This window comes from Rhinolophus sinicus, chromosome 2, assembly GCF_057876585.1.
Source record: "Rhinolophus sinicus isolate RSI-liver-muscle chromosome 2, RSI-T2T, whole genome shotgun sequence".
Classification (NCBI taxonomy): Eukaryota; Metazoa; Chordata; class Mammalia; order Chiroptera; family Rhinolophidae; genus Rhinolophus; species Rhinolophus sinicus.
The window spans coordinates 151,797,178-152,085,535 of record NC_142502.1 but is presented as its reverse complement, the minus strand read 5'-3'; the positions used below and the strand labels follow the sequence as shown (position 1 = coordinate 152,085,535).

The following is a 288,358-nucleotide window of genomic DNA, read 5'->3' as shown; positions in this document are numbered from 1 at the left end:
CAGTAGTTCCATTTTCATTGTTGTCTACAGATATAAGAGTAGACAGAGAAAAAGGAACTTTGGCAGCAAATTGGTATACTTCAGGGACTAGCTAATGACTGCCCCAGTATCTTCTGGGGAGAATTCTGGTAATTACAACAGAATGCTGATATGTGACATCTGCATGAATGTGCAAAAGTTTCAGGGATCCATTCGGTGCCTACTTTAAGATACAATCTTTAGAACTCTCATTTTTCTTCAGACTGCTCACATCAATGGCTTTCTGGGAATATTTGCGGATGCTATGTATTGAAAATTATCATCTCACTGCCTGATTCACAGGTATTGAGACCTGAAAAGAACTTCAGAGATAAAGCACAATTTTCTTCACTTAAAGGCAAAAAAACTGATGAACTTGCCCAGACCACTTTCTGGGAAGTAGCAGTGCCAGGACCCGAGCCTCTTCCTCTGATAGGAGATCTGATACACCACCCCATTGCCACATTCCTTTAGGGCTGCCTGTCCCAGTCACATCACAGGGTTACCTTAATTGTAAGGCTAAGCCAAGTACAGCATGTCCCAAAAGCAACTCATATGCCTAACCCAATCAGTGAAGTTAGGGGGCAACTAGTAAGCACAACCCACCATTGCTATAAATTTCAAAGTCTTCTTTCTTACACACTCACGTTCTTGAAGGTAATGTGCTTCAGTAATTCACCTGCTTTGCAGGATGTTGTGGAAGCTGGTAGTAACTCTAAAGCTAGCTCATAGGTGAATATCACAAAATAAAGAAACATCTCGGTAGAAATAAGGTTTTACCATATTATTTTAAAGCTGAACAGTATAGATTTAGAAATATTTTAGTTATTCTATGTCATAGAGGTGAGGAAATAGTAATAAAAAATGAACAATTTCCTATTGCTAAATACTTTTTCGCTTTGTAGGAAACTTGAGCTTCTCTCCCTATCTTCCTTTTTTCAACAAAAATTGAAAACCTACTAAAAATATTTATAAGATACCATTCTGGGAGTTGTGGGAATACAAAACAGGCATACAAAATAATTAAAAATTAACTCTACTTTTAAAAGATCTACTGTCAAGTAGGGATAATATTTATAAACACAGATTGAAAGTGGTAAGTTCTTTAAAAGAGTACACGTAAAGTGCTGTGGAAATTTAAAGGAGGGAGTAATTATAATATTTCCTGTTGGGATCATGGAAATATTCAGGGAGAAAGTGAAATTTAAGGTGACTGAAAGAGAGGTAAAATCTGAATAAGTGGAAGGAGAGAAAGGAAGAGAATTTTAGATGGAAAGAATGGAATGATCATAGAAGTAGAAAAACTCAGGGCAGGTACTAGAAAAAAGAGAGGTTGAGGTTACCTGAGCACTGGGGATAAGGATGATAGATGGAAAAATGGAAAATAAAGTAAAAAAGATAAACTAGAGCCAGTAGACCTGGTAAGAGGTCACAAATTAGGATGGTCCAGGCAAGCAGAGAGGAGAGCCTGTGTTAAGGTGGTATCTTAGAGGTGGGTGTGGGGAATATAGAAGAGATTGTGAGCTCAAGAGTTTTGGCAGTGAATCTAAGATTTGGCAGTTGACTGATCTATTGGACAAAGACAAGGGAATAGCCAAAAATGTTGCCAACGCTTCAAATCTCAGTGCTGGGGGAGATGACGGGGAAACCCAAATCAATCTCTGTCTTTATAGAAGCAAAAAGTTATACCAGTGCTACTTACTGAAAAATTGTGTCTGGGTGGTGGACTCATCATGAAGGAACAAATAGTACTTTTTTTCTACCTCTTGAGAGAGCAGACAGGACTTTGTGTCCTGCAGGGCTAGGCTTTCTTGCCCCAGAGGAGAGGAAAGGGACCTTTGTTTTTTTCAAGTCTGACCTACTGAGTCTGTCAGGTAACCTAGATAAGAAAAGCATCCAGGGATGAAAACAGGGAGAGCAACTGGAGCACAACTGCCTGAGTAAAGAGAGGAAGACAATGAGCTCCGGCTTATGGCGGTGTGGCCAGATCTTGTAATTTTTCAATAAAAGCTAGCACTCTTGACTTTTTAATGAAATCTCTATATTTTAAATATCAATTAATTCAGAGTGTTGAAAGATACTACACTCGTTGAACAAAATATGTCTGCTGTCAGATCTGACCACAGGCCACCAGTTTTCTGACTTTGGGTGTCAAACCATGGAGCAAGAGATCTAGACTCTCCTGCAGAGAGATGGTACCTAGGATTTAAGGGACCAGGAGTCCTGTCCTTATGTGCGTAAACTCTGGAATTAGTATAGTGGTTAAAGAACAGTCTCAAACTGGACTGCCTGAGTCCAAATCCAGACCCCTTACTAGCCAGGTGATCAAGTGCATGCTACTCTCTGTACCGCAGTTTCTTCAATTTAAAAATGAATATAATAATACTATGACCTAACTCAGAGAGTTATTGTGATAAGACATACAGTAGCAGGCACAGAGTGAGTTCTATGGAAACCTTTGTTAGCACTATTTTTGTTTAATCACAAGGGAAAAGGAATTGGCCTTACAAAATGACTGAGTGAATTTCCAATCATCTTAGTTAGGTGAAGGTGTTGAGTTGATTTTAATTTGACATAAAAAAATTTAAAAATAAAGAAATGTGACATTCCTTGTATCTAAGAGTCAAAGAACAAATTCCTACCAGTTACCATGATTCTATGATCATAGTTCATCTCCATAATATTTCTCTCCACATCCTGTGTCAGACTTATAATTTTCATACGCTTTTTAAATGCCTTTGTACCAACTTCCTCAATGTTACTCATATCATGAGTAGAACTTGTCTCATCTCAAACATGTTTATGCTTCAAACTCCTCTTTGAGAAATTTTCTATGACAAGTCTCTATTGAAAGCAAAAGGAACTGAGGAAAGCACAGGAAAAATTGAGTAGACTGAAACCACCTTTCTACCCAAAAAAAAGTTTTTTTTATCTCCTTTTTAAATATTCTATCTTTCCTAATGTACTGGGCATATGATCCTTCCTCTGTCTTTTATATGTATACAATAAATTGCAGGGTTTTTGCACATTTATACACATAATGTGTATCACATATTGTGATATTGATGGTATCTCTTTGGTTAGGCTTAATTGAACTGATTTTAAGAACTTTACACTATGTGGAGAATATGCAACCTTTATCTTTCAAAAATATTTTGGTCCTAAAAAGGAAAAATTTTCATTTGGAAGGAAGTAACATAATACCTTTTTTTCCTAAATTCAGATCTCTCAAAAGGGTACACTGTCTTCACCCTTTTTTAAACTACTACCCAGGAGAAAATGAACCAAAAACTCACTCTTTGTCTAATTTAAATGGCATATTTGCAGCACAGTATTATATATGTATAAATGTACAGATAAATAACATTTTGAATATTAAACATTCCTGATTATTACACTAATTGCAAACCCAGAGAGTTTATTTCATCCAGTTGATAGAAAAAGAAAATGGAATGCCCTCTGCTTTTCTGCTAATTAAGATTGCTAATTCATTTTTATCAAATATGGGGAAAAGGGGGCCTTAACACATTTAAATTCTATTTTTTTCCTCATGCTGCCTTTAAATACTACAGCCACTTTATTCTTCCCAGTAGATGGGTGCTTTACTTGGTAGAAAGCCTAAACTGAATTTTACTCTTGATGTAATCAGTAAACATAACTGTGCAAAACTTTGTATCTCTTGAGATTGCACCTATAATCTCTGAAACTATGGAGATTGTTTCTCACTGGCTGTACCATTTCCTGTTTTGGAGCACAGGATCTGGCTGATAGAGCTGTATTCAGGGTTCTAGTGAATATAGGAACCTAGATACATTCACCTGATGCTTTGGTCTCCCTTGGCTTTTCATACAAACATAGTAAATCATCACTTCTGTAATTGTTTTGTATACACTCAGGAGTTATGCCACACCTAATATTTTATTGGAGCTACATTTAACCCCCAAAAGTCAAGGATTCAAGGACTGCCATATCAGGAGCAGCTACCAAAAACCACCTCACTCCTAAATAAGCTTCAACAACAGGCCACTCCCTGGTGGGCTACTCTAGCAAGGCGATCTTGATGACTAGCTCAATTTCACACACCCCTGGCCACGTGTTTCCCTTTCCTACAGGTCAGGGCAGCTTTGGTGCTAACAGGACACGAGAGGTTATGCTGGCAATTAGGCTATGTCAAAGAGAAGCCATAAAGTGTATGTATGTCTAGGAAAAAACATAGTATCTACAGGGTTTGGTACTACCTGAGGTTTCAGGCATCCACTGGGGGTCCTGAAACATATCCCATGCAGATAAAGGGGGACTGCTGTACTGTATTATGCATTTAACATGTGTTTTCTAATTCAATCATTACAACCTATAAAGTTAAATAGTATCACCCACATCTCACACTAACATAGTTGAGTAACTTGCCCTAAGTCATACAGTTAAGTACATTTCTGAAATTCAAACCTAGGTATAAAAGTCCCCAAATTTTGTACTTTATACCCTAAACCCTGCTGCAATATGATTTAAAACAACTGTAACAACAATCAACATATCAACATCCATCAAAGGTAAACAATAGAAGGATTAATAAATAGATTAATATCAGTAGGTTGGATATACAGTCATTAAAATTGATGTCTGTGACAGCTTGCCACAACACAGAAAAATGCTTGTAAATGAATATAATAAGAACAGGATGTGGCTTTGTTTATGCAGAATAATCTAAACTATGTTTAAAACACACACACACACACACACACACACACACACACAAAGGAAAAATACTAGTATTTTTCTTAATAGGCAAATGTATCCTTTTACTTAAAAAATACAAAATTAAGGGAAATTGTAAGAGGAAATGTTGAATATTCATATGTCATCCAGAGAAAACCGTTCACCAGCGCCTACATAATTCAGTTTTTAAAAAGGGCACTAGATCCTTTTTTTCCTAACAGCTGTAAAAAATGTCTTTTCACTCTCCTGTCCTCTTTCCCTCACCTAACTTTTATCAGTCAGGGTTCTCTAGAGAAAGAGAATCAGTGGGATGTATATATTGACATATATAGATTTATTAAAGGAAATGGCTCATTCAATTGTGGGGGCTAGCAAGTCTGAAATCTGCAGGACTGGCCAGCAGCCTGGAGACCCAGGGAAGAGTTGATACTGCAATTTTGAGTCCGAAAGCAGTCTAGAGGCAAAATGTCTTCCTCCTGAGAGGATCCCAGTCTTTTCTCTGAAGGTCTTCAACTATAGGATAACGTCCACTCATGTAATGAAGGTCAATCTACTTTAGTCAAAGCCTACTGATTTAAATATTAATCATATCTACACAATACCTCACAACAACATCTAGAGGTCTTTGTCTAATCAACTAGGTACCACAGCCAACCAAGATGACACACAAAATTAACCATCACATAATCCTTCCCCAATCTACACAGAAAAAAAAGGAATTCGTATTTCAGATCCTGTCCAGGTTCATTCCATCCTTTGACACACATTATCAAAGGCCTCAGCCCCCTTCTAACATTAGACATTATGAGCCATGAATTTCATCTCACTGTACATTTGTTGTGTCATAACAAACTAAACTTGTAGCTCCTTAAGGTTTACAAAATACATTCATGGATACATCTTGTGCAATCTTCACAGTAAGACATCACTGTAGTCCCCATTTGACCGAAGTAAGACCAGAGAGAATAACAGCACATGTCCAAGACTGTAGAACTAATGGATGAGAGAGCCAAGAAGAGTCAGGTCTTCTGACTTCAAGCTCCTTGCTATCAAATATGTACCATGGGCAGACACGTCACAGGTCCTCAAGGATAGCAGCTATTTTATTATTTCTCAATTCCTCCATAATGAAAACACACAAAGTCAAGGTGCCTGACTTACTCCCCAGGACAGGAATATAAAGCTGTATATCAAACTCAGGAACTGATCACTGTCCACAAATAGAGGTGTTTTTTTTTATCTTTTAAACTTCGATTAAAGTACAGCATGCTATTCAGATTATAAATTTACAGTTCAACAAAATTTTCACAAAGTGACTATCCCTATATAATTGCTACTGAGATCAAGAAATGGAACATGACCAGTCTCTCAGGCGCCCCTTAGGAACCCCCTCCCAGCCACCACTTTTCCCAGAAAGGTTACCACCAGATGGTTATCACCATCTATCAATTTTGCCTGGTTTTCAACTTTATATAAATGGAATCCTACTGCACGTCCTTTTTTGTGTCTGGCCTCCTTTGTTCTATATTATGTCTGTGAGATTCATCCACTACTCTGTTCAGTTGTTTTGCTGTTGTATAGTAGCATCCTATAGCAGAAATGTAACATAATTTGTTCATCCAGTTATCCAGGCAACAATTTGGTTGTTTCCAGCCTGGGGATACAGTGAATAGTGCTGCTATGAACATTTTTTACCTAAGTCGTGCTTCATCTATGTATATATTTCTGTTCAATGTATATCTAGAAGTAGAATTTCTGGGTCACGCATCTGCATACATGCAAAGTGCCAAACAGTTTCCAAAGTGGCTATACTCATTTACACACCACTAGCAGTCTGTTTAATGAAAGTCGTGTGTGTGTGTGTGTGTGTGTGTGTGTGAGACAGAGAGAGAGAGAGAGAGTTCTTGGTAAATGTGAATATTTAAGAACGGGTTGGAGCTGTCTTGGGGGGAAGAGTGGGGCAGGGGTGGAGACGCCTTAGTTCCTCTGCCTGGTGTAGTCCAGTAGCTGGGAATGTGAGCTGCAATGAGGCCACAGAAATATTCCTAAATGTCCCTCAGGTAGAGTGATCCAAAATATTTTAAAAACAGGGAGGACTAATATTCCATTTAACATTATTTGTATTATTGTTGCATTTATCCTACACTTTTCCCAAATGTGCACACTTACCTCTGTGTCCAGCAAATCTTTAATGTAGTTTCCTGCACACTCAACAACTATGGAAATTATGGAAGTGGCTGAATTCCTTCTCAGGGAAAAGGGTGCTGCAGAGGAAGAAGAGAGTTCATAAACTGCACTGATTCAAAAGCAGCAGAAGCTGGAACTAGAGGGAACAACAACAAACGCAACCACTTCCTCCATTCTGTGTACCTGGAAAGTCCCCCAAACCATCTTGAGGGAGTTCGTGGGAGTTCATGAAATGTGGAATAGGACTTTGAGCCTTTTCTAAGGGGGTAAGGAGACTGCATCTAACGATTCCCAAAGTCCCTTCTCCAGCCCTGACCTTGGATCCAATTGCCTACTTCATTTCTACTCTTAAATGTCTAATAGATAACTCCAATTTAAAATAACCAAAACCTAACTTGACTCCACTGCCTACACATTCTCCTTTCCTAATCTTCCTCATCTCAGATAACAGCCCTAGCTATCCATTTGCTCGAGCCCCAACTGCATGTCATCCTTGATTCTTCTTTTTCTCATCTTCCATCACCAAGCCATCAGCAGCCCCTATCAGCCCCACCTCCAAGACATAAACCAAGTCTGGACATTTCGCACCTTCTCTATACATCTCACACTGATCCCAACCAAATACCAGCTACCAGTCCTCAAATGAACTACCAGTACAAGAACCTCCTCACTAGTCAACCTGCCTCTACTCTGGTCCCCAGTAGCCTTTTCTCTACATAGCAGTTGCAGCCGTGTGTGTGTGTGTGTGTGTGTGTGTGTGTGTGTGTGTGTGTGTGTGTCCAAATCAGAGCATATCACTCCACCCTTTAAAATCACCATGACTTCCCACTACAGTTCAAACTCATCCCCATGGCGTATAGGGCCCCACATGGCCTGGCCCTGCTTACCGCGCTCACCTCATTTCCTTCCATTCTTTCTCTATTCATGGGGTGTCATGCACGCTGGCCTCTTTCTACACACACATGATGATCCTTCAGAGCATCAGAGTTTTTGTACTTGCTATTTTTCTGCCTCGAATGTTTTTCCCCTAAATATGTGCATAGGAGCTACAATCTCCAAACTTCTGGCCCCTACTCACTCTCTACCCTTTACTTTGTTTTATTTCCTAATAGCACTCCTGTGTTGTTTGATTACATATTTTTCATCTTTCTCTTCCCTTTAGAATGTAAGTTCATAAAGGGGGAGATTTTTATCTCCAGCTCCTAGTACAGTAGCTGGCACAGAATAACGCTCAGCAAGAATTTGTGGAATGAATGCATCTGCGTTTCACTTGCCCCCTGCTTTCTCCCCTCACCAAAGGCCACCCCAAACTGCAGCATCTGGGAAAAACCTCACTCATTAGAGTTTTGTCATTTAACTGTTTCCCCTAAGTCAGGCACAATGGACCACATGTATATGTCGGTGCCCTGGGGCTCCCCAGGGAAAAGCAGAGGCCTCCCTAGAGCTGGCAGAGAATCTTGGAAAATTCACACAAGACAAAAGTATCACTCTTTCCAAGTATCCAGTTTTGTCCCTTTTCATAACCTTATGGACATTTTCTGCTCTTGCCATTTTCTTTTCTCTTCAGACCTTTTCCCAAAGGATGAAACGTTTTTGTTTGACTTTTAGTCACTAGTGACTAAAAAATTCACTTTTTCAGTTATGAATTCAATGTTGCTTACTGAGTACAGATAATTGACATAAGTAATTGTATGTGTGTGTGGTGTGTGTGTGGTGCGTGTGTGGTGTGTGTGTGTGGTGTGTGTGGTGTGTGTGTGTGGTGTGTGTATGTGGCGTGTGTGTGGTCTGTGTGTGTGTGTGGTGTGTGTGTGTGGTATGTGTGGTGTGTGTGTGTGTGGCGTGTATGTGTGGTGTGTGTGTGTGGTGTGGTGTGTGTGTGGTGTGTGTGGGTGTGGCGTGTGTGTGTGTGGTGTGTGTGTGTGGTGTATGTGTGTGGTGTGTGTGTGTGTGGTGTGGTGTGTGTGTGGTGTGTGTGTGTGGTGTGTGTGTGGTGTGTGTGTGTGGTGTGTGTGTGTGTGGTGTGTGTGTGTGGTGTGGTGTGTGTGGTGTGTGTGTGTGGTGTGGTGTGTGTGGTGTGTGTGGTGTGTGTGTGTGTGTGGTGTGTGTGTGTGCGTGTGTGTGTACAGATGGTGAGGGCCTTGCCTCCTTCTAGATGGTTGAAAATGCTAGTGCTCCATCGCCTGTGATGCACATTCATGAGCCTGCAAATTGCAGTGACAGCTCTTGCAGTGAAGGAATGTTGTACATGTTTTTCTTTATATAACACAGAATTTGTATTTGTTCTTAGTAAATACCTACTTCAACATATTCTGTGGTTGAGTATTCAGAATACAATTAAAATACCATTGAACTCTAAATGGCTGAAAGCATGTGTATGTGTGTGCGTGTGTCCATATATATACATACACATATCTTGATTATATATATTGAATATATATACATATATACGTGTGAGAGTGTGTGTGTGTGTGTGTGTATGTAATAAATTAAGCAATAACCTCCTTGGACTCCAAGAGAGTGTTCTTCATTCCCATGGTATGCCAGAAAGATGTTTATTGTGGTTGAGGGAGGTCTTGGCTCCCATAACTCCCAAGTGATCCCCAGCTCAGCTTAGAAGTGATGTTTCTCCCAGAGCGAGCCCCAAGTCATTTCCTGCATTACCCCTGAGATCTGGAGTGTGCAAACATACCACAGCTCTTCCCCCACTAACCAAGGGGAATTAGAAGAGGGTCAAATACAAAGGATGGAAACAGGGAAAGAAAAATTGATAAGAGAAAAGGATAAAAGGATAAATGTAGCCAATTCTTCCCTGATTCCAGCCAAATGAAGTCAGTCTGATGGCCTGTCAATCAACTCCCCTTTAAGATCCGCCAAGGAACAAATGTATTTCATTTAGATATCTTCATGGTTTGTTTTGTCTCTGTTATCTTCATGATTTGTTTTGTCTCAGGAGAAAAAGAACTGTAGATGGAATTATAAAAAATGTTTGTGTTTATTCTTTTAAAAAATGGAATATGAGAAGGACATGGAAATACCACAAACGAGTCCATTTTCCTGCAATCGCTAATATTCCTCACTAGCATGTCGGGATGGCAGAGGAGGTGGAGCCATGATAGATGGAGCTATAATCTTTCTATCTCTCTGCCATGAGAAGACACTGCAAGAAGAAAGTTGTTTGCAAGTCAGGAAGAGAGCTCTCACCAGGAACCAAATCAGCCGGCACCTTGATCTTAGGCCTCCCAGCCTTCAGAACTGTGAAAAATAACTGTGTTGTTTAAGCCACTCAGCTGATGGTATTTTGTTATGGCAACCTGAGATGACTAAGAGAGTATTTTATATGAATTCATGCAGCAAATATTTCCTGAGCGTCTCCAGGTACTGTTCCAAGGCCACGGAGAGAAGAGTGATAAAGCAGATGAGGTTCTGCCGTCAAGATAGGATTTTGATTCCAGTGTGGATCTGACACAGACAATAAACAAGTAAACAAACAAGTAAATTTTGATAGTGATCAGAGCTGTGAAGAAAAAACAATAGGGCAATGCAATGCAGAGCGACTGGGGAGGGGCTACTTTAGATAGTAGCCAAAGGAGGCTTTCTGGGGAGGGAACATTTGAGCTGAATGATAAGGAAGAGCCAACTAGGAGATAAACTGGTGGGATAATTTTCCAGGCAAAGGGAACCAAGGTGTTAGCCAAGGTGCCTGTAAGACCTGACAGTAGTTACCTCTGAGTTACAGCAGGCAAAGAATGAAGCAGACTTGAGTATTAATGAAGTTGATGTAAGAGATACATAGCAAAAAAACTCATATAAGAACTTCAGATTTTGAATACCAATGGAGTAACAATGGTCTCAGAATGGCCTCCTACTCCACACCAGTCCTCCCCTGTATTTTCTACATCATCATCACCTGTGATCATATAGCATGTAACATCCATACAACATCATGACGTTAATCATAGCATCACCCATCGCCACGTTGGTTTTATTACATCAGTGGGATACATTTATTACAACTAACAAACCAATGTTGGCATGTTATATGAACTAAAGTCAATACTTTATTCAGAGTTCTAATGTCTTTTCTCTGTTCTAGAATTCCATCCAGGGTACCGCATTACATCTAGTCATGTCTCAGTCTTCTCTTGGCTACACCAGTTCCTTAGATGTTCCTTGTTTTTGATGACCTAGACAGTTTTGAGGAGTACTGGCCAAGTATTTTACAGAAATGTCTCTGAATTAGGATTTGTTTGATGTTTTTCTCATGATTAGAACGAAGTTATGGGTTATTAGAAGAAAGACCACAGAGATACAGTGCCATATTTACCACACCATTCAAGGGTCCACATTATCCACAAGGGTACGTCACTATTGATGGTGACCTTGATCCCTTGGCTGAGGTTCCAAGTAATTTTTGATTCCCCTCTCTCTCTCATCCCTGCCATCCTACCAGTTACCAAGTCTCATCTACTATAGGTTCCAGGGGTCTCTCCCAGACCCCACTCCTCATTATCGCTATTCCTACATCCTCAAGGATAAGCTTTCAGTCCCTTCTCCTACACCACGCTATCAAAGCTGTCTTTCTTGGGGTGGCTGAATGGCTCAGTTGGTTAGAGCACGAGCTCTTAATAACAGGTTTGCTGGTTCGATTCCCACATGGGATGGTGGACTGCATCCCTTGAAACTAAAGATTGAAAACGGCGACTGGACTTGGAGCTGAGCTGCACCCCCCACAACTAGATTGAAGGACAATGACTTGGAGCTGACAGGTCCTGGAGAATATTGGGACAGGTCCTGTTCCCCAATATTCCCCAATAAAAATTTATTTAAAAAAAAACAAAAGCTGTCTTTCTTTGACAAAGCTCTGGTCATATCATTTCTCTCTAGTCAAATAATCTCACTTAGGAACAAACCTTTGTTTCAGTTGGAAGATAAAGTCCAAGTTTTCCAACACTACATTTAGGCCTTTTTCTCAACCTGATCACAAGCTACCTGACCCATTTCATCTCCTTCCCTGAGCTCTAGGCACTGTATTAGCTCCTCTTCAATCACACCCCCGCTCCTTCCTTCACACATTTCTATTCTGTGACAGTCATCTTTCTAGGCCCTGGAATACAAAAACTGCTGAGAAAGGGTTGCCTATACTCAAGAAGTGTGGTTTAGTTAGAGTGACAAGCACTATAAAAAGATCACTGCAGGGTTGTGAGGCAAGTGCTAGGTGTTAATTTGGGCGTGTACAAATCGCAAAGGGAATATCTAGGCCAAATCCCTACGTGGTGGCTCCAGTACTTAGGGGAGATTACACAAGGGAAGTGGTATCTGAACAAAGACTTGAAGAAAAAGGAATTCACCAGGAGGTCAAGAGAAGATAGAGGCACAAGGCATATCATGCACTGAGTAAGCCACGGTCATGAAGCATTTTAATATGGAAGTGTATTCATGTTTGCAAAACATGAATAAGATCTAGATTATGGTAAAACAAGCTAAGAAACTTCCATTTTAACCCATAGGACAGTGTTTTCAAGCTGTGGATCTTGAAATCAATTTAGTGAGTCCCTATCATTATTTTATAGAAATACAATAGAGGAGAAAATAGTTTTGTGAACATTTTGTTTCTGTTACTGCACACATAAATGTTCGCATGTCCTGGTTTGCAATGTAAAGTGTATTTCTTACTGAAAAGCACCTTTAAATAAAGTTTTGAAAACACTGCTACATGGAAGTTTTGCAAGGATGTGTAGCAGGGATGTGTGTTCAGACAGTATTTCTCAACCTTCCCTGATAAAACTAATTCAGGGCCATTGTTAAAAACACAGATTTCCATGCTGGGCAATGGTACAAAAAATAATAATAAATCTGAGTAGCTATTGTTAAATGAAATGTGACAGAATCTTGAGCTAGAAAGAGGAAGACAAAAAACTAGATAGTACTGTGTCAAGGAATATCATCAGCAACAATTTAGAATAGTTTGGTAGCTATTGTTTGAGTAGATTCACATATAATTTAAAAACAAGAATTTTAAGTACAAATTAAAATCAGGGAGAGTGTGGGCCTTGCCAACCTTCCCAACAACCTCACCACACCGGGAGGATGGAGAATTTGGCCTGGATGATGGTTCCAAGGATGACAGTGACTACCTCCTTGGTGCAGGTAACACCCAGACAAACATGTCCATTGTAATCCCCTATGGTGACAAATGCCTTGATCTGGCCCACTGGCCAGCAAGCGTTCTGCTTTTGCACAGGCATAATCTTCAAAACCTCGTTATTGAGGGAGGACCCCAGGGGGAAAAAATCGATGATCTCAGATTCCTTGATGGGCAGGGAGAAGAGATAGATCTCCTCCAGGTACTTTATCTTCACATCTCTGACCAGGCAGCCCTGCGTGGTGACGGGATCCACTCCTTACCCTCAGCTTTGCCTCCCAGAGCTCAACCACCTGGCCCCCACCTGGCCGGGATCCCTCCCCTGACAACCACTGCACTGTGGCCTCCAACACCCCCTTTTCCCCCTATCTCCAGACCCTGTTGTAGCTCCAGCATCATCCGCCATTTGGTGTTTTCTCCACAAAAAAGGCCACATTGATTTATTTTTAAAAACGATTGTAAAGTTCCATTTGCAACATTTGTCCCACTAATGTGCAGCTCTAAATGATGTAACACTCACACATATTAGAACATTTCCTATAAAGGAATCCAAATTCAACAAAGCTACTGGCATTCATAACGTCCCCAAGCACCAAGCATACTTCCTGCTTTTTATACTTGTCTGGAAAGGGGTAAATTGGCAGGAGCCTGGCTGGGAGTGGCCCAACTAGGGAGTTAAGTAAGACCTCACTGTGCACTGGGGTCATTGCCAAGCTACATTTGTCTGGTATCCTAGTTAAGCACGCGGACCTATTAGGGGTGGCATTCCCAAAGGGACCCTCCAGCTCCCTTTCTAATCAGACTGGTAGAGCTGCAAGACATGTCCCAGATCCCGTAAATGCTAACACTGGTTCTGTCTGGAGGCCTGTCCAAATGATCAAATCTTGATCCATTCAGCCATTTGCAATACAACTCTTTCTATAGGTTTGAGGCATTAAAGGACTTCGGGGCTGCCACCACTGAATGGTTCATAATAAAGACACTAAACAGGAAGCAGCAGCCTACGGGGCTGTTTCCTTGGTAGTAAATTAGGTCCTCCAGGTCCCTCTCTAAACCTGAAAAATCCTACAGAGCCTTAACATGAACAGTCTCTAAACCGGTTATGTCACGGGTTCTTTAAAACAAAGCCTTTTGTTTGCAATTTTACATACTTGCATCACTGACATATAATTACACTGTCATTGCATCAGCTATGCCAAGTTATCCACAGGGCTCTGACCAAAAATTCCCAGGATGCACCAAGGTCTAGCACTACTTAAACAAAAATTTACTCACTTGTTTTACTCTGTTCTCTGTATCTGTCTGTCTCTCTCTCTCTCTGTCTCTCTCTCTCTGTCTGTGTGTTTTGATAGTACTCTTCGGATTTTATTTATTTTTTGAAGCAGCTGTTTATCATTAAGATGACGTGGCATTTAAATAAATTTAAAAATAATAATTATAATCCAAATGCTTGCCAACAGGGAAGTGGCTGTGGATAAATGATGGTCAATTCATAAAATGGAAAGTATTCAGTCACTAAAAATAATAAAGTAGATTGTTAGGTATCGACAAGGAAACATGTTTTTGAGAGTACAAAAACAAATTTCAAAACAGTTTGTATAGTACAATCACATTTTAGTAAAACAATTATTATACATATTGACATGCATAGAAAAATAAAATCTGAAGAAAGATAGCCAAAACTGCTAATAGGGGTTATCTCCAGAGGTGAAATTATAATTGACTTTATTGTATATTTTTATAGTCCTTAAACTTCTTATGAATAAATATTACTTTTTCAATCAGAAAAACATATAAATTGTTGAAAGTCAATGTTGTTATAACTTGTTCTGAACAGTGACAGAATATATTATCAATTGTAATAATAGAGAGATTTCTCATGGTAGCTTCTCAGCTGAGTAGGATAACATTAGTAAGCTTCTGTGAAAATGGAAGTTATTATTAATATAATACTGAATATTGAAAAACAATATACCTAGCCTTCATTGAATCAAAATTAATCACATATATATATGTGTGTGTGTGTGTGTGTATATATATATATACATATATATGGTGCAAAAAATGTATACACGTGACTTTTATTCATCTTCTGTTATTGGTATATATTGAGTATTACAATTTTAATAGTTTTTCCTTTCTTAAAATGTGTATGCATTTTTTTGGCACTATGTATATATACAGAGGGTGCCAAAACAATGTATACACATTTTAATAAAGAAAAAAACCTGTATTAAAATTGTAATACTCAATATATACCAATAACGAAAGATGAATACAAGTCACCAGTATACATTATTTTGGCACCCCTGGTGTGTGTGTGTGTGTGTGTGTGTGTGTGTGTGTGTGTGTGTGTATCCAAATGGAATGTAAACTTTTGATGTCTTTAGAACAATAAACAAACCACATTCATTTATTAAACATATATTTCCATTAATTGTATGTGCTAGGCAATGTGCTAGGTGTGTAAGTACTAACTATACAGTGGCGAAAAGATAAATCCAGTTCCTTTCATCATTTTATGGTATGACCCAACCCTATGTATACCCTGGAATACTTCAACGATTCACTAGAAGAATTACTGTAAATGAATAAGAATAAACAAATTAATTGTACTTCTTCTCAAATTTATATTGCTGCAGTGAATTATTTTCCTTTGATAAAGGCTAAGGGACTAAAAATATATATTTCATAAGCATAATCAAATTTCATAAAACTATCACTCACTGTAGGATATGTTGTCATATATTTTGACACTTCTATATCAAAGATAAAATAAAAAGAACATAAATAAATGAGAAAACTTTCTTTCCTACTACTATTTCGGTTTTAGATGTGACATCTGACTTCTAAAGACATAAAAAAACAATCTCTTGTTTTATTTTGAATTATAAAATTAACAAGTCATTTTTTAAAAATCATTAACACCAACGTCCTTAAAGATGAGATGTTCTTATTTCAAAACCTCTAATCCAAATCATGCCACATATTTTAGTGCTTTCTTTAGAACAGATGATGATTTAGGAGGAAAGGGAAGAGGGGATCAAAATGTCACATGAAAAAGAATTGAATTTGTGTTTATAGAATTGAAATTCCTTGAAGACATCATATCTAATATTACTCTAGACTAGAGTCAGCAAACTATAAACAGCCAGACAGTAAATGTTTTGGGCTTAGTGGGCCATGCAGTCTCTGCTGTGAGGGGTTTGGGACATGCTACCCCGAAATATGGCACCTTGGTATATTAAATATATTAAGCTGAAGGAATTTTTAAAAACAACAAAAGTAGGAAGGTCACTTGAACTCCCTCCACTTGTACCCCTTCCCTGAAACAGATCATAAAACTCCCACGTGAAAGGTGCCCTCCCTGTATTACAAGGAAAGAAGACATTTTTATCTTATGGCAGGGAATTTAGGGCAGAGAAGGCTGTATAAAACAAACCTTGCTAAACTATCTTCCTTACCATGTACTACCCTTAGCCCAATCCTCTTTGTCTTGACAATTCTTCACAAATGTGCTGTTTTTCTGTCTAAAGCTTTTTGCTCTGATCATTTTGAGTCTTAATTCCCTTGTGAAGGGTCCAATGTACATGTAAAAATTGAATAAAATGTGTACGCTTTTCTCCTGTTAGTCTGTCTTTGTCAGTCTAATTTTCAGACCCAGCCAGGGACATTCAGAGGGTTAAGGAAAATGTTTTCCTCCCCTACTACTGAAATGACTCCACTCTGCTGTGCTTGTAGCACAGAAGCAGCCGTAGTCCATACACAACAAATGAGCATGACTACAACTTAAACGCTATATAATTTTCACATATTATAAAATTTAATTAATCTTTTGATTTTATTTAAAAATGTAAAATTCGCTCTTAGCTGGCAGGCCTTACCAAAATTAGGTGGTAGGCAGACTTGACCCATGGTTATCGGTGGCCTGTGTTTTAGGCCAGAGTCTAATGGTGAGAATCTGCTGCTTCTCTTTAGTCCTGGAATTGAGGGGTGGGGAGTAGGGGAAGGAATCCAAGAGATTTGTGAGACAAACTTCACAGTGTTACTTTTCTAAAAAGAAATTGAAGCCTCTGTATTAATCTAAGAAGTTACTCTCATAAAGTATATTTCTAAATCAAATTTATAAAAACATTTAAAGAAACATTGAGTTTTAAAAGGCAGCTCTGAATGAAAGAGCTGTCTATTCCTTCCTATTTTTCTTGCTGGATATTAGGGGATAAACATCAAAAAATAAAAACAAAAATCATACTTTGTTTTGAGGTGAGAAATTGCATCTCCTTGTTTTCATTTACATTTCTTTGATTACTACACATGTAGAATTTTTTCATCTTCATAAGCCATTTATATTTTTTATGTGAATTGTTCATTTCTTTTAGCCCATTTTTCTATTAGGACATTTATTTTTCTAATTTATTTTACGCACGCTCTTTATGTTGATGTTAACCCTTTATCTGCTATTGTAAATAACCAATATTTATCCATTCTCCCTTGCTCTTGCATTTTATGTAGGATGTTTATGATAGTTTATCTTATTACAGTCAAAAGCAGTCTTTTATATTTTATTTTTTCTCTTACGTTTAAAAGGAACTTCCCCATTTTAAGATCACATAAACATCCAATTATATTTTCTACTATTTGGGAGTTGTATTTTTTTTTTTTTTTTTTTTTTATTAAACTGTTGGGACTTGGGATTTAGTTTGGTGTATAAGCTAGGGATCCAAAGTAATATTTTTCTAAATAGCTCACCGATTTCCCTGTGTTCATATCCTGCCTAATCTTCAACCTCAACTCAAATGCACATGCTCCACGAAGCCTTTCAGGATCCCCCAATTGTGAGAGAGCTCTCTCCTCCTCTCCCTCCTCCCCGTGATTTTTCTTTCTTTCTTGTGTTATAACTATGTGTGCATAGCTCATCTATTGTACCACACTGAAAGCTCCTTGAGATCTGGAACTGAGTTTTATTCATCTTTGTATTTACCCAAAGCCTCATCCAGGGCCTCACACACTTGTGGAAAGAAAGGGTGAGTGATGGCAGCTCTGGGCCCCACCCCCACATCTCTGTTCCTTCACAGAGAGGGGGCAAATCAAACCCCACAGCCAGGATGGGACGGCCTGCCTTGAGCATCTGGGGGATTTGTGGTGGCCACCAGTGCAAGGCAGCTTGTATTTAAACAAGGTTGGTATTTATAGAACAAGGTCATGTACTCCAGGCTGAGCAGATACAAAAGTGAGCAGAGATGTCAGTCAGGCTCTGAGTATGAAGATAAAGGACACTCTGGGCATCCAGAGCCCTCATGTACATGAGCTTCAGGAATGTCCATGCCACTCCCTGGACAAACATAGGTCCCAAGACAGGATTTTTCACCCTTGACCAACTATAATTACCAAAACAGAGGCTGTGAGATACTTCTGAGTGACTCGGGAAAGGCTACATGTGGTGCATGTAAATAGATACATTATGGCCTCCCCTACCTTATCGACTGGGCTTTAACTATGAATCCCACTTTTCCTACCATGTTAAATTTAGTTAAATTTAGTCTTATTATGTTAAATTTAGTTATATATATATATATAGGGAAGTGTGATTAACATTTTTAAAATATTGAGTTATTTCAATTGTATTTTCCAAATTCTAAGCTATAAAGCATTTAGTAACTTGAGTGCATATTTCCTGCCCGGGTGGAAGGGGCCAGGAATTCCGTGTGTGAGTGTGTGTGTGTGTGTGTGTGTGTGTGTGTGAGAGAGAGAGAGAGAGAGAGAGAGAGAGAGAGAGAGAGAGAGAGAGGAGAGCTTTTGAGAACGAGGGATTTATTAGGGGGCGGGAGTTCCTTGACAGCCATGGGTGAGTGGGTGGTGCACTGTTGTTGCTTTTGCTTGTTTTTACCATATTTGGAGGGCAAGAGTCAACAAGAGTGGCTCCAATAAAGGAATTGGGGAAGGGGTGCTAGTAAAAGTTGACCATGCTGGATTTGGAAATTAAAAAAACTGCTAGGCCTGTCTCTATCTTTATCAACCTCTCCTCTCTTATTACTCTGACACCCAAAAGAAATAAGTAATGGACCAACTTCTAAGACTAAAATCCCAGATAATAGTAAGAATAGAGGATCCACAGGAACTTTCAACAGTTATATTCCTCAGAGAATAGTTTCAGGAGCTCTGTGCTAAACGCATTCCTAAGAAAATGGCAAGGAGAAGGTCAAGGCCGGAAACTTGTTTCAAGTCCATAGAATTTTCTAGTGATAGCAGGCTCAGCTGGCTACTGCTCCAGGTATCATTTCTGAATTAGGAGAAGTATTGTTCTAAATCTACAGACTGAACTATTGTTTTTAATTACACCCACTTCTGGAATGTTTCTGCCACAATTCTTAAAATATTGATAAATGATAAACTTCTGAAAGCTTGAACTTAAAAACGAAACCTGTTATATAAAAAACAGTACTAAGTTCCTTTTATAAATGCAGTAAACATCCAATATCATAAGCCATAATGCAAAGTCCAAGAGGTTGATGGATGCCTGCATGGAAGAAAGGCCCTGAACAGCTTGAGCCCTTCAATCATAGATGCAAAGTTAGGGAAATGTCAACACTGATAATAAAGTGCTCAAGGTGACTCAAAGACAACTTCTATTCCACTGAGCATTTCTGTATTAACTGTGCTTACCAAAGCACATTTCTCACATTTCTTCCGTGCTATAGAAGGACCAACAGATGCAGTGTCATGTAGCTAGGTGGGCCTCACATGAAAAAGGGATAAATCAGCTTTGATAAGAATGTTGCTCCTGGAATTTCTGCCCTCTGAAATGATTTATTACGAACACACACTTGCTGTTTACCAACCTTTCTGCTGAAATACCTTCTAGACAAGGAAAAACTCGAGCAGGATGGATATTTTTCTGGTATGCTCTGGAGCAAGAGGGTGTCACTGTGTAGGCACCATGTTAGGGGTTTGCCAAGAAAAAAGCAGCGACAGCTAGTGACTCAGAGCATGTGATGGCCTCTCTGCAGCACACAGGTTCTCCAGGCAGACTCAATACCCCTAAATACTTGAAAATGAGAATCACTCAGTCAAGGAAAGAGGAAACTATAGGAGGACCCAAATAAAATCTTAGCCCTGTGGAGGGATATTATTTATGCCCTGGGGGAACAACTGCTTGTCTTTTCATTGAAGCAGTGAGTCATTCTGCTTACACTAATAAGCAGTAAGGGAAAACTTTGGGTAAAGAAGAAACAAACTATCAAAGAAAAATTCTGGAATCTCAATTTCAGAGAGTCTCTTTCATCAATGGAAAGTACAATCGCGGCTATAAATGAAGTAGTTGGATAGTCTAGATGACCCCTCAGAATCTCTTCTCACCTTCCATTTTCTTATGACAAATATTTACCCAAAGTTACAATAATAGGGAAAAAAGCAGAACAATCAGGAATACCTTGTGACATATCAGTGCCAGTAAAAGGCTCGAAAAATTCTTGCTAGTAAAGAAAACTAATGTTCCCAAACAGTATGTCTTATTAGTTACCAATAATACAGACCAATGTCAATCTATCTTAAGAGCTATATATGTCCATCTGGATCCTTTTTATTATTTGTGTCATCCTTTAAGTAAATCTTAAATGTGTTCACTCCAGAAATAAAAATCAAAAGCCAACTTCAAATCAGGAAAAATGTAGATTATAAAAAAATTAACCATCTTTCTTTTTATTTGCTTGCCTGCTAACCTTGGGAAATATATTAGTTGCAAAGTTGCTTTTTATTTTCCAATAATTTCTGAGGGAACATTGGAATATCTATATGAAAAAAACCACTTCACTTTAACCTCACTCTTCCAAGATTTTACAACAGGGAGTAAGTACAGGGGCAATGATAAAGCATTTTTAAAGAAGTATTCTCATATCCTGGGCCCAAATAGAAAGTGGTATTAACAGAAACAACTAGATATTCATAGCAACTGTGGAAACCAGATCTCATGGCATAGTCCTTATTGCAAGTCATTTCCTTTTATGAAGCCTCACTCAACCTCAGGCAGAAATAAATGCTTTCCATTCCTGGTTCCATAAGCCCACCTTGAATGTGTGTGCCGGGTTGGGGCAGGGGAGTGGAGGATTGTTCCCCCATCCAAGACCACGCTAGTTCCTTTCCTCCCACCGTCTACTGGGTGTCAGAGACTCTCCCTAAGGATCCATTCAGGAGGGAGTCCCCACTGGGTGGTTTGGGTGGGGCCCAACAAAATCAAAGCCCCATTGTAGAGGTCAAGGGGGTGATAAATGTCTAATAAATGTTAACACCCAGCTACCCTTCCTTCATCCAGATACATTAAACAGAGACATTCACTAAAATCCCCTTGAGAAATATTCAGTACACTGCGGCCATTCGTCTTCCTTCCTGCTGCCCGCCTTTTTTGTCTTGGTGACTGGCTGGGCAGGCTTGCAGCATGACTCAGCGTGCTGGAGTCTGGTTTTGTAGGCACACAGAGCTCTCACAACTGCTTTAACTACCAGAAGCAGCTGATTGCAGTGGGCCTCTGGGGATCCTGCGCCAATGATGACAATCAAAAGGAAGTGATCGCTCTGGCTGTACCTTCCAATTTAGTGTCACTGAAAACAAGGAAGAGTGTGCCTCAGCCTTGGAAAGAGAGTGGAGGCCAGCTCCGAGAGACTCCCCTCGGGGTGAACTTGCTGAGGACTATATCAGACCCACCTTCCCAGCTGACAATATTGGGCTGTGATGATGATGATGACAATGACGGCGATGACGACCAATAATATTATACTACAATAAAGGCACTGCTGACTGAACGCATATTATTTGCTAAACACTTGGCATAGGTTGCCTCCTTTGCACTCCTCCCCGCCCCCCCCCCCGCCCCCAACAATCCTGGAAGGTAGACAGAAAAATCCTCATTTCACAGATGAGAAAAAACAGGGGTCAGAGAAGCCAAAGTCAAGTGATGATTAAGCAGGATTTGAGCCCAGACTGGGGGTTAGGACCCCAGGCCCCAACCACTTCAGCACTACTGGCTTTAGAAAAGCTGCACTGTCCACACCAGTATGTGTCTAAAATCTCAGCATGGCCAGGGGAAGGAAGAGGAAGCCCTAACTTGACCTCTGAGCTTTTTATAGGGCAGCATCTCCCCAGGCACTGCCCCTCCAGCTAACTTGGAGCCAGGCTGCCTCGGCTGTGTCTGCAGCAGCACTCAGACGCTTTTCCGGAACCTGACCCTGCAGCTCCCTTCATCCACGCTGCCACTGGCTCTGGGCCCAGCTTTGCTGTCTTATGAAAACAGACATTCCAATGGATAAACCATGGAGGTTCAGGGGTAGGCCTGCACTTCTATAACTGAGTAAAGAGGGGTCGAAGTGGCAAGGAGAGTTATGACAGGTGATCCCCAACTCTCACCTAATGGTAGAATCAAAGTTCTCCTCTACTAGAGAATACATCAGAGCTGCTCATGACTCTGGCTTCCTTGTTTGATTTCTATGCCAACCCTCAACTAGAGTTTATGGAGCAATAAAATACGTAAAAGCCAAAAAGGGGAAGTGGCAAGAGTCTGCTACTTACAAAGACGGGGAAATAGGTTTCTGGAGAACAAACTGTATGATTCCGGGGCCCACCTAAAAGCCCAGGGCTGGCATAAGAGGAAGAGGAGGAAGATGGTGTCATGATAGGGAAAGAAAGGCTCTGTCCTATGCTGTCCCTAGATAAATACAAAGGCTCACCACCAAAACAGCCCCCTCCTTTCTTCTGGGAGGAGGGGAAGTGGCTTGGGCCAAGGTTCCCTGCAATGGGGGGAGGTGGGAGCCTTGCTCAGCTGTAGACAGGGATCCCTCAGGGTCCCAGCACTGCGGTGCCTATAGTGTGGGATATAATCAGGCCAGTGTGGAATTAAACTCAAGCCTCGTCAATACTCACTGACAACAGACTAGGATCTCAGGCGAGGCTACTATGGCTACCTTCCTGCTCATTAGCATCTCTGCCTGCTCAGCAATCCCTGGGAAGCATCTGTCAGTCTGTCTATAGCAAGAAGAGGAGACTGGGTGGGGGTGGCAGCTGCTTTGAGGGGAGACGTCACTGCAGTCAGTGGCCTTTGTTGCAGTTGGACAAAATAATGGATCTCCCTTCAGCAGGTGACCTCTCACCCCAACCTGTAGGACCCATGGGCCCCAACATAAGAAAACTGGCTCATCAACCTGTTTTCATCACTCATACTGCCCTATACCCTACCTGAGAGCTGCAGGAGCAGTTACCACACTTGTAGGAAGGTAAAGGAAAGGTAACCTCCAGTCCAAAGTGATTGGGAACCACGGCTGAAGAGTCTAGGATCAGAAGGCCAATAAGCCTCTGGCCTTACAGTCTGGTGTCAAATGTAGGATCCTCTTGGTCCCTGGGAATGTTCTTCGTCACCCCTTCCCGGCCTAAAACAGAAACTCCACTCCTTCTGACCCTGAGTCCTGAGCACACTAAGCTAGGTTGTGAAAGAAACTCTTCTGGGCTTGGCCTATTGACCCCTGAAATGACTTCACAAACTTGCTTTGGGAAACCATCTTTTATTTAAAATTTGATTTCCTTTGTACGTACTGAAGTTTTGTTTGCCTTTTAAAATGCTAAGTATACAATTTATAAAAATATATAGCTATGTCTCTTGTTTCCAGTCAGCAATTTGGAATTATTTGCCTTTACATTAATCTATATTAAGACTGGAATACTTGGAACATTTTATGATGTCACTTCTTTGTTCTAGGACTTGGTGCATCTTTTGCATATGATGATACTGGTTTGTTCTGCCTCCCACTTCTGCAGCTGCACTTTGCAGTCTGAGAAGTGACTCAGCACAGGGAGAAAACTCACATCTGTAAGAAGGGGCTGGAAGGAGACAAGGAGGTTCCAAAGTCCAGGTCGTGAGCGATGGCATGATTGATTAAGATAACTGCAGAGAACCACAGAAAGTTAGACTCCCCACTCAAGCTGCCCTGGAAAAGCCGTCCTACTACGTTTTCCTCTGAAGTGGCTCAGCTGTGGTGATAGCATGAAGAGTAGCAGTCCCCATTCACCTGCCCCCGTCCACCAGGCAACACCAGAGGGCACATCAGCTGACAAGTAGCATTAAAGATGGCTTAAGAAATAGAGGGACTTCGCTGTTACCACTGTTTGTGCCACACTAATACATACATCTGGGCTTACAAGTTTCATGAACTCAGGATATAGAAACCAGGGCAGGAAGAGAAAATAAAAAATTCCTCCCTCAAACTATTTGATTTACCAAATAATATTCTTGCCATATGGGTTAAGCTATGTGTGATTAGTTTCCTATGGCTTCTATAACAAATTATCATAAACTTGAGTGACTTTAACAAATTTATTATCTTACAGCTCTGTAGGTCAGAAGTCTGACATGGATCTCACTGGGCTAAAATCAAGGTGTTGGCAGGCCTGCATTCTTTTCTGGAAGCTCTAGAGGACAATCCGTTTCCTTGTCTTTTCCAGCTTCTAAAGCTGCCCACATTCCCTAACTCATGGCCCTATCCCTTCATCTTCAAAGCCGGGATGGCTGACTGAGTCTTCCATGCATTGCATCGCTCTGAAACTGACTCTCCTGCCTTCCTCTTCTCTTAGAGGAAGAGAAGAGGAACCCGTGTGGGTTCTGCCTATATAAAAAGGTTCCAGGGGTTGGGATGTGGACATCTTTGGGGGACCATGATTCTGCCTATGATACTGTGAAAAACCATTAGAGAGGTGAGAATAAAGATATAATATCCTTATCACAAAATTGTGGGAAACAAAGTGAGGAGGTCCACCCCCCCACCCCCACCCCCACCCCTCTTCAAGCTGCCAATCCTATTACCCAAGAAAGCACAGTGTTTCCAATAGCCTCTCAATATTCTACTCCAGGTCACTAAGTCTTTGTCATCAATAGACTAAAAACATTCTATCAAGCTCATCCCTTTCTGTACGTTGATTCTGCTTTTACCACATGGGGGCAGGGGAAACGGTCAATTTTCATATCTTGTTCAAAGTAAGTCACTAATTATGCCGCTACCAAATTACTGCCAGTTCTTGTGAACCAGCCTTTCAGCAACAGTTTCCAACCCTTGAACCATTTTAACTGCTTGCCACTGTAGAATCCCAATTCACTGAGGCATAAGGCTTTGGGGCAAGCTAGTGCTTTATAAAGTGACGCCTACGATCCTCTGGTATGCATCTCACATGGCCACTGTTGTCGTCACCAGCTTCTGTTGTGAGGCGCAACCCAAAAAGAGGATCACATAATAAGACAGTATCATCCTCCAGTCCCAAGGCCAGTCTCATTTGTCTCATCGGCTGATCCAGGACAGGCAGCTGATAAAACCCCAGCTGTGACAGAACTCACATGAAAGGTTTGAAACAGATGATGGCAAAAACACATCAAGAATACCAAAATCTAGACATAAAATGGTGATAAAAATGGCTAACAATGACTGAGCCATGCACAGAGTGGTTAAGAGCGAGAGTTTCAGTGTTAGACTGCCTCCACTACATATCAGCCATGGGATGCTGGGCAAGTTTCCTGACTTCTCACTGCCTCAGTATCCTCATCTGAAATGGGGAGTAACATGAGAACCAATCATATAGGATTGTAGAACCTGGCACTGTGGAAGCACTCACTATTAGCTGGAATTATTATTAGCCAGATGCTATAAGAATTTTTCAAGAATTTCTTAATCAATCATCAAAATAGCCTCATAAGCTACATACTATTATAATAATCTCCCTTTATGAGGCGGACATGAGCTTAAAGACACATAGCCTAAGGTCAAGTAGCAGAACCAAGACCAGAACCGAGGTTGGTCTGACTCAAAAGGCCATACTATTGCTCTCTGTGGAGAGCAAGAGTCTACAGCGAAAGACTGACAGTAACGTGCCTCAGATGTCCCATCACTTCTACATTTTCTAGCATGTGCTGTATGCACAGTTGTTGTTTGTGTGACGGATCAGAAAATCTGAATGAAACTAACAGGAAGACAGACATGTGTTGTCTTGAAATAGCCTTGGATCACCCCGTACCTGATCCAATGCCACATGGTGGTTGAATGTTGGATTTTGAGACCTCTGGGAGCTCATAGCGCTGAGCATATCTTTTAGCAAGGCACCACCTCCTGCAGGGCCTCCTGACCATATCCTCAGTCCCATTCCTGACAGAGAAGACACCAGTAGAGCCCTGGAGCAGTAATTCCCAGTCCTCATGTGGCAACACCCTGAGAAATCAAGGAGCACCGTGAACGTCTCATTAACCACATTAATTTTAATGTGCTCTAATTTTAAAGGAAAATCTGTGCTTCTCTTAGGTGTGGATCCAAACAATGAGAGGGCATGGCTGCTTTACAAAGGGCAAGAATTGCTGTGTTGAAAGCTTAATGAAATCTCGCAAACAAAATGTTGAGCAAAAGAAATTAGACACCAAGAAGTATGTATTTTGTGATTTCATTTAGATAAAGGTCATAAATAGGCAAGACTCTCCTGTGCTATTTAGGGATGCATTTTTAGATGGTAACAATATATAGGAAAGAAATAAAGTGGTTACCACAGAAAGCAGGACAGTGGTTACCTTTGGGGTGGGGAAGGGGGTTGGAATTCCATTGGGAAGGGTGGGGGGCGTCCTAAGGTGCTGGCAAGGTTCTATTCCTTGACCTAGGTGGAAATCACACAGTTACTTTTATTATAATTCACTTAGTTTTACAAGGTTCCCTTTATGTATTTCATCTGTGCACGTTTCTACATGATATATGTCACAATAAGAAAGGTTGGTTTGTTTTGCTTCACTAATGAAGTTTATAGCAACCCCATCTGAGAAGACACAGAAAAAGCTATAGGAACTAAGCGACTTTTGGACTGGAGAGACGTTGAGAGATCATCTAGCTCAGTGATTTTTAAACTTTAGCATGAATAAAAGTCACCCAGAGAATATGTTAAAACAGATTCCTGGGACCCACCCACCCCCAGTTGGGATTCGTTAGGTGTAGAGTTTGGGGACCAAGATTCTGAATTTCTAATGAGCTCCCAGATGATGCTGACGCTACCACACTTTGAGGAGCACTAGAAGACTAGAAGATCTAGTTTGCTCCCAAAGTTTTGGCCCATTCTTTAAGACACCCAAGGAGACAGTCCACGTGATATAGGAAGCAGGATGTGGTTCTCTGCCTGTTTGATAACGCAGATCTATCCAACTTCTAGTCTTAACAGATTATTGAATCTAATTAGTATTCTTTTGTGAAATAATTCTGCCTGCCCCCCAATGCATCCATTAAGTGTGTCAATTTGAATGTCTACAAAACCAGGAGAAAGCTCAGTGGTTTCTGAAGTTGTACAAAAGGAAAAGGACAGAGAGGTTCTACTCATTGGATCCTGACAAGAGACTGCTCTCTAATGCAGACGAGGCACAACCATCCTGGTGTTCCCTGTTCTGCTGACAGTCAGCCTTCAGCCACCAAATATGAGTCCCTGTCAATTTTTCAAGAAGCAAACAGCCTGACTTCTCGCCTGTCTAAATTCTGTTATATTTCGTTGTATGTTACACAAAATGCAAAACAAGCTAAAATTAGAAGCTGAGGTGCTAGTGAGGCTGTTGTGTGTGGGGAGAAGGCAGAGAGATGTCATAAGGAAGGTTTCAGAGAAGAGCTGCCTGCGGCTCCTTCCTGAGCTGTCACCGACAGCAGCATGGGAAAAAATATAAGGAGAGGGGGATGGAGGCAGGAGGCTGATGGACTGCCCAATTATTGTACCTGCAGAGAGCCTTGTGGGATTTTTTTGGTTTCCAAAAAGTGCTCTGACCTACTTTTTTGAAATGTTTCCTTATTCATCAAAATTCATTCTTAGGGAATTACAGTCAAGTTTTCTGCAACTATCCAATGTAAAGTTTTAGCTTCTACACTGGGGGCTATTGTCTGTGTCTCCACGCATAATAATAAAATAATCAACAGGCTGATGATGGATATGATGAATTTCTCAAAGTGGCAGGCAAGCTGCAGTTTTCAATGGATCTGTGTGAAAAGCTTTGAGCAAAGCCTTCAGTCTATTTAAGAACAGAGAGCTTATGTGTGATGGCTGGCTGGCTTCAACCCTCAGCTAAGGGACACAGCCTTACCAGATGTGAGTATAAAAGCCCTAAAGTGGAAGTAAATATAATAATGCCTTGGATTTATAGGGCACTTTTTTTTAATAGAATCTCAGGCATTCCTAGTTATAGTGTAATCCTGTATTTTCTGGGAAGAGTAAGCAGGCCAACTCGAAATCTCACTCAACTATAGTGAAAATTATGGAAGTATTACAAAGACAAAAAAAAAAGTAGGGAGAGAAGTAAATACTACCTACCCCAGGGATCTCCCTGGGCAGACTTGCTCCTAGACAGGTGGAGCCACACTAAGATCCAGGGCATGTGGTTTCAACAGCTGCTTCCGCCTCCTCATGTGGCAAGGCTGTTGAGAAAATGAGATGTAACGCGTGGCCGACCCACAATTATGCAGAGGCGTAGGAATCAGGCCATTGACTAGTAAGTTTCTCATTTCTCCTCTCAGCTACTCACCAGCCTCAGAAGGGGGAGGCTGTGGGTGCGATTCTGAGAGTGCCTCTTCATTTGCTTCTCCTGAGCCGGAAAAAAGTGTGGGCGGCTGTACGGGGCAAACTCAGGCCTCAGTGTGAGCGTCGTGGGGCCTGGACTGGCAGTGGTGCTGAGATGCGGAGTGATAGAAGGTTCCCACACCCACTGTGGGCGCCGGGCGTCGCAGCACCTGAGGAGGGCGGAGCAGCGCAGCTGCATCTCTGCAGAGCAGTGGCCGAGGCAGAAAGAAAAGAGAAGGTTCTTAGAAGGAAAGCAACTCTTTCTGTCCTTCTTACTTCAGCTCTCTGAGGCTGCCTCTCCCAAAAGGCCTTCCTCCATCCCCGGTTCAGCAGCGTGTGCACATGTCGGAAGAAACTACATTGGGGTGCCCGCGGTCCCAGAGAAACTAGAGCCCAGGCTCCAGGCCTGCCTAGCTAGCCTTCCTACAGTGCAGGCCACCTGAGGGGCTTTCCTCGAAGCCTGGACCTGACATCCAGGCCTGTCACTGTTCCTCTGTTCTGCTTGTCCGCTTTCCACTGTTCAGCAGCCAGAAGATGAGCAGGGAAATCAAAACAGCTGAGCCTGAACAAGTAAACTTGGAGATGGTTAAATACATGTCCAATGAGGTTTTTGGGTTTCTATGCTCCTCTGATTCCCATTCTAAGGCAAGTGAAAAATGTCTATCTGAGTGAAGCCCTCCAGCTCTGGCTAAGAATATAATGTTGTTATTATTAGAGCAACTGGGAGGGAGTCATGCCATCTCAGGGCAAGACTCAGAGGGCTGTGTGGGAGGTGACTGTCAACAGCTGCTGGGAGGAAAGCTTGTTTATTGTCAGCAGCCTTTGTGCAGAGATTAAGACAGGCTTGGTCTCCAGATCACACCCACGTGGGTGTGCAGCGGCTGCTCCAGACATTGCATTGAACTGCAGGGGTCCCCAGGGTCTCCACTCGGGTGATTCAACCAACGAGAAAACCCAGGAGGCCAACAGGACAGCTGGGAAAATTCCCATTGGACCACCCCACCAAACACTCCCAGTAGAAAAGTGCAGTGTACAACAACTTCCCCAACAGACTAAGCACAAGAACCCAGAACCAGCTGAAAATCCACACAATAGCTCCATGTCCTAAGACAGGTTTTCATTCATTCACCACATACTTATTGTTCATCTTCTCTGGCAGATACCGTGAACGGGCTAGAAAGAGAGCAGCAGTGACCGAAATAATCCCAATCCCTTCTCTCATAGAGCTGACAGTCTGGGAGAAATCCCCCGCAATTAAATTGGTTATTATGAAAAAAAAACAAAAACTGGTTATTATGGGATGAGTGTTTTAATAGAGGAAGTTCAAGGAGCCAAGAGCACAACAGTAGGGGGACTCTAAACTGACCAGAAGGAGTTGCTAGGGAACCTGTCACTAAGAAATACTGTGAAGTTCAAACTATTAGAGTCTGAAGAGATGTCAGCCTAAGGCTGTCACTGCTTTTTCTCTTTCTTCAGCTAATTTAAGTTTTAGCTGATAGCTACTTGCCTGGCACCTGTTCTATCTCATTACCAGTCTCATGAACATAAAGCTCTGGGAATAAATAATTATAATTGCAGAGCATCCCGTCAAAGTATGCAGAATTCTCTAGGAAGCAAGACAGGTCGTTATAATCAGCATGCTGTTACCACTTGCTGTTATTCTTACTGCTCCCCAACAATAATAATGGCCAGGAGCCTTTCTCCCAAGAAGGTCCAGCCTGTTATAGCATCATATAAGCAGCGTTGTATCAACCACAAGCGGAGGATGCATTAGACATCCCCAATCCCAAAGACAGAAAAAGTGAGGTGATGAGAAGTTTCACTGACTTTCCCCAGCAAGCAACCAGGGTGAACTTTTTAAAATGTTCTCTCCTGTTCAAAACCCTGCAATGTTCCCCAGCTCACTCAGACTGAAAGCCGAAGTCCTGACAATGGCCCACAAGACCCTACCTAATCCCGCTCCTCCTTTCCTGTCTAACTTCCGCTCATTTCTCCTGGCTCACTCTGTGTCAGCCATGTATCTCCTTGCTGGTTTTCTTGAACACACCAAGCACACTTCCTCCTCAGAGCCTTTGTGCTTATCATTCTCTCTGCCTGGAACTTTCTTCCTCCACATATTCACAGCCTCACTCTCTCACTTCCTTCAGCTCTGCTCGCATGTCACTTACCAGTCTGTAAATGATGCCTTCCTTCGCCACCCTATTTATGATAGCAATACCCCCTCTGCTTGCTACCCTTGTCCTACTTCTCTGCTTTATTTTTCTTCGTAAATGAGATCACCACTTGGCATACTAGATTCTTTGTTGTCTGTCTCCTCCACTAGAATGTATGCTTCTTGAGGACAGAGATTTTTTTTTCCTGGTTCCTTTTTTCTCCCCCACTGTTTTCCAGTGCCTAGAAAAGTGTCTGGCACATAATAGAAGCTCACTAAATATTCATTGAGTGAATGAATGAATGAAAAATTAGTTGGGAAAGGAAGAATTTCAATAAGTGGTGTGGAAATTTTTGGTATTCCAGATAGAAAATAATATAATTAAATTCCTACCTTGCACCACACACCAAAGCAAATTCTAGATGGATCAAATACCTAGATATAAAAAGTGAAACATCAAGACTTTCAAATCATAGCATAGGAGTCTATCTTTATGATTTCAAGACAGGGACATTTTTCTTCGATAAAAAGTAAAAAAACACAAACCTTATGGAAAAACATTAGAATTCAGAATATACAAAGAATTCCTACAATAAAAAGTGGTAAATCCCAGTAGAAAAGGGGATAAAGAAAACAGAAAAGCAATTCATAAAATCAGAAACCTGAAATGGCCAATAAATTTAGGAAAAGCTGCCTAACCTCACTAGCAAACAGGGAGACATAAATAAAAGCAATGAGCCACGCACCTCCATTAGATTGGCAACAATTGAAAATCTGATAAAATTAAATGTAGATGAAATTTTGGAAAAAATGAGAACCCTTATTTACCACTAGTTGGAGTCTGAATTTGTATAGCAAACGTGGAGGGGAATTCGTCAGTCAAACTTTAAATACATGCGCCATTCAACTCAGCAATTCCACTTGTTCTGGAGAAACCCCTGCACACATATATAGGAGGACATATATGAGGATGTAGCAATTCCTCTTGTAAGAGTGAAACCAACATGGTGTCAGGAGACTAGACTTTGGGTGGTGAGCACAGGGTAGACAGGTGTTGTATCATAAAGTTGTTCACCTGAAATTTAATGTTATTAACTAATGTTATCCCAATAAGTTTAATTTTAAAAAAAGAATGAAACATTGGAAGCCACCTCAATGCCTATCAGTGGGGAATAGATCGTTATATACTCATACAAACTACTCTACAACAGGGCTCAACAAACTTTTTCTGGGCCAGATAGTAAATCTTTTAGGCTTTATAGATCACCTAATACTGTACTGAAGATTCCCTTTTTTTTTTTTTTTTTTAAATAAACAACCTTTAAAAATGTAAAATCATTCTTAGCCAGATTTGCTCACAGGCTGGATATGTTCGCAGATATAGTTTGCCAACCTCTACTATAACAGCAATTAATTAAAAATAATAAATTATGTCTATATGTATTGCCTTGAATAAGTCTTAAAGACAAACAATGACTGACAAAAACAAATTCCAGAAAAAATATGTACAGTATAGGTAAATCTTTAATTCCTCTTGAAATACAAAAACATATGTAGTAAATATATAAAAATGTATATGTATGGAAAAGATATAAATAAATTCATGATAGAAGTTGCTTCTAGAGAAGGAAGAAGGAAAACAGGATTTGAATGGGGTACCAAGGAGCCTTGAACTTTATCAGTAATATTTTATTTCTTTTATGTAAAATAATCTGAGGCAAGTATGACAAAATGTAAATACTTATTCATTCAGGGTATGGGATACATGAATGTTGTCATGTTATTCCCTGTACTTCCCTATAGTTAACAATTTTTTTCTGAAATACATTCAGAAAAACAAAAAGGTTGCTGAAGCGTATGGTAAAATCTTAACAGTGGTTATTTCCACCAGGTGAGATTTCTTCTTTTTATTTATCTGTATTTTCTAAATCAACATCTATCTCTAAAAATTGCACTTGATTTTGTACTGAGAATAAAATATAAAAACTTTCCAAGGTACCAGCTTAATTACTGAACATGTCCTATTTTTGGAATTCTGAATGAAGAGATAAATACTAAATCCATCTTCAGAGAACTCTTATGTCATACTGAAGACATAATTGGTAATGGGATCCAAACAAGTACCAGTCATCTCGCCTGACATAAGGCCAAGCCTGGTTTCCTGCCTCCTGTTTCTTTGTCCAATGAACATTCTTCTCCTTGGTTGGGCAAGGGCTTAGGATGCTGCTCGTCTCTCTCTAGCACTGTAATGGAGGATGAGGGCTGTGGTAATGGTTAAGCCTCAGTGGGAAATCTGCTACCTCAGCACCTGGCAATGGTTACCCCAATGCTCGGCTGACCTCTCACTAGGCCTAAGTCACCGGATCTTGGTGAAGGGTTGGGGGGAGTAAGTAATTTGAGTTACTCAGTAATGGTTTCCTCTCTACCCTGGGAAAACAAGTCTTTCAAACTGTTTATCAGTATGGTGCCCCTACTTTACAACTTGGAACGTGATGGGTTTCCATTCTGACAACACAGTCCTGATTTTTATGGGTCCCCTGGCTTGGAGTGCTTTCTGGCTTGCACTACAAAGATGCTACTGCCTCCCAATTGAGGTTTGCACACATGCCCTGAATCAGGCCCAACTCTCAGGTTTGGTTTAATGCTCTGTGGCCACTATCCTGAAAGTCTTAATAATTTTATCTTTGAATTTGTGTTTTATAAGCAAAGTCTGATGAGACAACAAAGCACGTGTGTGAGCAGAGGCCACAATGCACACACACACACACTCAGGCCTGTGGACACAGCAGGCAGCTTGCTGAAGGGAGAGCCAGGCCCAGCTCTGAGCTCAGACTCCACAGTGGTGGTGGTGGCAGCAGTGGCCACAGCCCGAGAGAGTGAGAGCCTCTTCATGGAAGCAGTGCCAGGACAGTAATGGGAGGCCAGCATTCCCATGGGTCTCCAGACCCATCCCTACAGCACCTGTACGAATAATAGCTCTCCAGTGTAAATTACTATACAATAAAATTGTGTGTAGGGGCATTGCAATAAAACCTATTAGAGAGCTATTAGGATTCTTTAAAGCGTTCAGAAGCTCTGGCTTTAAAAACTGTTACAGCACTGCAAAGCAAATAGCCACAGGCTCAGAAATAGAAAGTACATTTAAAGATCATTGCATTCAATGGAAAGGATATTATTTTCATATGAAACTTCAGATAAGCCAATTATTAACAAGAAAGACAATTTAAAATTAGTTTTTCTTATAATGGAAGATAAAGCAATAGAATGCATAAATAAGCATTTTTAAATATACACAAATCACAAAACTGCTTTCAATTTCTCGTCCAACCTCTACAAGTTATAGGAAATGCCAGAAGAAACATTAAGATGCCATTGTATACATTTATATTTAAAATTAAATTCAGATGCAAGTTAAATACATCTAGATGTACTAAAATTTCTATTTTGAAATAATTTACCAAAAATTTACCTAATGTTATCCCAGCCTCTAAAATACGCCTAACATTTCCAGTAACAGTTCTACCAACAGAAAGATCCTTCCCAAAATTAACAATTATCAAAAATAACTTGAGATCTTGCATTTGCCAAGAGTGACTAATGTCACTTTCAGTTATATCAATTAAGAAAATGAAGTTGCTAAAAGTATAACTTTTGATGACCTAATGAATAAATTTGCAAAACCGTGAATCAGAAAAATCTTATGATCAAGATATTACATTAATAAAGTATTATCATTTCTTGTATTATATATGACAACAAAAACAATTTTTTTTTGCACTTGTCAGTTTCTGCTGTTATTCATGTAACATTACTATGCCTATTATGTTTGTAAGGGAGAAGATCTTTTTAAAAGAAGAAGTTTTATATTTTAGTTGCTTTAATGGCACTTTTCTTTCCTGCTTTTTGAACAAGAGCCCTGCAAACAGCCCTACCCTGAACAGTTTTCCAGAGGTGATTGAGCCACCACCATCCTTTGTTAAAGGCCAGGCATCTATCTCTTAGGCAGCTGGTCTTGGGAAGTAAAATGGCCCATTCAGAGACAGACTGGAGATCTTGTGTCCTCACTGCACTGGGCCACAGCTGAGGAAAAGCAGAGTAATGCACAGGCAGGTCACAGGCCTCTTCTTGTCGACCACAGAACTGCTGGCCCCCCACACATAGACTCTGCAGCAAATTATAGCTGAGAGTATCACCCCAACCTCTCTCTCCTTCCTCAATGTCTTTTCCTTCTCTGATGAGCATTTGCATTCCTTTGGGGACATAGCATGAAGCAAGACTGGATTCCCAATGAGGGGACTTAGCATAAGATATATTATTACATTTTTGTTATTCAGAACCCAACAGACAGTTTCTCAGCCTTTCCCTTTGAATCCTATTTGGTGATTCTTGGTCAGATACCCAGAAGCTCTCCTAGGGTTACTTCACCAAAGTTGTCAGAGTCTTGGCAAGGAATGAAGTGCTGCAGGCATTTAAGGCTACATCTAAGGAGTGAGTAGTCTGGGGACAGACGCTGCCCCAGGTGATGCTCCACTGCCCTGCAAAACAAGGCAGGACAAACAGATTCCACTGACAAGGCAATTTCCTTTGGATTGTTTTACTTCTTTTCACACAAAACATATTTGGTCACTTTCATAAAATCACAACTAAATAGGTTTGCACTTGGACCATCTGAACACTGAACGCTTCTCCAGCTTCCACTACCTGAACACTGAAGCCTTCTCCAGCTTCCACTACCATACCCCTTGACCTGTCTTGTCCTGTCCTGCTTCATTTCCATGCATGCACATCCCAAGCTCCCAAGGACAGAAACCATATCTTCGTCTTCATTTGTTCTCCAGACTCCAAGTATAACAACAACACTATAGTTCTTAGAGCACCGACAACCCACTTTCCCATTCATTAATTCATCATTCCTCACAGCACAGCACACACCCCTCCCCCCACAAGCCAGGATAATGCCCATTTTACAGAGGAGGGCATCAAGACCTTGAGAAGGTCACCAGTTTACCCACAGCTCCACAGCTGCTGAAGGGCGAGCTAGGACACAATCACAGATCTTTCAGATTCTGTTTTACTGCACCTCTGTGGAAGGGGCCATCTCTAAAAGGGCAGGCATCATTCTTCTTTGCACGCTACCTAAGCCGGGTGTGTTACAAATGCAGATACTGCAGCAAGCCCTTGTGATGAGAGATATTTACAACTCTGGGACTGCTTTTTCTACTACACAGCAGGATATCCTAGAAGAAGCTCCCCTGCCACACTCATCTGTGTTGCTCTGGGCTGCTGAGCACGGCAATGAATTTGGGCAGCAGGGGATGGAACTCTCCAAAATTTGTGTCTGGAAGGTGGCCTCACACTTTCTGCAGCAGCAAGACAGTGGGCAGCCGCAGCAGCTTAAAGCACCCTGTCTAGATTTGCTTCAGGACAGTGGTGACTATCTACAAGCCATGGCTTCTGCTCCCTGCCCTCCTAAGACGAGGAAAATGTGGAGTTGTGGTTGTCCAGAACATGGCCACCCTGCATGGTTTGTCTCTTAAGTGTCTAAGATAGAGCAAATTCTGGCCTACAAGACGTTCCAACTCATGGCAACTTTAATAAAAGGTTTTCACATGTTTATCACTATGGGGGTCAGAAAGGCCTATTTAAGGTACAACAATACAGAAGCCACAAGAGATATTAGGTAGTATAATAATCCAAAGTGTGGACTGATAAGAGATATCACAAAGTAAAAAGAGATGACACATTGAAATATCTGCAGCCTGTATTACAGGCAAAGGATTAATACTCAGTATATAAACAATTCCTGCAATTTAGTAAGAAAAAGGTGAACCATTTAGTAAAAAGGGGCAAAGACTATAAAGAGGGACTTCATAGTAAAAGAAATAAAAATGGCAAACAGCAAAGAAAAATATGCCAAATCTCACTCTAAACAGAGAAATTCAATTAATACACTAAAATATAATTGCTTGTTCATCAAATTAGGAAACATTAAAAAGATGAATAATATCCAGTGTTGGACTGTTAGACTTACCAAGAAAAAAAAAGAGAAGATTCAAATAAATAAAATTATAAATGAAAGAGGAGATAATACAGCTAATACCACAAAGATACAAAAAATCAAAAGGGGCTCGTTTTCTGAGTTTGCCCACACTTTCCTCTCAAGTGTGTACTTTTATTTTCAATGAATCCCTTTCATTGTTCTGTATCTGTCTCGCTTTTGAAGTCTTTCTTGTGCAGAGACAACGACCTGCTCACCGCTGCTCCAGGTTGAGTCCTCTCTTGGAAATCCCTGTGAGCCTCCAGCGACATTTGTAAAAGCATAACACTGGAAACAACCTAAATGTCCTCTAGGAAGGTCATGGCTTAATAAGCCATGGGACAGTCATAGTAGAGACGTTATGCAACAGTTAGAAAGGACAGGTTGTACACTGAGCAGTAACATGGAAAGGTTACCAAGACATGGAGTGAAACAGTGAATTGCTTAACAATATGCATCGTGTGATGTATTTATATTTTAAATGCCAATCCCCACAAAACCATACATTTCTATATGTACAGATACATGTGTGTAAATGGATAGAAATACATCTGGACAAATACATACTAAATTGACAACAATTGTTCTCTCTGGGTGGGGATGTGGGCTTTGGGACACAGCAGTAGAGGGACTTGTACTATATGACTATTCTGTTGGTTGACGTTTTTACAAGAAAAATGTATTCATATACCTCACGTGCAATTTTTAAATGAAAAGGAGGAAGGAACTACCATAGGCTCAGGGCTGCTCAAGGACAGACCTATAAAATCCATTAGGTCTGCCTCCCCTGTAGGGGGCACAAGTCGCCTGACTGGGGTATGGCGAGTGGGGACAGGGTGGAGAAAAGGAACCACCACCTGCCTGTAGTCAGCTCCACCCAGAGGACAGTATGTTTTTCTTCCAGATGTATTTTTCCGGACTTTCTGACACTCCCTCTAAACTAAACCTTTCCTAAAAACCCCTTCCTGTGTCTTCCCTCCCTTTCCTGATTTGATTCCACTGTGTTTATTTGTTTGACTGAGGCCAGTCTCCCCTCTGACTTTGTATCCTTAAATTATAATTTTTATAGATAAGACTTGGAAAGTAATGTGTCAGTTACATGGCATATCAGAATTCCTAGTTCTAATAAATGCTAATATTGACAGATGTTATTTTATTTCCACTGTGTCACAGGTCAGGTTCCCTGGGAAACAGACTCTGAGATGTGAATGCAAGAGATTTACTGCGAAGAGCTCTCAGAAACAACATCTCTGGGGGAGAAAAGACAGGATTGAGCAGAGGAAGAAATTGGGCTGTGAGGCAGTCACAACAAAGGCTTCAGCAGGTCCCAAAAGGAGCTCTAGAGCTGACAGGGCCCTTTGGAGTTGTCCAGTGAGGAAAGCGGTCTGGGCCTTTACACCTCTATACAGACTAGTCATTGGATGTGGGCTGTCTCTGGGAAGGAAGTGCAACTTTGGCCAAAACACGTCATAGGGCCAGTCCTGGGAGAGACTCAGCTGTGGGTGGCAGCTGTGGGTGGCAGCCCCAGTCCTGAAGGGGAATCTGGGAAGTTCACCATGTCCAGAGGAATCTGGAGCTAAGTAAGCATTCATCTTTGAGGGTGAAAGAAGTGGAGAATGGGGACACACTTTTTATCTCCATTTTATAGAAAAAGAAACAAAGTTCTTTCTAATATGTCCTGAAAATCAGCCAACGACAGAAGTAGGGAACTGGATGCCCAGGCAAAGCTTTGCATACCAGGCCTACCTGTGTCACCTCCCTCTTTAGGACTCATGAAGCACGGTTTAAAGGAAAAATAGATATATCTAAATTATTGAGGGGAAAATGCTTTGACCAGAAATAAGGAGCAATGTTTTGAGTTTAAGTACCCTAGTAATTATCTCATTTCAGCTAACATATCTATAAAGAACTTTCACCATAAATCAAGTCCATTGCTTGAAAAGTAAGGAGATGAGAACACCGCATTTGTGCGGCTGATAACATCTCAGCTGTCTGGAATCCAGTCCAGTGGCTCTCCCATTCAGATCCTGTCAGCCTGTTTGGTTTAGGCCCATGTGCATGAAGCCCACGTTCTGTTGAGAGTCAGGGGCTTCCATCACTCTTCAAAGCCGAGCCCAGTAAGGACCCACAGTTATTGGCATAGAAATGTTTATTCCTATGCCATTCCTCTTCACAAAGGAAATACTATTTCCTCACAAACGTTGAAGAAACCTGTGTAGCCTTGTTAAGACCTTATGCTTTTTTTTTTTTTTTTTTTGTCATTTCTAGAACATTGGAAGAGAGGAAGGAAGGGGGTAGTTTGAAAGGATCTGATTCCTTGAAAACTGTCAGGTTGCAAATATGGAAGAATAATTCAGGATATACTGCTCCAAAAATCTTTGATTTGTTGAATTCTCACTGTGTGGCAGGTTCAGAACTAAGCCCCTAACATGCATTGTCTTCTTTAAACTTTACAACTCTCAGGTGAGTACTAATGTTATCTGTTTTGCAAGTTCTCATACTAGTAGTTTTACAAATGAAGAAATTGAGGCTCAGAAAGGACAAGTTTTATGTGAGGTCACAGAGCTACCAAGTACGTAACATAAAAAGGTTTCAGTCCAGATCTGGCTGGTTCCAGAGCTACCAAGAAGGGACGGACTCCAACAGGTCAGCCAGAGCAGAGAAAAATAAGAGCCCCAGTGGGGAGGTATTAAGAAAGTAATTAATGCCATTTTTCTAAATAGTAGGTTAGAACATAGATCTCCAGAAGCCACACAAAAGTCCGGGGCCCCCTATTTGTCTTCACTGTATAAAGAAAATCAAGTATTTAATTGCCTACATAGTATATGAAGCTATTTTTAGTAAGCTTCATACATGCAAATATTTGCTATTATATGTACAAACATTATTCAATATTACTATACATTGTTTTTATTATAAATAAGTATAAGGACATATACAAATATAAAAAAAAAGAGAAAGAGCAAATCTGTGGGAGGAGAGGGAAATGGATGGGTGCCATTTAAGAGGCTTCAATTTATATTTGTAGTATACCAATTATTCAGCTGGGTGATGGGTACACAGTAGCCATTATATTACTATCTCTACAAAAGGTAAAATAATATAATACCTTTTGTATTTTGAAAGAGTTCGTAGTAAATTTTTGAAAAAAGGAAAGTATTTACATAAGGAAGCTTATACTAGCTAAGCAGTAGCACATTATTTAAACTTGCACTTGGTGTTCACATTTATTTTGATCCTTACTCTAATTTGAGGCACTGTATGACTTAAAACTAGAAAGCAAGCATTGATAAATTTTCAGGTTCTTAGATAAAGACTTATTATAGAAAAATAAACTGGTGAGTGTGTGCAAAGGACAGCCATGTGCCAAGTTGTTAGTCCATTCTAATAACAAATGTACCGGTCATCTTCATGTAAGCCCACCTTAATTTTTTATGGAAATAGGATACAAAGTATAAATACACATGTAATGTACATGCAGGATTGCACCTATATTGACCAGGGCTGTTCTTCAGTCCCGCAGGTTTTAACCCTGTCAACCACTGTGCCTCCCCTCCTCTATGTACCCCTGATTCACGCCATCCGGCACCCTTTGTTTTATCACAACCTTCCCCTCACAGGCGGCACACAACAGTAAGCTATGTATTGCCAACAATAAGTGCTCCACCTGGCCCCACCATCTGCCCCAGGGCCTCTGCTAGTCCCCAGGACATCCCTAATTTTCCTGGGCTGTCATGACCCAGATGCCTCCCCCTACAATTTGTTTGCAAAAGTGCTTGGGGCTGTATTCCTGCACAAGGGGCAGCTGAGAAGGGAGCACAGGAACCAGAAGTGAAGAGCGCACCCCATACTGCTTTCAGGGAGTAAATGCCCAGTGATGCCTGAATTTCCATAGTAATCCATTCCCTTAAGAAACAAGAGGACCCAGGACACCAATTCCCCCTTCTCCACTTCTTATGACTTCTGGGTTCCTGCCAGGCTCTCCCAGGAAGACCTGGCTGGAAAGCACTTGGTCCCTGTGTGGCCCCTGGGTCTGCATCCGCTGACTGCCCCTGAGCCTGCACAGGATGAGGCAGGCCCAGGAAATGACCTTCAGACAGCATAGCTCACTGGCCACAGCCAGGACTTTTAAAAAATATTTTAAAAACTACTTTTTAAAGCTCCAAGTATTCTTTTACTGATTCAAACAAACCACTAGTAAAAAGATAGCTTTAAAGCCAATCAGGAAAATTGAACACATTATTTATTATATGTGATGGGTGTGCTAATGGTACTATTTTGTTAAAAGCCCTTATCTGATAGAGACACCTAACTCAAGTATTTATGGGTGGAATGATGTGACATCAGGAACTTGCTTTAAAAACAACAAAACAAAATGGAGGTGGGAAGAATAGATGAAACCAAATGGCAGTACGTTCATTGTTGAAGCTGGGTGATGGGTACATGGGGATTCATTATACTATGCTTTCTACTTTTGTGTGTATTTGAAACTTTAAATAAAAAGTTCAAAACAAATGTACTGATTATTTTCAGGGTTAGTTTCTCACAGACACATTTTTTTGCTTTTTTAAGATTTTTTCCCTTTCTCTGCCTTTTTTTACTTGCAAAAGTAAAAAAAAAAAAATCCTTCTAAAAAATGTCAAACAATGCAGAGGGCTATGAATCCACTTTTCATTAATACAGGTAAGGAACGTGTCATGTGTGTTTCCTGTAACCTCCTTCGGCAGGACACTTCCTGGCCCCAGTACTCAATTCAGTGCAGTTAGAATTGAGCTCCTCATGAGGCTGGAAGGGAACTTTCTTTCATGTTGTCAGTTCCTTCATTTTACAGATGATGGGGACACTGAGACCCTGAGAAGAAGGGTAACTCAGTCAGGGTCCCTGAATTGGTCAGTGGCAGAACTGTAAATAGCTCTCACTATCCTTAAGGAAGCCTTTTCTGGGTTACCTCTAAGGGGATCCCACAACCACAGGGCTGGTGAAGCCCCTGTTTGCCCTGCCAACACCTCCCATTCCCTCCCTCCTTGTGACACTCATCTTGACAGGAGCTGAGAGAATGGGAGGGCAGATCCCAGAGTTGAAGAAGAGCTGTCCAAGACCGCTTAGCTCCAGGATTTTCCCAGGCTGCCAGAGCCTGATGCCCACCCAGTGGGTGCTCTCCTTACCTTAGGGAGGCCCACTGCCCACCCCAGAACTAACCTCCTGCACTCAGTCAGTGAAGTGGACTTTGCTTTCTGATACAAAAGGGAAATTAGAAGGTGTTCTCTTAATGCAAATATATATGTAAAGAGAAATGTTCCTTTTTAAGCTTAAACAGAGGAAGAGGAAAAGGAGGGTGGGATGGGAGGTGGGAACTCACACAAAGTTCTAGGTTACAATCTAGACTCTTCAGAACCACCCTCTGACCCGCAGCCCCAAGGGCCCAAGACTTTCAGGGTCACAGGAAGGGGCTCTCGAGGCAGCTAAAAATCATTCCAGATGAAGATTCGAGGAGTTGTTTGCCCAGGGTTTACCAATCTCAGGAGAAAACCCCTCTAGATCAGTGGAAGGGGTCACTAAAGGGTCTAAATCTGTGCTGTCCAACATGGTAGCTGCTACTCACTTGAAATGTTAGGTCCCAAGTGAAATGTACTGGAACTGCAAAATTCACACCTGATTTCAAAGATAGTACAAAAAAAGAGTGTAAAAATCTCAATAATTTTTATGTTGATTATGTGTTAAAATTATATTTTGAATAGATGAGGTTAAAATATATTATCAAAATCAATTATTCTGTTTCACTTTTACCACTTTATTACAGTAAATTGACATCATAAACTACATGTATTTAAAGGATACAATTAAATAAGCTTTGACCTATGTATACACCATGAAACCATCATAACAATCAAGGTAAATGAACATGTCCATCACCTCAAAAAAGTTTCTCATGCCCCTTTGTAGTCCCTCCTTCCCGCTCCCCATCCCAAGATAATCACTGATCTGCTGGCTGTCACTACAGAATAGTTTGCACTTTGTAGAATTTTATGTAAATAGAATCATACAGTATATTTTTTCTTCTTTATTTTTACTGCTTTCACTCGGTGTAATTATTGTAAGATTCATTCACGGTGTTGCATGTATCAGGTGTTCATTCCTTTTTCCTGCTGAGCAGTGCTCTATTGATACAGGAAAGTTAGCATGTCCCTAGATAGACAGGGGGGTCCCTAGTGGAATAAAGAAAAGACAGTCACATCATAAAACTTCAGGTTTTGAAATCACTCCTTTGCTCCAGGACATAATGTAACAAGGCCTTGAGATTAATCATAAAATTCCTTTTGGCCTGACAAATGGAGCAGATCTGATAGATAAAGAGTGGATTAATTTGCTAATTCCTTTAGGATGGGCAGCAGAACAAAACTGAGAGACGAATTTCATTAGAAGGCGCCAGTTCCCTTCTTCAAACAAGTTCCCTTCTTCAAACAGCTCCCCTTCCCCAAGCAGACAAGGGAAGAAGGTATGAAAGTAAGAGCTTTTGCCTCAGTCACAGGCACCCCCATTCGGGACCCCCTCCCGCTCGGGAGTTGCAACCTCTTCTCCTGCCTCTAATAAACTCTCTTCTTTTTAAAACTTTTTGCCTCTCCTTGGTCCGTGTTTCCATTCTTCGGCTTCACGAGACACAATCTCGGCCTGCACTCAGAAACTGCTGGCAGATCCAACATCACCTACATCACTATGATATGACTATATTGCAGTTTGTGTATCCATTCTCCTTTTGATACACATTGGGGTTTCCAGTTTGAGGCTATTATGCTTGTTTACCTATATCTTTTTGCTTTCTTTTAAATGTGACAACAAGAAAATTTTAAATGTGGCTCGCGTTACATTTCTATTGGACAGTACACGTCTAGATTTTCTTCTAGGCCCACCACTCTCCCCACTCAGGCCAACTGCCTTCGTAAGTTTAATTCAACAAACTAGTGACCTGTCCCAGATGCAGACTGGAGAGCTGTTGTTACCAATATAAAGGGGCTGGGGAGAGGGGGACACGGGGTACATCTCCCGTCTGTTACCCCCAGACAGGGCTTTTCCAGGGACCATCTCAAGGCACTGCCCCACTTGGGGGGATGCAGGGGTATAAACAATGACCTCAAATTCAGCATGAGAAGCCGGAGAGAGATGCATAAAGTCTCTGGTCACACAGCGGAGGAAGCACTTAGGTCTGTCTGGGGGGCTGAGGAAGGTTTCCCCAGGAGACGATATTTGAACTGGGTCTTGGAGAAAGAGTAGAATTCACCATGCAGAACAGGGGAGGGTTTTCTAAGTGCAGAGAAAGCTCTGAAATGCCCCAGGGCAAGGCAGGTTCCAGGAACTGGGAACTGAGCGAAGAGGACACACGAGGTGTAGGTGGCCGTAGAGCAGACCGGGCCAGACTGAAGGACCTGGTGTGCTATGCTGAGGTCCTGGTCCTCCAGGCAGTGACACTACAGAGCCAGGGAGATGAGCTGGGCTAGACTACAGTTTAGAAGAACACTCAGGGTAAGAAAGCAGTAGTGATAAATACTTGGACGATGCGACTGGGAATGGACAACAGGGACAACTCTTGTAAGTTCTGGAGAGTTCAGAAGCAGATTGGAAAGGAATTGGCGACTAACTGGATGTGAGGTGTGTGGGAGAGCACAACTCCAGGGTCCCTTACTGCCAGCACTCCTGGGTAGATGCCATCTTCTCTTGCCTAGACTCTGGCCACAGCCTCCCTACAGGTGTCCCTCTCACCCTGTCCAGACCACCCACTCCACTGTTGGCACACTAAGATTTAAACTCCCTAAATGTCTCCTGCAGCCCAGTGTCCCCCATGGCTCTCTATTGCCTGTAGAATGACACCTCACCTCATTTAGACGGGCACAAAGCCCGGACTGCCTCTTCTCCTCCTTCCTCCCTGTTCTCTCTCTCCCTCTCTCCCTTCCTCCCCCCCGCCCCCCCACACATGGTGCAAAAGTGCACTGCCTCCCCATCCCCGTGTTCTTTGGGCCTTTGGGCCTTATCACATGGCCCAGCCTGGACTGAATACAAAGCCCTCCCCTTGTAGGCATGGTTGGAGGTGCCTTTTCCAGAAGCTCTCCCTGAGGCCTTCAGACCCACAGGCTCATCCCCCTGTGCCCTAGTACACACTGTGCATCACTCTCTACATCCTTCTTCACACCCACTAAACTGTCATCTCTTGAGGGCAGCATCTAAGTCTTTGCATTTTTTGGAACTGGAGATAGATATTAAGAGTAATCTGATGTTGGCAGTAATTGCCTTGGGAAAGCTGAGATAAGGAGCGTCAGTAGACGGAGGGGGGCAGAGCCCCAGGGACAATGCTCTGAGCCCACACCTGATTTTCTGACCCAACACAGTGTTGAAAGAAGGTCAGAGATGATCTCTCCAGATAGAATAATTACTCTAGTCTCTACTTTGAAAAAGTCCAGGGGAATGCTTATTTTGTCATGGGTGGGGAAAAGCTGTATGGAGATAAGACAAAAATAGTGAGAGGTCTCTGTCCTTAATAATTAAGATGAAGATGACAGATGAAGCATACATAAAAGGACGTCAAAACACTGAATGTCCAATAATTTGTCCAGTGTTTTTTTAAAAAAGCAACAAATAAATGTGACTTACAGGGCAAATCTGCACCAAATTAACCAAGTATTTATTGAGTTCTTACAATGTACTCAGTGTTGTCCTAGAGTTGTAAGTGAGCCTAAGCCCTGTCCTTGTCTTTGGGTGTCATTTCTGATGCTTGGGGAGCAAGATCCACACACGAAGACATTTGGGAATAAATAGATCACTGGGTGGGGAGGACCATTTGACAAAACTCATAGGTATCTGGAACAGAGATTCTTAAACTTTACTGTGCTCACAAATCACCCAGAGGTCTTATTCAAATGCAGAATCTGATTCAGTAATTCTGGGAGGGGGCTCAAAATTCTGCACTTCTCACGTGTTCTAGAAGACAGCATTGCTGCTGGTGTGGGGACCTAGGTCCAGTAGCCAGGAACTTAGTGAATGGAGAGAACCACGTGATCAGGAGCATTCAGGGAAGGCTCCACAAACAAGGAGGGCATGGCTGGGACTTGAAGGCAGGGTGGGCTGGACAAGGCAGGAGGGGCGTTCCCGCTGGGGTCATGGCCTGAGCAGTAACCTGGAGCAGAGGCAGGCTCACAGGTGGGGAGGCCCAACAGCCCAGGAAGTCCCATACGCTGGAACTGAAAATCCTCATTAGCCAGTGGCAGGATCTACAAGGGACTACGTTATGTGGAGTCTGAAATGCACATTGAGGGAGTTACAATTTATTTAAAAAGGGAACTTTGAGCTGGGATTGGTTCTTGAGTCAAATTTTGCTGACACATTCAGGAAATGTAGACGAAGAGTGAGGAAGCTACATCCACACAGATATAAGGGGAAATGGAGTACAGTTTCCCTCACTTACTTTAAGAGATTCAGTTCGGGTCCTTGAAGCCAGGTCCCCACCCTCCCTCTACACCCCCTCGCCTAACTCCAGGCCTTGCTCCTCAGTCTTTGGCTCTCGAAGCCTTTTAACAGGAGAACTAAGTCTCAGATGATCCCTGAACATGAGGAAAGAAACTTTCTTCTGCGGTTCTCTGGAGCCTTTCTTTCTCTCCACGGATGTATAAACAATTCAATAGCACATGATAAAAGGAGGGGGGAACCCACATTAATTTCCTCAAGGCAAATGATAAGCTGGCAGGTTTGGCTCCATGGGAGGAGATAAAAGCTCCAAACATGGTCGAATGACTCTTGGGATCCGAGCCTGGTACGGATGCAAATTAAAATAAAAACTATATAAACAGCAGCACAATTGCACCATTCAGGGCTCCTTCATTAGCAGCCAGCTCTCCAGTGCCACTACCCACAAAGACAACTTCTCTTTCTTCTCCCTTCTCACTAATTTCCAAGCTGGTCAACAAAAGGAGGCGAAGGACAAAAGCAGTTCTAATTGACGAGGCTCTGGGAGAGGGTCGTTGGGGAGATTCATTTTATGTGTGCAAATCAAGAAGCAAATGTGATATGTTGAACGGACGAGCTGAGGACAGGCCTCCTGCTGGGGATTCTGGAGGGGCCAAGCTCCTCCTTGCAAAGATCACCGCAGCCGGATAACAGCCCAACGGTCACGTCTACCAGCCCAGGCCCCCCAGACCTGAGAGAGCCAAGTTCCCAAAAACGCTGCCTTGTAGAAGGGGACCCCATTCTACACCCAGGCCCAGGCTGCAGCACTCGCTACCATAGCAACCTCTGCTCTGTACTGCAGAGGACAGAGTTCTCTGGAACATCATGAAGCACCATTATGGTGGGCAGGCAGCCATGGGGTGAAGAGACGGTTTCATCTCAACGCCACCTGTTATTGAACGTTCATGTTCCAGGAGGGGACCGCTGCTCACAAACCACAAGTTTCTCTCCTTTTCTTCCCATTTCGTTGGCATTCCTAATCAGCTACACCTCTCCAGGAAGCTCTTGAAATGACAGGGCGTTCCAATTGTCTTTCCCCCACATGCCCTGCTCTCCAGCCAGGCAGATTTCTTCACTGTTCCAGACTCTTTCACACTCGTTCCCCAGCCTCCCCTCCTCCCCAACCCTGGGATCCTCTACTATTTCCCTGCTGTCCACCCACATCCTGTTAGCCTCGCAAACCTGTTTTCTCATTTTAAAATGAGACAATAATCCTTGGTCTACTTAGCCCATAGGCTATTGGGAGATTCAAATGAAGGTCATGAAAGCAACTACAAATGGCAGACACCCATACTAACAGAAATGTCTTAATTGAGGCTATAGCACTGGGCCATTTAGTGACTCTTTTGTGTTAAATGAGAGTATTGCTTTTTTTTTCCCCAATAGGACAAATAAAGATTCTTGCACATCAACACCAAAATGAACATCCAAACCAACATTTTAAATGATGGCAGCCAGCATGGCCACAGCGAGCCATCCCCGACCGTGGCCCCGTAGTGGTTCCCCACCGTCTCTCAGGTGCGCATGCCTGTTACTCACTCTTTGTTTCACCCGGTTGACGCACCCACACTGCTCTGACATCAGGAGGAAGGGTTGGTACCTGGCAGAAGGAAAGACCAAAGAGAACAGTGAGGGCGGGAGGATTTCTTTTCTCTATTTTTACATGTGCTTTACTCTGCCCCTTTAGGGAAGATTTTATCATTTAGAAAATGGACCATGTTTGTAGTCTAACTGGAGGCAGCTACTGTGAACAGTGGCAAAGAAGGAGCAGAGAGAGGAGACATATGACAGTCCCGTGACCAGGCTGCCCTTCCAGCCCTCCCCAGCCAGCCAGGTGGCCACTAAGCTGCAGGGCTAGTTTCTCAAGTCTCTAGCTGATAAGGGTAAGGGAGATGTTATCTGCCATGGACAGCCCCTGGCTTTAGGGGAGGAGATCCCCCAGGGCTGGCGGTTAAAAGCACATGACCCAGCTCTGGCTGGGTCAATACTTCCAAGCTCTGGCTATATCAGACTGGACAATGCTGGTGAAAAGATAATAATGTGGGGTTGATATGCTCAAGTCTTAAGTCTTCCAAATGACACTCATCTCACCACTTGTATTAGTCTCCTAGGGCTGCCATAACAAATTACCGCAAACTGGGTGGCTTAAAATAATGGAAATTTATTCTCTCCCACGTGTGGAATCCAGAAGTCCAAAATCAAGGTGTTGGCAAGATTGATGCTTTCGGGAGGCTCCAAAGGAGAATCCATTCCATGCCATCACCAGGCACAATCTTTGGCATTCCTTGGTTTGTGTCTATATCACTCTAATTCCTGCCTCAGACTTTACATAAGCTTTTCCTTTGTGTCTGTATGTCCTCTCCTCTTATAAAAACACCTGTCCTTGGACCTAGGGCCCTCTACATCCAGGATGATCTCTTCTTAAGATCTTTACATCTGCAAAGATCTTTTCTTACAAATAAGGTTCCCTTCACAGGTTCCAGGGGTTAGAATGTGGATGCATCTTTTTGAGAGAATCATTATTCAACCCACTACAGCACCCAAACAAAGGGGAAGGGAGAAAATGAGACAACCACTCTGAGTCTCTGTTTAAACCTGTAAGAATTCATGGGACAAGGTAGGCAATGGAGTTATTCAGCCAAATTACCGTAGCAAGGGCCATGGGATACTGAATGGGCCTTTAGCATGGCGGTCGTAAGGAAGAAGGGGCAATAGCTTGGGATTTTCCCTCCACTGAGAGCCACAGAGGGCACTAGGTGGCTGGAATGACCATGTCACGGGGAAAGAGCCGTGTCATCAATATCTCTCCCCACTCACACACCCCCTTCCACCCACCTCACTGATGCCTGCTGGTAACCTATGGCTAACCCAGAGCTTTTTACCCTCCGGGGGGTGTGAATAGCCTGGACTGAGTCCTGAAAACGCTCACAGCAGCCTGTCTGTCCAGTACTTTCCCCTTCTGCCTTGTGGAAGTCAGCCAACTCTGTTCACTCTGGGATTGTTCAAGTGACTGCCCTTTCAGGATGGTTTGCGAACACACTATTCAGCATTTAACTTTCTTCTGCTTCTGTTAATATTTACAAATGGAAAAGCCCTCTATACTTAGTCAACAAAGTCTAATCTAAGGATCATAAAAAGGCACACCAGGTACAAAAGTTCTAAAAGTTCCCTTCTTCAAGGAGGAAAATATTGAATGAATCACCATTCCCAACTTTCAAGTACTAACCAGGCCCGACCCTGCTTAGCTTCCGAGATCAGACGAGATCGGGCGCGTTCAGGGTGGTATGGCTGTAGACATTCCCAACTTTCGAAGGAACCATTCCTTAAACGATTAATGTTACCTCCCTCCAAGAAATTCCTGCCAGTTATGTAAATAAACAGAGCCGATGTGTCCATGACAATTACCAAGAAAACTTCTGAGACCTGAGATTCTGAGCCTTCTGTCAAGGTACCGTCTACACTACATGTCTTGTTTTTCAGGCCTGGGTTCCATTACCAGTTGAAAATCGAATTTTCTCCCACAGTGCTAGAAAGAGGAAATCTAGGAAACGTGGTCTGAAAAAGTTCTGTGGATGAGTTAAGGGGCTGAACTTGAGCAGGTATTCGTTGAGTGTGAACCTTGTGTTGGTCACTCTGCTGGATGCTAGGAATACAGCCACGAACAGCAATTCAAACACAGCCCTGCCTTCACAGAGAAGGAGAAACAGAGACATTAAGCTATCACACAAATCACTGTAATTGAGCTGAATGCTACAAAGCAAGTGTATGGGTGTCACGAAGGCATAAAACAGGGCACCTTGCTCATCAATAGATGATTTAAATGGAAACAGGACAGAGGTACTTTGTCCCCAGTGATAATGAAATCTCCAGTGGGCCTCCTCTGAAGGGTTTGGATAGTGGAATGGAGGGCCCTGCAACTCAAGAGCTACAAGTATTTGAAGCAAATCTTCAGGCAGGTGTGCAGGCTGTGTTCCCCGTGAGCACAGGGGGGATCCTAAAGCCTCACGGTGGGAGAGAGAGATGTTCTTGGAAAGAGAAATGCAACAGAAGCAGGTCTCCTGGGCAGAGATGAGAAAACAAAACTAACTACCTCATACTTGTTTGAATGGCTTTTATCAAAGAAGCCAAAGAATAAATGTTGGCAAGGATGTGGAAAACACCATTTTACATTCCCATTGTTGGTGGAAATGTAAATTTGTGTAGCCACTATGGAATCAGAATGGAGGTTCCTCAAAAAATTGAAAATAGAACTATCATATCATCCAACAATCCTAGTTCTGGATATAGATCCAAAAGCATTGAAATCAGGAGCTTAAATAGATATCTGCACTCCTATATTCACTGCAGCATTATTCATAATAGCCAAGATGTGGAAGCCACCTAAGTGTCCATTAGTGGATGATTGGATAAAGAAAACATGGTACACACATACAACGGAATATTACTCAGCCTTAAAAGAGAAGGAAATCTGACCATATGTGACAACATGGATAAACCTTGAGGACGTTATGCTAAGTGAAATAAACCAGTCACAGAAGGACAAATACTGCATGATTACAATTATATGAGGAATCTAAAATATTAAACTCACAGATGCAGAGAGCAGAATGGTGGTTGCCAGGGACTGGGGGAGGGAGCTGCTGTTCAACAGGTATAAAATTTTAGTTATGCCAGATGCATAAGTTCTAGACCTCTGCTTAACAACAATGTGACAACAGTTAACAATACTTCAAAACACTTCAAAATTTGTTAAGGAGGTAGATCTCATGTTAAGTGTTCTTACCACAATAGAGAGAGAGAGAAAATAAGACTTACGGCCAAGGCTCGACAGACTATGGCCTATGGGTCGAACCCAGCACTCTACTTGTTTTTGTAAATAAAGCTTTATTGTAACACAGCCTGGTTTTCTTAGGTGTTGTCTGTGGCTGCTACTTTCACACTACAATAGCAGAGCTTTGTAGCTGTGACAGAGACTATCTGATCTACAAAGCTGAAATTCCCAACTCCCCTGCACAAGGGTGTCAGCTATTACTCACCTTGGCATTCTCCACATTTCTGTGCTTGATATTTTCCTACTAGAAAACTTAAAACATTTCCCTATTGTCTATTAGTCTGTCACTCAATCCACAGGCTGGGGTTGGCCTTATTTGTCACAATACGAATTCACATGCTCCAAGCTTGCGTGTTCAGTAAGGTAGTCACCAGACACAGGTGGCTATTGAAATGTAAATTTAAAGTAATTACATCTGGCCCTTTACAAAAAGAATTTTGCCACACCTTGCTTTAGATTCCTCAGTGCTCTTATCACCACACCAGAATGCCTCAAACATTTTTACATGGACTGCTTTGGAGGTTAGAGGGCAAAAATCCCCAAAAAGTCTGTATGCTATGGGCATCAGAGTACACTCAAAAGGACCTACTGAGAGTCAGGCTGTTTTGGAAATATCACTGCATTTGGCCCTCACATCAACTTTGTGAGGTAAGAAGGATCATTCTCATTTTACACACGAGAAAACAGAGACGAAGAGAGATAAATTGCTGAAATGGCAGAGTCATATTTGAAATTAGATCTGCCAGTCTATGCACTTTATCACTGCATTCAATTTCCTCCTCTGTCTGCTACTTAAATATTTCTACAGAATTACTGGGAAAAATTCCGTAATTTTTGATAGAGATGATGAGCAGAAACTATATCAAGGGAATTCATTCTGCGCGACAGATAGTTTCAGGCTGCCCCCATCACCCAATGTCACTATTGGTTCCCTGGAGACTTGGAAGGCTGGAGGGTCAGTTACCAGTGGGATCCTTTTTGAAGTCTTGTGGTTGTGTGCTGCAGTAAAGGTGTAGGGAAGCCGGGCACCACTGAGAGGAATGTTTGCCTCATTATAAGACCATCGAAGACCTAGGTGCTCCCTGCCAGTTTATTATTAGCCCAACAATCCCTTTATAAACACTCGTGCTCTTCATCTAGAGGATTGTGAGGTAGTTCTGAAAAACCACATCAACTAAGGACAGTTATAAGACCAGGGGATATTTAGTTCAGAGAAGACCCGATAGAGGCATGCTAGCTGTGCATTATTTCTTCAGAAAGTCCTACCATATCTAGAGCAGCCTTCTGTGTGTTCTCTTAGAGTTGAGAATGAAGACCAACAGTTAGAAATAAAATGAAAGTAGATTTGGGCTCAAAATTTGAGAGAATGTTCCAACAGCTAGAAATATCTAACAACGGAATGAGCTGTTGAGATGATAAGCGCATCCACCTCTGAATATGTCGAAGCAAGAGCTAGATGACATCCATCAGGAATGCTATGGCATGGATTTCTAAAAGGTGTGAAAAGTTAGACTAGCTCACCTGTACAGTCCCCTCCAAGTCAGTGAGCCCACCATTCTATGAACAAAGAGATCAGCCTGAAGACCACACTGGGGAAAATCAGTGCTTTGAACCAATGTGCTCTTTCCAACTCCTTCCACATTCTAATCACAACGTCTCACTAAAAGCTAGTGCCTGTTTTCAACCAAGCCCCAGGCATCTATGGTCACAATCCAGGACTAACCAAGTATGTGTGACATAACTATAAGAAAATGATTTTTCAGTTTGTCAAGTGAAACTGTAAGATCTCTAGCTTTGGAGTAGGCAGCAGGAAGTGGGCAATCAAAATAATAATATTTACTAATATTTACACTAAACTTTGCCATTTATAGGGACCTATGATTCAGTTAGTCTTTGAAACAGCTGTGCAAAGGGAGCAACACATGTTAGTCATTATCATCCATTTGTACAGGAAAAGGTTGCCTGGTTCCCCCCACAGTTGCAAATGGCTGCAGACCTAATGAGTGACACCTCGAAGATGGTACAGATCATACTGGTAGGCACTATTTTGTTCAACGCCCTAGGAGACTAGCTGAGACTTTAGTTAAAATTGTTTGCAGTTTTTATAATACAGGTGGTCATTTTGGCACATGAAGCCTGGCAGAAGTGAATATATTGCTCAGAACATCATGTGCTTACAGTATATACTTTTTACAAGCCTACCAGTGTTTTCCAGTGCTTACCTTTTTAGAATGAGTTTCACATCCTAGAGATGCATTCAACTTGGGATGCTAGGAACTGAAATAGATAATTATCAAGGCTCATACCATTGAAATATAGGTTGTCATTATTATTCATTGCTCATATCAGATTTTATATCCTGTTTTCCCATCAGGTCTGGACTGAATCATCTTCTCTTCTGTCACAACACTATCCTTTGCAGACACCCGGAAGGAAAACAATGTGCAAATGTGAGTTAACTTGCATACTGATTAGAGGATGCTTACAAACTATCACCTAGAAAAACCCTCCAGTGTTCCTGAGGTTCTAGTAGAGTGATTAATGAGTCTGTGAATCTCTGGAGATAGCCATATTTGCTTCTAAAACTGGGAAACACCCCTCATCAGAAACATCACTACCAGCATTTAAAGTGGCAACGCGCTTAGGGAAAGACTAGGATAACTAGACTTATGGTGGTAATTATTTCATTTCATAAGGTATGTAAATGTTGAATCACTATGTTGTACACCTGAAACTAATATAATATTGTATTTCAACTATAATTAAACTTTTTAAATTTTTAAGAAAAGAAAAAAGAATTGGCAGAGGAGGCATTCCAGGCAGAGGAGACATTTGAGTAAAGGCCAGTGAACAGACTCCCACCTAGGCAGTGCCTGTTCAGATAGGCAACAAGACACGCAGGGGGAAGGGACCCTGGAGGCCTGAGAACTAGGAAGGTGGGAAGGGCATGTGAAGAAAACTGAAATACTGGGGCTGGAAGAGGGAAACAATGACATGGGAACATGAGACGGGAAAAGAAGAAATCAAGGTGAAAAGAGGCCAAATACTTCTTCTGCCCTGCCTGCAGCTATCTCAGTGGAGAAGACCAGGGCAGAGAAGTGTCATGATGTGGGATACTATACAAATAACTGCTCTTTAAATACAGTCAGGAGGTAAGAAGCCGAGTCACCCAAACATTTAAGACCCTCCTGTGGGATCCTGGTCTTAGCTCTGGTCTCCATTCATCACACTGTCCTCTCTGGATCGCACAAGACTCATAAGCTCCCCTTCGGGGAATTTTCCCCTTCGGGGTTGCTGTTGCCTCCTTATACAAAAGTATGAACTTGTTCTTGGCAAGTGCAAAGTCTCACAAGTTTAAAATCTTTAAATTTTTCAAAGAGAAAAAATTTTATCTACCAGAGGTAAATTTTATAAACTAGAAAAAAATATGCTATTTGAAATACATCATTCCCTGAGAAGGCTAAAAAGTTGGGGAAGAAAGGATGTTATCCTCTCTAAGACCTGGCTCTAAATTTCTGCCTTATTGTGCATCCTTACCTAAACAACTAAGTATCAAGGTGGTGATTACCACAAATGGAAAAAAGAAAAAAAGTCTTACGTATACAATATTGATGGTGATTGCGTAATACAGAAATTTCACAAGTATTCTCGATGTTGTATGCAAAACTCCTCTGAAGAGACAGTTTTGGAAACATGGAGGAAAAACTGAGGGTTGCTAGAGGGGCGGGGGGGTGGGGATAAGGGGAAGGTGAGAGGTTTAGAAAATAGTCGGTAACCACAAGATGGTCATGGGGTTTTGAAAATTAATTTGGGGAACGTACAGAGGGATAGTGGATGGGGGGAGGGGGGCTCACACAGTGTGAGGGATATAAATGATAAACGTCTAAGTTTTGCTTTGTCTTGTGCACCTGAAACTAATAAAATAATAAAATAAAGTAAAAATAAAATTAAAAAAAAAAACTCCTCTGAAGAGCTAATGATAGACCCTGGGGAATCTGGTCCTGGCAATCACTAAAATCAGCAGCTATCCTCCAGGTATCAAAGGCTATGATCCTCCCAAAGCGGGTGCTGACAGCCTCTAAAAGAGCTACCAAAATCAATACTGATCCCTAGACAGTGACATTTAGAGGATGTTGAACACTAGGATGAGGTGTCAGGGCGCCATTTGCCAGAGCCAAATGCCTCCATTTCCAAATGGCAAACCCTTTTCAGGAGCAGATGTACGACAATGCAGGCCTGGCTGTGCTGAGAGCCATGGAAACTGTTTTGCAAGCTGCTGTCATTAAGCAAGTAAAAACTCTCCAGAAGCCACGTTTAGTACATACTTAAGACAGGTTTCAACTCCTCACCCACCACACCCGTTGTCTGAAAGCATGCTAAAAGGATAAGTATGCATGCAATAAAATGAACTGGGCAAAGTTAACAGCTTCCAGATAAGCTATGTTGCCAGCAAACTGGGCCTTCTGGAAGCAGCGGGACAGAGGCCCAATACCCACTGGCCCTTGAGACCACCTCACTTTATCCCTCTGAACAAGTAGTCAGGTGGAGGGTAGGGGACTTGCTGCAGCCTCAAAGTGCATGGGAGAGGGACCTGAGTTTACGATGAATCTGCCCCAGACAAACTCTTTCCTTTTCTGAGATTTTTTACCCAGACATGTAGTCTTCCATATAACAAAAGAGTGGGTTCAGTCTCAGATGGCACATCAGCCAAAGGCCAAGACAAGGTATGTGCGTTGTGCCCACCACAAGCAGCCTAAGCACACATCGTTGGGTTGAGTGTTGGGACTAATAAAACCCAGCTTTCATATCTGTTTTAAGAATTCAAGATAATATAATATCCAACAGAGTGATCGGCAATAGGAGTTGCTCAATAAATAAGAGTTATTATTATTAGTTACTAATACGTTGTCATTTATTGGTAACTAATACTAATGTTCATTACTAGGTGGGAATGACTAAAAGGGGAATAGGAAGAAAAGAGATATTGGAACAAACAACAAAATGAGCTTTACTTGTAAAGAAAGATTTTTCAAACTGCCATGTAGCTCCCCCATGGAAAATGTTCACCAGGCCAAAGTCCTGCTTCCCCCAAAGGTATTAAGGGTATGTAAACATACTTCATTCTCTTTAAGTAAGTTTCCCACAGCCTTGTGATTGGCAGCAGGCAAGTTTCATCCTGTTTTTATGGGTAGGAGAAACTGAGGTACAAAAGATCACCGATTCCCTGAGTGAGTCAGAGCCACCACCCAAAAAAATAAACCCAGGGGCATCACAGTCTCTAATCTTTCTGGACTCAAACTCTTCTAACAAATGATTCATATTGGTAGAAACCCAATTAAAAAAAAAAAAGTCAGTCCTGCAATGGAAATCCACCCCTATGTTTTTGGCAACCAGGAGGGCGACCTACAGAAGCCCTGGGCTAGTCTTCCACTGCGCATGCTCCGACACCACCCTGTGTGAACCTCTCTTCTCTTAGATGTATGTGGTTCTCAAAGGAATGAGCAGAAGTACAAACAGACCGAACCCTACAGCATACCTTCCTTCCTACGGTCTAATAGACTCAATCCACAGTAGCCCACCCTGTCTCACGAGGGACCGTGTCCACTCCAGGCATCTGCCTAGCCCTCAGATCCTGGTTCTCGTACCCCACTCTCCAGTTCTTAGAAATACACCTTCCCACTCGGCGGGCTAATTCAGGTTAGGTTCACAGAGTCTGGATTGAGAACAGGCAGAGAGCCCCTGCTTACGGTGTGAAAAAAACCAGCTTCATCAGAGGTGACCGGTTTCCACCAGTTTGCAGGACTCCACTTTGTTGGATTATTCTCCCACCTCTCTTGGTCTACTGCCTCCTGCATACACACTGCTGGACATGAGTCTTTTCTTCTGAAATTTGGTAACCTCACCAAGTCCTGAGGGGGAGGAGGCTGAAGCTTATGGCCAAATGGCTACCAGAGATCACTGAAGAATTCCCTTCTCTTCACGTCCTTCCTATTAGGGTGGACAGTTCATGTTTCCACTAGAACAGGGGTGTCCAAAGTTTTTTCAACATTTTTTACCAAGGGCCATATGCGGTAAAATACACAAACAGCCGGGCCACTCACTTGAGGTGAAGTACGTATTGCCTCACCTGGTTTAAGTAAACTTATTTTTGGAATTTGCTGCGGGCCAATTAACAATGGATTGCGGGCCGCAGTTGGCCCGCGGGCCACAGTTTGGACACCCCTGCACTAGAAAAACTAGAGCCTGGAATTCCTTGTTCATCTAGTGAGATACAGTCCTGATTGTGTACATATATGAGGATAGTACAAGTGAGGATATTATACATAGACACTTGGTTTTGTTCCTTGCAGAGTTTCTTGAACACATAGGGACAAAAATATCTACTGAATGAATGAATGAATATTCAGTGTATTGGCACTTCTATGCTCTTATTTCATGTCTCGCTACTTTTTAATTGTACCATAAAGGATAATACACAGCTTTTATAAATGCAAATTCAAATTAAATTCCTTTAGAGAAAACATTAGACTATAGCTTTGCTCGGGACATATTCGGACCAAAATCATCTATCTCATTAGTAATTTTCCCCTCAGCAGTCTATGAACTATTATTTTATTTCAGGGACCACAGGCATTCCTCTGTATTCAGGGAGAGGAAACCAAAGCAACTGCTTGTGACAAGTTCAAAAACCAAAGAATCTAATAACCTAGAAAGATCTCCCTGGGCCTGTAAGACTGCTGCCACCATCAGCAAGACAAGAGCAACATAACAAATGTCAGGAGCATCAGCCCCTGGCTGGAGAGATTGTTATAAAACACATTCATGTTAGCCCCTGGTTTCTTTCCTCCTTTGCTGGCTGATTGTACTGCAGCAATTCAGCTCTGCAACGCAGAACTGCTGCCTCTCCCTGCACATTCCTTGTGCCAGTCCTCTATGTAAATGTTTGCTTTAAGCTAGTCTGCAGCTTTACTAAGATTACATCCTGAGCAGACATGTTTAGTCCCCCAAATCCCTGTGCTGGAAGAGCCGACACTTTCCTGCGCCCTCAATTCTTATTCCAGCTTTATTCCTTAGATTTCCCTCAGGTCTTTCTGTTCTGATGGGGGCATTGCAGAGTCAGAACCCTACAGAATCTTTGGGTACAAAGATCACTGGTTACCCTTTCTTTGTTGCTTCTATGTGCTTCACACATGGGAGGCACTTGGTAAATATTTTTAGCGAAACGGTCTACTCATTGTTCCCTGAATTCATCAGGCACATTTCCATCTCCGAGACTTTGCTGAAGCCTTGCCTCCTGCCAAGAATGCACTCCCTGCTCCTTTCCATTTATGCAAATCCTGACTGCCCCTCAAGACCAAAATCAAGCCCTCTGAGATCTTACAGAACGCTGATCTCTTGGCAATTAACATACTGTTGCTTTAAAAATTGATTTGTGTCTAGATCTTGTCTCCGCCATTAATCTGAAGTCCTACATGCTCCATCCGGGCTGAAGCAATGTGCCAGAACCAAAACCAGTAAGCTGGCCAAAGTGAGGAAGGGGTCCAGCACCAAAGCTTTGCCTCAGGGGTGATGTCAGGGGTCTTCCCAAATCAGACACTGAGATAACAAATGAAAGATGCCCACATGGATGCAGAATTTATGTGAATGATTTAGACCCAAAGACAGGAGCAAAGGAACAAAACAGGGGCAGAAGCTGAGGTGAGAAAGTGGTCAGTTCAAAATGAAGCCCTTGGACAAGGCTCATTTGCCTTGACACTGGTATTAAAAGTCAGGTGCTGTCCCTTTGGGCAGGATAGCTTGGCACTTAATGTAGTGTACCCCGACTCTGTCACTCTTGCATAGGAACTGTTGAATCCCTTGTTATAACACGTCTATCCCTACCTAGAACCTAGTACAGTATTACATAAATAGCAGGTTTTCCATTGGGAGGAAGGAAGAAAAGGAAAGAAGGAAGAAAGATGACAAGTGAGTTGTCAGCCCACTCCCCTCTGCCAGTTCAGAAGGCTAAAATGAGCCCAGGTAAACTGCCATTGTCACACCCACCCACTCACACACCCAATTGTAATAATTACCACATCTTTCATGCTTTGGGGAGTGCTTTAATCTCTCTGGTAGGTCTTGAGTTCCTCAAGCACAAGGACTTTATCTGCTTTTTTTTTTCATTTTTGTATCTACGACTGAGGAACAGGCATTGGTTCCAGCCTCCAAGGTGGGCATGGAGGTTGTCGTAGGGGGCGCTGGCAAAGACTCTGCTTCCAGGTAAGCAACGGTGGCTGGGACACCACTGTGGGTTCAGCCATTCCACAGTTATGCTTTCTCCACTCCCACCCAAAACACACAAAGCACCCATGCCAAGAGGGGAGCAGAATCCCCTCCAAAATTTCTTCCCCAGGCCTCTGCCTACAGTGGAGGGGGGTAACTGTGCCCTCATGATTCTTCCCACAGCCATCCACAGAGGGACGGGGCCTAACATAGGTCCACGTTGATGGCCCTTGTCGTCTTGCCCAACTCACCACATTCAAGTGCACCACACATGGGCATGGTATGAGCACAGCTTGGACTTGGGACTGGGTCTGTCCTGTCTCCCTCCTTACTCATTTTCAAGGCAGAATCACACCCAGGAAAGTTACTATCATACTGTTGCTCTTACAATGGCCTCTCTGTCTAATCACATGCAAAGTTAGAAAGCTAAGTAAGTACGTCAGGGGAATTCTGAGCAGTCAAAACAAAGCCCACACTCCTCATAAACAAAAGAATGGGAAATTCTGCTCTATTAGGTGAAATCTGATTTCAGATCAACTGAGTGTAGAAGGATAAAAAAGCCCACGTGACAGGTGAATCGAAGCAGCCAAGCAAAATCCAAACAGCAAAACAGAGGTGGCACGTGGTTATTTTTATAATCAACGCGAAAGAGAGGCAGAGCTGCCCCAGGCGTGGTGGCAGAGAAGCAGCTCTGCATAGGCCCAAAGGCCAGGGCTCACCTTTCCTATTCCAGGCCCTGCTGTTATCTCCAAGCAAACAAATGCTTGTCTCTTATCAGCTGGAATGGACTGACAGTGGTGACCCAGTGCTTAATGCCCACAGAGCCCCCAACCCCCCTAGACCACAACCCTACAGCTAGACAGGACAGGGGCGGTTATATCCATTATACAGATGAGAAAACCAAGTCCCAGAAAGACTTGTTCCAGGTCTCCTAATTAGAAAAAGAAAGTCACCAGAACTTGAATTTGGTGCTCTAACGCCAAGCTTAGAGCTTCCTGCACTGTCTCATAGGTCCTTGGGCTTCTGCAGGAAGGGAAGAAACTCAGCTGGGTAGTCAGTAAAGTCCCATGGGCTTCTTTCATGCCTTTTAAACAGGAAGTGAGAGTAGACTCCTGTCCAACCACCAATCTAGCCTACTACTTCCGTTAACCCCCAGGGCTCAACAGACCTGATGGCTGTGAACTGGCCCTGGAACCAAAGGTGTTCACTCAGCCACACTCTTTTACGCCAAAGCTTCTTTTGGTAAAACGAATCTAGAAAGAGAGATTTCTATCAAGGAGGCCCCACCCAGCTCAGCCAAAGGGAGATAATGGGTGGGTGACACGCTTCCTATTTTAGGAAATCTGTCAGTTCTCTATCAGCAGAGGCTGGGCCTCTGGCCAAAAAGTCCCTGGAGAGAGGAAGAGTGAGGAGTTGGGGCAGCAGTAGAGAACTCGTGTCCCCACCCCAAAGGCTCCAGGGCTCCAGGGAGGGGGTGACTCAGCCCTCTGAGCTCACTCTAGAGTCACATCTTCCCACAGCTTGGCCCTGAGCCCACGGTAGAGGGGGCAAAGTTGAAGGGTGCGCTGCCCAGCCCTCAACAAAGTGTTCCCAGGAGAACAAGCCCAAATCCCTCCTCTATTCCTATTTCCTTCTCAGAAAGAAGTGGCCCCCTGCAGTAGCTGTGTGACCCTGGGCCATCTCTTCATCTGTAAAATGCGACAGCAACACGTACTTCATAGAATAGTGTGGTGACTAAATGAGAGAATGTATGTGAAGCTCCTAACATAGTGGGCACACAACTAAAAGGCATCTAACACATAGTGGGCTCTCAGCTAAAAGGCATCCGATACCTACTGCCCAGCAGCAGCTCAGAATTCTCCTGTAGCCTCGCCTCGGCCCCTCATCGCTCTTGTTCTGTGTCATCCATTACAACTTTCCCTAAACCCCAAACTCATTTCTCTCTACCCCAGCAGTAGATTCCTATCTGTATCTCCTTCAGTCCCATTTCTGGCCCTCAGTTCTGCTGTATTTTTTATTTATTTAGCACTTATATTGCATTTACTACATACCCTGCCTCTTCTAGGATCCTTACAAATCCAAGTTTCTCAAGAGTGCCTACACACTAGGGGGAATACAATTGGGAAGATTCACACAGCATTTTGGGGCAGTGTGTGTGGTGGGGGGCAAGACAGCTCCCAGGTGCAACCCTTTTCACTTAATCACTACAGCTTGTGTCTAAAGCTCCCAACAGCAGGCAGGAGGAGCAAATTTTACAGAGACAAATTTGGCTACTAACCCTTATTTCTATTTTCAAATAGAGTATATTTCTTCGTATGGGGTGTTTTCAAAGTCTAACCCTGTAGATTTCTGATACTAATGTGTTATCTTTCATTAAGAACTTTCCTTGGCTCGGCGCCTCACACCATACATTCCAAGACTGAAGCAACCTCACCAGCTGAATGAAGCCAAACTGCTGTGCCTGCAAATTGCAAATTATGAGTGTGGATACCCTCTCTTCTCAGATCTTTTCCAACTCAATGGTAAGAAGGATGTCAGCGACAAGCGGGGGTCGGGGGGCAGCAAACCTGGTAGGGGCAGCCAAAGGAGGCAGTGTCAGCAGCTTCCAGAGAATGAACCAAGACATTTCCAGTTAAAATCTCCGCCCAGGCCCCAGGCCAGTGCAGCATAGTGTGGTGCGATTGCAGGGAGCAATCTGAAAAATCAATATTGAACCAATGCAGCACCTATGAAAATAGCCCTCTCCTCTGAGAATCTGGCAGCCAGCACCCGCTGCAGCACAAACTTTCTAAACAAAAATAGTATCTGAGGTTCTGAGAGACAAAGAAAGCCAAATCACCAGAGCTCGGGGAAGGGATTTTATAAAGTCCTAAAACACCTCTGCAAAGAGGAGCTGAAATAAGATAAATCTTCTGAAGGGCTGTTAACCATCATCACAGCCCCTATTAACTAATGACAGTGACAAGGAGAAGGAGTCTGTTGTGTCCTCATCATCACTTTCATCATCCAACAATGGTCCACCTACACTGGACACAGCTCCTACTCAGCCTCTGGGCCTGCCTGCCTGTGGGTGAGGCAAATAAGGAGCCTAGATTTGTGTAAGGATGTTGGTTTGGGGATGACAGGCAAAGGAGAGAGATGCAGAAGCCCAGACTCCTAGCAGACAAGGCCTCCTACCAAGTATGTGAGTCTCCACAGATTCCAGCAGAAACGGGAGGTGGTGGGTGGTCCTCTGCAGGGGATTTGCTTCCGCCTGCTCCCCTACCAGCACGCCCTTCGCTGGTATCCTTGCATTGGGGCATATTTGGAAAGTACCAAGGGACACCAAGTACCCAAGACCCTGCCCCACATCTTTTCCTATTTCAGCAAGGGCACTACTTTGTGCTTTTTTGGGTGATACTTTGCAAACAATTTTCTTCTGACCGGGGCTGTTGTGCACCAACATGTCCCACTAGGAAATGAATGCTGTAGGAGGGCTGACTTATTAACTAAAGGAAGGAACAAGAAAAGATTACACACCCAGAGGCGATGGATCCAGGACATGGGGGGCAGTGTGTGGTTTATCTTGGACCAGCTCAGGAGGGGTCCCCTTTGACACAGGCAGGGGATCCTGAACTGCCCACTGTGTGGGAGCCCCTCTACTCCTGTGCTTCTTGCTGAGGCTAATATCCTAAGAGGACGTCCCAGTTGATAACTCAAGGCAGCATCTATGCCTTTCTCCATGCTGGGGCCCATCCTCCCCAGCCCCCAGCAAGCAGTGTTTCCACTGAAAGTGAGAAGTCCCCTTGGATGCAGGCAGCCCTGCTGATGGTGCCCTGCCTAAGCTGCACCCACCACACCTGCCTCTCTTCCCCTTTTCTCCAGCTCACAGAATGGGAAAGGGTTGCTTTTCTGCTGAGCCCACAGCTGAGGAGTTTTAAAGCGCAACCTGAGATGAACTCCCTGGTGTGGTTGCCATGGCACCCTGCAGGGCCACTCAGCTCCCTACCGGTCACAGCCCGCAGCTCTTTAGGTAAAAAGACAGAACATCAATAAGCCTAGAGGTAATGAGCAGGAGCGCTAAAATCTCATTTCAACCCATATATTTCTCATCAACCCCAACAAGCATTTGACTGTCTGCAGTCGTGCGGGGTATCAGGCAGGGTCTCAGCTCCCACTCCCCACATAAGAACGCAGGACATGGTGAGGCCAAAAAGGAACACCCACGGAGCCATAGGTAGGGGAGTCATACCACTATAGTCTCACTGGAGGCTGGATTCACATGACATGCGACCTGCTGTCCGCTTTTCTGCCTGCCAACCGACCCCTTGCTAGCTGCAATCCGCTCTTGCTAGCTGAGCCACCATCTTCTTGCTAGCCCCCATTCCCTGCTAGCATAGCCACGGCAGTTATATTAGTGGCCAATGGCTCACTGGTTACAGCTGATGGCCAACTAGCCACAGCTGGTGGCCATCCAATCACAACTGATGGCCATTTACTACCTGAGTGAGCACCTTTCCATGTGAGGGCGAGAGCCTGGAACCTGCATTCCTGGCTATCCCCACAGTTATACTCCCTGTCAACCCTAGAGAGCCAAGGTTAAAATAAAACCTCTAACAGGCAGAACTGGTGAATGGAGAATATACAGAGAACACTGCCAATCCATAAGACAGAAAATAAGCCCCTGGCACATGGCAGGTGTTAAATATTCTGTTAAATTAATAAACGAATGAATAAAAGCAGCTCAAGTATGGTTTAGGCCTCTTAAGGGACATTTTCTGGAAAAAAAACACACATAGTTGGTATTAATAATTGATACAGTTGGTTGGCCATTTTCTGCCTTCCAAAATGCTTTCATGTGTTACTGAATTTGATCATTGCAGCAAGAAACGGTACTAGAGCTGGGCTGGGAACTCACCTCCATTTTGCAGCTGAGAACACTAAGCTGCAGAGATGTGATCTAGCCGACTGGCTCAGCACATCAGTGGAGGTCCTGTGAGGGGTAGCCCTCTCCTACATCCTCTAACGGCTCAGTCACAGGCCCTCGCCATCCCCTTCCCTGGGCACTGGCCACCTGAGAAGGAGCGGGGGACTCAGGCGTGCACTGAAGCCTTGTCCATGCCTTGGCTCCCTGGGGCCTCCAATGATAAAATATTTATTTGGTGATAAGACCTTGCCCTTCAGATCAAATTGCTGCCCTTGCCTGGATTACCTTACAACAAAGTAGACCCAATGTCAGTGTCTGCTGCCTGCTGCCCCAGGTGACTGAAGGGTCACTCACTCCAACCTGCACAGGAGCCAGAATTGCTCTCCACCCACCCCCGCAGACAGGGAAGCTGAAGAACCAGGAGGAGATTCATACCGCTGAGGAGGTAGAGACACAGAGCACCGGCCACGCGGCCTCCATCCCCAGCCGTCCCCGCTGCTCAGGCCTGTCTTGCTGCTGGCCTCCTGCTTCCCTTCCTCCCCCAGTGAGGGCACCAGAGAAGTGGCCTGCATAACACTTTCCCTGCCCTACAGCATCCCACAGGGCTCTCTCCCCGCGGGACTGCCTGTGGGCCAGGAGACAACCACACAACTTTCCTACTCTTGAGAAATACGGAGGATAAAAAGGACAAACGTGGACAAAGTGCTACAAAATGGACAAAGTGCTACAAAATGGACAAAGTGCTACAGTCACTGTTCCAGGGACTTCCCTCCTAGTTGGTGGTTAGAGCCCCTTTGGCCTCTAGCTCTTGACGACGGTTTTAGCACACTTCCCCTCTTCTCAGCTCATTAGTCTGAACACACCATCTGCTGTGCCCACCAGCCTCTGGTATTCTGAAGGGTCCCAGCTCAGCCTGCTTTAGAGTAATTTCGAATATTAAATGAGGTAGCACATAAGAGCTATATGAAATGTTTTCAGATATATATGGCATGTGGTTATCAGGTTAGTTGTCACGGTGCTGATTATTCTCTATTTGACTCACCTCCTTACGTTCTCACCCCCAGGCGGCTAAGCCCTGAGGAAGGCATCGTCTTGGGTACCCGCGCCCACCGGCTTCAGGAGGCATCCAGCAGGAAACTCAGTCAGAGGATTTCTCCTCTTTCCTCCTCGCTTTGGTGCTGTGGGAACAGAGCCAGGAGTGCAGTTTCCAGGCTCTCGGCCTCACGTGGAAAGGTGCTGGCTTAGGTAGTAAATGGCCATCAGCTGTGATTGGATGGCCATCAGCTGTGGCTAGTTGGCCGTCAGCTGTAACCAGTGAGCCACTGGCCACTCATATAACTGCCGTGGCTATGTTAGCAGGGAATGGGGGCTAGCAAGAAAAATGGGGGCTAGCAAGAAGGTGGTGCCTGACAAGTGCGGATTGCAGTTAGCACGGCAGAGTGCAGTTAGCAAGGGGCTGGTTGGTTGGCAGAGAAGCGGACGGCAGGTTGCTGATCGTGTGGCTCCTGCTTCCTGTGTCTCCAACCCAGCCACCAGCAAGACTATAGTGGTTTGACTCCCCTATCTATGGCTCCGTGGGTGTTCCTTTTTGGCCTCACCATATCCTGCGTTCTTATGTGGGGAGCAGGACCAGAGACCCCGCAAGCTGCCCCGCATGACAAATGGCGCAGTGAGCAGGGTCTCCCGCATGACAGGTGCCTTGTCTCCATAGGTCCTTCCGTCACAGCTGCGCTGCTCACTGGTTCAGGCACCATGATTTCCTTCTTCCCTCTGCCCTTTAGCCCTAGGGAGGTAATGGCTCCCGGCTGATGTCCGTCTCTGGGCACCTCAATATTCCGTGTTTCCCTTAACCCTGCCTGCATCTCTGGGAATCCCTTTATTAGTTTTTCTATTTGCTCCACCTGGGATAAATTCTGTTTTCTTCTCAGGCCCGACTGACAAACGCTCACACACACACATCTGTCTCTAATCAGTTGCGAGGGCCAGCCTGTCATTCACCACTGGGAGCAGAGAAACAATGCTGGCTAATGCTGGCTAACTTTTCTTCAGCATGGAACTTCCAAATTCCAAGCAAGGCAAGCTTGACCTTCCTTTCTCCCTCATCTTCCTGGAGGCAGCGGCCTAGCTGCACATTCTTACAAGGCAGCTCAGTGTGGGCTGCCAGCAATCTGACATCAGGGTGGAAGAATACAGAGGACTCAGAGGTTCTGCATTTTCTGGAATCTAATGATTCTGCTGATCCTTTGGTGTTTGGCAATAGCTATTTCAATCTCAAGATGCTTAAATCACTTCTTTGTTCTTTCTGCTGTGTAACTAGGGCACCACTAAAAGTCTGGAGGAATTGCTGTTTGGGGTAAGCGGGGTTTTTTTTTTTGGTGGGGGGAGGTTTGGGTTTTGTTTTGTTTTGTTTTCCTTCTTCTGGAGGCTCACACCATGCATTTGGAAGAAGGTCAAGTTTGTTTGGGGTTTTCTCCTGCAGTAGGTCCACAGCTGACCCCTCTTCAAATGATACTCCCTTTATCCCTCGGCCTCTAACGTTATTTCCTCCTTTGCTTCAGGGTAGGTGTCTAGTTGGGGAGATCCAAGGCCTCTCCTCCTCATTTGTATTTACCTCCCTCCAACTTCCAGGTAGCTGCAAGCTTCACTGCCAAGTGCCATTCATTACACATTTATTTATTGAAGGCCTGCCATGTGCCAGGTGAGATGCTGGTCACAGGGGGAAAATGGTGACAAAACACTACCCTTGCCCTCCAGGACCTGACAGTGCAGCGAGAAGGGAAGCAGCTCAGGGAATTAACAGGAGCACCTGGGGTGGGGGAGTCCCCACTGGGCCCGCCTCCTGACCATGAGCATTCTAGGGCAGGGATCAGGTTCACAGCTAGCCTATTTTCCACACCTCAGAGGAAATGTGCTTCATGAAAAAGTAACCACACCTGTGTTACTATGCAAATAAGCTCAGCTCTGCGCTCTGAACAGCCCAGTTCACTTTTCCACTAGTCTCTTCTCTCCTGCTTCCACTGTTGGTGCTTTATTTACTCCATGCAACTCATTTATCATAGTCTGTCATTACCTCATGAGACAACCAGCCTGGGAAAGAAAGGACAATTGGGAGGGTCTTCACCAGGTCTCCCAGAGCCTGAGTTCCTTTCAAGAGCCAACATTTACCCTGGCCAAGTCTCATGCAAAAAAACAAACAGAAGACAACTGCTACAGTGATAGCGAAATCCCTTCAGGTTAAGAAATGAGGGAGGCAGCAGAATGAAACCAGCAGGAATTTCAAATGCAGCTCAACCCAGGTACTGAGTCATCTTCACTTGTCTCTCGGGAGAGCCTCCCAGACAGAGGCTAATTCAGCTGCAAGGTGGGTCGCTAGGAACTTCTTTATTTCAGTTCAGACTGGTTTCCACATTGTTGTGGGGATTCTAAACCTTCACTCCCCCAAACACATCAGACTGTGCGATAACTAACATCTTACATTTACTTGGGAAAGGAGGCTCAAATATTCTATGAGGATGAGGTGGAAAGCAAAGACAAAGTAGGGAGCCTGGCACCCTTTTTTGTTCCCATTTCCTTTTGTGAAACTCCTTCAAATCAAAAAGTCATTGAATGTTGGGGTTAGAAGAGATGTTGGGGATCACTCAGTCCAGTGGCCTCTCCTCATTTTAGGGAGCTAATTGAGAAGACAGGCGGTGATCAAAGTCCCACAAGCTAGTGGCTGAGCTAACCCAGCTCCACTCGTGTTCTGTCGGCTGCACTGCTGCCCTGGGAATTCACGCATAAGGTATTGGCAGAGCGCAGAGGCAGATTGATGGCCACTAAGGGCATGGAAAAACTCCAAAGAGAAAGAAATCAACTGACATTTAGCTCGCCATCTAGGCTGGCTGTCACACAGCTCAAATTGGAAGCAGGTGAATCTGTCTGATGAAAGTGGAAGGAGGGAAGTGAGGAAGAAAGAGAAGGAGGGAGGGAGGAAAGAATACATTTCCGAACAAATAGAACCTGTGACTCTGCTTTTACTCTGTGTACTGGGGTGGCAAGGGCTGGACGGGAATGGGCACAGGAGATATATTCCTGAAGGAAGGAAAATGCTTCTTGTATAAATATGGTAAGTAAAGGGGAAAGGCAAGTCTCAGATGTGAGTAGAAGACAGGGAAAGCAGCTTGTGGTGAATGCAGTGATGTGCCCTCCAGGTCCCCTTTCCTGAATGAAGGGTTTATTCCCCATATGGTGGGAGTGCTGCTGGAAGAAGACCCTCAGCTGTCAGTCCTCTTTGGGGAGTGCCTGGCCTAAGGGAAGCTGCCCTGCCCAAGGTCATGTCTTCTTCAGGTGGCAGTCTCCATTCAGTTACTCATCCACAGGCATGTAAAGGCTTGGCCCTCCTTCCCCTCTGGGCTCCCTCCAGAGGGACCATTCCAGCTTCAGAGCTTTCCATGCAGTCAGTTGAGTTCTTTATTGGGATTGCTTCAGAGTTTAACTTCTCCCTCTGTCCAATCCTGCTCTCTTCCCCTCCTATCTATAGTGTGACACCAAGAACACTCCCCAATGAACAGCTTCCACATAAATCTTCATCTCAGAGTCATTTGGGGGAACCCAAATATTAATACCGTGGTTCCCTGAAAATAAGACCTAGCCAGACCATCAGCTCTAACGTGTCTTTTGGAGCAAAAATTAATATAAGACCCAGTCTTATATTGTATTATATTATATTATATTATATTATAAAGACCGGGTCTTATAGTAAAATAAGACCGGGTCTTATATTAATTTTTGTTCCAAAAGACACTTAGAGCTGATGGTCCGGCTAGGTCTTATCTTCGGGGAAACATGGTAGTAACACTGCTTATCTAGGTAAATATACAGAGCCCCACTACTGAAGGGTGGAGAAAACCTCCATCTGTTGAATCTGGTCAAGTAACTCAAACCTGTGAAAGAACATGGCCCAAATCCTGATTTAGAGAAAGAAGTTAAACTCTGTTTAGGTGACAGGTTATGACCTCATTGCCAACTACAGAGTGTGTATTGAGCCATCCAAGTACCAGAGTAGTGAGACTGAAAAGGCTATTCCTTCTCTTGCAGGGCCACACCCTACCTGAGTCAGCCAGCCAGAAATAAGTTTAGGCAATTCTTAAAGACCTTTAAAGAAGATTCTAACCACTCTTGGTATTGGCACACCTTGTAAAGTTGATATCAGAAATGTTTCCCTGCAATAAATTTAAATTACTCACATCCTGTATTAATTTCTTTTTGTTATCTTTGGTAGAAGTGAAAAAAAACAAAAAAAAAACAACAATGACAAAAAAACATGTATAAGCTTCTCTGTTTAGGAAACATTTACGATTCATCTTCAGTTTTTCTTCAAGGTGAGTGATCTCCTACTTTTTCTGCAAAGGGTCATGCTTTTAATGCTATCATCATCTCTGTGGCTTTCTGTAAAGGCCACAAAAGAACGCCTTTCAAATCTTGGTTTGACTGTGGGTCAATTTAATGGCTATGCCAATTTCTCACATTCTAGAGCCAACTTTATCATCCCGTGTGGCAAATGACACTCCAGCACAATAATAAGTCAGCATCTACAAGACAGCAAGGGCACTTGCGTTGATTTCCACTCTTCAAAGCAGGTATTGCCACCGCCTGAAGATCCTAACAGGGCTTCTAACTGAAGAGGTAAAGAGGGATCCAGAGGTGAGAAGAAGAAAGCTTAAACCTAAGGCTGCATGGTTACTAGGAACAGACTAGCCACTGTGCCCTCAGAGAACAGGGGGGAAAGGGAGATTCTGCAGAACATGCCAGAGGCGGGCAGCTGCTTATGGGGCAAATCCGAGCACATTAGTTACTTCTTTCTTGCCAAGAATCTTGAGATATTTAGATTTCTCAGTTATGAATTGAAAGTAAGATAAGCCCTGTTTTATTGGTTTGTTTCCTTGCACTTACCTCAGGACGCTTTCTGGATCTGCATGGAAAATAATTTATGTAGGAGAAAGAAATAAAGGAGGTACATTCACTTATTTCGCTATCTTTGATATTCTTTGCAGAAGAACCTCCCAGTAATTATAATGTTTAACTGTGGATTGGTAGTTTTTATACTCATTAGAAAAACCTACACCAGTGGTTTTCAACCATTTGTTTCGGCAAGGCCTGGAGACATTTCCGCTGGTCTTGACTGGTTGGAGGTGGGGGGACAGAGAGCGCTACCGACATCTAGTGGATAGAGGCCAGAATGCCACTCAACATCCTACCGTGCAAAGGGCAACCTCAAACAACAAAGTATTTATCTGGTCCAAAATGTTTATAGTGCTGAGATTGAGAAACTCTGACTTACAAATAGTTCCCTATCCTCCTAAATGTAGTCACCTCTTCAGGAGATTCGGGCATTGTTGTTTCTCCTCTCCACCCTCAACTGGCCTGGAGAAATGATAAGCTGCTTGACCAACAAGCTCACTGTCTTGTTTTTGATGGAAGCAAGGAACAAAGACAAGTGAAACCCTCAACTGTAAGGTGAAAGCAAGCTTGACCTTGGCTCATGGGCTCCCTTCAAAAGCCAAGCGTTATGTGGGAATATGTGAGTAGGTATGCTGAGTCATAAAATAACAAGGAATTCTCGGAATTACTTCCTAGCTATGGGTCTTGTTCAGAGGTACAAAAAAGATGTCTCTTGCTTTCAACTCTGTGATAATTTCATCTCCCCACCTAAATCAAAGATTGAAAACTATGTAAGCAGAAGAACCAGGGTACCCTCTTCAATTGGTTTTGAAACCATCTCAACGATATTGAGCAGACTCCACACAATCTGGCAGTAAATTGATCAGCCTGAGATATTTTGGTGTATATATTTCATACTTTTCTGGAGAATAGACTGAGCAGACCACCATTTCTCAGAGCTAAAATTATGGCATCAGCAACAACTGTGCAGCTAGACTGTGCTCCAACCTAGAATAGCACAAACAGAAAGGTGAGCCAAGCCAGAAGGGCCGGCTCAAACATGTAACAGTGTGGGACTGCTGCATAACGGGCAAGATCCTACTACAATGCGGTCTTTGAAATGTCTTGAAAAGAAACCTATGTCTACAAAACAAAGCGCCCTCATCCTCAGGCCCCAACTCACCCTACCCTCATCCCTGCTTCAACTGAAAAACTCAAAAAGAAAGAAAAAGGCTAGAATTTTAAAACATTTGAATGTAGAGTAACTATATTTCTTTAAAGTGCCATATTTCTAAGATTACAAGTATAGACTACAAGACTACAAATATAAGACTACAAGAATAGTCCTTCATGAGGATTCTGGGAATATGGAGTAGGAAGCACCAGGAATCTATCTTCCCACCTAGAAAACAATTGCACTGGCAGAATCTGTCTGACATAACTATTTTGGAATTCTGAAGTCTACTGAAGGCTTGCAACTTCCAGGGGAAGGCTAGGACAGTAAAGTGCGGTTAATTTCAGCTCTTACTAAGGTAACAGTTACCCATCCCACACTCCCAGCTCCATGGCAGGCAGCTATACACCTATCCCTGGAGCAGCTTGCACACAGCTTGCAGGAGCCAGGGTGGGCAAAAGGACCCTGTCTTTCAAATATGGGGCAATCAGTGCTCTGATCACGAATTGCTGCTCCTGAACTCAGAGATGCCAACAAAGAGGCAGTTGGCCAATGCTGTCGCACCTCCCTCCATTTTTACAAGCCCCTCCCCTTCCAGCTGAAGTGACTTCCAGGGGATTTAAAAGACCAGTACTATTTTTTCCCTCCATTTTTCTCTTTTTCCCTTTTTGGGAGCCAGAAATGAAAGAGTAGGGCATTCAAAAACAACTCGACATACAAGGGAAATTAGAAAGTTATCGTGCACGCCCAGGGAAAGACGCAGGCTCAAAAAAAAAAAAAAAAAAAAAAAAGCCTCGAGAAGCTCTTGTTTATACCACAGGCAGATTGCCAGCACAGAGACAGCTGACAACAATCAAAAACACTAAACAATACAAAAAACAGCAAGCCCTGGGGAAGGGGAAGAATCTGATTTCCAGAGTTTCTGCATTATTAGATTCAAATGTCCAGTTTTCAACAAAAAAAATCACAAGTCATATAAAGAAACAGGAAAGCATGGTTTACTCGAAGGAAAAAAAATAAACAGAAACTGTCCCTGAAAAAGAACTGATAGCAGACCTATTCTTTTGTGGGCTCAGATGGCATTTCAGCCAAAGACCAAGAAAAGGAAGGAGATTCCACGGTGTTGTCCCCACACGATCAGACAGCCATGAAAAGACAAATACTGCATGTCCATTTCCATGAGGTATTTAGTCAAAAGCATAAGACAGAGAGTAGAATGGTGGTTGCCAGGGGTTGGAGAGAGGAGAGAGTGAGGAGTTATTTTTAATGGGTATAGAGTTTCATCTTTACAAGACAAAAAAGAGTTATGGAGATGGATGGTGGTGAGGGCAGCACATTATGAATGTATTTGTTACCACTAAACTTTACATTTAAAATGGCTGATGATAAATTTTATGTCTATTTTACTACAAATTTAAGAATTAGAGAAAAAAAAGAATGGTCTTCAAATGACCCAAGCTTGCCAACAAAATGCTGCATTTTAAAATGCGACTAGCAACAATAGGAGCAGCCCCACTTCCCCATAAAAACCATTCCATTCACTGAGGCGGAGGCGGTCTTGCTGGTATCTCTACTGCCATCTACTGAACGAAATTATACTATATGCTAATAAATCCTAACCAAAGAAAGGTCTTTACACTGTATATGCTTCCGTTTTAACTCTAACCACTGGAGTCCGTCAATCATTTTCCCACCCTCATTATTGATCCTAGTCATTAGTACAAATATGTTTCTGGATGTTGTATTCAGGGACTTAGCAATATAAGTGCTCACCCCTGACAAGCTGGAAAACCAGCATGCAAACTTGACACTCAGATGGTTTGCTCTTTGGATTGGTCAAGGCCTGCAATTCAAAACCCGTGATTGTTAACCCATAAATTCCTAGATCTTTAAGCAATTTGGCAGGGATCTTTGATATGGCATTGGTGGGGGCTGCTTCCAAAATGTACATTCTCACATGGATTCTGCTTTTTCAAAGTGTGTGAGCATATGTGTAGTAAGAAAAAAAAAGAGTTTCAAGAGGAAACGGATGGGGGTTTGTGATTAGACACCTCGATCTGTGTACAATCAAAGAGTTCGAGGGTGACATGCACTTCATGTTAAGCATATATCCAACCAAAGCTGGCCCTAGTTATAATAGTATTGTATAAAGAGAACAAATGTTTTTAAAGTGCTCTCTATGTGTCAGATGCTGTGCTAGCTGTTTTAATATACATTCCTATTACATTCTCACCACAATTTTGTGAAATAGATGTTATTATCCCCATTTTTATAGGTGAAGAAAAAGGAATTCACAGGGCAAAATAACATGATCCAAAGACCCAAGAAAACAAGATTACAGAATATAACAGAATCCTTCTCAGTGGCCTTAACCATCAACATACCTGGAGCTTGAAGGCAGAGTTTGCACTCAACAGAAGACTGAAAACAGTTAGATTGTTCTTGGAGGCAGTTTGATAATACAACATGATAATGGAGGCCCCCAGGACCACAATGGGATTTCCACTAAAGAGCAAAACGATTAGGAACAAGGGTCTATTTAGGAAAATCTTCATAATGTATGTTAGTAGCCTCTTTTTAAAAAGTGTAATACTGTTTCTTTACCATCCTTATGGCAATACAGTTGTGGAAGTATACGGATAAATTCTTTAGCGTGAGAAATAAAGGTATCAAAATTACTTAAGGAGCATTTATCTTTTCCTCTTTCTACACACAAATTACATCTGTGCTACTTTCCAAAAGTTCCTCTGCATTAGCTATCAGTGACCTCTATTCTGAACTGGCAATATTTATAACAGCTCTACCCTTTAGGTTAAAGAATCTTGCCTTTTATTACTAGGGCATCAGCTTCTGCAGCAGCTTTTTCTGAATGAGAAAATACAGTAGCTCTTTACTTCCTTTATCCACTGAAAAGCTTCAATTAAAGTTAATGGAAACAAAAAATTAAATTGAGCCTCCTGAGTTTAGGAAAGAGGTTTTAAATTGATGGCCTGTAGGTTAAGTTTGGTCTGTAAATGTGTTTTGTTTGGCTTTACACGGTACTCTGAAAATCAGGACTGCTCACATCAAATTTATATTTCCAGCTTCTGATAGGGTGACTCTTAGTCTATAATCCTACATGACAAAAATTGGCTGGAATTGTCAAAAAGTCCCCCTATGCCTGATTGTGAAACATCTCAACTTAGCTACAGTAGTATCAGGCCTCTATAATAATTCAGGATGACCTTTTGTTTGGAGTCGAAGATAAGAACATTAAGGAGAGAGTGACACAGATTCCCAAGATATGGAGGGTTCTTGCAGGTAATTGATAATGAGAAAGGAAATAGCTATATAAATGATAGTATCTTGATTATGTATTTAATTTTTTTTATTCAAGAACACAAGTTATAATTATGAGCATGCTGACTACTTCTTATGTTCAATAGTGCTACACTGGTTTAACTTTGTTAAAATGCTATTTTTTTCCAAGAAGGAATGGAAGAAATTTATGATCTTGCTATGAAATGGAGAAAGTTAAAAAACAAATAAAGAATCAGTGAGACCTATACTTTAATTTTTAACTTATGTTTTAGCAATCTAACAGAATTAAAGGCAACTAAAAAGCAACATTTTCATCTGACAAGGTTAAAAAGTGATAGAATATAATGGTTATTTCTTAAGTAATCCTGGATTTAGAAAAAGTCCTAAATGTTAAGAAAAATTTTCATTGGTTTAAATTTCTCTTTCAGAAAATCTCCAAATCTTTCCAAACGAATGAAATTTAATAGAAATTTATTTTGATAAATGGTTGACTACAATAATTAAACAGAAATGTAACTAGTACAATTAACCATTTCAGACTCTGGCAGAAACATTTACCTCTCTTCCATTAGTATGATGGAAAGGACACCTAATTTGAAGTCAGAAAAACTTAGTTCATCATGGTCCTTGCAATGTGATCTTCAGCATGTTACTTTGCCTGCTGAATTCCCTTTCCTTAACCTATAAAAATGGGGATAATATCTATTTCACAAAATTGTTGTGAGGATTTAATAGGAATATGTATTAACACAGCTAGCACAGTGTCTGGCATATAGACAGCACTTTAAAAATATTTGTTCTCTTCATACATGGGAGGCAAAGAGGTGCCTCATATAAAAATGAGACAAGCCATGGAGGGTGAATAGGTGGAGCTCAGAGGATTTTTAGGACTGCGAAACTATTGTGTCTGATGCTGTAATGATGGATATGTGTCATCATAAATTTGTCCAAACCCAAGAATGCACACCACCACAAGTGAACCGTAATGTTAACTATGGAATTTGGGTGATAAGTAAGAGTCACTGTAGGTTCATCCACTGTAACAAATGTACTACTCTAGTAGGGAATGTTGATAATGGGGGAGGCTGTGCATACGTGGGGGCAGTAGGTACTATATAGGAAATCTCCATAACTCAGTATTTCTGTGAACCTAAAACTGCTCCCAAAAATCTATTTTTTGTAAAAAACCATGGGTTTAGAAAAATATGACTAATGTTGGCTATTTCTAACCCAAAGAAGAATTTCTATTATGCTATTTCATCATAGCTGTCAGTGGAGAAAAACATTATAAATGAAACAAGAATGCAGTGCTGACCCTAAAAATTATAGTATGACCTAATACACACCAATCAATATACAACATAAAAAAAAAGCAGGAGCCCAACAGAAATGCACACATATGTTCATGTATAAGACATGTACAAGAATGTTCATGGAAGCACTGTGTGTATTAGCCCCACACTGGAAACAAATGTCTATGTACTGTAGAACTGTGGTATACTTAAACAGGAATAATACATGGTGATGAGAATGAGCAACTACACACAACATGGAAGAGTCTTACAAAAATAGTTAAGAGGAAAATAACCAAATACACACAGATAAATATATCATAATTTCATTCATATAAAATTCAAAATTGGGCAAAACTCATCTATGGTATGAGAAATGAGGACAGTGGCTGTGTTTGGGAGGGGAATAACAGTGGCTGGAAGTGGGATTCCAGGATTCCAGGGGCGTTGTCTCTTCACCTGGCAATTGGTTACACAAATGTATTCACTTCGTGAAAAGTTATTGAGCTCTACAGTTATAATTTATGTATTTTTCAGAATGTATTATTGTGTATATGTATGTTTACATACCAATAAAATTTACCAAAAAGAAAAGCAAGAGTAAAGTTCATTCACAAGATTGGCATTAAATATGAAAGATACCAGGTCCAACCTACATATTTATTCATTCGAATACTTATTGAAATTTACTTTGTACCCAGTACTGTGTTTGATGTTGATAAGATAAGATAATGGCAACTGTTATGGGTTGAGTTGTGTCCTCCCAAAATCCATATTTATAGTCCTAACCCCCAGTACCTCAAAATGTGACCTTATTTGGAGATAGGGTCTTTACAGAGGTAATCAAGTTAAAATGAGGTGATTAGGGCAGGCTGTAATTCAATATGACCGGTACTTAGAAGAGGTAACTTGGACACTGACATGCATGGAAGGAAGATGACATAAGAGACATAGAGAAAATAGCCACCTATAGGCCAAGGAGGGAGGCAGAGACTAGGAACAGATTCTTCCCTTACAGTCCTCTGAAGTAAGCAACCCTGCCAACACCTTGATCTCAGACTGCTAGCCTCAAGAACTGTGAGACATATATAAAAAATTTCTGTTGGTTAAGCCACTCAGTTTCTGGTACTTAGTTTCAGCAGCCCAAGAAAACTAAAACAGTAACCCTCTCCCCATCCCCCTCACCCTCAAAAGGTATTCTCCTTGCCCTCAATAAAAGGTATTGGTCCCTGACTACAACTGTGACAATGGCAATAAAAGGCAGCCTATATAAAGGGAAAACTGGCATAATTAAGGAAGTCATGAAAGGCTTCCGTGAGGAAGTTTTCAGTAAGCTAAAATATGAAGTAAAAGAAATTATTAACTAGATAAAAAGAGATGAACCTTCCAGGTAGAAGAAATAATGTATTTTAAAGCCCTTTATAACAGGGACAGAAAGCAAGAGTCTGTCTGGCTCAAAGAAAGTGAGGAGGACGGTAGGAGAAAAGGCTGGAGAGGCAGCTGGAATCCTGATCATGCAGGATGTTTTAGGCCATGTCAAGGATTTGGGGCTTTAGCTCAAAAAGCAATGAGATGAGGTAACTGAACATTCAGTAAATCGTAATATGATGAAATGTGAAGTACTCAGCATCCCCTATGAAGTATCTTGACAAAATAGTTGAACCTAAATTTAGTCATGTCTTTAGATCTAACTTCCATTTATAAGAACTACAGGAAATAGAAGAACAAGTTAAATGATACCATAAGGAAGCAATCAGACAAATCTAGGATGTGGAACATTTCCAGTAACAACAAAGCCAGTCCAGTAACGAGGGAAAAAAGAGGGGAGGAGCCATACTCTAGATCCAGAGATAGAACCAGGTAGAACACACAGACCTTGCTTAGATCTTAATCAGAATAACTCAACTGTAAAAAGGCATTTTTAAGCAATTGGTGAAATTTGAATATAGACTGGAGATTATTGTTAATGCCCATGTTGAATCTCGGTATTTAAAATTTAGGCAGAAGGTCAAAAAGCACTGAAAAACCAGAGGTACTTTTGAGGAATTACTGACGTTTTGAATCGTAAATGACAAGAGGAATTATCCAGTCAAAATAAACTCCTGAGGCACAGGACACAAAGCAGGATGGTGACAGAGCTGGTCTAGAACACAGGCTCTTATGCGTGAACTCACGTTGTACCTCTCAGTGCAGCTTACCGGGACGTTCTTACGCTCCCAAGGCCTGTGTAGCTCACTTTCATCTCAATTTTCTCCTTCCTCCACTTGACTTTATGTTCTTGCTCTTCCTCCCAACCCACCTCCAGGCATTTTAATTTATAGTCACTTCACAAGCTTCACTTTCCTTGGGAAAACTGCCAAAGGTAATGCTAACAGAGAAGGAAGAATGAGTGAAAGAAAAAAACATTTTAAAACCGAAGCAAAACTAACAGTAACAACAACAGCTACTATTTCAAGCTTTTTCCAGATTTATGTATGTACTTCATCCTACTGGGTTTTATGGACACTTTTTTTTCTAAGTTCTGTCAATAGGCACATGATAGAGTTCTATGAATCATACTAGTTTCAAAGGGGAAAAAAAAGGTTTTAAGCCATTGGCACATAAAAAATCAATGCTGCTGAAATATCCTTTTTCCCTTCTTTTTTTCCATTCATCTTTTCTCAAAAATCACAGCGATTCGGAAGGCCAGACATCAAAATATTATTGTTATAAGCCTTGTAGTAATATATTGCTTTTGAAACTTTACACATGTAGTACTTTAAAAAATATTATATTTTAGAAAACTGAATTATAATATCCACTACTATGTTTAGCAATATATGGGAAAATTAAGAATTCAGCGAGTACTCTTCTGGGTTTATAAGACAAGCCAAGCACCCCTAATATTAGTGTAGAGAGAGAGCTTAATACAGGCAATAAGGTATGTTATATCAAATAACAAATTGATAGATGAGCGGGATTTAGTAAGAATAAACCAAGTAAGGTTTATTTAGCTCCTAGTTCCTGGGAGCTAGTACATAAAAATGACATTATCTTCCACTAAGTTCCTCCATTATTCTACATACTGATATTACACACACGTCACTCTCTTCACAACAAACCTTTGGGGGAGGTATTACTGCCCATATTATACAAAGGGGAAAATGTAGGACTAGAACCTGTACAAGGCTCTCTGATTACAAGTTCATGTTCTTTCCACTATAAAATAAAATGTATACATTCCATTTAAATTTAGGAGAGGAAAAGTTATGCTGTGTACTGTTTATCTAATGGCAGCTCATTTTTGCCATGTTTCATGATCGAGGCTGATATTAAGTGTGGCATCAGGGCTGAAAGCTGTTCTGACTAGTTGGGTGTCTGTTCTGTGTGATCGGTGCCCAGGCCATACTGACCATTAAACTCTTGAGTTTTTAATTAAATACTTATTCAGATACTTGAAACTATTCAAAACTACTTCCTATGACATGTTTCCTGTGCATGTAGGTATCCCAGGTCTACTTCTATGCAAAATTTGGCTGGTCTTCTCTCTAGGTAAGAACATGCTAAGATTCCCAATTGTTATAGTAAAAGCCTAACATTTGCCATTTATATATATCAAAATATGGGCACATCTTTAATTTAGTAGTACAAAATTACTACACTCTAGGTTCTCACCAGTGAGTCCAACCTTGACATGACATCCTGCCATTCTTGTTAAAAGTCAGGTTTGTAGCATTTGATATTTGGGAAATCAGACTAACAGACAGGATACCACTTATATCTCTCTCAGTTCTTGCTATCAAATTAGATTACCAGAAGGGGCATATCTAGACATTAGATAGAAATGCCTAAACTGAGTTTCATACAGCTATATTTTTGGATTTTATCAAGATTCAATACAAGAAATGACAATATGGGGAACAAAAGAAGCAATGGTATAAATGCTTCAAAAACAAATCTAAATGTCATCATAATAAAAGAAGCACGATTTATTTCTGAGAGCTTCATACTCTAGATTTATTTATAAGTTAGTTATTCCAAAATCAGTTTGCCCAACCAACATATATAAAATGTTGTACAAGCTCCCTCAACTGGTTAAGATACAGAACTACCAAAACACATGTTGCATTAAGTTGACTGTATCATCCTCTTCAGGAATTTCTGTAACTCCAGCCTGAGATCGAAGAATGGACATGATGTCATTAGATAACCTGCCAAAGCCATTCTGTAAACATATATTTGCCACTTCTTGCCACTTTTCTACGGAGCAAAATGGATCATTTATCATAAGATGTTCGATTGCATCTAAGAAAAGAAATACAGTATTATATAGTATGGCACTTATTCTTCCTTGATAATCCACACTTAGCAATTTTTTAAAAATATAAAGGGAAAAAATATCTAAAGGGATATCATTTCAACTCAATCTGATTCGCATAAGGTTGAATCCTATATGTTCAATGTACAGTGCTTAGTCCAGCTCATGGTAATGCCTTCTCCTTTTTCATTAACCTTTTTCAGCCCTCAACTCAAACCTCTACCATTTCTCACATACCCCACTTCTCCCCTCATCTCCTTCTTGATAAGGTTAGCATATGTTGAAGGCTACAAAAAAGGGAGCTCAGAAGGTGAAGAACATGGGTTTGGCCTTATTCACAGAGTCTATATGGTACCACTAGAAACTATCAAATAACTGAGAGCTTATAGGTCTACTTTTCATGACCTTTAAAACACTTTTGTAAATGCCCTGGTAGTGCTGACCCAAAGGTTTAAAAAACTCTTTGGCAAACTCTCCATCCTATCTCTAGACAGAGACGTCTTAATGATGGGGTTTCTATAACAAATATTTTTCCAAAGGAAATAAAAGAAGCATTTTGTTTATTAAAGAAAATGAATGATATTATTTACTTTTGAAAATCAATTCTAGTGACCCTCTTTGGGAGATACCTATTTATGAAACGCATCTCTTACCTACTACTTGCATGACTTATGATACTTAATGAAAGAGGATATCATTTTAGAATACGGTCATCACTATTATTTTATTTCTCCCATGATCATTATTTTTCTATCAAGTAAAATATTTTAGTTGATATCTATAATAATAATTTCAAAATTATTTTCCCAAATGTTTTCACGTAATTTACTATTTTTTCTTGGACCCCCATATAATAATTTAAAATCAAGTTGTCTGCTCAATTTCCTATATTAGAGGAAGAAAAGAAAAAAGTGAGATCTAATTAGTTATTTTTCATCCCACTACAGAGTAGGTTTGGAGTAAATATCATGTGTAAATGATATTTACATATATAATTAAAAAATAAAAAATACAAAGTTTATGTCTATACACATTTAAAATATATATAAAAATTACTAAATAGCTACATACATTAATATAAAGTTTTTATAGCGTTAGCTATTATAATTATTATGATGTTCTCCTCAAGCTTTATAAAGAATCTCTCTTCATCCTAATTCCCTCAAGAAATATATACTATTGCCAACAGACTACAATTGACATTGTAATTTTTACATTTATAAACTCCTAAAGTTAATTCTTGCCAAGCAGGAACTCTTAGAAGATTGAATTAACTCCAACATAATAATCTTGAACCTTTCCCTAAATAATCCACTACTATTTTTTCTACAACATTTTACTCTACTTACCTTTATTTATTTTTTGAAGTAGCTTAATGCCAACATTTTTCATATCTACAGAGAACAGATGAAGTATAACAAGACCAAAAGATAAAAATGGTGGTTTCCCATCCCTTTCTCTAGTGAGACGCTGAATTAATTCAATGTGGGGACATGACTTTATTAGCTGCATCAGGTCATCTGAAAGCAAAAATGAAAACTATGTCTCAACATCCTAATATAATACTAGAAACTGAAGCCAGTTAATCAATACTTCTTTTTCCAATCCTTCCAAAGCTCCCAATGAACTCAACAGTACTATCCTTAATAAAAAAATAAAAAAATAAAAATCATGCTCAACATAGCAAAAAAACAAAACAAAACAAAAACCAAAGCTACCTATAACAAAGAGTACCAAAAAAGAAATTTATCAAATAACTGTCATGAAAATAAATGTGGTATAATAAAAAGGATTAGCTTGCCAACCAGGAAGCCTGCATTCTAATCAGAGCTCCCTCAGTCACTTAATCTCTTGGATCTCAGTTTTTGCATGTTAAAAGTGCTCTACAACTGGTTACCTCCAATTTCTAAGGTTACATCTAATACTATGTTATGTTGTCTATATCTTGTTAGGGCCAACGTCTAGTGAGTAAAATGTCTTTTTTTTTTCCTGTGCTTTGCGCAGAAAAGACGCCTCAGTAATTTTTTTTCCTAAAAATATTAAGTATTTAGAAACTCAAAAATGAAAAATTTAACAAGCCATTAGCTTGTTCAAGTAGCTAGAGGTTAACATGAAGTTACCTACATTTGACCATTTTTGACTCCAAAAAAAGCAATTTCATGTGGTTTAATCTACTAGTTAACACTGAGGTAATCTAAGCTACAATCATGATTTATATTGTTAAAATTATGAACTTTGTATTAACTTCCTAAATTTTTTAAAGTAAAAATATTCTTCTTGGGCCACAACACAGGTCATTTTCAGAATAATTTCTGAGAGCTTTTCAAGAATTACCATAAACGTAATTTGCGCTCTGAAAGGCAATACAAAGTAAAAAAAGAGTGTTTATTAAATACATATTTACTGTACTGGGAACTTACACATATTAAGTCACTGCATTTAATATTCAGTATAAGTGAGATATTATTATTCGCACATTACAAATGAGGAAACAGGCTTAGAGAAGTTAATTTTCCCAGAATTATACACATTGTATAAAGAAGAACAATTCATATGACCCCCAGAGTCCATGACCTTCAAATCTATAGTACTGCTCCTTCAAAACAATAAATACATGTGTGTGTACATTGTATGTGTATGTATATATACACATGCAATGCACATACACACACATACAGAGAGAGAGAAAGACAGATAAAGAGATGGTAAAAGAGGACACGGCATAGCAGAGTATAATCCTATTATATATCAATGAAGTCAAACAATTAAAAATAATTTCCCTAGGGACGAGATAGAAGTTTATGATTTGGGTCACTCAAACTAACCTCTATTAAGGTGAAGCTATTTATATAGCACCCCCTCCTCCAGGCTCCAACATTTCATAACTCACTTATATCTCTCTGTTTCATTCAATCAGGTATTCAAATCCCCTTCTCAATGAATTGATTAATTAACCAATATTTACTCAACTATGTGCAAGATGGTCTCTGATTAATCAGAAAGGACACAAATTCAAATCCTATGACCTCCCCCCACTGCTTATGACACTTCAGAATCCATTTCCTTCTTCCTTGGTTTGACATGTTATTAATCAGAATTTATCTCAAGTATGTACTGTTTTAATATTATAAGGGCCTATATACCAAGAATGGTATTTGTTTAACTCACAAATACTTAGAACAGTGGTTCTCAAAATGTAGTCTAAGGTCTATAAAGTCAAAACTACTTTCATGAAAATACTAACCTGTTACTTGCCTTTTTAATTCTTTTTCTCAGAGGTATACAGTGGTGTTTTCCAGAGCCTATGTGACATGTGATATTACAAGAGACTGAATATGGCAGCAAATATGGGAAGCCAGCTATCTTCTATTAAGCCAGACATTACAGAGATTTGTAAAAATATAAAACAATGCCACTCTTTTCATGAAATTGTTTGATTTTGGAAAGTTATTTTTCATTAAAAAATTTTTTCATTTATGATAACATGGAAAAGGTTTATTGTTTTTTTTAAATGGATATTTAAAATTTTTCTGTTTTAATTTCTAATAGGATAAATATCAATAGATATAACCAGCATAAATAAAAGCTCTTTGGGATCTTCAGTGGTTTTAAAAGTGTAAAGGAGACTTGAGACCAGAAAGTTTGAGAGCCTCAGATCTACAATAACCTCAGTTTCCATATAGGCACATTTACTTTTTTAATGATAAAGGAGAAGGTGAACAAACAAATCATTTCAGGCTTTATTCTGGAAATTATTAGGAGAAAAAAATGAAGGAATCTTTACTTCTAAAACAGATGCTCTATTAGTCAGATTTATGCTTTTGGAACAAAAGACTTTTTTAGGACTTTTCTGTTTCTGTTTTGTTTTGATTTTTTTTTTTAATCTGTCAATATAAAGCTGATCGTCTAAATCTGAGCGAGAACATTTTTTTCTGAAACCAGATAGTTATTAACAGACTATATCTGTCTCCTGAGGCCAAAGATGATACCTTGGAAAGCTGTGGTTGTTTTTCATTAAAAAGTAAAATAAGCAAAGTAATTTTTCAGTGTTTCTCTTTTAAGCTTAATTTTTCTCAGGTTATTATTATTTTCATTTTATGATGTTATGCTAAATAAATTATGCAGACAAATATCAAGGTTCTAATTATATAGGAGCTTTATTACTTCTTAATTATTACATATATGTTCAATCATTTTAGAGTGTAATGCACTGCTAAAGGAACACAGAATAATATAATAATGAGTCAATCATGTTCCAAGAGTAATTAAAACCTATACTCCATGTGTAAACCCTGACTAACTAAAATAATTATTACCTATGGAAAAGCAGTAATACAGAAACTGAAGCTGTATACTTTGATAATAATAATAATAAAATATATGATTCATTCAACAAATATTTAATACTTACTATGCCAGATTCTGTTCTGTTGTTGTGTGCATATAGGCAAATTACCTACCTCTCTGTGCCTTAGCCTTTCTGTGGAAACATATATTTTATCTATAAAATAGGGATAATAACAAAACCTACTTCATAGAGTTAACGTAAGGATAAAGTGAGACAATGCACATAAAAGCCAAATTATTAGCTTTATACAGTGATAGTATCAGGCGTGCTGTTATATAATGCATGAAGAAATCAGTAACTTAAAGAAAAAAGATTCTAAGTAAAAGTCAATTTATTGTTTGAAAGTGATCATATTCAACAGTTATAAAGATTCTTTTTCCTGGAAAAATGTCACTTAAAAGTGCTATATTTTGTTTCATTTTGCAACTTCTTAGAATCTGGGTACATATCCTGCAAATCAGGATTGACACAGGTCTGAGACATGGGAGCTGTCACGACTGCCTGTACGCTGCCGTTATTGCTGAACTACATTCACAATAACAGAGCGGCTCATTCAACGAGGGTCATCCTAGAAGGTCCACGTTTCTCTCAGATCACTGCCCAGTTGCAACCTAGGTGTTCCAAAATTTTGAAATGAACTTTAGTTCACTAATTCTTCATTTCTACGGCTTAAATCATAGTTTAGAACATGATATCTGACAAATAAGTTGAGTTATTTTTTTAAAAATCCTTTAAGTAGCATGGTCCAACATATCTGAAAAATTTGTCTTTAAAACTGTGTATTTCAGGACCATCCAGTTTACTGTTTATGTATTGAGGAAATACATAATGTATTAGAATATCAAGCATGTAAATCAATCAGCTTCAGCGTAACTGCTTTACTGAAAATTACAAAAGAAACCTACTTATCAATGTACGTAAAACAAACTTTATAATGTAAAACCAAAATATTACCTACTATCATGGGTGATCTCACAATTAAAGTCCAGAATTCAAATGTATACAAATAAGTAGGCTTTTGTACTTACTGGCAGTAAAGGCAGTAAACTGTTGTATGTATTCCATGGCCCCATGAATCTGACCCTGTTTACACAGGCAAAGAAGAGCTTTGTTGTGCAGGCCACATTCACTGTAGATAGTCTGAGCTAAAGCCAGGCACTTGGCCTTGTAATAAGTATTCTGCTCCCCATAATCACAAATCACATCCCCAGCCTCCTCAGAAAATGTGAGCCTAGAGCAAGCAGATCAATAAGGCACATATTAGAGAGTTCTTGACGAGAATGAAATATTTGAAAATTCAGTACAGTAAAACTGGATCTTCTGTGATCTGGAAGAATTCCAAGTTAATAGGAAACTGACGGAGAAGAAATTAAACACATCTGAAATTTAACAAGAACCAAAACAATCAGCACATATTCTCTTGGGGGAAGACATTTTGGCAACACTGAACTCAAGTTGTTAAAAAATCTACGAAGTTTAAAATTCTTCTGAAAAGACTGGTAGGATTTCAAATTACAAGATAAAAAAAAGTTGTCTGTACCTGAGGGTCTCTATGATCTCAGCAGTTATCTAGATTCTAAACCCTGTAGAATAAAAGAACTTATGAAGTGTTGGTTAAAGATAATGAAAACAAATTTTAGCTCAAAATCAGTGACAGATCTTGCAAGCATGTGTGCTAAAGGGACAGAGAAAGTGTAACACCAATGGTATTTTTTAAATTGTTACAGATTTATAAGAAACAACAGGGAAAAAAGACATAACTGTGTCTATTAAGAGACTGAAGAAGTTCTTTTGAGATGGCTCAATTAAATAGATTTCACTTATATTTTAATGCACCATCTTCATACACAATTGCAGTGAACCATCTATGCTCTCAAAGTACTTCACCTAGAAACTATCAACATAAGCAAAAAAAAAAAAAAGACATTTGGGTATAATTAAAGATATCACTTCTAATTACTGGTTGTATGAAAATTGTGCTTTAGTTATATTTTTAATTAATAGCTACAGAATAACAGTAATCACATAATATTGGTATCTGTATATATGTAACAAAATGCCAATAATATTAAAATGAAATCCTGGAACCCCTACAAAATATCTCTTTACTGAAAATTCAGGAACTAAAGCCCTGTGTTTGCTGGGGTGGGCAGCAGAGAGGTAGGTCCAAAATCAAAAACCAGCTTCAGAGTACAAATCACTTAGCAAGCAGTTCTCTGACTTCCACATTTTAATACTGAAATTGCAGGTTTGGGGAGCTACAGCCACATTTCCTGAGGCTGAACAAGTAATTATTTTGGTCTTTCTAGGGACTGCATTACTGGACCAACATGATAATACCAGTATTATAGTATTTATTTCTCTTCTTAATACCATTATTGTTTTCTTTTTAAAGTGGTCACCATCGTGATACTGTTCCACCTGAAAGAAGGCCAGCGTTGAGAACTGAGGTTGCTCTGTCTTGGCTTGTCATTTTCCAAAAGGATAATCAGGAAAGAAGAGTATGATTAAAGAGAAAAATTAACCAAAGGAAGGAGGAGACTCAAGCCCCAAAAGAATGGAATTGGCCCTGAAGGAAAAAGGAGAAAGAAATACAGGCTGGGAAATGAGCCTGCGAATGTATTTGCCCTTTCCTGCCTCAATCACCTCATCACACCCTCTTTCTGTTTTCCTAAAGCGCTCTTCTTGGCTCTCCCCACCCCTACTTCCAGTTCTAAGACTCTTTCAGGGACTTCTGAAAATGGATCTGAGACCAGACTGGCTCGGGAGAATACAAATGACTAATAAATAAAAGAAAATTTGTTGAACTCCACTGCTAAACTTAGGCATGTTTCATTATAAACTAGATTACTGATTTTTAAAAGTCAAAGTAAAGGTAATGTATAATCACTAAATCTATGCATGATATTCATTTAGTTATTTAATAGGATTGGATTTATACAATTACTGTTCCAGAGGATATTTTTCCTCTTCCATGAGCAATGTCTGCAATTTAGAGAGCTAACACCAGTAAAACATCATTTCTTAAATTTAGTGTTTTTAGGTGAAGTGATTAGATTTCTCTTAGATAAAAAATGACTGAAAGAGCCAAGATCAGCCTATGATTCAGGCTGCTTTAGGGCTGCCTCTGTGCTAAGCTTCAGGAAAAGAACTGGTTAACTTTTTTAGGTAGCCACGTGGTAAAGGCCAGAGTATCAGAGTCAAAGACCAAGAAGGGACAGAGGCTAAGAATAAAGAATGTGAATTGCCTTGAGTATTCTATTATGTCATCTCAGGATCCTTAAAAGTATTAGTATTGTTCCAACGTATGCAATAAAGGACCTGCATAAGAATTTAAATTCTTACAACTAAGAGGTAGAGTTGGCCAAGAACCATCGGGAGATGTAAGGAAATTAAACTTATCTGAAGTCTTTCTGCATGAGGTAACAGCTGTTGGTAACGAGCATGAACTTTCTCATGATACCCTCACATCGGCACCATTTCCAGTGACCCCTGACAAGTACTTTTAATGGAAGGTACAGGCAGAGAGCGCAAGGAGGTGAAGAGTGAAAAGTTTATACGTATGAAGAAGTTTCCTAAATTCTAATTGTTTTATTAACTATTATGTGAACAGAAAGTGAAGGCCATATAGCAAGAGGTGATGGGAGAAAATTATACACTTCACCCTGGTAAACAATAGTGCCATCGGTCCCCAACAGCTTTGATTCTCCAGAGTCGTCCAGGGGAAATGGGGAGTTTGGAATGGATTGCAATAGGTACCGTGTTTCCCCCAAAATAAGACCTAACAAGAAAATAAGCCCTGGCATGATTTTTCAGGATGACATCCCCTGAACATAAGCCCTAATGCATCCTTTGGAGCAAAAATTAATATAAGACTGGGTCTTATTTTGGGGGAAACACGGTAGTAGTATGCAAACTTGCATTTTTATGTTTGAGACATGTCTAAGTCATGGATTTGTTATTTAGGGAGTGCTTACATTAGTCAGTCTATCTTCCTTATGGTGCACTTCTTAAAGATAAGAAATATAACTACTCTCTATGTATTCTATGTCCCTATGCATTCAGAGCCAAGTAAGCATAGCCCTTAGGCTACAAAATAAGCAGGGCCATGGCTACTCTGCCTTCCAATACTCACAGCCCAACCCATGTCCACACAGACCCAGCAAAAGCTGGTATCTATCTCCATGTCGATCTTTATAAGCTGCCTCACCCAGGACCCCTGTACTGGACCAGTGCCCCTTCTCCAGCTGACTACTAACAGCTCACAGCTGCCTCCATCTCCAAAGACCTGCCTTCAGCCGACTGGAGCCATCTCACCCAGAAGATTATGCCTATCTTTCAACTTCCCAGGAGTCAAGGGCTGACGACTAGTAAGAGATACAAAAGGCCAGTCCCATAACCAAGAGGAAATAACTTGGTGGTATGGTTTATGTTCTATATCCTTCTTCCTGTAATACTGGCCAATACTAGACTTCACCTGCGTTCACATCCTTGCTTGGTTCTTTCCCCTTCCCTATCCTATCTACTCCTTCCCTTAAAACACTTCCCAAGGAGTAGTCTATCAGTAAATGACATACACCTAAATCAAAGTAGCAGGCTTCTTCAAGAGAATAGGGAATCTGAATGCCGAACATGTTCCTCTCTGCCCTGTTATGTAGCAGGAGTCCTACCTTCTCATGATAATCAAAGTCAGTCAGGCCCTCCAGACTCAGAGCCTAAAGTTGTAGGCATGGGAAGCACAAACTCCCCATGATGGTTAATTTTATGTGTCAACTTGACTAGGCTGTGGAGTGTGCCCAGATATTTGGTCAAATATATTTTGGGTGTTTCTGCAATGGTGTATTTGGAGGAGAATAACATCTGAATCAACACACTGAGTAAAGCAGAGTGCTTTCCTAAATGTGGGTAGCAATCAGCTGCCAGCCTGAAGAACACAGAAAGGCTGACCTTCCCTCAAGTAAGGGGGCTCCTCCTGTCTGACTACTTTAGCTGGAACATCAGTCTTTTCCTGCCTTTGGACTCAGACAGAAGCATCTCAGCTCTTCCTGGGTCCTGTGCCTGCTGGCTTTGGAGCTGGAACTTACACCGCCAGCTCTCTTAGGTCTTCAGCTTGCTGACTACAGATCTTGGGACTTCTTGGCCTCCATAATTACAATTCCTTACAATACATGTACAGAAAACCTGTACATACTCGTATATCTCCTATTGATTCTGTTTCATTGGAGAACCCTAATACTCTCCCTAAGTGGGCTACTGGCAGTGATAGTTAAGCAGAGATACTCTTTATTTCCCAGACCCAAGTATTCTACCTGTTGGGGATACAGCACCATATAATTGTCATTGGTTTAAGGAGTACACTTCATCCTGAAGTTACTCCATCTTCAAAGGATGGAGTGACAAACTGGCATCACTTAGCCACCGCCTGAACCATCCATGAACCAAGTTTTGGTTTTTTCTTCCTCTGTCTGCTGGTCTTAGGTGACCCCACCCCTGCACGAGGCCATGGGTGAGAGCTGTGGAAGTAGTAACAGTCAGTCAGTGGTAGTTGACATGGGTTCTGGGCCACCTATTCATGCAGTTTCCTTGTGTGCTCTGGACCTGCTTGAACATGATCTTGGGTGTACCTGATTTGGGATGGGCTTTTCTGAGCCCACCTGACCTTATGACTTGATGAATCTGTCAGAATCCAGTTCATGATGAGCAGTTCTAGCTGCACAGTCACTGATGTTCCACGGATAAACGCTCCTACTTTAGCGAGACCCAGAAATTGTTTTCCGAATGGTGTATAATTGTCTGTTACAGATAGCAGATGATCTACTGGGATATCTCTGAGTAGTCCTACACCAGTTGAAAACTGTTAGTGGGTAAATCAGTAAAAATGGTTTGATAAAGGCATGGTAACTACAGTCATCCTACCAGACAAACCATCAAACCAACAGAAGTGTAAGAGTGAGAAGAATCTAAGATGGGTAATAGACGAGAAAAATGATGAATATTAACTAATATGGATGAATCTCAAAATAATGATAAGTGAAAGAAGCCAGACCAAGAAGAAAAAGTATGTAACATATGATTTCATTTATATAATATTCTAGAAAATGAAAACTAATAATCTATAGTGACAGAAAGCAGATCAGACAGAAAGCTTACCTAGAGAGGGAGGTGGAATGAGCAGGTGGAAGAAAGAAGGAGGCATTATAAAAGGACACAAGGAAACATTTGAAGGCCATGGATATGTTTATTATCTTGATTGTGGTGATTTCATGGGTGTATTCATATGCAAAACTTGTCAAATTGTATACTTTAAATTCATGCAGTTTATTATGTCAATTGTATCTCCATAATGCTCTTTTTTAAAAAACTCATCAAATTGTATGCTTTAAATATGTATAGGTTATCATATGTAAATTTTATTTCAATAACATTGTAAAAAAAGCAAATTATAGCCCTAGGACCAACTGTAATGACAAGGGCTATAGTTCATTTCACTAATGCTTCTCTTACAAGTTTCCCCTGGAATTATGACCACAGAATCCTGGAGAAGTTGTGCCTGATTGGAGTGAACTTAACGTGAGAAGCAAATAGATCTGTGTTGTACCAATGGATGACTAAGACTGATGCTGTTTTGCTGTCCTGCCCAAATCCTGCTTACTGGGCCAGTATACCCAGCTCTGCATATTGGTTTTCAGTGGCTCACAGGCCTCTCCCTTCTACAGTGAATTGCCCTTGGTTGGGAGCCACCATACCCAGGAAGTTATGTACTCTCAATGCCCAGGAAGTTATGTATTCTCACCCCATCCACAGCCCTTGAGTGACTGACAGAGAGGTATAAAAGTCTGGCCCCGTGCCTCAAAGGGAAACAGCTTTATGGTGTGGTTTATGTTCCAGAGCCATCCCTATAGAAATAAGGCCAACGTTAGAACTTGCCTGAGGTCTCATCCTTGCTTGGCTCTTTCCCCTTCCCTATTCTGCTTCATTCACTCCCTTATAGGTTTTTCTTCAGAAAGCATCCCTCTATCACTCATATGCACCCAAACTCCTGTCCCAGGCATGGGTACTAGGAAAGCCAACCTAAGGGAGCCCTGGTACAAATATACCAATCTGTGCTGAGATTCAACTCCAAGAAGCCACCTCCTGCCCGGTCTTTCTGGTTTGTATGTTCTCCTAAATGCTACCTTGGCTCATGTTCCCCCTGCTTATAAGTTTTCTCCTGGATGTATCCTTTACATGTACCCACAGCCTGTCTGGAACCAGATTCCTGCCTTATCCCTCTGAGTAGCGTGATACTGATCAAACCTTTTCTATCGTCAATGATCAACTTCCATCCACCATTGAATGATCATGAATCATCTTGTGAACTGCTATGAGTCAACTCCTGATCAATTGTGACTAGGCCCGTTACTACATGAATGCTTAGTAAATAGTTTCTGACACATTAATTGCAATAGGGACCTGAAATAAATGCTCAAATAATGTATTGATAAGAAAATATTAAAATTTTGAGAACAAACAACTTCATTAACCAACTATCAAAATTAAAATTTTAATGTTGCTTACCTTTCCTGGGTGACCCAATTGATAACTAAATCTAAACGTTTTTCAGATAATCCACATTTGATTCCTTCCAGAGTTAGTTCTGTATTAATAGGACGTCTATGAGCACGACTTGTGCTAAAGATAGCCTCAAAAAATAAGAGTAATGGAAAAGGCTTTCCTGTAATTTTTCCAACAGCTACAGAGAGAAGAAAAGTTTTTAAGTCAAATACTTTAAGTAGCAGTTTTTTTTTTCATTCTTCATATTATTTTCATCTCTGCATTTTCTAAAAAATTTTAATCTACAATCACGTATTTGTAATTTTTAACTAATGCACATGGATTAAACTTTATATTTTGCATGACTAGATATTACACGCTATGTGAAAACTGAGATTAGAGTGATGTGTCTATAAGCCAAAGAATGCCAAAAATTGCTGACAGCCACCTAGAAGCTAAGAGAGAAACATGGAATCTCCCTCAGAACCTCCAAAAAGAACTTTAAAAAGCTGAAAGAACGTACCACCAGCAGACTGCACTATAAGAAATGTTAAATGTAGTCTTTCAAACAGAAAGAAAATGATACCAGATAGAAATATAAATCTACACAAGAAATGAAGACCAGGAATGGTATATGCTATCAATAAAGGAATTCAGAAGTATACTGTTTTTATATAAAGCATCAAGTGGTATATCACCTGAGGGTAAAATATGACAACTTCAAGATATATGCTATAAACCCTAAATCAACAACCAAAATAAATGAACAAAGAGTTACAGCTCATAAATCAACAAAGGAGAAAAATGGAATCATAAGAAATTAAATTAAAAGAAAATTAAATGCAAAAGAAGGCAGAAAAAGAGAAAAAAGGTAACAAAGAAGAGTTGAGGAAAATAGAACAAATAAAACTCAATCATGTCAACAATCAAATTAAATATAAATCATCTAAACACCCCAATAAAAAGGCAAAGATTGTCAGATTATAATAAAAAGTAGGATCCAAGTATATGTTATCTAGAAGACACTGACTTTAAACAAAGACACAAATAGAGTAAAAGTATGAAAAAAATATACCATGCTAATATTAATCAAAAGAAAGATAGATTCACACTTCCAATCTCAAAACTTACTAGAAAGCTATAGGAATCAAGACAGTATGATACTGGCATAGGATGAACATCTAGAGCAATAGAATAGAATAAAAAATTCAGAAATAAATCTTGATCAATTAATTTCTGACAAAGGGGCCAAAAAATTCAATGGGTAAAGTCAAGTCTTTTCAACAAATTGTGCTAGGAAAACTGGATACCCACATGCAAAAGAATGAATTTGGATCTCTACATCTCATACCATACACAAAAATTAACCCAAAATAGCTCATAGACCTAAATATATAAAACTTTCAGAAGAAAACACAGGGATTTCCAGTTAAGATGGCAGAGTAGATAAATACTGTGCTTACCTCCTCTCACAAACACATCAGAATTACATCTATAAGGACAACCATCATTGGGAATCACCTGAAGTCTAGCTGAAGCCCTACAACTAAGGACATACAGAAGAAGCCCCTCAAGACTGTTAGGAGGGGGCAGAGATGCGGAATGGGCTGGTCCCACACCCATGTGTGACCTGGCTCCCTAGCCCAGGGTTCCAGTGCCAAAGAGAGAAGTCCCTATAACTTCTGGATGTGAAAAGCGGAGGAGATTGTGGTTGAGTGAGACGAGAAATAATGTCAGAAAACTTCCCTAAGCTGATGAAGGAAATAGATATATAAGCCCAGGAAGCACAGAGAGTCCCAAACAAAATGAACCCAAAGAGGCCCACACCAAGACACGTTATTATTAAAACACCAAAGGTTAAAGACAAAGAGAGACTCTTAAGAGCAGCAAGAGAAAAGCAGTTACCTTCAAGGGAACTTCCATAAGACTATCAGCTTTCTCAACAGAAACTTTGCAGATCAGAAGGGATTAGCAGGAAAAATTCAGTGATGGAAAGAAAGGACCTACAACCAAGATTACTCTACCCAGCAAGGCTATCATTTAGAATCAAAAGACAGATAAAGAGTTTCCCAGACAAGAAAAAGCTACAGGAGTTCATCACCATCAAACCAGTATCACAAGGAATCTTTGAGGGACTTCTTTAAGATGAAAAAAAAAAGATAAAAAATATGAATAACAAAATGGCAATAATTATATATCTATCAGCAATTACTTTAAATGTAAATGGATTAAATGCTTCAATCAAAAGATAGGGCAGCTGAATGGATAAGATACAAGACCCTTATATATGCTGCATACAAGAGACTCATTTCAGATTGAAAGACACAGACTGAAAGTAAAGGGATGGGAAAAATGTATTTCATGAAAAAGAAGAAAAAGAAAACTAGAGTAGCAATACTTATAGCAGATAAGATAGTCTTTAAAACAAAGGCTACAACAAGATACAAAGAAGAACCCAGTAATCCCACTTTTGGGTATTTAGCCAAAGAAATGAGATTATTATGCTAAGCGAACTAAGTCAGACAGAAAGAGTCGAGAACCATATGATTCACTGATATGTGGGATATAAAACTGAAAACAACAAAGGAACAAGACAAATAAATAAAGAAAGAAAAACTCATAGACACAGACAATAGTTCAGTGGTTACCAGAAGGGGAGAGAGGAGGGGAGTGGTAGATGAGGGTAAAAGGGATCAAATGTATGGTGATAGAAGGAGAACTGACTCTGGGTGGTGAACACACAATGTGATATATAGAGGATGTATTACAGAATTGTACTCCTGAAACCTATGTAACTTTACTAACAATTGTCACTCCAATAAACTTTAATAAAAAAAAAAAAGAAAGAAACCCAAAATGCTCCCTCGAAGGGATATGTGCATCCATATGTTCATTGCAGCGTTGTTTACAGTGGCCAAGATGTGGAGGCAGCCTGAGTGTCTGTTAATGGATGAATGGATAAAAAGTAGGTGGTACATACAGAGGGTACCAAAAAAATGTGTACACATTTTAAGAAAGGAAAAACTATTAAAATTGTAATACTCAATATATACTGGTAACAAAATATGAATACAAGTCACATTTGACTTCTGCAATTACAAGAGGTGCTCAAAGTGGTTACCATCAGCATCCAGACACTTCTGATTACAGCGAACTACTGCTTGAGCAACGTTGACCCAAGTGTTCACTTGTATACATTTTTTTGGCACCCCCCCCCCTTTGCCCCCGTATATACAGTGGAATATTGGGAAGGGACTGGGTTCTTGCCATCTGTGGTGGCATGGATGGACCTGGAGAGTAATGTGCTGAGTCGGGTATGTCACATGCAAATTGATTTCGCTTATATGTGGAATCTAAAGAAAAAATAAACAAACAAAACCATAAATAGAACATTTTGATGATTGTCAGATGGGAGGGGGTTTGGGGTGGGTGAAAAAGGGGAAGAAATTAACAAGTACCAATTGGTTGTTACACAGTAGTCATGGGGATGTAAAGTAAAGCATAGGGAATAGAGTCAATAATATGGTAATATTATTGGTAATATTATGGTAAAAACTACGTATAATGCCAGGTAGGTACTAGATTAGTCAGGGAGAGATCACTTCTTAAATTATATAAATGTCTAACCATTATGCTGTACACCTGAAATTAATGTAAAATAATATTGACTGTCAACTGTAATTGAAAAATTAAAAAAGGGGACTAAGAGGTTCAAATTTCCAGGTATAAAACAAATAAGGGGATGTAACGTACAGCATGGGGAATATAGTCAATAGTATTGTGATAGCGTGGTACGATGTCAGATGATTGCTGGACTTATCATGGCGATCACTTCTTTAGGTATATAAATGCTGAATAACTATGGTCTACACCTGAAACTAATATAATGTTGTATGCTAGCTATATTTTAATAAAAATCTTTTTAAAAAAGAAGAAAACATAGGATCTTAAGTTAGGCAAAGATTTCTTAGATACAATAGCAAAAGCACAGCCATAAAAGAAAAGACTGGTAAACTGAACTTCATCAAAATTAAAAACTTTTCTGCAACAAAAAACAACATCCAGAAAGTGAAAGGATAATCCCCAGATTGGAAGAAAATATTTGCACATCATTTATCTGATAAGGGATTTTTATCCAGAATATAGAAAGAACTCTTGCAACTCATTAATAAAAGCACAAATAATATAATTTTTAAATGGACAAAGTATAGACATTTCTCCAAAAAAGACATACAAATGTAGACACATGAAAAGATGTTCAACTTTGTTAGTCATTAGGGACATACAAATCAAAACCACAATGAGATCAAATATTAACATACTGTTACCATATAACCTAGCAACTCCATTCCCAAGTATTTTGCCAAGAGAAATGAAAACATGTTCACTCAAAAATTTGTGCACAAATGTTCATAGCTGCATTATTCATAACAGCCAAGAAGTGGGAACATTCCAAATGACCATCAACTAATGAATGGATAAACTTTGACAAATACCTTGCACCATATATAAAAATTAACTCAAAGTGGCTCACAGAGCTAAATGTAAACCTAAAACTATAAAATCCTTAGGAAAAAAATTAGGAGAAAAATCTCTGCAGATTAGGCACAGATTTCTTAGGTACAATACTAACAAACATCAAGATCCATAACAGAAAAATATCTCAAATTGGACTTCAACAAAATTAAAAAACGTATACCCTTAGAAAGATATGGTTAAGAGAATTAAAAGACAAGCCACAGACTAAGAGAAAATATTTGCAAGTCACTTATCTGATAAAGGACTTGTATTCATACAATGGAATACTACTCATAAGTAAAAAGAATGAATTATAAACACAACAACATGGATGAATTTCAAAATAATTATGCTGAGTGGAAGAAGTCAGTCAAAAAAGAATACCTACTATATAATCCATTTACATAAAATTTTAGAAAATGCAAAGCAGTCTGAAAGCAGACTAGTGGTTGCCTAAGGACTGGGAGTTTGGCGGGAGTGGGGGGGGGGGGCTGTGGGAGGGAGAGAGAAAGGTGAGGGGAGGAGTAGAGAGAGAGAGGGACCATTAAGGGGAATGAGGGAACTTTTGGATGATACACATGTCAAAACTTATCAAATTGTGTACTTTAAATATGTATAATTTGTTGTATGTATGTCAACTTACAACAACAAAGCTATTTTTAGAAGGGAGTAGAAAAAATTGACAAAATATTAACATTTATTAAATCTTAATAGAACATGGCTGTTACATGTTTCTTTATACTTTTCTATATACTTGAAATATTTCATAATTTAATTTAGAAAACCTAATCAAACTCTTTAAAGTTACAGCTTAGGAAACTGAGCAAATAGTACAGATATGGCTGGAGCCTAGATCTTTAGTCTCCCAGTTCAATACTTTTTCCATTCTATCAGGGGTGAAAATATAATTTGCATACATATATAAGGTTCAGACAGAAATGCTTACCCTTAAATTTATTCATTGTCCCAATGTTTTGAAGAATTCTTCTAGGACTGTTCGCTGCAAAACAAGCTGCCTTTTCATATTCACCAAGTGCGATTAATTCACTGAACCTACAACCATTGCACATTTCATTATACAAGATAGATAGTACACAAAAAAAGAAAACTAATTAGAAAAGTCTAATACAGACTAACCACAGTGGCACAATAATATAGAAAAGCAATTCTAATAAACAACTAGATTTATTAACACTGTAGGATGTTCTTTCACTTCTTTCTCTCATATTCTGTCATTTTTATAGCCTCAGAATAAAACTCTTACCTGCCAGCTGACTTTGAACCTGATCTGTAATACTTACAGCAAGCCACAGAAAATGGAAAAAACTTGAAGGAGCTTTACAATGAGCTCGGATTTTTTTTTTCTCTCATATCATCTCCAGATTAAAGGGGATGTCAGGGGAAAGAAGGGCAATCTGCTTAGAGGCTCAGCCTAGGGGAAATGTTAATTGAACACAAAGGCTGCCAAGTTGAAGATCAAGAAGTGCCCTTGGTATTCAGAAGCCTATGTTGCTCTGCCAGGCATTAGAGTCCCAATTAAATTGAGACTAACACAAGAAAAAAAGATAATAGTTCAAATAACTTAAGCCTCTATTCCTCTTTCTAGGGCAGGATGTCTTCAAATCAGCCCTTACTTCACAATTAATAAAACTATAGCAAACAGCATTTACACAGCATTGCAAATGAATGTGGAACCCCGGAGGAAAAAACACACTAAAGTGATATTAAGCAAAATACATAACACTTTTAACCTCGACAAAGGGTTTTTCTCTCATATCTAAAGCTGGCAGACTTAGAGAAGCATACAGTGTAAGAAAATAACACAGGCTTTGGTGACCCCCAAAATGATCTTTATTCCTTCTTTGTACCATATCAAAAAGCAAATCAACAGTTGAAAATTGTTTAACATGTAAGACTAAGAATATTACATGTGTTCATTACATATTGGCCTTATAGGCTATGAATTAACCTCTTAAAGAATAAATTCTTAAGTCTCTTTGAACCTCTGTTGTACACCATATGTAATAACTTAATATGAATTAGGCAGACAAATGCCTTCTTAATATGTCACAGGATGGAAATAATAAGAAAAAAAGTCTGAATTGGCTAGGATAATCCGACTCAAGAAAACATTGTCAAAAACATTTTGTAACATCAGGCTGATGGTTAGGGAATACAAAAAAAATAGAAATAAAACTTAAATCAACACTACAATCCACCTATATCCTCTGAAATATTTCCTACACTATCAATCTAGTATTTTTTTCACCAAAGAGTCTTTTATTTTAAATTCTAGCTTATTTTCTAATTTGTCTACTAGAATAGAATTTTAAAGATACAAAAGCTAGAAATTACAACTCATCAATATGCTAAATAAATGCTAAACATTTAATAAATATTAAATATGCATTTAATAACTACTTAAATACATATTAAATAAATACAATATTCTGTTAACAAGAAAAACCAAATCTTTCCAAATATTTGCCTTTCAATGTAGTGAAGCAAAATTTCAGCTTCTTTTGCCTTGCCTGGATCATCTTCATATAGCTCTTCAACAATGCCTTGGTCACCTGTCAATATTGAAAGACCCACTGGATGATACTGAAGGTTATAAATCAATAGAAAATAATAAACATATAGATGTCTAATACCAACAACTTAATGCTTTGGTTTCGAACAGCACCAACCTCTTCTAAACTGAGTGGTTTCCCTTTCCCTTTCTTCCTTATTTTCAGGTACATTTTCAAGTATTGTCTCTTTGGGGCACCAAGTCTACTCTTTACCAATATCCGTCAGTTGTTGAAGGAAGAAGCCCATAGGGTAACAGAGACCCGATAGAAATAAGTACATTTTTGCTTTCTTTTAAATTCAGAATAGGAAAATCCTCACTGTTTAGCTTTTTTTGGGGAAAAAAAAAGTAATGTTTTCCATTATTTATGTTAATCAAATATATAGATAAACTACCGTGGAAATCTTTAGTTTTCTGAATTTGCTTCACGAAGTCTTGAAATGAGCAGCTCCTATCAGATTTTACCCATGAAGTAAGTGCATAAGAAATAATCTGCAGTCTTTGACAACTATAAAGATAAAAAACATCAACAATATACTCAACCTAAAATCAAATAATGAAATGTTAGAATAAATACAAACATAAGCTTCAGACTTTAAAAAACATAATCAACTTGCATACCGAAACTGTAATTCTTTGTTCAGATTTTCAGCTACATCTCGCCGTTTTAATATCACAACCATTTCCTTATCTAAATCAGCCTTTCTCTGAGCTGGTACATATTTTTCTGACATAACTTGTTTAATTTCAGCATATTTATCTTCGAGATGTTTCAGGTATTTCGTGAGAGCATCTAAATTGACGGATTCTTGGAGAGTCATGCCTGTGAGGAAAAGGAACAAATCAAACAAGCCAAGCCGTGTGTGGGACTCTTGCACTCAAACAGCAAGTCTTAGCAAAATAGGTCAGAGAATTGGGAAATAATTAAGAAATGGTAGCATGAACTTGTAGTTTACTAAACATGAAGAGAATTAACATACAATTTTAAATGGCTAGCAGCTTTAAACATATCATCAATGAAGAAATTATCGAAAAGATAATTTTAATAACCTCATAACTACACCTTGCAAACCCCTAAATATCACTGTTAATGACACCAAGACCTTCTGCTTAACAATTCAGGATTTCTGCCTAGTGATTCCTAAGCAAATCTTCCTTTAATCTACTAGAGCTAACCCCAGGATAATCTGCTCATTCTCTCCCATGCAAAGCTTATAAATGCCAACCATATCTTTACTTCTGTCTCCCTAATTGTCCCTGCTATTCATTATTCATCACACACACACACACTTCAAACGATTTCCCTTCTCATTGAGGCTAATTGTTGCCTTTAAAGGCGGACCTCAACATTCTCTTCCAGGAACTCCTCTGGATTAATCTTACTCGCTTTTAATCATTCCCTTACCCTGAATCCTCTCAGCATTTAATCAATTTGTCAGTTATTTTGTACTTACTCGTATGTTTCTTATTTATAGTTTGTAAGTCATCATTTTACATTTGAAAGAGAATCTAGTCCCTGTTTCCACCAGACAGGCTGATCATGCCCCCTCAGTTGAAATCCTCTGGTATGGAAGTAGCTCATTATTTCAAGACATAGCTTCTTCCACTGAAACCGAATCTGACTTCATAAAATGCCCACCTATTGATTCTGCCTCTGGATAAATGCTAGTTGAATTTCATAAAAGTTTTGAATACAGTTACCTAGTCTCAAAGACTTTCTTTTCTCCAGGAGGAATATTTGTAATTCCTCTATCTATTCATTATACAAACCTCTCAACATCGTTGGATGTATTTCAGATACATTCCAGTTTCTTCAAATGTGTGTAGTTTAGCTAAAGATGAGGAACCAGGGAATGCTGACATCACTATGAGAACAATATTCACCAGAACATAACACACCACAGTTTTTTCGTATATTATACCACGGGTTCTCAAACTTTAGAGTACATCAGAATAACCTGGAGAACTTGTTAAAACACTGCCTGTTGGGTTCCACGCCCACCCTCACCCCACTCCCATCTCTGGAGTTTCTGACACAGGAAGTCTGCAGTGGGGCCAAAGAATTTGCATTTCTATCTGTTTCCCAGTTAATGTTGACACAGGAATCACACTTTAAGAACCACTGATTATACTTTATATAATCTAGTCAGACTGTAACTCTTCTTATCTTTTAGGGTTAAGTTTTCTCATTCCCTTGTTTCTACCTAGAGTCCTGGCTAGTTGTAAAGTTTGGCTTTAAATCCTGGTACACTTGGCACATATATATTAATTTGTATAATAGGCAGTAACTGGGAACAGTTAGAATTTCTTTCAAATATTTGAAACAAAATAGAGTACCTGGGATAGGTTTTGAAGGATCTTTGGAGAAAGTACAATATTTTACTTCTTTCGTGTCATACTCTGCCCTAAGTTGTTTCATTTTCTCTATTTGCAGTTGAATTTTTGAAGACTCATTTTCAAAAACCCTTATTCTGAAAAACATAAAGGCTTTCTTATGTTTCTTTCAACTAACTTATTTAATTATCATATTTAAAGAGGTTAAATCATTACTTTATTGTGGCTAATTATCATTTTGAACCATTATGGACTTAGGTGGAAGTTTACAATAAACAGTGCCGCTAAAAGTTTACTAGCTTCACAAGTGAGGACCAGTTTTCTTTCAGAGCATCAATAAAATCTTATACTATGATTCGTAACCTTACTGGAAATGTATAAGCATTGAGCATAAACATCTTTTGGCCACAAGTACTATATCTATTCCCTTTACTTGAAAATTACATTTGCAATTTAAAAATTATTTTCATAAGTAATTGTATTAGTTTCCTATGGCTACATAACAAATTACCACCAACTTGGTGGCTTAAAATAACAGAAATTTATTCTCTCACAGTTCTGGAGGCCAGACGTCCCAAATCAGTATCACTGGGCGAAAATCAAAGTGCTATTAGGGCTGTGCTTCCTCTAGAAGCTGCGGGGAGAATCTGTTCCTTGCCGTCTCTTCTGTGGCCGCATCACTTCAATCTCTGCTTCTGTGGTCCCATTGTCTTCCCTCTTGGTGCCTGTGTCAATGCTTCCTCTGCCTCTCTAAGGTCACTTGTGACTGAGGTTAGTAAACTTGTGACACTTGCGACAGCCCACTTGGATAATCCAGGATAATCTCCCTATCTGAAGATCTTTAATGTAATCACTTCTGCAAAAATCCTTTTTTCCAAATAAGGTAGCATTTCTGGGTTCCCAGGATTAGGACCTGATATCTTTGGGGCTATTAAGCAGCCTACTATAGTAATTTTGATCCTAGAGCTAGAGGAATGATAGCACTTCTTGGAGATAAAACTGAGTTCATCTAGAAATAGGGATCTTAAAGACCAAGTAGATATAAACTTTTAAGCATTATTTGAAGTTTACTTCTTAGCTTATCAGTGATATGTTGGCCCTGGGAAAAAAATAACAAATTAAAATAAATTGGATACATAAATGTCACAGGGTTTTGGCACATTAAAAACAAGTTTGACAGTGGATAATTGCTGTCTGCATCTGATTATTATATAGAGTTCTTGGTAATTACAGATGGCTCAGAACAAGAGCTTACAGTACTAATGAAAGAAAGACTTTGGAAATAAAATACCTTTTGGCTTTCATCCAAATAAACTTATGCTTGTGGAAGGAAGCCGTTAAAAATAAACAGACTTTCCAAAGAATTGAAAGCAGGGACTCACATAGACACTTGTACATGACTGTTGATAGTGGCATTATTCACAACAGCCAAAGGTGGAAACAACCCAACTATTCATCAATGGATAAGTAAACAAAATATGGTATATACATACAATGGATTATTATTCAGCCAAAAAAAGGAATGAAGTCCCAATATGTGCTACAACATGGTTGAGAAGGTATCTAATTGTTGCCCCTTCCAGAAGCTTTTATGGTCTCTTTGACAATTTCACTAAAATAAATCTAGTTATTAATATTCTTTGGGCTTCTTAAATCTGTAAATTGCTATCTTTCACCAGTTTTAGAAAATTCTCAGCCATTACCCTTTCAAATATTGTCCCTGTCCCATATTCTCTTCCCTTTCAGAGTTGTCATTAAACATGACCTTTTCACTCTATCCTCTTTTTTTATATAATAGCTTTACTGATATAGTCCATATACCTTCAAATTCACCCTTGTGAAGTATACAATTCAGTGAAATTTGGTATATTCAGAATTGTGCAACCACTACCATTTCTAGTCCCAGAATATTTCATCATCTCAAAAATAAGCCATTACCTGTTAGCAGTCTGAGCAGGAGGTAATTTTTTATGCAGTCTCCAAGTTTACCCTTGGTTCACTCTTTAAGGGTATAGCCCTTTATCATTCCAGCTTTATATGGGGAGGATTTCCCAGTAGACTACAGCCCTTGGGCAGATACTGGATTCTGTCTTTTGTCCCTCTATGCCATAGTGAAAACTGAAGCTTATGGTCACCAGTTTTAATAAATGCTCTCAGGCCCAAAGAAGCTTTAATGTTCCTCTTATCTTTTGTCTTCTGTTGTGACTTTGCCCTGATACTCTCTTACTATCTTGTCAACTTCCTGTTGTTTTTGGAAAGAGTTTTAAAACATATTTTATGTAGCATTTTTCCCCAATAGAAAGATCCAACATTTAGCCAGCCATATCACTAGAAATGAAGGTCAAACTTTGCATAATATTTCAAGTTGATTTGAAATTATCTATAAAAATAACATGTCCATCACTTACCGAACGAATCACTACTGGAAATATGAGACTACTCAACAAGTGTGAGCACTTTCTCCTCTCCTAATAGGTTACGTTTTTGTATCACAGGATTAAGTGTTCTAATTCAGGTGGTAATCATGAAATTGTACTATCAAATCTTCCATGCAAGAAATTACCTGGAGCGATTACCCGCATCCTCATTTTATGATACTACAATGTGCCTCCGATTACCCTAAGAGATATAAAACTCTCAAAGAGAATTTTACATGTAAAATATAGTAATTTCAAGTTGTAGGAAGGGTAACATGGAAACATGGCTTTAAAAGAAAATTGAAATCCAAAAAGACTGAGAACAACTGGCTATAGTTACATTAGGTAGTTAATACAACCAAGTAACAATTATCCCTTTTTTTGTGCAACTTACTAATATACTTACTTTGCTTCAAGTTGGGTGATTCTTTTCCTGTGATATACCAACGCTGTGGGCTCTGCTGCCAAAACTTTAAGTTTTCCATGAAGATGAAATGCTGTTCTTTGGCCTTTCTTTATTGTCTCAATAAAGGCATCATATTCTTTTTTGATTGAAGTAAGAATGGATTTGTATGCAGTGACATATTCTATTACCTGAAATATGATTTTTCTGCCTATGGTACTGCATTTTTTCTAGCAGACTATGGATCAAAAGGCTTGCAAATAGCATTATAGATTATTTTTAAAATGAAACATGGTACACAATTAGAAGACTAAAATTTGAGTTGCACTTAGCAATATAACTATGACTGAGTATTAAAGACAATTATTTACTGAACATGTGCTTTGTAAATAACAATACTGGGAGCTTAAATATGAGAAAAATATCACATTTTTGCTCTACTTGGTATGAACACACATATTGTATGATGTCAGCGAAAAACAATACAAGGTCTAATTATGCCAATTCTGGATCTTTTAAATATAATTACATATAGTCCCTTACGACCTCCGAATCTAGTCTCTGACTTCACTCAGACCTTAAACTCCTGGATTCCCTTCATCTCCCTGTTTTTCTAACCCATCAGCTCCTACTGGCTGATCAATACTCTCAATTCTCAAACTGTATTTCTATTCCCACGATAGCAAATAAAACTCTAGAAAACCCTTCTTCACTATACATTGATGGTTTACAATGTTGTTTAAGTACAGAATATCGCTGGAAGGATGATGCAAGAAAATAGAAACAGTGAATGCCTGTAAAGGAGGAAAGGGGGAGCAGGGTCTGATAGGAGAACCTGACTTTTAATTGTATACTGTTCTTTATTGGTTCTTTTTCTTTTCTTTTTTTTTTTCAGTTAATCTTGTGTATGCATTACCCATGTAAAAATAAGAAACATTTTAAATAAGTAAAAAAAAAACACAAAATATATAAATAATTTATGGTTTTCAAATTCTGCTCACAGGGATTTTAGAAGGGATTGATGTACAAAGGGAATACATGTAATCAATTCATAATGTCTCTGAAGCTACAATTATGCTTTTTACCTCTGCTAGATCACTAGTCTCTGGTATCCCCCACTGGTTTTCTGTTTGCTAGACAATATCTAGAAAAAACTATCCAGGAAGACATCTGGTCTATCAAGAAATGGTATGAGGAAATTATTGATCAATGGCAAGTATGAGGAGAGGATATTTGGGTGGGAGACACTGGTTGCCTTTTCGACATGACCACACTATTAGGTTGGTGCAAAAGTAATTGCGGTTTAAAAGGTTAAAAATAATTGCAAAAACCGCGATTACTTTTTTTTTTTAATAAAGATTTTATTGGGGAAGGAGAACAGGACTTTATTGGGGAACAGTGTGTACTTCCAGGACTTTTTTCCAAGTCAAGTTGTTGCCCTTTCAATCTTAGTTGTGGAGGGTGCCATTCAGCTTCAAGTTGTTGTCCTTTCAGTCTTAGTTGTGAAGGGCACAGAGCTCAGCTCCAGGTCCAGTTGCCACTTCTAGTTGCAGGGGGCGCAGCTCACCATCCCTTGGGGGAGTCGAACCGGCAACCTTGTGGTTGAGAGAGCTCACTGGCCCATGTGGGAATCGAACCGGCAGCCTTCGGAGTTAGGAGCATGGAGCTCTAACCGCCTGAGCCACCGGGCCGGCCCCCGCAATTACTTTTGCACCAACCTAATACCTATTTACAAAAATCATGAAGTCTGTCACCCAGGAAACTTAAATAAAATAGAAGCCATAAATCTGTGGTCTTTGAAACTAAGCACTGCACTGTTCCTAGCCATCCTCCTCTCCACATACCTCTGAGATGCGCTACAACAATCCAACTCATTAATGGATAGAAAAGAGACTTGTAGTGATATGATGATCAGCTCCCATTTCAGAACCTTTGAGAATGCACAGATAAGGCATTAAAATAAAGGAGATAGACTAGCCTGCCATAGGTAGAACAGTTTTGCTTGACACACAAAATATTTTAAAATTTAGGAAATTTCACCTGGAAAACCATTATTTCCAGCTTCTCTTGAAAAACTATGAAATACCTACCATCACTGAACCAACCACTATTCCCTAATGACAATAACCAGCTGGAGCTTTAGATAGAATTGGTTCTTCATACTCCCAGTCACCCATGATTCGTTCTTCTCTTATAGCAACCCCACTTAATTCTTATATATGACTGACTTGGCCTCTGCAGGCATTCAAGTGTGAGGCTCCTGTATTAAGGCTTCCATTAAATGCCAGAAAACCAGAGTTATACTTACCAGGTACAGGGGTCTGAGGGAGCATTGGAATGGTTTCATTCCACCTCAGCTCCTATATATGGATCTAGACTATTTGTACACCATGCTACCGGAAACACAAAAGGCCAGCCACTTTCAAGAGTCTAGTTGACTCAATAATTCACCCACTTCCACAGAAGCTCACTCTTCAAGTTTTGGTTTTCTTTGCTTACTAAGTTCTCATCTCTTTCTACAAACTACACTCAACTCTGGTTATGATTCTCATGCAGTCCTCGCTTTCATTCCAGTATGATTCTCCAGTTAAAACAGATTTGATATTTGTTTTCTGGTTTCAAGTACTCAGAGATGCAAGTTGGTATTTTCATCTTCTGACCAACTAGATCCTTCCAAGAGGGAAGGAAGATTAGAGAAGGCAGTCATTAACAGTTTATCAACAATGAAATGTGCTGGAACAATGTGAAAATGGAAAGGCGAATTGTCTTATTGAGAAGCTAGAAGAAACGCTTCTGTATCAAACGATTTCTATTTCAGATCCCCTCTCAGCCCTGAAGAACAGGATTCTTCACAATGTACAATTTATAATTATATAATGTACAAATAGTCCAAATGGAAAGACTGGGGGGTAGGGAGAAAAGGACTATAGATGCAGACATTATCTTTTATTTAATCCAATGTCTTTTCTCTAAGAATTAGGTTTACTGACACGACCTCCAAAATGACTTCACTATAAACATACTAATTTAAAGCAGACAGCTCTTAATGTAAGAAAACTAACAAGTGTAAGCATTTGGGCATGCAAAGATAAGCATGTCACAGTGCCGATTTCACAGAAGTAGAATCTTAGCTTGATTCTTGATATTTATTAAACGTATTCAAAATACATTTAAACATTCATCTAATATATTATTTAATGACTAAAACACCAAAAGCAATATCATTGATCATAACAACATATAAAATGGAGCTAATCTGCCAATGTAAAATTCTAAAGGATTTTCTAGATGACTTAAAAGGAAGAAAAGATTATGTTTCTCTATTTTATACGCTTACGGATATGCATCAATTTTCTTAATTCCACTGGTATTAACACTACTTTCTACTCACTTTTTCTTATAGGGAGGCACTATATTTTTATTTAGAGAACAAAGAAGACTCTGTGTAATGTTCAAGAATTAAACAAAAGACTGAGTTCCTATTTTGCCTGTGGCTGTTTTACTCAGAAACCAATAGTTTATAAGTAACCATTTCTTCTAGGTAAGGAGGAAAGGATGCTGATTTCAGTTATTTTACTGACAGGGCATCTTCCAAGGATGGGGGGCTGGCAGTAAAAGAAAAGCAATGTAAAAAAATTACAATTGATGAACAAACTGCAATTGTTCCTAAGGAAAAACAGGTATTTCTAAAAGCTTGAACAGCAAAATCAAATGTTATATAAAGCCATAGCACTTTTCCGATCTGATCTCCATATTTCCAATGTATAGTCTAGTCAAATCCCTTGTTTACCATGTCTATCTAGACTTCTAATCTACAAGTGGGTCTCAGTTTAATATGCTAGATCACATCTAAACCAAGACTAATGATACCACAAACAAACCCTAAACAACAAGGAACTACTACTTTCAGATGGAAGGTCAAAATAATGTTACAAGGCACAGGCAGGTGTTGCTCAAAAACTGATAGCCGGCCCTTAAGCTAAAACAGTTAAAACTACTCATTAACTATCTAGTAATAAATCCAGCATTGCATTTTCCCCAGTCATCCCTTCCTGACAAATTGGATGAACTTCTCAAAATTGACAAATGTAGTCAAACAAGCAGTGGTGTTACTAAGACGGGAGTATTAGTTGTCAAGATAGACCATTTCTTCCCCAGGAAAACTCCATTGTCATAAAAGCATTAAGATACCTTATCAAAAACGTTTCGGTATATGATGTAATATTCATCGGCAGGTCCTTCCTCATTACAGCCCACTCTTTCAGTTTCTGTCATTATGTATCTTTGCATATTTTCCAAAAATTCCTTGTCACTTCTACTAATGATAGGAGGGAGAACTGCATGTTTATTTATTTCTTGGACCGACATATGTGACAATCTGAATACTTGTTTACCAGAGAAAATTTAAGTCTTGACTTGCTTTTGCAACAAAGCCAAAACTTTGATGAGCCTGAAAGAAAAAAAAAAATCATCAATTAATCTAAAGCTTAAAATAAAGTCAAACAATGATCTAAAATAAATGTATATTTGCTCCAGAAAAAGAATGTCCCGTGGATCTGAGCTAAATATTTCAACCTATGAATTAAATGGTCTAATCTATTCTACTGTCATGTGCTATCCCTTTGGTATAGAAATACCAAACACCAGTCCATAAAGAGTTCTATTCTTACTAACCAAGCATATGCATCCTATGATTAATGGCTTCTCAATACTCAACACTTACTCACAAAAGGTTTAGCATTTTATTTGTTTCATGTGGGAATACCGGTTTGGAAACTTGATGACACAAATAAGGTCAAATACTTCTCTACTTGTATGCTTCCCTGGCCATAGCACAATCATCCAGTGCACAGTAGCTATAAATAGTTCATACATTTATTTTTAGAATAAACTATTATAATTCTTATCTGTAATATGAATGTACTAACTAAAAAGAAATCAGGACTTCTTTTAAAATCCATCCATCAATGTCAAAGATAACAGTACTTTTCTGAGTCGTTTTCAAGCAGTTACATTCCACTGCTCTCTTAGTGAAGAATCATTACTAGAGTTGAATATAGATAGAAGTGGACTCTGAGATTCATATTAACATCAAACAGTACCCATGTCTTCTTTAAAAATGTCTAGCAAGGAAAAACATTTTAACTCTCTCCCTCCCCATCTGATTATAGAAGTATATAATCATGGTATAAATTTTGGAAAATATAAACCAAAGAAAATGAATGAAAAACCAAAAATCATCCAGAATCCCAACACGCAAACATAATGATTATTTAATGTTTTGGTGTATTTTCTCTGAAATTTTATCAGGATCACTCTACATTCAGTTTTGTATCCTGTTTTCACTCAATATTAAAAATACTTTTCCATGTTGTTAGTTTTCAAAAACAGAACTTAATGATTGCATAGTATTTCACGGTATGATACACTACAATTTGTTTAACCATTCTCCCACTATGGGACATTTTCACTATTATAAATAATGCTGTGATGAATAAATGTCTAAATCAATTTTACCACATTTTGGCAATCTAATTGATATCTGGTTATCTGAAATAACACATATGGCCTATAAATACTGTCCATAGGCCGTATATAGGAGGAGGGAGATAACAAAATAATTTCAAAGTTTAAAAGACCTAATTTATCTTTATTTCGATGAACTGGATAATAAAAAATCAATTTATAAATGAACATAAAGTAGTTCCAACAAGGTAATAACCCGTAAATTGATCAACAGTTTTCCCACATGAGACATACATTTCTTGATTCATTCATTCAACCAGTATTTATTGAGTGTCTACTAAGTACCAGGCATTGTTTTATAGCTAGAGATTGAGCAATAAATAAGATAAAGTCCCTGGCTCCTTGGAGCTTACAGTCTAATAGGGGAGACAGACTATAAATAAATAAACAATGTAATTTCATGTAGTAAAATGTAAAGTGAAAGGACGAAGAAATAGGTGTGATCATTTGGGAGTGGATGGTCACATCTGAACACCAGTGGCTTCCTATTACTTTTAGGATAAAATCTAAGTTCCGTTCCTTAGCCTAAGAAATGCTCTGACCAAACTTAGTCTTTTTGTGGCCCTGTCCGCCTCATACCCCACCCCCACTCCCACGAACTTGCTTTCTTACCTAGGGTCTTGCACAATTCTCTCCCATGCCTGCTTTCCCTCTCTCATCCTCACTCCTCCCCTCCCCTCCCCGGTCAAGGTACACAAGTACAACTGCTCTCATTCACTTGACTTTTACTGGTTTTTCAGATCTCAGCCCTTACACTTGGTCAAGTGCCGCTGCTGTTACCCCAGGGTACTGTGCACTTCCTCTATCATAGTATTATCACTGGGGCCACACCATGTTACACTTTCTGTTTATATTCTGTCTCTCCCAAAAGGCTCCAAGTTGGACAAGATTAAGAACCAAAATGTTATTCCCTATTGCATATGCCTTCCAGGGCATAATACAGTTTCTATCAGAGTACAAACTGAAAAAATATTTGCTTAATAATCAATAATCACTGAGCAATTATCTGATCTGCTCAGAAGACATGATTGGCAGTGCCCCCAAACCAGAACACAGCTGAAGCAATTGTTCTCAGCATCTACAAAATGTCACTGAGTTATTTAAACCCACTCAAGATGACTTTTCACTCATTCATTCATATTAGACACTTAGGGATACAGAGAAAACAAGTCACAAGGGTTCCCAGTCAAGTCTACTGGCTGGACTTAAAACAGCCATTGCTATAGAGCAGAGAAAACAGTGTGACAGAAGTGGGTACATGGGCTACAAAAGCTCAGAGGGGCATCTCACTACTCTGTGTAAGACGGCAGGGAAACATCAGGGAAACACCTAAAAGAACGACATCTAGAGCAATGTTTAAGTTGTGCTGTATTTATTTATTCAATAAATATTTTTGGGGCACCTTCTATGTGTCTGCCACTATCCGAGACACTAGAGATATAGCACTGAGCAAAACAAAATCCTTAACCTCCCAGAGGTTACATTCAAGTAAAGAGACAAACACACAGTAAAAATATAGTATGTCAGATAGGGGAAAATAAAACAGGAATGAGCACTAGAGAGTAAGGAAGGGGGAAGGGTGCTATTTTCTATAAGGCATTAAGTCAGCAGTGGAAAGCCCTCACTGATAAAGTGACATTTCAGAAAACTGAAAAAAGTGAAGTCATGTAGATGCCGGGGAGAAGAGTGGTTGAGACAGAAAGAGCAGCAAGTCCGAAGGCCTCAAGGCAGGACAGTATATCACAAGAACAGCAAGAAGGCCACTGGGGGTAGAAGAGAATGAGAAAGGGAGAGAAGAAAGAGATGAGGTCAGAGGCCACGGAGGACACAGGACCTTGAAGGCAAGACCACTACCAGCCCATGAGGCACCTTTATGCATTTAGAAAAAGGTGCCCTTTCTCTGGGCAGACTTGACAGAAGGAGCAATGGATCGTGGCCGCCAGTCACTACAGTGCTAGAGTGACGGCCTCACTCAGGAATTTAGGCTTAACTCAGAGTGAGATGGGAAGACACTGGAGGGCTGTGGGTAGAAGAGTGAAAGTTGACTTCCATTTTCAAAGAATCGCTCTTGTTGCTCTGTGAAGACAAGGGTCTCTGAAGAACAGTTAGGAGGCTACTGCAATGATCTGAGTGAAAGATAATGGTGGCTAGAATCAGGGTGGTAACAGCACAGGTGGTGAGAAGAGTTCTGCATATATTTGAAAACAAAACCAAGATTTGCTGAGGGATTAGATGTATGAGAGAACAGTCAAAGATGACCATACACGTTTGGCCTTAAAGATTACAAAGATGGGAATTGACATTTATGGAGATAGGAAGAAAAATTTCATGAGATCAGGAGTTTGGGGCTTGCCTATTAGAGACGTTGAGTAGGCAGCAGGATATGTGAAGCGGCAGTTCAGATGAGTGGTCTCAGTGAGAGATAAATTTGTAAGTCATCTGTATATAAATGGTATTTAAAAGTTACGAGATAGAATGAAAATGACCTGGGAAATGTAAACAAAGCAGAGGTGCAAGGACTGGGCCTTGGGAAGTACTCCAAAGTCAAGAGAAAGCACTGAACGAGCCAGTCAGTATGTCCAGGGAAGTAGAAAGAGAAGTGAGAGAGGTATCCTGAAAGTGAGGCGAAGAAAAGTGTTTCAAAGAGGGAGGGAGTGACCAACTGTTTCAAATGCTGCTGACAGACAGATCAAATATGATTAAATGACCATTAAATTTAGTAACGTGGAGGTGATTAGTGACCACAAGAGAAATTCCACTAGACTGGTGGGGACAAAAGCTTGACAGGAGTGGGTCCCGTCCATGGAGAGAGTAGAATGGGAGACAATGCGTATGGACATCTCTTTCAAGTTTTGTTTGAAAGGTGCAGACTCAGCAGAATAAGAGAAAAATTAATGTTCCAGGAAGAAGAAATGGATTCTTCAGAAGTGCCAAAGCAGGAGAGAGCTTAAGTCAGTAACTTCAATTAGTTCAATGTTATAATATAAAGCGAAAAACAGCTTTGGCAGATTAGGCTGTAAGGGAGGCAGAGACTGAATATCGCACTAAGGAATTTGGATTTTATACTGAAGGAGAAGTAGAATGATGACGTCATCACTTTTACTTTTTTAGAATGGTTTGGAGGGAAGGTGAAGGTGGGTTAGAAAAGGAGAAAGACTAGAGACAGGTTAGAAGTTAGATACTGAACTCTTCCAGGAGAAAATGAAGGAAGGCCTGATTTGGGGGATGGAGATGCTGCGCGGAAGGCACAGAGATCAAGAGATGACATTAGTAGGATGCATTAGAAAGGATTCCGCGGTTTGTGCAGTGGAGAAAAGCCAAGGTAAGGATGTAACTCACTTTTAATTGGCCCGCCTTGCCAGGAGAGAACCTTACACATACTCCAAAATCTTTCTCTTAGGACCTTCGCCACCACTCCCAACGTCCAAATTTGTAAATTCTACAACTAAATAAACATTCCGCAGGTTTCTTTCCTGTATGGCTTCATTTTAAAATTTGAGAACTCCTAAGATTTCTCCAACGTATTAAACCATTTCACACCAAAGGGTGACACACCAAGCCCAGAACATTCCTTAGACTACTTAGACTAGCAGAGACTTGGGGACTGAAGGCGGGGAGGGGCGATAGAACGAGAAAAGGATGAACCCGAGCTTTTGAAGATATCACTTATTTCTCAGTCGGTCTGGAGCTGGCCGCAGGAATTCCCTTTCCTTGCAGACCGAGGGAGCGGCTGCTGGTACATGGCTGATGCTCCGCACCTAACCGCCTCCGTAAGTGGGTGAACGATGCTTTCGTTTCACTATCCTTCCCCAGCCTCTTACCCTCTGTTCTTAGTCACTTCCGACCCGTTTCCACCTTCCCCGGCACCATTACTCCGCTTCACCCTTCCTCCCTCCTCACCTTAATCCCTTCCTGCAAACCCCAACTCCAGCGCTTGGAGACAGTAACTAGGGAACTCGGGAGTGTGGAACTGCATCTTGGGATAAGTAGTCCTAGCCAAAAGAAAGCAGTGGGAAACTACAATTCCCAAAAGACACTTCCATTTCCTCCTTTTTTCAATGAGGCCCCCTTAACTCCACCCCCTTCTAAAGACCCTCTTAACCATGTCCACTGTGAGGAGAAAGCCTTTTAAAGATATTTTAAGGTGTGTGAATCTACTATCTCCAGGTCATTCTGAAGGCTTAAGTGAGAGAGAAGCCCAGGCAAGAGAAAGAAGAAATGAGGTTGACGAGCTAGTCTGGCGTGTGGTTAGACAGCCGCGGTGACAGCAGTCAGGCGTTTGGTGTGGTCGCCTAAGGGGTGGGGCCTCCGCCGGGGGCGCCGGGAAACCTTGTGGGCCGGCGCGGAGCTCTTCCTTTCCGATCCGCCATCTGCGGTGAGTGTGTGCTGCTCCGGGGTTCTTCTGCTAGCGGCCTACCCGTCACCCTCTCCTCTGTCCCCAGGTCTAACCCGTCTCTTCTTCTACCTCCACCTCAGGTGGAATCGCCGTCAAGATGCAGATTTTCGTGAAAACCCTTACTGGGAAGACCATCACCCTCGAGGTACGGGCCAAGTGGTGTAAGAAAGCCAAGGCCTGAGTAAGGACTGAGGTGGATTTCGGGACCGCCGCTGTTTTCTATCTTATAACGTGTTTATGAGTCTGGGGTCTGAAACCTGGCCCTGAATTGAGGGTTGTTTGCCGAGCAGGGATCTGGGGCTGGTTTTCGATGCCTCAAGTTTGGGCCTATCACCTCCCTAGTGGTGCCGGCCTGCTGGCCGAAGCGGGGTTCGGCGGTGGGGAGGGAGGCGCGAGCACGTGTGGGCCGAGCGTCAACCGCCGGACCTGGCTGGTCTGAGGAAGTGTCCTCGCGGGTGGCAGCCCTGGGAGGTAGCCTGCCCACCGGGTGAGTGAGCAGCTCTATGGGGGGGGAGGCTTCCGCCCCTCGCCCCGGCACGATTCTGTGATCTTCGAATTGAACTGAGCGTGTATTGTAGTTTCTTACTGTGTTACCAATACATTTGCATTTTTAAACTCATAGGTTGAACCCTCGGATACAATAGAAAATGTAAAGGCCAAGATCCAGGATAAGGAAGGCAAGTAATATTTTCTAATTCAGGAATATTAACCTCCATGAGGCTCCTACCTGTCGGCGCTAAACATACCTGCTCTTTGTGGGGTGGGGAGAGGTGTGATTGATAATAAATTGAAATACTTTTGGAAGAACAGTAAAACGTTTGTGAGGATGGAGCCAAGCTGCAGTGTATTTCACAGGTGTCAATCTAGACGAGCTACAGTTTCCTACAGTTCTCTACAGTTTCCTCATCTGCAAAGTGAACATTATATTGACATGTATTAAGTATTGTTATGATTACATGAGGTTAAATTTATAAACATTTAAAACCATGCCTAACCTGTAGTAAGAACTCGGTGACAGTTATCAGTACCATTTATTTGATTCAGGATTATTACTTTGTAAAACTATAGCAGATGTGCTTGTTTTGCTGTGACTTAATTTGTTGGGTTTTTGGTTTTCTTTTGGTGTTTTTTTGCATTAGGAATTCCTCCTGATCAGCAAAGACTGATCTTTGCTGGCAAGCAGCTGGAAGATGGACGCACTTTGTCTGACTACAACATTCAAAAGGTCTGTTTGGAGGAAAGAGCAGTCCTTTAAAAATGTTTAAAATTTTTACCAATACACAAAAGTGGGGAGATTAGCAATAGATTCCCAAGTGACTCCCACACTAACATTTGAGAAGCACTGCTGTAGTTCCTCACATTCTGGATTTTGAAGATTGTATCCCATGGTGTAATTTAGTCTCCTTATAAGCTAGTTAAATCAGAGACCTTTTCCCCGACTCCCTCATCTATGGTATTGTGTACTTCCTACCACATCCAGTTGGAAGATGCATGATGCTAGTTGAGTATGGCATTAATATAATCATTTTTAAAGACTGTTTCGTTAACAGGAGTCCACTCTTCATCTTGTGTTGAGACTTCGTGGTGGTGCTAAGAAAAGGAAGAAGAAGTCTTACACCACTCCCAAGAAAAATAAGCATAAGAGAAAGAAGGTTAAGCTGGCTGTCCTGAAATACTATAAGGTGGGCCAGATTGTAAAAAATAAGTTTTTACCTATAGATTAATAAATTTTGTTGGCATCTCTGGTTTCAGAGTCTAATATAAAAGTTTGTTTTTTTTCCTGGTTGGTATTTGAATGAGCTTTTTATAATGGGGTTCACCTTTAGTTGCTTCTTCCAAATCTGGGTTTGGGTCTTAGCTCTGTCCACTCTGGCAAAGCTGGACTTTAATGAACTCCGAACTTTGTTGTAATAATTACTGGTGAAAATTTGGTGTGCTTGTAAGTACTAGAAATTACCATTACTGTGTGATTAAAAGGTTAAAAATTTTAAGTCACTTAGACTTTGGAATGTTTTAAAATTATCTTAACAGCAGCTTTGTACTTTTTAGGTGGATGAGAATGGCAAAATCAGTCGCCTTCGTCGGGAATGCCCTTCAGATGAATGCGGTGCTGGAGTTTTTATGGCCAGCCACTTTGACAGACATTATTGTGGCAAATGTTGTCTGACCTATTGCTTCAACAAACCAGAAGACAAGTAATTGAGTATGGGTTAATAAAAGACATGAACTAACATTAAATTGTTGAGTTTTACTCCAGGGATTTGAAGTATTAAATTTATGGATCATACCATTTTCTTTGATAAACTACCTGTACTTTGGCAGAAGAGTTCTGTTGTATTTAATTTCAGCTGTCTAGATAGAAGCCAGTTTGTGGGTTTTTTTTTTTTTTACTTGAGCACTATTGACATTTTAGACCAGATAATTCTTTGTTGTGGGGTTGTCTTGTGCATCACAGGATGAACAGCATCCCTGGTCTCTACCCAGGTCTCTACCCACTTGATGCCAGTAGCACCCCACCCCCACTACCATGACCAAAAGTATATGCAGACATTCTTAGGAATTTAGACTCATGTTTGCTCACTAGTACTGTTGACACTGAAAAATACAGTTTCAAGCAGTTACTTGGTGCCATATTTTGCCCATGGAGCTCAATTCAGGGAGAAGTACTTCTCTTAATATTCTTAAAACATTTAAAATTTAACTCTGACCATTAAATTCAATGATACGCCAATAACTAATTTACCATTTTTTTAATACCAGGATTTCTAGTTGGAGGCATCCTTAAATATTTAAGTTTCCCTGTTTCTGTAGCATTTTAACTTTTAACTGTTAATGCAAGTTAACACTTAGAACTACTTGGGTACTTTTTGAATTTTTCAATAAAGCAGAACTAATTCTGTAATAAAGCAAGAAAAACATTTAATCTTTTACATTTTTAATTTTAAAATCCTGGATCCCAGGAGGTCTTGGCTAGAACTTCCTTTTCTTCATAACAAACAATTTCATCTCCCACTATAAATTCTATCTTTTCGTCATCCAAACTGAGACCACAATCCATTCCAGTTTTGATGATTGAAATGTCATCTTTATGGTGTTTCAGTGAGGTTAATGAGCCTTAAAAAAAAAAAAACAACTTAAGGTTTATATATTGAACAAATAATAAGCACCTACTAAGTGCTATGTAGTCTGGCGTTCAGAGGAAAATTACACTAAAACTTAAATTTTACAGTCCTGTCATGTTAAGTGATAGGACTAAATACCAGAGAGATGAAGTTGTAAAGATTTGATTTGTAGTGAAAGATACTAACTCCCATTTTAAAGACTGCAGAAGATGGGATTTGTACTCTGGACTTGAATGAGATAAGCAAGGATAAAAGACATTGCAGGCAAAAGGTCAAGAAAGGATGGAAGTACGCAAGTAGATGAAGTGTAGGAGACATGGCTGAAAAGGTAGTTTGGGGCCAATTGTTAGAAGTTGAGAAAATCAGATTAGGGGACTAACCCGTGGAGTCATCAGAATTAGGGAGGGAATCCATCAAGATTGTGAGTTAGCAAAAAGGACTGGCCTGAACTAGGATTATGGGAGTGAAAGACGAACAGATTTCACGTGGTTACACAGAATCATGAGGTTTTGGTGACTGGATGATACAATAGAAACATTTTGATGTTGCTTACCTTTCCAAATAACATGTCCATTACGGATTAATTTAAATTTTTTTGGTTTTTCTAACTGTCCCTTTTGGACTCTGCAGCCAGCCACAGGAACTTTTTTCTTCCCTTCTGTTACAGAGAAGGTAGCTAGTATAGAAGCCTCACCTTTAGGAAGAAGAGAATATTAAATACAGTAAAGAAAAGATTCTGAGAAATACATAATTTCTGACGTTATGCAAGGCAGAATTAAAAGTGTGAGAAAAATACAAACTCATGCATAGAAAGAAGTCCTAGTTTTCTGACTCCAACTTGATTTTCCTGACCAGTATTAGAAATAACAGGAAAATCCTTGGATATTCTTGGAAAAGAAAACCACAAAAATACATGTGCTTACCAAAAGAATGAATGAAGGAAAAATGGAACTCGGGCTGAATAAAGTGTACTAGATGATAATACAATTCCTGTCTGCTCTATGGAAACGTAGTTTTCAACAGTGCCTCAATATATTTTCTAGAATAGATCATCTGTTATTACCTGATTTAATTTTACCACTGGCAACTTAAATCCACTTAAGATTACTTATTTTGTGACTCAGCTTAATCTTTTCAGACTAAAAATTAAAATTCCAATAATGACATGGTACCACACATTGCAATGTGCCAACTTTCTAGGGTTAGTGTCATTTGACTGGTGCATGCTTACTCCTAGAAACCCTCATATCACTCATAGTTTTCCAAATTGCTCTTAGCATAAGAACATACAAACTTCTGTATGAACATGTTAAGCAGATGAGAAAATCTTAAATGTTTTGTAAACCAAAAATGCAAATACTGAATCTTATGAGGAAACATCAGATAAATCCAAATTCAAGTATGTTCTACAAAGTCATTGGACTATACACTTCAAAAAATCAAGGTAAAAAAAACCTGAAGAATTAAATGTAATCCATGATCCTGGGCTGGGGTAAAACACATACTTATAAAGTCCATTATTGGAACAATGGACAAAATTTGAATATGGACTGTGGCTTAGATAATAGTACTAATGTTAAATTTCCTGAGTTTGATATCGTTTATGTGGTTTTATAAGAGAACATCCTTGTGCTTAGGAAATGCAAGTATTTATTGGCAAATAGACAGTATCTCAAATTTACTCTCAAATGGTACAGAAAAAATATCCTCTGTGTACGGTGGGGGAATAAAGCAAATGGGGCAAAATGTAAACGATTGGTAAAGTGGGTAAAGGGCACATGGGAGGGAGTTCCTTATACTTTTCTTGTAATTGTTCTGGAAATTAGCCTTTAATTTGGCCAAGGGATATGCTTGAAAGAACATTTTTAAAAATTTAAAAGTAAAATAAATTTTCTTCTCGTGGCGGATTTCTCCGCCAGCTCCATGACAAAATCAATGGCTCCTTCCACAACACGCTGATAATCTATGCCTCCCACCCTAGTCTAATTTATATTGCAATTGTTCAGATCTAAACTTGAGGACGAGTTCTTACTGCCTTACTTGACTTGTATCCTCAGGGCCTAAGCACAAAGTGTTGCAGAGAGCAGGTGTTTATAATACAAATGAAGTTACACTGAATTTTTATATAGTAATTTTTTTCTAGAACACAGGATATGTATTGGAATAGTGAATTTATTTCAACAGTGAAATACATTTCCCCCAAACTTTGCTTTCAATTGTTATTTACAGCACCTAAGATATGAATGTTTAAAAGTAACATGCAGTTAACACTCACCTACTACATGCTCTTCCACAGTGCAGGGCAATCTGCTGCTCAATTCTCCCTGCAAATCTTCAATAAGACGGTAAATGATTTTGTGAAGTTTAATTTTTACTCCTTTTTTTGCAGCTGATTGCTGGATAACATTGCCTGCATTCACATTGAAGCCATATATAACACCTGGCAAGCAAAAATACAATCAGTAAAATAGCACAAATACTGCATTAAACAATTTGTCTTTCAAGCAGAAACTCAAATCTACATTGTTTTATTTCCTCTAGATAAATTAAAAGCCAGCAGGGGAGATGAGAAATTCTGTAATTTTTTCTCATGGAAACTAGTCAATTTTCAAATTAATAAAAGGATTTTATAAATTCTATTGTGGGTTGTTTAATAAGAAAAATTTCTATGATTTTTAAATCCATTCATTTAAGAAATATTAAGAGCCCATAAATGTGCATGACAGTATGCTAAACAAAGCTTTGACTTTTAGACCAGAGAAACAAGAAAACAAATGACTAGGACTGAAATATTACATTATTATTTTACTAATAATTCTAATATTAAATTATAATCTTATTATCTACAACTTTTTTGGTTTACTCCTACGTATTCAGCTGGCCAAAAGGTGCTCAAAAATAGTTACTTAATTGGTAAAGTTCAAGAGTTATTTAAGAAATTATAGAAGTTCCATGAAGCTGACCATTTTACCAAAGAACAAATAATGTATTTAAAGGCAAATACCTTGGGGGGGAAAAGCAAAATACTCTTGCCTTAAACAAGTGAAAAAAATTAATGCAATCAGCTTAATCAAGAGAAAAACAACCACCTTGAAAGTCTTATCATTAAGAAATCATTCAATACCCTATATTACACAGAACAGTGCTAGGCCAGTTAGTTCCTATAAAATACTTTGAATTAACCAGCAATACCGAAAATCCCTTTTCAGTAGTAGAGGTACCATTTAATTCTAATCAAATCAGATCATGAAGTACCTCCTTCCTAAATGATTAATCACTCAACAGTATTGGTACTTTGTTAGGTGTCAGACCTAGTTAAAGAGAGTCAAGAATCCCCTTTTTGTGTATCACAAGTCTGACTAATAAACAGTCCCTGCCTTCTAGGCATTTAAAGCTAAAAGGAACTTTAAGAAAGAGATGATTTGTAAAATTATCAATAAACAAAAACAGGTAGCCAAAAGAAAAAGATAAAGAAAAGTGCTGAACCGGCTGATTAGAATGTTAGGAGCATTCAAATATCTACATGAAAGATACAGAAAACCAACCTTGGGTTGAGTGGGGAACTGGGAGGAGCAGGGAGAGGAGGAAGTGATGGTACCTTTAAAAAAAAATAATCAAGAAACTCTACTGGGGCTTGAAATAGTTCCCCAAGGATGCAGTACAAGTGGCGCTATGGCTGAAATACTGCACATCCCATTCACCCTCAGTCAGTAGCTGGGACTTGACTGCAACAGCAAGGGTGATGCTGATGGGGTAAATGTTGGGTGTAACTAGGCAAGGATCAAAAGACAGAAGCAAACTGTTTACAGTATATACAAGGGAACACAGTTAAACAAACAGGAAATGGAATCCTTACCATGAAAGGTTTCAGCAAGATTAACATCATTTTCACTAATATCACCCACACCGAAATGTACTAATTCTAGTTCACACTCATGTGAAGCATCATAGGTATCCATAATGTTCAAAATGGCTTCAACGGAACCATCAACATCACCTAAATGTAGCAAAAGTTTCAAATTATTGGTGTTAAGTTAGCATTAAGACAAAATGACAACAATCTATTTACAACTATAATAGGAATGGCATTTACCACTTTTACTTAGGTTTAGCATTATAAATATCTACTTAATTTAATAAAGTATAATGGATCAAATGTATATTAACAACAAAATCAGCAAGAAAAATGTTTACTAAGAAAATCTCCCCCAGTGGGAGGTGGATGAAAAAGGTGAAGGGGGTCAAAAGATAAAAACTTCTAGTTATAAAATAAATATGTCGAGAGTAGATCTTAAAAGTTCTCATCACAAGAAAATATTTTCTAGCTATGTATGGAGATGGATGTTCACTACTTATTGTAGTGACCATTTTGTAATACATGCAAATATCAAAATATGTTATATATACCTGAAACTAATAAAATGTTATATGTCACTTACACCTCAATAAAAAAAAAGTCTCCCCCAAAATACTGAAATAATTTTGGCTTAAATTTAATGGCACTAATTGTAAGAATTAAGAAATACATATATTCCAAAAATGAGTTATAAAGTAAAATCTTTTAAAAGTCACCTTTAATAATTATAGGAAGTACATTTGAATCTCTTTCAGCTTTCTCTTTTGGCTTTAAGAGTTTTTGTTTTTTCTTTTCTTGGTACTTTATAAATGATCTCTCCTTCCAGTGCAAAGTGCCATACTTCTCACGGGCTTTCCGATGTGCTTCTTGGTGTTCCTTTCGCTTTTCTTCTATCATTTTCAGATCCTCCTTATTTTTCTCCTGTTCTTGCTCATACTTCCTCCAGTCAACAACTTCACGTGCCCTTGGCTTTGCAGGGAAAAAAAACAGGCATTATTTAACTAAACAGAAACCAGTAACTGCTGGGTTAAAAGCTTTGTGTTTTTCCTCTACTGTGAAATTAGCTTAACTCATATATAAAACTGCTAATTTTGTAAGTTTCAAGAAACTTATAAAACTTTAATTTGGGGGCTTTGTGTATAATTTAAATTATCTAATTAAAAAATCCTATCTCAAATGTTTAAGAAATCTACAGCCAAATTCTAAAATGGCACCCCATAGACCCTTATAGTCTAGAATTATTTGTTAACATTGATATACTTTGTATGACACCAGAGACTAATATTTAAAATTGTTATATCATATCTAATGTATGGGAATTAAGCTTAATATACCTCAGATTCTACTTCAAGAATTTCATCTCCTGCAGAAGGGAGGTCTCTCCAGCCTATAATTCCCACTGGCATGCTGGGACAGGCCTCATTAATTGTTTTTCCATTTTCATCAAACATTAAGCGTACTTTTGCCCAACTCTTTCCAGCAACCAGAATTGAGCCTTTTCTCAAAGTTCCTCTTTGAATTATTGCTGTAGTAACAGGACTAAAATAAAAATAAAAGTATGTATTCTTAATGCCAAAACCAGGATGTAACAGCATTTTCTTAAGCAGAGCAAATATATCTTTATGAGAATTAAATATATATATAGCAAGTACCCACAGGGTTAATTCCACCACTTCTCAACTTCTCAAGCAGTTTTTCATACTATAAAAACATTTCACAAGTGTTAAAAGGTGGAAGCAACCCATATGTCCATCAACAGAAGAATGGATAAAGAAAATGCGATATATACATACAATGGAATATTATGTACCCTTAAAAAAGGAATTTTTGTCACATGCTACAACATGGATGCACCTCAAGGTCATTATGCTAGGTGAAATAAGCCAGTCAAAAAGGACAACCATTGTATGATTCTACTCATATGAAGTATCTAAAGTAGTCAAAATCATAGAAACAGAAAATGGAAAGGTAGCTACCAAAGGTAGCTCCAAAGGGCTGCAAGATAGAGAGGGAAATTTAATTAGTGTTTCACGAGTATAGAGTTTGCTTTGCAACATAAAAAAATTCTCTAGCAATCTGTTGCATAGCAATGTGAATATACTTAATACTACTGAACTGTACACTTAAGGATGGTTAAGATGGTAAATTTAATGTAATGCATGTTTACTACAATAAAAACATTTTTTTTAAAGACAAACAAAAAACATTTTTTACAAGGTTATGGTACTAATGGATGCAGATAGCTGAGTGTTTGGACAGAATCCTAATCTCTTTTCTGTAACTAATTTTTTAAGCAGTGAGAAGACCTCTTCTGTTGCTAGAGAAGGAAATTAACGAAGAGAACACCATTCCAAAGACTTTCCTATATGTTAATGGGTAAAGACATAAAGAATTGAGAAACCCTAAAATAATAATTACCATTTCATTCCAATTTATGTTAGTCCATGAGGCTTTACCAATTCAGTTAAGTCAGTGGGGGAAAAAAATTGAACTACTTAAGTCATCTAAGTATGACTACTAGATGTATAAAGATAGTTGCTGTGGTCTACTAATAACTACATTTTTGTGTTCTGCGTGCTAGTGCAATAAAATAGTTTTCAAAACAAATACTTTGAAAATATTGTTCATGGACTAATAGTAACAGGCAATAAAAATACATTGTTATATAATCAAGTCACAACACAATGGAATGAAATTATTAAAAAGCAGGCATTTTAACAGTCTTACCCTCTTCCTTTGTCTGTGAAAGATTCTATTACTGTTCCTTCCACTAGACCAGTGGGGTCTGCTTTCAATTCTAACATTTCTGCAAGAGTAATTGTTGCCTCTGCCAAAGCCATCAGATTATCACCCTTTAACAACAACAAAAAAATGGTAATATACATTAATAAATATTATCTGTAAATGTAAGTACCAGGGTCAGAAAGCCAAATAATCTTCACAATTATATTGTACTTTTCTCTTTAAGCATGAAAAGCATGAATTACCCAATTAGAAGGAAGGAAGAAAGGGAGGGAAGCAGGGAAGGATAAGCAAAAAACCCTGATCCAAGTACAGGTTTTGCAAGAAACAGTGGATATGTTTATTTAAAAAAAATGTGGTCACCAGAGGTGCTTGTTAATATCCTTTGAAAACACATGCTTCATTCATTCTCTCTCTCCTCCATCTATCCCTATAATATGCTTCCTCTCACTTTCTTTACAATGCTACTTTACATTGAAGTTCTATCCAATTGAACAAGCTTTCACATCTATTTTCTCATCTGATCCATTTGAACAACCCAAATGTGCAACCCTGAAAAATCACTCTCCCGGGATCTTCTTTCCTTAACTATAAAATAAAGGACAAGATTAGATGATTCTTTCACCTTTAATGATCTGTTTATTACGCTTTCTAGGGCTCCAAGATCATGCAGTTGATTAACTGGTGATGGAAGTGGAACTGATGGGCAAGGGATTTTTCCATGCTCTCTGTCAGCTAAGAGATTGCTCGCATTTGTTACAGTGTAAAAGAGACAACTGCAAACAAAACTGAATGAATACTTTGCTTACCCATCTACTCAATCCTAGTATTTATTCCAATTTACAAAATGCTGCTCTGAAAAGCAGAACTGGGGTTGTTTCTCTGCATGACCTAGTCTTCTGTATCTACTTTGGAAAAGTAGGCCTTGTCTTACTTCCCTGCCCCTCTCTCCCAACTCCCTCCATTCCCCAGGAATCATCTCTGCCAGGCCTACAAATTTGCCTAAGCAGCTTACGTGTACCTACTCATCTGATGGTATCCGGGCAGAAAAGGTAGCCACGCCTTCAAATGTTTTAACCTTGCTTTCAGAGTGCAATTGCAGGTATATTAGAAAGATAACAAAGGTGGCATTTGATGAGTTTCAGAGAAAAAGAGGCATGGTTTTATTATTAATGGAGGCATAATTTCTAAACATCTTGGAGTTAACAAATTTATGAAAAATAAAGATAAAATGAGACTGAATTGGAGGAAGGTGGCAAAATATAGTACAAAATATAGTACAAATATAGTGAATGATCAGGGAAAAAAGTCTGGAATATGCGTAAACCCCGGAATATTATAAGAGTAGACAAAAAAGGAAATTGTTACTCAGCAGCAACCTGTATACAATAAGAGAATTGGAAACTGCTGTCACAAAGCAGGTACGGAGTTTCCTTGATGTTTTTCAACCAGAAAAAAATAATTGGTAATTTAAAAGGAAATTTAAATAACATTACAAAACTTATAATTTAATTCATTGAAACATTGAGTCAATCATTACAAAGTGAACCCAAATGTTTCATGCTTGTATTAGTGAAATTTTCATTTCTTTAAATCTCTCTTAAATGCCCTAGGACCATTCTATAGTTTTTGCTATAAAAATAAGCATTTTATTACCAGCTGGATTTCATTTCTGCTTAAAACAGTCTTTAGCTTACTATTACCCCATCCTCACATCATTTACCATTTATTCTTCTAAGTATCTCATAATAAGAAAAGCATTAATTTTAAACCCGATTCCCCACTGATCAGCTATGTAACCATGGATTGGTGACTGACTTTTCTGAGCTGAATTTCTAATCTCCCAAACCAGGATAATGATACCAGCTTTACCTACAGAACTTTTAAACAACAAAAAGTACGTATGTCGAAATGTTCTTTAGGTACAATGTACTATGTTCATTCCCATGTGAACATGTCGCCTATGATGTGCCTGCGTTTACCGTAAGTGCAGAGACATGCACTGCTTGGACGTCGCCTCCGTAATCCTCACACACCACATCATAAGCCAGCAGTTCTTTCTTCACTTTTTCAGGATCAGCCTCAGCTTTGTCACATTTGTTTATGGCAAGAACAATGGGCACTGAAAGAGACAGAGTTAAGAAGAGGGCAAATGATGATACCTTCAATTGCAGGTATTCACAATGAAAACACCAACCTTTTCTGGCTTTCTCTTACCTAGTGAACGCATTATACTTATCTAATAAAAGACCTGAAAAGATCCACATACTTAAAATGTACTTATAATCTACTTGTCATTACTAAACATACCCTCTCATTACAGAAATGACACAAAGTTCCAGGAGATAATGCTTGGAGATAGTTGGGATTCACCAACTCTGAAATTTTTCAGGTATCAAAGGAACAGAAATTGAAAACAGACACAAAGAAAGCTATGCAACCCACAATCTACAATTATGAAAAAGTACGTTTCACACTGATGAGGTGGAACTTAACAGGGACCAAGAGAACAGGTATAGAAAGCATGATGCAAAGAATTTATCCTATGTCAACCAACTAACTGCTTTGTTATGGAATCCCTGGCAAATTTATCATTCTCTTCTTTTTGTTATGTTCCCTACAATCATTAAAAACACAGTCCATTCCACAAAGGCAATTTTGAGGAATTAAAAAGGAAAGAGAGTAACACTGAAAGCTAGAAGATCAGATTCCAAATGTGGACATGTTGCAGCTTAACTGTAATGAGGGGAGTTCCCGCCACTCTCTGGGTCTTAGTTTTCATGTCGTGAGATGAAAGAATTTGACTAGATCAGTGATTCTCAACCTTTTCTTGTCTCCTTGCCAACAAATCCAGGGGAATACGATACTCTCCATCAGGTACAATTTCTCAATGCAACAGTATTTTCTCGGGGGGTACAGGGTCATATCAGAATAAGAATAAATGTGCAGAGCATGTGTGTGTGTTACAATTTTTAAATAGGGAAAAATAAGGAAGAAAATAGCCAAGTAATTTTCCAAAAGTTTCAATTTTATACATTTGACCAAATCAGAATTTATTTAAAGCAGATGAGGAGGAAGTTTCTCTTTAGAGAAGTCCAGATGATGAATGAACAAGGAATAACAAAATTAGAGTATCACCACTTTGCAACTTCTAACGAACGTAGGTGATGGGGACATAGAAGTTCATTATTCTATTCTTACTGTTACATCTGTTTAAAATTTCCATGATAAAAAGGTTTTAAAAAAGTTATTTGTGACTGCTATATTCTCATACTATACCAAGTAAGTAAACAGTAGAGGAAGGACTGTACTTGTGATCACAAGTCCCAAACTGAATTCTGCCTACACTTTTCTTAGTAGTTATGTCTGTGGGAAAACAAGTCAGCTGTCTTAGAGCCATCTCTGTAAACGTATAATAATCCTCAGATCACCATGCAGATTAAATGAGCTCCATGCACATGGCCCCAGAACAGTGACTCTCGTCAGCCCGCACAGCCACACAGTACCTTGAGCATCCTTGGCATGCTGAATAGATTCTACAGTTTGTTTCATCACTCCATCATCTGCAGCTACAACCAATATGACAATGTCAGTGACCTGAGCACCTCTGGCTCTCATGGCTGAGAAAGCAGCATGTCCTGGAGTATCAAGAAAGGTTATCTTTTCTCCAGAAGGCAGAGAGACTGTGGAAACAGAAATTCAAAAAGACTGAAAACTCAAATATGTACTTCCCTAATATGTAGGAATATATGTGACATTATCAAACACAGTAATTCTTTAAAATAATTTTATTCCTTCCATTAATCTTAATCAGAACCATACAGATCACATTTCATAACAAAAAGTGCTAACACACCAGTGAGACCTGTAGGGTTTTCTTTTCATGTAAAAATTCAAACAAAAATGCTTCGTTTTTCTAGAATGTAGCCACTTGCCTAAGGGTACCAACTGATATATATTCTGGAGAGAGAATACACTGATAACTACACAGGCAGCCACTCCTACATTAGCAAACATTGGCTGCACAACTGCCTTGAACAACAAAGACAATTTTGTATATGTTTAGTAGCCCAGGATGTGAGTCTGAAAGCCTTGGGTTTAAATTCTGGCTTTGGCACTCCCTAGCTGTGTACCCTGAGCAAGTAACTTAAACCTAAACAAGCCTCAGCCTTCTTATCTGTAAGTAGAAATATCAATACCTACCTCATGATGCTGCTTGGAAGATAAAAAATAAAGCGTATGAGGGGCTCAGAACAGTGCTGGCTGCACAGTGAATGGTAGCTATTAATTATTATTAGCAACATTATCACAACCAAGCGTTGAAGAATTTAAGTTCACTAAACCAAACTAAGAATGGGCTAGAATAAAAAGGTAATACAATTTTCTTCTTGTAGAATGTATAAAATAACCTTTATTAACCACCTGCTCTACGTTTCATTAAACCAATGGCTTTAGCCTTTAGCAGTCCCTTTTACTTTGAATTTGTATATTTCATACAATGACACCTGGTTTACAAAAACAATATTGGGGTTCCCAAGCACATTGTAAGGTAATTTGCATTCATACCAAGAAAGGCACCAATGTGCTGAGTGATGCCTCCAGCTTCCATTGCTGCCACTTGAGTTTTTCGCAGTTTGTCAAGTAACGTCGTTTTCCCATGATCAACATGGCCCATTATAGTAACAACTGGGGACCTTGGGGTTAATAAAGCTGGATCTGCCTGGGGCCTACAATTAACAGTAAAGGAGTTTCATTTCTTAAACATCAGAAACATGTTATAGCTGGTGAATTGGTTTGCAGTTATCTCTCTGAACTACCATTAACAATAAAACCCAACATTCAGCTTTGATTAGTCTAACTATTTTCCTCTTCTATACATACAATGACTATGACAAAAATATATGACTGCCAACCTACAGTTGGCATCTTCATAGCAATGAGCAGAACTGGATAATTGTTTAAAATTCAGGATCAATATACATACTTGGAAAACTAATAAAAATGACTCTTAGAGTTTTATAACCTGACTATACATCCTCATGCTTTAAGCACTTTGAAGAAAAGTTTAACCTATACTCATACATCATTTTAATTGCAAAAGAAATTTTCAGAAAAATCTTTCCATTAAAAAGTGTAAATAAAACTATGTGGTCTCCTTCCCACAATATATATGGTTATGTTTTACCTTCTCACAGCATCTTTATTTTCTCTGACTTTGTCCTGTTTTAATTTGCTCCATTTTAACTTCATCCCTGCCTTCTTTATCACTTCTTTGATCCAGACTTCATCTAAGTGTGAGTCTGCTTCTAGTGAATCTATGTTGATAGTAGTGTTCATTAAAGCTTCATATACACAATCTGGGTGGAATAAGATAAAAACTTTTAGGGTCATAAAATTAAATGTTTAAGAAATTGACCTCTATTACTAAATATCAATATAAACAGTATACTCAGTGAAAGGAATAACATATCAAATCACAAAGAAGCTAAAAAGAAAATGATCTTTAAAATACAACGCATATATATGAACTGGAATTTCTGCATATTCATATATATTTGGAATACTGATGTGCCTTATGAACCATCTTAGCCATCAATAAAACATTAAATTGCACGTTGTATACATTTAATATTGAGTAGTTTATCACAGTCTAGTTCTAGTTACACTATGTCATGCATATACAAATGTGTGTGTATACAGTCAATTCTTGTTATTCCCCGTTCTCATGCTCTATAAAAATCATCATGAATACTGAATTTGCAAATACTGAACCATTGTTCTGAGGTGAAATACAGGGTTAGGTTCCTTTAGCCTCTGGTCACATTGTTATCAGCTGATCAATACGTACCTTGTTTTATGTGTTTCTGTTTAAAGACACCATATTTACTATACTATACCATTGATTCATCAACAATGAACTCACAGCCAGCAGCACTATAAGTAATGCCCAAACAAAGCTTATCGAACACATGTAATGTTTTCTGTAAGGCACATTATAGCTTCAGCACTATGCTGAGAGGCCATTTCAAACAGCGAAATCACCAACAAAAAGCACAAAAATGCAAAACACGTGGCATTAAATAAACCACAAAAATGACACTTGTTTACAGTATGAAAGCTGAAACAAAATTGCAGAGTGTTGCCTCCTTGAACCTCAGCTAGAAATGTGAGATTGGGCAACTCAAATTTTTCACCACTTTGCATATGTCTGGGAGTGAATGCATAGCACTGAGAGTATTGATTTGGGGGCTACAAATATACTTTAGAGAATTCACCAATACAGAATCCCCAAACTGACTATATGAACACACATAGAGTATCTAAGTAAATAAGCTTCAAGTAGATAACTTTTATTTAAATCATTGCAAAACAATTTCGGGTTTAGAGCACTGATCTGTAGAATTAAATTTATATTTTAATTATTCTATTTATTTGATGACACAAGGGAATTATTATGATTATTATGATTATGGGTGTGTGTGTCTGGTAACGTTTAAAAAAATAATCCTCACCTTTTAGAAATAGATACAGAAGTATTTAGGATTAAATGATTTATTAATAATTGTAGTCACTGGCTCATGTATATATTATGCTTATTCTATCATTTCTGGTTTCATACATGTATGAAAATTGCCAAAAATAAAGTTTTAAAATCAAGCCTACTATCAATATTATTTATAATCATATCAATACAGTTTTCCTTGCAAAAATTCTGAATGACTATATCCATTTGTTCTCTTAAAGTTTTCTGGTTATAAAATAACTATATAATACAACTGCAAAGTTATAAAAATAAGACAATGTCCTAACTTTCTGTTCTTTGTAAGGATGTATATGCATAAAGAGCGGTAACACTTTTGGGCAGGAAACATGAAAATTCTAGCTCTGATATAATTTACAAAACAGTAATTCTTGATAAATAATTTGGTCTGTGGATAAGAGCACGGGCTCTGGAGCCATACTCCCTGGGTTTAAATCCTGGCTGTATCACATATTAGCTGCGTAATCCTGGGCAATTATTTATCCTTTCTCTGTCTCAATTTCTCAACCTATAAATGGGGATAATAATACCTACTTCTACTGCATTGTGAGAATTACAGAGTTACTAAATATAAAGTACTACTACATAGTAACAGCTCAATAATTATGAGTTATTATTAATTCTTTCTTTTCCCCAAGAGTCTGCTTTACTTGTTACTTAGTTTGCTACAATTGTGGGTTATTCCTTGTTTACTGAATTTTAATGTCAGTTTATGATGAAAACTCAAATTTTGTTCTAACAATCCTAAACTGGTAATAAATACATCTGTAGTGTAATGAAAGAATAAAAAAATGACACTATACATTTATAAATAAAAATAGTACTATTAAAAGTTATAGTTATTACTATATAGTTTTTCTGCTGGCACTACAGATATTGTCAAAATTAGTGAAAAAAGGAAATCAGAAAATTATAGAAAAACGAAGGGAAAGTAAATGAATATAAATATGGTCCCTCTTACCAAAAAACATTCTTTGTACTTAGTCTAATCGCCCACAGAATTTCTGAGAGAGAAAAGTTAGTTCAGATAAGAAAATCATTTTCACTTTTATTAGAAGCAAAATCTTAGAGAACTATATTTGGTAAAGAGCCAAGAAATAAATTAGAGTGTGTGACCTAAAGTGAAAAACATTGGAATGACTTAACATCTTTTTAAACCTCCAGTCTAATTTTTATCTTTGAATGCCTTAGTCTTATTGCAAATAAAATACCAGGTAATCCATGTTTCCATATTTTGCCTTATAAAATTATCTGGCTCACCTATATCTTTTTCCATTGCGCTAGCCAGTTCCTCAACAGTCATTCCGATCCATACCTCCACTTCCTTTTTAGATTTTGTTGAAGATAACTGAGATTTCCGTGATCTTTCTTCCTATGAAAAATTCAGAATGTATGAAGAAGAAAAAACTTCTAAGTGACAATTTATTCTGGAATATCTACCATAATCACAGATCCTATTTCTATCAATTAACATTCCCATAAGTAGTTAAACCTCAAACTAAATTTAAAATCTTACATCCTTAATTCACTACTATATACCAATTTCCAAGTAATCAACTTAATTAGCATTACTGAACAACCAGAACTTCCCTTCTTCACAAAAATGTATTGTCTGGAGTATAGCATTATGGAATAAAGAGTCTGTAAATGACAAAATACTCAGAATGGATTTCTACTCATGGCTCTAGGCACTTTCATCTCAGACCAAATTAATAGTAACCGATAGAAATCTGTAACTACCTTTTTTGTTACTAGAAGCCTATATTGAGATAAAGCAGCCCCAAAGAGTGCATCTGTTTGCCAGGGCCGGGTATAAGGCTGAGCCGTCCACATGGGGCAAGCAGATGAAAACACATGCCTCCACTGTGATAATGTTTTTCTTTGACCCAAGCTGTGCAGCTGCCGACAAATAGTGTGAAATCGTAGCAAGCTCTCCACTTTCAGTATCTTCTGGTTCATGTTTCTCCTAGAAAAAAAGTTTTAAAATAATATTTTGGTTAATATTGAAATCAAGTTAGCAAATATTAGTTAGTTATCTACTACATGCAAAGCAGTATGCTAGTTAAAACAATGAATAAAACTGGGTTCCTGCCCTGAAAGAGCTCACAATCTAGTCAGAGACTTGGGATTCCATACTAACTGCTCTCTAGATATTACGTTTTATTATTGTTAATGGCCCTACTATGTTAGAACTGAAATACAAGAACAAACTTATAAAGGGTTCTTTTTTCACTATTGAAACATCAACTAACCAAATCACAATAGAGTGATTTTTCTAAAATGCAAATTTGAACTCATTAACTCTCCCTAAACACCCACCAGTGGCCCCCCATTAATCACCAGTTTAATGTACAACTTCAAAACATGATATATAAGGCCTCATTATCTGACCTCTGTTAACTTCTCACTTCTCTTACACTCTTACAGTCCCCTCATTTCTTCTACCTCCCAAGCTTTTATTTTGACCCACCTGTAATTTCCAATGGTTTGTCATCTAATTTTTAAAACTGTATAAGCTCCCTCTACTTGGAATTGTCTTTCAACCTTTAACATTTTCCCAACTTCTCATCACCCCCACCCCATAAAAAAAGATGCTTTAGAGCGGAAAAAAGGCACCCAATAAATAACTATTAAATATGCCTTTTGAATACCTTTCTTGGAATGAAAGAAGAGTTTATTGAGCGAATACTGAGAAAGAACTCAACAGTGTTGTTCAGAACTCAGTAGTATAGTTCTTTTCCTCCTGAGTCTTCTATTTCATTGTGCTCTCAAGGCTGCATTGTTACAACTTTGCTTTTTCAGTTTTTAAGGGAAGGAGCAACAAAAATAATGTAAGAAATACATGTTTTCTTTTCAGCAAGCATTTCCTGAGCACCAGCTTTCAGGTAGTGCGTTTGAGGTGGTTGATGCAAAGTTTAATAAGCCCAAGTCCTTTCCTTCAGAGGTCACTGTCTTTAAAGTGTACCAATACAATTCTCAGGCACAATACCTCAAAAATGGCACATTTTTAAAAATCTTATTTAGGTACATGTCCGTGGACTAAGAAGTAAAGAGTACTCAGAAAGCACAGGGTTCCTTAGGAATTTTTTTTTTTATGAGTCTAAAACTAGAATTGACAAGGTCAAAGATTAATGGAGAGGGAGGACAGGCCCCACATAGAGATTAAGCAAATCACAGATATGTAATTGAGGAAGGAATTAGAAAAACACATTGGGGGCAATGATCCAAATGTCAAAACTTTAAGGAACCTTACTTGCTACTTATTCCAAGCCCCTCATTTTACAGAAAAGGAAAATGCGAGTCCAGAGGTCTTAAAAAAAAAAAAAAAAAGCTTCTCCAATGTCATACCACTAGTGAATTACAGTCATCAGGACTAATACCAAGGCTCTGTGACTCCCAAATCGGTGTTCTTTCGCCACTAGGATACTCATGCAATCTGAAAACGGATGCTGGAAATACGTAGTTGCATTGGTGTCTGAATGTAAGAGTTGGAAGCCTTGGAAATTATCTGAAAGGTAAGAAGTCATTGTAGAACAAGTACGATCCGGGCTGGCTTCGCCTCGAACCCCAGCCCAGAAAGCCTTGGGCACCGGTGAGGCTGGAACGTGGGGGCCGCACCTGCCGCGGCGCCGGGAGAGCAAGCCAGCCCGCTGCTTCTGGCTGCATAACCGCTTTCATATGCCTAAAAATGGTACACGCAAGGAATACATGCATTATGGAAAAGCTTCCGAAAGCGCAGTATTTATGGTTTGTGCCACTGACACTTTAGGCCAAACAATATACGCCTCCCGGGACGACCCGGCTAAGGGACCCCACTCACTTAGCTCCAACATAACGCCCGGAGCGTCTGGAGTCTGAGACCGAGAGAAGATCACCTCTGCGCCCGGGAGAACCGACAGTCGGTCAGTCCGTCTCCGAAATGATCCCCACCGGGCTTCCGGTGCCGCCGGAAGCGGTTCTTCCCGGAAGTTGAAAGTCCGAATTCGTTTTAGTCGCTGCGGCCGCCAGGGTTAGGGCTGTGTGAGGTCCCTCTGGTGGGCACGTAGCCGCGGTTGGGGTGGAGGGCTAGTTCAATCTGCAGCCTCTCCCTGGGGGCAGCCGCGCAGGTCCCTTACTTTTCTAGAAGTAAATTACTGCTATCCTGGGGCTGTAAGTGGCTTCGGGTGTCTACCCTCGAGGGAAAGTTAAACGGGGAAATGTGGGAAACATGATAGGTCCTTACAAGACATGCCTAATGAGAAGGGAAAACACAAGGCAACGTGGCGGTAGAACCAGTTAGTGCTGGGCAAGGAGCGCTTTCTCTTTCAAAAGTCGCCTCGTGTAAGTAGCATTTGAAGTAGTAAAGCCAGAGTGCGTTCCAATCCCAGCTCATTCCCGGTTGTGTATACGTGGGGACGTTAGGTAAACCCTCTGTGCCTCAGTTCTGCAATATGGTAATGATAGTGGCTACTTCATAGACTAGGTTTGTAAGAGCACCTTGTTCATTCTGAGTTTGATGTGACTATGACAGCCTCCTCCCAGAGCATTTCGGCACCTTGACTGGACCTGTCTTTGGCTCATCCCCTTAACCACAACCACCTCCACTTCTCGAGAGTGTAACTATTGTTTATATCTGTTCTCAAGGACTCACACTACCCAAGGCTAATGACATGGTTATAAGTTTCTTACCCAAAAGCATACTTACGTGTTATCTCCCTCCCATGATCTGACCTCCTAACTCATGCTGCCTCCTCTTTATTGTCTCCTCAGTGCCTACCACAAAGGTGTGCAATCAGTATTCCTGAATGATCAAATGGAAACCTCTGTCCTGGAAATCTTTTTTATGAATCTAACACCCACACACTTGAAAACTATTGAAGTTCATTCCAATAGTGTAGTTTTACTTAATCACAAACACCCACTGAAGTACAATTTCTGCAAGAATTTGTTCTTTGCTCTCTTATTTACCTTGCCAAGCAGTTGAGAAACAAGCAGAAAGTTGGTTGGTAGAACATCCAAGTAGTGGTCCTATCTTTCCGCAATATTAAAGTGAAAATAACTGATACTTTTCTAATCATGAAGACAATGCAGGCTAATACAGAAAATTGAAGCAATGCATCAAAATACAGAAAGAAAGGGCTAAAAAAAAAAAAAAGGATAAGGGCAATTAAAGGAACAGAGGAGCAAACCTGAAAAAGCTTCCAATGGCCAAAGACGGAAATATTTGAGTAACAAAATAACATAGTGTCAAATAAGTATACATGTGTACATACTAATATAAATGATTGAATAAATAAAGTGGGAGAAAAGAAAAATCCTTCCTATAGAAGAATTCCATATAATATATGAATGAACTTCTAGGAGATAATACTTAATTCCCCTCTCCTTGAGTGTGGGCTGGGCTTAGTGACTTGCTTCCAAAGAATAGAGCTTGGAAAGGGGAAAATAGTAACTTCACAGCAGAGAATGCCGGCAAACCAACTAATCAAGGTGAATATCACCAGTGAAGTCATGTTGATATCATGTACCTCCTGAAATGCTGTTATGAGGAACAGTCCATCTCTTCCCAGAAGAGATCCTTCCCAGAAGCCTATAACCCTGCTATATGGGAAAACATCAGACAGCCCAGATTGAAGAGCATTCTACAAAAATACCTGAGCAGGACTCCTTAAAAATGTCAAGGTCATGAAAAGCAATAAAAGACTGTGAAACTATCACAGATCAGAAGAGGCACGATGACCAAATACAATGTGGTAGCATGGATAGAATCCTGGAACAGAAAACACATTAGTGGAAAAACTGGTGAAATGTGTATGAAATCTGTTGTTTAGTTAATTGTAATCCCCCAGTGTTAATATCTTAATTTTCACAAATGTATTATCATTAATATAACATGTTTACAGAGGAAACTGGGTGAAGGACACTTGGGAACTCTCCACTATCTTTGCAACTTTTCTGTAATCTAAATTTATTCCAAAATTAAAAGTTTATTTTTTAAAAGAGAAAGTGAATCAAACTCTAAATCCCACATATCCTGAGATAACCACTTTTATTATTTTAGTGAACATCATTCCATTTATCTCTATGTATAAATACATGTACATGTACAATTTTATATAAATTAAATTCATACTATAAATGCTGCTTTTTATCTTTACTACTTAACCACCAATAATATATCACACTGCCATCTTCTTGGTGAGACCCATTTCTCAGAACTATGAAATGATAGGTCATCACACATTCAATGAGCAAACTTGAATCCAAACAACAGTCTGAATGGCTGAATGAATGAAGAGAGAAGCAGACGTATTACAGCTTCCCTAGCAAATGGCATGAACTTTTGTTAATTCTGCCTTTCAACTTACCCCCTTTACCAACTTTTTCTTGCCTTTCAAGTTCTTGGCTGAGAGCTCCCTGAAGGGGCTAGGTCACTTTAATATCTAGACCAACTATAATTCTTGGTGATAATTAGGGGTAAACTGCTTTCTTCAAGAAGAGCAAGGGATGAATTTCTGCCATGTGCACTTTGGCACAACAATATTAGAAGGAGCTATAGTCACCTCACTGGGCTTGTTCTAGGAAGAGGAAATCACAATGAACAAAAGAACTAAGTATCTTCCAAAGCAAAGCCGATCAAGGCTGTAATAAGGCAGTTCAATATTACAAGATTGAAATCTGTTTTGTTTTGTCTCAACTGCCATATGTTGGCTCCACAAAATAAAGCAAGAAACCCTTAATATATTATAAATTGCTAAAGAAATAGTGCCAGGATTTTTAAAACTAGAAAATATTTGAGAACCTGAACATGGCAATCTAAAATTATCAGTAGTGGTAATAATCATAACTATCTTTTTTTTACTGCCAATTATATACTAGTCACATAAATATTTTACTGTACTTAATATTTTACACAGCAGTGGTTCTTGGTACATTAGCAGGTTTGAGGCCCACTGACGATTCAGTTTTCCTTGATGTTGATTTAACAAACACTCCCATATTACATTTTGGTAAGGTCAATTATTTTAAATGTGTGGCTTTGGGGGAAATTACTAAACCTTAATAATAACATAAATGATAGCTATCATTCATTTGATGTACTAAGAATGAGGCATTGTTCTTAATGCTTTATAGTCATCGTCAGATTGAATGCTGTAAAACAATGTCTTATTTTTGTACATCAGTTTTAACAAACCAAAGGGATTGCTTATCATTGGGAAAGATGAGTAACTTGCCCAGGTCACATCCTTAGTGATGGGTGAGAACGACCTAAATTCATGTCTTTTTTATTCTGAGGCTGTTTCTTAACCACTTCCATATTTGAAGAAGTGGAATGAAAGATCTTTAGGGTCTCAACCAGCTTTGAGATTTTACCTTATGGACATAGGAATATTAGCATTTTTTAGCTTAAATTAGATATCAACCTGTACTCCATGATATATGGTAAATCTTTGTGTTTCCATTAGTATTGCAGCTTCCATTAAAGTAACAATTATCTTTATGTAAAACAATAAGAGTAACAACTTTGTATAGTACTTATGGAAAGCATTACATTAATCTCAAGGAACCTCTAATAAAAGCTACACTAATACTCATTAAAGATATCTGAATTGGATCTTGATCAGCAATGAGATAGTTGTGTCTTTACCACTGACATCCAAATAACACAAAGCTTTTTTTGTGTGGTTCCTCTTTAGTCTTATCAAGTTATATTCCACTGATTTCTTCTTACACAATTACATCTCTTAAAAAATGTTTTTTTATTATAAAATGTTTGGTTTCATTTTTCCAGCTTTATTGCGGTGTAATTGACAAAATTATAAGATATTTAAACTGTAGAATGTGATTTGATATACGTATACATTTGTGAAAAGATTCGCCCTGAGTTAACATATCCATCATCTCACATACTTACCTTTCTTTTTTTTGGTGAGAACATTTAAGTTCTACTTTCTTAGCAGATTTCAATTACACAATACAGTTTTATCAACTATAGTCACCATGTTATACATTAGACCTTCAGACCTCATTCATCTTATAACTGAAAGTTTGTACTCTTACCAACCTACATTCCTTATTCCTACATTCTCGTCCCATCTCCTCCACTAACTAGTATTAAGACTTTGCATAAGACACTTAACCTTTCTAGTTAATATCTTTATTACAAAATTAAGGTTAAACTCAGAGTATTATTTTTGAAAAGTTAAAAAATATGACTATTAAATAAATATTAAATGAGCATATGTCTAAAGATATATTTAATTCATTGATGAGGGAACCAGCAGGATGGTAAGCCTCATTCAAAGAGAACTAGGAAGTGCCAAGTATTTACAGTGGCTAAAATAATGAATGCTTGCTAATTGCTAATCAATATACAAAATTTTATAAGACTTAATAAGCAATTTAATAAGATTGCTAACAAATATACAAAATTTGTTAATATCCTGCAGCACAATAAAGCTATAAGTGTTGGGGTTATGTTTTCTATGAGACAAAAATCAGGATAATCCCTTTGCCTATTTCCAAATTTTTGGATAGTTTTTCTTAACAGAACTAAGAGTCCTTTGAGATTTAATTTTCTCTTTTAGGAACCAGCACCAAAAATGTAATGCCATGAAGAATTCCAACCCCAGTACACCACACATTCATTGATTAAGGTTATTCTAATTAGGATTATCAATTGCCATTTTAAACCACCCAGACTAATTGAAAGGCTAACTATAGTTTTCTGATATTTATTGCTTCAAGGAAAGCTTTATAAAGGATGTATCTCATCTTACACCAAAATTAAGTAGTTAATTCAATAATAAATATGTATTAAGAACCCATAATGTACCAATCACAGAGAAATAAAATAGATGAAGACTCTTATCCTCATGGAGATTATATTCTTGTGGTGGGAAATTTCATATGGATTAAATATTTGATAAAAAAATTAGAAGATAATGTAAATGATATCATTTCTAAACTTAGGTGGGGAAAACCTTTCTAATCATAATTCCAAAACCAGACAACATAGGGAAAAAACTGTTAGATTATCCCAGTGGTTCCCAAATTTAAGTTGGCATCAGAATCCCCTGGAGGGCTGGTTAAAGCACAGACGCTGGCCCACTGCCCAGAGTTTCTGATTCCATAGGTGTGAGAAAGGGCTTTGAGAATTTGTTTCTAACAAAGTGATGACAATGACGTTGGTTTGGGGACAACACTTTGAGAACCTGGACTAGACTACATAAATATTGTGTCTGTACTGTCAAGATATTAAAAACAAAATTAAAAGAAAAGCTACAACTAGGAAAGCATTCATAATATATGATCAATTAAGGGTGTAAATTGGGAACATTTCCTCCCTACTGCTTTTCTGTGGAAGGCGCTCATTTCATGCAATTTTGAGCCTTTCTTCTGCCCCATTCAGATTCTGAGGACATGGATTTGGTTACTAAATTTGAGACTAATTGAGCATACCTCAACTCAACTTTCTTTCCCTCAGGAACAGAGCAGACAAAAATCCCTGCATTCCCCTGCGCTTTTCCTTACATTCTAGTGGAGAAGCTTGTATTTTAGCTTTAAGGTATTAAGTTGGTATTTAACATGTATGGATATATCATCCTCCGTCAGTAAACTTAAGTGATATTGGTATTTTTTCATAAATCTTAAAAACAATGCAAAAGCATGTTTGCTTATATAATAGCCTTGACTCTGGGAATCATATAATTGCTAATTAAGATGTGGAAAAGACAATGTTCTCATACTGTAAATTGATGAAACCATTCCGGAGGGCAATTGGCAATAGCTATCAAACGTATAAACTGTGTAACTTTGCAGACTGGAAATTTATTCTGAGCAATAAATGAAATAATTATGCAAAGATATACAGATATAGAAAAGTAGATATAGCTTTATGTACAATATGAAAATATTGGAAATTATTTACATGTAAGACTTTTTACTTAAGTCTTACCCTATTTGTAAAATAACTTGGTAACCTGCATTTATCACTCCTCTCCTGGAATCATGAGATTTCATATTCAAGTTCTGTGACCAAATATCTAGTTCCTCAAGTTCATACTGATAATTTGAACTTAATCTGTTTCATTGTTGTTTCCAATGTAAATCTGATATTGTGTTTGCTTTGAGGACAAAGCCAAGGATAGTATTTCTTTTGTATCTAATACAATGTTGACATATATGTGTGCTAAATAAATATTGCATTGAACCTGGGTTAGGGTAGTTTTCTTTAACAGTAACATGAGGTTCTTTTTACCATAGACAGATTTAGATGCATTTTATGATAAAAATCTTTGATTGGAAGGCTAGCTTGGAGCAGAATACTTGGTCATTCAACCACAGGTAGACTAAAAATTAAGAAAATATTTGTCTAGACCAGGGAGAAAAATAATAGTAGTTTGGGCTAGGGTGATGGAGCTGGTGAGAAGAGAAAGGATTTGAGAAACTGAACTGTTATGGATTAGCTATGGGGTAGCAGGATGGTAGTGGGGAGTGAGGGGGTCATGTGGTGGGGAGAATTCATGTCTTATATAACTGATGGATGACAGTTCAATTCCAAAGGGAATTCTAGGTCAGAACACCCCGTTATCTAGATAATGTGCTGGATGCCACTGCCGATTTTTCCTCTTTTTGTAGCTGTTATGGAGATCCCACACTTTGTTAATGTTTTCCTACTTTTGGACATAATTTGCATTTCTTAGTTACAGTCAGATTCCAATTCTTCTTTCCCCAGTTTACTCTCAGGTCATCATGACTAGATTTGGATATTCAAATATTTGAATATTTGAAAGTCTTCCAATATTTAAGGATGATAATTTGGGATATGCCTTATCTTCAAACGGGTGATCTTTGCTATTCTATTGCTTTCTAATTTCATTTGCTAGATATACCTAATGAAAAAAGTACCTAATGAACGACACCACACTTTACATGCCAAAGTAAAATTTAAATTAATTGAGTGTTCTTAAGACAATACAAAAGAAAATATTGAATATTTATCTATTGCCAGATGTTAGCTTTCTAAACTTAGATCAGTATAACTTAAAAGGATAGAATGACATTTAGTTACACAAAAATTAGTAACTTCTGTTGATAAAACCAGACTTTAAAAAACATCTCTCCTTAAATGGGAAAAATGAAAAATATTTGGCTATATGACAAAAGGCACATAACTTGATTATATAAAGAGCTCATATAAATAAATGTGAAATCCATTAACATTCATTCCATAGTTAAATGAGCCAAGACATGAACAAGCTACTTCACCAATGGGGAATAATAAACATGGAAAAAATGTTCTGAGTGATCCCTTACCCCTTGTCTATGTTTTCTAAACACTCTGCAATGTGGTATGTTTGCTTTTGTTGTTGACCTGAAGTTAGGTGGCCATGTGTAGTACCTGTTGTTGGTTCTATAATCAGAAATCAAAGAATTGGATGGAGTGTTTGAAGGGAAATATAGCTTAACAGTTTTAAGAGGTGGGTTAAATTTTATAATTGTTCTATGGCCTTGGATAGAAATTGTTCTATGGCTGGGTGAAATTGTGAAGTTGGCCCTGATTTCCTCCTCTTTCACAACTTCCTCCCCTGTCATGCCGGAAAAGACAACTCAGATACTTTGCTGTGTCTTCCTTCTCCAGGTCTTCCATTTGTATCGCAGAAATAACCTAAATTCATTCACACTAGAGTCAAATGTCCCTAGGAATATCTACATGTTATCTGGGACTTGAGGCTTAATCAAATTCATAAATGAAACCCAAACGTGAAATTTCAGGCCTCATACAAGAAGTGATGGTTTTGCAAGATAGCAAAAAACAGCCCCACCAGGGTAGGCAAAGGACTTCTAAAAAAGATGAGTCCTGGTTTTCACATCTAATTGTTTGTAGATGAATAATAACAAAAACTAACTTTCAGAAAAGGTAAAACGTAAAATTATAATTTATAAATTTAAAGTTGAGAAGGCCTAAAAGTATAGGGATTTTGACCCCCCGCTCCCCCCCCCCGCCCCCTCCCCTCTTCCCCGTTGGTTTACAACCTCAGGGAGTGTGTAGAGCACCCCTGGAAGCTATTAGAATGAGTTTGTGTGAGCAAGAGTGACTCCATATTGAATGAGCAAGAGTAACTCCGTTTTGGACATGCACAGAGAAGTTAGCAGACAACGTCCAGGGAGCTGCCCGGTTGCCCTGGTAATTGGGTGTAACCAGCTATACTCCTAAGGTCTGCTATTGAAGGTAAGTGGATGTCAGGGTCGCTGGCTGGCTGCCCTGATAAGGTGATGTCCAGAAGGCACACAAAACTGCCTAAGAACTGAGTACTTTTGCAGCTCAGATAGCTGGTCTCCACTGAGAGGTGACCATGCTGCCACTCTACTCCAAGCACCCTCCACCCCGCTGTGCTCCACTAGGGCCGAACCTCTGCTGGACCGACCTGCCAGACCAGCCACCCTTCCTCGCCCCACCAGTACTCTGATTGACTTTGGGACTGGTTCATTACTCTATTTTACCCAATTATTGTATTACTCTGTGCGCTTTACTGTTTGGTGTATTGATGATTGATGCTTCACTGTTTCGTGTATTGATGATTGATGTTTGAGTAAAGAGCATATTGAAAGGCATTTAAGATCTTACATGCTCTGTTCTTCCTTTGTTTCACGGCTACGGCAGAGACCTCAGTCAGTGCCAGGTAGATCCTGGGGGTCTGAGAGTCTCTCGGTGGGTTAGACCCCTGACTTGCAGGAAGAGACTGCAGCACGGACTGTGAGCCTAGCAGTCGCTCGTGACATTGAGTTTCCCTGATGAAATCCAAAACTGGTTCCTCTACACAGAGGAAAAGCAGAAACCCGAAGAGGCAGGTCATTCCAGATTGGTAGGTGACAGGTTTAATTAGCAAGGGAACTTACCTAGGCGGATGCAAGATGACACCTCCATCCAGATTCTTGAAGAGTATACTATATAGAGGCCTTAACAATGTTCTGTCACCTATACTGTTCAGATGGTCTCAGTAACACATTACTCTGTCAAGGCTGCTTCCTCCAGGTGGCTCCCAGTACCGACACAGTGCGAGAAATGTAGTTCCAAGTACAAGGAAAGCGGTGAGGAGCCTGATTGCCTTCTTCAGCTCACGGGTCTACCGGAGGTCAGGTACTCTGCATGACCTCCTGCAACATTCCCTAAATTGAACGATGTTGCCAGCTCTGGTTCTACTTTAATGGCAGATATGCGGGACCCAGGAACCAGAGACGGGGTTAGGGAAGGCTACGAGAATGAATGCGGCGCCCTCCTGTGGGGCACCCGGTTAGGAACCCCGCAGGTCCTGCAAGGTCGTCTCCGCGGACGACTTTCGGAGACGCGCAAGGAGAGGCCCGCGAAAACAGCGCCGCCACCTGCGGAAAGTACCGGCACTGCACTTCCGGCGGCGGTCTTAGTCCCTCCAGGCACTTCCGTCTCAGGAAGCCAGGCACTTCCTTCTCGTGTCTCCCGCGGCCACGACAGCGGTATGGCAGGCTCCAAGTTGCGCGCGGAGCTTGAGCAGCGGCTCGGCGCACTCGCCATCCGCACGGAGGTCGTGGAGCACCCGGAGGTGAGGCGCTCCCGCCGGGACAGCCCGGCCGAAAGCGGTGGGCTCCGCTGCAGCGTCTGGTGGGCGAGGCTGCTAAAACCATCTGTCCCAGGGGTAATGTGCCGCAGAAACGTCCGTTCTAGGGCATTCCCCGGGGTCCAGAGTACGAAAGGGACCCGACAGACATATCGAAGGGTTCTCCATTTGGAATTATGATGTTATTGTGAGGAAACTTACGTTTTCCTCTTGGAGTGGTTTTAACACATTTCACGTTGAGAACTACTGCAACTTACTGAGAAGTTGTGCATCTTAAAGTGATGTCGGATGTTCATTAGTGTGTCCACTTTATGTGTAGATGAAATAAGTTACCAAGCAGTAAACCGTCTCTGCAGTGGCTACGATGTATTAGGTATCACATGAATACAGCAGGATACCAAGGTTAAAGAGTTTGGAGTTTGTAACATGATTTAATGTATTGATGTGAAGATTTATTTGCAGTTATTCCACAGAACCAATGTGTAACTTGCGTGTTGCAGGGACACAAAGTTTTTATCCAGGACTTGAGTAACAGCTAATGATAATAGCTAACTATGGCGATCTTCAAAGGGTAGAGAAATACATTAAAAGTCAGTCTTACTCGACTTCACAAATTTAACATCAAAGCTATCATTTTTCTCCGACTTCCTTCCCTCCCTCCCATAGAGTCTACACACTCTTCCCCCTTGTGCATATTGCCAGCTTTTCTGATGTTCTCTTAGTCCATGGTCTCATTCCCTGCCCTCTTACCCTCATTGTGGCTATATATTTGTAGATTGGAGGTTGTCACCTGATCTGGATGTAACGGAATGCTAAGGAATAGGAGTCTGGGCTGCTATAAACTTTCAGTACTAAAAGTTTAAAGAAAAAGCATTTTAGGAATGTGAGGGCTTGGCCCACCACTGGAATAGACACCTGAGCTAAGAAACTGAGTCCCAATATGAGGAAGTGAGATGGCTTGTAAATATTTGGTAATGGGTGTCTCTCTGCCAGTGAAACCCAGGGCATTACTTCTTAACCTTGCTGTTTTCACCTAGCAAGCAAAATACGTGTAACTGTATATGTGTGCAGTGTGTGTATACATGCATATTAGTTTTAAACTTATCATGTGATATTTTACAGGTGTTTACAGTTGAAGAAATGATGCCTCATATCCAACATTTGAAAGGAGCACATAGTAAGAACTTATTTCTTAAAGACAAGAAGAAAAAAGGCTACTGGTTGGTGACAGTTCTTCATGATAGACAAATTAACTTAAATGATCTTGCCAAGCAGTTAGGTGTTGGCAGTGGAAATCTGCGGTTTGCTGATGAAACAGCCATGCTGGAAAAACTGAAAGTTGGCCAAGGCTGTGCCACACCCTTGGCACTCTTCTGTGATGATGGAGATGTAAAATTTGTTCTGGATTCTGCTTTTTTGCAAGGTGGACATGAAAAGGTGTACTTTCATCCAATGACCAATACTGCAACCATGGGATTGAGCCCTGAAGACTTCCTTACATTTGTGAAGAAGACAGGACATGATCCCATAATACTAAACTTTGATAAAAACAACTAATTGGGCTAATAGTTAGAATACATTTATTTCTGAAAGCTGTTTTTCTTACTTGTAATTTGTAAAAAGCATTTAAAATAAGAATATTTAGGACCTTGATTTGGTGATTAGCTAAATCATTTTAGGAGGAATAATTCATCTTAAGCTGTTTTTAAAAAGATGTATTAAGGTAATATCAGCTCAGATCCTACCCTCCATGACCCATTACAGGAATGCTTTCAAAAATTAAGAATAAGTTAACATCAAAACTAAGTTTAGTTAGGGGCTGCCAGATGGCTCAGTTGGTTAGAGTGCAAACTCTTAACAACAAGGTTGCTGGTTCAATTCCCATATGGGATGGTGGGCTGCGCCCCCTGCAGCTAAGATTGAAACAGTGACTGGACTTGGAGCTGAGCTGCGCCCTCCACAACTAGACTGAAGGACGACTTGGAGCTGATGGGTCCTGGAGAAACACACTGTTCCCCAATATTCCCCAATAAAACCAAAACAAAACAAAAACTAAGGTTAGTTTACCAAGATTAACTATCTTACATCTTCATTAGGGTGTTACTGTACTTGAAAAAAACAAGTGGCAAAACAGCATATATAAAATCATGCATTAGACTGTACGTATAGGAAAAAAATCAAAAGGAATATATTAAATTGTTGATAGTAGTTATCATTGGGGAATGAGGATTAAGGAATAACTCCCCAGCAAGAAAATTAAATATGGGGCAAGGGCTAAAACCTTACATTACTGGGTGTTTGTTTTTAAACCGTTGATTTTTTTTCCAGTGAAAATATAAGCTAATTAACTTTTTATCAAGTTCTATTCTTAGATAATTTTAATTTAGAAAAACTCAAAGTAGCGATGGAAAATGTAATCATTATACTAATGAAATTACATTTTAAAACTCAGTAATACACAGGCCATAAGGATTGGTTTAGAAATGTGAACACGAATTAAGTCATGTATTAAATTTTACTCATCCCCTTTCATTTATGGCATGTGAGAAATATAAGATCCCAAGATTATGTATTGTCAGTTGTCACATAGAAGCTAGTTCAAAAATAGAGAAAAATGGACATTTTTTTCACTTCACTTAAATTCAAACAAAACCCTTCATCAGTTGAGGGCCTGGTGCAGACAAGACTACAAAAATAGCCTACAGGTCTTGTCATGAAAATTGTCATGTTTTCCTCTAGTATAATCAAATGGGAGTCATAAGATAACCATTATTTTCCTAAGTTTGATCACTCAAAAACTAATTCCCATCTGGTAGAGATACTGTACTTAATTTATACCAATTTATGTTACTACGGCAAAATCAAAGTAAAAACTTGTCATTTATTGAAAATATATATATATATATATATATATATATATATATATATATGTATGTTTAGAAACTACAAGTCTACTCATGGCAGAATTTTTATAAAACACAGAACGGATTTAAGTGGATTAAGACATTCTATAAATGATAACCTTATTCTGAGTTGCCATGTTAGTTTTTAACCTACGCTGTACTATATCTCTAAATTTTAGGTTGCTTCGCCTATAAAATGAAGGTTTAATGAATAGAATCAAAGACATTGAGGACCTTAGATAACTGGTCTAACTGCCCTTCCCCCCTTTTGGTGGAAGTAGACCCGAAAGACTGACCTGCCCAAGGACACAAGGCTGGTTGCCATTCTGCCTCTAAAGGCTATAGGTGAAAAAGAGATACTGATTTGCTCAATCTATTTATGTATTTAAACCTATTTTAGAATTGACAGAACTGATAGGCTCTCTCCTGAAACCTCCAATACACAACTCAAAGTGATTAGGACAATCATCCAAACAAGGTTATGTGTTATGTCTGAAAATAGGTTTTCCTAGGCAAAGGAAAAGGAAAGAATAATACTTGGCTAAATTTTGTAATTTTTAAATGATTACTAACCACTTGTTATAAAAATCACCTGTTTTATTTTTATATCAGTTTGATAAGTGAATGTTAAACCAACCTGATTAAAAAAATGAAAAATAATGAATGCTTTTAAAAAGATAAACCAAACGATGGTGTCTTTTGTTATAAATTGGATTTCTGTGGCTGATACTAGGTATTGCCAAGTAATAAACATTTTGCTATTCAACTCCAAATCCATCAATAGCATTACTTTTAAAGGAAATGTTACAGCTTTTATATTATTTGATTTGGTATTTAATAACAGTTATAAGTACAATAGCAAACATTGAAAGAGAACCCTTAGTAGAAAAGAAAAAGACAATTTAAAATCAGGTTTCGTTAAAGGGTGTTGTAAGTGCAACTTTATCCATAAGCATTCCTTTTAAGGCATTTTCATTGTCCAAATATTTCAACATGTACATCAAGGTTTATATTATAAAATGGGCTCCTTTTGTATTCATTCAAGGCTTAAAGAAAAAATACATCTCAGGATTAAGTGTAGCAGAAAAGAAAAACAAATTCACCACTTTTCTCATAAGTAACTTAAAATACAAAAGTCTTTTAGCATACATTACTCCTCACTGTAATTCCAGATTTGGTACAATATCCTTTTCACTTTCTGACATACACTGTTAAGAAAGTACAGGCTGTAATATTTCATTTGTGAGGTGGCTGCAATTCTGTAATACGCACAGTGATTTTTAAAATAGGCTGTTACTATGCATTGCATGAAAGGTGCTACATACAAACCTGTTTCATGAACTCTTTGGTAACCACCAGTTCAAAAACTTGGACCAAACATTTCCACATGGCCAGATCTGAAGCACTTATTGGAGCTCTGGACCGAAGCTCTTACCCTGTATATTGAATTCTTCAGTTTTCTAGGGGGGGTTAGGTGTAGATTCACAATAGAGACAAATAATGAAAAGCATGTCAGGCCCCAGTCTGAAAAGTGGCCCCGGTTACTTTCTAGTGGCCATACTGTTTTGTTTGGCAGAAGTAGTTTAAGGGAAAAGTGACTTCCTACTAAGTTTGCTTCTGATGGTACCTTTTGGAGAAAGTGAAATATTTATGTGGTTATTATCTAGTCCTTTTCTTGCAATGGTATGAAAAAGGTGATGAATATATTCCCACTTTTGCAGTTTCAGGTGTTCCCTTGGTTGTCTCTAACTGGGCTTTCTCAGGGTAAGCCTACTCAGATTTAGTACTTTATAGGCTGCTCTTAAGCATTTTCTACTTGAAGCAATAATGCGCTGCTTAAGTTAGCAGATTCCTTGTTTTAGGATATTAGTGTCCTGGAGAGGCCAAGCTGTGATATTCACCTCCATTGGGCCACCTCCTACTCATTAAATGTCAACTTTCAGTAACTGTCCTGGGATGTGTCCTAGTTGTGCAAATTAGAAGCTAGTTAATACAAATGTAAGTTACCCACTTTTAGCTAAAACATAATTTCTATATTTACTTTACTTTCCACTTACCACCTAAAAATGAATTTACATTTTTTTACATGTGAATGTCCCTACACTGCCACAATGCCCATTATCAATTTGATATTTGAATCTAGGGAGTCATGATGGAGAAAGATTTTTTCCAAGTCTAGAGAACAGATTTTAAATATGTCTTCTGTGCAATATTTGTATTTTAGTAAGAATCCTTTGTATTTACATTACATAGCACCTTTGATCCAAGAGTTTAAAAGTGATTTAACTTTACAGCATTATTTGGTGGCAAAATCTAGTTAATGGTGGCATTAAGTTGGTAAGTCCAAGTTCGTTAACTTCCACTTGAATTTCTGGTCAACTATACGTTCTGTCTTTAATGGTTTTTCTGAAAGTCGACTATGAACACAACACTGCTACTGGCCTACCAAAAAACTGTGTGTGTTGTGTGTGTGTGTGTGTGTGTGTGTGTGTGTGAGAGAGAGAGAGAGAGAGAGAGAGAGAGAGAGAGAGAGAGAGAGAGAGAGCAGAAGAGACACATATCTCATGGGAGCTAGGTTAGTGATGAAACACATAGTTCATAAACCACACACTGTGGAATATGGAATTACTCCAAAAAGATTTTTACAGGTGGTAATGAGAGCCTAAGAAGTACACTGTTAAAATAAAAAAGTCAGTATCTTTCTCATTTCAAACTTTAAGATTATTTTGATATTTATGTTAAATAATGAATTTGCATTAAGAGGTATCAATGCATTTTTGGATTTCATAAGAAAATAAAACTGTGATATAAAATTGGAACTACAAAAAAATTGATGTTTCCCTGGGTTAACTAAATCTACTTTTTTTGTGCTTCTTTTAAATGTTACAGATAACAAATGCATACAAATGTTTCAAAAGTACCAATAATAGTTACCAACTTTAATGTAATATTATAAAGGACAAAAACAGAAAAATTCTTCTTAATAAGTGATAACCTTAATAATAAGTGAGTTCCTGGCAAAATGTAGATCACAGTAAATTATTTACATTATTTTTGCCATAAGAAAACTTCTTAAGCAACAGTTAGCTCTCAAGTTAAAAAAAAAACAAACACAAGCATATAACCTAATACTAAAGAAGGGAAATGAGTCAAAATACAACAGCTTTATCTTGGGAATGCCATTTGCTGGAAAATCACCTTATTAAAAAAAAGTTTCAGAAAACCTCTTAACTTGGATCCACATGTGAATGCTTAGTGTTGCTTAATGGGGAATATGGAAAGATTAATATTACTGAAAATTTTTTGTAACTCCTATCATGGATTTTTCAGATTTATCTAATAAACTGAATTTCTTTTGCAGTGCATCAAAATAATTGGCTTAAAAAAAAAAAAAAAAAGAATACCAACACATGCAGTCTGCTAACCAAATAAGGCTCTGGCATGCCAAAACAATGTTCTCTGTATCTTGATATATAATACATTCCACAACATACTACAGCATTTAATTTAGATTTATACAACTAAATATAAATGTCTAGATTTTGGCTAATACTTAGCAGAAGCATTAAGCAAACATGGATAAATTCATAAACAAATGATAGAAGAAGTAGATGTTTCTTGGAGTACTCCTTGAAACTTTAAAACACTTGGTCCTTAGTGGGAGAAGATCCTTTATTCAGTAGATCTTAAAAGTACAATGTATAGAGTAAGTCCTAAAACCTAAAAATTTTGGCAGTTGACTCCAGTAGTGCTCCTTGATTCAAGGAAGGAATGAAGGTTTGTATTTCTTGCCTGCTTTAGTCACACAGGATTGTATAAAGTCTCCTTAAAGATTTTTAAAAATGATTTCTATAGTTGGGTGTCTTGTTACTTCAGAAATAAAGGCTTCATACTGAGAAACTGAAGGACACTTTTCTCTCTGTATTTAGTTAAAAGGTAGAAAGAAGAAAGAAAATATAAGAAAAGCTTGAAGATGCAAGACATAAAATACAGAACAGCTACTGTTAAGAACAGCATGCACCGGATATTTCTATAGGAATGAGGGTGACAGGAAGAGACACGTCTTCTTTGAGTGGCCTTTCATAAGAAAGGCATTTAGTTTATCTTCCTCAATTATCAAGAACATTGTGGAAAAGTCATATTCCTACCAAAAAAAAAAAAAAAAAAGACTTCAAACGAAAAAAGTTCCTAAAACATTATTCAATACTAAAATCAAATTTAAATTGAGGGAAAAAAAGGAAAATAATTTTTAAAGGTTTGTTTCCTGTCTGACAGGCAAAAACTTATGGCAATCAAATAATCTTGCTTTACTAGTAAGTAGGACAGAAGTCATGAATTAAGCAAGCAATATTTACATCTGTTAATGCAATATGCACTTGTTCTTAACGCGGTTAGTTTGTATAAATGAGACTAATCTCATTTACATTTTAAGCAAGAAACTCACCACTTGGCCCACATGTCATGTAGTGGGTAATAGAATTAGGGGCTTTGTTGCTCCCTAGACCTGCTTTTTGAATTTCTGTTTTCTTGTACTTTGTCCACATCTGCAGGAAAAAAGCATTTCATGTTATTTAATCAAAGGTTAAACATAATACAATTCATGAAGATAAGAAACTAAAAAGCTCTCATTGAGTAGGGCAAGGGGAGGGAATCTAACCTAATACACCTCTCATTACTTAAAGACTGATTTGTTTATATTTTAAAAGCTATCCATAGCGGTGGCCAGTTAGGGAAGTAGTTAGAGCATGGTGCCAATAACACCATGGTTGCCCGTTTGATCCCGGCGTGGGCTACTGTGAGCAGCACCCTCCTTAAAAAAACAACAACAAAAAAAACCCAAAAGAAACAAACTTACAAAAGCTATAAATAATATGCCTTCTTAGAGTCAGATAGGCTTACTTATTATGTTTATTATGTGACCATTTAGTAAATAAACATAATAGTTGGTAAAGTAAAAAATAATCTTGCATGCAGTGGCAGAAACATCCACAATGAAATACTTGTACTATTTACTTAGAAAACCTGGGCTTGAGGCATATTGCATAGGCAAATAATACACCTAATTACACGGTCATAGCTAAAATTGCTTTGGTCAAAGGGACCCAAGGCTTAACAGTGTAAGTTTACAATGTCACACAAATAATAAGGGTATAATTTCTAGAAACCTAGGCCAGGAATATGAAAGCTATTCAGTTTCATCAAAATTAGGGTACTGAATCTCCATATAGTTTTTCAAGTAATCCTTTGTGAAGCCATAGGGTATTTATGGAGCTATCTTAAAAGAGGAAAAAAGTACAGCTGTTCAATTGAGTCAGAGTTGCTTCACTTTTATTTTAAAATTTTTTTTTAATTGGGGGCATCTTTGTAAGATTTCATTTATAGAAACTATTATGTTGATACTTTAAAGTTTGGGAAACACTGTCTCAATATGATTTCCAGGAGTCTTACCACTGCTAAAAATTTGATTTTAAGTGCTATGAAGAAACATATGTAAGAAACTAGTGTTTTGGGGGAGGTTTTATGACTCCACAGCTGGTGACAGTTTCTAGAGGAAGTCTAGTTTGTATTCTCAATTATCAAGACTCATGGACATGGTATGTATCTTAAATGCACAGTGTGTATGTTCTTTTTTGAAAACATGCTGTGTATATAATTATAGCCATTTGGGTTGCAAATAGTTTCCTGTCAGTGTAATTTTGTAACATAATCAAACAGTTTTTAGTATAATAGCACATGATTTCCCAATGTATTTTGCATAAATTCAGTATTTTAAATTTAAAGTGTATGGTTAGATTTTGATACTTAAAAAGCTGTAATAGTTGTGAAATTCAACTTGACTCAAGGTGGAAAAGAAATAACAATAATTATTACATATGCATGATATACTCGTGTGGCCTCATCTAATCTCTCCTATATTTACCATTAAGTTTTATTACTAGGTTATGAAAAAAAAGGGGACACCAAAAACATTGAAATGTTACGACTGACTGTGAAGCAAATGACAAAAAATAGATTGATGTATTCACATAGCAAATACATTAGGTGGTACTAAAAAATATGAAAATTTTCTGATTGCGTTCATTTGACTATCTCCTCTAGCACTATTTTTCGTAATAGCTAGTTATGACAAAAGACGTATGGTCAAGATATAAATGGAAGGGGCCTAGCCCCTGAATGATCTCGTGTAAGTACAAGAGGATGGCTTAATTTACAAAGGATACAAATTTCACTAAGTAAAGATTTTCCATAGATTGTTTTCTTTGGCCCAATTAACAGCAATAATTAATATAACAACACATAGTACATAATAATTTCCTCCCCCCTGTAGAAAATTACATTCCAAAGCATTCCTTCCAGATGCCAGGCTGTTATTATCAGTAATATTTAGGCTGAATCAAAATGGCAAAAACATTCCAGAGACAAAGATATACTCCTCCAGGAGTAAGTGAATCAGGGTTGTAAGTTTTTTGTTTTATTTTATTCTGGGAGATAGAGATTCAGGTTTAGCTGATTATGTTTTAAAAGTGCTATGACCACAGAAAGATAATTTTAAAGTTTATGACACTGGAGTCAAAGTTAGCAAATATTTCTCTATGTTATATGGTTATTTTTTAGCTAAGAGTTTGTATTTATTCTTTGTTCTAAAATTTGTCCTACTAAAAACATACCTGTTTGCTTAAATGGTTACAAATCCTAATATTATTTTAGCACAATGTACTCATTTTAGAAAATTCTGTTTTAAGGTCAGACATACATAATTTAATAATTATAGAATTATAGAAATAACCATCTTCCCCACTTTGTAAACTTGCTACCCTTTTGAACAAAAGTCAGAATGCAAATTTCCAACACATTGAGTATGCTTGGTTTATTTCTCTTTGACTCTATATAAAAAAATAACTGGAAAAACTACTGTTAACTGATTCCAAGTAAAAAAGTAAACTTGAAAGAAGTCGAAGAAAAGTGCAAAGAAAAAACAGAATTAATACAAATGCTCCTAGTCAGTGCATAAGTCATATTTAAACTTGATGGGGTTTTTAAAAGAATTACACTAAATTTGTGAGTATTAACAATGTTTTAAATCTGAACAATTTTATAAATATGGGCAGTAGTTAATATTTACTACATAGAATATTGAGTTATTAACTATTTCTTTGAAAATAAAATAGGACGAAGGCACAATTAAATGGCAAAAGAAAATGACACCTTTTTACATATTTTCCTATTCATGTGCAATATGAAGTACACATTCTGGGGGAAAAAAGAAAGGAGTGAGAAGAGAGGAAGGAGGGAATGAAAGGGAAGCGCAAGGGAGGAACAGAAAAAGTGAGCATTCTCTTTTGGAAGCAACAAAGTAAATATGACTTGGAAATGCTTTCTTGGTAATTAAAGCATGCAACTATTTTAACACGCTTCTAAAACAATCTCTTAACAGGCGACAGGGAATGTGAAAGAGGAACATGTATTGTTAAGGTTTTTGAAGTCATGCAGAAAATGTACAATGCAATTAATATTTCATGCAGACTTTGGTGTGGTTACACATTCACATTTATATACAAGCCATCATGTACAGCCAAACACTAAGCCACAATTTAAAAATAAAAACATGAACCTAGACAAATGATACTTTTCAATAGTGGCTCTTAAAATCAGATTAGAGAAGCACAGGGCATATCAAATGACATCAGTGTTATATTGCGTAGTTTTGATCATACACAACCATATTCATACCAAACAGTTTGATTATCCTCAGAAACCAACAATGCAGCTTCTGTGTCATCAGGATAGAGGCATGCAGGAGTGATCAGATTATTGCTATCTAGAGAAGACTGTGGGTTACTGTTGCTAGGGTTCTGATTATCAGAAAACTGCTCATTATCTTTCTGTGCAGCTTTGTCCAAAGAGGCAGACGCCTGGTCAGTTACTCTGGTGACTGGCCTGGGAGGTAACCCACTTATGTTACTAACTAACTCTGTGTTCAGGGATAAAAATGGCTGAGATGGATGAGCCACAGTAAATGACTCAATGCTATCTTTAGCTGATATTCCAAATGCATCATTCGGCATACTAATAGTGGCCAAAGTCTGGTTTAGAAAATGTGACCTTTCTCTTGTTGAGTTTCTAGCCTGGACATATAGAGACTCAGGCTTATCTGTAGCTAACTCATTTTGTGCACGAGCACCTACAGCATGTATTGGGCTGTGAAATGTATGAGAGGACCACTGGTGTAAACAGTACTCACTAGATGCTGCAGTGATGTCGCTATCAGCAGTAGCTGGTGACGAATCAACTGACATAGGCAGTCTACTGTCCTTGGTCAAAAAATCATGGATGCTTGTCCTCCGAGTAGTTCCTTCGGCAGTAGAGATTACACTGCTTGCACGAGGTAAAGTGGCGTAAGGATTACTGTCTTTTGATTGTCGTGACAAAGAAGTTTCTTTTACTAATTTTATCTTTCCTTGAGTGCTTGGTACAGGTTTTCCTGGAGAACTAATGAAGTAGGTATCTTCAGTCTTTCGAGTACCAGGTCTCACAAATTGTTCAGGCTTAGTTGTCCGTCTGTCATAGTAGTCTCCTGGTGTTTTTCCACTTACTGACCTGGCCAGACCACAGCTAATTGGTTGATTTTTCCCCAAAAAATCAGAAGACACAGACAAACTTTTCATTACTTCATCTAAAAGATTATCTTGACTTGAGGACTTTATCTGTTAAGAAAAAAAAAATCAAAGCAGATTAGTAAGTAGCAGCCATGCTTTTTACTTTGATACATTAGACCGTATGACACAAAATTGCTAGTATCTCTAAATACTCCTTAAACAAAAAAAAAGCTCTAAAGTTCAATCATAGAAATTTAATTTGTAATGTCCATCTAAATTAAGGTCACCTGTAAAACTAACCTGTATTGAGGTAAGCTTGTTGCTTTCTTCCAAAAACTGCTGTAGAGTAACAACTTCACTGCCAGGGGAACTAGTTTTGATCTTGTGATGTGCTCGACTCTCTAGTGTATCAGGCATTTTGTGCTGGAGCACTGGACTTGATCTGGTTTGTCTTCTCAAGTATTGGATTGGACTGCTACCACTGCTGGACCAAGCCTCATGGTCATGAAGCAGGCTAAATTCTCCACTGCTATGGCTTTGTGGCCTGCTTTGGATATTAACTGCACCTGCTTTTGGAGTAAATGGGGCGTTCAAAGTTCAGTAATAGAAATGAGATTAAAACTATACAAGTGATAACATTTGTTGACTGGATTCTTATGAAGAGCCAAACTAACTTTCAAGCTTTATTTAGAAATGCTCAGTAAACTATGTTAAACTTTCATCGGTCTAACAATTGCCTGCTTATTTTGTCTACCACACACTTCCTTATCAGTCTACCACAGCCTGTTTCCTTAGTTAGTCAATTTGACAATTAGTATAAGCTGCACAAGGGCAAAGACGTGCTTTTACCACCATACCCAGAGCCTAAACATACAAAGCAGGCATTTAATACATTTGATCAGTAAATGAATGAATAAATAAGTGAATAATACATTTTTAAAGATTCTGGTTCAAATACAAGTTGACCCTTGAACAACACGAGAGCTAGGGGAGCTGACCTCTCACTCCCTCTGCATATGTTCAAGGGTCAACTGTAATTGAAAAACACCTCACAATTTAGAACAAAACATGAACTGTAAATTATTACAGAATATTAAAACCAAAAACTGTTCTAAATGCTAAAAATTCTAATTCTTTGCCTTTCTATGAAGTCTTTACTCCTTTCTTGAAGGCTTCGCTGTTCATCCTCAATGAATAATAAGAAACAATTTTTTAATTTAAATAGCAGGCATACAAGGAAAGTGAAAAGGAGACATGATGTAATTACTTATCACATATATAGTATTTTATTCTTCATTTAATGTTTGAATCATCTGATTGCTCCTGCTTTCCGCTGTTGGTATGGTGGCTACATAGCCTGTGGTATGGTGGCTACATAGCCTTAAGCTTCTGTTGAGGTTGAGCAACTGTATAGAATGCAAATTACTAGTTCTGGAAAAAAGCTTCCTAAAGTTTATGCTATTTCTTAAGAGTGCCGATTCATTTTCATCAATAGCGAATTGTATATAGTACTGAGATAGAAAATGCAACTTTCCTTGGTTTACTAATCAGAGAGAATAAAGTAGGCCATGAAAGAATTTGGTTCAAGTTATGTAACAATTTTATAGGAGTAAAATTTTCTTAAATTTTCAAATCAGAAAAGAAATACCACATTTTCAGACTACATTTTTTTTACTAGATATACAAATATGATTACAAAAATGAAAATATAACCCCTCCTTGAAATCGGATTTTTCAGATCATAGCATTAATGATAAAATAAAACTAAAACTGAGACAAAAGGATTGTATAATACAAAAAGCAACAGAACAATTGCATTCATTATAATTTGAGAATTCTGGATTGTAGAGAATAATTATTTTAACCAACTTTTATAATCTATTAAACAATTCCAGATCTGAATAGGCAGTATACGAAGTATCTTTAAGGAAAAAAGTACTAGTCAAGGCTTCCAGACATTACATAAAAACCTCACCTTAGAATGCATATTAAAAAATTAAGAAAAAAAATCTTGAAATAATTCTTTACATGAGTTATATGCATCCACTTAGCTCTTGTTACACACATATACACACACAATTGCCTTCTCAAATTAAAAAAAAATATTTCCCCTTATTTTGTGGCTAAATTAAGTACTTCCAAAATACTTTCTGTAATGAGAATTCAATGTACATTCATTATGAGAAAAATAAAGACAAAGACTAAACATAACTAAAATAAGGACCTACAGATATTTTTGAAAAATTAAGATTACAATAAAGTATTTTATCTGTGAAGATGAAAAATGGAAATAAGAATAAATGCTCCTGTTTTTACATTTGTATACATTGAAATACATTTGTATTACAATGTGACAAGTGTAAAATGTTCAAAGGAACTATGCTCCAAACATAGATGATTTGAATTTCATACTTCAGAAACTTCACCAATCTCCCATTTAAATTTGGAAACAGATGGAACACATTAATAAATTTACCTACAGCATACCTTTGACTTCATGGAGTGAAGCATTATTATTGCTATTGCTAGTGGAAGTTCTGCCACTATCAAGGCTTGCTGGTCTTGAAGCTAAATGAAAAAATCAGGAGACAGTGTGATAAAACTTCTAGCTGGTGACACTGAACTTTACATTCTGATCACAGAATGCTTTGAGGAAGCAATCATGCATACTCGCACAGGCTGAGCATGCTCACAGACAGTTGCATTTTATAGATTAGAGAGCAAAGGAATTTCCACATAGTTCAGTAAGGCACTTAAGAACAGAGGACACATCTGAAACAATAGTTGAGATCCAAAGATAAGAAGACCAAGTGCATATTTAGATTTGAATATGATTTGTAGATGGATACTAGGAGTGTATTAGTTGAATAGAGTGAAATTCCAAAAAAAAAAAAAAAAAGTGCTAGTGATTAGCACTTACAACAGGTCAGACAAGGCACCCTGCACGTTGCGGAGATGCCACGAACAGGAGGCATATGAGCACCTGCACAGCTCATGTCTTGTGTTTCTATCTGTGCAAGGGAAACAACTGCATAGTGAACACGGACCCATTCTACTTCTTAAAGTTCTGCTTATAGATGAAATTCCTTTAACATGTTATCCATTTATTGTTAATAATTTAGTTTGGTAAGACACGATTTTCCAGGTAGAAATTTAAAAATCTGAAATGCTCGACATTGCCGAAAATGTGGTTTCTTAGAGGTTCATCCTTCACCCAAGTAACTATTTCTTAAACCAATGATAAAAAGTAACTCATAACTTTAAACTTATACCAAAATGGCTACAAAATTAGCATTAAGCATTGTGCAGGCATACTTTATGAATGACCTTGACTAAAACAGACTATTTAGAGGAAGCAGTAACCTTAAAGGGGGCAAAAGGGCGTATTAGGCTTGAAAAAATGGCAGAGGTAGCTATGAGATGCAGGTTAGATAAAACATGCTTGCTGGCAACGCCACATTCATGGGTTCAGTGCAAAGAGCCTTAGCATTCCCATTCTGCAGTAATATGTACTCTCCAAATAAAGTTCGTATCTTACCATGAACTCTTGATCCCGTACTAGAATCATCACTAATACCTTGTGCACTTATGTCTTCAAACGATGTAGCATCTACATAAAATAGCAAAATGGATATAGGAATATTTTTTAACCAATAAAACCCCATTATAACATTTTATTTATGCAGAATATGGAAAGTTTTTTCAATCATGTATAATACATCTTGATTTAACATATTTCATAGACTCAATCAGAAACTGAAACTAGGAGTAAAAAACAGAATAGTGCTGATGAGAGCTGGCTCGTTTAGGGAAAACACCAGAAGCAATGAAACAATCTCCCCTGTGACCCTGCAAAGCAAAGCAAGAGCCTGGGTTGTTCTACGTGGTTTTCTCTGTTTGAAGTCGTAGTGTTTTTAGTTTTTTAAAAAAAGTTTCTATCACTCTCTCCTTTTCTCATACTTTACTTGGTTTACTTTTCCTTTTCTTGTTAGTTTATTAGCTGTTTATTATGAAAGGCCTAGGAAAGATTTTACTTATTTGTATGTTTTAAATATTTGAAATGATTTGAAAATTCTCTCAAATCAAAGCCAGACTGTTTTGATAATTATTTCAGGTTGTTGCTGTCAAAAAAGTACACATGGGAAAGTCACATTAAAATTCCTGTTGCCAACAGTTACACAACAGTGCAAATAGCAGACAGCCTATACCTTTATTATTAACCAACTGCTTGGATCTGAAGCCTGTAGAAGAGTTGACAGTTGAAAAGTTGATGGCTGTAGTAGAGAAGGCCATAGCTCCCAATTCTTTTCTCCTTTTACCCGTTGGAATATCATCTGGAACCTCCAAATTCTCAGTACTACCTGTCCACTGTCCTCCTGCTAGGACCATGGACTGCACCAGGTCATTCATGGCTGGGATGCAAATGAAAGCAAATGAATCAGCATGGTTAATGTATGTGCTCTCATTCCTGTTTTGTATTATACATGATCTGGTTTTTGTCTATGGATTAATGCAAGTGGAAATCAAAAACTATAACCACAAGGTCATTCGAATTATGACATGCATTCAGCTGAATGAAATGAGTAGGCCAAAGGCTGACACATTTCAGTAAATATCTTTATCCCACATCCACCCCTTTTAAAGATACCAAAAGGAATTTTACTCTGTACAACTGCCATGCTTTTGTGGAGTGATATGCATAATAATTAGAAGCCTTCATAATGTGGTTTTGTGGTGATAAAAATGGAATGAATAAAATAAGATGTACAGCAGTTCTTATACAGCATTATTATTGAAAATGATAGAGAGTCCTTGGTCAGAGCAGGTTACTGAAGAAAATATTCATTTTATGAATCAAATAAGTATACCATTCAATAAAAACCTGAAAGAGATGATAGCCAAAGCAACAGACACTTAATGTGATTACGTAATTACTCATTCCACTTAAAAAAAGGAAAACCAGAGTATTATTATATAAAGAATGACAAACATTTTAAAGAGTTACAGGCCATTTTATTTATTTATTTAATCTAGTTCATTAAGGAAATAAATTCCTAATGCTAAAGGTTTTGTTATATTTTCTTTAAGTAAATTTCTTCGGGAAAAAATCTCTATGGCATATAAAATTAAAGGTTTTTTTTTTCTGCCAACTTTAGAAAGCACTGGAAATTTACGAATATATTATTAAATGTATGACTAAACATATGCATGTATATGTATCAGTGAACATACATATAATGCGATTTCAGTGCCAGTTTTGGGAAAAAAAAATATTCTTCCAGCTCCTTGTATTAGAGGAAGACTGTACTTTGCCAAATAAGAAAATTGGCACAGTCCAGAGAAAGGTTAGTGAAAAATTAGTAATGGAAGCCAGTGTAGTCATTTGAAAGAAGCTGAACTGTCATAAAGTCTTACACATGGAACGGCGGTAGCAGGCCTTCATTTTGTCTTTATCCTTCGGTCTGTTCCTCAAAAAGGGCAGTCTTTTCAGTGCAACCACTTTAATGTCAGAGCATGAGGAAAAACAGAAACAGAAAAATGAAAGAAAAAAGGGAGAAGAACAGATGGGAGTTAAATGTTGAAATTAAGGACAGAAATGAATGTCTGAGTTTCAGCTTATGTATGCTACATTAAGGCTATTATTTTCGTGCTGCTGAGTGATAATGAAATATGGAATAAGCACTTTGATATTTTAAGATACTTGGAAAAGCACTGAAGACAATGATGAGGAACACATACTTCGAAAGCTTGGATTGGCTAAAGTCCTATAAATACAGGAACTGGTTAGAATTACTAATGGAAGGAACAATTTTTCTAGTTAAGTTGTAAATGTATACCTTTAAAATTAGGGCTACTGGTGGGCCAGAGTATACATGATGAAAATGTATAAGGCTTTTCAATCCTCTAGTTTCCGTAACTTTTTAAATTATAAGGCTTTATGGAAAAAATAATTTATGAAAACGCTAATTCTGTAGGAGTATTTTAGTAATATATATCAACAACAACTAGGGTGCCCAGGGGATGTTTATAAGAATCTAAAAAAACTTTTAAATCTTTAGTTATTTTCTTAAGCTTTAATAAAGAAATAGGGAATTACTTCTTGGTTTAAACTGAATTCTAGTGCATTATTTAGTAGCACCAATTTAGTAGCACACAATTAGAATGGAAATATGCATTCTTTTGAATGAAGTCAAAAGATAACATGAGCAATTATATGACTTTCATTTTACAAAAGATTGGGGAAAAGAGAAAAAAAGAGTATTTTGACAGTAGTAATAAGTACTAGCACTAAGTTCTGATAAGGCTAAAAGTTAAGGAGGCACCCTAAGACAAGCAAAATAGACAAAAAAAATATATATGTTTGTGTATGACATTTGTAGATATTTGGAAGGGCTTTTTAGGTGAGGCCATTAAAAAGTCAAAGATAGCACTGTAAAAAAAATTTTGCGAATGAAAATTAGGGCTATAACTACAGTAGGAGTCATTGACACAAAAATGAAAATGTTCACTAGAGTCATTAACATTATTAAGCTGCATTTTAATAAGATTTGAAAACAAAAAATTGTTATACGTTTTTGGAACTGCAATTGAGGGGTTAGGGACCCCAACTTGCATAATGACTTACAAACATATTGGACACAGCCTTAATAACTATGCTCTTTCTCGGGGTTTGCCATTCTCTTGTAAATAATCAAAGCTCTTTTGACAAACTGACAAATATCGTTCATTAAGGAGAATGCAATGGACATACAGCTTTTTAACATACGTAATTGTTATTAGGAATAGTCATGAATCATTTAAGCTTTTGACTTAGCATTTCTTTTCTAGCTTGGGAAAACAATGCTATTTTCAATGATTGAAAAGAAATGAACTGAAAGCAATGTAAAAATGGACACTTAGCTAAAACAAAGCTGAGTGGTTGCAGCATGCACATGTTGTCTAGTTCAAATACTTCCTCTTTCTGTTTTCCACTGTTTCCCAAAGACTGCTTTACTGTCAGACAGATACTCTTCCAAAAGAGACAATAAAAGGAGTTTTAAATTTGCCAGTGGTGGAATGTGACCCCTTTTACGGCAATCAGTTTTCAGACAGACAATGTTCTTTTTCCAAACTACACTGAAATTAAGGGGACATTAGCATTGCTGGGTTTTGTGTTTATTTTAAAAATTCTAAATTTGAACAAATTGCAGTAAAATATTACTTCCTTCTGATTCTTATTCTGGATGTTTCAGCAAACAGTATGAAGGAATACAGGTTTATATTTAAAACAAACAAGGTGACCTCAAAAAAGACTGTCATGACTTTGTGTATGCTCTCATATCTGAATTGAAATATCTTCCTTTAATTAAAAAAATTAAGTAGACCCATTACCATTTTTTATTTAATAAAATGTCAGATGTTTTAAATCTAAAGGTAGTAAATAAAATTAACTCATCTGGCACTCTTTTAAGGAAAATTTGATGATCTCTCTCTACAACAATACTCAGAGGTTTCATGTAGATTTGGCTGACAAGACTAGATAGCAAAAGACACATGTAACAATAATCTTATGTGGGAATATACAATTAAACAACTTTCCTGAGCCTAATATATACACACACACACATATGTACATGTACATATGAAAATATATATATATGTGTATGATTTTTTTGTTTGCGTACTTATGGATTCTAGTTGTTAGTGTGTTTTGTTTGCGTACTTATGGATTCTAGTTGTTAGGGTGTTAAAGTGTATTCTGAAATACACTCTATAGTTAATGTCTAATATTCTATACCCAAAACTACTGCCTTTTCAGAGATAATTAATTGCCCTAAGGCTGAAACACTATCTATAGTTTTTTTTGAGTGTTTTGAGAATTATCCATCAAATGAATAGTCTACCCCTGAGCGAAGTAGTAACTGTTTTTGCCTACTATTTACTTCAAAAGAATACTAGTGAAATTTATATACACATACATGTATATATGTATATGAACATGTAAATTATGTAAATACTTGTATATATATTTATATATATAAATCCGTTTTTTAAATTTGATGACTCTGGTGATAGAGTGAGTGGATTCAAAATATCCTGTTTACATATTTTATAAGAACATTGATAGTCATCAACTTGACATCTTCAAAGGGCCTATCATTGCCCTCTTTTCTCTTTCTCTTAAAATATATTTCTTTAGGCTTTTACTTTGCTCTTGCTGTTTAGCTAAGCACACAAGTAATGAAATAAAAAGATTATAAACTGTATAGGGCACATTATGATGTGATACTTCTATATTGGTAATTTGAAAAATTAAATCACAAGTTTATACACAAATTTATATCTCCCCATCTATTTTAACTGATCCTTTATCAAGCAATCTCTCAGTAATGTTCATAACCTTCAATTATTTCTACATCTTTCTAACATTCCCTTCATATTCATACCTATTTTTCTTTGCTGCTCCCCAATGTAACTTTACTCCAGTTTGATATCATCAAAGTATATGAGTAAAACCTCATTATAAAATGCCTTATTATTCTATTTTGTTATGATTATGAAAATAAGCTCTGTAAATACTTCTCCCTTGCCTCTCATAATCATCCTGTTAAGTATGATGCAAAGATAAAACGCTTGCCCATGTTACTAGAATTAGCAAGTGACAGGGGTATTCTGGCTCTTATTCCAATGTTCTTTCTACGCTCTTTTACCTCCCTGGCCAAATGATGGTATCTCTGTGTATGGGATATCTCTAAACACACAATAAAGAAACCATGTGTCTATGCATTATTGCAGGATGCAATGAATTTTATCATTGTATGGAGTTAAAAAGAAATGAATTCATTAGACTACCCAAAGGGCTATTGAGATTATTTTAAAGAAATCTTTAGAAAGGATTCTAAATCAATACTAGAGATCACAAGTATTTAAAGAGTTTAAGCACTCACTGCTGCTTTTCTTGGTTCCCAAAGTTTGGCCATCTTCTAAAGAGTTTGAACCTACTGAAGAACTATCTTGACTATCTTGATGGGGTAGTTGAAGAAATCCTTCACTGGAGTCTGAGCGGGTAGGTGTTAAAGTTAGAGATTTCTGACGTTCCCGATTAATATCTTTCTTAGACTTTATCAATTTCCTCATTTTTAGAGTAATCCAGTTGCCTCTCCTGATAGAATAATTTTTAAAAAATTCTTGTCAGTCTAAAATTCAATATATAAGTCCTTCACAAAATTAGATGTTTAAAATACTTTTTTTTTTCAAAATAAAATGAATAAAATTAGGCTAACAGTACCTTCTAGGAGGAGATGGCTCATAAAATTTGTATTGATCCATAATTTTCTCTTCTAATTTCTCCTTTTGTCGTCTTAATTCATTTAACTTATCACTATAAAAATAAAAATTACATTTTAGGACATGCACATTTTGTACAGTTATGAATGATATTAAGTTATTCTGTGACATGATCTAACTTCTCAAAACATAAATACAGATACCATGGTTGACAACTAAAAATTTATTAGGTGGTAACAATGGGATATTTTCCAAGTTTCTTCTTTTCTTTAAATTTACAACTTACTTAAATAAAAGGAAATAGGATTTAAAGTTTCAATTCTTCAGTAGGATTTGTTTGAAGATAATGTTCCATATTACAATTTCACCATGACAAAAGAATTCTTTTAACATCTTTTTTACAGCTATTAAACAACATTATATTAGCATTGACTTTTCCCCTTTCTCGGATCTTTAGTATCTCAAATCATTATTGGAATGAAGGATGATTTATTATAATTTACACAGGCAAAAAATTAAAATGGATACTTTGCTTATAATTACAAATATAGTAAATAATCTGGCAACTGCATCTCTATGCAAACATATTTTTTTCCTTTATGGCAGATTTAGGCTAATTTACTCATAGAGAATTATTTCCTGCCTTCAGCAAGCATGAATATGCTACACTTTCGCCATCTCTCAGTTTCATTTTTATGTTCTTATTGGATACATTATATAGAGAAAAATCACAGATCACAGTCCAAAGTAAAATGAACTCTTTAAAAAGAAATGCGATGCCAAAGAATACTATTTGCTCAAAATTTAGCAATCATTTATAATGAGGAAGGCATGAGGTGTATATAAAGATGAATAATAAGTAGCCCCGCTCTGATTATAATACAGGAGACAGACGATATATACACAAATGACTATTATAATCCAAGGCAGTAGCAGTGCCCAAATAAAGTACTGTGGAAGTACAACAGGAACTTATAAAAGGGAGAATATTTCTATCTTGGATGACCAAAGAAAAAAGCCACATTAGATAGACTGAAAAAGAAAGGCAAGGATGCTAAATTAATCATTCTTGAGGGGAAGTAGTGAGGGGGTTTTGGGTTAAGATTTTGCTCATCAGAAATATAGAAAGTTTCATTACAAAGTGACATGAAATCTTTGTTTTAGGTACCTTAAACTGAACAATAGAATGGATGTATCAGAAAGGACGGAGGTAAAGAATGCATTCAGGAAGCTAATGGGATAGTCTAGTTGAGAGGTAAGGTTGAATTAAGGTAGTGGGGACCAGAAGGAACTAAGTGGAGAGATTCTATGGAAGGAGATGCTTTGTGAGCACAAGTTGCCAACAGTTATACCACAGTGCAAATAGCAGATAGCCTAAACCTCCCAATTCTTTTCTCCCTTTTCCTATTGAAATATATCAGGAACCTCCAAACTTTCAGTACTACCTGTTCACTGTCACTCCTACTAGAACCATGTGACAGAGGCATTCACATAGAAATGTCTGACATGTAAATGTAAGGTGGATATTTTTTATTTAAATTTAAAAAGTCAGAATAGATACTACTACTTATAAGTCAATATATAGATATAATCACTGAAACCTTGGAAATGATTAGTCACCAAGGGTCAGAATACTAAGAAGATAAAGCTTTGGATAATGCTTCTGCTTAAGGGACAGGAAACTCAAATGCCAAGAGCTTTAGATACACTCACTGCTTCTTAAGCTAAAATACCTCTTATAGCAGAGAGTAAAGGCACACGTACCCCTGAAAGGACTGAAGGTATAGTCCAAAGTGGGCAGCTAAAAATGTGCCATTTCTTTGAAGTTTAGCATTTATCTTAAAAGTTCATGCGAAACTCTAGCTTTTGTTCCATGATGTATCTGTGTAGTAATATAAAAATAATGTTCCCTACCCCAAATTTTATAATAAAATTGATGCTTCAAAAAATGTATAATGTATCCTGGTTTCCTATGTGCCCTGGCTCACCATCATGTACATCATGTCTGAAAGGCACAGACATATTACGACATTTACTCCTGAGGATAATTCTGGAAGTAGGTATTATACCTCTATTTTGGAGAAAAAGAAACCAATGATCAAAGAAATGAAGTAACTAGCCTATAATCACATAGCTTGTGATTAGAAGAATTGGGTTTGGATTTTAGAGGTTTGATTTTAACATCTGGAATTTCTATTACACTATGGTACTTCTCATTTAGGGACAAGGGGAAGAGAAGACTTTGGTAAAGGTGCATCATGGTGTAATATACAAACTACCCACTGAGCTGCCCAGGCACGAACCCCTGATTTTACCAGATTCCTCTCTTCTCAACGGAAACACAATTTACCAACAATTAAACCCAGTCAATTCTACCTCTTGTATTTGATCTCAAATACCACTGCTTGTGAATTATTTTTTATTAGATTATTGCAACAGCCTTCTTAAAACTTACTTCGTCTCTATTCTCAGAACCTCCAATCCATACTCTAAAATGTCATCAATGTTTTTAAAATATGCAAATCTGATCATATTACTCCCTTGCTCAAAATTTTCAGCAACTTCTTTGTGTGGCATAGAAAAACCTTTGCGAAGTGACTCCTGAGTATTTATTCACAACTCTGCTGCTCCTTCCCAAATTTTGCTCCAGCAAGAATAATTAATTTTTAGATTCTATACTATATCCTAATACACTTTCATCATACCACGGTGTTTTTTCATTTGCTGCTATCTTGGCCGGTTATGCCTCCTCAAGTGAACTCCTATTCAACCTCTAAGCCATAGTTCAAGCAATCATCTTTGGAAAGTTCACTCTGCCTCTCCCACACTAAGGCTGCTATATTTCTATGGTCTCCTACACATACCTCCATTATGGCAATTATTTGTATTTCTTGCTTTACATTACTAGGTCCTTAAGAGCAGGGCCCATGTTGTCATGTTAGTATTTTTGATTATTAGCATTGAGCCTGAAACATAAGCATTTAAAAATATATGTTGAAATAATAATGTTGAAAATCAAAAAATATTATTTAGCATTGAGTTTTCTTTGCTATCAGATATAGCAATGATAAAATGATGAGTAATATTTTGGAGTGCAAAATTATTTGGTACCTACATGTACTGTCTTTGTTCAACATGAAAAAGATCCTTGCTTTCCATATTCTGCTCCAACAGTGTTCTGTTCTGTAGCATTAATGTCTGAATTTGATCCAGTAGATGTCGATTTTCTTCTTCTAAATTTCCTTTAAGTTGGCTTAGCAACTGTTTGAACACAAACATTCAATTTTTAAAATATCAACATTTACATTTAACATAAATCACCCAGAATATCTGAAAAACATAACAAAATTTAACTATACATAAAACTTCAGACTTAAGTCTCCTGCTATTTGAACAATTAAGTGGTTGCACTTTGATCTGAAGATGAGTGATTAGTAATAAGGACAGCTAAAGCACTGGCTTATGTGCTGTACAGATATATTTTCATAATTCTCATGAACACTGGGATTAACATGTAATAAATTATCTAGTTCCAAAATCACTGCTTTCTTCAAAACTGTTTAACTTTTAGTCTGAAAGCTAGACTCAAATCCCTGGCCATCTATTTCAGTAGCTATGAAACACTGGACAAGTTAGTTAATTCTCTGAGCTTCAATGACCTCATCTATAAAGTAAGAATAATAATTCCCATCCCCCAAGACTTTTGCAAAGATTAAATAATATATATAAAGTACCTGGTGTCGTGCCTGTGGCATGCAGTAGGTACTTAATATACTTCATTCTTCCCCCAAGCACTGTGCTCAAGGAACCTTAAAAGTCTGTATATAGTTTTTGTGGCTTGAACAAAGGAGTTAGACAATCTTGTCAATGGTTGATATTACTATTAATAGCTCATATTACTGACGGTTGGGTTACTAGCAGCATTGATCTGTTTTTTTCTCTGTAGTTAATAGAAACTGGAAATATGTTTAGCTAGGCCAGTGGTTCCAACAGAAGTCTCAGAAAACCCAAACTAGTGATTCTCAAAATTTTGCATCACTTGTAAAGTATATTTTTTAAAAAAAGTACATTTCTGGGTGCAAATTCAGCGGTCTGGAGTAGAGCCAGAGATCTATATTTAAAAAAACAATTACCAAATATAACCCATACTTAAAAAAAAAAAAAATCAAAACAAACATTTAAAAAAGCCTCAAAAAGTACAGAAAAGCTGTTTATTAATATCCATAAACAGCCATCTAGAGATAACTGTCAATATTGTGCTGTTTGTTTTATGTATATATTACTAAATTGAAACATAACATGTGGCAGATTCATTGCAAAATTGAATCCAGTTCTCCTCCCTGTACCTAATCCTCTTACAATGTGACTCTCACTCTTCCCATCAAGTAGTGAAATCTATTTTCTCTCTTCTTGAATTTGGAATGCCTTTGGCCAAGAGGAGATGGAAGTGATGGTGTGACAGTTCCAAGCCTAGGCCTCAAGAGGCCTTATGTGCCTTCACTCAGTCTCTTGGACTCCTGCTGGAGGATGAGAGACCATGTAATCAGTGAAGAGTTGTGCTAGCTGGGGCCACTCTAGACCAGCCAGCCCTCAGCGTTCATGCCAGCTAACTGCAGGAGGAAGACCTACTAAGTAAGATCAACTATCTTGGTCTACACATTAATGCATAGATTAGCATATCCGCCTAACTGACCAACAGACTCATAAGCAAAAATAAATGTTCACTGTCCATTATGGTTGTTATATAGTATTATCATGTCAACAGACATTGATAAGACATTGATAAAAATTTGTTCCCTTTTCTGTATATAAGAAAAAGGAACAAATTTTAAGTGTATGTACAGCTCAATGAATCATCCCAAAGTGAACACACGTGTGAAACCAGCACCCAAATCAAGAAACAGTACATTAATTGTATTCCAGAAGTACTCATTGTGGTCTCTTCCAATCACCATCTCTTCCCACAAAGATATAGATTAATATTTTCACTCCCTCCAAACTATGTTGTTATATGACTTAGACCGTAGCCAAGAGTTAACATTTGACTCAAGTTGGGACAATCAGCCAGTTAAGTAGGTACTAGGGCCCTTTCTGATCTCTCCTGAGCAGCTTTCCAGTCCACTAGTGACCTGTGGGACCTCATCAAGACCTGCTACGACTGGCTGTCTCATTGCTTGGATCTCCCAGTTAAATTTCTGATAGGTTTGTTGATCTGTTGCTTGTCCCAACCAATATTCCAACCTCAGGCTATCTGAGAATTGGCCTTTGACAACTCTCTAGGACATGGGGGGAGGGAATGGGAAAGGGAGAAGTCACAACACCGCAGACAACCATAGTCCCTACCCAAAGTTGATTGGTTTTTAATAAATGCTTCTCAATTTGTTATATGCTTTTGCTTGAGTTCCAGAGTCCTAAAATGATTGTTTTTGACAGTTTTGTCCAATTTTATTGTTCCTTGGGGATTTGATTCGTCATGTTCCTCACTTTACCATTTTGTAAGTTCATTAACCCAATTATATTTTACTCAAGACTTTTGTAAATCACAGGCAGAATCAATGTCTTATGCTTTCTGAGCCTTGTTTAATAATTATATGTATATGCTTTCAAACTAAGTTTTCTTTTTATTGGTTTATAATTTCAGACAAAAAGTTATGAGTTATTACTTTTCTTGTACAATCTATTCTAATTCTGTTTAAGGGTTTGCTTCAGTGTTGGTTCCCTAAAAGTTCCTTGAATTCAGGTGTTAAGCTATATTCAGACTCTAATTATTTAGGTACCAATCATAAAATTTAAAGATTATCTAAAGCTTTCAATATCCTTTTTATATTTCAAAACATTTATCACTTTATCAAACCTTTGTAGGAAGAGGCATGTAATTATGTCAAGAATGGAACTGTGTACAGAAGGCATATAATTTCTACAGAAAACCCTCCAATGGCTCCCTATTTTACCCAGAATAAAAGTCAAAGTTTTTTACAACGGCCTATAAGGTAACATGCCGACCCAGGCACATCTCTGATCTCATCTCCTACTACTCTCCCCTTTGCTCATCCCATTCCCGCCACACTGGCCTCCTTGAGTGTTCCTGAAACACACCAGGATCCCCCTGCCTTACGATCACCGCATTCACTGTTTGCCTGGAATATTCTTTCCCCAGATATCCACACAATACCCCAATGTCCTTAAATTTTTGTTCAACGATGCCTAGTTAAAATTTCAATCTACACTACTCCCCCATCCACTCTGGAAGTCCCCTTTACTCTACTCTATTTTTACTTGCACATAACTTATCATCCTGTAACATACCATATGTTGCAGACTAATTTTCAAAATAGTTACAGCAGTATTGCCAGTCCATGTAAGCTTCCAGAGTCTTGCCATTTTCCATCAAGAGGCTGAGTCTATTTCTCTTCCCCTTGGACCTGGATGGGACTTTGACTGCCCCAATGAACACAATGCAGGGGAAATGATGCTGCATGACTTCTGAGGCTTGGTCATTAAAGCCGAGATGGTTTTTTCTGGTTCTGAAAAACCAGTCCAAACCAGTCCACGGGGAGAGATCACAGGGAGAAGAAATTGATACCTCCAGCTGATAGCCAGCATCAACCACCAAACATGCATCAGCCTCTCAATCTTCCAGCTGAGGGCCTAGCTGCAAGTGGAGCAGAGACAAACTGGCCCCCCTGTACCTGTCCAAATTCCAACTCACAGAATCTGTGCATCATAAATTGTTGTTTTATACCACTAAGATTTGGGGTAATTTGCTACATAGCCATATGTAACAAAGCACTGTAACACTATATATTTCACCTATTTATTATATTTATTGTCTGTTTCCTTCCACCAAAATGTAAACTCCACAAGGGGAGAGATTTTTACCTTTTTGGTTTATTACTATATGCCAGGTGGTCAACGAGGACATGATTTTACAATTTTCAAAGTATCTGAAAATGTAAATTTAATAATAAAAAAAAAATTGAAATTAATGATTTAGGAGGTTTTACTGAATTACCTGTGAATTTCAATTATCCCTTACCAATTCTTTTAGAAATACCCTACTAAATATATACTGCTATTGTCATTATAACATTATTTAGTTTTTAGATGTGTCTTGATGCTTAAAGGAAGGAACCAGTGATTACACATGTTAGAGCTCACCTCACACTGGTTATTTAGCTTGGTGGACGTGATGTCCAACTGTTGATATTGTTCCTTTAGCTTTGAAAATTCAGCTTCTAATCTTGTTTGTTCCAGTTTGGAATTATTTAGAAGACTTTTCAAATTTTTATGGTCGGTTTGTAAAACTTCAGTCTCTTTTAAAAGCTGATTATATGTATGATTCAACCTACAATTAGAAATCATGATAGAAATAGAATTAGATTCTCTTAAAATAATTTTCACATTTACACAATGTGAAAATGCTCTAAATCACATTTAGACGTATTTAGGAGATATAAAGAATCCTTTTGGCAGTTATTAAACTGATCAAGAATCAGTTTCTATTGTGTAAAAACTAGATTTTTAAAAAAATGAGTTTTCCCTTGAAAAGAAATATTTCAGCATTTAAATATGTTGAAAATGTAAAGATATGCAAAATTTTACCATATAAAATTTAAAGTATTAATAGGAAAAAAGACAAACGAGAACATGACCAATCCAGATTTGATTTCATGGAAAATTCAAACATTCTAAAATTCAACATGGAAATTCAAGAAAGATCAGACCAAGAGAATTAATCCAGTATGGGACGTGATAGTCTATCACTTCGTTGCCAGACAACTGAGAAGTACAGGCTTAAACCAAAATTTCAGTTACTGAGATCTCTCAGTAACTGAATTTCAGTTGTGGCAAATTATTCATATTTATGCAGTCCCCAATTATAAATAGTAAATTTTAGATTATTTGTAAAAATCAAACTATAGCCTTTTTAGTTTCTTACCACTATTCTACTTTCAGAACAAGGTCCACTGATCTCTAAGAGCAGTGATCAGAAAACTTTTTCTGTAAAGGACCAGAGAGTAAATAGGCTTTATGGGCCACATGTAGTCTATAGCATGCTCTTCTTTTCTGTTTTCCCCACAGCCTTTTAAAATGTAAAAACTGTTTAGTTTGGGGGTTGTACTCAAACAGTCTGCATGCTGGATATGGCCTACTACTTGGCTGCAGTTTACCGACTTTGTCTTATGGAATTAAGATCAGGAAGCCACAAGAGGAGGAGGTAGCCAAAAAAAACCAAACTTTTACTCAGGATGGTACTTCTTCAGAACATCTAATAATTTACTTCAACTCATTCCCCAAAGAATTTAAGTCAGCTTACAAGAACTACAAATAATAAAATAATAAATTTAAAAAATCAAGACTGGGTAAAAAAATAAAACGGCAAGATCAGAAACATAGAAACAAGTATATGCTCCACATATAGGCTGAATCCATGAATGAATGCATGTCATGAGTATAACACCTGGTCAAACCTTACTGAGACATACGGACAGTTACATAGTATGTCAGTAGCTACGGAAATCAAAGATTTTCCTACTGATAATTCATGGAGGTGGGGCTGGGATATGAAGAAATATACAGTGTCCTCAATCTCATCTATGGCAAGTGCTAAAATGAGCTCTTCAAGAGAGTTTATTACTTGTCCCTCAAAGCTGAGAACATTAACACCAAAAGGCAATTTAGTGAGCACAATTCTAAAGAGGCCAAGACAACCTAGTCCACATAAGAAACTTTCTTGGTTTGGCATTAACTATGATTAAAATTTAGGCTACTTAGAGGAATGGATAAATTATTGCTCTTCAGACAAACCTTTATAAATATTGTTTTGGAGAAACAGCTCTTTCAGGTTTTATTTAAAGCCTTTTCTTCCTTTCGAACACAGATATGAGTGCATAAAAGCTGGGCAAGAACAGATTTGAGAGACAGAAATTGCTCACTTGTAGCAAGTTCAACAGACAAAAGTTGGTATAGCAGACTAGCAAAAAGAAAGGAAGACATAAAGAATCAGGTTTCATTCCATCTGTCTCAATAAAGAATCAGGTTTCATTCCATCTGTCTCAATAAACGCTGTCAAGGTACAAAAATGTCATTATATAATGTGGCTTAAAAAATTAATTAGTTGAATACATCATGAAAGAAACAACGAAAGAAAACAGGAGATCTAAGTTTCTGTCTATGCCATTCTATAGCTAGCTGCATGATTTGGTTGGGTAATTTACTTATTGCTCTGGGGTCTTTTTTCAAAATTGTAAGTTATAAAGGGTACTGCAAAGGGATAGTATACACTTTGGATGTAATGAATAATATGAAACTAAAATATATAAATATTTATTACCTATCATTTTCACCACAAAGTTTCTTGTATTCTGCAGCTATAGTCTCATGGTTTTTGTTTTCAAGCAGCATTTTTTCCTGTTCTACTTTCAGTGTTTTTTCCAAATCTTCCAACTGTCCTTTCTGTTTTAGTAACTGATTGTAACTGGAAAAAAAGTTAGGTATTTGGTTTATAATATTTCTTTAGGAAAAAAGAATTTTTAGAATGAACAAAACAAAAACAAAACAAGTAACTTATTAGTATCACATAAAACACATGTAAATTCATATAAATTTCATATATAAATTAGACCTGTTTAACACGTACCATTATATTACCCAAAGAAAATTGGTTTTAAATTAAAAACACAAAAAATATAATAAATTACCGGTCTTCGAGGTCTTTATGTTCCACCTCAAGATTTTTGTGGGCAGACTTTAGAGTTCCATGTTTAGCAATGAGAGATTCATACTCTGAAGCCTGCCGTTCATGAAGAAGTTCTAGCTTCTCATGATCTCTGATCAGAGAATCATAGAGAGATTTCAGATCTTCTCGCTCTTTGATTACAGATTCATTTTCATTTTCTAAGGAAGATTGCTGGATTAGGAGTTGTGCATTCTGGTTCATAAGTGAGGTACTTTGGGAATTAAGTGTGGAATTTTCAACCTGTAAAAATGCATATTGTTATCAGATATAAGAAAAATAGCTTATGTTTTTCTTTTTTTTTTTTTTTTTAGTAAAGGATTAATTACATCAACTTTAGGAAGCTCTAAATAAATCAAAGCAGATATATGCACATTATACTGATAAAATTTGGATTTTAATGTCCCTAAGAACAAGGCTACCATTTAATTTTGACTTTTGGTAGTTGGTATACTCCATATCTTATGAGATCTATATGAGCTATAAATCATATATATGTTTTGGGTTGAATTATTTTAAATGAAGGTGATTAGCAACAAACTGTATTCCAGTCATGAAAAAGTACAGAATTTGAAATGCTAGTTTATCATTTGCTAGAAGTTGAGAGTTCATAGAACCGAAAAATTACTTGTGATAATACAATTAGAAATTTTCTTGAGTCTAAATTATATTAGCATCTACTTTACCATTTGGAAAAGAGTTGCAGAAAGACTAACTTTTATGTTGAGTGGGAACTTCTTTTCTTCTGCTATTTAAGAGATTTTAGAGAGTTGTACTTCTCCCACCTGATTGCTCTATTTGAAAAAGACACTGGCAATGTTAAGTATAAGATGGATCCTTTGAATTAAGGACTTGTCTGAAGACAAAATCCTCATGCTGTGTTCTTTTCCAATAACTTAATCAATAAGAAAGCTGTAAAAATCAAACAAGGAATGGTATACTGCAACCATACTCTAAAGTAAGGGTTTCTACCTGATTAATTATAATCAAATTGTTTATGATGAAATTATTTTCATTTTATTTATATTTCTTGAGTGAATTCATTAATAAATATTGAGAGGCTCTGACATTTAAAAATGCTGATGTATGAAAGCTTGGGGTAGCAGTAATAGAAATATTTTAATTTACCTTCAATTAACTGTTGAATTCATTCACTAAGAAACAATGTTACTATATCTGGTCACCCTTATTTTAGTAGCATAATTCAAGACTTTGGTTGCATATACCCCAAATATTACATTACAACCTGAAGCTTGGCATTCTGTGTTTGAAGAGTAGTATTCTGCTCCTGTAATGACACTGTCTGCCTCTGAAGTGCAAGAATCTGAGCCTGCAAATTATTGTTCTGTGTCTCAAGCTGTTTCAGTTGAGTTTTCAATGCTTGCTTCTCTGCTTGCAGTGTAGCATTCTTAATAAAGAAAACATAAATATTAAAAGCAACATCAAACATATTTCTCTTTAACACATACTGGAATTTTGTATGAATATTTATTACCATTATAATAATAAAAAAACCCCTAACAATCTTAAAATTTTTCCTCCATCCTAAATTGTAAACAGATATTTAATCTAAGAAAAAGAAAGCAATAATTATAAAACCCTAATATACTATCGTGTCTATCTCTGTATGCTTCATAATGTCTGAAAAATAAAATACTCCATTCTAAATATATTGACTAACATAAGAAACTAGAATGGGATTGTCATTTAAATGGTTTGTACATTGCTCAAAAGTGCCCAGAATGTCCAGAATGAGTGGGACTGTGTCTAATCTCATTAGTGGAGTGCTCCTTTTCTAACTGCCTGAAGGGCAATATTTGTATATATGGTGGTCCCAGCAAGAGCAGCAAAAATTTAAGTATTTTATAAACACAAATATTTGGAAGAGAAGCAAAAACAATCTTAACCATCTGTTTAAAAACTTTAGTGCATAATAGACTTAACAGATGTTAGGTATTTTCTTTAGTGATTTTTTTTCATGATATAAAACATTCACTAATACTCTATTTTATCCAGAGGACTTCTGGAGCAAATTCAAACACAACATACCATTTTCAATTTTTCCAGTACATAAGGCCATATTTCAATTTTATAGTTAAACGGCTGAATTACTGTACAAATCATAGGTCTTTACATTTAATGTGCTAGATATTAAAATACTTGTCATGAATGTTATATTTTCAGGATTATTCCTAAATAACATTTCATAAAAAAGTTAGCATCAGAAAGTGGAAACAAAGAACCCTTTAGAAAACCGAAATAATACTTTATGACACAAAAAGGCCAAAATTTGTATATAACTGCGATATGCATAAAAAGTTACAACTGAATCCCAACAAATCATTTTTATCATATCTACATTAGGGGGCAAATATAACAATTCACTTTATAGGGTTTCATGTTATGTATACTACATGTCACCGTATAACAAGGAAGTCATGATTTAATCCACATATTACACCATCAAATCAAAGCTGAGGAAGAAAAATGCTTCAAGATGGCTTTTGATATTGTACATCTTTTGTTTATTTAATCAAATAAAAAGGATGAAAACAATTTATACTGAAATAATAATATAGAATACTGATATATTTATATACCATCTTGACACACCAAAGAGATAAACCATTTTTCACCTACATATGTTAAGTGCTATTGTAGTTCAGCTCTTTGGAAACCATAAGCTCTGCTGATCCCTAGGAATAAGAAAAATGCCTATAGTCTGTAATGAATAGAAGAAATAGCTGAGAGTAGAAAGGATATATCAGAACAGGAAAAGTTTGCAACGGGAAAATAAGAGGTTAGCAAATATACTGGTAAATACACAAAAAATTACCAGTCTAATAATACAGGGCTAGCCATCTTTATAAACCCATTACCTAAATTGGCTAAAATATGACAACCAGTTAATTTTTTTCTAATGGAAATTTATAAAGAAAAGTAAATGGGAAAAGATATTTAGCTTATAGGACTTTACATGCCAACCAAATTGTCTGAAATGTAATTGTTAATTCAAATGACTAATATACAGAGGGTCCCAAAAAAAGGAAACATTTTAAGAAAGAAAAAACTGTGTTAAAATTACGCCGATGGTCACTTTTAATACCTCTTGTAATTGCAGAAGTCAAATGTGACTTGTATTTATCTTTTGTTATTGGTATATATTGAGTATTACACTTTTAATAGTATTTTTCCTTTCTCAAAATGTGTATACATTTTTTTGGCACCCTCTGTGTATTTGTGTGTGTGTGTGTCTGTGTATCACTGAATAATTAAAAATAGGCACTCATACATGTCCTATAAATACATGAAAAGTTATGAAATAGTTTGTTAATAATGTAAAACATGCAAATTAAAATATCTCCTATCACTTTAACAAAAATTAAAAGGCTGGTAATCCCCAATGTTAATCTAGAAAAATAGGTACTCTTTGTGAGATTTAAAATTGATGTGACTTTGAAAGGTTAATACAATGATATTAAAATTAACCATTAAAATTAAACATATACACAAACAAACACTCTGATATGTATATATACCCTTGGGCCTACCAACTGCACTGTCAGGAATTTACCACCTTATGAACATGTTTAAACATACATTTCCATTGCAGCAAAATCTGAAAATAATCTAAATGTCCATCAATGTGGTATTTATTTAAATAAATTATGCTAACATCCACACTATGGAATAACATGTAGTCATTAAACGAGACAGATCTGTATCTGCTAAAATAGAAAGATCTCCAAGATAAATGCGAATGAAAATATTGTACAGTATGATCCCACAGGTATAAATTTGTAAAGGCAATATACTTCTATGCATAGATAAATTACAAACATTTTTCTGGGAAGATAGACTGTTTATAGTGATTATTTTTTGGATAAGAAAGTAGGAATCAATGGTATGAGAGATTAATTTTTGGCTTTATGGCTTAAAATTCTTAAAGTTAAATTAAAAAACAGTAACAACCACAACTATTTTATTTGCTAGCATGTAAGTTCCTAAAGCTCATTCATCTTTGAAGGATAAATGGTTGTTGAAATTGTTTATTATTTATTGTTAAATATTTACTGGGCTTGTTTGGCAAATATTTATTAAGTATCTGCTATCTACCAGGCATTATTCTATACACTGAAGGCACGGTGGTGAAAAAGAAAGACAAGCTACCTGCTTACAAGGAGCTTTGTTTTACAGTAGAGAAACCACATATAAGTGAATAAAAAATATAATTTCACAAGTGAAAGATGCTTTGAAAAAGCTAAGTACAGCAGTGGTGTGATGGTGACTAGTTTAGTTGGGGGATAGCTACTGTACTAGGAAAAGGGGTGAGGGGAGATCTCTTGCAGGAGGTATGTGACATGAGACCTGAATGCTGTGGGAAGCCAGCCATGTGTTCCCAGTAGAGGAAGCAAACAGAAAGGATTGCGGCAGGAAAAGCAGAAAATGCCAATATGACTAGAACTAATTTACTTATTTATTATGTGACAGGCACTGTTTCGTGTTTCCCAGATATTAACAGATAATATTATCCCCAGATTGATAAACAGAGTGGGTAGAAAAGTGTATGGTACAAGGTCAGTCATACAGGCAGGGCTATGTCAGGAAGGATCTTATAGGACACAGTAAAGAATATGGATTTTATTCTTATTGAATAGGAATCATTGAAGATTTTAAGCAGGAAAGTGACATGATTTGGATTATGCTTAAAAAAAAAATAACTTTGGCTACTGCATTGAGAATGGGTTAGACTGGGCTTGGAGTGGAAGAGGGAAGGTGAGTGAGGAGGATATTCTAATAGCCAAGATGAGAGATGAGAGATGATGGTACCTTGACTAGAGTGGTAGCAGCAGAGAAGGAAAGAAGCAAATATTTTCAAGATAGAGTTGACAAAGTTTGTTGATGAACTTATGCGAGGGTGATAGAGAAGAGCATATTAAATTATGAGTTCTTCAGTCTTTTTTAATATTATAAAATAAATCAGCCAAGAAAGTATAAAACGAACAAATCTATAAAACCAGATTACATAAGTTTTCTGAGTTATATATTCTTTATTCCTAAAAAACCTATTCCTACAAATATTTTTAAATACTTACATTTCTTTCTACTTCAATTAATCTGTCTTTAACTTTCAGAAGCTCTCTGGTCGTTTCTTGACTTTCTCGCTCCCATTTATCTTCACCAGAAGTTGAAGGAGAGCTCTGTACCATCCTTTCCTCATCTTGTCTCTGTTTAAGAGCTTCATAATTCTTTTTCACCTAAAATTTTATTTAAAATATTTTAATGGGGGAAACAATCACCAAAGTTCTATTTTTTACAATTAATTTGACTCTGTACTGGTCTGGTGAATGTGAGAGACACTTTATTTTAAAAATGTGATAAATAGTATGTCCAATCATTATTATCATAATCACAATTTATGCTTTGTAAAATACAAATCCTTTCCTCTTAGAACTACTAAATATACTCTGCTTATGTGTCATACTCCTACAATATATTCGGTAATTTCATATCCTCATATCCTATTGTTTATGCTGAAAATGTTGCTGAAGAATAATTGGACCTAAACATGTTGCTATATAGTACCAGTTGTTTTTAGAGTTACATCTATATCTGATTTTGAGATTTAAGAGATCCCCATGTAAAGAACAAATAAAGACTTGACACAGGTGACGATTCCTCTTAAAAAGATTTCTAAATTAAAATTGAGGAAGTATCTATATATGTCTGTTCTTTTATGAAGGATATGTTGCCTTGAATGAGCCGTGTTGATAAATAAGTTAATGGCTTCTTTATTCAGATCTTGATCCACATATAATTACTGCAATTTATTTTATAAAGAGTAAGCAACAGAAGGATATATCTTATCCAAGGTTTTCTGGTGTGATCACAGCCAAACATTAAGAGAGCCAACTCAAAATTAACAATTTAGTCATCTTACATTACCAAAATTACTGAATCATTTAAATAGCTCTCTTCAGTTTGAAATGATTATTGTTATACTTATGTTGAATCACTAGTTTATCCTAGGAGATATTTATCATAAATTTCTAAATTAACTCAAACTTTATATTAAGGCAAGGATAAACATTTAAAATAATTCAATGTTTAATGCAAACCTTAAGAAAGCTTGTGACTCAGTAATAAACTTTGTTACCATTGAATTAGAAAATAACGATGTGAGACTAAAGGAAAAAGATGCCAAGATAGAATGCAATTTAAAGCTCGGCAAGTGATCTAATAGGTGTTCTGGGATCATAATTTCTTCAAGTTTTTTTTTCCTTTTTTACTTTTAATACCCTAATAACATAGTTGGGTGACATCATTTCAAGTCTCCTATTTTACATTAATTTCCCACAGGATCTTTTTTCCTAGGCTTAGAAAGATTATACACGTAGGTCATTATTATTAAGGAGAACTGAGAATAAAACTCAAAGCTTCTCATTTTTAGGCCATTATTCCTTACAACTAAGTTTCAAAAATGGTTCCTTTACCTTATATATCATTAATCAGAATCTCCAATCTATGTTCACACAGAAAATTTGTCTAATCTGTACTTGATCCCTCTTTTTTAAATTTTTGTTCCTTCTTTTGGATTTTTTATGATTCTATCTTATTGTTTTTGCTGGCATATTAGCCATACCTCTTTGTCATGCTATTTTAGTAGTTACTTTAGGCCTTATACTGTTCATATTTAACTTTCATAGTCTATCTTCAAGTGATATACATCTTCATGTATAGTACTAAAAGTCAGAACGGTCTAACTCTAGTTGAATACATGTTTATGGCAGGAAGCTAGACCAATACTAGTTATGCCAAAATGGCTGGAAGTGAAAGACAATGGAATTTTAATCTCCACTTTTTAGGCTAGAAATCCATAGTATACACCAACCACATCCAAACCTACTCATTTTCTAGATGAGTAGCTTCATGAGTTGACTTTACTTGCAACTTAGTTACAATGCTTAACAGGGTAAAAAATTCAGGAAATACAAATTAATGAAATCTGGCACCAAATTTTACTTTATTTTTTAGAAATCCTTTATGTTAACTACTAAAAGTTCTAGAATTTCTTCTGTAACAATATATGTTCTATGGTAATGTCTGGGACAAATACCAGCAATGATGGTAAGGGAAAATGGTGAACAAAACCTTTTTCTTGCCTGCATGAGAAATTCACCTTCAGGTAACCTTTTCCTATGGAAACCTAATAAAGTTGGAATGTTCCGTGTTACCAGGCAGGATTGTTTATGGGAAATATGACCCATGATTGGTAAATTGTATTTGGACTGGGAAAACTATAAATACCTAACAGGAAGCCATATCTTTGAACTTCTCTGAGTGCAGCAGCTCTTAAAATTGGTAATAACTATTGCGGAGACCTTAAGTCTATGCCTTTGGAGTTGTTGCAAGAGATGATGACTGCTGTAGAGCACACACAAACCCAATGTGAATCTCATCTTTTTGCACCTGAACAATCATATGCAAGACACGGCAGTGGAAAGATGACTCTCAGACAACTATGTGAAGAAGGACACGTGACAGTACCCTGCTTGCTATCTACTTGTATCTCCCATAGTGTTCTGAATCAAATGGTTCTAAATGTGGCTCACAGTATAATCTCGTAAATTTGAATATTTAATTGACTGTAAAAACAATTCCTAGGAGCCCTGCAGAGATGATAAAAAGGAGAATAAACCAGAAAATGATTTTCACAATCTACTATTATATTAACACTATCGATTGAGCAAGCCCCTTCAATTTCAATTTATTCATGTCGGGAAAACATGAATAAATGTCCTTGCCTTGTTTACTTAAATGAGTAATTCCAAATATCACAAGAAAACAGGTCTAGGAAAAAACCTCAAATTTATGAGATCAGGTGCTTTCTTATACCACACATATGATTTCCCTTGATTTGGTATTCTCATATCCATATCTTTACTTATCAAACTTTTACCTAGATGTTCCACAGGAAGTTAGTGTCAGAGTCGTGTTGCACTATCGCACTGAGACCTTTCCCCAATGAAATAAGCCTGCCTTTTGCCCATCCCTCTCTCACTATTCTGACATGTTCCTAATTGCATAGGGACATAGGCACATGAAATAGGATTGAATAAATTATAGTGTACAGACAAAATACAGTTTATCATAAACTATATGACAAACATCTGTTTAAGAATACTCTCAAATTTAAGAAAAAACTGAATAAAATGCTGTTACATTTTTATTTTCTACTTCACAATTTTCTCTCCAAATTTTGACAATTAAAACTCTTTCCAAGGAAATCACTTACTGTTTTAAGTTCTTGGCGCAATTGCTGGTTATAATTTGTGGATTCTTCTAATCGAGCTTCTAAAGCAGCAATTTTTTCCTCTTTTATTTCAAGAGATTTCTTGAGCGTAGATTCTAATTTAGATTCCAAAAGTTTGTACCTACTATCCAAATATAAAAATAATAAAAGTTCATCAGTGGAAGTCAGAAAATTATTTTTAAAGATAATTTATGACCACAGATACTGATGCCATAAACAAGTTTCATAATACAGCCTTTTAAAAAAACGTCAAATCCTCCTCCTCTTACTGCCCTATTCTCCCTTTTAAACTATTCCTGGTCATGAAGAAACAAAAATCACTGAGTAAATAGAGCTCCTGATTACACCTTAGGTTGTCAAAAGCAAAAATTAATGCCCAAAACAGGCATCCGAAAGATCTATCTCAAAATATACCTTTTAGCTTTATAAGAATAGAATCTATAGAAAGAAATGAATGCATTTATTACATTGTCAAGTATTTGTCTATAATATTAAGTGTAAAGTATTTATACAAGAACATATGAATAGCTAAGACTTAAAACTCACTGAAGACATTGTCTTCAGGGTATAGAGTACTTGCAGAATATTTTATAAAGGAAATGATATACTAAAGACACAGGATACTGGTGCTAGAGTCAGATAGATGTGAATGTCAATATTTTACAGAATGTCAATATTTTAGTTATCTTTTTGAATGCTGGGTTCACGAATAATTAAATTATTCTTAATTAAGTTTTGTTTTTTACAAAAGGGACAGTGCGTGATCAGTTTGAGAGTGAATCATAAACTAGGGATTCTGACTAAATCTATTTCTTACAACTGAGAATCCTGATAATTAAAATAAAAACCTAAAGTATGTAATGAGAAATTTTATCATATTCTGCTTGTACTATAATTAATTTGTTTGTATATATTTTCTACTCAACCAGATTTTAAGTTCACTGAGACTGGAGAACAAATCTCACTCATTTTGGTATCGGCTTGCGTCAACAAACATTTTTAAAGCATTTAATGAGTGTGTCTTTGGATATGCTGAATTTGTGATGCCTGAGTTGCTTCTGGACTGTCCAGATAGAGATGTCCAGTAAACAGAATAATATGGACATCAGGTAAAATGATGGATGGGAATGCTCAGCATATAGAATGAATGAATAAGAGGCCTGAGAATATAACCCTAGGAAATTATACTAAAAGACACAAGAAAAGAGTTGTTAAAAGAGAAAGACAAGAGTGATCACACAGCACTCTGTTTACAACTCTACCACTAAATTTACTTTGTTGCCTTTCAGTTAATCTATTTCTACAGTCAGTTCCACAACTAGACTATTCCTTTATGGCAAGAATAACTATCTTAATAATAATAATATCTTCAAAGGAGATCAGATGGAATGATATCAAATGGAAAGATAAAAAGGTTAACTAACAAAAGAAGTAGGGACAACATCTGAAATAAAAGGTAGAGACAGATGCAGATATAAATAAATTCCAAGATGGAGCGAGAGGATGAATGTCAAAGGAATTTATGGCTGTGAGCCTCTACTTTCTTTGTGATGGTAAAGCTAACTTACTGAGAAAGAAGCTGGTTTAGTGGCTTAAGACACTTATTTCCCTGATCCCCCAGGTTCTATCATGATTATTAACTGCTCTCAATTCCATTTCCTAAAAATGTTAGTTCAATATATGCTTTTATCACCATGTCTAATATGTTTTCATTATATAAATAAATATGTGTGGATTAATAAATACATCACATCTTGCCTAGACTACTACAATAGCTTTCTAACTGGTCTCTGTGCTCCCAAATTGCCTCTTTTCTAATCCATCTTTCATTATCACTCTAAGAATTGCTCAACACATCTTTGTGCTTTATTTGCATGGAAACCCTTCCCCACAGTTGCCACTTCGCAAATTTCCATCATTCTTCACGGTTCAGCTGAAACATTATCATTTTTTTTGACGCTTGATAACCAGCAGGTAATGAGAGCTCAATCAACATTACCTAATTGTATGAATTAAGGTTTGACAAAAGGTACAGATACCAAACAGTATGAATGACCCATCTAGAGGTGGGTTCATAAATTTGTAACACAGGGTCCATCAGGGCAACTACACTTTACCCTACCTTTTTTTTTTTGGTGGGGGGGCAATTTTTCAAATGTCTTACATGCAGGTAATATATCTGTTTAAATAAAGTGATGCATATTCAGTACCTATTAGGTTGGTGCAAAAGAAACTGCAGTTCAAAAGGTTAAAAATAACTGCAAAAACCACAATTACTTGTGCACCAAACTAACATATTAAAAGATAGTCAATTAAGTTGTCCTTAATTATCTGTTTAACTCAAAAATATTTTTTCTCATGAAATATCTGTATAATTCAATTATGATTGCTTGAATTGATTGCTAGACTGCCTCTCATTATTTCTGTTTGTTATTACAGAATTAACCTTTAAAAGTATCAATCTGTTCTATAAACTTTAAATTTCTCAAGATTACATAAACAAATCCCATATAATGATTAACATTATTTTCCCCATATATATTTATTTGATATAAATACTTACTAGAATAATGGATAGATGATAAAATATAAATGATCTAATTATAAAAGTTCCAATGAATTAAAATCTAGCCTACATAAAACAATATTCTTAACAATACACATTTCTATTCTAGCTGGAATCACGTGGCTGACTAGGTGGTAAATAGCAGACTACTTGAAAATCTGATTAACTGTTTGATAGATTACAATTATCATAGGAGAATAGAAATTTTCCTTAAACCTGTAATGATAATTCACAAAATTAAATGCTATATAAGTTAATTTTTTATTCTGTTTGTCAAACCTTAGTTTTCCACATTATTTTTACATCTTACTTGCTTCTCAATATATTTCCCTTTGTTTCATACTTTTCTTCCATTTCTCTTTAAGTCCACATTTGGCACCCAAAATAAATGAAAGAATTGAGGCATTTAAGCACATGATTCAAATAAAAAATAACTTGCTTAAATTGACTGCATGTTTCACCAGAGAGGGGTTTGTTGTTAATGTCTCATTCTACTTTCACAAAAAATTACAGTCTCTGATCTTGTGCTACCCAGGTGGCATCTTATTTTCTTATTATGTAACTGAATTTATATAATAACTTTTTGGATTTTTTTTCTTATTCCAATATTAGGATTTTTTTACTTTTTTTTGTTATAAAACTTTTTCTAAGGGAAGAAAGGAACCAGAAATGGTGAAATACATAAATGTATTCTGTAGCTATAGTACAGGCAAGAACCAATGTTTGAACAACAAAATAATAATGATTTGAACTGTTTGCCAAATAGACTTAATACTCACCTGTCATCAGTACTTTGTTCATCATGTAAGAGTCGCTCTTTATTTAACCCTATCTTCTCAAGCTCATGAGTTAATTTTTCAAGATCATTATTCATTTGCTGAGTCTTCAATTTTTCACTCACCAAATCCTTATTTTAAAAGTAATGCAAAATTCATGTAAGTGTCAAGAACACACACATCTAAGAAATTCACCATCCAGAAATACATATAATACGAAGCAAGAAAGACTGAAGTGTGGCTGAACTTTTCCTGCATCATTAAAAAGTGTTAAGCAATATAATGTAGTCCAAACAGAATTGTTTTGGCTTTTTTTGGCTAATATTCCCTTTTAGCTTTATCTATATATACAATATATATACTATATACCATATATATATATATATATATATATATATATATATATATATATATGTATATGTATATGTATGTATATGTATATGTATTATATATGTATATATATTATTGGGGAATAGTGTGTTTTTCCAGGACCTATCAGCTCCAAGTCAAGTTGTTATATTCAATCTAGTTGTGGAGGCCGCAGCTCTCTGGCCCATGTGGGAATCAAACCGGCAACCTTGGTGTTATGAGCACTGCACTCCAACCAACTAAGCCAACTGGCCTTCCTCCCTTAACTTTTTAGTGTTAAAAACTAAATGGAGAAACTATTCATTCTTTACTTGTGACTACACATCTTACATTTGAGAACTGTGGGGGAAAAAACACATATCCAGTAATTTTAAAATAACGAGCTAGAACTTTAATACATGTTTCTAGTGCATGTTTAGTATATGTTTCTTTCTACAAATATATAGTGGATGCTTCTCCCACTATCATCCCTCTCCTGGTAGAAGAGGATATGGATCTGAAGAACTAGGGGACATTCTTACAAGTTCAGGCACAAGGAACCCATTGTTCATGTCTGTAAGACTGCAGAACAACAGAAAGGAAAAAATGAAAGGCTCATACTGGACCCTCTTGATGCCTCTTTAGCAGAACTGCAGACTTCCAAGTGTGACCTTCTACCAGATAGCTAACTAAGATACTTTTAAATTGAACTTCAAGGGTGATCATATATAGTACAACATAGGGATAGCAAAAAAAAGTCAAACTCTCTTTTGGTGCAAGCATGCTATCTGCTGATTTGCACCAACCACGTTTCACAGGACCTGCTGCCAATATACTATAAATTTCACAATTCTTGTCAACACATAGATCCAAGCAACTACCAATTGTTCAGTGTTGACCTTTAAGTTCAACCTGATTTGAACTGTCTAGCTTAGAGGTAAAAATTCATGGGGCTTTAGTCTGAAAAGATCTGGATTTGAATCCAGCAAACTATTTATTAACGGTGTCATCCTAATTAAGTTACATAATGTCTCTGAACCTGTTTTCTAATCTAATGGAAAAAATACCTATAAAGAATTGGTCATACAAATTATATAAATAATATACATAATATATATAAATTATATATAAACACAACTAATGAGGTCCTTAGTCCAGTACTTGGCACATAGTTGGCATTCAAGAAATAGTAGCTATTATACTTTCTATTATACTTAGCATTCAGTAAGACTCTTGATCAAATATTTCCATATTATTTTGAAATAAAATTATAATGTAACAAGTCAGATACTACTTGGAAGACTTAGTATTACAATTTCTTTAAAAACTCCAATGTTCAACAAAAGTAGGAAACTTGGAAACTGTTTCTAGTTCTAATTCTAAATTTCTACTTTAGAATCGTAAGAAGTGATGCAAATTACTGATGGGTTCCAATAAATCTTTAAAAAACGTGGAGTTAAAAATATGAAAAATATTTGCCTTTAATTAGGTAACTATTATTTACCTCACGTAATGTAACCAAAGTTTTTACATCAATAGTTGCTCTTTTCACAAGCTCCTTATTTTCTTTCTCTAATTCTTTCAATCGAATGCAGGACTCTTTATAAATACCAATCTCTTTGAAAAGAGTTTTGTTTTCTTTTTCCAAATTTCCAATTTTCACATTATTTTCTTCTAATGTGGTATCTTTTATTTCTGCTTGTTGTCGGAGTCTCTTATTTTCTTTCTCCAGTTGTTTCTTATCCTTTTCCAGTTGGGAAGTCTCTTGCTCTAATGATTTATTTTCTTTTTCTAGCTGTTCTAGTCTTTTGCTAGATATTTTTAACTCTTCTAGGTTTTTTTGCAATGTTTGGTTTTCCATCTCTAAGTCTTGTAGTTCACTCTCTAATTGTTGAATTTTTTTATTGCTGTTTTCAAGAGCCTTCTGTAGCCTTTGATTTTCTGTATCTAAACCCTGGTAGCTAACTTCTAAGCGTTCTGTTTTTTTGAAAGATGCTTTCATGAGCTCCAAACCCTTCTTAAGTTGCTCTTTTTCACTTTCTAGTTCTTTATTTTCTAGTTGTAGCTGAGCCATTTTCATGCTTGCACACTTTAAAGATTCCACATTCCTTCGCAATTCTAAGTTTTCCTCATCAAGTTGGGAATTCTCTTTCTCTAGGGATTCTAACTGAAAACTAAGGTTTTTAAAGCTATCCAATCTTTTTTTCAATTTCCTATTTTCTCTTTCTAGCTCTGAATTTTCTTGTTCAAGGGCCTCAATTTTTTCACAAGTAATTTTTAAATTGGTTATCTTTTTCTGTAACAATTCATTTTCTTTTTCAAGATGATGCAACTCATTTTCAAGTTCTTCTGCTCGTTCTCCTTTCTCTTTATAATGTTCCAGTTCTTTTCTAATTTGTCGTTTTTCAAATTCAATCTTGCTTAGCTTGCTACTTGTTTCTTTGATAGATTCATGAAGAATTTTATTTTCTTTTTCAATGTCCTTCACCCTTGCTTCAGCACTTATCTGGGAACGCTGCCTTAAGGATAACACAGTTTGATTCAGATGTTCATTTTCCTGTTCCAATATTTTAACCTAATTTAAAAAGAGAAACGAGAAAATTATAAGCTTAAGCAAGAACTAAATATGTTGAACTATACAGTTACTCCTGTCCAAAAACTAACAGGGAAATTAGAACATAAAAGGGTGTTAGCACGTCTATCTTACTTTTAATTCTGCCAAATATTTACTGAGATCACTGCGTTTATGTCTTTAGGGAGCTCATAATGTAAAGGAATGGTTCAGAGAGATGTGTTTAATATAAATCAAAATGATCTTCAGATTATTTACAACTGCATGTTTCAAATTCAAATATGAATACAGGTGAAACATACACACATATCTATCTCCTCAGTATATAAGCTTTTAGTTTCATAAATACATTTTGCAATACCTAACACAGAGAATCCTCCGTAAATATCTGCTGTACAATATGTGTGTATATATATTACATATGGCTGTATATTCATTCCCCAAAAGAATTCTCACTTGTAAACATAACATAACAAAATCCCCGGTACATCTGAAAACTAATCCATCCAATTTATGGCATGTTATAATAGTTCAAGATTTTGTGTGTTAAACAATCCCCTGAGAATCTTGTAAAAGTACAGATTCAAGCCTTAGCTCTAGAATTTTTATTCTGTAGCTCTATAGAAATTTGTATTTTTATAGGTAGTTTGAAGACTATACCTAGATAATATAAAACAAGTAATTCTACATCTGAGAAATAAATAGGACATTTAAAATAGCAAGTCATTCAATCTATCCTGTTTCCTCAAGCATAAAATAAAAACGATCGATTAGAACTTGAAAATATATCTGAAAGTATCCAAGATGGTTGCTGCCACAACTTCTCCCTTTTTTTAAGGGTCAGAGTACAGCTGCATTACTCCCCAACTCCACTCCCAATTCTCCCCAACTCCACTCCACAGTCATTTTCCAAAGACACTTGAAAGCACAGGTACTGCAAAATTGTATATGAGATAATTATTAATCATACTGGCAATTAAAAAATGTCTAAGCTTTCTCTTTAACTTTACTAAAATACATGGCATAGAAAGGGAGGTAAAATCATAGTTATTTTAAAATCTAAAAAATTCTAAAGTATTTATGAACACTTAATGCTATGTGAACATTTTATTTGCATAAACTCTAAAATAACTTGTTAATAAATTTTAAAACACAATGCTTAATAGGAAATTTATGAACCTGTCTCTCTGAATTTTCTCTGAGTGTTTCAATTGTTTTTTCAAGCTGAGCTTTCTCCTTCATTAGATCTTTGCTTAAATTCTGACAATTCTGAAGACTTTGCTTTTCTTGAATAATCTCATGCTCAAGAATTTCAACCTGGAAAAATGAAACCACAAAACAATATATCATTAAGTATTTTACAACAGTGGAAACATGTCAAAACAAAAGATAATCACTGAATTAAAAATAAAATAGTTTTAATATCCAAATGGTGAAATTTAAGAATTTAGTAGAGCAAGTCATGTAACAATCCATGCTATGCAGTTATATAAAATAAGCAGACATGATTATTTTTCTTATCCTCTGCATCTCTGAGGGCAAATTTCTACTTGTAAACACAAAGACAAATCCAAGTGAATATATTATAATTATGTGTTATATAAAGATTGTACAAGTCTTACTGAAAGGTTCTCTTGGATTGAGTGGATTTGTAAAGTAAAATTTTAATTATAGTCTAGGAATTTCAGTGTACAAGAAGGAAGAGGAGAATATAAAAAGCGTGAAGGAAAATATGAGAACTGGTGGTATAAATTTTAAAAACGTGAGGAAACAAAAAGGGATTTGGTTTAAAATAAAAAGGCAAAAAGAGAATACTGGAGAAAAACAGGCTGAACAAAACTCCAGCAAATATTTACATCCTAGGTTTAAAATTTTCAATTATACACTTTAAAGACATAATAAAGTATGTGGTTAATAAGTATGAAAAAGCAAATTTAAGTTTAAAATATGCTACTTCACTGATTTCCCCATTATTATATAACATATTCAAATCAGGTAATTAAAAAAATAAAAGATTTAGCTATATAAAGTATTCCACTCCAAGTTTAAATATAACTTAAATCTATATCGATAGTAAAGAATTCTAAGGATTTTAATAATCTTATACAAAGCAAGTTGAATTTTTCTGTTTTAATATCAATGAAAGATAACTGCACATGGAAAACAATCTTCCAGTAATATCTCAAAAGCATCAAGTCACAAATCTAATCCAGTAACTCAATTCAACATTAATTTACATACTTAGAAAGCTCTTAATTATTAATAACTAATTCATTTGGTTCTCCATTATAGATTAAAATATATGGATAATAGTTATTTAAATTTATTTGTTGTTTTACATCATTGGAATTTAAATGAAACATTTGGTTTACAAAAGACATCTTTTATACAATGAATTTGTCAAAAATTTCTAGAATCTCTAAGAATTTACTAATTGTACTTCAAAGCTAATTTCAAAATCAAGTAATAATTTACAGATCCAATTACAATGACAACCAAAATAAAACTGTTACAAGTTCTAAATGGCCACTCCTACTTTAACACTGTATCAATTGTCAAATGCTTATTAAGATTATTTGGTTAATGGTCTATAGTTGATACCAAAAGTTTTAAAAGAGAAAAAAATCTTGCAAGAAAATCATGGAATCTAGTTGCATTATCTAAGGCAGTGGTCCTCAAAGCATGGTTCTAAAACAGCAGGATGAACATCACCAAGGAACTTCTTGGAAATGAGAATTCTTAGTCCCCACCCCAAAACTACCAAAAATCAGAAACTGTAGGCATGGGGCTCAGCAATCTATGTTTTAACAAGCCCTACAGGTGATTCTGATGCATACTTTAGTTCAAAAATTACTGGTCTAAAGGTTAGGGAGATTTTTATTACTGAGTCTATTAATAGATACCTAGACCCTATCGAAGGAAAAACTAGACATGGCTAGGAGCCTGGAACATCCTGTCATGGCAGAAAGCAAGGAAGCTTTCAAGGAGTGGTAAGGTTGTGTCATAAGGATTCAGAAAGCAGCTTCATTGGGACAGTAAGAAAAATAAATGCAGGGGGGCCGGACAGCTCAGTTGGTTAGAGCGTGAGCTCTGAACAACAGAGTTGTCGGTTCGATTCTAACATGGGCCAGTGAGCTGCGCCCTCCACAACTAGACTGAAGACAACGAGCTACCGCTGAGCCACTGGAGGGGCAGCCGGATGGCTCAGTTGGTTAGAGCATGGGCTCTCAACAACAGGGTTGCCGCATGGGATGGTGGGCTGTGCCCCCTGCAACTAAAGATTGAAAATGGTGATTGGACTTGGAGCTGAGTTGCACCCTCCACAACTAGACTGAAGGACGACTTGGAACTGATGGGCCCTAGAGTAACACACTGTTCCCCAATATTCCCAACTTAAAAAAAAGAAAAAGAAATGCAGAGGATGAAAACACTTCAAATATTTTTAAATCTATGAGTTCATAATGACAGTAAGACAAACAACAAAGTCACTCAATTATCTCAGGAGGATATGAGAGAACGAATTCATTATTAGGAAAATGGTAAAGGGACAAAATCAAACATTTATCCTGCTTTTCCCAAAGAGCTGTTCCTCAGAATAACGAATGGTGTTTGTTTTCTTTAAACCAGTAGTTTTTAAAGGAAGTTTTTCCTGTGGAACTCTACCAAATTAAGAAGGGGTGATATAATTAGAATATCAGATTTTGCAATCTGATTAATTAAGGGATCCAAGCAAATGATTTTCAATGACAACTAATATCACACACACACACACACACAAAAGACAACTAGACACGTGCCTCCTAATTGAAATATAAATACTCTTTATGAACATTCTTACTAAAAACTCAATTTGAACCTGATTAAGCCTATAGATAAAACAGTCAATATAGGGGACAAAAGAACTTGCTAAGTGACAAAAAGATGAAATCAGCAAAATCTAGATTTTGGGAAAACTCTTTTAGACAAATAACCTGGTTTCTTCAACAGAAAAACTGCTAGGAAAAAAAGAATAAACTTGTAGACTGAAAAAGACTTAAGGGACACATCAACTGATTGAACGTATTAATCTCATATGCATTCAAATCTGAACAAAATGTAAAAAAAAAGAATTGGAGAAATTGAAATGGGAACAAAAATTATTCAACTTTGAAGTGTGATTTTTGTCACTGTCCTTTTTAAAAAAAATTTCCTTACTTTTTAGAGATAAATACTGAGGTATTTGTTGGTGAAATGATACCCTTTCTAGGATTCACTTCAAAATCATCTAGTAGTTGTGGGGACAATAGGCAAGGGTAGAAATAAGACTGGCTGTAAATTAATAATGGTTGAAGATGAGTAATGAATATGGGAGTTCATTTACTTCACACTTATGGATGTTTGAAAATTTCCATAAGTTAAAATATTGAGGGCACATTAAAAACTGGAAAATGTTTTATTACAGTGCTATTTATACTTTTACATACTTTTTGCATTCGTTTTAGGTGTACAAAGAAATGTAACAGACATTTAGACCCCTCATAAAATAACCCTCCCTCATTTTATATACATTTTTTTAACATTACATTAAACATTAATTTTCATTTACCTTTTTACTTAGTCTTTGATTTTCTTTTTCAATTTTCAGGATTTTGGAAGTGTTACCTTCTGCAGAATCCATAGTACTCCGAAGCTCTTCTACGGTTTTTGTCAAACTCTGGTTTTCCATCTCCAACTTCAATAACCTACTTGATGTCAACTCATTCACCTCATGGCCCAAGGATTTTTGTGGTGCTATAATATTGAAAAATATAAAATTGGTAAAATTGGGTTTACTCTTTACTATTTAAAATATTGAGTGCAAATACACTAAATCACTTGGTCCTTAACTATATAAAAAATTTATAAAGGTATACAAAATAGACACAATGGAAAAAAAACAAAAAAACCCAGACAGATAAAAGACAGATAAATCTTGAATTTTTAATGTATCCATAGCATTCCAGTGGGGAAAAAAGTACAAAATTTAGACTGAAGAGACTAGAATTCCAGTTTTAGTTCCATGAGAAATTAACTACTTGACAATAACCAAGTTACTTTAACCTCAATGAGCCTTGGTTACTTGTACAAAATATAGTTATTGGCCCCTGTATCTCATAGTCACTGTGTGACTCAAATAAGAAGTATAAAGCATGTCCTATGCCACACTTTCAAAAATTAAAGGAAGACAGTTTGAAGGAAGACAATCCCAATCCGATTCTGAGAAAGACAAGACCAGTATACACTGGTCACCCTGAAAAAGCCTTTCTCGAAATGAAGAATCCCTGCTCTACTAAGTGTAAAGAGCAACACTAACTCCATTTTGTCAAGGGAAACCATCTCTCTAAGTAGGTTACAGCATTACATTTTTAAATATAAGAATACTCAGTTTCTACCATGTTTCCTCGAAAAATAAGACCCAGCCGGACAATCAGCTCTAATGCGTCTTTTGGAGCAAAAATTAATATAAGACCAGGTCTTATTTTACTATAATATAAGACCGGATCTTATCTAACATAACATAAGACTGGGTTTTATATTAATTTTTGGTCCAAACGATGCATTAGAGCTGATTGCCCGGCTGGGTCTTATTTTCGGGAAAACATGGTAGTTCTGTAAACGATGCTCTCCAGTAAGCCAAAAATAATTGTTTTTAAAACCCTATAGCAAACTCACTGAATATTCTGATGATATAAAAATACTAGGGTTTACAAATGACATATGATGCCTAGAATTTATTTTGAAATCCTAGATTTCAGGAAGGGAAACGAATAGAAGCGTGGAAGGGGAGCATTTCTAGGCTTGTCTACTTTTGTATATGTTTAAAATTCACTATCATGAAAAGCAAATAAATACACACACACACCAGATCCCACAAGCATATAATTTTTACAAAATTAGGTATGGTAAAATATCCCCCAAATTTTAAGTAAAGAAAATTCTTATTTCCAGTTTTTGTTCTAGTAAACATGTTACTAATGTTTTATTAAAAACTGATATATTAGTCACTGACTTTAAAAATTCCATTAGTTGTCCAAGTTTTCTTTAGTAAAATTCATGATTTATACTCGTGTATTTTATACTCTAATTCATGATTTATACTCGTATATTTCAAATTAACAAGATTAGGTTAAATACATGACATACCTTAATAATACTTTCAACACTATGACTGTGCTTCAAAGAAGCTTCAAGTCAAACTATGAAAAATTAAAAAGGATGCTTATAACACATTTTTATCAACATGAAAGAATGCCTATATTGTAATCTTATGTGATAAAAGGAACCTGAATTGTATATACACATTGATCTGATAAAGTCTAAAATACCTATGAATGGTGTAGAAAAATTCTAGAAGCAAATTTTTTGAAATGTAAAATTAATTTGAGAAATTATTAGTGACTTAATTTCCTCCTTTATATTTTTCCACATTTTTCAAACTTTCTAGAAAGTCCCTTATATTATTTTAAAAACTGACACATTAAAATGAATAAAATCTATGACACCAGCTAATAAAAACTACCAAACTGTGATATGATAATGATGATGATAACAATTATTATTATTCTTAATATTCAAATGCTCACTATTTACCAGGCACTGTTCTAGGGGCTTCGTAAGTATTAAGAAATTCATTCCTAACAAACCTACAAGGTAATTACTATTATTGTCCTTAATACATGATGAAACTTTAAAAAAATTTCTTTTTAATTGGGGAATATATTGGGCGACAGTGTGCTTCTCCAGGGCCCATCAGCTCCAAGTCGTGTCCTTCAATCTAGTTGTGGAGGGTGCAGCTCAGGTCCAAGTCCAGTCACCGTTTTCAATCTTTAGTTGCAGAGGGTACAGCCCACCATCCCATGTGGGAATTGAACCAGCAACATTGTTGTTGAGAGCTCACGCTCTAACCAACTGAGCCATCCGGCCACCCTTCTGGAAGCTCAACAGCAGCTCGCTGTCTTCAATCTAGGTGTGGAGGGTGCAGCTCACTGGCCCATGTGGGTATCGAACCGGCAACCCTGTTTTTCAGAGTTCACGCTCTAACCAACCGAGCCATCTGGCTGCCCTGATGATGAAACTTTTAACAGTGTGATTTTAACTACTTTAGAAGTAGACAGCATTTAAGTCTGAATTGCTTTCTTTATAACTCATTTCACCAGGAATACAATAAAAAAACGTTCCACAAATATTTTAAGTAACACATTTCAGCAACTTCACCGGCTAAATATCATCATTTATATATAGTGAATTTACATGGGGTCCTAGAATTTGGAATTAGGTTCTCAAGTGTAAAACTAGAAGAAGCCTAACGGTAATAAACATGAATCATTTGTAAAAATAATTATTCTGCAGGAACCAGACTATAAGCTCTCATACTTTATGTCTACCACACCACTATAACCTCAGGGCCTGGTATAATATTTTACACATGGTAGGTGTTTAATAAACACATGCTGAAGGAAGGAAAACAGGCAGAATAATCTAATGCTGGGTAACAGAGGAACCAGTCTAATTAAAATAAATGTAACCTGAGTGTAGTTTCAATAAAAATATCAGTATTAGCATAATCAAAGCCACAACCCAAACAACTGTACTGTATGTATACGATCAGCTTTACAATAGAGGACAAGTCAATAATGGAGCTTAAGAAAAAGGAGCCAAGATTTAAAAATTTATCTGGGGTCTTTCATTATTTCCAGGGTATAATTGAGCTGGACTGGTTGGTAGGTGTAATCCTACAAGAGAGATTACATATATTGATGAAAGTAGCCATGAAGATCCATAACTTGCTTTATTCCTGCTATATATTTACCTAAGAATCTTCCCACTAAGTTTTGACTTCCTATTTAGATTTGCCTGTATTAAAAACACATGCTAATATGACCAGCTAATATGACTTTTCTGTTCTATTTAGCAAATGGCTATATTTCTCAAAATAAATGAATAAACTGGTATTCCAGTTTCTTGTGACAATAACAGAAACAACTGATCAAATCTGTTATTTCACTCAAAAAAGTTGAGTTGTTAAGACATGAGAAGATAACCAGACCCAGGAATGTGGAAATAACATATTACTCCATGAAATCATATCTAGAGACACAGCTGCCCTTCTTAGACATCTACAGCTAGTGGAAAAAAAGAACTGCAATAAAATATCCAGAAATGTAAGTATAAATATAATTTCATTTATTCATCAATCCATTCAAATGAAACAATATTGGGAATACCTTCAGAAAGTTCACTAGTTCTGGATATTTGTTCCAGCTCCCAGCCAAGATGTAATGATTCATCCATACTTTGTTTCTGTGCCATTTCCAAAGTCATATTTTCTTCCATTAATTCTTCAATCTTTTTTCTATCCATATCACGTTCCTTTTTTATTGGCAAGGAATAGGGAGAGAAAAGAAAGCTATGAAACAGTACAACTTCAAGCTAATATTGCATTATTGCATTACTATAACTAGTATTTATCAGAAACTGAATAATACGACAATAAAGTTGAGTTCCTTGAGTTCCTTGAGTTCCTTAAATTTTCAGTTTGAAGGCAATAGTCAGTTATTATAATTTTTACTACCAGTCCTTATACTGACATCCTTTAAAAATGACCTTTGGGGACACTGAAAACTTGTATTCATTGTCAATATGTTGTTATAGTGATATAACAAATAGTTCTGACCCAATGCTAAATAGTTTTGTGTATCTTAAAGGGATGTTTACACAATAACTTATTAGAATTTTCTGAAAAATACAAAACAAAATGAATAATACCCCTCTGTAACAAAAGCAGAAACTTCTACTACTCCTGTATTCATATAAAATTGGAAGCATAGAATTTACTTAGCCATCTCTTCTTTGTTAAAACATCAAGGACAATAGCCATCCTTTGTCATTACAGGGAATCAGATGAATCTTAGAATTCTTCCTTAGAGACCATGTTTGATCTACTTTACAATACTTACCATTTCCATATCATGCAATTTAGCCTTTAGTTGTAAATTCTCTTTTTCTAATTCATGTAATTTATCAGAACGAGCTCGAGTTCCTTCTAACTGGTCTTCCAACATGGTTTTTGTTTCTAATAACACTTGATTATCTTCTTTTAATTCCTATAAACATTTCAAAAGGGCTTTATTTACCACAAACATGTTAATATTAATTTTTTAAAGTTCTAAAACAAAAATTGTTTATATGCAAGACTAAAGCTACTGCGTAACAGAAACACAGTTGTTTTCTTGGTTCCATTTTTCCCTCCAGAATTTAAGCTATTATGCAAACAAAGTACTCAGTACTTAATATTAAGTAACAGTACTATAATTTTACATGGAATTGTTGGGGTACATAGAAATTCCTTAGACACAAGGGTAAGGAACTAAGTATAAGCAGTCTTGCAGATATTTAACACACACATTTCCACAGAACCAGGGTTTAATTTGTTGAAATAGATTTAAAGATTTCTCTCCAATTAAACTACAACTTGAAAGTGAAAAGTTTGGGGTTTTTGAGTAAAATTCCAAGGCTCACATAAATCATAAACCAAGACTCTATCAATAAATACTTTACATAAGCATCATGAGAAAATGTTTAATTTCCCCAAATCCCTTTTTAAAATACTAAGCAATATGCTGATCTGTCATAAAATAAACATCTGAAGGTATTTAGTTTGCTCAACATTTCAAGAGTTCCATACATTTATTAAGTGTATTTTCAATGAATTTAGAAAAACACTTTTAAAGAAAAAAAAAGTTGTGAATAGTTTAAAAAATGCAACATACCTCAACTCTTGCCTTATAAAATTCAATATCATGTAGCCTCTCTTTGTATCTGCTGACTTCACTTTCAAGCTTATCAACCCTGATTGCCTTTTCTCGAAGTGCATCTAATTCATCTCGATACATTCTTGCAGAACGAGCATCCGAAATCAAATTCATGTTCTAAACATAAATAAATATTAATATTTTAAGTATTAGTTTCTATTTTCAAATTGGTAATCCTTGGTTGTACAACTTGATGAATCTAAAAATCAACGAATTGTATACTTTAAAAGTGAATTTTATAGGTTGTAAATTATACCTCAAATAAATTGTTTTATAAAATGGGGAGACATACAGCGTTTTTCGTTTAACCAAGAATAAAAAAAGTATTTTAAACATACACATTTATACACAAATATACAAATTGTGTTTATATACAAATTTTGATTTAATGTTCTATATCAGGAATGTAAAAAGTATCCAGGATATTTTAAAATACGTTAACCTCTACTTAACATAATCATTTAGAATTAATTTAAGGTAAAAAAGTTAACTTTAAACTATAGGACAGTAAAAACATAGAAGAGGCAAACTATTATAAAATTGATCATTTAGTTACTTTAGAGAAATAATGTCTCTATCCAGATACATTGTAACATACCAAATTCCTGTTAATTTTTTTTAATGCTTTCAAGTAAAATGATAGTGCATATGATTAATGCCATTTGAGACAGATATTAAAATTCAACCTTTTAAAAGCCTTCCTGTAATCCTTTTGAACAGTAGATCAAAGTATAATCCAGGGACATCTGTAGTTTCCTGAAACCCTTTCCGGGAGTTCATGAGGTCAAAACTGTTTTCATGTTAATTCTAAGACATTCTTTGCCTTTTTCACTCTCATTCTCTCATGAGGGCACAGTAGTTTTCCAGAGGCTACATGGGATGTGATATCTTGACAGAATAAATACAGACACAGACATGGGACGCTAGTACTCTTCAATTAAGCCAGGCATTAAAGAAATTTGTAAAAATTTAAGAGTACCATTCTATTTTTTGTTTGTTTTGGAAAATAATGATTATTTAGTTAAAATATATTTTTTATGTTAACGGGATGGGTTGAGTATTATTTTTAAATGAATTCAAATTTTTAAATTCTTAGTTTTAATTTCTAATATAGTAAATGCCAGTAGATATAATCCATATTAATTTTTAAAAGTAGAAAAGTCTTGAGACTAAAAAGATAGAGAACCACTGTTTTAGAAGGAACACACATACAAAAACCCTGTTACCAAGAACTGGAAGAACAGTCACAGCATATCTAGAAATAAAGATTATGATTTCCCATCTCATACATTTAGAAAGGTCCCAGCTTATGATCCTGCAAGTACAGTATTCCCTTAAGTTAAAATGACAGGTTAGGGGAAAGTAAGGGAAAGAAAACTATTCAGGCTTACCCCGGTCCATACCATTTATGGGTTAAAGGAGACTTCATGTACTACCTCCAAATGAGAACAAAACATTATGGAGTGATTAACAGAAGTAAATTTGCTTTTTAAAATATTTTTTATTTTTCAATTACAAGTGACATACGGTATTAGAGCAAGTGCACAGCACAGTGATTAGACATTTATATAACTTACGAAGTGATTACCCCATAAATCCAGTACCCATCTGACACCATACTATTACCACTGACTACATTCCCCATTCTATACTTTACACTCCCATAACTATTTTGTAACTACCAATTTGTACCTCTTAATCCCCTACTCCCTTCACCCAGCCCTCCCAACCCTCCCATCTGGTTACCACCAAAATGTTTTCTTTATCTGTGAGCTTCTTTCTGTGTTGATTGTTCCTTTATTCTGTTTTCTAGATTCCACATATAAGTGAAATCATACGACATTTGTCTTTCTCTGTCTGACTTACACCAGTCGCCACAATACCCTCTATGTCCAACCATGTTGTTGCAGATGGCAAGATTTAATATTTTTTATTGCTGGGCAATATTCCGTGGTACATATGTACCATTTCTTCATCCATTCATCTGTTGATGGACACCCAAGTTGTCTCGGTATCTTGGCTATTTATTGTAAGCAATGCTGCAATGTCCCTTCAAAGTAGTGTTTTGGGTTTCTTTGGATAAACACCCAGAAGTGGAATTACTGGGTCTTTCTGAGTTTCTTGTTACAGCCTTCGTTTTAGATTTTCCAGTTCTTTGTGATTCAGTCTAGCAAGGCTATACATTTGTACGAATATGTCCTTTTCTTCTAGGTTATTGAACTCGGTAGCATACTCATGTAGTCTTTCATAGCATTCTGGTATGCTCTTTTGTATTTCTGTGGTTATCTGTCATAAATTCTCTTTTATTTCTGATTTTGTTTGTGTCTTTTCCCTTTTTCCTTTACTGAATCCAGCAGGGGCTTGTCAATTTTATTACTCTTTTCAAAGAACCAGCTCTTTCTTGCATGAATTTTTTATATTATCTTTTTGTTCTCTATTTTATTTAATTTTGCTCTAATTTTTATTATTTGCTTCCTTCTGCTGACTTTGGGATTCGTTTGTTCTTTTTTCAGTTCTTTAAGATGTAACATTAGGTTGTTTATTTGGGATTTTTCTTGTTTTGTGAGATAGGCCTATAATGATATAAATGTCCCTCTTATTACTGCTTTTGCTGTTTTCCAAAAGTTTTGATGTGCTTTATTTTCATTCTCATCTATTTCTATGTATCTTTTGATCTCTCCTTTTATTTCTTCTTTGACCCATTTATTTTTAGTAGCATGTTGCTTAATCTCCATGTATTTGTGGTTTTTCCTGCTTTCTTTTTGTATTTGATGTCCAATTTCAAAGCATTATGGTCAGAGAATATGCTTGGTATAATGAGGCTAGTTTTGTGTCCCAAGATGGTCTATCCTTGAGAATGTTCCATGTGCACTAGAGAAGAATGTATGGTCTGGTGTTCTGGGATGAAAGGCTCTGTAAATGTGAATTATGTCTATTTGAACAAATGTGCAATTTAAGGCTGATATTTCCTTATTGATTTTCTGTTTGGATGATCTACCCATAACTGTCAATGGGCTACTTAGGCGCCTTACTATCAGTGTGTTTTTGTCGTTTTTCCCTTTAGTTCAGTTAGCAGTTGCTTTATATATTTTGGTGTCCCGTTTGGGAGCAAATATATGGTACAGTGATACCTCGGTTTTCTAACGTAATCCGTCCCGGAAGACCGTTCGAGTTCTGAAACGTTCAAAAACCGAGGCACGATTTCCCCATAGAAAGTAATGCAAAATGGGTTAATCCAGTCCAGATCTTTAAAATCAACCCGTGAAACTGCAAACTTGGCATGAATTTTACTATCTAATGATCCAATAAAATTTACAGCGTTCGTAAACTGAAATGTTCATCAACAGAGACGTTCGAAAACCGAGGTACCAAAGTAAGTGTTATGTCTTCATGATGTATTGCCCCCTTTATTATGAAATGTCCATCTTTGTTTCTTGTTACCTTTTTGATCTTCAAGTCTATTTCATCAGACGTAAATATGGATACACCTGCTTTTCTCAGCATGCCATTTGTTTGGAATATCCTTTTCTACCCTTTCAGTTTGAGTCTATATTTGTTCTTGCAGCTGTGATGCATCTCTTGAAAGCAGCATACAAGTATGATTGGGTTTTATTTTTTGATCCAATCTGCTACTTTGTGTCTTTTTATTGGTGAACTCAGACCACTTACATTTAAGGTGATTATTGATATATGAGAATTTTCGATAGCCATTTTATCTTTTGTTTTCCAGTAGCTCAGTGTCTGCATTGTTTGTTTGCCCCTGTGTTTCTGTGTTATTTTAGTTTGGTGGTATTCTATGATTTTTTCATCTGTTTCTTTTTTTATATATATTATATTTCTCAGTTGTGGATTTTTTGTGTTCACTTAGCATTAAGCTTATGTAAAAGAGTTTCATATATAGAGCAGACTTCTCTTCTGCATGCACCTTATCTCCATTCCTCTTTGCAAATTCAGACTTTTATCCCCCCCCTTTGATGTTTTAATCACAAACTATTCCTATTTATGCTGTGAGTTCATTTGCAAGTTACAGTAGTAATTGCCTTCTCTTTTTTTTATGTTTTTACCTCCTTTAATCTTTATGTTATATTTAATTGTATAGTGCTCTATTCTGAATATTTCCTGCTTCTGTCTGTTAGTCATCTTACTCATAGTTTTGTATGTTTTTGTCTTTTTCTTTCAGGTAGAATAACCTCTTCAGTATTTCCTGTAATGCAGGCCACATGGTGGAAAATTCCCTCAGCTTCTGTATAGCTGGAAAGGATTTTATTACTCCTCCATATTTAAAGGATAACTTTGCTGGATACATTATTCTTGGCTGGCAATTTCTGTCTTTTAGTAATTTGAACATTTGATTCTACTCCCTCCTAACTTGTAGAGTTTCTGCTGAAAAATCTGATAATCTAATGGGCTTTCCTTTACAGGTTACTGTCTTCTTTTATCTAGCGTCCTTGTGATTTTTTTTTTGGCATTAATTTTTGAGTTTCAATATAATGTGCCTTGGAGAAGGCATTTTCAGACTCAAATAATTATGTTCTGTTTGTTTCTTGGATTCAAGGATCCAGTTCTTTCCATAGGTTTGTGATGCTCTCGTCCACTGTTTGTTTGAATAGGCTCTCTGTTCCCTCTCCCTCTCCTCCCCATCTGGTATACTCATTATTCTTATATTGCTCTTTCTGACGGAGTCAGATAGCTCATGTAGAGTTCTTTCATTTCTTTTAACTCTCAAGTCTCTCTCTTCTTCGATCTGTGTCATTTCCAGATTTATATCTTCAATATCATGCCTTCCTTCCTCCACCACGTCAGCTCTATTGTCTAAGCTTGCTATTTCATTCTTCATCTTTTTTCTTTTTTCTTTTTGAGTTCTTCACCTCCAGAATTTGTATTTGCTTCTTTTTAAAAGTTCAGTCTCTGGTAAAGTATTCATTTTGTTTGTTGATTTTATTTCTGAGTTCATTAAACTGTCTGAGTTATCCTGCATCTCATTTTTTTCCCCAGAACTGCTATCTTGCATTCTCTGCCATTTAAGTCACATATTTCTATGTCCTTAAATTTCTTTTCTGGATATTTTTCATTTTATTTCTGAGGTGCCTTGTTATCTTGGTTGTTCACGGTATCTGATGGATTATTTCTCTGCCTAAAGCATCTATGAGAGTGAATTCTGCAACAGGTTGTTAAGAAGAGGTCTTTCTTTGGTTTTCCAGTAGGTGGTGCTGAAGTATTTTATTCTGTCTTGGAATGCTCCAGCTGACTTTTCAGGTATGTGCTGGGCAGTGGGAGATCCCTTGTATTCCCTGGTCATGGAATACAGGTCACCTTGGTCTCAGCACCACCCCTGTGGGAGAATTTGGTTGTCAATGGGGTTGTAAGTCCCTGAAATCCCAATGAGGCTCCTGCAGCCAGATGCAGAGTTGCACTTCCTGACCTGTCTAAAGTGCCCCAGCTGGGATCAGCTACTAAGGGTGGGGGAGGGTGAGCTGGGAGAGGTCGTTGGTGTTTTTGGCTTTGCTCTCCTCCCAGTAATGGTGACTGCCAGACCTCAGCTGCCTCCTCTGTATCTCCAACCTTTTCACTGGGATTAGCCACAGTGTGCAACTGTCGCTCAGGAACTGTCTCTCCAGTTCTCAGAGCTGTAGATATTCTGGTTTGTAACCTGACCCTCACTGCTACTGTTTCTTCTGAGGTCCACTGCTAGCTCTGAGATGGTGCAGGGAGAATTCTGGGAGAGTGAAGGGAGGTGGCCAGGCTCCGTAGCTTTGTTTTTCTGCCTTGCCTGGCAATGTCGGCCGCTAACACACAGCTGTCGCACTTCTTTATTCTGCCTCTGCCCCAAGAGCTGGGTTTAGCTGTGTTATATGCTGATCACTCATGCAGGAATGCTCAGGGCCTCAGAGAGTATACCTGAAGTCTGAATCCTTCCCTCTTCCAAGACCCGCAGAGCTCTGGGTTGTGTCTCTGGCACCAGTCTCTGCTCTTCTCCCTTGCCTCCTCCCATTTGCCCCAATTCACCCACCTTCATATGTTTCATTGTATGGATATCTCAGATGTGTTTGTGTGTTGTGCAGGGAATCCTTTGTTGAATTACAGCTGTTTAACTTGTATCTTCAAGGGGAAAGGTCAAGGGGACCCCTCATGCCACCATGCTTCTGACCTTATTACTTCCATTTTTTATCTTCTCCCTCCCGCCCCCCTTCTTCTCCTTAAAGAAGTTCCTTTAACATTTCTTGTAATACTGGTTTGGTGGTGATGAACTCCTTTAGCTTTTTTGGACGCTCTTTACCACTCCTTTGTTTCTAAATGATAGCTCTGCTAGACAAAGTACTATTGGTTGTTGGCCCTTGCTTTTCATCACTTTGAATATTTCATGCCAATAGCCTCTGGCCTGCAAAGTTTCTGTTGAGAAAACAGCTGAGAGTCTTATGGGAGCTCCCCTGTAGGTAACTGTTTTTCTCTTGCTGCTTTTAAGAGTCTCTCTTTGTCTTTAATCTTTGGCATTTTAATTATGATGTATGGTGTAGGTCTCTTTGAGTTCATCTTGTTTGGGACTCTCTGTGCTTTCTGGGTTTGTATGTCTATTTCCTTCACCAGGATAGGAAAGTTTTCTATCATTATTTCTTCAAACAGGTTTTCAATTCCTCACTCTTGCTCTTCTCCTTCTCGTACCCCTCTCATGCAAATTTTGTTACGCTTGATGTCCCAGCAGCCCCTTAAACTATCCTCATTTTTATAGATTCTTTTTTCTTTTTGCTTTTCTGATTGGGTGTTTTCTGCTACCTTATCTTCCAAATCGCTGACTTGATCTTCTGCTTAACCTAATCTACTGCTGATTCCTTCTAATGTATTCTTCATATCAGTTATTGTCTTCTTTTTTTTTGACTGGTTCTTTATATTTTCTATCTGCATTTTTTTGGTTTGTTTCCTATCTCTTTGTTGAAGTTCTCCCTGAGATCACTGAGCATCCTTATAACCAGTGTTTTGAATGCTGTGTCTGGTAGATTGCTTGTCTCCATTTTGTTTAGCTCTTTTTCTGGACCTTTGTTCTGCTCTTTTATTTGGGATACGTTTCTTGTGTCCCAAAATTTTGGCTACCTCCCTGTGTTTGTTTCTATGTATTAGGTAGAGCTTCTATGTCTCCCAGTCTTAGTTGAGTGGCTCTATTTAGTAGGTGTCCTGCAGGGCCCAGTGGAATAGTCTCTCTGGTCACCTGAGCTGCGTACTCCAGGTGTCTCCCTTGTGTGGATTGTGTGTGCCCTCCTGTTGTAGTTGAGCCTTGGTTGCTGTTTGCACATCAGTGTTGACCCTCAGACTCACTAGTTGTAAGAACTGCCTGTAACTATAGTAGAGGAGCTGTTGTGCAGAGGCTGACCCTGTGGAGATGGACTCAATTTAGTAGTGCTCTGGTGCCTGCTGAGTTCGTCTTTTGGGTGTGTCGTTTGTAGAGGTGTTGCATGGTGCTCTGGTGTGGTCTGAAGGTGGCCACCAGGTGTGTTGGTTTTGAGGCCTCTTAGGAGGGGCTCTGGTGCAGGCAAATGTCAGCCACTGCCTGTGCACTGCCTGCTGCCATTTGGTATGAGCTACAAAGTGTTCTGCAGATGGCTGCCACTTGTGCTAGGTTTGGAGGTGCCTGGGATAGGAAAAGCTACAAACAGAGACCAGCCGCCAATAGTGCCAGGCTTGGGGCATGCCAAGGCCAGATGCTGCTTGTTTGGGGTTTGTGAACCTTTGACAGATTTTAGGAAAGTCTTCAGCATGAGACGAGACATGTTAAAGCCACTGGAAATGGCTGGGTGGACCTGCAAGTTGGGTGGGGTAAGGTTTCAGAGAATCAACAGGGTGGGGAGAAATATGTTAGCCAGGTTGATGTAGACTCAGATATGGCACCTGCCTGCATCTGCTCGATGGGTGAGGGGAGGGACAACAAAGGAACAATGGCTCTGCTAATACTTAAAAGAAGTGAATTCTTAAGCAATTTTGGTTCAAGATGAAAAAGACAAAGCTTTAGTAAAACAAAAATTTTTTAAAGTAAAAGGGTTTGATCTTATTAGTAGGAAAGAATGGAAAATTAAAAAGCATTCTCTCATATACAAGTTAACACAAAGCACTATGAGAAAGTAGAGACCTAGGGAGATACACATATGCAGTATAATTTACAGTAGAGTTGTTCCAGCTTCCAAGTCCACAGAAGCCAATTATATAAAAAAAGAGAAACTTATAACTGTCCCAGTTCTAAGAACCTCCTCTGAATCTTAGCAAAGTTTAAATAGCACTGATGTAGAATAAAGAAAAGTCCAAAGACCTTGATTTCCACTTTGGCTGTGACATTGCTGAAGACAAAAACTGAAAAGGCATAAGATCTCTTTAGGTCTCAGTTAAATGCATAAAGCATTAAGGTAAAGGTTATAAATTATACGGAGAAAAACCAATTCCCGATTACTTATTAGTCCTATATAAGTTCCAGGTACAAACCTCTTGCTGCAGCCTTTTTAGTTCTATTTCCATTTGCTCAAGTTCTTGTTTACAGTCCAGCAACTGTTCAGTCTTTTCCTCCCTTAAATGCAAATATATTTATTAAAGCATAAGCTTACTGCTTTAAAAAACTATGATCATCATCTGCATTAATACAAATGCATTATCAGTAATAAGTATCTAGTTGAACACAGTATTAGCCATGACTCCAACCCAGGGGAAAAAGACAAAGAAATGGTATTAGGAATTTATATGATTAGTTACCATCTATCAAACTCCTCCTAAAGTTCTGCAAAGGTGAACCTTAATGATTAACATCCTCATAGTTCATAAAATAGTTTCTCTCTCTTCATTTTTCCTGACATCCCCCATTCTCATTCTCCTTTCTCTTTCTCCATCTCTCCCTCACTGCATAGTCAAAGACAAATAAGCTAGAGAGTTTTTAGGCATGGAAGTACTATCTGTGTCTGAAACTTATAAGGGTCTCCTAACTATTTTCAACATTTACAATGGCTGATAGGAAATTATACACTGCCAGATGCCTAAAATCTTTACAACTCTATTGGTTTCTTCCCTGAAGTCTATAAACATCTTTAAATTTCTATCTTTCTCTTTACACTGCTTTACTTCTAACTCCCATTTTCTATCTCCCCTTCAGAGTCAAGCTCCTCCAAGTAAAGTTTTCACTCACTATCTCTACTTTTCCACCCTGTTCTTTAATAAAAAAAAAAAAGTAAATGTTCATCGTAGAAACCCATCTGCTGTTGACCTCGCCTCATACCCATACATTTTTCAAAATCGTAATTTTTAATGGAGAAATACTCCCTTTGGTAGAGGAACCATAATGAATTTACTTAAGTGGACTCATTTTTCACTATAATAAACATTGTTTTTGTAAATGAATTCATTATACGTAAAACCATGTGTATTTCAGAACATATTTCTAAAAGTACATTACAGGTTTAAAGGTACTAGACATATACTGTCAAACTGCCCTCCAGAAAGGTCATTATCAATTTATAATGCAACAGCAGAGGCTAAAAGTGCCTATATTTGTAACAATTTAACAACTGAAAAGTGCTATCACTGTTCTAATTTGCATTTATTTGAATACTAGGAAAGGATAGTTTTGTTTTCTTATGCTTGTGCCAGATATTTCTTACAAGTATTTCTTTATAGATACTTGAACGTTCTTTAAAAAGCTATAAACAAATTCTGTTTTTTACTGTGATAACATTATATAACATAAAAGTGCAATTTTAACCATTTTTAAGTGTACAATTCAGTGGCATTAATTACATTTACAATGTTGTTAAACTATCACTACTATCATTCTCAAAACTTTTAATCACTCCAAACACAAACTCTGTACCCAGTAAGCAATAACTGTCCAATTCCTCCAGCCCCTACCTCTAATTTACTTTCTTTTTCTCTGAATTTGCCTATTAAAGATATTTTATTTAAGTAGAATCATACAATATTTGTTTTTTGTATTTGATTTCTCACTTAGCAAATTGTTTTCCATCTATTTTGTAGCAGGTATCAAAATTTCATCCCTTTTTTGGCTGAATAATATTCCATCATATGCCTATATCACATTTTGTTTACTCATTCATGGACACTTGCGTTGTTTTCACCTTTTGGCTATTGTGAATAACACTGCTATGAACAATGGCATACAAAAAGCTGTTTGAGTCCCTGTTTTAAATTTTGGGGGGATATAACTAGGAATGGAATTGCAGGGTTATAGGAAAATTCTATGTTTCATTTTTTAAGGAATATTGTCAATGCTTTTAATTTTGCTTATTTTTTTCTGGTTGTTCATATACTTAACATTTTTTATACAACTAGAGCAACTACCTTTTATAAATACTTCTTTTACTTTTGTGTAAAGCTCTTCCCTACCTAGAGAACAAATATATACTCATCTAAATATTTTTGGTTCTTTCAGGATTCTTTCTTTTTTTTTTTTTAACTTTTATTTATTTTAAGTGTGTTTTTCCAGGACTCATCAGCTCCAAGTCAAGTATTTCATTTTTTATATTTAGCTCTTTAACCCATCTGAAAGTCACTTGGTGGAAGTGAGATGTAAATTTAAATAAGTTTTCTAAAAGGAGTTATCCAGAAGTTTAAGCTTCATTAATAAAGTAATTCCCTTTGTGCATCCACTTAACATTTTATCTACAGGAAAAAGGCTTCCATCCACACCTCCCAGATGACATTGTTTTTCATAGTCAATTACCTCCTTATTGCCAAATACAGTGGATTATTTTCTGGTCTTTCTAGGGAGTTTAACACAGTTAACTTCATTCTTCCTCCTGACACTCTCTCTCCTTTAGCTTCTATGACTTCACACGCTTAGGTTTCCTACTTCTTCACATATTAATTCTCTGACCCTTTTGCTGATTTCATGTTTTGGGCCCATCTTCTGGCGAACAATTATCAAGCTCTCATTATCTGTGCTAAGTAATTTTGCTAGGCACTTGACACTTTCCCAAGCACAGAATCCTTACAAGAGCCCTCTAAAGAAATAATAGCAGTGATAGCAGCTTACATTTATTGAGCATTTATGTATTAGACATTGTTCACTTTACATATTTACCTCACACAACAATCCTACAGTAAGCACAATTATTATTCCTACTTAATAGGCTAGGAAACCAAGCAGCTTTATAGAGATTAAGTAACTTGGCCACAATCACTCAGTTAAGAAGTGTTGAGCCAGGATCCACACTCAGGCAGTATACATCTAAAGCTAATGAGCTTGATCATATGCTGTATCTCTCTACAGTACATATTATAAGTCTCATTTTATGGATGAAGAAACAGTAACATGGCTAATAAAAGGTAAAGTCTGCCCATAACTACTTAAATACCTTTTTAATGTTTGTGTTCTTCAAATTACATCGTTCTCATTCTTCACCTCCTGGACAGTCTTATCCACTCCCAAGGTTGCAACTACTTACCTGCTGCATATTATTCTGCATCAGTATTCTAGTGACCCCAAATTTGTATTATGTGTTACAGACCAGAGAGTCAATAATCCAATGATCGTCTCCAGAGAGATATTTCTAGGGTACCTCAAACTAAAGATATCAAAAGCTAAATTTGTCTTTTAGCTTAATCTTATTCCTCTCTCTTATATTACAAGTGAACAGCATCACTATTCAAATAGACCATGACAATAGCAAACTAGGAATTATATCAAAGACCCTGCCTTCTCCCTTATCTCCTTTCCAACTTCATTGTTACAATCTTAAATCAGGCCCACACCACTTCTTGCCTGGACTGTCCTTCACTCCACTTTCACACTGCCACCAGAATTTATTTTTTCTATTTGGACACTTACTAAGAGTCAGCCACTAGGCTAGTATCTCTTTATTAAAACATAAATCTGATCTTGTAACTATGCAAAAAACTTCAGTTGGTCCCCACTGTTTAAAGCCCAAATTTCTGAGTACTGCATATATGACCATCCACATATCCACTTCATTTTCAACTTCATTACCCTTCCTTATACCCTATTGAACTTGTTGCACGTCCCTCTGCTTAGAATACATAATTGAGCATTTTCAACCTAGTTAATGTCTAACATCAATGGAAATGTGACTATCTATATTCCTGATACCACTCCCTTTTGTCTCCTAACTCAGGAGCGACAAAAACTCCTGTGGGTTTCAACTGCAGGCTACACAGACTTTGAATACACTTTGTTTCATATTACTTCACTGATCTGCTTAAAAATGTACCTCATAAGTCAATTTAAAAATGGACAAAGGATCTGAATAGACATTTCTCCAAAGAAAATATTTAAATGGCCAATAAGCACAGAAAAAGATGCTCAACATCATTAGTCATCAGTGAAATGCAAGTCAAAACCACAATGAGATATCACTTCCCACTAGGATGGCTATAACCATGATGGTGGATAATAATAGATATTGGTGAAAATATGGAGAAACTGGTGCCTTCATATGTTGCTGGTGGAAATGTAAAATGGTGCAACCAAATAGTGACAGTTCCTCAAAAGGTTAAACAGAACTACCTCATGACCCAGCATTTCTACTCCTTGGTATACACCCTATAGAACTGAAAACGTATGTCCACACAAACATGTGCACATGAATGTTCACAGGAGCATTATACATAAGAGCCAAAAAAAGTAAACAATCCAAATGCCCCATCAACTGGTAAGTCAGCAACCAAAATGTGGTCTATCCATATAATGGAATCTTTTTCAACCATAAAAAAGGAATGAAGTACTGATAAACACTACAACTTGGATGAACCTTAATAACATTATGCTAAGTGAAAGAAGCCAATCACAAAAGACCACATCATGCATGATTCCATTTATATGAAATGTCCAGAATAGGCAAACCCATGAAAAAAGAAAGTATATTAGTGTTTGCCAGGAGTCAGGGCAAAGATGGATAGGGAGTGACTGCTAATAGGTATGGGGTTCCTTTTTGGGGCGAAGAAAATGTCTTGCAATTAGATAGTGTATGATGGTTGCTCTACTCTATATATTAAAAATCACTAAACTGTACACTTTAAAAGGTTAAATTTCCTGATATGTGAATTATATCTCAACAAAAGCTGTTATTTAAAAACAGAACAATTTCTTTTTTTAAAAAAAAAAAACCTCTTTGAAAACTTAGTACCAACGGAGACAGAAAATTTAATAAAGTTTTTGGTAGTGTTAACTACTGCATAAAAATAAAATTTATAAGGAATTACTTCTTCCAACCAAATTGCCAATATTTTTATTCTGTATGTTAATAAATCAAAAGCAATTTTATTATGTTATACCACCCATAAGTATGTAATTAGTTAATTTGTATGTTCTCATTACAATTATTTATTTCCATTAGGTCTACGGCAACCTGAACTATTTTTATCCATCCTGTCTTCCATACTTCATCACTTTAGTAAAGATCTGTCCCAGCAAAAAGACTTAAAACAAATGTTAATAGAAGAAATCCAACAAGGAAACATATTTTCAAAGGACAACAAAGACATTATATGGTATCTGATGATAATTAATAGGAATAGTTGCTATATTTGGAATATTTATTTATTTATTTATTTATTTAAAATATTCATTTTTTCCAATCAGCATATGAAACCAAACTTTATCATTCTCTTTAGGTTGTCTGGAATTTTAATACACTCCATGGCCAAGTAAATTTTATTTAAAATCAAATTCTAATATAGTGCAAAATGATAAATGAATTCACAACCATTACTGCAGCTCTAATTGCATGCTTTATCTAAAGACTGGAGAAGATTGTGCTAAATTATATGGAATGAACTAGTGTTCACTGTTTAGGCTATCCATTAACTGCCAGTCAAACTAATAACAGCAATCTCTTCCCTAATTTTCCTGGTGCAGCTGTTTATAGAATATCCTGGGCGTGTTCACTTCAATAGATATATAATAATGCAGACATCCACAATGAAAGCTGTATTTTTTTGTTTTCAAATTTTTCTATAGACTATATTTTTTTCTACCTTGCATATTCAATCACTTTCTTAAACCAACGACTTTAAATAATCAGTAAATAAACTTAATTGCTAGATTGTGGCTTTAAATTTAAAATCTACACTGTAAAACCCAAATTCTAGGAAAACAAACCAAAAAAGGAAAAAGTCAAAAACACAAAAATCCTTTGTTCTTTTCAAAGTGCAAAATAAGTCTCCAGCAGAGATTGGTCATATCTTCACATGTGATTCACCAAGGAATGCCTATGTGACATTTATACTGACTTTTCTGCAATGATCTTTGCAAGTTAAATAAATTTCACCAGCACTAACCAATCTGAATATTTACCATCTCTAAGTACATGAATCAGGCATTTCAATTACTCAATGCAGGAGACACACACACAAAATTAATTTTTTGTAATACCAAATGCCAACAATTCGATCTTTTATAACATTAATTTTAAAAGAGCTAACTAAACTTATTGATCTGCACCAGTGGTTGCCAGGATTTCGATTTTAAGAATGTAAAAATAAAAAAAATTAAGCAGATCCCAATTTGCCAAGGAATAACATTATTTTATAAAAGAAAGACATTTTAACACTAGACACATAGGACGAACATAAAACCAGAATAAAGGGCATCCTTTAAACTGGTAAGATTAAGCATTTGAAAAACTTTATGCCTTATGCCAGTCTCCTAATTTTTCTCATTTTGGCAAAAACTAGTAAAAACTTGACATGGGTTAGCAATTGGGAACTACTATCCATATACCATACGACTAAAAATATTGTTTAGGTAACCTTTGTGACCATATAAATTCAATCAGCCTTGAAAATAAGCAACTTACAATTCCTGCCGAAGCCTTCTTATCTTGGCCTTGGCATCTGCCAGTTCCACTGACAGATGTTGTCGACTTTCTGTTCGTTTCATGCCTGGAGAACCACAGGGTGATTGTGCAGATGAAGAGGCATGGGGTAGGAAATGAAGACCATCTCGTTCTTCAGAGAGTTCTATAATAGTCTGAGGAAATGTGGAAATAAACACAGAATCACTTTTAGTATTCTACATATCAAAGAACTCAACACATCAACACTATTCACTGAGTCTACTAGGTACTATACAATATCGAAAAAGATTCATCAAAATATCTTAACTTCATCATATTTAGCTGTCATTTTTAAAAGTTTGGTTCAATAGTTCATGGATAAGCTATTTAGTAGATAACAATAGAAGACTTAATACTTTTTTCTTAGTTTTTTATTTTTTTTATTTTAAGTGTGGTTTCCCAGGACCTATCAGCTCCAAGTCAAGTAGTTGTTTCAATCTAGTTGTGGAGGGCGCAGCTCACAGTGGCCCATGTGGGGATCGAACCGGCAATGTTGTTAAAAGCACCATGCTCTAACCAACTGAGCTAACCAGCCGCCCTTTCTTAGTTTTTAACAAAATCAATTGTGGTAAAATAAGTAGACCAGATGGCAATGGTTGGAAAGTCACAGAAGACTTGTTGACATAGAAAAGAAATTAATCCAAGAGTGATTATGTCTACAACTATGCTGTCCAATATGGTAGCCAGTAGACAAGCGGCTATTTAAGTAAAAATTTAAAAAGTTAGAAAGATAGTTCCTTAATCACACTAGCCACATTTCAAGTGTATAACAGCCACATGTAGCTAGTGGTTACTTTTTGGACAGTGCAGCAATACAATCTTGCCATCATGGCAGAACTGGACAACAATGCACTGGAATTGTAAACAGGGACTCAGAGAGACCAAACAGAACCTCAGAAGTTAAGTTCAATCTCTTAATTCTGTAGGTAAGGTAACGGAGGCACAGACACTGATTTGTCCATGATCAGACAATTAGCTGGTAGCAATGTCAAGACTCCAGGCCAGTCTCTTGACTCCATACCCTATACGCTCTCTTTCTCTGCTATAGTAGTTCCAATCTGCTTCCCATCTCAGTGCTTCTTTTACTCTTTTCTCTAGAGACCCTCCATGGGACACAAATCTCCCTCTATTTATCCTAATCTAAACTTTAAGGGCTTTTTAACCTACATGTACCTCACTCAATCATATTTGCTCTATTCCCGTAATTTTCCTTTTATTGGAAAATTCTCTTATTCTAAACCAATTTCTCAGCTTTCCCCCCAAACTTCTCAGGCAAACAGAAACTGTCTTCTACAGCAATTTCAACTGTCCTTCTATTCCAGATAAAATGGGTGGGATTACCACCATGGGACCATGAAATCACCATCCTTGTTTTTCATCACCAAGTCTTATATCACCCTCAATGAATCATTATTTTTCCTCTTCTTTTATTTTTTTAAACCTCCCATCAGAATTCATTTCTTTATCTTTGGAATATATTTCAGCACCTGAATGAGAAGGTCTATCCAACTATTGCTTGCACAGATTCCTGTGTTTATTGATAAATCACAGAATGTGATTTCCAAATTCCTTTTCTCTCTACAACTCCACATCCACTCAGTATTTGATATGTACAGGCTTAATCAGTGAGGGAACTATTCCTCTTTTGTGCAATGCCTCCTTTATTAGCATTATTCCCATGTCACTAAACCTATGCCTGAACCTTTAATCATTCAACTGCCCTTTTCGCCCAGCCAGACAGATTTTTCCTGGCTACTATAGAGTTCCTACTCAGCCTGGAACTACAATTAGGACCTTAAACGTCACCCTTACTTTCTAATTTAACAGTACCTAGCTATCTTTGGCTATGGCTCACTCTTCGGGGAAGAAAAGGGAGGACTAATATTTATAGAACTTCTGGCTAGGAAATTTTCCAACAAGATTTCATCTAATACTATAATCTGCAATAGAGTAGTATTAGGTCTATTTTAGACATAAGGAAACTGAGGTTCATATAGATTAAATAACTTAACCAAAGTCACACAACTAATAGTACAACAGGAATTCAAATTTGACTCTAACATAGTATCATTTTTCCTTACCAACCATCAGTTTTTTGTGTTTTTTTTGTTTTGTTTTCCCATTCCGGCTCCAAGGTGATAAAGAACTCTTACGGAAAAACAAACAAAACAAAATACACAGCCCTAACTCAGATCTTGCCATTCATTTTCTTTTTTTTTTTTTTTACGGAGGGTGCAGCTCACAGTGGTCCATACGGGGACTGAACCGGCAACCTTGGAACCTTGGTGTTATTAGCACCATGCTCTAACCAACTGAGCTAACCTGCCACCCCGTTGCCATCCATTTTCAATTAAGCTCTTTCCAATGCCCATCAATCCTTTTATTGAAAATCTTGCTGATTTCCAGGCAAATTCTCCAACAATTGCTACTGTAAATATATTCCCTTTTCTTTACTAAGCCTCCAACTGCAAATAGCCATCATCACTTCCAACAAATGACCTCTCCTCCAACTTGTCAAAGAAACAAAACCACCAGAGAGTCTTAACTCCTCCATTTTTATGTATCTCTTGCTCATAACACATATTCCTTAGTTCTATAACACTTTCAATTGGCTTTCTTCCTCCTTGTTCTTCAAAGATATACAAGTTTCCTCCATATAGGGGGGAAAAGATCACATTTCCATCTTGCTACCCTTCTATTTCTCTTGCAATGCTACTTTTTGAAAAGTAGTTTATGTGTTCACTCACACAACTTTATCCTATCCACTGTGAAAAGTATCACTACTCTTCATAGTAGCTCAGGCTCAATCTTCATGGAGTCAACTTTTATTTGTATATTTTCTTACTATCTCAATTATCTTCCATCTTGCCTTCAACATCTCCTAACTCTAACAATAGTACCACATATACTAAGTGTTTAATAAATATTTTTTTCATGTACAAATAAATTACAATTTAATTATGCTACCTTTTGTTTTTCATTTGCAATATAGTTTTTTTCAGTAAACCAGACACAATCTCTTATACCTCCTTTGTATCTATCATCTTATCCAGCATAGTACTGAACACAAAAAGAACTGCTCAAAATTATTTAACTGATTAACAAAATGGAGAACTCAAGAATAAGTACTGAAGACATATACTACATTTGAACTGACTAGGTGGTAAAATGGAGATATCAAGAGCTTCCAGAAGCCAATGAAAAGAGTACAAAAGAACTATGGCCTGAAAAATCTTTTTAAAAAAGAAAAATAGGAAAGAAACCTTTTACTAAGAATAAAGAGTATCCAAAGGTGTTTTCTATTAAGTATTATGTCAACACTTTGATTTTTCTCTAATGGTGGTAGTTTCTTAAGCTGAAGTCCTCTGAACATTTTCCAAATAATCTGACAGGAAATATCATTAAAGTATAACTTTAATTAAATAAGCCTTCTCTGAACCTTCCAAGTCTGGACATTCCACTAGCAGTTGCAAGTAACATCTTCCTTCAGTAAATTCCTATAGTATTTAGATGTATGTCTTTTTTGGTACTTATCATTTTGAAAATTTTATTACAGTTAGTAATTTTATTAAAATAACTTCCTTATTTGATTGTCACAATCTTTGGTTCTTTTCTGAACGTTTGTCAGTTTGTTGCTCCCAAGTACTCAAGATCTTGCTAAAAAGAAGGTATTTATTAATAGATGTTGAAGAATGAACATAAAAAGATACATCAATGCTAAGAAAAAAATTCAGGTGATCTAATAATTTTACTTATAGAACTCACTGAGGAAAAGAATCAGAGATATACACAGCACACTCATGAATTTAGGCAAAAGGCATTATAATGGTTAGGAACACAAGCATTGGAGTTATTTAACTTCTTGGATTTCAAGTATCTTCACCTATAAAATGGGGTGATTGTGCAGAATAAGAGTATATGATAAACTTATAATACAAAGCTTGGCATAAAATAAACAGTGACAGTAAAGATATTTTAAATTCATTAAAATCTCCTACTTGGTGTTTAGTAAAAGGAAAGGACTGAAGAGATCATTGTTCCACAACATTAATAAAAAAGTGAAGAGTAATTAAACACAGGGTGACCAAATTATACTTTCTAGATTGAAGTGAAACAATTATGACAAAAGAGCAACCAAAATTTAAAAAGTTAAAAAGAAAATCTAAATAAGAATTTGTTTTAATCAAATTAAATGATACAGAATTATTATACTTACATAGTGTTACATTTGTTTAGTATTTCATAATTATTTTAAATTATCTTTTCTAATTAGTCCACTGGTGACCCAACTTGAAAATTTTCCCCCGAGAATTGGTTTGAAACCAGCTAGCAACTTGTTTCCTGAATACCTTATACAAGAGAACGCAACCACTTTTTTTTCCTTGTTAGAAGAACAAATTCAACCAAAATGGCTAATCAGGCAGGATTTTAAAAGGTTTTTCAAACAATCACTGTATTTAGTGTTTATTATTCCTTTTAGTTTTAACACAGATCATGTAATAACAAGTATTCTGTTCACATTTCTCCAATGTACTCCATCCCATATTAGTCAGTGCATGTGAGATCAATTTTACATGTCTATCAATCATACAAAATCAAAGTATAGATTTTCAGAAATAATTCCTCAGAAGTTGGAGGACACCTTATCAAAATACTTTTAATATCTTGAAATACAGAAGAATGTTCTAGAAAATGAGTAAAGTAGTGAGAAGAAACTAAAATAAAAATACAGCACATGGTTCAAAAATCAGATTGAAAAATGAAACAGAACTCAGTAAGTTTGGTAATATATAGTAGGGATTTTTTTTCAATTCACTCTTTCCTTCCTTTGGGCTATCTTAGCTTTTTAAAAAATGTAATTGTTGCTCTAAAATATTTCTTTATTTCCTATATTTTCTTCTCTTTAAATGCCTGAAGAGAAACTGAAAATTCTCATCAGAATTGAATATACTCTAAAAAGACGTGAAAGTTTTGTTCAGAAAAATAAATCTTTAGGAATTTCTTCTATGTAGTCTTTCATTTGTCCCAAGAGTAATCAAATTCTCTATAAATAGGCTCAAATCTGTCTCCATGTAAATGGAACAAATGATGAAAGCTATACATTTCCCTGAATGGCAGAGTACTTTAGGCTGCTATTAAGAAAATATTACTCATCACCACATGCACTGAAGTCTAGACTCCTCTAAAAATTATAAGCTGCTTTCAGTGAGTGCAGGCAAAAAATCTGGAGCAATTTCACTCTTTTTAAAAAGCAAAGTTCTTCCTTAAAAGAGCTCATAATAATTCTCTTTTTAAAAATCACACCTCATTATACTGACTACAAAAATTTGAGAACTTTTGTGGGACATTTTATTCAGAACACCTGTTATTCTTCTTTTATTAACACTTATTTTTCAACCTCATATGGCAATAAAACTAAGAAATTAACCTTAAGCAAATTCTTATGCATCAAGGCAATGATTTTTCCACTTACATCAACGACATTTTCAGTTTCACACTTTTGTACTGTTGCTAGAGCTACGGGGATGACTTAAAACACACATAGGAACAAAATCAGAATAATAATTTAAAAGGAAAAAAGAAAAGAAAATCTAATTGCAATGTTTACTAGCAATCTGGGGCTCTTACATGTCCGTTCTGGTTCCGTATTGCACACAAAAAAGGACATATAGTACTTTATTACCTGTCCTAAGAAACAGAGGAGTATCAATTCTGAAGTATCTCTGAATTCTACTGTTTTTTTGGGAAAGCAAACTCAGGTAATATACTGAAACAAATTTACAAACCTCTGAATGTTCATCTCTCTCATCTATAAGTCTTTTTAGATGCAATGCCATATTTTTCAAGAGTGGTTCTATTTCCTCCTGAGATATATCAGTCACTTCCATCCACTGCAGATCAAACACATTTTCCTGATTGTGGGTTACCTTTAGAAGAGCAACCAAAACAAACAATTAAAAAATGACTAATACTTTCATTTTAAAATGCACAATATTAGCTCCAATACTACATATCCCATATAATAAAAATATAAAAAGCAAACATGTTTAAAAAAACATTTAAAATTACTGAATAATAAAAAGTCTACAAAAATTATTTTTTAATTCACCTTTAAATGAATTTATATTTATTTTCCAGTCAATTCAAAAGATATTTAATTCAGGGCATTTCTGAAGGAAGGTAATATTGATATGTCTGACAACTGCTTTAATAAAATCAATTAAAACTTTTCTTTAGATAATAGTAAATTTATTGTACTTGAATTCAAAAGTGAAAGTTTTTTAATCCTGTAGGATATATGTTATTGCCCTTCTATTGCCCTTGTTATTGCCCTTGAAAAGCTAAGTCTTTATAGATTCTGAAGATGACACCATCACGGACCCTTAGGAGAAAAGGACTCCCAATATAAAAATTTTTTAAAGAATGAAAAAGTTATATAAGTGAAATACTTATTTCTTGCTTTCCATTTCTCACAGAGATTCTGATATTTTGCTGTAACTTTCACAACAAGCAGCAAAAAATAACATTCTCAAGAATGGTAGCAAATTTAGTAACTTGCAAAACTTAGCATTTATTCAAAATACAATACAAGCCACAAAGCTAGCATAAACAAATACATGTAAAGGGAAATTATCAATAAAACTATATCTTGTAGAGTACTAGTGCGCTTGCTGTTGACAATATTACTGACAAGAAAGCTGGGCGCTATAAATGTTAACTAAAACAAAATATGATCCATAGAAAACAAAGTCATTTAAGTAAGAGACTATTGTAAATACTACCCATTTTCACTATTTAAAGTCTCTCCTTCTCATTAGTTCTATTTCTAACCAACATGCAAAATTTAACATGCTCTATTTCTAAAAAGTCTTGTTACGTACGCAAGATTAAAAGCCCAAGACTGGATAAAAGCAGAGACAGTAGCTATCAAAAGCAATCTAAATAAATTATTTAAATTCAATTTTTTGACACTGCATAATATGTCCTAGATTTAAGTTTTTATATGGATGTTACAAATCACTAATGTGTTTATAATTCAGGTAATATCTTCAATAAAAATTATGCTTGTGTCCATTCATTCAAAAGAAATATCACTGCAATGACAAAATACTAAGGTTATCATCTTACCTAACTTTAGTTTTAAATTATACACAATGATTCACTTTCTGCTGCTTCCATTTACTATACTATTCATTCCGTGCTGTCTAACAAAGACGTACAAGCATACTTCATTCCTCACATAACACTTTTTGCCTATGTCCCTCTGGATAAAGGCAACAGTACATCTGTAGTTAGCACTGTGCCACGTATAAGAGGATTCATTTAAGAAACTATTTCTAAAGAGCAGAAGACAACGTGTCTAAAAGCAGGGTTCATCTATATTTGAGCTTGATTTGTTCTTGCTTATCCCATGACTGTAATTATTTTGGGAGACATACAAATAAATACACCACAAGCTTCATAAAAACTACATAAAAACTGTATACAGGTTATTACCTCTTGAATATGTGCGGCAACTGCTGCTTTTGTATCAAAATCTAAACTTTGAATTCTTTCAATAAATTCTTCTTTTTTCTGACACTAAAAGAAATGAATAAAACAATCATTCATACTTCATAAGGTATAGTTCTTAATATGTTGTAAATAAATAAAAACTCATCAGAGTAAAAAGCTTGGCTATGTTTTGAACAGTACAAAGAGGGTTTTGTTTTTCGGGGTTTTTTGTTTTGTTTTGTTTTTGTTTTCTTGGGGTTTTTTTTGCATTTAAATGGTATCTCTAATATCCTTACCTAATAAAAAGATACCAATTTAGCAATATTTATTTTAAAAACAAGACATTGAAAATCCATACTATTTTGATGCTGTAAAGTTCTAAAGCGGGAAACCATTACACAAACCATCTGAGGTCAGTACAATATTATTATGCTAACTCTACAGAGAAGTAAAGAATCAAGAACTTGTTTCAGGGAGGATAAGTTACTTGCCAAAAAACACAGTGAGTCAGTGGCAGAATTCGGAATACAGCCAAAATGCTCAGTCAGTCTTTGGCTATCATCAAACAACACAGCCTTTCTTCTTGGAAAAAAAATTTTAAGCAATTTTTACTTCAAGCTTACCATTCATTCTCACATCTAAATCCTATCAATCTAATAGAAAAAAACGCTACTTTTGTGTCCCGGTTCAACATTTATAAGGTAACACAGTAAATATTTGATTTATTTATAACATAACACCAAGTTACCAGGGGCAAAATTTAAGAATGTATATACAAGTACAGATGTATCAAATGGAATAAAGGCAACATTTATGTAACTTTTAAAAAGCTTTATATAATTAAAAATATTAAAATGATGCAAACCCAATCTTTTTCTTTCCATTCAGTATTGAATAACAATTTAACATGCACCTTAATCTCTGCCTTCTCTCTACATCTCTTATACTGCAATCCAACTGCAAGTATAACCATATTCTTGCAGCTACCAAATGAGAAGTGCATACAAAATAGACAGCACTGCCTCGTCTAGCTTAGTGGCATCTCCTGGGTCAACTACTGAACACTAGTGAAGACAATATAACAGAAAAATCGGCTCTCTAATCATGAAGAAACGTAGCAAGGTTCTGATTTATACTCTGCACATTTATTATATCAAATCATGACACCCTATTTCTACTGCCATACAATTTAACTTAAACACATTCCCTCAATACAGAAACGTCTATCTATAGCCTGTAAAAACAAAATCACTGGGATGATATAATAACATTTAAAATTAAATTACCAGGAATATATAACTCCTAGCTGTGAATTGGAAGTCAAACACTGGGGGGATGAAATGAAAATTAGTTTAAAAACAAGAAATTTTAGGTTTATGAATAATATTTGACAGGCAAAGTAAGAACAATTAAGAATGACTTTATGGATAAATGTTCTCCAATTTTTTGGGTAGATATCCAGGAGAGGGATTGCTGGGTCATATAGAAATTCTATTCTTAATTTTTTGAGGAACCTCCACACTGCCTTCCACAGCGGCTACACCAGTCTGCATTCCCACCAATAGTGTATGAAGGTTCCTTTTTTTCCACAGCCTCTCCAACACTCGTTACTATTTGTCTTGTTGATGATAGCCATTCTAACTGATATACAACTGAAAACAACAAAGGAACAAGACAGACAAACAAACAAACAAAACCTCATAGACACAGACAATAGTTTAGTGGTTACCAGAGGGTACAGGGGAAGGAGGTGGTAAATGAGGGTAAATGGGATCAAATATATGGTGATAGAAGGAGAAGTGACTGAGTGGTGAACCCACAATGTGATATAAAGGTGATGTATTACAGAATTGTACATCTGAAACCTATGTAATTTTACTAATCATTGTCATTCTAATAAAATAAAATAAATGACTTTATGACAGTACATTTGTAGCATATATAAAATAAATTTTTAGGTAGAGTATCCCCAATTTTTAAATTCAATGCTTCCAAAAATGTTAACCTATGCATAGTTTCTGAGCTGATGAGCATATAAAAAGGCTGGGATGTGATGACTATGCCTCACTGAAAGGGTCCGCCAATTGCGTACCCTTTGCCATATCTGTCTGTCTTCCATTTAAACTAAACACACACTTTCCTTTCCTAAGCCCTAGGGCCACAGTTTCTTTATTTACACTGCCTTTAGGAGCTCACTTTTGAACACAGTCTCAACACATATCAATGAGAATTCTTCCTTTACCCTTAAAATACCCACAATTTCTACTAAACCTCTTCTTTATTCAAACTCTAAAAGTCTTAAGAATTCTGAAAATGTTTCATAAATAGGTTAGATTTTCTTAATACAAAATTTCATAGGATCTTGAAGGACAGAAAAAAAAGACTATCAAGATGGAAAAGAGAGAAGATTCAAACTTTGAAGTTGAATAATCAGACAAAATGTTTCCATCAGTGTTGTCCAATAGGGGAATCACTAGCTACATGTGGTTACTAAGTATGGAAATGCAGCTACTCCAGTTGTAATTTAAACAGACACACCTGGCTAGTGGCTGCTGTATTGACAGCCCAGTTCCAGAGCATAAAAATGTCTGGTGTTAAAAAATAGATATATAAACAGTTTTGCTTCCAGCCAACAGAGACTCTTATGAAGTCTAAATAATCACCAGCAAATTATTTTTTCCACTTAAAATTATGGTCTCTTTTATATTTATATAAAGTTCTTAAAGTATTATGAGCATCAAGTTACTTCTAATTCTATTATAGTAATTGATTCCTAAACCAGCATATTACCATAAATATGATATGGAAGCTGAGAAAAAGGAAAAGAACAAAAAAAGTTATAGAACTGCATTGACCGTAAAGTTGTATATGTTACATCAGAGAGTTTACGCTCTGAATCGTATTCCTCAATTTCCTCATATTTTTCACTTGGTACTCTCAGTGTCTTCTTTTCTTAAAGAAAAAAGACTTATGTGGAAAAATTATACTAAAATAGAGGAAAGGGCACCCAAAACAAGCTAGTGAACAAGAAAATAATAAAATAAAAAATACATGATAGAATTTTCAACAAGAATACGGACATTAATGACTGAACAGCTCATAGTTCTACCAAAGTTAAGACCAAAATGAGCCACATAAAAAAAATAAAAATAGAAAAATTAAAATTTCCTCTTTAAAGGATGGCTATTACCAAAAAACCAGAAAATAATAAATGTTGGCAAGAATGCGGGGAAACTGAAAGCCTTGTATACTGCTGGTTGTAATATAAAATGGCATAGATACTATGGAAAACAGCATGGCAGTACCTAAAAAAATTGAAAATATAATTACCACATGATCCAGCAGTTCCACTTCTGCATATACACCAAAAGAACTGAAAGCTGGGACTCAAACAGCTATTAATACACCCACATTCTTAGAAGCATTATTCACAACAGCCAAAAAGTGGAAGCAACCCAAGTGTCCATCAATGGATGAATCAACAAAATATGTTACAGACATATGATGGAATATTATTCAGTGTTAAAAGAAGAAAATTCTGACATGTGCAACAACATAGATGAACCTTAAAGACATTATGCTAAGTGAAATAAGTCAGTTACAAAAGGACAGATACTGTACGATTTCACTATGTGAGTTCCTAGAATAGTCAAATTCATAGACACAGGAAGTGGAATGGTTGGTTGCCAAGGGCTGGGTGCAAAAGGGATCAGGAGTTATTATTTAAGCAATAAGAGTTTCAGTTTTGGAAGATGAGAAAAGATCTGGAGATGGATAATGGTGATGGTTGCAGAACAATGTGAATATATTTCATGCTAGCGAACCGTACATTTAAAAATTGGTTGAATGGTAAATTTTATGTTATGCATATTTTTCTACAACAATAAAATTTTTTTATTATTAATAAAAAACTATTAGCAAAAAAAATTCCCTCTTTAAATCAAGCTACATTTGCTATTTTCAGGTACTCTCAGAAAAAGAAATGCATTGCTTAAAATTATGTATTGTTTTATTTCCCAAAAATGCAATACAATAATTAATGTTGTAAAATGCTAATTTTTAAGATGCTTTACAGGTAGCTGGTCGGAAAACAACAGATTGTAGCTCTCAAGCCAACCAAGTTCAAAACCGTTTTTTGGAACCAAATAATAATGTTAGAATTGCTTGTGAGGGTACACATAAAAGATCAAAATTTTATTTCCAACCACACTTGACACTTATTTACTGTCAGCACAATGCAACCTGGCTAAAGTCCAAACAAAAGTAAAAGTTTTTGGATATGAAATAGCCAGCACTGATGTAAAACCTAAGTTCTGTTGAAAAAAAGGTGAATTTTACATGGTCCTTAAAGAAATAAATTTCCAAACAACATACACAGCAAAAAATTTGTTCTTCTAAGTAGAACGACTTGGCTTGGAAATCTCTCAACTATCTCAGGGCCAGGATGCAGAACCATACATCTGTGAAAATTCTAGCTGAGGCTCAGAAGTGGTTTACCAGGCTTGTGTTACTCATTTTAAAAGATTCTGCAGGAACTGGACTGGCTTAGTCAGTAATGAATACACCCAAATCCTGGCCTTGAATAATTTTCTTCATATCCAAAGTTATTGTTGTGGCTTATATTTATATCTAATTGAAGATTTAAAAAAGTCTTAGTTAAAAATTATTCTGTGACTTAAGATCTTTGGACAGTGGCTAACTTTACTGTTTTTGAATACTGTTTCCCCTTAAAGAATTTCATAATATTTTCTTCAAAAGAAAAAAAATATAAATTTCCTAATGCTTGTTTCCTTTTCTACTTCTTTTTATGACTACATCTTTTCAAAACCCGTGGCCCGTGGAATTACTGAACACTAGTATCATACCAGAAAATCTGATTTGCTATTTCTACCTACAACTCACAAGTATAACAGATAAAACTGATCCTGATGTGGAAAAACATATTTATGCCACTGATGAGATGTGATCAAACAATATGGTGCACGTTTAGATTAAAAAAAAAATATTACAGTAAAAGACACATTGCCATTAATCCCCCTCAAAATACTTCCCCTCACTTCAAACACACTTATCCCATTATTCCTGCCACTTTCTGAAGCAGATCTGGAAGTCCTCTTTCATGAGTGTCTTTAGTTGCGCTGTTGTGGCTGCCTAGATGTCCTGAATTATTTTGACTTTGGGGAAGAGTCAGAAGCCACACTATGCCAGATCTGGTGAATAAGGTGGATGAGGACACACCGTAATGTTTTTATTTTACAGAAATTGCCACATACCAGAAGCGATGTGTGACACGGAACATTGTCATGATGGAGGATGATTTACAGCACACTTTAAAACACACCTCCTCTCAACTGTAGCTCACACCCGAATGACTGCACCAAACAAATTGAAACTTGTCACAAACTGTTACCAAGGTTTGCCGCTTCCCATATTGAAGATCCATGCCTTTCCGTTGGCTGCCACTCAGCAGCAGCATTCACTGTAGTTTGTGACTACAACAGAAAGGTTCCATGTCACATATCGCTTCTGGTACGGCAATTTCTGTCAAATAAAAATATTACAGTGTGTCCTCATCCACCTTATTCACCGGGTCTGGCACCGTGTGACTTCTGGTTCTTCTCCAAAGTCAAAATGACCATGAAAGGTAAACATTTTGAATCGATTTAGGACATTGAGGCAGCCAAGACAGCACAACTAAAGATACTCACGAAAGAGGACTTCTAGAACTGCTTCACATTACGTTCTGGAAAGTGTTCAAACAACACTTGTTGCCTGATTGGTTTCGTCAAAGTTTCTGGTCCTGAAGTACATTTTGTCTCTTCAGTATCAAAAAAGATTTCTAGTTGTTCCTATCGTCACAATTCAAGGTTCTGACAGGAAATTTTGATTGTTACACACTTGATGTCGTTAGCAGTAGTGGCTCCCAAATACCTCAGGATGAAATCTAAACCCAATCTTAATATGGCAAATCCAGTCCTTTGTGACCCAATCCCCGCAACTCTCCAGTCTTAATCTCTTGCCATTCTCCCCCATGCACATAGTGTTCCACCCATTTTTGCTACTACCTGACAAGTGGTTATCTCAATATCTTTGCTCTCATTTCATATGTTACCTCCTCAGAGAGACACTCCCTGACACTACAAGCAAACTTAAAAAAAGTATTTCTTCTGTGCACCAATGTATCTTGCATTATGGTAATTATGACCTCATACTATTAATGCTTAGTCTGTCTGCTTCTATAATTTAAACTCTTTCAGCTTTGTCTTTAAAAAAAACAAAAACAAAAATCCATTCCTGTCCTTTACTACAGCACCTGGTAAATAGTGAACATTTAAAAAAAATCAGGTCATTAACATTTTAAAAATACAGAATGAACACCAATATTTTTCAAAATCGGATCCTTTCTCCTTTCTTACTAGATTTGCCATTCTGGCATCACAACAGATACAAGTCCCAAGGGCTTTTAGGTAAAGAAAAAACCTGCTGACTAAAAAGACATAACGTATGTACAAAGACTGGTTTACAATTTTCTTGATAAATCAATCTCACATCAAAGATCAAGGTCTGACAACCTTGCCACCTCCTCACGTCTATAAAAACTCTGAATTATGTCGACTCAAGTTAGGTTTAGGACGATGATCTCCCTGAGTCTTTGTTTTGTTTTATACAATTGATGGAACCTACACTCTCTTACTACAAAAAAAATAAACTTGCTTGTATTTATTCTTTCTTTATTCTCAAATAAGTTTGCTACTTTGGGTCTCAGACATCTTCCAAACATACTGCTACAGATTACTCTTCACTGAATCAAGCCACCCTTCCCTAGTCATTCTTTCACATTGCTAATACATTTCATTTACTGACCCAGAACTTTCCCCCTTAAGTTAAAAAATTATAAAGTTAATAAATTTCTCCCTTCAACTTTAAAACTTCCCTTCACATTGCCCTGTTCTCCCTAAATATCTCGAAATTGTCTCTATTTTCTAGTTTCTAGTTTCAATGTCACACTGATGTATATTTATATAATTATTTTTTTACACAATTTTCCCACTCTGTGTCTTCTCTTATGCCTTAATCCACCCATATATTTGTCGTCCTTTTTCCAATGACCATTTGAAATGGTATCTGCCTTACAAACCTTTCCCAGATTATATGAATCTAAAGTACAGGTAATCATAACCAGCTAACATATTAATAGGACAAATTAAGTATACTTAACATTGCTAGAAAAACTTGTTTTAATTACATGCTGACATTAATGTAAACTATTTTAAAAGGCACGATACTTACAAGGGTAGGTCTATGTATATATTATTTACTTTATGCAGCATTTAGTTCTGTGCATCAGTAAGAAAGAACATACATATCTGACATTATAATTGGTAGTATGGCTTCATTAAGCAGTTTTTTTTTTGTTTTTTAAATAGGCCTATTACATAGCTCTGCTTTCCTTGAGTTGGTAAAGTAAAATGACAGCAGTTGTTTTAAAACATGAATATCAACAGTCATTCAAGTGTAAAAAAATTATTGGTAAATTTCTTTAGGAAACACCCACTGGCAGAACTAGAAGATCCTGAGTTGGTTAACCTATCAAAAACTTTATTTAGCTTATTAGAAAAAGGAACATAATTTCCATGTCATCCTTTCCATTTTCCAGTACCTGGGTGAGTTATAAAAAATAGTAAGGTAGGGGGAAACAGCTTAGATTTCATAATCTTCTTTTGTTGCCTTTACAGATGGTAACAATGGTGGTTTCTTTAATATTTTAGGCTGTCCCTAAACTGTTCATAAAAAAAAAGTCATTGGTTTTGTTCTATTCCCACTATCAGTTTTAGTAACTAGTAATAACAACCAAATAGTAACCAGAAGTAAGAACCAAATTTATGTTGTCACTGAGTTATCTAAATTTACATAACATTCACCAATAGAGTGTATTTTTTTTAAATAGATACAGTACAAAAGGCTGTAAATAATTAACGACTGTTTCTAACTCAAAATCTGATGACCAAATTAGAACAGCAATGTCTACAAACATTATATTTAAGTTAGTATTTAAATAATTACAAACTCAACACAGTACATTACACTGCATGAACCTTTAATGACATACATGCAGTTCCACTGGAATTGTCAATAGTACCCTTTTGACTTTCACAACAAGTGTCTTAATTTGAGTAACTTGATATCACCCTACCTAAACACCAATCTCCTTTTCTGAAGAGGTATTATGAGAAAACCTATATAAGGTATCATATCTGACACAAAGTAGGCCTTCCATAAATTATAGCTATTATTATTATAATCATTGATCAAAAGGGCAATATAATAACCGAGACTCCTAAAATACTTTTCATAATTTCTGCCTCTTCTATATTTATTGTTAATCCCACTTTTTTTTTTTTAATTAAAATGTACTGGGGTGACAATGGTTAGTAAAATTACATAAGTTTCAAGTGTACAATTCTATAATACTTCATCTATGTGTCACATTGTGTGTTTACCACGCAGAGTCAGTTCTCCTTCTATCACCATACATTTGACCCCCACTTCTCTTCAATAACACACACTCATGCACACATTCATCATAAGACAGTCTTGAAAGAGGTTTCTAACGATACCTCTAAGGAAACTTGAAAAACCTGGGGCCATTAGAAGACTCAGAGTAAAAAAAGAATAAAGATTTTAAATGATATGAGTATCTGATAACTTAAGTTGGAAACAAAATTACAGAGTATGTCTTTTTCTTCAAAATCTCTTTAGGAGGTTATAAAGCTATTTATAATCTCTAACACAGACTTTAAAAACCAATGGCCCATCCTTAAGTCTCTCAGAAACTAGAGTCCGAAATACAATAACAAAGTTATTAAAATAAAATATAAAGAAATATTTTAACTTACCTGAACTGCACAACCCAGTAAAAGTAACAGCAACTTTTTAACTTCTTCTGTGCCTTGTTCTGAAATAAAAACAATTACTAAGTGCAACATTTTACTTTAGTTCAACTCTTCCTTACACTGATAGAATCATTTCTTAGAGGTAGTATTAACAATTTGACCAAAGGATTAAGTCTGTCAGTACAGTGCAGAATTTGAAATAATAGCTCTGTCTGTTCATAATGTGGTAATAGCACAAGAAATGGGCAAGGATCTGAACTTTGAAGGGCTGCAGTATAGATAACATAGGATTCAATGCTCTGTGCAGTGAATAAGTCCACTACTTTCCCATACATGCTTATACCACAGAAGCGTACTGAATTAAGAACTGCTATAATAGCATAGAGACATGCCACAAAGTCAGCCAGAATGGTTCCTAACAGGTCTGACTTCTTTTAGGCCTATTAGTGTTTTGTTTCTAAAACACTTATCTTACATGATTCATCTCCCTATACAATTTAAATGACTTTCCATTGCATAGATTCATGAGGATCAAAACCTTAAATATCAGTTACAGCAAAGCTGGTAAAATAAATATATATAACAAGCTGCATAAAAGTAATGGTCTGTAACAGAACTAGAGAGCACATTTGCTATCCAATTAAATTCAGATTTTCTTAAATCATTCAGCTGACAAAAAAAAAAAAAGAAAAGTCAATTCTTTGGGCCCGAATTTCACCACTAGGTCAATCTGTCCACAATAAAGTACAAACCTTCTTTTTAAATATTTCCTCCTACTGTCCATGAAACAACCTACCTTCTTAGCCATACTAATCACCCTTCCCTAATATACATACACACACACTCTGCTTTAACTTCTGTTACTCCCTCTGCCTGCCTTTCTTCCCTTGCCCCTCATCCCTCTAGTGAACTACTTACTAGTAACAATCCTAGGCACCGCTCTCATCTCTGTGTAGTCTTCTCTGACTTAACCACCAATGGTCCCCAACCCTCACCAACCTGCCAACTTTCAGAATTGATAGCTCCATATTTTATATGCCTTAACATTTTTACATACATATCTCTATTTCATACTAATAATTACATGATTTCCCAGTAATCTATATCTGCAACCAAAACACAAGATCTTCCAGAGTATAGACCTTTTTTATTCCTGGTCCCTATAAGTTGGTAGGTTATCACTAAATGCATGTGGAAATGAAAATAATTCCATTCTACACACAAAATATTTTTTTCATCTGTATAATCAAATACCCCAGAATATCTCAAAAGACTGTCTAAACTCCTAATTCATCCCATCTAATTGGTATATTCTTCAATAAAAACAGCTGCTTGGTTTTATTTCTATTTTGGTTTTATTTTTGTTTGTTCTGACTGAGGGAGGGGGAAGAGTTTGGAGAAGATATACTTTATTTGGATTACACGTAGCCTGTTAGAATTAAGTCATCCTAAAAGTGTTAGGTAGTTGCTAATTTCCCCAATTATTCAAAAATTAAAACTCTGAACACATCACATTTAAAATGTAGTAAAAGGGCAGAAACTTTTGAAAAAAAATAAATTAAATAATCTAAGAAATGGCTTCTTATTTTCCCATTCAGAAATAGTTCAATATAAATTACAACATATCAATCAGTAAAACCTTAGATTCAAACAGCTTTGGCAATGGTAGATGGAATATATATAAAAAGAAACCTAGAAATTATTTCAAAATCACTTCCTTTCTAAGATTATGTTCCTTTAAGACTATAGCTACAGTATCTTCTACCTTGTTTATAATGAGACACTAAAAAAATCATCACACAAAAGTATCAATTTGGTAGTCGAAAAAACACTGGACTTAATGTAAAATGTATGTCTGATCCCATCTACAACTTACAAATATTCTAAGTTTATTTTCTCTCTATAAATTGGAATATCACCTCCAAATTTCCCTGTAGAGTCATGAAAAACCTGGTCTGTTGATGTAAATGAGCAAGATCTTGGTAAGCATTATAAGACTTTATTATCACGTTATAGTAATTTTAATACTTACCAGAAAAGGGATTTTTGCCAATGATTAAGACATTTGGCAATGACATCATGATCAATTGCTGCAAAGTCTCCTGTAAAAAGATACCCAAAGGTTGTTATAATGGGTAATGCTGACTAGGTAATTACTCAATTAACTTATGATTTGTGCACTCCTCTTCTGGTATGCTATACTGCAATTAAAAACCTTTAAAGATAAATAAATGTCAAAAAGATATCTAATATTTTAAATCTTCTGTAATTTTAAGTTAATGAACTAAATAACTAAAATTATGATAGTAAATAGACTTAAGTTCATAACATATCAAATGCCCACAAAATAAAAGTGTCCAAGTTGAACTGGTCTAATATTTATTTGGAAATCTAAGTTTTAGGTGTGTTAGATAATTAAACAGCATTCCTCAATAAAAGATTAAGCATGTATACTCTTTTTGTATACTCTGAGGGAGCTAAAAATATCAATTCATTTTAAAATTAAGAAAGCTAGTTACTTTCTTAAAAATCCTGTCTTATGATCATTTCATGAAACTGAGCTCTTCCTCAGTGATCACTATTTCTCTCCTCTATCTACAAGAGATGTTTTATTTCCTTTGACTTCTGTCAAAATTTTAGTGACGAGAATATATATATACATATTCTGATGGTTCAGTATGATTCAGAAAGAACTGGATGCTTTCAAATTACTCATTTGAGTAATACATGGAGTATACACCATCTGTTTATACCACCTCTTCTTTGAGGAATGAAGAAACACATGTGTCTTGTCATTTCAACCACTAACAATGACATGCTACAAAGGGTCTGGGATGAATTAGACTATAGGATTGACCGGTGTCATGTGATATTACTGAATCTTTGCAAGATTACAGAAATAACTATGTCTACAATTTGGCTTTCACTACATATTCAGACATAACTAGTTACTGAGGAATAAGTTTTTGTAAGTATTCAATTCTTTTTGAATCATTCTTAAAATAGTATGATGAGGAAGCAAATAACTGAAAAGTTAACTTATACTGCTTTTTAAATATGTGTAATTTTAGATCCACTAAAACATTTTCCCACAGCCAGTGTGTGGCATGACAACAGAAGCTAACTAAAATTAATCTTTTATCTATAATTCTTTATAAATATGTATTAAAAAGTTTCAAAAAATTTGTTACATTTTTTATATTTGTTATATTTGTTAGCTCTTTAAAAAACTAACACCAAAAGTATGCATACATTTAAAGAAATGCCATACTCAGTATGTGCATCATTTTAGATAAATACAAGTATGAATATTAAGAATGCATCAAAAATTGCTAAAATCACTTACTCCAAGGACTGATATTAAGCTTGAATATTTAATAAATAAATTTTCCAGTTAAAAGCAAGTTATATCAAGAGAGACTAGGCTATAGTCTTATAACAGCTAAATGGACTTAGAGGAATACATTTCTAATTCATTCTAATTTTCAGTTTCCTTGCCTTGAAGCAAAATTATCAGGACTATTGTACATATTAAAAGAAATCATAAATAAGAAAGATGTATTAAAAGAGCAACCATTGGGGATCTGGTTAAGATGGCAGAGTAGGTAAACGCTGTGCTTGCCACCTCTCCTAAGCACATCAAAATTACAGCTAAACTATACAACAACCATCCTTGAGAATCACCTGAAGTCTAGCTGAACAGAAGTCCTATAACTAAGGATATACAGAAGAAGCCATGTTGAGGCTGTCTTGTATGCAAACTGTAATTGAAAAAAAAAAAATTAAACAAAAAAAAACAATCACTGTTTTGTCTATCTCCTATTTAGTGAAGTTAACCTAAGTCAGAACAAAGAAAATTCACTCTCCTATAAAGGCTTTAAATTTTAGCATATAATGAATTATTAGGAAAAAAGCTTTATCTCAATTTCATTATAAAAGATAATTCTCATTTGCACCACTTATTTTGGGGTAACATGAGTCAAAACTGATGAATCAACTAGAAAACATCAATTTATATTACTAAAACAATTTATTTTATTGATTTACCATGTTAACATTTCATGCTGATACACTGTTATAAGGAAACTATCCAAGTGGATAGTAATCTTTAATATGGTCTGCTATCTCTTTTCCTCCACCCTATTCCTCAGCTGGCTCCCCACTCCTGCCTACTCTGTTACCCCATGCTCTTATGCTAACTCAGTATTTCCACAAAGATGAAGACAATCTCATTTCCTTTCACCATATGGAATCATCAATAACCTCATGTGTCAATACAGTTTGACCTTTACATTCTGAAGTTTACCTCCATGTATCTCAAAATGTACTCTAGTATAGCAGATTCTGAATGCTTAGTATAGTGTACTGTGGTAGAGTCAATACACCTAAGCTTAAATTTCAGCTCCATGATTTACCATGTATGTGACTTTTGTTGGGAAGGGTAGGAAGTGAAACAAAAGCACAAAGTTTTAAAAAAAGATAAAGGTTATTAAATATTGGAGTTAACGGGAAAAATCTGCCTTTTTACTTTATTTCCAGGATTAATTTTAAATTATGTCTGAAAGTACTAATATTAGGTAAGGCAGCTAAAAATTATACAAATTAAAAAAACCCAAATTCTAAAACCTCTTTTTAGTTCTAATGGTTCTTCAGAGGACTCTAGCTACATTTTTATAAAAAGTCTTACTTCCCTATCCCAATCTTACAATTACGTTAATTAAAATATATATAAAAGAGACCAGAGGCTAAAAAAACTGATTCCTATTGTTAAAGCTCTATTATATCATCCCCAGACTTTCCAGACTTCACCAAACTCTAAAGGTGTTCATCATTAAGGCACTAAAAATAAAAAAAAAAAAGGAAAAGTGATACATAAATGAGTCCAAGATAAGTGTGATTTTTATTAAATAGGAGAAACAAATTAATTGTGGGTTAAGAATGATATGTATACGAACTCACTTAGTGAAGATACTTCAATTATTACTAAAATGATAAGAAACCTATACAAATGCATGGAGAATGATGTTATTAATGCAACTAAAGAGGTAAAGTTTTGTGAAAATCAGGACAGTCATTCATTCAACACATATTTATTACATGTTTATTATCTGCCAGACAGTACAGCAATGAATAAACAAAAATCCTTGCTGTCACGGAATTTACATTTTAGAAGGAGAGGACAGAAAATAAGTTTTTGGTGATACATGCTAATGATTATAATAAAGCAGGGAATGAGAAGGAGTATATTGGTGGAGATGGAGATAAAAAGAGGTGGAAATTTTTTAGAGGCATGCAAATATTCAAATATAAAGAATTTGAGAGTTTTCAGGACCATTGAAGCAGTTTGCCTGAATAGGTACAAATTTCATCCGGGTATAAAGACAGCCCATAAAGATTTGGAGAATGGCAATACTTAATAAAACAGAACAAGAAAGAACTAGCAGAGATTATGTTAACAGGAAAATACCATGTTTCCTCGAAAATAAGACCTAGCCGGACCATCAGGTCTAATGCGTCTTTTGCACAAAAAGTAATATTTTAAGATAATATAGGACAGGTTTCATATACTATAAGACCACGTCTTATATTAATTTTTGCTCCAAAAGAGGCATTAAAGCTGATGATCCGACTAGGTCTTATTTTTTGGGAAACAGGGTAATAATAGAGATGCTTTGAAAGGTAGTACAAGTAATTTCGTTTCTATTAGTTTTAGTTGGATTTGTGTAACTTTTCTATAAAAAATGGTACATTAACTACATTTTTTAGTTGACCATCTAAAAACTTTTTTATTGATATACAAGGTTTCTGTGAATTAAAATTCATGTTGCTAAAGCATTGTAAGAAAGACTATTTCAAATGTGTGCCAGACATAGACATTATCTAGTTACTATTTAAAGATAAACGAGGCTTCTCCTTCTTTCTATAAGCTATGCATAATACCTCCTTTACAGTAACAAGTTAAACAACACTTACAGCAAAGGTTTGGCCTCATTTTCCTTTCCTGAATCACACAGTGAGCAAAACGTTCCTTTGGAACTCTTATAATTTATTTTACAAATTCAAACATAATTACATTTATCATACTATTTCTATTTGTCCTTTTGTCTGCATTACTAGTGAAAAGAATTAAGACTATTTTACCACATTTTAGTAGAAAGAAAACAAAACTATAGAAGAAAACAAAATTATGGCATTGAAAGGAAAGAACTACTGACCAAAGTGTCCAAAACATGATGGAATATAAAGCATTTGTTGTATAACAAACTGTCTCTTTCCTTGGCTACTGAGTTTTATTTATACTCCAAATGTTGCTTATTATAACAGATGTTAAAGAAAAACCTTAAAAAGTACCTGCTTTCTCTGGCAACTACATTAACGGTACTAGACCTGTGTTTTTTTTTTAGTATTAGTGCAAAAACTTCCTAATAAATTTAAATTTCCTAATTGTAACGTGTTCTTCCCTTTTTGGGCCTCAAAAAAATTCAGATCATTATTTTAATGGTGGTTGAACAATCACCTCGCTTCTTTTAGTACTTAAACTGCAGCCAGTGCAGTCATACTAAACACGGATGCTAACAGTTCTAAAAATATACTAAGATTGTTACTTGTAAAGTGTGTCTCTGATAATTAAATTCACTATCTCTCCCTCATTCACAGAAATAAATATAACTTAAAAAAAAATCAAAGAGCCTAGGTAATTTTATATGACAGTTATAATAATTTTCTGATTCAAAGAGTTTTAAATACTTATTTGGAAGACAAGAGATGCTTGTTATGGATCAAATGTTTATTTGAAAAGATCTGAATTTCCACTCAAACATAATAAAGTGTAAGTTTAATAAACATTCTGATAATCTAATGTTACCAGATCTCACATTACTACTTCATTGTCCTTATTTATCATAATCAAAATTGTTTTATTTACTTTCCTATTATCCCTCTACTAGAACCATAAATTCCACGAGAATAAGGACATGGCCTGACCTGTTCACTGTAGCCCCAATGCCTTGGCAGTCAATAAACGGTAGTGGAACAGAGGAGAAATCTCCATGACATTACAATTTTTACTGAGCTTTTACATATTCCAAACCATTAAAATAAAATAAAAAAAAGAATACTGAAACTTAAATTTACCTATCATTACTGAATTCCCCCCACTAACAATAATCTCAGGATATTCTGTCAATTCTCCTTTCTCCCTAGGAACCATTTCTGCTAGAGACCTGGATGCTTACTGACCTATTTAAAAAAGGGACATAGACTTGTGAATTTTAACTTGCCCCAATTTACTTTCCTTTTGTGAGTCAGAACAATTAAAATGTATTCACACATTTTTACCTTAAATACTTTTTCTGAGAGGTATATAAAATGTAAAAAAAAAAATTGATAGCTCTATTAGAAAGACTTTAGGAAAAAATCTGATTTTTCCAATACATAGGTAATGTAACAGATGACAAGAATTGCATAATTTGGACTTTGTTAACTTGAACCCTGTCATATTAAAACAGGCCATGTCTACCTTGGTTACATACATGAGAATAAGAAATAAATTTAGTAAGTCAATTAATCATGTAAATAAGATGGTTGACCTATTTCTGAAGATACTTTACAAGAGCAACAGAAACTTTTTAGACAAAAATTTTATCTCAGAATATGAAGCATGGGGAGCAGGTCAAGACAGTCTGGTAAACTGCTTCTAAAGAAAGGGCATAAGGGAGTGAGTGGTACAAGGGGAATATCAACTCTTAGTAATGTTTTGTTTTAAATATCTAAAACAATATTGACATAATGTTAAGATATGCAATCACTTCTAACCCTAAGTTGGTCCCTTAGTATTCAAACTTAGATTAATAAAAAGAAAAGGGTATAACTAGTTATCCAGCAAATATTAGTGAAATATTTACAGATGTGTCTAAAAAAAACAGTGACACTGGAAGCCAGATGGCTCAGTTGGTTAGAGCACAGGCTCTCAACAGGGTTGCCAGTTCAATTCCCGCATGGGATGGTGGGCTGCGCCCCTACAACTGAAGACTAAAAATGGTGACTGGGCTTGGAGCAGAGCTGCGCCCTCCACAACTAGATTAAATGATAATGACTTGGAGCTGATGGGCCCTGGAAAAACACACTGTTCCCCAATAAAAAAAAAATTTTTTTAAATGTCAAGAAAAATCAAATTATTAATAATATCATCTTGGCACTATTAACATTTGGGCTTAAAAAAATATTTATAAAAAATCTAACATAGACTTTTATTTTTGGCAACAAGGAACGCTAGATATTAGAAAGGAAGGAAGGAATCCAAAATGCTGAATAATTCTTTTTTTAAATCTTTAAAAATTTATGACTGAGCTCAAAATATAATAAAAAGATAATTCTTAGTTAAAAGACAGAAAAAAAATGAATCCTGTAAAAGAAGGCAAGGAAAAAGCTGTTTTTCTTAGCCTTTGGTAGAGATTGAACAAGGTTATTTCCCCAAGGATCTACAATAATGTAGTCCCAGTTTAAAAATATATATGCAAACACATAAATACATAATACACACAAATGCAGAAAGAGAGATCCACAAGTACATGTATTCAGGTGCTAAGAGTGGTAATCTCTATTAGAAACTGGAACTATTTGTATTTTTTAGTTTTTTCTAGTTTGCGATAGCATACAGGTATTGCTTCTAAAATAATATAAAGCTGCTTAAAAAATTAAAAGTGGTTCTGGATTGGTTGCACAAAAGAAAACAAATGCTCTCTGATGCAATGTATTCTTGGCCCACGGAACTTTATCCCACAGATAAAATTTACCCCAAAAATGAGCTCACAATGAAAACACATGTGCAAACACATGCCCGTGTGCGCGCGCGCACGCACACGCGCGCGCACACACACACACACACACATCACTGCCACCACTGCTAGCACCCATCATCATGAAACATAGTAAACAGAAAACAAAGGGTAGGTTCAGATCCCCACAGATCTGTTTTCAGATTTTGGAATTTTCAGATATGAAATTTATAATAGAAATATTTTTAATTTCTGAAGAAAAAAAGACAGGAATTTAAAAAATGATTAATAAACAAAATGCAAAAACAAATATAAAAAGAATCAAACAGAACTGCTAAAAATGAAAGATATAAATATTGAGAGTCAAAAATTAATCAATATGTTAAATAAAGATTTGACAAATATGAAGGGCAAATTAGCAAACTGAAAAGGTAGTGAAGGAAAAAATACTCCGAATGCAGGACAAGACTGATACTATAAAAGAAAGTTTATACACACACACACACACACACACACACACACACACACACATTTTAAATTACAGTTGACATTCAATATTATTCAGCTTCAGGTGTACAGTACAGTGGTCAGGCATCCACACAATTAAGTGATCCCCTGGTAAGTCCAGTACCCATCTGGCACCCTACATGATCTTTACAACATTACTGATTATATTCCCCATACTGTATTTCACATCCCCGTGACTATTGTGACTACCAATTTGTACTTTCTAATCCCTTCACCTTTTCCTCCATTCCCCAATTCCCCTTCCCATCTAGCAACCGTCACTTTTTTCCTCTGTATCTCTGAGTCTATTTCTGTTTTGTTTGCTCGTTTATTCTGTTCTTCAGATTCCACATATAAGTGAGATCATATGGTATTTGTCTTTCTCAGTCTCACTTATTTCACTTAGCATAATTTTCTCTCAGTCCATCCATGTTGTTGCAAATGTTAAGATTTCATTCTTTTTTTATGGCAGAGTACTACTCCATTGTATAAATGTAAAGTACAGCACAGGGAATATAGTCAATGGAATTGTGACAGCTATATACGATGTCAGGGATAGTAGATTGGGGGAAGGGTTATCATTTTGTGAGGGGTGTAAATGTCTAATCATTATGTTATTTCATACACCTGAAACTAATATAAAAAATAAAATCAAAAAAATAAAAATGGAGAGTTTATAGAATAGAAAAAAGCCAATATTAGAAGAGACAAAATTAGGAGCCAGGAAAGAAAAAGGACAGTTTAACCTAAGAATAAAAATCAGACTAGTAGCTGAGTCTCCAGAACAATAAAGAATCCAGACATAGAAGAGTAAAATCTGCAAAACACTGAGGAAAAATTGCTAATCTAGAACTGCATACGTAACAAAACTGTCTTTCAAGAACAAGAGTGAAATAAAGGCATTTTTCTGACAAATAAACATTGAGAAACTTTATTATCAACAAGTCCTCTCTGAACATTTAAAGGACCAATTTCAGCAAGAAAATGATCCCAAAGGCAGGTATGAGATAGTAAACTGAGAAGGAAAAAAAGGAAAACACGTAGCTTGAGCTAAACGAACATTGATTTTATTTATCTGACAGTACTTTCAATACCTAATTTATGGGTTTTTTTGAAAAAAGAACTAAAATACAAGAACAGTTTAAAAGTCACAGGGGGAATGACTGAAGTTAAAGCACTTTAATGTCATAGTACTATTCCATAAAAGAGTAAAAATACTGGTTAATTTAGGCCTTGGTTATGTGAGGTATGAAAGGTATACTTTTCAGAGTGGCCTCTCAACAGATGTAAAGTGAAAAACTTTTAAACTAGAAGAAAAATATGTAGAAACAATTACTGGTAAATAGTATAATTCTCCTAATAATTAAACAATTTTAAACTCATTTGCATACAATAACATAGCTTTAAAGTGTGTAAAGGAAAACTTAACCAATCTATTATCATACTGGGAGATTTCAATTCATCTTTCTAAATAACTGCTCAAGAGACAGAATCAATCAGACTGCAAAAAGTTTGAAAAATACAATTAACAAACAAGCTTGCTCTGATTCTGCACCCAAACAACTGGAGAATATACATCGTTCACAAGCACGCATGGAACTTTTATAAAAACTGACAAATACTAGGCCAAGCCAAGTAATTATTAACAAATGTCAAAGAATCAGTATCATACAAACCACATTCTGTGACCAAAATTCAACAAATTGCTTGAAAAATATGTTTCAAAATCTAAAAGCATACTTCTAAATAACTCATAAATGAAATAAGAAATCATAACAATAATTAGAAAATGCATAGAATAAGTATTTTTAAAAATACAACATATTAAATTTTGTGTGATGCAGCTATAGCAATTTTTTAGAAGTATATTGATAGCCTTGAGAATGCTCATACTTAAATTGTGAAATATGCATCCAACTTAAGTTTTAAAAAGAACAATAAAAAGTACATTCTTCAAAAGTATAACTCAAGTAGGCTAACAAAATATTGCACTATGCAAGTTCTCAGGAAACTGCTAACTGCTTTTAAAAATTCCTAAAATATAATAATTATTTGTAAAATCAGATAATTATGAACTGTACAAGAAATAAGCTATTTTATTACTGCTCTATCTCCAGCAAACAGATCAGTACCTGGAATATAATAAGAATTTAGTATATGTTAGGTGATTGATGCTAAATAAAAAATGTGAATATGCAAGCAGTTATTAAAACACTAGATGAAATAAAAAGCACTTACCTGATAATAAAATTTTATCTGTCTCACCAAAATGGATAGATTATGAATTCTAAGTGAGGCATCATTGTTGACTTTTTTATTTACTCTCTGACTCTCCGATTTAGGATTACTGTAAGAAATTAAAAAAAAAATTTTTTTTTAACTAAAATCATACTGAAACATACCTATCAACCTATAGAGGACTAAAAAAAAATCATATAATACATTTTTTCTTCAAATAAATTGTACATTCATCTGCATTAAGAGAGATGATCCAAAAAGATGACTACTTTGACACTTATTTGTGCTTTTCTAATTAATAAAAATGCATCTGCTATAAGACAGTGGCAAAATAAATTTGAAACATAAGTCAGATATTGTCCTTCATTCTCATTGTTTTTCCTAGTTCCAGGGATGAATAATTTCATATCCTTGAATACGAGTATATGTATATTTCCATCACCCAAAATAAACCTATTTCAATCAAGAATGTAAACTATGGGCTAATAACCAATAAATGTTATGTCTTCTCACTGGATAATGAGGACTATATTTGAACAGGCAATATCACAGAGAAATTAAAGAATGAAGTGATGACACAGGTTAATACTTTTATCTAGGATAATTTCTGTATATTTAATGAAAGAAAAGGGTTCAGTGATTCTGAGATAGCAGAAACTGAAAAAGAAAAACTGTTAGTTCGTGGCTAAGAATGAGAAATTCAATGACACCAAAAGCAAAGGCGAAAAAAGCAAAAATAAAGAAGTGTGACTGCATCAAACTTAAAAACTTCTGCACAGCAAAGGACCATCAAGAAAATGAAAAGGCAACCTATGAAATGAAAGAAAATATTTGCAAATCATATATCTAATAAGGGGTTAATATCCAAAATATACAAAGAACTCATACAACTCAATGGCAAAAGAAAAAAAAAATTCAATTTTAAAATGGGCAGAGAAACTAAATAGACATTTTTCCAAAGAAGACATACAAATGGGTAACAGGTACATGAAAAGGTGCTCAACATCACTAATCATCAGGAAAATGCAAATCAAAACTACAATGAGGTATCACCTCACACCTGTCAGAATGGCTATTATTAAAAAGACAACAAACAACAAGTGTTGGTGAGGATGTGGAGAAGAGGGAATCCTTGTGCACTGTTGGTGAGAATTGGTGCAATCACTATGGAGATTCTTCAAATAATTAAAAATAGAACTACCATATGATCCAGTAATCCCGCTTCTAGAATGTAAGGCAAAGGAAAAGAAATCAGGAACTCAAAACGCTATGTGCACTCCTATGTTCACTGCAGTATTACTTACAATAGCCAAGATACAAAAGTAACAACCTAAGTGTACATCAATAGATAAATGGATAAAGATCAGATACACACACAAACACACACACACACACACACACACACACACACACAGAGGAATATTATTCAGCCATGAGAAAAAAGGAAATCCTGACATTTGCAACAGCATAGATGGACCTTGATAGCATTATGCTAAATGAAACAAGCCAGAGTCAGAAAAAATACTGTCTGTTCTCACTTATATGTGGAATCTAAAGAAAAAGTCAAACTAGTAATAACAGAGAATAGAAAAGTGGTTGCCAATTTTCTAAAAAGAGGTTGGTAAAAGGGTACAGACTCTGTTATAAGATGAATATGGTCTGAATATCTAATGCAAAATATAACTATGGTTGATAATTCTGTATTATGTAATTGAAATTTGCTAATAGGGGACTGTTCACACACACACACACACACACACACACACACACACACACACACGATAAAAATGTGAGGTAATAGATATGTTAACTAACCAAGTGGTGGGAAGCCTTTCACAATGTATACATATATATCAAATCACCACTATGCATATTTTAAATACCTTAAAAAGTAAAAAATTTAAATTAAACAAAATTTAGTGAGGAGAATGGCATTGTTTTACTATTTTTACAAATTTCTTTAACACCTGGTTTAATTTTTAAAAACAGGCTGATGGGGCCGGCCCGGTGGCTCAGGCGGTTGGAGCTCCGTGCTCCTAACTCTGAAGGCTGCCGGTTCGATTCCCACATGGGCCAGTCAACCACAAGGTTGCCGGTTCAACTCCTCAAGTCTCGCAAGGGATGGTGGGCTCGGCCCCCTGCAACTAAGATTGAACTTGGCACCTTGAGCTGAGCTGCCTCCCAGATGGCTCAGTTGGTTGGCGCGCAGGCTCTCAACCACAAGGTTGCCAGTTTGATTCCTCGAGTCCCACAAGGGATGGTGGGCTGTGCCCCCTGCAACTAAAGATTGAACACAGCACCTTGAGCTGAGCTGCTGCTGAGCTCCCAGATTGCTTAGTTGGTTGGAGCGCGGGCTCTCAACCGTAAGGTTGTCAGTTCGATTCCTCTACTCCCCCAAGGGATGGTGGACAGCGCCCCCTGCAACTAGCAACGCAACTGGACCTAGAGCTGAGCTGTGCCCTCCACAACTAAGATTGAAAGGACAACAACTTGAATTGGAAAAAGTCCTGGAAGTACACACTGTTCCCCAATAAATAAAGTCCTGTTCCCCTTCCCCAATAAAATCTTAAAAAAACAAACAAACAAAAAAAAAAAAAACAGGCTGATGCTCATCTTTGCTTCTGCATTCAATATTTTGTTTTTTGTGTTATAAAGAAATTTCAACCTCAACGTGTATAAAGAAAATTCAACCTCACACAGATATGTAGGAGGAAGACCTTATGCACCCTCTGAAAGGAGCCACAAATCATATAATGAGAACTATTGCTTTATTTCAACTATTCTCTCCCAGCACTCCAAACATATTGATCCTTTTGTCGTTTGACCATATTCACACTGTCAATCCCCAACATTGGATCATCTCAACCATCTACACTGAGATTGCTCATACCAACAGATGAAAAAATAATACAACCAAACTAAGCTAAAATATCAAATAGGAAGGAATAGCTAGTACCAAACTTGCCCTCTTGCCATTAAGAATTGGAAAACTGTACAAAACATATAATTGGTTTTTGTTAATGCAAGGCTCTCTCTAGTGAAGTAGTGAGGTGCTTTCCAGAATGAGGTCTGGGCGGGGTGAGTAGCCCAAGTCTCACAGAACTTGAGGAGATAAAGCTTAGAGTTCAAAGAGGGTGAAATAACTGAAATTTTCAGAAAAGAATACCAGAGACAAGAAAGCTACACTAACAAAGAGCTCCCAGAATATGCTTTTAAGATGTTGTTTAAATATTAAGTTGTGCATATGTACCCTAAAACTCCACAAGGCTGAGCAGAGGAAAAGTACAGGAAAGCTCCACGCTGAATAACACCCAAAGGTCACAAAGGAAAGAGTGAAATTCAAGTTCTGAACAGCCAAAGTGAAGAGAGACCTTGATGAACACCCAGAGCATTTAGTGGAGACCTCAGAAGAGTCATGTCTTAGAAGTAATAAGAAACTAGTAGTTGAGTAAAAGCTATGCCAGAATCTCCCTAACAGCTTAAAAACAAGCCTTGGAGGTCTTCTTGAATATAATTTTAGCATTTCCATATTGTTACTCAATTATCCCAATACCAATTACTAAAGAGTTTGTCATTTCCCACTGATCTCTATGATATACTAGATTCCCGTATCGTGTGATCTACTTTTGGAGCCTATTCTATTTACCTATTTGTCTATATGTATGTCATTAAAACCTTTTTTATATTACTATAGCTTTATCATTCTTTTAATTCTACTAGAAAATGCCCCTCTCTTTTGCTTTTGTTTTCTAAAGTTGACCTGGTTAATATATACTGCTCTTTTCTATGAGTTTTGGGATATTTATAAGGTTCTATGACAAACTTCATTGAGATGTATTAGTTTTTTGTTAATATTAATTTGATAAAAATTGACATTTGCATCAGTAAAACTTTAAAATTTTCCCACAAAGGTCTTATACATTAAAATTCTTTTTTCTTACTTGGGTTTTTCTTTGTGAAATCGATTTGTTTTTCATTACACTGTCTACTTATCATTACTAATGTATAATAGGAAAACTAATTTTTGTATACTGCATTTCTGATTAACCACTTTCCAAATGTACTCAGTTCATTTTCTTGGGTTTTCTAGGTTAAAAAAAAATCATATCATCAGCCAATGGCAGTTGACCTCCTCCTTTCCAATCTTACATCTCATTTCTATTTCTTTACTTACTGCATTAACAAATAATGTTGGAGATAAGAGCTATCCTTATCATGTTCTCAAACTTAATGGGACTGCTTTTATTGTTTTACCGTTAATGCATAATGTCTGCCGAAATTTTTCTGGTGGATACCTTCCTTCAAGTTAAGTTTCCTCCTATTCCTATTCAATACCTGAATGGGTGCTGAATTTTATCCAATTTTTTCTATATCTACTCCCATTGGACTCTTCTCCTTTAATATACTAATGTAGTGGATTACACTGTTACAACTATTAATACTGAGTCTTCTTCACAATTCTAGACTATTAACTCTAGCAGCTCTACCACACAGTATAACACTATTCCCTTTTTGGGGTACATAATTGTATCATAGGTCTTCTAATACTTAACTGCCTATTTATGCCTCTCACTTCTCACTAGAATGTAAGCTTCTGACCACGGCCATATCTCATTCATATTTTTTTTCTGTAAAAAATAGCATGCATCCTAACACAAATGTTTGAATAAATAAAAATAAGAATAAATGATTTAAGACTAAGCATAGTGCTTTAAAAACTACTGCTTTCTAATGAGAGTTGAGATGACATTCTCCAAGCTAACAACTCACTTGGCAGTCTGGAATAGATACTCTCTACTAAGGTTTGTGTCCCAAAGATCAACTGAATAACAGAATCCTAAACTACAATTTGAGATCTACAGATCAAGGGCATGGTAAGGCAGGCTAAATCTAACCTGTGACTGATTTATGGTTAGTGTCAGGGAAATAATGAACAGCCCAAGGCAAATGAGAATATAACTGGAAAAGTAGGTCTCTGAGGTAAAAGCATCAACCAGAACTAGTTACTTTCAAAAACAAGGAGACTATAACACAGAAGTCAGATCATGTGTCATGGATGACAAAGAGAAACAGCCACATGGTCAGGAAGTCATTCATGATTACAAACCCAGAGAACTGAAGGGAAATCTTGTTTTATATAATCAACTCTGGTACACTTTTAGTCAGTAAGTTAAATACTCATAGAGTACCTAATGTGTCCATATTACTTTATGTATAAAAGCTTAGTTTAAGTCAAGCTGTCACTGTGAAGAAAAATGTACCTGTAATTGGAAGAAGGAGTAGGAAAAACCCTAGTAACAAAAATGTTAGGTATATTACCCAAAGTTGAGGAAATTTCATTTGCAATCATAGACATTCTGTAAATATCTTTCCTCTCTAGCTTCTTCCATCATTTTATTTCTATTTTCTTAACTCTATGCTTGAATCCCCTTACATAGTTCTCACCCACATCTCCTATTCATACACTGATGACATTTAGACCTAAAAAATATGTTAGAGGTTACCTAGTTTCACTAGAAATCAGAAAATTGAAGTCCAAAGGAGTTAATTTGCCTAAAATCGTAGTTTTTTTCTTTTACTCTTTTTCAGTCTTTTCTTTTACTGGATCATTCAGGAAAACAAAGAAAACACTAGTAGTTTGATTTGCACATTGTTATCCATAAATCGCATGTGTATACTAAATCGTTTTTATTGTATTGTTTGAGCAGATTCTTAATTCTTTTTTCACAGTAATCAAACTAAAGATTCATTTCCTTTCCCCACTCAGTTTATCACAGTGATATTTTATTTTAAATCTGGGTATTTAATTCTGACAACAAATATTTAAGAAAGACTTCAATATTACAACTGAAGATGTACAGAAAAAAACTGTAGGAGTATAGTGCAAATTGTTTATGACATGACGCTATGTAACGTGGGTTATACTTTTGGATGGATGTCTAATATTCTAATAAACATGTGTGATTTCATTCCCACTTTTAAAAATTTTATAAAGTAAATATTATCTTTGTCCCTGATAGAGTTACCAAGTTTCTCTGTGTATTTAATTATTTAAAACTAAAGTTTTTTCATTTTATGGCCAACATTCCTCATATGTGATTTTGAAGTTTACTTAGTTGTCTGAAAAGCCTTGTAATCTCCTTTGCCTAAAGCTCGTCTAAGAATCAGCAAATTTTAAGAATTTAGAATTTTGGATTGCTCAAATTCTTTTAAGAATTGTTTGTAAAAAAAAAATTTATTGATAAACTTTATATTAAGTTTTTTCAGGCTTTGGAAAAAAGATTACTTGTAACAAATTAAGACAATTCTGAATATAAAAAGAGGGAACAGTTTGGTTTTATATACTAAGGAAATCAGATGAAATTATTTTAGGAATTTGGAAAAAAGTGAAAAATACAGCTTAGGTAAGATAAAGTATTTTGAAAAATTTATGAAAAAGTACTTCAACACCTCAAATTAACCTCATATTCAACTCGGATCTCAAAGATAGGAGAATGAAAGTTTTCTGCATCCTTTCATAAAACGGTGGTGCTTTGTGTTTACAAATCCTTTCTATAATTACATGGGATTTGAGGGGATTACTATTATCTAGTAGACTCCTAAGGAAATTAAATAAAAGAGTGTAGTTCTTTGGTAGAACAGGCTGATACCTACATCCTCGGAGCTTCAGTTTCAGTTTCCAGTCTACACTGTACCAGTTACTAGTTATTTTAGCATGCAAACAGAACTGGAAAGTTCCTACTTCTTTACAATCACTAGATATCACATCACAGTCTTATCTATAAACTTTCTGGATGTGGATACCAACACAACTGCTAAGCACTCTAGGCATGGACTAGAGAGCAATAAACTTTCAATTACAAGGCTTGGGTTTCCCATTTGATGCATGCCTAATTTGAGTTAGGGTCAAACTGACATATGTCAGGATCATGGAAAACAGGCTCTTTCATCCCAAGAATGTGATCCTCTCTCTGTGAGAGGGACTAACCTCATGTGAAACTGCCTTAAAAGTCCTAATCTCTATTCTTATGAAAAATACTTGAATATTTAAGGACAGATTTACTGGAAATTATGCAAATCAAGAAAATTAGTAACTTCAGGAAAAATAGTATTTTTTTAAAACAGAAAAGTCTAATGATGATACACTACCTGGTTCTGCAGGAAACATTATATAGTTATACTAATGTAATTACTGATTACTGATTTAGCCAAACTTGTAATAAATATATTAGAAAAATAAAGTAAGAAGAAATAGAGATGGGGCTAAAAACTCAGCTACCATTATTAGGAAGTCAATAGATACTGTCTAAAGGGATAAATCAAGAAATACTAGGGTAGGCATATTATCACTGTAGTATTTGGGGCCAAATGACAGAAGAAATTGCTAAAAAGAAAAAAAAGTTAAAAGTTTTTACTCTGGGCAACAGAATGGACATATGAATAAGGTTAGAACAGGGGACTGTTGTTCTTCACTATGAACCTTTTGGTATTAAACAATTCTTTTAACCACGTAAAATATTTTTTAAAGAGGAAAAAAATATCCACAAAAAAAAAACACTGTTTTATGAAGCCTGGCCATTTAATTTACTTCTAGGGAAAAAATAAGTAATTGCATCTGACTGTTACTTAGCTGAAGCACATTTAATGAGGCTATATATGTAGGATTCAATGCTAGAGGTTCAGTCATAAAACATGTGTGAGACTATGCATAAACATAAGAAAATAAAATATAAAGTCACTTCTATAAAAGGTATACATTCTATGTAAAGAGAGAAAGCACTCCATTTCCACGTGTAATTTAAGGTTTATTTCTTTATACAATAAAAGTCACAGTCCTATCAGTAATTTAAACAAACTAGGTACAGTATGACTCCAGAATTCTCTAAAAAGAAATTGTAGTCTATTAAATATTTGAAATATTCTGTCTTTCCTTCATGTTTAATACTTAAAATGCTAAAAAAAGATTAATTCAGAATAGACAGAGACATAATTAATGAAGTTTTGATTAAGTTCCCTTTGAAAATATACCTTTAAAAAAAAAAGAATTTATCTTTGGAATGGCCTTTATTTAAAATAAATGATGAGCTATTGAATGATACAAATGTGATATATGAGCAAGTACCTTTTTAATCACACACAGCTATTTCCAAACCAACATAATCGCAAATCAACCATTTTCTTTTATAAGATAAAAATTGAAAATGCTCTAGAGGCAAATAGCCTAGCAATATAGCTCAAATCTCTCCAGCCAGAAGTTAAACGCAACATGGCAGCAAAAGAGGGCCTCAAGCAATTTCACATTTATCAATGACCTACTTATGACAAGATGCATTCATTTCGATAAACAGGCAATAATATTATCTACCACTGTATAATTTTTAAATCAGGGTAAAAGATGAAGGGAAAATTAGCAATTCTATAACACTAATATTCTAAAATTTGGTCCCTGTATAACCAAGGATTATGTCTTTACTTATTCATTGACTAATATCTATGAGAAACAGAAATCTGATAGTTTTAATGGCTTTCTGGTCTTCTACCCTGACTGTAAAGCTGTTATGTATCCTCTTGGACCATCTGTTTAGTGTTGGTGCTTAACAACTACATGTGTTCATGTTTTTGATCACGCTACTCTAATTTAAAACTAGTTGTTATGCAGGATTTTTTAATTTTTGAGATAGTTTATATGGCAAAACATAATTACATAACATTTGCATGTCACTGTGAAACACTGGAAATAACTAAGTTATTTGCATATCTAACTTCAAATGTGCATATACCAGAACAACTGCTTTATGGAAAATAATTAACTGGGTATATATCATCACAATTTAGGGTTATCCAACTAGTACGGTAACTATGTTAGCCTTAACAATAATCAGGGAAATAAGTGGGGTTTTTTTAAAACAGAAAGTATCCCTTTACCTTAATTTCTGCTCTTTCTCACAAACTCAATCATTGTGCATGATGGCCAAACAATAAAACCGAATATTAATATAATCTTATGTATCTACAGAATATTTTCACATATATTAACGAATTTGATCTTCTCAGTGACTGAACAGTCATTCTTGGATAGGTGACACATAATGACCACACAGAGCTCATGGACACAGTTCCCTTCATGTACTTTTTCATCATTTAAGATACATTAAGTTACCTCTTCAAAAGTTGAAGAAATATCTACAACACCTTTTAGTTAGCCGAAGACTGAGCTAGCAGTACAGCATGATATTCACTGATTTAACAAACAGAACTCATGTTTTGATTTAACAGAACTAATGTTTTGATTTAAAAGTTACAAATGGACACAAAAATAATAAAAACACAATACCATACATATACTTAACTTTGATGTTATCCGAATTAGATAAAATGACTGAATATCTACTCTTTACTTTTTACAATGAGCCCACATGAAGACTTCAACTATTAGGCTAACAGTTTTCTACATTTTTGGTCTGAGAACCCGTTCTTACACTTAAAAATTACAGAGGACTCCAAATAGCTTTTGGTTATGTGAGTTACATCTATATATACTTACTATATTAGAAATTAAAATTAAGAATTAAAAAATAATTTACTCATCCACCTAAAAAAACAAATTCATTGCATGTTAATGTGAAGAGCATCTTTATGATAAATAACCATTTTTTCCAAAAACAAAAAAATTTAGTGGGGAGTGACATTCTTTTACAACTGAATAAATCTCTTTAATGTTTGGCTTAATAAAGGACATATGGATTCTTAAATCAGCTTCTGCATTCAATGTGCAGTGATACACTATTTTGCTCCGAGTACATGAAGAAAATTGACAAATATACAATCAGAAAAAGAGTATTTTAATAGTCTCGTCAGAGAAGTTTTTAAATACTGAGAAAAGCTACTAAGCTCATGTTTTCTATAATTCAAATTTTATCACTGACAACACAATCAATATTATCAATTGAGTGACAGGCTCACTTTGTTCATTTTTGAAAAAGTCTCTGCCCAATACTTGAAGTCTGAATAACTATAGTTTGTCAGTCGTTTTTTTCAAATAAAAATAGAGTTCCACAAAATAGAGACTTGTTTAACTTGCAACTCAAAAAATCATGAGTACTTTTCCTTGAGATAATCTTCATACTTCATTATGCAACAGAAGTGTTTAATGCATACTTCCCATTTTGTCCTACAGAATGTTAAAAGATATGTACTCAAATGGTCAAGACTCAATAAAGTAACTTTTACTGCTTCATCAAGAATATTTTTCAGTGAAACTGGATTTCTTTTTAACTGCAAGTTCATAGTGTGAAGAATACAATGACTACCAGTACCACTTGGTACCACAATTTGGGGTCAGCAGTTTTACCCTCCTTTGCTTTTGCACCATCAATGCTTTTACAACACAGGCCAAAAAAGGCAAATGAAAATAATTTTGACCAGCAAGACAACCAGATCCCTAGTGGTCTGTTCATGTCACTTGGAGAACCACTGTATGAGGCAAATCAATTCCTGTTCTCGGTGTGGAGACCTGAGTACTTAATATTACACTAATCAGTACCTTCATAAAGTAATAAAACCTTCATTCATACACAGGTCAACAACATGGCCAGTAACTGAATCAAAAATTGTTTATAGCACCAATGGGCAACGCTGATCTGTAATAGAACTTTCACCCATTGTCCTTAATCCTTAAAATAGGGTCACAGGTTTGTTTTAGTCAGTATTGTAAGGCAATATTAGCTCCAGACTCAGTCAGTCCCAGAGACACAAACTGAGATGATATATAACTAGGTATTTTCCATAATCCAAGACAGATTTATGGCTTTCAGTCCAATACTATCAATTCAATAGAGGAAGGATTCCTAACTTGAAGTCCATAAACATTCCTAGGGTAATTTAAATAGTTCACTTGAGTAATTATCGGTGACAAGTACCATTGACATTTTTGAGAAGCAATGAAGACTTCTAAAATGAAGAACTTTAGAAATTATTTTCCAAAGTATAATCTCTTCTAACTAATGAACTATCATATACAGTCATAGAAACTTACCTCAAGAAATTTTTAAATTCAATAGGAAAAACCTTTTTCATCATCAGTTTCTCTCATATTAAAAAAAAATGTCTCCATATAGGATATCTCTAAAAATATGAATTCGATTAAGAGCAGAATAAGATTACCACAGTACTGGTTTAATTTGCCCTTTTTAGTGCCATAAAAAGTGAACCAAGAGGCTCACAAGCTAACTTCATTTTAAGCCCGCCAATTAAAGGCAAAATAATAGATCCCTATTTTAAAAAACACTAAGTAACAGGTGGAAATGAAAGAAATACATACAATAAAAAGAAGTACAATAAAAGGAAAAAAACAGCACACATACAAAAAAGTGTAGTACTAAAAAAAATGTGATGAACTGAAAACCAAGATACAGAAAAGGCATATAGGGAGGTAAAGAATCATTAATAGACAAACTACAGAAATGTGCAGCATGATCTACAAATGGCCCGAGAGAAATAAACAGTTCGGGGGACTTCCAATTTAATAAAATGGGTCACTAGTTTTTAAAAGACAGAGGAATAAATGACCTAAGATTTAGAATATTTTGAAAATAGCTGTGAACAGCAAAGTTGATGGATAATGGGAGGTTCAGAAGAAATGTGCAATATTCAGTGAACACTGGACTACATTTCTACATTGTAGAATTTAAAACAAACAAACAATAACGAAATCTCTGGAGAAGTATGCAAAGAAGACTGGGATTTTCTTCTGGGGTAAATAACTCTAGTAATTGTATGAATAGTCCCAGAAAAAGAGAAAAATTCATTGAGCACAACACTGACCAAACTCTGTAATACTGCTTTGAGCTCATTCTATTACTAAGATGAAACTCTGAACCCAAATAATAGAAGTATGACACAAAGATGTCTAAATTTTAACAATTGATTAGTTAAAATGCAACTTAGTTTTCTGGGAATTGTTAAATCTCTTAGATAAGTCATACTCTATAAATGTAGACTTTGAAACATTCCAATAGCCCAAAAGAATTGTAATAACATCCTCAAAACTATTTTACTAAATAAATTTTCTTTGATAAAGAAATATACACTATCTAATAGAAATCAGAATTTAAACAAGAGCACAAATACATAGTAACTGAAATGTTTCTCATATAAAATTTGGCATCATTGTCAAAAACTGCTATATTATACATTTAAATGTATAATGTTTTCTTGAACTTAAGACCAACTTGTAATGAGGAGTTCTTGGCCTTCTATCATGAGTAAATATCATAAATTTGTTACCAGTACATAAAATTTCTTGTACCTTATATCTGTTCTTGTTATTAGTAATTATTATATAAAATTTCTTGTACCAAAATATGTTAAAAAATAAATGCTAAAATTCCTTTATAATACAAAAAACAAGTACTTAAATGTAAACTAATAAAAATTTGAATTAAAAAATTAAAACCAAAGTTTTTTTTCCCCCTGAAAGTTTGGGCCAAAAATGTGGGTGCACATTATACACGGCAAAATATGGTATATCTAGAATTCCATCCATTCTTTTGCACTAGTTCTTCAATTTGCTCCTTCTCCAATCATAGAGCCCACCCTAATCTAAAACCTCACCATAGTAAGCAGAGATGACTATCCATCACTTGTTTATCTATCTTCCTTACTTGTCTCTGCCTATTCCTCACCTTTGCTCCAAACACTAATACCAGTTTCACCGACTCACTGATATATTCTCAGTACTTAAAATAATGAACATAGTACATGCTCAATAAACATTAGATGACAAATGAATTCCATACTCAATCTATTCTGCAAACTAATACCAAAATAATTTTCTTAATACTTTTAATTCCCTAATAAGGAATTTTAAATGGCTCCCCTGTGCCCGCCATATGCAGCCTACATTATACTAGCTAATCTCCAAATTTCTCATAATCTGGCCTACTGTGCTTAAGTAACTTTATATTCTATTATTTCCCAACTTAGATCCTCTACTAAGGATAGTCCCCTCATCATCTCCCAAATCATAAATACAATTTTTCCTCAAGCTGCTTCCCTAACTTAAAATACCCTACTTTCCTCATTTTTGGCCACTCAAGTCCAATCACTCTTCAAGGTTTAAATCAAATCTAACTTCCCCCCTATTTAGGTTTCCTTGACAATCCACATCTTTAGAAGGCCAAATCTAACTTCTAACTAACTTCTAAACAGTAGCGCTCCCTAATCTAGCTCTCTCTCTCTCCTTCCCTCCCTCAACCCCTCCCTCCCTCCCTCCCTCAAAAGGAACATATAAAATTCATACAAATTAAAGAAAGGAAAAACAACAAGCCAATAACCAGATAATTTGTTTCCAAATACATGCTGGGGATCATTTGCCATTTACTACAGATTCATCTTAGTTAGTTACACACATTCAATACTTAACATAAATACTTAAGTTTAAAATAATAAAATGAGACACTACAAGATTCTGAATCATCAAATGTATATTCCTTTTATAAAAGTGGAAATGTAATTTAATTCATTTGCAAAGATTTTAAACAAAGAGTCGGAAAAAAGTTAGCCTTCAATTATGAGAAAACAACACTCCATTTTCCCTCAACATTCAAATTAACTGAAATTTTACTGTGATTTACTGTAAATTTCAAATTTACTGAAATTTTACTGTGACTTTTTTTAACCAGTTTTGGCAAAAACGGATTGGAATATTGCCTCCACTGGTCATTCTCCACAACTTTTCATCCTCCACAACTTTGGACCAGGACCCAACACCTAAAACCAAACCATTTCCCTAGGTCCTTTACCACCCAGGCAAAGGACAGTCATGCTGTCATTAATAATGTAAACTTCAATTTTTTTCCCAGCGATCACTAGGAAAGTAAAAACATAAAGAATATACCATATAAAAACTTTCCTAAAACACTACTGAGATCTTCCCAGAGTTTGATTTTTAATACAAGGATTATGCTAAAACAAGGAATTACAATTATTAGTCCTCTTCCTTCCCCATTATTTGAGTTTCAAGGATTCAACCTGCCCACGGGCATCCCCATCTTGTTTGAGATGCACGAGGGATTAAAGCCCACCAAGCCTATGCAGTTCCTGGGTGACAAGGGGACCGTCCGGAAGGCCATGGAGGCTGTGGCTGCCCAGGGAAGGCCAAGTGAAGGGTGGGCTCTGCCATTAAAGCGCCTCCTCCCAAAGGTCTGAGTCCCGCGGCCCCGCATGCCTGGCTCCCCATAGCCCAGAGCCCGAAGTTCCACAAACTGCGCTGGGAGGGCTGGTTCTCAGGTGTGGGGACCCTGGGGCCCAGGGGCAGGAGCCTGGCCCCCATCCCTGGCTGTCAGGTGACTCCTAACAGCCCCTATGGTAGCCCTCAAAGCTGATAAACTTGCTCTAGAATCAGGGTGTCTGGGGTCACTTAGAGAGTCCAAGGGACCCAGCCGTCCCCACAGTGAGCAAGGACAGTGGCCAGGACACTACTTTGTGGCCATCTTCCTGTAGATGGGTTGTCCTCCACTATCCCCACAGCCTCAGGGAAGCAGGGCGAGGTGGCACTGAGCCCCCCACCACCTGGGTGTCCCCTAGTTTGAAGATAGACAAGCCCCCAACCTCAAACCTCGGGACGCCGGACTCAAAAGGCTGGCAGGGGTGGGGTGGGGGCTGTCATCCCATCTTATGGGAAAGAAATCAGGACAGTGAGGCCTGCCTACAGCTTGGTCAGTCCAAGGGGCACATAGGACGGGCCACCTGTCACCAGGCAGGTGAGGGGCACTGGGCTTGGCCACCACCTGGGGCCTTCACAGTGCAGCCTTCACCCTAGGCTGCTTCCGCCTAGCAGCTCCAAGGGCACTGAAGGTCAACTGATATCTCCCTCTTCTAGATGATACAATTACCAAGAACTCTGGAATTTCTTGCCCAAATACCTCTAACCCAATTTCAGGGGCTGCACAGGCCTCTTTCCCAGGCCTATTGTCCTGAGGATGGACTATGCTACAGATGTGTACACTGCTGGACTAAGAAGCAGCTGTTTGGAGGAGGGGATACAAGAGCTTGGCCCGGGGGCACGCACACAGGATGTCCACATGGAATCTCTGTGCGGCACCAACAGAGCCAGGGATGACGAGGAGGTGGGGCTCCACCACACTCTGACATGAAACTGGGACTTATGAATTCTAAATTCCACAAATTCTAAATTTGCATCTTTCCTTCAAGCCATTATGAAGCTATATTTATCAAGATAAAAGACCAGAACATATTTAACAATTTGTTAGCCTGGTTTAGAGAGAACCTTTAAATTTTAGGCCTATTGTGATAAATAAAAGCTTACCCTGGGTCTCACCAATACTAGAGGCAGGGCTCTTCTCACTCAGAATAAAGTTTATGACTTTTCAGCGTAGTTTTATTAATTACTTAACTAGCAAAACAGAGCTAAAGTAATACAGGAATAAAATCAGGAATAAAGAGAATATTAAGGTCATTTTCTAATTTCAATAATTAGTTAAATAATACATTACGTGACTGATCCAGGATTCAAGTCCATCTGTTTTTCCTCTATACCAAAATAAGCTAGTTTACTAATAACTAAATTGAAATATTAGACAGACATCTCAATGTAAATTAAATTCTCAAATACTTATTTTGAAATATTTAAACTTTATGCTTAAGAGTGGTACCAACGCATTTCATAAGTCCTAAAAGAAGGTCAACTGGTGTTCTTCTGAAAGAGTATAGTTAAGAATTGGTCTTTCCATCTGTCCCATGACGACTAGTTTCCCATAATAATTAATACACATTACAGAAAGAAATTTCAGTTAAAAATTTTAGAAATACTCCCATATATAGCAAAGTTCACCTGTTCTTCTCCAGATTTCATCATATTCTATAGCTTAACTAGATGTGTGTCGTACTGAGAATCAGACAATCAGTAGGTTCTTGAAGACATCAGTGCAATACAAGGCTGTGAACAAAAATATCAACATGCTGGACATCATCAGGAAAATTACTGGAAACCAAACTGAAGGCACTGTGTATTCAAATACCAGACAAAACCATGGCCTATGACTTGTTCTTACCGTCTCACCTCAAGTAAGACATTATCCAATAAAGGTAATCAAAACAAATAAGGGGACAGACAGAACAAAAGAAAAGAAATAGAAAACAAACTAAAAAGCAAAACAAACTAAATTCTATAATACAGAAACTAGAAAAGGTCCTTAAATTTCTGAAAATGAATAAAATTATAAAATGTCTTCATCCATTCCTTTGACATTTACCGGAAACTTAAGACATACCAAATCTATGCTGGGTGGTGGTAATACATGCCAGGTTCCATGCTAGGTGCTGGTGACACATAACACAAAATCTCTACCCTCTAAATGTTCACTGTCTAGTAGTCACATCGCTTTAACAATGAGGTAAAGTTAGATATGGGATCATAGGCAAGAGAGCAATTAACTTTGCCAAGGGACTTCATAGAGTGTGAAAGGATGAGTAGGAATTTGCTTGGCAAAAAAGGGGAAAGGGCAGTCTAGGGAAAAATGATTCTTATAATAATAGAAATAAGACAATAAAGATGGGGATACCGTGGTCAACAAAACAGAAAATAGATACCAGCCCTCCCTTAGTACAGATTATGTCTATGTCTACTCCAAGAAGAAAACATTATCTCCCACCTTAGAGATGTAGGAACTGAGATTTGGAGTTATTAGGTAAACTGTTTAAGGTCATACTAATAAGCAGCACAGCGAGAACTGACTCCAAAGTCTGTCTGACTCAAAGCCCAAATTCATTCCACTTTACCACAGTCTTTCTATGATCCATTCACACAACAGAAGTATATCAAGAACCTACTGTATGTCAAGCACTATGCTAGGAATAGAGAAACGCAAAGAGAAGTCCCTGGCTTCAAGAAATTCACAGGTTAGTCAGTAGAGTCAAGCATACCAAGAACTACAGTACAGTGAGATAAATGCTACCACCCAGATACCTATATGGTCCTACAGAAACACAAGGAGGAGGAGTACTAAGCCTAGGATGAGCCAGGGAACGGCAGAGAAGGAGTGATGCAGGAGTCAGTTAAGAACAATAGTGAAGAGGTGAAGAGTGTTTTAGGGAAGGGGAAAATATATAAAAAGGTACAGAGACCTATCAGAATACAGCTTATCTTTGGGAACTAAGTTTACTTAATCTTAGGCTATGCATTGAGGAGTGAGTGGTACCAGAGAATCAGGTAGCTGCCGGATCTCAAAGGAGTGTGGATGCTTAAGTAATGTAGTTACTCTCAAGGCAGACGCTACTGAACCACTTTAAAGACAGGAGTGGTCTAGAAAGTTTCATATGATCACAGATGAGAAGACAGTTGAAGGGGGCAAGCCCAAAAGTAAGAAGACCATTCCAGAGCTACTGCATTAATTCAAGAGTCAGGGACATATTTGAGAAATATTTGGGAGGTAAATTACAAAACTTGGTAATAAGATAGCAACTCTGACTACATTATGAGTGTATTTTTAAAGAATCAACAAACAAAAATAAATCTAAACAAAAACTATAAGGTCCAATGAGAAAACCTGAGAGTTAACCATACCAAAATTTAGTCAATGCTACACTTCCTAAGATAACATGTGTATTTCATAAGTTACTTTAGGATTATTATAGTAATAAAGCTAGTAAATCTACTTTTTAAACTTAAGCACTGAACATTTCTCGTCAACTTCCTCTATTAGATAAATGGCTTCTTTGGGTATACTTTATGAAGCTGCTTCTCAGGAAATACTTAAACAGAAGTTGGATGACCATGTGTCAGGGGTTTAATTAAGAATGATTTTCATAGATCATTTCTAAAGTCCCTCCAAACTCAAGATTCTATAAGAAGAAAAGTCATTAACAAGTATATCACAATTACTAAGTATTTCACGTATAGATCTCTATAGCCATCTAATGAGGCTGAATCATAGAATAATTTCAAATATTGTTCTGATGCTAATAATTTTCTCAGTACTTAAAATCCTAACATATCCATATTTTCAACTGCTTAGGTAATATGAATAGCAAACTTTAAAATTTTTAAGATTATGAAATTAACTAACATAAATTCCTTAAAAATTCACAGCAAGTAACATTCAAAACTGGTTAGCAAACTGTATGACATCTCAAACAGAAAATGATTATTTCTGCTTCACTGTCACCAAGGCCTGTCTATAACTAGCACTGAGGAAAAAAGATTCATTTGGTTGAAGTAGGAAAATGCCCTGCAGCATGCAGAAGAGCTGGCCATCATTCCAGATCTCTAAATAGCTTCCTCTTCTCAACAGTTAAAGAGGACTGACACCATGTCACAAGCTCTTAGAGAGATTCTTTGATTCAAGGAGCTACTTAATGAAATCCAAGATTTATCGCTGAATATAGTGAATACCATGTCAGTGAATAGACACTGAAATTATAAGGCACAGTGAACTGGCATGAAGAAATCAACTCTTTACTTTCAGATTCTAGGCCCAAAATGGCAAATCTAGTCACTAAATTAATCAATATTCACACTCTCAATAAAACCTTTAGATAAAAATAATATTCTACCATAAGGCTCCTATAACCAAATTTTCTGCCACATCTGAAAGCAGGAATACAAGACTGGCAGGGCAAATGTAAACATATTTTTACTTCTGGCCAAGATGGAATAACAAGAACCAAATTTACCCTCCTGCCTGAAACAACTGGGGGGAAAAAAAAAAGACAAAATATAGAAAGGGTTTTTTCAAGACAATGGACATCAGGCAACAAAGGACAATAGATTCCTGGTAGACGGGAAACACAAAAGATGAGCGGTACAATTGCCCTACCTTATTGCCTCGAAGCGCTTCTAGGCCATAGAATAGGGATGGGAACCCAGGTAGAGCACAGTGGTCTCCCAGAGTTGAGCAGACACAACTTAGTCTGGAGATAGCAAGGCGACTATCATATACAAGGCAGAGTACTTACGAGGAGAGAGCTGCACAGACAGATCCGGAGAGCTGTAGAGGGTATTCCTCAAGTCTTCCGCTGAGTACTTATCAATATATTTGTGTGAGGAAACTACCCAAGGACAGTGAAAGAACCACCAAAAAGGATTAGAGAGAACACCACCCAAAGCTCACGCAGGTCCCGGAATAGTTCCTGTTCCCACCAGCCAGACTATCAGAAGGGTTTTGCCTCGATAATGCAACAAAGTGGTACTTCCTCACACAACTTAAAAACAAGATCTGAAAAGATCAGACTTTTTACAACTTAACTGCATCCCAGAACAAAGCTCAAGAATATTTAATGACATACAAAAATATCCAGCATCAACAAGGTAAAATTCCAAATATCTGGTATCCAATCAAAAAATTATCAGGCCTGCAAGAGCAAGAAAACACAATCCAGAATAAGAAGAAAAATCAATCAAAACCAACCCAGTAATGACACAGATAGAATTATAGACCTGAATAATCAGCCAGTTGTATCTGAATTCTACATGTTCAAGAAGCTGGAGAAAAGACAGAGCATGAAAGCAATTCACATAAAAAATATTAACAAAAACTGCATTTCTAGAGATAAAACTATAACGTCTGAAATAAAAATTATGCTGGATGGTTTAATAGCAGATTACACATTACAGAGAAAATGATTAATGAACTTGGAGACATGGCAAGGTCATCCAAATGAAACAGAAAAGACAAAAAAATTGAACAGAACATCAGTGAACATCAAGCAGCCTGATATACATGTAATTGGACTTCTAAAAGCGGGGAAGAGTGCAAAAAATAAATTGTGTGTGTGTGTGTGAACAATGGCCACAATTTTTTCAAATTTGATAAAAACTACAAACTCACAGATCCAAGAAGCTCAATGAACTCAAACCACAGAAAACATGAAGAAAAACAGTTTCATTTACAAGGATTCTCACTCATAAATTCTATAACCTAGATAATGTAACCTAGAAAAATTACTTAGGCTAAGGCTAACTTTTAGATTAACTTTCTGGATTTAATTTCAACTGATAATTTAATAGAGCACATTAAATCAAACATTAATTTAAGTAAAGTGCTTAACAGAAATCTTAATGATTTCAAAAGTAGCAAAATATAGCTTTTAAAACAATGTATGCTTTGTTACCCTATCGGGTAAATAATTCATTAAAACTAATTTGTGTTGATCTTATTTTAGCAAATTATTTTTTAAAAAGCTAAAGCATACTTCTTCCTTTTTTTCTTAATTTTCTTTTCCTTTAATTTATGTAAGTCATTCAGAGCAGAATTGGGACACTGAAAAAACTTTTAAAGAAACTGAGGGGTGGAACTGAAAACAGAAGCAGATCTGAGGTTTGGAATGTAGTCCTCCCCAAAAAACAGCCGGGCAACCACTATTTTGGAACACCATAACTTTCAAAATATACATAGATATTTTTAAGTATACACTGTACTTAAAGTGGAAACAAGCTAAAGTGTTTTTAGCACCTCGGTTAGCTATTCAGGATTCAAAAAACAATCTAAATATTTTTTGGAAAAAGAATCATTCAAATAAAAACCATTAAAGTGGAAACTAAAGTAATGCATTTTCCTATTTTTGTGAACACACCTATATTTTTAGAGCTCAGCATACAAATTCAAAATTTTCTGTCTAAAAACAAACAAGAAAAGAGACTTAGGGGAACAAGTTCTGAGTATCTACTATAATGGCTACCCTTCCTGTCATGTGTGTTCCCTAAAATAGAAGTCAATTTAATTATCCTACCATTTTGCTTAGGAAACAGTGGAATAGTTCAAAGATAAAAAATAGTTCCATGAGAGAGCTGCCCAAGATATATTTACTATCCCTGGAAATAACTGTCTACATTCCTTTTATCTTTCTTAAGGAAAAAAAAAAAAAATATATATATATATACACATTTTTAGGTAACATACGTTATTTCTTTGGGTGCCTACACAAATGAAACACTTCTGGAAAACTTACAGCCGTATAATACTTCCCTATAGGATCAACATACGCATGAAAAACAGCACACAAATCTCTCTGAGCACACAAACTGAGAAGTTACCACAGGAACATTATTTATGGATTTGACTTCTACCCTGTTTTAAATAGAAAACTCTAAAACAAAAAATAATTTCCAATGTATAATACAAAAATTGATAGTTTATTTAGGTCATTAGTCTATTAGAGTAGACTTATTCTCTAGTAACATTTATTAATAATGCACTAAATTCTCACATATGTAAAAGATGAGAATGTCTTGCAATTGAAAAATCCAAACTACGCTTGTAATCAGATTCTATTCAAGAGAAATAAGGCTAACTACACATTATTTTGAGCACAATGGTAATATTCAGTTTGATAACCTATCCTGATGTACTTGGAATGCATATATACAATACTTACAATGATAAATATGGAGTTTTTAATTTCACTGATCCAGCTTACCAATATGATTTCAATGTTCAATTCCCATCTCAAAAACCTTCCTACTAATACAAACCCAATATCATAAACATAAAAGACAAAGATTTGCCTACTAAATCATTACCTAGTTGTCATCAAGATTTCAGTTACCTGCATTTCAAAACTAGCTCTAATACCTTAAAATGATCCCTCAAATATTAATCTAATAATTCACACAATAAATCATCTACTCAGGTTTATATCATAAGCATTTAAGTTACTTGCTACAGCAACAGTTTCTCACCAGTCAAAACTATTGTTTGAAATCCTCTCTTCTGAAATCTGTTATTACTTCACCAGTTTCAAATTTTGAGCCATTTATTTTTAGACACAAAGGTTAATAAGAAACATTTCTACATCAAATGCACATAACTTCACAGTAAAGGCTCCCCCCCCCATAGGAAACTATTCTCATTCTCTCATTTTACCAAATTATCAAAGAGAATACAATGTGGTTCGAATTTCAGCACTTAAGACAATGAGTGACAACACCTGGTTTGTGGAATGAAAAATTAAAGTTTCACAATTTTAACAGGTATAATCACTGGCTTGTGATAAACAAGCTGGACATGTAAGATTTCCACTCTTTGCAAGATCCAATTGTTAAACCACCTGAATTTTTCTGGCCAAAGAACCAAATGAGGAGCTTAAAACATAAAATCTGTTAAGTTCACGGTATGTAATTTTTCACAGAAAACAAGATACCTAGCAAAGAAGAAAAGAACACTTACATTTGGAGCATGACCTGGTTCAGGAATACCCCATCCACCAAAGCCACATATTCATCCAGGTTGGTTCCATTTCCTGCAGCCAGAGGTCCAAACGTTTTAACCTAGAACAGAACGATCATCACACGAACGTCCACCTTCATCTCGGCAGGCACAAATAATGCAGCAAAATATACAATAAATAACACCCCACTTACCCAAGTGACCAAGGGGCTGGTCATGAACTGCTCCAGAAGGGGAGTAAAGATCTCGTTCTCCATTTTACAGATAATTTATGTGAAAAAAGGAACAACCACAAAAATACGCCTAGGGAATTGGTCACTAAACGTTGAAGAAGTAGAAATCAGTGGAAGTCCATTTCGGCACGGGGAGAAAATCCCATCGTGGAGGGGAGAAAAACTCTCCCTCCTCAAAAAACACCCCTGAGGGAAACGAGCCGAAATTCCGAGAAGTGGCTCCGACAGCAGCCACGAGCCGCAGCCTGCGCTAGAAATGTCTGTACCGGGCAGAGAAAAGGCATCTGGAGGAGGAGGAAGGGAAAAGGGGCAGGAGCAGCAAGACAAAAAGCCCGTCAAGGTTGCCCAGCTCCTGGAGGAGCCAGACCAGCGAAGCTGCCTCCAATGAATTAATCCCAACTTGGACCAAATGAAATACCACGTTAGATAGTGTTCCGAGCGGCCACCAAGCTCGACCTCCGCGTTCCGCTCAACACGTTCCACCCACCAGTGGGCATGGAGCCGCTTCAACCCGCGGAGCCTCCCCTGCCCGCAGCCTCCCCTGCCCGCAGCCCCTCACCAACGACAGGCAGGGCTTGCCCCTTCCCCCCAAGCAGACACCATCCCTCCGCCGCCCTCAAGCCTCGCCTCCAGCCCCCTTCCCCTCCCGGGGGGTGGGGGCTTGAATGTGTGTGTCCCTAACCCCCCAGTTTTCTGAGCCCCGCCAGCCTTTTCAGTGCGCCTCTGGGAAGCCCTAGCACAAAACCACCGCCGCGCTACAGCCTAGTCCTCTGCCCTCTCCGGAGGAGCCGGAGTAACGGCCTCAGAGCCGCAGTGCCGCATCACACCCCTCGCCTCGCCGTCCAACCAGCGCCGCGAGCCCGCCGTCGAAAAGAGAGCGCTGCTCCCTCCGCACCCATATCCTTCCGCCGACTCCCCGCCCCTCCCGCGCCGCAGCCTCTGGATTGTGGGAGAAGAAAACCGCTGCATGAGCGCGCTCCCGAGCAAGCGCGCCCCCGGACCGGCCCCGCCGCCGCCCAGATCTTGGCGACTAGCGCGGGCGTGCACGTTCTCTCGCTGCAGCTGCTGCAGTGGCCCGCGCCTCGGTAGCGCCTAGGGTCTTGGGGGCGGGAATGGAGAAAGCAGAGGAAGGGGTCTGTCTGCTCGATCGCTCAAGACTAATTATGGTTTATTTCCTCCCCGAGTGACTTCTTTGATGTGTGAAGGAAAGCGAACGAAATCCTTCTTTTAAACATGAGTGAGGCAGACACAGCCTTTTCGGACAGTTTTGATTTGATCTGTTAAGCGTGCTTTCGCCAGCAAAAGGGAATAGTCAAACTCACTGCAGCAAATAGCAAAGGAGGGACTTGAGCCGCAAACTTGTTTTTTTCTTTTTTTTCTTTTTCCTGTTTTCTTCTTCTCCTTTTTAAAATCCAGTCCACTAAGGCATGAATGCTCTTCAAAGTTGCAAGTGAATGTAGTAGGATTTTAAATAACCAAAGCTGTCTTTCAATATGTTAGTATTCCCTGACTGGAGCAAACGTGACTCAGATGTTGTCTGACTATTTGGCCATTGAAAAAATCCAAACAAAATCAAGAGCTACTAAGAAGAAACATTTGGAATTCATCCAAGTTGGGTGACAAATAAACAGATTACATATTGTCATAAATCTCCATGCTATGCACGACTGGAACCATCAAAGTAATTTTAGCAGTTCTCCAGCAAAATCAAATGTTACTCCTCTTCATTTCAAGGGAAAATAAAGACCATTTCCCTGGGACAAAATGGGCATGTAAAACAATTTTTTTTTTTGAGAGAGAGCATAAATACAGTTTTGCAATGTGCGCTGTTTACATTTACACAAACATCTACTCTGATTACTTATATGATATTTTAAATTAGTAGCAAAACTGTTTTTGTCATAACACTGAATTGAAAAAGCAGCACCATTTCTTAACTAGGTAGTTGGGAGCCTGAGCTCCAGTCTTTCTGCCTGATCCAAATCCAGGCTCCCATACTTACCAGCTGTGTGAGCCTAAGCAACTCACTGAACCTGTCTGTTTCACTTTCTTTTGTAAAGCAGGGATAATAAGAGGGTTAAATTAAATGGCAACTCATAGTAAGTGCTCTGTAAAAGGTATTGATGTTGTTTTCATCATTATTCCCCCCAAATGAAGAATCTTTAGGAACACACTTGAAATGTATTTTCTCCTACTTGACTTCAGTTACAGGAGAAAGGATCTTGCTTCGGAGAGCAGAGAAATGCCCTTCTAAAATCATCTTAATTAATATGCATTCATATCACGCTTTGCTAACCGGTGTACAGAGTAGAATCGTGCATTGCCTTGGCCAGTACACAAGCCTTGGGTCATTCTAGCTGCTAGCAATCCTTTCCTTCTGCTCTTGATGATTCTTTCTTAATCACAATCCTTTATTTGGAAATGCAGGCCAAGAGAGAGCAGGCACCAAGAAGGAGGCATTGCTTTCAGCAGCAGCCCAGTGCCTGACAGGTCCACTTTTCTTTGTAATCCCTCAGAAGCTTGACTAAACAACATAGAAGTGTTCACGCCTAGACTGGGCTTTATCTTAAGACAGACCAACCTGCTTCATTCACAGATGAAAAATCCATAAAGTATTAACATCAATCAAGTACAAGGAGTTAGGGGCATTTTGGACAGTGATGACTGAAGCTTTGGCACAGGAGTTGTATGTTACAATAGCATTGTTTATCCAGTTTACGTTTAGTAGCTAGCCTTCACAGAAATCTGGATTCCTCTCTAAAGCCAGATGGCCTCACATGCTTCCTGGTCTATCTTTAGGTTTTACACACACACACACACACACACACACACACACACACACACCACACTCAACAAAGAAACATGAGGAGTTAATTGTAAAAACAGGAAGCTGTAGACCAGACTCAGGTCTGGAGTAACTTATTTGAAAACCTACCAATTCACAATTCTCTAGTTTAACAGCAGCCTTAGAAATGCTTTATAATATCTCAAGAGTACAATCAGGAAACTTCTCTGTCTGGCAAAGGAGGATTGTACATCTACACAATTTAATGGTCTTTGAATTGCAACATCCTGTAAGACTAAATGCAAAAGTTTGCTCCAAATCCTCCTCTCAACTGGGAAGAGATTTCTCAAGATTTTTTTAAGTTACTTTTGTTTTGTACTTTGTAGTCATTTATTTGTACTGAATTCATCCTTTCCTATCATGTTAAATCCAGCAGGAAAGGACTTTGGAAAAATCATACCCATCTGGTTAGGGTCTAAGTCATTTGCTCTGCTCTCTTCTGACTAGAATTTACATGGTTGGAATGGACCATGACCCCATTTAGGAATCACATAAGATTCTCCCCATCCCACATATTATAATAGAGGCTCCCCTTCAGGTTACACATGCATACCACTATCCCTGCTCCAAAAAAACACATGTGTACCTCCATCTTGAACTACACTATAGGAAGTGATAGAGATAGATTTACCCTGAACCAGCCTCCTTGGTGATAAATATTTTTATTTGCAAATAAATATTTGCAAAGCTAATCATATCCATAGGCTAGTATACTACAAATAACAAATACAGCAGCAGAATGGTACCATTGTTTATGATAGCCGAAAAATGGAAACAACCCAAATGACCATCAACTGATAAATAAATAAAATGTGGTATAGCCATACAATGGAATACTATTTGGCAATAAAAAGAATGATGAGAATGATGTACTGATACATGCTACAGCATGGATGAACCTTGAAAACGTTATGCTAAGTTAAAAAAGCCAGTCTCAAAGTATCACATATTGTATGATTCCATTTATGTGAAATGTCCCGAAGAGATAAATCTAGAGACGGAAAGTAGATTATTGGTTGCCTAGGCCTGGGAAGGTTGGGAGTTCATGGCTAAGGGTTTCTTTTTGAGAAAATGAAAATATTCTAAAATGTATTGTGGTGATAAATGCACAATTATGTGAATATGCTAAAAATCATTAAATTGGACACCTTAAATGGCTGAATTGTTCAATATTTATATTTTTAAAAAGCTGTTTAAAAAAAGAATGACACCAACATTTGTGACAACATGGATGGATCTTGAGAGTATAATGCTAAGCGAAATAAGTCAGACAGAAAAAGCAGAGAACCATATGATTTCACTGATATGTGGTATATAAAACAAAAAGAAAAAAAGAACAAGACAAACAAATGATAAATAAAAACTCATAGACACAGACATTAGTTTAGTGGTTACCGGAGGGTCAGGGGGGTGGGGGGTGGGAGATGAGGGTAAGGGGGATCAAATATATGGTGATGGAAGGAGAACTGACTCTGGGTGTTGAACACACAATGGGATTTATAGATGATGTAATACAGAATTGTACACCTGAAATCTATGTAATTTTACTAACAATTGTCACCCCAATAAATTTAAAAAATAGTAATACTCAATATATTTACCAATAACAAAAGATGAATATAAGTCACGTTTGACTTCTGCAATTACAAGAGGTGCTCAAAGTGGTTCCCATCAGTATCCAGACACTTCTGATTACAGAGAACTACTGCTTGAGCAAGGTTGACCAAAGTGTTAACATCTAAAATGTGCACACATTTTTTTTGGTGCCCCCGGTATTTCAGTAAAGCTGTTTTATTAGAATGTTAAGGAAGGAAGGAAGGAAGGAAGGAAGGAAGGAAGGAAGGAAGGAAGGAAGGAAGGAAGGAAGGAAGGAAAGAAAGAAAGAAAGAAAGAAAGAAAGAGAATGACACCATTGCCTCGTCAATACTTACAAAGAAATGCCATCAAGAAATCCAATCTCGGGCCGGCCCGGTGGCTCAGGCAGTTACAGCTCCCGCTCCTAACTCCGAAGGCTGCCCGTTCGATTCCCACATGGGCCAGTGGACTCTCAACCACAAGGTTGCCAGTTCTATTCCTCGACTCCCACAAGGGATAGTAGGCAGCACCCCCTACAACTAAAATTGAACATGGCACCTTGAGCTGAGCTGCCACTGAGCTCCCAGATGGCTCAGTTGGTTGGAGCGTGTCCTCTCAACCACAAGGTTGCCGGTTACGACTCCCGCAAGGGATGGTGGGCTGTGCCCCCTGCAACTAGAAACGGCAACTGGACCTGGAGCTGAGCTGCACCCTCCACAACTAAGACTGAAAGGACAACTTGAAGCTGAACGGCACCCTCCACAACTAAGATTGAAAGGACAATGACTTGACTTGGAGAAAATTCCTGGAAGTACACACTGTTCCCCAATAGTCCTGCTCCCCTTCTCCAATAAAAAAAAGAAAAAAAATCTAAAAAAAAAAAAAAGGAGAGGAAAAAAAAGAAATGACAGCCAGATAATAGCAATAAGGGGAAAAAAAAAAAAAATATATATATATATATATATATATATATATATATAAATCCAATCTCCCATAGACTTCAAAGGGGTCTCTAAGTTCTTTTGCTCTAATGAATAAGATTTTAAACTCACCTGAGAACACAGAAGGCATATCTTTTAATTATCCAACATAGTTTTAAGATGAATTATAATACAATGAGAGAGAGAGAGAGAGAGAGAGAGAGAGAGAGAGAGAGAGAGAGAGAGAGAAGGGAGGGAGGGAGGGACGGAAGGAGGGAAGAAGAGAGGGAGGGAGGGAAGGAAGGAAGGAAGGAAGGAAGGAAGGAAGGAAGGAAGGAAGGAAGGAAGGAAGGAAGGAAAAAAGAAAAAGAAAAAGAAAGAAAGAAAGAAAGAAAGAAAGAAAGAAAGAAAGAAAGAAAGAAAGAAAGAAAGAAAGAAAGAATTAGTTATGTTGCTTAACTTCTCTGAGTTTCAGCTATAAAATGGGCATACTGATTTCATTCCCTACTGGACACCTGCTTAAATAGTGGACTTGTTGCTCTGTCTTGTATCTCAACTGGGCAGAGGAAAAGAAAGATAGAAAAAGATGACAGGACAGAGAGAGGGATCCCCTCTCAAGCCAATCTTCAGTTGTTCCTCTCAAATACATTGGTGCTGTGTTCCAAAGTGAACCATCACAAATTCACCATTATATTCCATGCTACCGTCCCATCTGAAATGCCCTTTCCTGCTTCCTATCCAGATCAAATCTCACTCCTCCTTCAGGATTCAAGTGTCACTCTATGTTAAGCATTCCTCTTCCTGGGTTGAGTTGACCGCTTCCTCTATTGTGCCTGCATGGTGTCTAGTCTACCTTTATTTCTGTAACTTGCTCTGAATGGCATGTATTTGCTCACATGTTCTTCTCAGTAGATGGGGAACTCCTGGAAGGCAACCTGCTTTATTCCTCTTTGTATCCCTGGCATTTAAGACAGCTTCTTGCTATTATGGGCACTTTCAGTCAATATGTCAAAGAGTCATCCTTCAACCAATTTAAATTCCTAACAATTGCCAAGGTTTCATAGCAGAGAAACTTCCAAGGACTATTCCAATTAACTAATGACCTAGAGAAGGCATTAGCTGGCAATTACCGTTTGTCAGTGAATTAGAAGAACTAAAAAGACACGGAGACCATAAAATAAATGGCTTTCAAGATAGATTTTTTCCAACCCTATGTAATTTTTCTTCTCAGAGAAAAGCTGAGAGGAATACATAAACATCATGTAATCTTTTATTTCTCAGGCAGCATATAATGATATTTGTCCTTTTCAACACCCAAATTGTATTTCATTTTTTTGGTCATTTTTGAAGGAAACCTTCTTGAAAGGTATGACTGTCTAAGCTTTATTGGACAGCATATTCTGAACAGAAATTGACCTTTTATTAGAGAAATATGTCATCACAATTGACCTATATGATTGTTTTGTGCTTTTAATATAATGATGTATTTAGAGGCTCTTAAGAAGTACAAGGGTATTTGACCTACACTTACAGGTCCCAGACAACTATGTTTTGAGCTTTTTTTTCACTTTGAGTAGTTTTTCTATGCTCTCTCTTGGCTCTTGGTTTTTGCTGCTGACAATATCTGTATTGGTGGTCTCCATTCTAATTTAATTTAATTTAATTTACTGTATACAGGAAATTCACAGATTGTTAAAACAATATGAAAGAATTAACAATTTTTGAGTGAAGACCTGATGGGCTAAAATCCACGACTAATGTCTGTGAATTGGTGATAGGCTTAAAAGTATCTCTCTATGTAATGTTTTTACTTACTTTCAGATTCTTGGTCTTACTCAGGAAAGGTTGGTGTCATCTATTTCTTTAACTAATTTGTGTGGTGTGACATGAAATAATCTTGTAAATTAATGGTCACTTACCAGGTATTTCCAGGGTATGACTATCTCATCTTGTAATCAGTTCCTTGTGTTTGCAAGGCTCCTCTTTTAACTCCTTAAATCTATGCAATAGGTGGTAATTCCTTCCTATTTACAATGCTGCTGATGGAAAGACATTAAGCAAATGGAAACCTGATAGACAGAGAAGAAAATAAAAACATGTATAGAAAAAGACAAATATTAAATGGCCTTTCAGATGGTGAAAAACATCTCACTCCTATTCTGACTGTAAGCCTATTCCCAGCCTCTACTATACATGTATACCCATTTCCATCCTGGAGACAGACATTAGGAATACCTAGTTAAAACAAAACCTAGTCAGAACAAATGATGGATCATTATAAAATAGACAAAAATTTCATGTGACAGGCACTATTCTCACAGTAGAGACCACAGAAATATAAGTGATAAATGATATACCATGACACAAAAGCTTAAGACCTTCCAATAAAAGAAACGCAAACTGGCTATTCTTGGGTATACTGATACCATTTTTAAGTCATCACTTGAATTTGCCACACAGCATTCCTTTAAAAAATATATCAGCAAGTCAATTTCCACATGAAGCACCACTGGTGCTTTTAGGCTACTGAAAATAAATGTGGGCTAAAATAATTAAATACTTCTAATCAAAGAAAAAAATGTAGATCTGCTTCTATATAAAAAATTACAAAATACAAATAATAACAAACATTACAGGTGAGGAAATGTGAAGACATTTTAATTCCCTCAGTTGAACAGAAGCAGGAAGATAAGTAAAAATTGCATATACTGGTATAAGAGACTATGTGTTTGATGTTCTGCTGTTGAATGTTATAATTTACATGAAACTTTAAAACAATAAAAATGTAAATGTTTTTATTTCCTAATCTTCGATCAATGTGTCAGTTGAATCTTTTCTTAATATATTAGCTTGAGAAGAGTTCTCAGACTCAATTTATTACATGAATTTTTGTAAACTGAAGATCTGTTTTTGGTTTCTTAAACTAAAATTGCAACATAAAGTATTCAGTACATGGAGCTAAACATGTTTTATATTAAAAACATTATTTTATTTTCTCATTGTAAAAATAATACATCTTATTGTCATATTTGGAAAAATCAACAACACATAAAGAAGAAACAAAAAAATCAAACCTATAATTCTACCACTCAGAGGTTAACATATTGCTCCATTTATTGTATTTTTTTTTAATTATACTACTGTCATAACACCATTATAAAATATAACAATAATCAAAGTTTGGACATGCCTGTCAGTTTAAATTAATCAATAAATGGAATTTAATGAAGGGATGACTTAGAGAGGTGTGGGGAGCTAATGAACCAACAGAAGGTGGTAAATTATCCAGGGAGTAGCAAAAACAGGGAGTGCTTTCACCCCTAGGCATGAAGGGACAAATGGTGGACATTGTGTTACCAGAACCCTGAAAGACAGTAGTCTTGGAAGAAGAGCCACTGGATTAAAAAACTGTGTCCATAGAGAACGGGGCCACTGCTGTCATCATGATGCAGAAGAAAAAATTGGAACAGAATACCCAATCTCTCTGTCCTTCCCACTTATGTTGCTGCCCGGTGCTCCCCATTGCTGTACCCCATGAGAAGCAGAGAGCCAGAGAACCTAGATGATGCAGTCCATAAAGGTCAGACCCAAGCACAGAGAGAAAGGCAGACAGATTGGAACTAAGCTCCCCAAAAGAAGACTATCTAGCAGGGAGCTGCATATGAAAACTGGATAACACCTACAACCATTTCTATAGATTCTTTGATAGCCATACAAGATGGCAATTCTTTCCAAATTAACAGGAGCTTAAATTGTTGGTGAAATACCATGACGAAACAGAGGGAACTGATATACGTTAACAATAAAATGCCATAAAATTTGTGACATATAGTTTGACATATATGATCTGTTAATGCAAGGTATAAACCAAATATTTTTTTTGACTTACAAATATAAAATATCAGTGCCCTGAAGTGTCTTGTACATAATATGTGCTCTATGTTAGTTGAAAGAACACATTTGTTAAAACAATAATATTTTTTTATAATTTTAATGTAAAGAACTTGATTTTTAAGTTGCAGGAAATGTAATTCATTAAAAGATATTTAAAAAACAAAACAAAATTATGTTAACGTGACTTTGGGGCACTTGTGATTCTCTTAACTGTGTCCTGCCATCACAGCAAACCTGGAAGCTCTACACCCAAACCAACTTTCATTAAAACCTATTCATTCAACATTTATTTGGAATGTCTCTGAATTTGAAAACACTTAGTCATCATTTTGTTTAATAAGAGCAAAATATATAACAAATCAGATTTATGCCCATTATTTATATTTGAAAAAGTTTAGCCTCTTCCAAAATCATTGTGAAATCAACGTAGTAGACAGCCATGGTAGTGAGTGAAATAATGTTAGTGGGTAATACCAACTAGATCTCCTCTATTTCACAATACATTTATCATGAGAAGACTTCGACTCTAAACTGGGAAGAAATCTTTTATGTGTAAATGTTACCTTTCACAAACTCATCACACTCTCTGTGGAAATTTACTAGCATAAATTAAAAAAGACAGGTTTCCACATTCTGGATTGGGCATGTTTTTATCCCAGAAGGCTTTAGATCTCATTCCCCTTCTTTTTAGTTTAAGATGTGGCAATAGCATTATCAATTATATTGTGGCTACAATTTTCAACTTCTGGAAATTCTAAATTAGTTACCCAGCTGTCTTCGTCTCCTTTATTTTCTCTTTTATTTATTATGGCCCTATGTAACTCAGACTTGAATTTTATTTTTAACAAGGGTCATAAGAACAATGGCCATATTTTTCCTGTAGCTCAATGTGAAAGCACTTTTCTCTTATTCGTTTTGCAGTGGCATATCAAATTACATGGAATTGGCAAAAATCAACATGATTTTGTGAAGAGCAAATCCTGCCAAACTAATTTCTTTCTTTTTTTTTTTTTTTTTCCACCAACTACAGACTCTGGCAGATGGTATAGCAATGATCACCTCTACAAAACATCATCTGTGTCTACTTACTGGTATATATATCATGTGTTTTTAAACAAACTATGGTGCTCAGGTCTGAAGTGGAATCATGAAAGGAATGCTTCCTCTTCCCTTGTTGCACTCCTGAATGCTGATCTCAGCATAAAAGTGTAAATGAGACTGGAACTGGTTATTGAATGTACCGAGTACACACAGATTGTACATCATACCTGTCTCCAGAAAAACAGGAAAATGAAATTCCACCTGGTCTAGAAATCAAGTGACCTGGTGCTACCAGGATTTCTCCAAATTGTAAAAAACGATATCACTGTACTTCTACATTAAAGGACCACCCCCATCATTAAAAAATTTGTTTTTAATTTATTTAAAATTTTTCCAAGACCCATCAGCTCCAAGTCAAGAAGTTGTTTCAATCTAGTTGTGGAGGGCACAGCTCACACTGGCCTATGCGGGGATAGAACCGGCAACCCTGGTGTTATGAGCATCGCAATCTAACCAACTGAGCTAACTAACCGCCCCCATAAGCCCCCCATCTTGACAAATACTACAAAAAAACTGGCTGCTAAGAAGTGATGAAGACATTGAAATTCACCAAACAATTCCTGTATATTTCGAAGACAATCTTTTAGTGACATCTAATGTTTCCCGAATTTGTGAGAAGCTCTAACCACATGCCTGAGCTGCAAATGTCAGTCCAAAATTTTATCTAAGGTGTTTTGTCCAATATGAGAACTTCCGGTTTACTTCCTTTTCTTTTGTCCATTCAGTGAATACACATTTTAAGTATTTTGGGGCTATAAAGATAAATGTTTCCTTTTGACCTATGAACCCTTAGGGAACTTATGGTCAGGTAGGAAATACAGATCCACTGATTAGTCTAAAACAGTGCAATGAATGATATGTGATATTTGCAGGAGAAACAAAGTTCAGTTTTAAAGGAACTTCAAGAAAGTCTTGACAGAAAGTTACTTTTGACCCAGGCCTTGAAGGAAAAGTAGATGTTCAATGGGGGAGACGTACAGGGAATTTCAGGTGGAAGGACAACAGAAGCAACATATCAAAGTATAGAAGAGTATGATGTGTTTAGGGAGTAACGAATAGCTTTGCATGGCTAAAGAACAGTTTCTGCTGGGTGGACAATGTTGAGAAATGAAAGTTAACGTCATGTTGGGAAGAAACTCAAATATCGTACTAAAGAACTAGCCTTTATCGTATAGGCAATAGAATTCAATTGAACCTAAAAAAAAAAAAAAGAAAGAAAATCAAGGGAATGATATCATATATCTCTTTTAAAAAGAAAATTCCAGTGGCACTGTAGTGAGGGGAATGGAAAGGGATGAGACTGCAGACAGAGAAACCACATAGGAGGTTCTCCACTGAAGTTTTATAGCTTCAACTTGTGCTGCTCTTCTTTGTTGCAAGTTTACCACTGACTTTCTTGAATTTTGTTGACAGACAGGTTATAAACACTACCACCAATCTAGTATCTTGTTCATGTTGCCCTCTGTTGGCAGAAAGGAAGAGAAATGACTGTTTAGGGTACTATTTCACATTTCATTTGCAGACCAACCATATTTCAGTTTCCCTGAAATAATGTTTGTTATGTTTGGTGATGTAAAAAGACATGCCAGCATCGTATTACAAATATATATGTATACCACCAGTGAGGTTTTCAATCATTCTGTCCACATTATTAAACACAACTACATACAAAGTTTTCTCCTTACTTGAATTCAAGTCAGTCATCAATTCTACTACAACCATATGCCAATAACTGTGCAAGATGAGACGACACAGAAAATAATTTTTAAAAGTTCATAATATAAGAATAAACATAAAATAAAAATAGCATTAGTGTGTCAATGCATAAATATTAACATGTGTTATACAAAATACTCTGATAAATACAGCTAATTTACATTTGTGTCTTGAATACTTGTTACATATCTTAATATATTCAGTAATAATCACATTAACAAAACTACAGCATATTTATATAAGTCGACTTGTAAGAATATTTGTCACTGCCAGAAAATCAGATACTACAAATAAACACAAAAGAGATAAAAGAGAGAAAGGAAAAATAAAAATTAAAAATTAATTTCACCCATAATCTCATCTACCTAGTTGCTTCCAAATTATCACACACACAAATCTCATATGCACATGTTTTGCTTCTTCATTTCTGATTTGGTTAGGACTTCCAGTACTATGTTGAATAAGAGTGATGAGAGAAGGCACCCTTGTTTTCTCTCTGATCTTAGAGGAAAAGCTTTCAATCTCTTACCACTGACTATTGTGTTAGCTGTGGACTTGTAATATATGGCCTTTATTATATTGAGGTATGTTTCTTCTATACCCAATTTATGGAGAGATTTTATCATGACAAGATACTGAGTTGTGTGAAATGCCTTTTCTGCATCTATCAAGATGGTTGTCTGATTTTTTATCTTTCATTCTATTAATGTGGTAAATCACATTTATTGATTTGCGTATGTTAAACCATCCTTGCATCTCAGGGATAAATCCCACTTGATGATGGTCTATGATTCTTTTAATGTTTTTTTTTTTTTTTATTGTGGGAAAATATAAATAATATAAAAATTACCATTTTTAACTATTTTTAAGTATACACTTCAGTGGCATTAAGTGCATGCACATTGTTGTATCATCACTACTATCATCTCTAGAACTTTTTCATCACCCCAAACTGAAAACTCTGTATCCATTGCACAATAACTCTCTCTTCCTTCCTTCCCCTAGCCATGGGTAACCACTATTCTACTTTCTGCCTCTATGAAGTTAACTATTCTAGGTACCTCATATAAATGGAATCATACAATATTTGTCCTTTTGTGTCTGGTTTATTTCATTTTGCATAATGTCTCAATGTTCATCCATGTTGTAGCATGTATCAGAATTCTGTATTAGGAGTATGAAAGCCCAGCTCCCTTGTCTCAACCTGGCACAAACTCTGACGTGTAACTAACATCTCAGAGTTCCCTTGTGGGATCAGGCTGAAGCTACCCTCAGAAGTACTTTGCCTGAAGTCACACCTTTGCTTGGCTTCTCCCCCTTCCTTATCCTGTTTCTCACACTCCACATTATTTTCTCCAGGGAGCACTTGCTTAATATCACTTACACTAAAATCCTCATCTCAAAATCTGCTTCCAGGGAATTCAACCTAAGTCATCTTAAGACATCAAGAAACAACTTGTATCCAGAATATTTATTTTTAAAAAAATATTTCAAAAAATAGGAAAATGCAAACTATCTAATAGAAAAAAGGGCTAAAGCCTTGAACAGATACTTTATAAAAGAGCATATCCAAGTGATCAATAAACATATGAAAAGGTACATTACTTCATTAATCATCAGGGAAATGCAAATTGAAATCACAGTTATATACCACTACACACCCACCTGAAAGAGGAAAATGAAATTACCAAGTGTTGGTGAGGATGTGGAGCAAACAGAGTTCTCATATTACTGGTGGGAGTATAAATTGATACTTTGGAAAACTGTTTGGCGGCATGTATTAAAACCAAATGTGCATATCCCATAATATAGTAATTCCACTTCTAAGCAAATATGCAACAGAATTGTATGTCTGTGTATACCAAAAATATGTGCTAGAATGTTTATGGTGGCTCTATTTGTAATAGCCCCAAAATGAACTACCCAAAAAGCCCATCAACAATATAATGGATACATAAATAGGAAGCTACACAGCATGAAGAACAAATGATCTACACAGAACAATATAGTTTTCTTGCAATATAATGTTCAGTGAAAGAGGCCAGATACAAATGAGTGCATATTGTATAATTCCATTGGTATTAGGAACTAAAATAGGTGAAAATATCTTTATTGTTAGAAGTAGGATAGTGGTTAGTTGCCACTGTGCTAAGTGCTTTACATATGCGTATACATCTCATTTAATCTTCATGAAAACACAATAGTAGGTAATATTTTTACCTGCACTTAATAGAAGAGAGAGCTATAAAAAGGTTGCGTAATGTTGTTAATTATTTATTAAGTATTAGAGCCAAGATTTGGATCCAAGGAGTCTGACTCCAGAATTCAATTTCTTGACCACTATGCACATCCTATTAATAAAACTTAAGGAAGCTAGCACATTACAAATCAATCTCATCCAGTATAGATAGAAGTAATAGTCTAACCAAAGAGATTTAAAGTACATGTAAAATCTTTAAAAATAAAACTAGAAGGAAATATTAATGACTTTTTATTCCGTCTCAGAATGAAAGAGAACTCTGACAGTACAAGTGTCCAATATCCAACTGCATCAGTCACATATATTCCCTCTCTCAGCATGGCAGGAACCAGGTTCAAAAGGAAATTGTAGCTGTATATATTTTTTTCTCAGGGGTCATTCTTGGCTTGTCTGCCTTCCTCCCTGTTTGAACTCTCTTTGCATTGCCTGCTCTATCAGACAGATCAGCTTTATATTACAGCTTCCTCTTCTCATTGTCTTGTCTGAATTTGGCATCCTGACCCTAGACTATTGGTCTTGGCACCACTGACTCGGGAACTCCATAGGAAACTGCCCTGGTAATTATCCTCTTGGCTTCATTTACCACAGCCTCATGCCCACTTCCAGCCCAGGAACTCGGGTCTCTACCTTGCCTCTTAGGCCTCCATATGTCCAAGGCAGGAGTTTGTGGTCAAAGAGTAATGAAAAACACACATGCAAACAAAGAAGAGATGGATATATATGACTAAACAGGTGCAAAACTTGTATTCTTTAAGACAACATAGAATTCTATGATTCTATATACACATATGTCCATGCAAATATACAATGATTGATTTTTAAGTTGCTAACATTCCTTAGTACTTAATTTTTGCCCCACATTATTCGTTTTTCTACAAACTTATATTTTGAAAAAAATTCAAACCTATGGGAAACTTTCAAGAACAGTACAATGAACACTCACATACATACCCTTTACCTATATTCAGCAATCAAGAATTGAATTTTCCCACCAGATTTAAATATTTATTGTCTCTACCCAAAAACACTCATGTACATTTTGAATCTTGCTGTATGTGATATGTTTCAGGGGTCCCATGACCACCCACCTTTGGTGATTCACTAGGATTTATGACCCAACATCAGGTTATACTCATGGCTAAGGTGGGTTATACTCACAGCAAAGGGTACAGAGCAAAAACAGCAGGAAAATGATATTTATTGGGCAGAATCCAAAGAGATCAGATACAGGCTTCAAGTCCTTCCCCGTTAAGTGCCGCAGAGGATGTGCTTTCTCTCCTGCAGAAGACATGTACAGAATGTCTCTACTCAAGGGAATCAGTTCAAGTGTCGGGGTCCAAGGCTTTTATGGAGGTCTAGTCACATGGGCACATTCTGGTACGTGACCGTTCATGGCAACTGAAACTCAGGACCCTAACAATGAAACCAGTGCACTCCAGCAATCCTGATGCTTGTGCAAAGCAATTCTGACAATCTGGTGAAGCATGGCCCATTGCTCCAGGTGTTTACAACAAAATCATCAAAATTAATATAAAGACCCCCCCAAAGGATCACATACCCAGGGGTTTCAGATTTCCTTAGAGATATGCAAGAAGAGGGCTACCGGAACTACTGTATTAACTCCTCACACCATTCCTTTCCTCGTGCTGTTCCTGTCATTTGAACTGCCTTTCCCAGAAGCTTAGCTCAAGTTGCACGTTCTCTCCAGCAGCTGCACAAGGCCCTCCCTGGAGCAGTTACTTCCTAAACATGTGCTCAGTGGAGGAATCTACAGAGAAGCCTCCCTAGATCTACTCAATCCAGTGGTCTCTTCCTTGTCACTGAATTTTCCATTTATTTTACAACTAATCACATAATGTCTAGGGATATCTTTTATTATCTGATATTGTCATTAAAATTTTCAAATTTATATTTTCTCCTTAACCAGATGTTAAATTATGATTGTGTCTTAGGCCACTTTATATTCTGCTGCTTCTAGAACAGAGTATTGGTGGTAACATACACTTAATTAATATTTGTTGATGCTGATGAATCACTTGTTCAAAACATATTTTCCAACAATTTCATTTTTCATTAATATATGAATACTAGGGAGTGAATTATGCAGCTTTGGCTAGCCCATATACTGAAAGGAGTTTGCCCTAGAACTAAGTGATGTAAGAAAATTTAAACCTTCCAGAGTTATTAAAAAAATAGTTAAAAAGCAAAACAAACTTTTACAGAATCTATGTTACACAAAAGAAAAGCCTTAGCTGCATTAATTATTAGAGAGAGCACATATTATATGGCATTGAATAACAATAACAGAGTATAGAATTCTAGAAGTGAAAGTAACCGGAGAAGTTCCTGTTGATGACTTAAAAAAAATTGATGAAGACAATGAGATGATTTCAACCACCTAATGTGTGGGTTTGAGGTTTAGGTGAAAGAATACATTACAATCCTGGAGGTCTATTAAATTGGCTTATTGCTGCACATAATGACCCAGACAAGAGAGGCCTGTGTATCACATACGTCCCCATCCTTAATACAAGTCCTGTTGCTTGGGCAGTTGCACAAGCCACCAGGAGAATGCTCATAACTATTAGGATGGTGCTTCTTATACTTTAGGGTGCACCAGAAGCATGTGGAGGTCTTGTAAAACACAGATTGCTGGCCCAGCTCCCAGAATTTCTGATTCAGTAGGTCTAGGGTAGGGCCAAATAATTTACATTTTAAACAAGTTCCCAGGTGATGCTGATGCTGCAGGTCCAGGTACCACACTTTGAGTATCAAGGTACTATATCATTCATGTACACACAACAGTCTATATTGTCAGTATACTAACTGCAATTCTCAGCAACCAGCCGGGTCACCATTAAATAGCACTCACCGTTCCACCTTTATTTTGTCTTACTCACTTACCTGAGACCACTATCTTTCAAATATGAACAGTAACAGATATTTTTTGCTGCAATAGCACTCCTATCCAGAAAATATTCAATAATAGACTTTCATGCCAGAAAATTCCTAATAAGTACATCAAAGTGTTACTGTTAACACTTAAAATTACAACTGATACCATTTGTCCATGTTTAATTGACAAAGCTATAAATTAGTCATCATAATATAATAGTCACATATCATACCACAATTTATTATTGTCTAAATACTGTTCTTGCCATTTGTTCTCTGTTTCTCTTTGAAGCTTCTTAGTAACTGAGAGAAGTGGAAAAATAATGGTGTCCACATTGCGTGTGGTCACTTTTTGGCCTGGTACGTTATGCTTGACAGACACTATGTGGGGTGAGCTATTACCAGCAATCTGTTCATTCTACCCTCTAGTTAGCCCAGCAAATAGGACATGTTCCAACTAGGCTGTAGGTCTCCTTGAGAGCTAAGTACTACATATGGCATTTGTTGAATCATTTTATTGTCCAAAAGACAGAGAGATATTTATTAGGAGCATCATTCACCTGGAAAATCCAGGAGCTCCTTACCTATAGACAGTGATTAAATGTGCAACAGACCGTTTTTCCAAATTCAATTAATTTCAGAAAAAGGAAATTTATATTGGTTACGGTATTCACTGTGATAGTCTATTGCTTTCAGATCAATTAATATTGATCCATACCTGCTTATAAAAATCTTCAAACTTCCATTTTAACGGTATCACTTTGGGGAAAAAAAAATCCCAGAAAGTTCTTATGCCAGCTGTTCTACATGGTCTCTTCTACTGAAAAACAGAAGGTGGGTCAAAGTTTATGTGCTACAAAATCTTCAGCCATAGAAAGCTTTAATTTTTTGTTTTGTTTTTCCATAACATCCAAGTTAACACATACCAGCCAAAGAAAAGCAGGGGAAGGAGAACAGGAAGGGTGGGGGAGGCTGTGGCAACTCTAGTTTTGGGTCCGTAGTTCGTCTCCACCCTTTCTTTTGATAAGAGCCCTCTCCTCCCAATACAAAGAACAGAGAAAGTGACCCAGAGTTAGACAGGGTACTCTAACTTCCCACCAGAGGGGTTATCCAGGGATTATTATTCATAGCAGGTGACACAAATTGAGGTAATCAAGTCTTTTTCCATCAGGTTCTGGCATCACAGAGCTAGACGGCAGTAAAGCTAGAGGGACTTGCATGCTTGTGGAAAGTCTTATCGGAAATAGAAGAAAAATGAGGCTAAACACAGAGAAATAGACCTGTGAGGAGAAACATAAAGCAGAGGGAGAGAGAGAAAGAGAAAGTGAGATGAGACGAGCTTTCAATATCCTTCTGAGTCCCTGGGTCCAGAGTGCCCAGCGTCAGATCGTTCCCTATTCTCACCAGCACCACGATCCACTAAATTCTGCTCTTTGCCTAAATTGATTTGAGCAGGATTTCTGCCCCTTGACTAATAGTAAGGCATATTCTATTTTATCAATTTCTGAGTCATGGCAACTATTTTTAAAATTAATCTCACTTTCACCCCTATGAGGAAAAACAATACTGTGGGAAATAAAATTGGATTTAAACATTATTAGTTAAAGGTGTCTGATATTTTATCTGGAGTTTGCTTGAAATAGTTTGACATATATGTGTGTGTAAATTAATGTACATCCCAGGGACAAAGGATGTAATACTTTTAACAGCTTGATCAGGGGTCCACACCCCAGGCAGAGATGACTAGTTAGCAATCCAAGGATCCTGATCTGTAGTCCATCCCTCAAAAGAGGTTAGTGCAGCACTGTACACATCACTACCTGAACCTGCACCATAAGAGATTTTTTTAATCTCTAAAAAAATGAGCATTTTTGAGCATTATTCAAAATAGACTGTACGTACTGCACAGGTACTTCCACTTTGCACATATTGAATATAAGAATCTGGAAGCCCAGAAACTTAATAGCCTTGAAGGGAGCACCCAAAGTCTAGTTCTAACTTGCTTACTTGCATGTCACCTTGCTTAATACAGAATTCTTTTACTTGAGCTGATTGGAAGGTTAGCTCATCCTCCATCAGAATACAGTTATGTTGGCATCCAAATGAATCTTCCATGCAGGGTACCAAGAACAGAAAGTGTGCAGTTCATGGAGGTTAGAGGAACCGTCTGTATGACTACTCTATTTGGCCTAGTTGCTAATATATGTTTGTATCTGTGGAAAGATTATCAAAATTTCACACAAACATTCAGAAAGTATTCATCCTGGTTTAGTAATTTTAAAATCTAAATTAAAACCAGGTCAATTTAACTCTTAAATGAGCAAAACATTAAGATAGTTTCATAGATTAGAGAGGGTGCGGTGGAATGCGTACTCTTGTTTATTGCTGTTGGCATGGTACATTGATACATTCTCTTTGAAAAGTAATTTGGCAAGTTCCATCAAGAACCAGAAAATTGTTTGATTTTGTAATTTTGATTCAGTGACCTTTAATTCAGTAATATTGCTTCTGGGAATCAATCCAAAGAAAATAAACCATAATATATTAAAACTCACATAAATGTATATATAGTCATATATATACATACACATACATATGTGTATGTATATATATATATATATATATATATATATATATATATATATATATATATATAAATATTAAAGCACTGAAAACAATCTAAATGTCTAAAAATAGAGTATTGGTTAAGTAAATATGGAATATTTACTATGGAATATTATAAAGCAATTTAAATGACTAATTATTCAGTCATACAAAATTAGTTGCCAAGTTGTCCCCAAAGGTTTACATTAATTTGCACTCTTCCCAGCATTGTACCTGTACCTTCAATGACAATGAACATTATCATTAAAAAAAACTCAAACTGGTATCTATGTTGTTTTATATATTATTTTAACAGTGGAAAAATGCTAAAATTATGTTTTTTAAAAGATTATGTTGATTAGGGAGGGATGTATACAAGGTGCAATGGGTGCATATCAGTGCTTGTATTTCTTTTAGTTCCTATAATTGTATGTGGCTTAAATTTTGAATTGGGTTAATTCAAGGTAGCTTTTGCCTCTAAAAAAAACTATTCATTGAAGGCCTGATGGTATCTTACGTGTTTTCCTCTTAACTCCATATATTTGATTCACTTAATCCTGATTGCCCACCAAGGACAAATTTCTCATATGTGAATATTTGTATTCATCTAACTAAGGAATCATTACCCAAAATATATCTTGGGACTTTAAAATGTTTCAATATTTAGGCCCAGTAATTATATTTCTGAAAATAAATGCTAGGGCTATAATCTAAAATGGTTACAGTATTTCAAAATTATCTAATAATAGAGGAAATTTAGGAAAATTATATTTATAATATGGTTTAAGAACATGGGAAATGTTATAATGTTAAATAGAAAGTATATTATGCTTGAATACTTACTATGATCATAACTGTGTCAAATAAGCATTTAAAATACCGCAAAAACGCTAAAATGCTAACCTATTTATTTTTGAAGCATAGCAAAATACTTTTCTTTTTTTCTTTCTACTTATCTGTATTTCCAAATTTCATTTACAGTATGTATTACTTTTTATATTTAGAAAAATAAAAATACGTAAAAACTATTTCAGTTGAAATGAACAGAAACACAAGTCAAATTAATTTAAGCCGAAAAGGCAGAGTAGTGGAAGGGAGAGGGAGAAAGAGGGAGAGAGAAGTTCATGGAGGGGGTTTGGCTGCAGGCCCAGGTAGAAATTATATCATCAGGTCTCTCCCTTTCACGCTCCCCTAATATCTCAGCTCAGCCTCCTCTGTGTACTGACCTCATTTTCTTCCATCTTTCAGGCTGCCAGAGAAGTAGGTTGCCCACAGCTCTAGGCTTACATCGTCAGCTTTAGGAATCCCAGTGGAAAGAGACCTCTCTCCCTCACTGTCTACATGTCCCTTGCAGAGAAGGGCTCCTTGCTTGGGCCACATGCCCACTCCTATACCAATCATGTTGTCTGAGGAATAGAGTATTAAGATTGGGTGGGCTTGTGACATGTGCCCATAACTGTTCCAGAAGAGAGGATCTGGTGCCGGAAGAGAGAAAGCATGATGATCAGCCACGTGAAGAAAGATAATGGGCAGTGCAGTATGCAGTGTGCATACTGCACATACTTCACTGTTATCCATGGTTTGGCTTTTTCGAATGTGCAATTCCAAAAATGCCCCATACTGAATTTAATACCACACCTCCATGTACAGTTCGTCTCCCAGAAAGACAACCTAAAGTCTTGTCCAGTGACCACATTGTCTTAACGTCTGTGAACTCTGGGCCGTATGCTTTCCTCGTAGTCAGATGAAAATGGAGCTCCTCCTAGTCCTGAAGTGCCAGTATCATCTAAATTGCTTCTCTTGCAGTGAAGTAAATGTTTTAGTGATTCAATCTTGCTGCTCCTAGGTCTACACATGTGAGAAGCGAGTCTCCCTCACCCATCATATTTCAGGGTGGCACTTCATTAGCCACCAACTTCTTGTGGGCCGGATTGTGGAGCCTGGGTGTTGCCTTAGGCTTTGAACATTCACAGGCTTGTTTTCAAGTTGGGATTTTCCCGCAGTATGACTTCAGCTGGCTTTTTATCAAATTTATACCTGGGGATTCCATAAACTAGGTACCAATACCAGAAATCTTACCCACCTCACAGTTTGTTTCTTAGCAACAGATCTCAGCTTTGCTCCTTCTATAGGCTCTCAATTTACAGTCTTCCATAATGGTTAACTGTCCCTAGGCTGTCCTCCACTGGGCAGTGTTTTGCCACAGGCGTGATTTCTAATTATATTTGGCAAGGAATAGCACAGCTGTTTAAGAGAAAGGGGTAAGGGACCTAATTTTTTTATCAAGTCTCTGGTGTGTTTCCTGCCTCCCTCCTTTGTATTAATTTTTCATTGGAACATAGAGTTCAGCTTTTTCAAATCAGCAATAATTATTATTTAACCCTCAGTGCTCCTGGATTGCTAGCTAGAGGCAGAAAGGGCCTTCCAGTAAGCTGCTGCCTTTCTGATTTCCGACAGGTGAGACTGAATTCAAGCTTGTCCTTTCCTCTTAGCTCAGCAGGGTTTCTTTCTAGCATCTCCATGTTTGCATCATCCCACTTTGTCAGTATGTCCAGAGAAATGGGGTACCACGTTCAAATGGCCTGGGTCATGTGCCCACCTCTGAGGGGGTGAGGTTTACTGGGGAAAAGGGTGAGGGGTGGGAATCCATGCCAAGGTAGACTACAAGTGACTATTTAATGTTTATTTTTGAAAGAATTTATAGTACTTCATATTAAAATAATTGAATCTAAAATTGAAAATGTGTGAATAAAAAGATTCTTAGGATCACACCCTCATGCTTAAAAATTGCAAGGTGATCTCAAATAGAATGAGAAAAAATCAGAACCAGAAAATAAGGAAAACAGAAGACTTTGGCACCCAGACTTCACACCATCGTAAATGCAAGAGTCAGTCCTATGAATATTCAGTGGCTGACTGCCTTAGCTTTCCTCAACATGCAGCTTCCTAACACTTGACAGGCAGAGTCCAAATTTCAAAAGCACTTTTAGATGGTGCATCAATCAGTGCTCTATCCATCATGCTCATCTACATACATGTTTTTATAACATAATCTATTTCTAAAATCTCATTTCTAGGTTTATATTAGCACTTAGTGAATCCAAATATTCACAACCTAAAGGGTTTTCCCTCCAGTCAAGATCTTTCTGCCAGTTTCGAACCTCCTCACCCAGAAACTCTCTAGGTTCCCAGCCTTTTCAATTTTGAGTCTTGGTTCTGTCGTGTTTTTTCCCATAGTCTCAAATCCAATCCAGATCCCTGGAATTGTCGGCCTGGCCCCCTTATTCATGGAGATAGATTGGAACATACAACTTTTACATTCGGCTAAATTGTTTTAAGTTTAAAAAAATAAACTTTTTATTTCAGAGTAATTTTAGGTTTACAGAAAAACTGCGAAGACAGTACAGAGTCCCTGCATCTCCTTCATCCAGTGTCTCCAAATGTTAACATTTTACCTAGCTAGAATGCATTTGTCAAGACTAGAAAGTCAACTATGGCACATTACTATTAACTAAACTACAGGCTTTATACGGATTTCCCCGGTTTTTCACTAATGTTCTTTTTCTATTCCAGGATCCAATCCAGGATAGCACATTGTATTTAATCTGCTAAAGTTTAAAACAAATCATTTTGAAGTCATTTCCAATTAAACTATGACAATTGTTAAGAATGTGGCATTTTAATATTTAAGATAAACTATTCATTAGCAAAAACAACACAAGTTGTCAAGATGTCACATTCTGTGATTGATTATAAGCTCCTCTGAGGAAGAGTCTCTATTATTTGTTTGCACATTTTACCTATATATACCGTGTTTCCCCGAAAATAAGACCTAGCCAGACAATCAGTTCTAATGCGTCTTTTGGAGCAAAAATTAATATAAGACCCGGTCAAAAAAATGTTACTCAAAATTGAAAAGGCTGGGAACCTAGAGAGTTTCTGGGTGAGGAGGTTTGAAACTGGCAGAAAGATCTTCACTTATTGTAAAATAAGACCGGGTCTTATATAATCTAATCTAATCTAATCTAATCTAATCTAATCTAATATAATATAATACCAGGTCTTATTTTACTATAAGAGTGGGTCTTATATTAATTTTTGCTCCGAAAGACGCATCAGAGCTGATTGTCCGGCTAGGTCTTATTTTTGGGGAAACACACGGTAGTTTCATACCTTCTCTACAGGATGTAGTTTTTACAGCAATAAGAGTTGAGAGAACAAGAAAATTCAAAGCATTCGAACTTTTAGTGAAAAACAATTTCATTCTTCCTAAGGTAATT

At 37.0% G+C, this 288,358-nt stretch overlaps 5 protein-coding genes across 19 annotated transcripts; 2 read left to right on the top strand and 3 right to left on the bottom strand.

Moving 5' to 3' along the window:
- Positions 1 to 79,846: 79,846 nt before the first annotated feature.
- CLHC1 (clathrin heavy chain linker domain containing 1) lies at positions 79,847 to 113,966 on the bottom strand. 3 transcript variants are annotated; one of them, XM_019719586.3, is made up of 12 exons: positions 113,862 to 113,966; positions 108,627 to 108,885; positions 104,439 to 104,626; positions 101,619 to 101,752; positions 99,903 to 100,104; positions 99,677 to 99,789; positions 99,198 to 99,282; positions 97,656 to 97,762; positions 92,216 to 92,390; positions 85,687 to 85,889; positions 81,660 to 81,830; positions 79,847 to 80,297 (listed from the first exon to the last, which is right to left on the bottom strand). In XM_019719586.3, the coding sequence occupies exons 2-12, from the start codon at positions 108,801 to 108,803 to the stop codon at positions 80,101 to 80,103; spliced, it is 1,752 nt and encodes a 583-aa protein (XP_019575145.3). In that variant the 5' UTR covers positions 108,804 to 108,885; positions 113,862 to 113,966; the 3' UTR covers positions 79,847 to 80,100. The 3 variants fall into 3 exon arrangements, with proteins under 3 accessions (XP_019575145.3, XP_019575155.3, XP_019575163.1); XM_019719596.3 differs by having other exon boundaries at positions 113,783 to 113,870; XM_019719604.3 differs by lacking the exons at positions 104,439 to 104,626; positions 113,862 to 113,966 and having other exon boundaries at positions 108,627 to 108,818.
- A 299-nt stretch (positions 113,967 to 114,265) lies between these two features.
- Positions 114,266 to 116,595, top strand: RPS27A (ribosomal protein S27a). Its single transcript, XM_019719679.3, is given in 7 exon segments — positions 114,266 to 114,336; positions 114,438 to 114,502; positions 114,980 to 115,034; positions 115,497 to 115,582; positions 115,908 to 116,039; positions 116,407 to 116,484; positions 116,486 to 116,595. Coding segments are annotated over 6 exon segments (438 nt in total). The 5' UTR covers positions 114,266 to 114,336; positions 114,438 to 114,454; the 3' UTR covers positions 116,525 to 116,595.
- Positions 116,596 to 117,251: 656 nt separating this feature from the next.
- MTIF2 (mitochondrial translational initiation factor 2) lies at positions 117,252 to 143,931 on the bottom strand. 8 transcript variants are annotated; one of them, XM_019719625.3, is made up of 15 exons: positions 134,439 to 134,550; positions 133,967 to 134,126; positions 132,359 to 132,584; positions 131,879 to 131,990; positions 129,263 to 129,434; positions 128,644 to 128,804; positions 127,584 to 127,760; positions 126,060 to 126,199; positions 124,063 to 124,187; positions 122,670 to 122,874; positions 122,052 to 122,304; positions 121,336 to 121,476; positions 119,755 to 119,919; positions 118,033 to 118,173; positions 117,252 to 117,471 (listed from the first exon to the last, which is right to left on the bottom strand). In XM_019719625.3, the coding sequence occupies exons 3-15, from the start codon at positions 132,575 to 132,577 to the stop codon at positions 117,299 to 117,301; spliced, it is 2,184 nt and encodes a 727-aa protein (XP_019575184.2). In that variant the 5' UTR covers positions 132,578 to 132,584; positions 133,967 to 134,126; positions 134,439 to 134,550; the 3' UTR covers positions 117,252 to 117,298. The 8 variants fall into 8 exon arrangements, with proteins under 8 accessions (XP_019575184.2, XP_019575202.2, XP_019575194.2 ...); XM_019719643.3 differs by having other exon boundaries at positions 133,999 to 134,126; XM_019719635.3 differs by lacking the exons at positions 133,967 to 134,126; positions 134,439 to 134,550 and adding an exon at positions 143,501 to 143,931.
- A 24-nt stretch (positions 143,932 to 143,955) lies between these two features.
- On the top strand, positions 143,956 to 146,251 carry LOC109438917 (prolyl-tRNA synthetase associated domain-containing protein 1). Of its 2 annotated transcripts, none has more exons than XM_074333912.2 (2): positions 143,956 to 144,273; positions 145,318 to 146,251. In XM_074333912.2, exons 1-2 carry the CDS (start codon positions 144,097 to 144,099, stop codon positions 145,750 to 145,752), a joined length of 612 nt encoding a protein of 203 aa, XP_074190013.2. In that variant the 5' UTR covers positions 143,956 to 144,096; the 3' UTR covers positions 145,753 to 146,251. The 2 variants fall into 2 exon arrangements, with proteins under 2 accessions (XP_074190013.2, XP_088652288.1); XM_088796162.1 differs by having other exon boundaries at positions 144,026 to 144,180.
- A 1,658-nt stretch (positions 146,252 to 147,909) lies between these two features.
- CCDC88A (coiled-coil and HOOK domain protein 88A) lies at positions 147,910 to 265,136 on the bottom strand. 5 transcript variants are annotated; one of them, XM_019719686.3, is made up of 33 exons: positions 264,230 to 265,131; positions 264,036 to 264,136; positions 241,852 to 241,960; positions 232,362 to 232,431; positions 230,333 to 230,391; positions 221,439 to 221,522; positions 219,728 to 219,868; positions 213,903 to 214,075; positions 207,568 to 207,649; positions 199,063 to 199,221; positions 198,250 to 198,396; positions 197,518 to 197,662; positions 193,860 to 194,044; positions 190,454 to 190,591; positions 188,207 to 189,277; positions 186,358 to 186,485; positions 182,995 to 183,136; positions 179,795 to 179,956; positions 175,945 to 176,106; positions 174,664 to 174,941; positions 174,297 to 174,440; positions 172,121 to 172,307; positions 168,078 to 168,223; positions 164,964 to 165,056; positions 164,623 to 164,837; positions 161,111 to 161,194; positions 159,904 to 160,107; positions 159,234 to 159,305; positions 158,183 to 158,263; positions 155,996 to 156,264; positions 155,341 to 155,803; positions 151,543 to 151,642; positions 147,910 to 151,017 (listed from the first exon to the last, which is right to left on the bottom strand). In XM_019719686.3, exons 1-32 carry the CDS (start codon positions 264,290 to 264,292, stop codon positions 151,578 to 151,580), a joined length of 5,622 nt encoding a protein of 1,873 aa, XP_019575245.3. In that variant the 5' UTR covers positions 264,293 to 265,131; the 3' UTR covers positions 147,910 to 151,017; positions 151,543 to 151,577. The 5 variants fall into 5 exon arrangements, with proteins under 5 accessions (XP_019575245.3, XP_019575258.3, XP_074188099.2 ...); XM_019719699.3 differs by lacking the exon at positions 161,111 to 161,194; XM_074331998.2 differs by lacking the exons at positions 147,910 to 151,017; positions 151,543 to 151,642 and having other exon boundaries at positions 153,952 to 155,803; positions 264,230 to 265,135.
- Between the last annotated feature and the right edge of the window lie 23,222 nt (positions 265,137 to 288,358).

Bases quoted from the DNA above. Each gene is read 5' to 3' on its own strand.
- CLHC1 (XM_019719586.3), bottom strand. From the start codon at position 108,803: ATGTCGGTCCAAGAAATAAATAAACATGCAGTTCTCCCTCCTATCATT. The intron at 100,105-101,618 runs GTACTCTATTTT...TTTTCCTCACAG, and splicing joins TCCTTCAAAACCTATCCCAG to GCATGACTCTCCAAGAATCC. The intron at 81,831-85,686 runs GTAAGTACAAAA...TTTTGCTTTCAG, and splicing joins GTTTACTGCCTTTACTGCCA to ATGACCTGATGCAGCTAATA.
- MTIF2 (XM_019719635.3), bottom strand. From the start codon at position 132,577: ATGAACCAGAAGATACTGAAAGTGGAGAGCTTGCTACGATTTCACACT. The intron at 126,200-127,583 runs GTACTGTGTGGC...TGTCTCTTTCAG, and splicing joins GCATGCCAAGGATGCTCAAG to TGCCCATTGTTCTTGCCATA. The intron at 122,875-124,062 runs GTAAGACTGTTA...TTTTTATTTTAG, and splicing joins TTCACAGACAAAGGAAGAGG to TCCTGTTACTACAGCAATAA.
- LOC109438917 (XM_074333912.2), top strand. From the start codon at position 144,097: ATGGCAGGCTCCAAGTTGCGCGCGGAGCTTGAGCAGCGGCTCGGCGCA. The intron at 144,274-145,317 runs GTAATGTGCCGC...GATATTTTACAG, and splicing joins TAAAACCATCTGTCCCAGGG to GTGTTTACAGTTGAAGAAAT.
- CCDC88A (XM_074331998.2), bottom strand. From the start codon at position 264,292: ATGGAGAACGAGATCTTTACTCCCCTTCTGGAGCAGTTCATGACCAGC. The intron at 264,137-264,229 runs GTAAGTGGGGTG...GTTCTGTTCTAG, and splicing joins CCAGCCCCTTGGTCACTTGG to GTTAAAACGTTTGGACCTCT. The intron at 198,397-199,062 runs GTATGTTGCATT...AAATGTTTATAG, and splicing joins TTTATAAGGCAAGAGTTGAG to GAATTAAAAGAAGATAATCA.